Source organism: Lissotriton vulgaris, chromosome 6, assembly GCF_964263255.1.
Source record: "Lissotriton vulgaris chromosome 6, aLisVul1.2, whole genome shotgun sequence".
Classification (NCBI taxonomy): domain Eukaryota; kingdom Metazoa; phylum Chordata; class Amphibia; order Caudata; family Salamandridae; genus Lissotriton; species Lissotriton vulgaris.
In genome coordinates this window covers 982,149,705-982,438,062 of record NC_141694.1, presented here as the reverse complement: position 1 = coordinate 982,438,062, position 288,358 = coordinate 982,149,705, and the positions used below count along the sequence as shown (strand labels likewise).

Below are 288,358 nucleotides of genomic sequence, written 5' to 3'. Positions count from 1 at the left end.
ACAATGATCCCCTCAATTTCCACAAACAAACATGACAAAGGTTTTTGGAACACCAAGGCTATAAACACAAGCCCAAATGACATCCTGGTGTATCTGAACGTTCCGTCAGAAGTAATGATTGTGATTAGATCACCAGAATCCTCCGTCAACATAATCTGATGATATGAAGCATTTAAATTGTATGACCATACGTGGAGACACACACTGCTACACAAACACTATGGGCACGTGATAAAGATACTCACACATTTCAGTTCAAAAGAATACTAGCCAAATTAAAGTCTCCCTGAATAAGTTGACCCTTTACTCAATGGTGCACTCCTCGTATGGCCTCTCGGAGGTTTCCTTTCAAGGCGGGTATTAGCGTGACGTTTCTCCAGTTTACACCTCAACCACAGTATTTGGTTAAATCCCTTCACAAATTACTCAATAGATGAGCCATAATCAGCACGGTGGGACCCTGTCAGTCCATTCATCGCCAATATAAAGATACGCCTGTAGATAAGTAACTAATTTAATCTTAAATATCTTCAGCATGGACTGACAGGAATGCAGGCTTACAGTAACTGCCCAGTCGTTATTCAAAACTACACATTAAAGGGACCTACCCATGCCATAGAACACTGTGTGGGCCCTATCTTCACCACATTCTGCAACATCAGAGTCTACAAGCCCAGGTCGGTTCCCCGAACAGACAATGCCCGCATCAAGTTCAGCATCCCTGTGCGGTCCAACTGACATGCACCACTGCCAGACCAACCTGCCAAAACTGGAACAGCATCACTGACAAGGACTAGAACACCTCTCCTAACACCCACAGATGCGAACATAGCAACAGGTTACCAAAGTCATCAAGAATTTTAACAATAGGATCAAATCCTGTGCCGACTTCCTGGCCCCCTCAAACACATCAATACAACAAGATCAAGACCCTAGGCCAGGTACACGGAGGAACTCAGACTGATAAAACATCACTGCAAACATCTGGAACGCAAATGGAGAATGTGCCAGGACAATGCAGACAGGAGCATTTTCAAATCCACACTTAGATGATACCAACAAAAGATTCAGACCACCACATGTATTACTTTGGTGGATGGCCTTGATGTCAGCAGCAACAGAAGCAAAGAAATCTTCACCATTGTGAAAGATTTCACCTCAGCATCTGCAGCCTCCAACTACATTACTCCCTTGTAGGACCTCTACAGCAATCTCTCTCAATTATTTAGCAACAAAATCACTGCCATGTACAGCAACATCATCCCACATCCGGACCCGAAAGACCTTGCCAATTGCATCTCAATCTTCTTTAAAGAGGCGATGCCAACCACATGGCCTGTCATCACTTTAGAAGAAACTGAAGCCACCATGGAGTTGATCCACTCAGGCGCCCCATCAGACCCCTGTCCCACCCACGCCTTCTCCAGAGGACTCATGCTCACACCCATTCCGAATGCCCCCACTTCTTCCCTGACCTTCCCAGGTGGTTGAAAACACGCAACTTTCCCCCCATTGCTGAAGGAAACCCTCTGCGGACCCTTTAATGTTCATCATCTACAGAACGATCTCCCTGCTGCTATTCCCGGCAAAGGTTTGAGAACATCATGAACAGACACCTCACTGAATACCTCAAAGACCGCCAACTCCTCGATACCAGTCAGTCTGGTTTCAGACCCAACCATAGCATGGAAACTGCCATCATCTCTGGCATGGATGACATCCACATGCCTCTGGACAGAGGAGACACAGCGGCCCTCATACTACTGGACTGCTCTGCAGCATTTAGAACAGTCTCCAACCCATCTACATCCAACGCCTATACAACATTGGAATCCAAGGACATGCACTCTGATGGATCTGCTCCTTCCTGACTAGAATGACCCAGTCAGTAATCCTGGTATCCATACACCTCAGACACCTGCAACCTACTCTGCAGAGTTCACCAAGGATCTTCCCTGAGCCCAATCTCTTCAACACATACATGATCCCTTTAGCCTGCATCATTCACTCTCACAATCTCAACAATCTCTCCTATGCCTATGACATACAACTCATTCCCTCCCTCATGGACAAGACACACAGTACTGGGATCAAGTTCAAGGGAACATAATCATTGAGGCATTTTCCTCTTTCCATGTGTGCTGCAGAATACAGCACACTTAGAAACAGGAAGTAATATGGAGAAATACAGTTCTCATTATGCCTCGGTCAGGGAGGCACAGCATTTTAAAGCAATCTCAAGTTTACTGACTTTAGTAAATCTGGGATTGTGTCAAAAGCCAAGGGTGGATGCCTGGGAATGCCCACACTCCATCCATGGAACGCCTTCCTGCCACAAGATACGCAGAGCCATGAAAGGTGGCTTTGTGTAGTTTAGTAAATACCATTTAAGGACTCACGTTGCCTTGTGATTACTTGTGTCATGTAAGGGCAATACAAGCTCTTTGGAAATATGCCCCCAACTGTCTAAAGGTGAACACCAACAATACCGAAACCATGATCTTTGTTAAGGACACATTAATGTGGATCTCCATCTGGTGGTCAACAGGGCTAGGATCAACTCCCACACCAAAGAACCTCAGGATCATCATCAACAGCAAACTTGTCATGAACATCCAAGGCAATGACATCACCCTCTCATGCTTCAATACATGTCATCACACCTGAAGGAGCCACACTGGCTCCGCATTCACAAATGAGCACAATTCAAACTCTTTACCCACTCCTTGAAGGCACTACAAAAACTATGCAAGCATAACTCAACAATTGCATCTGCTTTCAAAAACCTTTCAGACACCTCCACTTGTCCAGACCTCTACTTGCACAAATCTCATGCATACAGAAAACCAGATCAGGCGGTCAAGACTTCCCCTGCATAATTCCTAAAGCTTGGAACAACCTAACTGCTACACATAAGAGCCTCCTCCTCATTTCTTGAATTTCACAAGAAGCTCTGAAGGCCTGTTTTTTTGAGTAGTCCCACTAGGCCCTGTGTGTGCCTAGAATCACACCTGCTCAGCACCCGGGCACCCTCCTGGGTGAAAGTGTGCTCTACAAATCTGCATAACATAACATGTGCCTTACCAACACGGTGCACAACCTACTCTATTCACCATGCATTTATATTTACTATTTCTGATTCTTAGATGCAGATTTTACCACCGACATTCCTTCAGAGCTATCTACTTGCTAAAATATCTTTGTGACATTACTCATTGTTCCACCTGGCTCCTTATGCATCTGTATGTTCACTCTGCTATACTCTTTAACTTGCCTTGTTCATCCCCAACAGAGTTGGCCACCACGCTCAAATCAGAAAACCCTTCTTGTGCTTCATCTAACACATTCAGCCTTTAAAGAGTGAAGTCCCTGAGCCATCTTTCTATCCTGTCTGACTTTACCTTTAAACCACCCACTCAAATCATGCACTCACTCTTGTGGATTAAATCTACTGTAATGCTCCTCACTGCTAACCTCTACTTTCCCTCCATTTATTGCCCAATCTCGATACTCCACATCCTCTAAAATCCTTAAGCATCTTATCTTCAGCTGCCTTACTCTTTTTCGTCTTTTACAAACTGCCACTTTACTCCACGGACATTGCCCTATGTCATATGGCCAAATTTATTATCTCTGCTCCTCACAATCATCCAAATCGATCCTCATATTTCTTTATCTCTCTGCAGCATTCAACACTCTACTTCAGTACAGGGATGTGAAAAATAAAGTTCACCCTCTTAAGATGCTATAGTCTTCCATACCAACTGCGAAAAATATTAGTCTGGGGGTTCCAGCACAATCAGTGTTACTCGGCCCCAATTCTAGCAATTAGAGCCTTTCACTTCTAGTGACCTGTGACCCCTGTACTGTATACCCTCTAATTGGAATATGAATATCCCTTCATACAATGAACTCTCAGGGCAATGACGCAGGATACACCAGGGCTGAATCAGGGAGGTGTTGTGGGCTTGAAGCTTGGAACTGAGTCATGCAACAAAAAACACTCACAACTCAAAGTCTAATCACTACCTTTACTTTGAAAAGAAAAGTATTTTAATACCTGCCCAACTAAATACTATACACAAAATTACTAATATATACAAAATGGCAGGTGTAAAAAGCAATAGGAGCAACCTCCGAAGAGCATCATAAACTATAGAGGGTGTACACTAAAGAAAGTTACAACGGTCAGTTACCCCCAACAGCAAACTAGACCCTTTAGGTCTAAGCCACCTTTACAAGTTTGTGCTTACGCAGACCATTACTCGAATATTCATAATACCCCCATATACACCTATAGCAGATGCTGTGGTACGCAATTATAAAAAGTCAGACCTGCTAACGCTCTTCCAGGGTTTTCACAATGCAGTCCACAATGGAAAATTTACATTTCAACATCAGTGAATGTGTCAGTGCTGTTATTGGGTTGCTTAGTAACCTCTCAGAACCCAAAACACAACATAACCCACAGACTCCCAAAGCAAAAGCTCCGACTTAGAAGTTCTTGACAAAGGTGTAAACTAATTCTTGTTCTCCGGTGACTTAGAATCTTGAAAAAGTCACTAACAGCACACAGAATAACTCACTGCAGGCTCTACTCATCAGGGGAGAATCCTGGAAATATCATTAAAATCCATGTTCAAAGACTTCATGATTTGATTTGATTTGATTTATAGACTTGTAGAGCACGCGTAAGCCCGAGGGTGTCTTGGCGCTGGGAATGGCAGGAATGCTGAAATTTGGAAGTCCTAGTGCTTCTGACCTTTCAGTTAGCGAATAACCATGTTTTCAGCAGTCTTCTAAATGATATAAGCGACCTGTTGTTTTTTATCGAAATAGGTAGACAGTTCCAGGTCTTTGCTGTCCCTAATAAGAAGCTTTTACGCCCCCAGCGAGCCTGCTTGTACCTAGGAATTGACAGTAGTTGTGCCTGAACTGGCCTTACATTTCTAGCTGGCATATATTTCCTAAGGTGTGTCCTTAAATAGAGTGGCCCTTTCCTCTGTAGGACCTTTTATGCTAGGCATTGCAACTTAAATTTGATTCTTTTTTCCACTGAGAGCCAGTGGAGGTCTCTCAGTCGATGGGAGACTGGTTCATATTTAGGGATATCCAAAATTAGTCTTGCTGCTGCATTCTGCATTCGCTGAACCTTCAGTAGGAACTGGGACTGTAATCACACATGTAGGGCATTGCCGTAGTCCAGTCTATTAAAGGGCCAGGGCTGTGACTACTGTTTTTAATGCATCAAAGGGTATGAAAGGACGGATCTTCCCGATCATTTTTAAAATGCCCCAAAAGGGGCGGCAAACTTATTAATTTGACATTCAAATGTCGGTCTTTCATCAAATACAACGCCTAGGTTCTTGTCCTTTGTGACAGGAGATGGGTACTAGCCTAGATCAGCTGGCCACCATCTTGGAGACCAAAATGAGGTGTTTGACCCTAGAAGCAGAACCTCTGTTTTTTCGCCGTTTAATTTGAGGTAGTTGTTCTGCATCCATGTATTTATCTGCGACATGCAGATGTTGAAAAGATCGGCGGTCTCCTCAATATTATTTGACACCTGTACCACCTGCGTATCATCGGCATAGGAAACCACAGAGAAGCCGCACTGCCTGATAATCGCTGCCAGAGGGGCCACATAAATATTAAAAAGTGTGGGGCTCAAGGAAGAACCCTGAGGCACCCCACATGGCAATTTGAAGGATTAGGATACCGATCCATCCATTACTACCACAAAAGATCTGTCTATTAGGTAGGATGACAGTAGAGTGAGAGCGGTATCTTGGAATCCCAACATCTCTAGTCGACCAATTAAAATGTCATGGATGACAGCATCGAAGGCCGCCGATAGGTCTAACAAGATCAAGGCGGCCTTCCTTCCTGCATCCAATGTTCTACTGAATTCCTCTACTGCCATAACCAGAGAAATCTCTGTTCCGTGGCCCTCTCTAAACCCATATTGTGAGTGGTCCAGGAGATCTCCGTCGGAAATAAAGGTTATAATCTGTATCTTCAGTAGTTTCTCCAACACCTTAGATGAGAAGAGAATCCTGGAAATCGGCTGATAGCTACTGGGTTCACTAGGGTCGAGGTTAGGTTATTTTAATAGAGACTGTACTGAGGCTGTCTTCCATGTCTCTGGGAACAGACCTGACTGTATTATTTCAGAGAATACTCCTCTAAGTTGCTCACTAAGTATTTCTGTGAACAGATGGAAAACTTTAGGGGGGCAAGGGTCAGACGGGGCTCCTGACTTAGTAGTCTTTACCACTTGGGTAATCTATTCTTCTGTGGGCGGGAGAAAGGAGAAACCAGTGCCAGATGCTTGTATTTGTGGCCCTGGCTTGGTTCTATCAGAAGAAGAGTTATTGCTATCTCTAAAGGTTTTGTACTCTGTCTCCACGTTGTTAATAAAAAATTGTCCGAGAGTATTACAGAACTCCGGACTATTCATCTTCAGAGAATTCACTGGAAGGTTGGCTAGTTTTTTTACTGTGTCAAACAACTCTCTGCTGGAGTTATTAGCCTCCAAAATTTTATTTGTAAAGTATGATGAGTATTACAGAACTCCGGACTATTCATCGTCTGAGAATTCACTGGAAGGTTGGCTAGTTTTTCACTGTGTCAAACAACTCTTTGCTGGAGTTCTTAGCCTCCAAAATTTTCTTTGTAAAGTATGATGATAAACCATGGGTACAGGTTACTTAATGCCTTCTATTTGATGTGTCCACACTACACACATAAACATAGAGACCCACGTCTGGGCATACCTTTCCCACTTAGGGTGACATATGCAAAAGAAACAATTGATTGAATGCTGGACATTGCAGTTATTCTACCCCAGTCAAAAGATCTGGGTTAAATCCATCAATCTTTTGCCCACTACGCCACCCCAGTGTGGACCCAGCCATATGCAAACCAGTCTTGACCCTGTGCCCCATGGGAACAGTCCAGACCAGGTCCACCCTGGACAGGAAACAAGCATCCTGGGACCGGTTTCAGAGTGTCACTGTCACACCCCCAGACCAGACGAGGCACTGGACTGTTATGCAAGAGTTTTATTAGGGTTCACAGATAAGGGATGTTGGATACACCGGGTACATGAGGGTCTTTGCCTTGTTCCATATTCCCGGGGAATGTCTGCTCCCTCCAATGGTAGCTGTCTCTGCCGCTTTTCTTCTCCCACGGGCTGTCCTGCCGGTCGTCCCCTCAGTAAAAGAAAATAGGAGACGTCAGTGACTCTTTCCCTTCTTCCTCTTTTGCTCCCTGCGCGCACATGCTTTTGATTTTTATACTCCCAGCCACCCGGGAGGGGGGTGTTCGTGATGGTGGTCTTTATTTTTAGTGTGCCTCTACCATCCCCAGGCCCTTTTAGTCAGGTAGTTTCCAGTTGGAGGTAGTTAGTGTTTCCCGGGTTCCCTTCTCTAGCCCGCCCGTCCCAAGAGTGCGTCCTGCTCCTTACGCTCCAGCGAGGCCGTCTGGGTGGTCTCTTAGAGAGACCCGAGAAAATCTACTGAGTGTGCCACCACCCCACCACGGTGCGCCCGGTCTTCCCTATAACTTACCTGAAGCCGGGACCCGATGACAGGGTCACTGCCGTCTCGTCTGTAGGGCCTTCCTCGGGGCACGTCTCGGTTCTTCTTTGGGTCTTCTCGTCATCATCATGATTTTCCTTCGGCTCCGTCTCCGCGGTCTCTTCCATCGGTGTTCCCTTGTCTTCCTCACGTTGTGGTTCTCCGCTCTGCTTCTCAATTCCCCAGCGTCCCACACTCCCTGTGAGTGCTTCCGGCTTTTTAAATCCTGTCAAGGTCCGCCCCTCTGCTGTCAGCAGAGTCAGCAAAAGTCGAGTTGGCTCAGTGCCCCCGGGGCACTCCTGTTGGCCTTCCTGGTTCTCCCCGCCACAGTCACCCTTCTTCAGCCAGGCTTGATTGAATTTAGTTGCACAGTGAGCAAGGGACCCATGTCTGGGCATGCCCATCCCACTTACGGCGAAAAGTATTACAGCAAACAAATGATGAACGGAATGCTGACAATGCAAATATTCTCCCCCAGTCAAAAGATCTGGGTTAAATCCATCATTCTTTTGCCCACTATGCCACCCCAGTTTGGACCCAGCCATATGCAAATCAGTCTTGACCATGTGCCCCATGGGAACAGTCCAGACCGAACTGCCAGGCCAGATCCTCCCTGGACCGGAAACAAGCATCATGGGACCAGTTTCAGGGTTGGTCACCATTCTTCAGCCAAGCTAGCTGGAATCCAGTGGCACAGTGAGCAAGGGACCCACCTCTGGGCATACCCATCCCACTTAGAGCGAAAAGTGTTACAGCAAACAAATGATGGACGGAATGCTGACAATGCAAACATTCTCCCCCAGTCAAAAGATAAGGGTTAAATCCATCGGAGGACCTGGCTTGGTAGTTCGGGCTGGACTGTTCCCACAAGGAACAGGGTCAAGACTGATTTGCATATGGCTGGGTCCAAACTGGGGTGGTGTAGTGAGCAAAAGAATTATGGATTAAACCCAGATCCTTGTGACTGGGGGTGAATGTTTGCATTGTCCAGCATTCCGTCCATCAATTGTTTCTTTTGGATATGTCGCCCTAAGTGGAAAGGGTATGCTCAGATGTGGGTCCCATGCTCACTACACCACTGGATTCAAGATAGTCTGGCTGAAGAAGGGTGATGCCCAGAAACTGGTCCCAGGATGCTTGTTTCCGGTCCAGGGAGGACATGGCTTGGCAGTTCGGGCTGGACTGGTTCCACAAGGAACAGGTCAAGACTGATTTGCATATGGCTGGGTCCAAACTGCAGTGGTGTGGTGAGCAAATGAATAAAGGATTAAACCCAGATCCTTGTGACTGGGGGTGAATGTTTGCATTGTCCAGCATTTCGTCCATCAATTATTTCTTTTTTATTATTAAAGATAGCACATTAATAGGGTGAAAAGATCACCCTCTAACAGCAGTGAACGTCCAACACTACATATAGTACACAGTGTGCTCATTACCAGACTATGAGCATTCTACAAATTCCAAGAATTAATTTAAATAGACGTATCACTCATGGGCATAGGAGACACTACATTTCTGGTGTTAACAGGGACCACATTGTGGACTTTCCAGTGACCCTATACAACCACCCGCTGCGTGCGACCGTGCAACCGTACGCCCGTCGAGGAGTCAATTGCATAGTTTTGAAGTGAAATATTGAGAGGCAGTCATGTAGTCACAGTTTGCAAGTATGCTTTATTGTTATTTACATTCACAAAGTAATTAGACCACTTTTTTTATAGTGCTACTCATAGTTCACTCACACTTAGTTTTGTGATCTACATGGTACACGTTTTTTTGCAGCAGGCACAGTAACCATCTGCACTACTTTAGGATGAGCCAAAACTTCCACTAGACACAATTCCAAACTCTCACTAGTAGGAACATTAATCACCAGAGTTATCTTGATATGTTTATTATTGCCTGAAAACTGCCTGATGCACAAGAAAGTTCAGGTGCTTTTAAACCAAAAATATTTTTTACGCAAAGTGCCCTCCACTGAAGTCAACACACCGGTCGCACCTCCATAAAGCCAGTCCTGCTCCCAGCAATGGGTAAAGACGAGCATTTCCAGAAACGGGGGTCAGAGCTAACCTCATAGCCATTATATGAGGAAAAAGATATATCTGTGTAAATGGTGGGGTGTAATATGTTCAGCCAGCAAAACAAGATTTCTTGTAGATGATTTAAAGAAGAGTAGACTTCTCCCCTGAAAAAGTTTGGTATGGAGGTATATGCCCACAGTGGGGAGGAACACACTCCTTGTACTACAGTTAGAAGACCTGACATGTTACACTGCCACAAGATCTTATCACAAACATGGGTGAATTTCTTTGATTACACCAGTAAGGCACTGAAGGGCTGGGTGAGGGGCAGTAAGGTTGATGATTATTCAGGGCTGTACAGCATAATTTTAAAGAAGCACATGCTTGATATTTGTTTCCAGAGCTGCACCAACATCTAGTTAATAACAAGTTAACTGACCCCCCCAAACTTGCTGAGGAGATGGACATCTAGGTCAGCACCAGAGTGGCCAAGAAGGGATCTGGGGGGAGGGGCTCCCGAAAGAGTGTCCAGGGGTCCTAACAGAAGAAAGAGGGGAGAGATAAAGAGACAGAGTGCTCTAAATCCCCAACAATTTGCTCACAAGAGAAAGGGGCTGGTTCTCATTCCCAATCTGGCCACCAGAAGAAAAACTACCCTGACAAAGGTCAGCAGCCCAAGCTCATCAAGTGCTATCAGTGCTACAAGTATGGACTCTACAGGGGGGATCGCAAGTGTACAAAAAGAGCAACACCTCCCACTGGGGGAAATAATCCAGGGGTAAATAGTGAAGTGCTACGGAAGGAGTTTGTCCCAGTTAATGGGGGGAGTTAGTGGAGCTATTCAAGTGTCCCTGGATGATCGTGAAATGGCCCCTAAGATCAATGTGCCCTCAAATACTCAATCATCAATGAACAGGGTGTTGAGGCTCTGAGGGATACAGGTGCCAACATGACTATGGTAAGTTGTCAGCTGGTGTCTCAAGAGCAGGGGATTCACAATGCATTCCACTAGGTTGTGATGGCTGACAACAGAGAGGGTCACTACCCAGTGGCCCTTGCTCCATTTGACTGGTGGGGGGTTCAGGTCTTCTTGAGGTTGCTATTAGCACTGCCATGCCTGCAGACTGTTTACTTGGTAATGACCTTGACCACACTATCTGGAAAGATGTGGAGCTCAAGGCTTATGTGGAGATGTTGGGGTTACCTGATTAGATCTGTGGAACAACAAGGTCCATGTCTGACCAGGATGAGAGTCTAAAAGGGCTGTCGCCTGGAATAATGGCAAGCTGCTAAAACGGGGAAGGCAGAGGGTATGGGAAACCAGTCCAAGTGTCTTTTTGGTGAGGTGGATGGGGCACCTGCAGGGGCCGCCCTGAAGCCCACTGAGGAGGGCATTGATTCCCTTGACGACCTTCCTTTACTTGCTGGATGGCATGAAGAAAGAAGACCCACCAAGGAGGAGTTCTGTAGGGCACAAAGGGAGTGCCCAATCCTTGAAAGCCTGAAGAACCAGGCTGAAGCCCAAGCAACAGGTGATGTCTCTGGGAGTTATCACATTTACTGGGAGAACAACCTCCTTCACAGTGAGCCTATGGCTCCTTTGCATGGTTCAACAAGGGCCCTGGTAGTCCCCCAATGCTACAGGGCATACATACTGCAGCTGGCTCACACAATTCCCTGGCAGGACACATGAGTGAAGGCAAGACCTTTGTAAGGCTTGTCCCACATTTTTAATAGCCCTGGATCAAGAATTCCTCAGATGCTTTCTGCAGGACTTGTGTAACCTGCCAGGTGAGTGGGAAGATAAGGCAGAGTCTGAAAGCCCCCTTTAATCCCTTGCCTATCGTTGGCACACCCTTTGAGTGGGTGGGCATCAACATTGTTGGGACTATGGATCCCTAGACTGTATCGGGTAACCTGTTTATCCTGGTTCTAGTGGATCATGCCTCTAGGTATACAGAGGCAATCCCTCTGAGGACCATGACTGCACCTGTAGTGGCAAGAGCCCTGATAGACATTTTTACCTGTGCGGCTTTTTCCAAGTAAGTCGTGTCTGACAAGCACAATCTTCATATCTGCATACATGCAATCAATGTGGAAGGATAGTGGGGTAACCTACATGTTCTCCACTCCTCACCACCTACAAATAAATGGTCTTGTTGAGAGATTCAACAAGACCCTGAAGGGCATGATTAGAGGCCTATCAGAGGCCCTGAGGAATAAGTGTGACACCATCTTACCATGCCTACTGTTTGCCTACAGGGTAGTGAGCTTCAGCCCCTTTGAGCTTCTGTACCGTCATCCTTTTGGAGGACCTCTGAGTTTGGTGAAGGAATGGTGGGTGCAAGCTGCCAGGGAGATTCCCCAGGATGTAGTGAGCTACATGCTGTACTTCAGAAGCCATATGGCTCAGTTGGTGAAGCAAGCTTCTGACAACTTATAAGCCAGTCAGGCTGTAATGAAAGAGTGGTATGACAACATTTCTACCACCTGGGAATTGCAGTCTGGGCAGAAAGGGTTTGTGATGGAACCTGTGGAACTCAGGGCCCCCAGGACCATTGGGCTGGGCTCTATGAGGAGATTGAGAAGAAGGATAAGGCCACCTACCTGGTAGACGTTAAGACCCCCAGGCAACCCCACAGAGTGCTTCATATCAAACGCCTCAACCCCCACTTTTTAGAGGTCGGAGATGACCATGTTGATGGTGACAGATGGAGAAGAGGAGGAGTGTGGACCTCTTCCTGAAGTCTTAGACTCCATAGAGAAAGATGGGTCTGTGGAAGGATTAATCGTTCCCCCAGTCTGACTCCTAAACAGCAGAGAGCGGCTACCAAGTGTCTAGCAGTACTCCTATCTGTTCTCCCTTATTCCTGGTACTACCCACCTTTGTATCCATGATGGTCACACAGCAGAAAACCTTCCAGTCAGTCAAATTTGCTTTATTCAAGATAAAAACTCATAAAAGCATGATTAATAAAACATTCCTTTGTTAATACAAGATCTTTACAATTAACAATGTTTAACACATTTAATAATACAATTAAAAGAGATAATTTACCAAAGGTAATAAAAAATCATTTTGACTGCACTAATTTAAATAACCAATAAAAAACAATCACAAAATTCATATATTCACGGAATGATGCTAGTGGAAGCCCTATAATCTCTATCATTTGCTTCAGACACAAATTTAGAACACTTAAAATTTCTAAAATCATATACACACTGAGGGAGCTCAAATTAATCACACCCAAAAAAAATTCTGATGGCTCACACCCACCCCAGGTATTTAGCAACTGCAACTGTGATAACCGGTAAAGTGCTAGTGCAAATTAATGCCACTGCGCTATCCCTTGTGCCTAACAATTTGCACATAGCTTTTAACCAAACTCGTCTGGGGGTGTTGTAGGCCATACAGACAAAAAGAAGATGGGCAATAGTCTCTTTGTCAGTTTGGCAAGCCGGACACATATTGGAACTACCTTCAGCCCATCTACCAATTAATGATCTTATAGGGAGTGAGCTGAAAATAGAGCTTCCTATCTCCGGGTTTTGTAATGCCATCCCAATAGGGCTCTAGACTGGGAGAAGATTTGAATTCCAGGAAACGACCCTCCATAGTAGAGGGATCAGCACCATTCCAATTCCGGTACGCAACCATTTCCCAATACTATTCTTTTAGGATGTCTGTAGATGGAAATGGAGCTACCTCGGGGTTCTCCCACAACCCGTGCATACCCATTCCCACCAGAGTTTTGCAAAGTTCCTTTAGCCAGGTTATTTTATGAAAATCGTCATTTCTGATTACGTCCAAAAATCCCTGGGCATAATGGGCAAGTTCAGGAGTTACCCAGATCTGTCGCCAATATAATATAGGGCGCAATCTAGCCATATCTACTAGGGCCTTCCTGCCTAAGTCATATCGCAGGGGTTTCATCGGTGTACTCTTGGGAAGACCGACAAGATTACGCCAGAATAGGTTCTCTGCAAGTGTTAGTGATGTTAGTTTTTCATAGCCCCATATCTCAGCACCATAGAGTGCCGAGCTTAGGGCTTTCACCTCATACACTTGGAGAGCTGGCTGTATAGGCTTAGTCTGAGATTTCTTGTGCTCTGAAATTATCGCTCCCGCATTTTGGCAGAGTTTTAAAGCCGCTATTTCTACGTGTTTCCCCCACTTAATACCTTTTGCCACATGGATACCGAGATAGATAAAATCCGACACCATTTCCACCTTTTGCCCATTCATAAAGAAATTCCCTTTAAAGCTACGGTGCAGATTAAATGCCATGAGTTTTGTTTTTGCTACATTGACTTCCAGCCCTTGGTCAACACAGAAATCCTCAAAAATCTTCAAGGCTCGCTGAAGGCCACTAGGAGTTTTAGATATAATAAGGGTATCATCCGCAAAATAATAAAATAGGAGTTTTCACTCCAGCCAAAGTAGGGGCATCTACACATCCCGAGAGCATGCGTTCAACTACCCCGTTGATGTATAATGAAAAGAGCGTGGGGGCCATAACACAGCCTTGGCGCACCCCACACTCTACCGGGAATTCAGGTGTGACTTGCCCATGCCCCCCCCCCATTGGATTTTTGCATAATTTGACTCGTGCAGCTTCATCACTATCGTTAGAATTTCTGGTGGCATACCCAACTTATTTAACACGTTCTATAGCTGGAATCGTGGCACCAAGTCGAAAGCTGCACGTAAGTCAATAAAAGCGGCATAAATGCTGCCTTTTCCTAATAATACAGTCTTCCAGTGAAGTAAGGTAAAACGAAAGATCTGATCAGTAGTACTAGTTAATTTGCGGGAGCCAGCCTGAAAGGGGGACAAAATGTTTTCTCCTTCTACCCAATCTAATATTTTGTCTAGGGTCATTTTTCCAATCAGGCAAATAGGCCTATAGTTCCCAGGCTGTGTTTTATCGCCTTTCTTATATACAGGGATTATTACAGCCCCTTGCCATGACTTTGGTACTGGTGCCCCTAAAGCCATTGCATTGGCCAGCTTCATAATATACAGGCCCCAGTGGATTTTATCATGGAGAAAGACGTCCGCTGGAACCCCGTCTGGCCCTGGTGCTTTTCCCCTCGAGACAGATTTAAGCGCCACTGCTACATCATTGATATTAAAGGGTGGGTCTAAACATAGGGTATTATTTACGGATTCTCTAGACCTATCCTCAGGGCAGCATGCGTATTGGGGACCGAAATGATCTACCCAACTTCTCTGGGTTACATAATTTATAGGTGGTTCTGGGTGGCCTCCTTTTCCCCATTTAACAATACTCCAGAAGAGTTTTGAGTCATTTGCGGTACTGGCTATTTTGAGGTCCTGCCAATTGTGTTCGTCCCATAGTTTCTTTGCCATATATAAACTTTTCTTGTAATCCTGCCTGGCTTTTCTGACAGCATTAGGGTCTCTTCTTTTGATGGCAGTTGTTAGGGATGTTCTTGCGGATCTACAAGCATCCTTATACCACCCCACTCTTTTTTTGGCATATTTTTCTGCCCATTGGCTTTGTTACTACCTTAATGAAGTGGCCCCTTATGTTTTCAAAGAAACTGTCATGGAGATTGGTGATTTCCCGCAAATCATTCTCTGCCCCAGCTATGGTGTCCATGGCAGAAATAGTTTTATCCAGCTCCTCATTAATATTACCCAACACCCTTTTATTCATCATGACTTGTGCCCACCTCACCCGCCTCATGTCATTAGTTGGAACAATCTCGGATAAAGCCTGCTCGACCCTATTCGACCCAACTTGCCCCCCCCCCACAAATGATGGATTATACATAGGGGGTTATGATCGCTCTCTTGCCTGGCAACTACCTTCATATCCTTCATAAAGTGCCAAATTGCCATATTACAGATAACATAATCAATCCTACTTTTTGAGCGACCATTGTCAAAAGTGTTTTCACCTTGTCCGTCACTCATAGTTCTGCCGTTCAATGCTCTGAGCCCTCTTTCACAGCATATCGCATTAATCTGGATTATACTATCTGTCCATCTATCTATCGGTTTTAGATCCAGTTTAGGAATCCCCCACTCGGAATCCTCTTCTTCTCCTGAGTACCAGTCACCTATTGTAAGCAGCTCAAAGGTCATGTTTAGGTCGCCGGCGATTATCATGTTATTCTCGCTCGGCTGTAGTCCAATCAGGGAATCCAGGGCTACCAAAACCTGAGATTTCCCTCCCCCTGACCCTCTAACGTAAAGGTTATAGATGTCCAAAGTACCCAAAGAACCCATTGTTAGCCTAATCAACTGGATATCTCTATTCTTAGTAGGGAGCTCTATGACTCTATCGAAGAGTTCTTGTCGTAACCAAATAGTTAGCCCCCCTTTCGGCCGACCTTTGGGACCCTTAAGGGCAGGCACAAAAAAATTCAGGAACCCCTGGAGAAACCGGGGCTCACACGCCCAGGTCTCTTGAAAGAGGCAGATATCAAAACCATTTATGAAAGTAAGCCATTCAGGGGATTGCAATCTAGAACCCAGCCCCGCAATATTCCAGGAGACTATCTTCCCCCCATCCCCACTAAATTCTTGCAGTAGCCCTGTAGTAGCTAGATTAGGTGTACTTGAACCATTCACACTTAAAAATTCCGTTCCTGTATTTAGAGCTAACTTTGGGAGAGAGGACACCACTCCAACAGTAGTGCTGGGCTCGTCACCATTTACAGGGTAGTCCCTTGCCTGGCCCTCATTATCAGTCCCCTCACCCACTATGTGAGCGACATCAGAATCCCTCTCTCTCGTCCCCGATATTTCATTGAACATTTTTCCCATCCCAATATTTGGCAGTCAATCTATGGCTTCCAGCCCAGAGCTACTTTTCCTAAGCCTATTTCTATTTGAAGACATAGGGGAAACACGTGAAAATGGAAGGGGGGCACCTTCCTCAGCTGTATGCCTGAATAGGTTGGCGGGCTAGATCTAAACTCTAGTTGGAATAGATTCTCAGCTAGTTCCTCAGAGCACAGGGTTAATTCAATAACATAATGGCTTTCCCCAGAGTGACTCAATCTCATCGCTTTTAATATGTCCTCTCTTATGACCGATCGACAGCCTCTGACATGACGCAGCCAATGAATGGCTTTGTTAGTCAGAGAGTCCACCCCTTCTCTAGGGCAGTCACCCCTCCTGTCTTGTTTTGGGACGTTAGTCATGTATATTTTGTTTGTAACTAAATTACCCTTCATATGTACCTCCCCCCTAGTAGGCTCTACACTACAATTTGATGTCCCCTTGTTTTGATAATTAGATGTGCTACTTTGCGGTACCCCTGCAGTCGATCTTGTTGCCTTTCGTTGAGCCATCCCCACTAGACCACTGCCCCCACTAGGGCTCCTCGGGATCCTCTGTTCACTAGTTCTAATCTGGTTTTCTAATCTATTTTCCTTCGGGGAACATTGTACCCTACTTGTGGTAGCCTTAGTGATACTTGGCAAACTTTTCGCACCTCCTTCTACAGGACGAGTCGAAGATAGTTTGTTACCTATAGAGTCACATTTCCCTAGGGATGGAGGGTTTCTTTGGATAGGTTTGGTTGGATAAGCAATAGGTTTCTTTTGTGTGACCCCAGATTGACACCATGGATCGCCAGGAGTAGGTTTTATAGTTGAATTTAAGTTAATGATTAATGCTTTCATGACCTCAATCTCATCTCTCAATAATGAGACTAGTTTAACTAAGTCATTGACAGTTCCTATCTTTGGAGCTTGTAAGGTCACAATCCTTTCCTACTTCTATACTTTGGGGCGGGATGGCTACACAACTAGGGATGGCATTAGACTCCTCATGCTGTATATCCTCCAAAACCGTAAATCTGTTGGAACATGGTATTAGGTCATTATCAATTACAATTTGGGCAGGGGCTTCTCTATCTTGACCAGGGCTTTCATCACCAGGATGACCCTCCTTCCTGCCCACCTGGGGAAGCCCTTTCTCTCTTTGACGCAATAGATTTACTATAACGGATTTATTCTTTGCTCAAAACATGTCGGGGATCATAATAGATGGACCTACTAGCTCTTGCACGACAGCCTCCAACCCCCCCACTACAGGGGCAGAGCCCATCATCCCAGAGGTCCCCATTTCATTAGTCAAAATTACGTGGCATTCGTCAACAACAGAATCGATCCTGTCAAGAACACAATTCATGGCTGCATGTTTTGGTGCCCCCTTCAATTTCTTTCTTTTACTCAGTTTTGATGGCTCCGCCGACTCATTCACCCCCCCTCCTTCTATTGATTTCCGCTTACCCATGCCTTAACCAACTTTCAAAAAGACTTAAATTTCGCTAAAACTGTGTTGAAAGATTGATGTTAACAGAGTTTTGTTGGGTATGAAGAGAAATTACGTCCGTAATATTTGTTTCACCTGGGTTTGAGTGTGATCTAAATAGACAAGACCACTTCCCTCCCCAGTCAATTCCGAGAAATGGTAGTAAACTCCTTCAAAACCCCTGGGTTTCCCTGCAGTCTCACCCAAAAGCTTGCAAACAACAAATGTTGTAGTAGATGGATGGAAATGCTGGTGGTATGTCCCGACCCGTCCTCTTACGTCCTCGGACGGCCATAGATGGCCTGCCCTTTGCCCGGGCTTGGCCCGCGTGCGGTCCCGCGACGTGGGGACTGCTGTGGGCTTTATTCTCCTCCGTCAGAAGTTGAAGGTGGCGGCTTCCGGCCGCGGAGGAACTTGGAGGTGTAGTCCCCCCCCTCTCGGGAGCCGCACTAGAATGGAAGGAGGCAGCGGCAGCGGGAGGGAGAAACACGCGGGCCAACAACAAAGGCAGCAGGTAGGAAGCTGCGTGGTGACAAGATTTAGCCCCCAAGTCGATTTGGCACCCCCGCTCCACCGGGACTGCTGTGGGCTTTAATCTCCTCCGTCAGAGGTTGAAGGTGGCGGCTTCCGGCCACGGAGGAACTCGGGAGGTGTAGTCCCCCCCCTCTCGGTGGCCGCACTAGAATGGAAGGAGGCAGCGGCAGCGGGAGGGAGAACCACGCGGGCCAACAACAAAGGCAGCAGGTAGGACGCTGCGTGGTGACAAGATTTAGCCCCCAAGTCGATTTGGCACCCCCGCTCCACCGGGACTGCTGTGGGCTTTAATCTCCTCCGTCAGAGGTTGAAGGTGGCGGCTTCCGACCGCGGAGGAACTTGGAGGTGCAGTCCCCCCCCTCTCGGCAGCCGCACTAGAATGGAAGGAGGCAGCGGCAGAGGGAGGGAGAACCACGCGGGCCAACAACAAAGGCAGCAGGTAGGAAGCTGCGTGGTGACAAGATTTAGCCCCCAAGTCGATTTGGCACCCCCGCTCCACCGGGACTGCTGTGGGCTTTAATCTCCTCCGTCAGAGGTTGAAGGTGGCGGCTTCCGGCCACGGAGGAACTCGGGAGGTGTATTCCCCCCCCTCTCGGCTGCCGCACTAGATAGGAAGGAGCCAGCGGCAGCGGGAGGGAGAACCATGCGGGCCAACAACAAAGGCAGCAGGTATGAAGCTGCGTGGTGACAAGATTTAGCCCCATAGTCGATTTGGCACCCCCTTCCTGTTAAGAATAAATCTTACAGGTTGTCAGATAAGGTGAGGCGTCAGCATTAGGAGTGAAGTCTCTAAAATGCTGGAATTGGGGATTATAGAACCCTCCATTAGCCCCTGGTCCATTCCTCTGGTTCTGGTACCTAAAGCTGCCCCACCAGGCACCACACCTGAACTGAGGTTCTGTGTGGATTACAGAGGGCAAACTCAGTCACAAAGTCAGATGTTTATCCCATTCACCAGGCTGATGAGCTTATTGACACTTTAGGAGCTACTCAGAACTTAAGTACCTTTGATCTTACATCAGGGTACTGGCATATCACCTTAACAGAAGGAGCCAAGGAGGGATCAACCTTCTCCTCTCCAGAGGGCCACTATCAATTAGGCCTGGGCATAAAACACTGCTCTATTTGCAGGAATTGGGCACTCCATGGGAGTGCAGAGTTCCTGAATTATGCCTTCCTGGTCACGAAGCAGATTTTGTTTTTCTGGTAAGATGCTCGAGATGTGTGTTGGCACTCACACGCGAGCGCCACAATCATTTTGGGCCGCTAGCGAGCTCACACGATACTTCGCACTTGTTTGCATGACTTCCGGGGGCGATGGTGCCAATGTGGTGGCAATCGGAAACACACCGTTTGAGCAGCTTCTGTGCTCGAGAAGCAGCTAAGAGGCTTTTAGAGAGGATTTTCTTCTCCAACTGATCCTTGGAGTTGTTTTTTTTGTGCGAGATGCCTTTTTTTAAACGTTCTTTTCCAACAGGAAGGAAGTGCCCCAGAGACTCCAACCTACTGTTTCTGTCCATCTCCTGGTCACTTTTCTTTAGGATTTGGAGCTGGAAGGATCACTCTCCTTGTCTGCTGCATACATATCATTGAATTTAAGGACTTTGTATTTGGGACTTCACAAGTAAGTTCAAAAACTGGTGTATAAGGGTGTTGTTTGTTTTATTTGAGGATTTATTTGTACTTGTATTCAGCGTTAAAAATGTATTGCGGTGGGTGGCCTGCAGTTTCAGTTGGGGCATTGTTCTTTTATTGCATGTAATGTTTCTTTTGTATTGAACATTTTGTGCCCAGTTTAGTACATTTTCTCCATGTTTTTGAATTAATTTTCAATATTCATTTACCTCATTTTGTGACCTAGTCTGCCTATGGACCTATCAGCCAGTAGGCCCAGAACTAGTCATGGGTGCATGAAACAACAGTTTCCGTGGTGTCTGTTGAATTGAAACATCATTAAGGCCATGGATGGGATTTGATTAAATTACAAAATGCGTTTGTGGGGGTATTTCACATTTTTGGGGGGCAAACAGTGCATAGGTGGGGTAATTATATTTTATGCGTTTGAAGTATGTGTGTTGTTGTAAAATTTTACAGCTCAGTTAATTTTAGTTTTGGCATTGCTGAATTAATGTTGTTTGTGTTACCATGCCTCCTTATTCTAGCCAGTTTGTGAGTGTGTTAGCCATAGGCCACCATTTGTCTTTGCTCCCCATGCTCTGTGGCCGGGGCCATTTTTCATATGATCAGTGTACATAGGCTTGTCTGTGATCTTTGTTTTCCAAGCCTCCTGGTCATTGTTGTTTGACCATGTGGCTGGTGGCCTTTTTGTGTAGACATCCAGTGTGCCTTTGCCATAGGCTGCATGTGTTCTTTGTTGTGGCTATGCCTCCCTACTGGTTGTTGTTGTGAACATGTGGCTCGCAGCCATTTTGTGTAGGCAGCCAGTGTGCTTTGTTTTGCCATAGGCCTGCATGTGTTATTTGTTTTCCAGTTCTCCTGCTTGTTGTTGTGACCACATGGCTGGCTGCCATTTTTTGTAGGTACTAGGCAGCCAGTATTCCTTTTCCATAGCCCGGCATGTGTTCTTTGTTTTCCATGCCTCCTGCTTGTTGTTATGACAATGTGGCTGGCGACCATGTTGTGTAGGCAGCCAGTGTGCTTTTGCCCTAGGCCTGCATGTGTTCCTTGTTGTAGGCACACCTCCTTGCTGGTTGTTGTTGGTGTTGAGACCATGTAGCGGGTGGCAATTTTGTGTAGGCAGCCAGTGCGCTTTTACCATAGGCCTACATGTGTTCTTTGTTGCGGCCATGCCTCCTTGCTGGTTATTTTTGGTGTTGTGACCATGTGACCATGTAGCTGGTGGCAATTGTGTGTAGGCAGCCAGTGCGCTTTGCCATAGGCCTACATGTGTTCTTTGTTGTAGCTATGCCTCCTTGCAGGTTGTTGTTATGACCATGTGTCTGACGGCCATTTTGAGCAGGTAGCCAATGTGCTTTTGTCATAGGCCTGCATGTGTTCTTTGTTGTTGCCATGCTTCCTTGCCACTTGTTGTGACCATGTGGCTGGTGGCCATTTTGTGTAGGCAGCCATTGTGTTTTGCTATAGGCCTGCATGTGTTCTTTATTTGGGCCATGCCTCCTTGCTGGTTGTAGTTGTTGTTTTGACCATGTGGCTGGCAGCCATTTTGTGTAGGCAGCCCGTGTGCTTTTGCAAACACAACGAGATGATGGACGGAGTGCTGAAACTTGTCAGACACTCACCCCCAGTCACAGATCTTGGTTGAATCCATCATCGTTCTTTAGCTCACTTCGCCATCTCAGTTCAGACCCAGCTATATGCAAATCAGTCTTGATCCTGTGCCTCATGGGAACTGTCCAGCCAGAACTGCCAAGCCAGGTCTTCAATGAACCGGAAACAAGCATCCTGGGACCGGTTTCTGGGTAACACCCTTCATCAGCCAGGCTAGCTTGAATCCAATGGCAAAGTGAGCAAGGGACCCACATCTGGGTATACCCGGACAACTTTGGGCGTACAAAGCAAACACAAGGAGATGATGAAAGGAGTGCTGAAACTTTCAGCCTGTGTGCTTTTGTCAAAGGCTCGCATGGATTCTTTGTTTTCCACGCCTCCTGCTTGTTGTTGTGACCATGTGGCTGGTGGCAATTTTGTGCAGGCATCCAGTGGGCTTTTGCCATAGGCATGCATGTCCTCTTTGTTCCCCATGCCTTCTTGCTCAATGTTGTTATTGACCATGTGGTACTGGCTGGCAGCCTTTTTGTGCGCTCAGCCAGTGTGCCTTTGCCAAATGCTTGCATGGAAGGATGAGATATCAGTTTAATAATATTCTTGAGTATAAATTCACTTATTGTTAATGATTTTTATTTCAATTATTTCAATGTTTTTATTTATTTGAATGTTACTGTTTTTTTATTTTTATTTTTTTTACATTTTGTTAAATTAAACTTTTTTAATGTAAAGTTTTCAATTGTTTGTATTTTAAGTTTGTAAAAAAAAGTTAATTGTAATAAAAAAAAAAGAATTGTAAATAATTTTTTCCCGTTTTGCCTTTGTCGATCCATGATCCATCCATCCACCCTAGGCACACAGCAATACAGCGTACAGCAATAATTTCTTTAGGTATGTTATTCAATTTCCTCCTGGACAGCCTGGCTGCGGTGCACTTTAGAGTATACATTAGCATGATTCATTTGGGAAATGACGATTATCATTCCATTCCCCTCTGGACCACATTGCCTGCCATAGGTGCACACTAACCTCCATTTTTTTTAAAGATTACTATTCCATTTATCCATTTAGTTCCCTGAGTGCCACAGGTGTCTCCTTTAGAATATATATGCATAAAAGAAAGCGCTCTATAATTTATTCATTCTATATATTGTGTGTTATTCTGATGGGGAGTCATGGTATGGTGATGTGGTTTGACTGTAAAGTGGTTACCTAAGTTAATAAAACAAGCACACAAATATTACCTTTGTACTAATTCAAACTGTAAACAATGGCACCTTTCACATGAAATGTTTTTTGTTGCTTGTTTGCTTTTAGGTGCACAAGAGAAGAGACATCACCCGCAGTACTGCCAAGCAAAAGGCCTGTGCAGTCACAGCTTTAAGATGGCCCCAAAGAAGGATGCTTCCAAGAAAGTGGTCAGTGAAAAGAAGCAGCTTCCCACCAGTGACATGTCGCCCCAAACCTTTTTTGGACCACCACAACATGTGCCTGCCGCACTGGCCTCCGGGAAGCAAAGATGAGAGCAGCACTCCTGCATCAACAGTATCACCCCAACCTAAGCCCTAGGCTATGTCTGTTAGGGAGGAACCCACAACAATCATGTTGACTCTGATGAGTAGTGACGTTGAATTGGATTTGTCCCTTTTGCAAATTAGTATACATTGGTTTTAGGAAACAGAACAAAGTGGACAGCAGCCACAGCCAGCAAAAGTACATTTTCCTGATGCTGGAGCAGAGCAGGAGGTTGAGCTTCCTTCTGAGAAAGAACCTCTTCTTCTTTTAGAATCATTGGCTCCCAGATCTTCAGCAAGAAAAAAGGAAGGGTACTGCTCCTCCATCTTTTCCTAGCACCACTTCTGATGATGATGATGATTCCAGAAGACAGTAGAAGGGGATGATGAGGAGGATGAAGACGACAAGGCAGTCATTACCAAGAGTCTGTCTTTGCTATTCAACCTGCGTCGAGGGTTGTGGCACAGATAGCACCACCAGCTCCCATATTTTCGAAGCCCCAGCTGGGACTTGCACAAACTTCTACTGTTGTGTGGCGTTTTAGGCTCAGAGTGAATTTTCCCGATTCATGCCCTTATATAGGTACAATTCACATTGCCCTAATATAGGCATAGAAATCAATCCCTTATTTAGACATAGCCAATGCAGACCAAATACAGGCATGGCTACTTAAACCCGTATCAAACGTCACAACGATTTCTTGGAAAATCGGCTTAAGCAGTCAGGGACCTTCCCTTGCTTGAATATTGATTTGTCCAAGAAATCATGTACTTTACAAAGAACTACTATTCCCTAGGGGTTCTTTCCTGATGTTATTATGCCCGACTTTAACTCAAACTAGACACCTTCAAGGTATAAATATGCCTTCACTTGCTCTAGCAAGACACGGTGGTTCGGAGCAGTTTGACTACCTACTTGCCCGACGCAGCTAGCTACAGCAAGAGTCAAAGAAAGCTGACCCTCCAGCCGACGCACTGATCGAGAGGCTGCATTTCTCTCAGCGAGAATCCAGCTCCAGTTTTTCCAAACTCCCCTTGCGGAGTGTTATGAAATCGAGTCCCTAGACTGAGATACCAGACCTCCTTCATTCCAAACTAAGGTATGGAGCTGATTAGAACCTAGAGAATTCTTGGATAGATTCTTGGCAAAGAAAACTAGACCTATACTACACAATACTTACTTCTTCCCGTATACTAGACTTAGGTTAGGTACATTGGGGTAGGCGTATTTTAGAAGCAACAGTTGAGCATTTTTAGTCATTGTTATTTATGTATGTATTTATATATGGTTTAGAAACCATACAATGATCTTACAGTATTATTTTATAATATTGTTCTCACTGTACGCATTATACTTTGCAGTCTGCATTACGATTGTAGCAGTTCACTTTTCTTGCATGAGAAAGAAGACTGTCCAATAAAACCTTTTATTGAAAACACCTGTCTCTCTATTTCTCTGCACCTCTGTTGAAACGAAGCATGCACAATTGACTGAGTGAAATACTTATCTATTGTTTCCGCAACTCTAGAGATATATTTCTTAATCTAGGGAAACAAAGTTTTCATGTTTATGCGGTTGACAGAAACTAATCCCTTCTTGAGGATTCGAGAACGTTTCTAGTGACCTCTGAGCTAGCTGGCACTCACTATTAAGTTTAGAATATTCGATAGAGACCTAGTCGACCTCAGTCCTACGTCTAATCTATAGGATATATTATTCCAATGCGCAGAGCCTATTGGAAATATAGGAACTACACTACATGGCACCCAACGTTTGGTAAGGCACAAATTTAACGCTAGATAATAAAGTAACTCAGTCGTGCTTTTATCAGAGACCCCTTTTCGTCACGTAAAATACTCCAATAGACGTCTGCAGTGGGTAAAGGGATAAAATATCCACCATAACTGAGGAGGACGAAAATCCTATGTATTAGTTTTTGGTTTGTTCAACGTTGAAGGTTACAGTGTTGCAAAATATTGTGCCCTTATCTTTGTTTCCTTGAAACTTGCTCTGCAACTTTCATTAAACAATGTCGAATAACGGCAACAGCACCGAGAACGGTGGAGCTACAGGCAATAATACCATACCAGGCATTGACGTTACAGGTTTCCAAGAAGATTATACGGATGCTATAATCATCCCAGAGAATTTAAGGAAAGCCATCACTATAAAACTTATAACAAATGGCCTACCATCGAGAGGTGGTCGAGTAATTTTTGTAATAGAGGCACATGAATATCGTCAGACAGAGGTATTCTATTCATGGATTATCTTCCTTGAAGCAAATTCAGTATCACATGTGTTTCACTTCTACAAAGAAGAGGAATATCCAACGGAATACATTTTTGCGAGGATATTGAAATTCCACTAACTTACCAAGAGCATGCGCTCTAGTTTAAAGGCGCCCTACAACATCAAAATCACATTACCAGGCTCGGTCCACTAGGTAGACCAGGAGCAACATTGCTGGTATTAGCCAGCTGTACACCACATCCTGCCATTGAAGAAATGTCAGATGCGGAACTATTAGTTCAACTAAAACAACTAATAAAAATCCATAGAAAATTGGTCATGCGGACTCTAACAGTCCAGCTTCCTATAAGGATTCCAATACACACCCCTTACCAGGGGAACACAAATACAATTACACCACAGAATATACAATCAGTCATTGGTAAATTACCTGCAAAAAGGGAAGAAATTCCATTTTGGATAGCTCAAAAAATTACTCAAATGAGGCAGTATTTCCTGATACTACCCCTCATGAGAAACATCTGTTTACCAATGGGGATCGCACCACCTTTCCAGAAAGCTGGAAACACGCCGAACTCAGCGCCCTTCTGAAGAAACCCACAGCAGACCCCTCTGAACTTAAAAACTACTGACCCATATCCCTCCTCCCATTCCCGGCCAAAGTCATCGAGAAAGCCGCCAACAACCAGCTTGCCGCCTTCCTTGAATCCAACAACTCCCTTGATCCATCTCAATCCAGGTTTCGAGCCAAACACAGCACCGAAACCGCCCTCATTGCAGCGACTGACGACATCCGAGCACTCCTGGACAACGGAGATACAGTGGCCCTCATCCTACTCGACCTATCCGCCGCTTTCGACACAGTCTGCCATAGCACCCTCATACATCGCCTTAGCAACATCGGCATACAAGGAAAAGCCCTGGACTGGATCATCTCATTCCTCGCCGGGAGAACTCAAAGAGTCAGACTTCCCCCATTCTACTCAGAAGACACCGAAGTCATCTGCGGCGTACCCCAAGGATCCTCTCTCAGTCCCACCCTCTTCAACGTCTACATGAGTCCTCTCGCCTCCATCGGGCGTCAACACAACCTCAACATCATCTCTTACGCCGATGACACCCAGTTAATCCTTTCCCTCACCAAAGACCCCAACACCGCCAAAACCAATCTTCACGAAGGCATGAAAGAAGTAGCCGAATGGATGAAACATAGCCGCCTTAAACTCAACTCAGACAAAACGGAGGTGCTCATCCTAGGATCTTCCCCCTCAGCTTGGGACGACTCTTGGTGGCCTTCCGCTCTGGGCACAGCACCCACACCCACAGACCATGCTCGTAACCTTGACTTCATCCTAGACTCCTCTCTCTCGATGTCCAGACAAGTCAACGCCGTCTCGTCCTCCTGCTTCAACGTACTTTGCATTCTCAAAAAGATCTTCCGTTGGATCCCCCTCGAGACAAGAAAGACTGTCACCCACGCACTGGTCACGAGTCGACTGGACTATGGTAACACACTTTACGCCGGAATCACAGAAAAATTACAGAAAAAACTCCAGCGCATCCAAAACGCGTCAGCGAGACTCATACTAGACATCCCGCGCCAAGATCACATCACCGAACATCTAAAAGACCTCCACTGGCTTCCCGTCAACAAAAGAATTACTTTCCGCCTTCTCACCCACGCTCACAAGGCCCTCTATAATCTAGGACCCGAATGCCTCAACACTCGACTGTCCTTCTACAAACCCACCCGCCAACTAAGATCGGCCAATCAAGCCCTCGCCGTAGTCCCGTGCATCCGGAAATCCACCATGGGTGGCAGATCCTTCTCCTTCCTGGCTGCCAAGACCTGGAACTCACTCCCCACCCACCTCCGCCTTACTCAGAACCACATCTCCTTCAGAAAAGAACTTAAAACCTGGCTATTCGACAAATAATTGTACCCCTTACCCCTTCCCCTAGCGCCTTGAGACCCTCTGGGTGAGTAGTGCGCTATACAAATGCCCGAACTTGAACTTGAACTTGGGTACAGTCTTTGCTGTAATCTACACCAAAACACATGGTGTTCCGTCTATGGCGGTAATACCAGACGTCCTGAAACAGATTCAAAATGAATACGGGGCAGAACCTGCTTTAAATCTAGGTATGAAATTACTGAAAGATTTCAAACAGGTCTCAACAATAATATTAGCTAATATTAAAGGTGAAGCAGCATCTGTGCGAATCCACCAAAAGCTAAGAGAATTTGATGTAACTGAGCAACCACAAGAACTAGCCAGAATAATCGAGAAATCCTATGAAGAACTAGGTAGAGACAGTTTGGGTGGTAAACCAGTGAAACCCCAACTGACTGAAAGTCCTGAAAAGGTTTTTATTAAAAACACTCTCACTCTTCCAAAAAAGAAGTGAGAAAACACTAAACAAACTTCCAAAGAGAAGCGTTTTCAATCCCTAGGTAGGTCTCCTCAAAAGGAGCCCTCTGAAAGGAGGTGTAACCTCAGGAACAGGGATAATTTGAGAAAACATGATAGATATCAAGACACCGATACACGTTCCTCTTGTACCTTTCAGACTTCATCACAGAAATCCGAAAGAAGAGGACGATCAGAACACAAGGAAGAACACGTGAAGTCCAAAGACGACCATCACGTTCCAAAAAATAAGAAAACCCAATTCACCAAAAAGAAGGTAGCAGGTCTAAAAATCAGACATGCCGAGGATCTTGAGGACACAACTCAAGAACGGGGAGTGGGCTCTGACAATGTTGGACAGCGCAGCAGAAGTAACCGTATCTCGCAAGATCTTAAAGGATCATCTGGAGACAGTGGACTTCAATGAGTACATCCAAGTTGAAACTGCTGATACCAGGGTTAGTGTCCCACATAAGTTATATGAAATAACACTCCGGATGGAGGGGACTATAACTAGAACAATAAGAGCACTCTTTTGGGAGAAGCTCTCTAAGGGTTATGACATTCTTCTAGCTGAACAAGACTGGCCACCTGAATTTGTCAGGGAGTGCTCACATGGCGAAGACATCATTATGCCAGCCTTCTCCAATCATATTCCAATTCATAAAAAATACACATATGCCAGGAAATGGGCAGTAGCCCAGGCTCCTGCATAATATAAAAATCATGTAGGATGGGATGAGGATTCTCCTCAACATAAAATCCAGTTAAAAACTCAACCAACTGCACAAAGGCAGTACCCAGTTAAGCAAGAAGCTACAAAACAGGTCCTTGAGATCTTAGATCAACTTGAATACCAAGGAGTGATTGAAACATGCACCTTGTCCAAGAACAATCCTTTGTTTCCTGTCTCAAAACCAGACAGTACATATTGTCTTGTTTTGGATTACAGACATTTAAACTCCTGTTGCAAAACTTTTGCAGTAAAAAATGCACACAGTGCAGCACTAATAAATAACATTGTGCGCAAAAAATATAAAACGACATTAGATATTTCTAACGGTTTCTTCTGTCCAAATATTGCACCGGAAAGCAGGTATTTGACCCCTTTCTCAATAATGGGGACACAAATCAATTCTGTCGTCTCCCACAGGGATCCAAGAATAGTCCAGGGTTATTTTCAGCCAGAGTAACAGAGTTACTACAAACATATGATGATGAAGCATTATCATATGTCGATGACATCTATCTAATGGCGATGACTTGGATAGGCACTTGAACAGGGTGAACACCATAATACTTGGCTTCGCCTCTGAAGGGTATAAATTCAATTTTAAAAAATCACGAATTACACAGAAACAGTTAAACCTAAAAACGATGGATTTAGACCTAGATCTCTGTACTGGGGTGAATGTATGACATTGTTCTGCATGCTGTCCATCAACTGTTGTTTTTGCATTTGTCACCCCAAGTGGTACGGGTATGCTCAGACGTGAGTCCCGTGCTCTCCATGCCACTGAAATCAAGCTAACCAGGCTGAGGAGGGCTGAAAGCCCGAAACCGGTCCTTGGATGCTTGTTTCCAGTCCGGGGAGGACCTGGCTTGGCAGTTCGGGCTGGACTGTTCCCACGGGGCACAGGGGCAAGACTGATTTTCATATGGCTGGGTTCAAACTGGAATGGCATGGTGAGCAAAGAAACGATGGATTTAGGCCCAGATCTCTGTACTGCGGTGATTGTATGACATTGTTCTGCATTCTGTCCATCAACTGTTGTTTTTGTATCTATAAGGGTTATGACATTCTTCTAGCTGAACAAGACTGGCCACCTGAATTTGTCAGGGAGTGCTCACATGGCGAGGACATCATTATGCCAGCTATCGCCTTCTCCAATCATATTCCAATTCATAAAAAATACACATATGCCAGGAAATGGGCAGTAGCCCAGGCTCCAGCAATATATAAAAATCATGTAGGATGGGATGAGGATTCTCCTCAACATAAAATCCAGTTAAAATCTCAACAACAGCACAAAGCCGGTACCCAGTTAAGCAAGAAGCTAAAAAACAGGTCAGGGAGATCTTAGATCAACTTGAATACCAAAGGGTGATTGAAACATGCACCTTGTCCATGAACAATCCTTTGTTTCCTGTCTCCAAACTAGACAGTACATATTGTCTTGTTTTGGTTTACAGACATTTAAACTCCTGTTGCAAAACTTTTGAAGTAAAAAATGCACACAGTGCAGCACTAATAAATAACATTGTGCGCAAAAAATATAAAACGACATTAGATATTTCTAACGGTTTCTTCTGTCAAAACATTGCAACGGAAAGCAGGTATTTGACCGCTTTCTCAATAATGGGGACACAGCGTCAATTCTGTCATCTCCCACAGGGATCCAAGAATAGTCCAGGGTTATTTTCAGCAAGAGTAACAGAGTTACTCCAAACTTATGATGATGAAGCATTATCATATGTCGATGACATCTATCTAATGAACGATGACTTGGATAGGCACTTGGACAGGGTGAACACCATAATACTTGGCTTCGCCTCTGAAGGGTATAAATTAAATTTTAAAAAATCACGAACTGCCCACATCAACGTCCTGTTTCTAGGGAATATGTGACGTTTTTCCGCAAACAATTACCCCGCATACCATCACTCCGCAATTATTACACCGCAAATACAATCACCCCGCAAATTATAACAACGCAAACTTTTACAACGACTATGCCTTTACAACACATGCCACTACAACGCAAAGGCATGCATGTTAAAGGTATACTCATTGTAAAAAATTTTAAGGTAAGTGAGAGTACCCTACCCTACACTACCCTACACCCTAATGTAGTACCCCTGCACAATCCACCCTCGACACATAGTCCTTTACCTACATTTACACTACCCAGCACGACCCCCCAAAACTACCATAAAACACTTTTCTAACCCTACAAAAACACTACAACACTACCTTAATACACTACCCCTGCACGACCCTACACTACACAAACACAACATCACTACCCTACACAACACAAACACTACAACACTACCCTAAACCCCAAAACACTACCCCCAGCATGACCCTACACTACACAAACACTACAACACTACCCTAAACCCTAAAACACTACCCCCAGCATGGCCCTACACTACACAAACACTACAACACTGCCCTAAACCCTAAAACACCACCCCCAGCATGACCCTACACTATACAAACACTACAACACTACCCTAAACCCTAAAACACTACCCCTGCATGACCCTATACTACACAAACACCACAACACTACCCTAAACTCTAAAACACTATCCCCAGCATGAACCTGCACTACACAAACACCACAACACTACCTTAAACCCTAAAACACTACCCCCAGCATGACCCTACACTACACAAACACTACAACACTACCCTAATCCTTAAAACACTACCCCCAGCATGACCCTACACTACACAAACACTACAACACTACCCTAAACCCTAAAACACTACTCTCGCATGACCCTACACTACACAAACACCACAACACTACCATAAACCCTAAAACACTACGCCCAGCATGACCCTACACTACACAAACACCACAACACTACCCTAAACCCTAAAACACTACCCCTGCATGACCCTACACTACACAAACACTACAAAACTACCCTAACCCCTATAACACTACCCCTAGCAAGACCCTATACTACACAACCACCACAACACTACACTACAAAAGCAATACCCCAGCACGACCCCCCAATTCTGTTTTTTTTTCACAACACGAGTGCATTTACCATACATGCCTTTACAACGTAATTCGTTGTAAAGGCATGCATGGTAAATGCACACGCGTTGTGAAAAAATGTGAAGTGATGGTATGCGGGGTCAAAGACCTCGCGGAGTAATGGTTTGCGGACTCAAAGTCCGCGGAAAAAAAAGTTTCGGAATAAATGTAGATTACCGTTCCTAGGATATGAATTATCAAGTGAAGGCAAAAGCCTGGCAGCAAACTTTCTAGAGAAATGTGCGCTGCTCCAACCACCAAAAACGCTGAAAAGCTTACAGTCAATTTTAGGTTTCCTAAATTTCGGAAGAACTTACATTCTAAATTACGCAGAAACAGTTAAACCTCTCTATGAGTTCATAAAAACTGATTTCAAAACAGTTCATTGGACTCAAAAACACACAGAAACTTTACGTTCAGTGCAAACAGACATGTTGGCAACAGCACACTTACAAACACGCTTAAATGTACGCAATCTAGTAATCCAAATCATTCCAGGAAGATGCGGATTCACGTACTTAACCTTTAAAGAGGGAGAAAAAGTACCTATTGCTTATAAATCACATTTGTACACACAAGCAGAAATGAAATTCACTTCTACAGAAAAAATTCTGACAGCGGTTCAAACTGCAGTAGCAAAAGAGAGAGCCCTCACACAGGGTAAAAGCATAATGGTCATTACTCCGGTACCTGCCTTAGAGAAAGTGACAAAAGCGAGCATTCCAAATGCAAAGGCTTTACATCCAAGATGGATACAATGGGTTAATTCTCTTGCTGCAACAGACGTTGAATATGTTTTCGACCCTTATTTGAAAACACAAGAATTTCTACAATACTAACTTGAATGTCCTCTGCCCACTGAGATTCTGCCTCTAGAGCAGTATGAATGTATCATTTATACTGACGAATCTGCACAGCCGGCAATGGGGGGAAAACAAGCTTATAGTACTGTGAGAGCGATGGTTAAAGGTCATTAGCGCAATGGTAAATTCGAACTATGGGCAGTAAAACACAATCTCTCGGAGATTGTACAGCTCAGTGAGCTGAACTACAAGCATTCAAGATGGCGCTTGAAAATACTGATCGTGAATTCCCCACACTGATAGTGTGCGATTCATATTATTGCGTTCAATCTCATAATGAATACTTGCAGAACTGGATTGAAAACAGTTTCAAAGATGCAAAAGGTGGCACAATCAAGCATAAGTTGCTTTGGGAACAAGTAGTTCAGTTGCGAAAAGAACGACAAAAAGCTCACGTGATCCATACACTGAGTCATCAACATGATGGCGTTCACATTGCAGAGAATTCATTGGCTGATGAAGCCGCAAAGGCAGCTGTGCAAACGTCTTCGGTAGCTGCAATCACTCGCTTCAAAATGAAAATAGACGGCGAAATAATGCTAGCTGTCAATGCTTCAGGCAAAGACAGTGGTAAAACATTACCAAAAGACTTTCCACTCAAATACTTATATATAACTGATGCAAATAATGTTCAGTTTGCTCGAATCCCTGGAGTGGGGGATAGAGTAATTCCAAACATGGAACATAGATTAGGACTAATTTTAGCAGCACATGATGGGCTCGCTTCTGCACACGCAGGTGTTTCAGCCACAGTGTCAGTATTAAAACAGCGATACTGGTGGCCGCGCATGAGGAAACACACCAGAAATTATGTTTTGGAATGTGAAATCTGCCAAAAGATGAAAGTCTCTACAGTGAAACGTCCTGCGCAGACGCCCTTGTTAATTTCAGATAAGCCATTGGCTTGTGTTTACCTGGACCACTGCGGTCTCTTACAAAGGGATGGTAACTATAAGTATATCAGGGTCGCAGTGGATTCATGCTCAAGATTCATTTGGATGTGGCCCCAGCGCTCGGCTGACGCCCGAACTGTTATAAAAGATTTGCGAGTCTTTATCGGCACATACGCAGTCGGCATGCTACATTCTGACCAGGGTCCTGCGTTTAGCTCAAAAGCTTACAAAGAGGCCATGGCATTGCATTGTGGTATTCTAGTCCATTCCATCCTGAGGGAAATTCGGTTGTAGAGAGAAAAAACCAGGACATAAAGCAATCTATAACAGCTAGGCTCAGGTGACGGGTGGGTCAAACATCTAATAAGTGTCCAACGTACTCTTAACAATCTACCAAGAAGTTCTCTAGGGGGAATCACTCCATATGAAATCTTTTTTGGAACTAGAATGATTGTCCAGTACCTTGATCGTCACACTTCAGTGGTAGAACAAAAACCTTTTGATATCAAAGTCCGTTTGGCTGTTTTGCAGGACTTAAATGAAACAAGAAAAAGTCAAAGCAATGCATTGCAGAAGCCAACAACCACTGAAGAGAAACCACCCGTCTCAGCAAGGCCTGCCTGGATTCCAAAGATTGGGGATCTAGTCAGAGAAAAGATCACGGACAAGAAGGAATTTGGGCCTTCTTACAGACAACCAGTACCTGTGCTAGCATTCCACGGATCAAGTACAGTGTTACTGCCGCCCCTTGCTGGAAGAAAGGAGAACAGGTTCGTATCCATCGACCTGGTAAAACCAGATCATGTGGCCGATCATAAGTAGTAGGCCGAGTAGACTCCACAGATGTAGCAGACGCCCGAATCGGGCTACAAGCCAAGAGGTTGAAACTGAGAGACTGATAACATTTGAAGACTCTGCGGTACAGAATAAAGGACTATGCAATAAAGCCATGGACCTTGTACCTCTTGAGACCCAAATAACAGTTTGTAAAGAAACACCTGTCTACAATGAAATAGCATCCGAGTATACTAATATGACAAGTGATCAAGTAGTTCCAGCGATTTCAACGAATCCTGAAGCAATCCCTACGATTGACAGAACTGCCTCTGGCTTTTTCATTAACTTTGATACATTTTCAGAGGATCCAAGTGAACCTGAAACAACGCCAGTTAAAAAATCTTTTAAAGAACATGCAACGGAACTCTTTCACCAACTGGAAAAAATATATCTGGTTTCACCATGGGTTCAATTATGGATTGTCTTGGGTGTACTTTTTATTCTACTTTGGTTGACTCTGCTATTTACCTTGGGAATGCTGATCAATGGAAAATATAGTACAAAGGACACAGTAAGAAAGAACATCAACTAACTCCTCAAGCCACACAAATCATCCCATCGTGAACAAAGAGACTTGTCAGCAGTGAACATCACAGCCGTTCCTATACCAGGTGGTATAGCTTGGGACAGAACTGAATATGACATTCAAGGTCCGGCGGAGCTGTTGAAGATTCCACACCAATTCAAGGTTTCCTTGAGTGACTTTGTTTCATCCAGCACCTTTTCTCATGATTGGGACTTTGAGACTGTTAATAATATGATGTCAGACTTAGAAATATCTGCAAAATTTACAAATCATGAATACTTAGAAGGTTCATAAACAAGGGGAATCCTACTTACAGTGACTGGGAGGAGTGTTACCCACAAGGGTGTGGGAGCACTTAGTGTTTTGTAAAATACCCATCACCCACCAAAAGGCCCCTTGGTGTCATGCTTCATCATAGGGGTCTTCGCACCCCTCTAACGGGATGCGGCGTGCTGCGACCTACGACTACGCGGGAGCACTGATAGTAATGACTATGTGTGGTGCGTGTGGTGTAAGTGATAGGGATATTTATGTGAGTGGTGGGATTTAGTGAAGGGTTAAAAAGTACCTGGCTCGTGGGTGTATAGGAAAAAACTTTATTCACAACCCCGGGCTGGTACTACTAAAAGTAATGAAGTGCAAGGTTATTATCTGTCGTGTTTATGGACAGTACCTCATGTGTGCGTCGACATGTTTCAGAGCATGTGCTCTTTCTTCAGGACGGGGGCACAACTTCCCCACCTTACTCACCTTTCACTACTTTGTTTTGTGTAAATAACAAAAAGTGGAAAATATATTTTTTGAGCGTTTTAAAAAGATATATAGGCTATAGTGTGCCTACAGCGGTTTTTTGGCTCAGGATACATGCATTGCATGACCTGAAAAAATGAAAAGAAAAATAGATATGGTTACCCTAGTTGTGGGTGGCTCAAACAGGTGCAGTCACCTGGAACAAACCATTTGCGCAATTGGCCCTGTGAAAGAAAACAACAGACAAGACATACAACATAGAGAACACACATATTGTTTGTAAAAGAAGAAGTATTGGTCATACTCATTGGATATAGCTTGCTTGCTTCATGAGCACTCTAGAACGTCTGGGGGTTGATTGCTATTTGTGCAATCTAGATGGATAAACAGATTGGGTTTTAAAAGCCTGTTTTACTTACTTTGTCAGAAGGAATGCTTCTTTTTGTCAACCCTATATTCACAAACTCGGGATGAGTTGTCCTCCGTACTGCCCCACACGCTGCTCCACTGGAATGATTGTGGGAGTATGCTGTGTGGTATTTATACCAGGTCATCCTAATTAGTGTGGTCGTTAAGGGATCTCTAGCGGATATGATGTAATGCCCAAATAAGGGTAATCCGCTGTAGTTGCAATAATTGTAAGGCTGATTGTAACACCTTTTAAGGCAGATACGGTAGAACCGGCATTTAACTTGGTCCCGTGTCATTGTCTGCGCTGCCGAAGTTTGTCTCAGCTTCGCTCATGCTCCGATGCGTTTATTGTATCGCGCATGCGTTGTGTCTATCGTATTGCGCATGCGCTGTTTAAAGACACCGGACACAGCGCGAGTGTTCTTTTAACTGGTTAAGTTGAAGGTAATTCTGTAGCGGTCTATAATCTTATCAACATCAGGCATTTTCACGACAATTAAGAACCATAAGTCGCCATTATTTGTTGATCTTTGGTGGAAAGAGACACATAGGTCCATGTTTCAGTTACTGGAGGTCTATAGGTTTGGGAACATTTTATTTGTGGGTGTGATTGTTAGTGAGACAGCTGGCCCCAGGGGACGTCATCGTTGAGTCCCTGGATGTGTGTGCCCAGACGGAACACCCATCTTTGTTCCTTTTGGAATAAACCTGATTCTGATGGCAAGTGTTCAATTATTGTCCATCTTAGATCATTTACACAATGTTGTTTCTCAAGGTAGTGTGTTGCCATTTTGGTCGTGGTCTTTTTGCAACGAACATTACTTTTATGCTCATTTAATCTCGTTTTTTACAGCTCTGGTGGTCATGCCCACGTATTCCAATCCACAAGGGCAAGTAATCATTTAGACTACATTCTTTGTGTTGCAATTCATGAAGTGTCATTGTTCCCAAGTGGTACCATTTCTGAATGTTAGGATACTGCTTTTCTGTGTAAGGTGGCAGCTACTGCAGTTGCCACATGGGAAGTGCTTTGCTTGTACCGGTAACGGCTTATGCACTGTGGCTACCAATCCTGATGACGGCATTCGTTGAGATCTCACAGACGCAAACTGCAGACGGTGAGATACGTGGAGTAACAGGCACACAGGTACCATCTACTATGAACATTGCTAATGCGGCAGGCGATGCTTCGCATCTATGTGCAATTGATCTGCTTAACGAAGTAGTCCAACTTTCACCTACAATAGTAGACAAATTCTTTACCAGCTTAGAGGATTTGATGTTTTCTCCAAACAATGACACTGACTTCTGAAGTTAGCACACAATCGGGCACATGCATCATTGTCCATTGCATTCGCAAACGGTGCGAATCGCAATTTTCTGCGGTTTGCGAATACAATTGACAAAATTAGAATGCATCATGTTTTTCGCAATTTTAGAAATAGCAATCACTTTGCGATTTCTAAAATTGCGATTGCATTTAAGAAATCGCAATTTGAGATTTCTTAAATGCAATGCATGAACATTTTAAATTTGCGAATTCGCAAACAGGGAGAGGTAAATTACCATGAAGTTGACCTTATTGGTAATTTGCGAAAACTTTCAAAAATGCACAAAAGTGCATTTTTGAAAGTTTCATTTTACACACACACATGCCCTTGGGGCATGTTTGTGTGAAAAATGCACTTAAAGTTATATTTCAGGGGTGCAGGGGGGGGTCCTTTGGACCCCCCCCTGCACCCTTGAAATTGCATTTTCAATTTGCGCTTCGCAAATTGCCAATCGCAAATTGAAAATGACTTCCCATTCATTCCTATGGGCCTCTAGGCCCATAGGAATCAATGGGAAGGGATTCCTTAATTGCGATTCGCAAATTGTGAATCGCAATTAAGGAAATTTAAGAAATCTCAAAAAAAATTGCGATTTCTTGGTGCAGAGCCGTTTGCGATTTCTTAATTGCGATTCCTTAATTTTCGCAATTAAGAAATCGCAAACGGCAACAATGATGCATGTGGCTGAATGTTCTCTGAATTCGACCTCCTCACCTCCTAACTTTGGAACTCTGTTTTTCTTTGATTTGACCTTTTTCCAAAAGTGAATTTTTTTTGGGCACAAAGTAATCTGCTTGAAGTAGAACTATTCCTAGAGAACAAGAGTTCTTTGAATACTTCCGAGAGACAATATTTGACCTTGTCCACAACCAGACAATTTACATATTCTGTCATGGAATGGTCTCGACTTTTTCTTCTGTATTTAAGAGTCAGTTCATAAATGTATTTTCATGATTCATTCGGATAGCGTTTTTAAATGTCATATATATGCTTTGAATGAAACATTGCTTTTAAATGCGTACAGCACAAATGCTCTTTTCGTGTACAACCATTTTGAATGCATTTTTATGTATTTTGGGTGGGGTTTTTAACACATCATGTTTAGATATGTTTTATGCGTTTTAGAACTTAGTAATGTCATACATAATAAAGTGGAGTGGGTGTTGTGTGGCGTTTTAGGCTCAGAGTGAATTTTCCCAATTCATGCCCTTATATAGGTACAATTCACATTGCCCTAATATAGGAATATAAATCAATCACTTATTTAGACATAGCCCATGCAGACCAAATACAGGCATGGTTACTTCCACCATACCAAATGTCACAACGATTTCTTGGAAAATTGGCTTAAGCAGTCAGGGACCTTCCCTTGCTTGAATATTGATTTGTCCAAGAACTCATGTACTTTACAAAGAACTACTATTCCCTAGGGGTTCTTTCCTGACCTTATTATGCCCGACTTTACGTCAAACTAGGCACCTTCAAGGTATATCTACTTGCCCGACGCAGCTCGCTACAGCAAGTGCCGAAGGAAGCAGACCCTCCAGCTGACGCACTGATCGAGCGGCTGCATTTCTCTCGCCGAGAATCCAGCTCCAGTGTTTCCATGCTCCCCTTGCGGGGTTGTTGGGATATCGAGTCCCTAGACTGAGATACCAGACCTCCTTCATTCTAAACTAAGGTATGGAGCTGAAAAAGAACCTAGAGAAATCTTGGATAGATTCTTGGCAAAGAAAACTAGACCTATGCTACACAATACTTCTTCCCGCGTACTAGACTTAGGTAAGGTACATTGGGGTAGGCGTATTTTAGAAGCACCAGTGAAGCATTTTTAGCCATTGTTATTTATGTATATATTTATATATGGTTTAGAAACCATACAATGATCTTACAGTATTATTTTATAATATTGTTCTCACTGTATGCATTATACTTTGCAGTCTGCATTACGAATTCGAGAAAGTTTCTAGTGACCTCTGAACTAGACATGTGGCTCAATTATCAGGCATCTGATTGCATGTGAATCACTGCACACTGGATCTCTTTTGTGGGGGTACAGCAAAAGATATCTGCAGGTCTCTGACATGAAGAAAGTTTTAAGAGCTTTTGGCATCATGCACCAGTGGCCATGTTCACTTTGGAGAAAAACATAGTCAAGGCCATGTAAGACAGAGGCTCTTTCAGGGTCCTGTGTTTGGCCCATTGCATCAACCTGGTAGTGCAAGACGTTCTCAAAAAAGAATACATAGTCAGCAACGTATTGACCACCTGCAGAAGAATCTGCACTTATTTCAGCAATTCTTTTAAAGCCCAAAAGCAGTTGCGGATTATTCAGCGTAATAATAGAGCACCAGTTAAAGCCCTGATACAGAAAGGAACAACACATTGGAACTCAACCTATTACATGTTGCAATGTCTCTTTGAGATGTACAACCAGATCAATGACTATGTCATTCTAAAATGAGGGGATGCAGTTGGGAATGCTATGACCATGGATGTGGATAAATGGAGCCTAGTCAAATGCTTGACACAGATGCTACTCCCTTTTGAGGTTATCACACGAGAAGTTAGCAAGGAAAACAGTACAAAAGGCCAAGCTATCACATTCTTGCATCTTCTACATGACCAGGTAAAGGTGTCTGAAAGGTTTGCCCCAGCAGGTGTGAATGAAAACACAAAGGTGCATGCCTGTCGTGCCTACCACATTTCGGGGAGTGAGGTATAAAAGACCTCCCTCCATACAGAGAACGCTTCGCATTCTAGTGTTCCTGGTAGATTGGCTGCATCTGCTTTCCACTGGCATGCTGACGTTCTTCCTGTTTTTTGAGACATTAGAATGCTGCAACTCATCGGTGTCTTCGGTCCGGTTTCCTTCACCTCTGCTAAAACATACTTGATTGTTCTGACGGTTGCAGAGGTGATCTTGGAGGACCCCGGTTGCGGTATTGAGTTTCATCGATCACTAGTGGCGGCAGTGTCTCTCTTCCTGATCCAGTGAAGTAGTGTGGCTCACTGGTTAGAGGCGGCAGACCCGAGAGCAGAGGACGGCCCGGGACCAGGGTTCGATTCCCGGCGCGGCAGGTTTCTGGACCAGGGTCAGCGGACTCGATAATTCTCTCGCCTCGGTGCCCACTCTGATCAGCAATCACACTCGGCAACTCTTGGCATTAGCTTGCCTCATCTTCACTAACGGCCCCACCAGACCGCCAGGGATGCTTGATCTCACCCTGGAGATACCCATTAAGGGACCATCTCTCAGGGAAGCCAGGAAGGGTTTCGCAGCGGTCGAAGCGCCTTGGGACCCTCCGGGTAAGTAGTGCGCTATATAAATGCCTATACATTTACATTTACATCCTGGCAGCGAGAGTGCCTCTCTTCCTGATCCCGGCAGCGGCGGTGTTCATCTTCCGTTACCGGCTGTGGCGGTGTTCCTCTTACCATGCTTAGCAATAACAACACCTTCAGATACACCCGGCTGCGGCGGTGAGTTTCTGTGTTCCTATAGCGATCCTGGGTTGCGGCAGAGCTCAGGGCAACCTTTACTAATTTCCCTAAGAACAAGAAAGAAAAAAAAGAGAAAAGAAATTAATTATTTCCTTATTTTTACAATGGGCAAAGTATTATAAGTATATAAAGAAGTTATAATTATCTTAAGAATCTGCCCTTCTCTGTGAAGATCAGTTTGTCGTTGGCTTTTCCATTTTATACCCCTGAAAGTTAAGGAGACACCTTTACATTTCCTTTGTAGAGAAACTTCTGAATAGTTTTGGTATAGTTGTGAACAGTTTAAGCTAATATTAAAAAGACTTATACTATGTGCTGACGACTCTTCTGGGGCATATCCTCAAGACTGATGTAAGTGGGTTTTATTTAATTACATTACTAACGTCTTTCCCTAGTATTCTTGTTATATTCACGTCTCTAAATACCTCCAAACTATTACTCCTTCTCTACAGACATTCTTGACACATCAGCCACCTAGTTGAGCAATAACTAATCAGGAGAAGGAAAACTACAAGGTAGTTATTGAGATCTATGATACTTGTCAGTCTATACACACTCCTTCCTTACACTGTCTGTCAGATATTTATACTATTTATTTCTTTTCCATTTTAAAGTATCCTCAAACCACTGAACTCTGTGCTTGGACTTAACATTTGTCAGCTCTTCTCCTTTGTTTTCTTCCCTTCCTACCCTAGTCTACCGCTGGCACTTTGACATTGTTGGGGCAGTGAGCGACTAGTGGGGTCTAGGGACCTAGCATCATCTTGTTGCTCCTGCGGAACTGTAAGTATTATGACAATGCCTTGGTTAAGAGCTTAATTCTTCCCTTGTTTCGTCATACAAGGCTGCAACATGACATCATCACGTCCAAAGAGTACATCTATGCCACACTGCTTGATCCACAGTACAAACAAATTCTGCCCAATTTCATTCCATTTTCTGAAGGGGATGTTTCCAAATACAAGCCAGAGGCCAGGAAGAAATACAGCTGGAACTTAGAGTCCCCCGGCAGTTCTGGGGTGCTGCCTTCAACTCCCAGAGAGGGCAGTCTTGTCTTACAGCACCCAACAATACCATCAACCAGAACACCAGTATCAACAGCAACAGAAGGACCAGACAAAACCTCTGCCCTGCATTGGTTTCAATCAGCAGGGCTTAAGTCCAATGGCAAAAGAGGTTGAACAAGTCTCAGCACCAATGACCATCCACAGGATGTTCCAGGAGTATCTTGATGATCCAAAAGTACTCTATGTGGATCAAAACCCATTACATGTATTGGTATGGGAAGCTGTGCCAATGGCCACAGCTCATCAGGATGTGCCTGTCCTGTAAGTAGCATGTATGCTAAGCGTGTGTTCAGCGCAGCTGGTGAGGTTGTTACAGTGAGAAGAACCAGTCTATCGCCTTAAAATGTGCAGAGATTGACTATGATCAAAATAAACCAACTTTTCATACCAAACAATTACACCGTTCCTTAAACAGAACAGGAGGAAGATGATTGGTAGATTCAAGTGTGTTAGCTGTCCAACTTCTGGGTGAACCACCTGAGTTGGAGGATGAACTCTACTTCCCAGACTAAGTATGCCAGTGCCCCCATAGAACGTTTTAATGTTTTCTCGTTGAACTTCTTTGCATTAAAAAAAAAGTAGCTAGTGGAATGTTAAATATTTTTGGTGTCAGATTTACGCTGCCCCACCATTTTATGGCACATATATTGCCGCATTGCAGTTGTTCCAGTGTGCATTGAAGAAGCCCTTACAATTCTATCATGGCATTGGAGACAATTCCAGGCCCCCCTTGCATGCCGATTGTCTATCCCCTTTTGTATCACCTAGTACTAGCAGGTTTGCCCCAGAAGAGTGCCATACCAATTTCCAATGTGTTGCTGGCGTCAAAGATGACTATATAATACATAAACTACCCATGCTTGGATTGGAAGAGGTAAGTACAACTATTGCAACGGTGAATCAGTGAAAGTGTGAGTGATGATGATTGATGATTCATGTGGTGGCAGACAGTGAAGGAGGGGCTTGAACTGTAATGTGGGAACTTTCTTGAGATGGATGATTTGCAATGTTTGGGCCGGAGTGATGGGTGATCATTTTTTCACTGGAGGTGATTGGCCTTTACAAATCTGTATGATCCACTCCTATGATCCTTCTGTTTTTTTCATCGTCTGGGATGGCTGCCCCAATCATTTGATTAACAAGACTACCAAATTCCAATCTGTTGCTTGTATCAAAGAGGAGCTAGTGTACCTGATTGGAACAGTCATCCACTGAACCAACGAGTGATCTGATTATTATGTGATTGTGAGGGATGATTGATGATTCATGTGATAGTAGACAGTGAGGGAGGGTGTTGAACTGCAATGTGGGAACTTGCTTGAGATGATTGATTTGCAATGTTTGAGGCCTGAGTGATTGGCGAACATTTTCCCCCTGACGTTGATTGGCCCTTTCACACCTAACCACATTTACTTGGAGGGTTGTTTCCAGAACAGTCAATTTAGTTAACAAACCAAAACCAATGCAAAATACCACAATTCTGTTTCTCTACTTGTTCTTCAACAGAAGTGCACTACATGCCTATCTTGCTCTGGTCATGACTGGTCTGGGACGGAGTTACTCGGAGTCAGGAGGAGGATGGAAGAACTCAGGGGGCAGCAGCAGGCCTAACTCATCAACAGCTTGAAGCAAGAAGTTATCGACTTCAAAGGTAAACCAAGCGTCTGAGGCCTGGTACTCAGCTATGTGGAATGGAGAAAGGTACATTTATTTGTGAAAGCTGTGTGTATGTGTGTGTGTGTCTCACTTGTAGCAAAAGTGAAACTCTGAGTCCCCATCTTGTTTTTTTTGTTGCTCTGCCTCTGAGTCTTCTTAATACACTCCTCGTGAAGCTTACCTTCTTTCTGTCCTTCTCCTTCACTCTAAACTACAGTTTCTGTTTTACATTCTGCAGGCCTTTTAGACTCCTGTACTAAAGAAAGGCCACAAGTGATGATAATTCCTGAGGAGAATGCAGGTGCACCAACTAATAATGCGGTCATATAATTTTTCTTTTAACAATTATATTTGAAGAACTGGGTGGGTGGGTTGTCTCCCAACCTACTAGACAGAACATTTAGATATTTGATAACTTGGGTCTCAGGGACAAAAGGACTGTTTGCAATGCATTTGACTGTACTCTGTCATACTCATTCCTTCGTTTCCTTCCACAACAGATTACGAATGATGTGCTGCTCATTTCTCAGATGAATGCTGCCCTAGTGTAGTGCTTGTCTTTGTCAAACCTTTCCCCAAATCACCTTTCCCATCCATTCCTCTAACCCCTTGCCCTCTTCCTTTAGACTGTGTTATTTATTGAGGTGCGGCTTAATCGACACCAGCAATGGACCACACACTTGGTTGGGTGGATGTGCTGTAAGCAATACCAACTCACTGTAGGATCTTCTAAGCAATAGCCCACACTGGCCCCATTTACTCACCCGTGCATAAAAAGTGTTTCATATCTTAGATACAGAACGAAGAATTTCATCATCTGCATCATCATTTTGGCCTTGTGTTGCGTAACTGTAAACACCTAACCTAACCTTGTCCACTTCAGACTTTGAGTCCATTTTTTATGGCTCAATGATTTTGTACGTTACTAGTAGCTCCCAATTAGCCAAATTACTATTATTGCTATTTTTGGTTATTGTATCACTATCAGGAATTGTTGTTGTGTCATCATGTAGTAGTCTGGTGTAAATTATTTGTAAAGCTTTGATATAACCCACTAACTCAGGGTTTTTATTTCCATTTAGTTGCCTACAATGGATAATCCTTCCCTATTAATGCTACAGTTGCAGCTTACCTGGGTGGAAGTGGGACCTCACTTGTAAAGTTGTGATGTCTTCCCTGTTATTCCTTCATCTATATTTAGGTAAGACAACTTTGGAGGGAAGGGAACTAGTTAAGTTTGCAAGTAAGTAACTAACTGCTACTACAAGTAATCTTTTATCTAGGTTGTTGTAGACAATATGGGTCATAGCAGCCTCTCCCCTAATCGTAAAAATAGTTAGAGAGGTATAACTCTATAACTTTGCAGTACACTCTCTTTTACAAGCATATAACCATGCTGCGAAAAATCCTGAAGGCTGCAGTGCAAAGTAAAAGTAAAACAAACAACTTCATGCATACATTTAAAAAAATAGTTTCCCCTTTATTTGTTTATAAAGGTACCTACCCTCTCCACTCACACAACAGGCCCATCTCTCTCCCCAAGCAAACTGGGCCAAGCCCCAATGTCCCAAAATCTGAAATGTCCAAAGAAACCCAGTCCCAACTACCTTCCCATCCTCTCCACCCAACCACAAGTCCCTCCCACCAAAAGAAAAAATAAAAAAGGGCTAAAACAGAGCATTTTGGATTTGGGTATGGAGCTGGTCCAGGTTCTGCTCCATCATGGTGAGACGGCTCAATATGGTGTCCAGCTGCTGCAGGATGCACTACAGCAATAGCCTGCTTTTGTCAGTGTGAGCAGCAATTGATGTCAGCTGGCTGCAACACCTGTGATGGGATGGCTGGGAGGCTGAAGGCTGAGGGGAACTGGCTGCACTGGGGCCTGGCTGCAAGGAATCCATTTCATCTTCCTCCTCCTCCAGGACCACCAGCCGCAGGTATTCCTGTTATACGCAGTCCAGTCTCTGCCACCGCAGATAGGCCGCTATTTCCTGTCTGTTGGTTCCTAGGGGTGGACCATCAGGAGTAGCTATATTGAGAGAAACAAGAAGAAAAATTGTAAATAATGCTCTGTGCAAACAATTGTTTTAAATCAGTGGGTGGCACAGTAGCAGTACATTACTGGTCCCCTAGGGTCATTGGAATTTGATGTGACTATGATTAGGTGAGTCACAAGATCAATGTTGTTTTACCCACACATGTCTTGCATAAAAGGCACTGACTGTGTGTCAGAAAAGTATTAAGGCAGAATAACACTGGATATAAAAAACTGTGATTTTATGTTTTTTTTCTTCTAAAGGATTTTCGAATAACTATAAACAGACACTGAGTGGCAAAATAAATTACCTATCATGAATGAGTATGACATTATGAACTATGGAGTACAAGTTGCGTGTTGTGCTAAAATAATGGAGCGACGCGTATTGCTAGACAGCGTGTTGGGTATTTTGCTACAGTCTGCAGCTGGGGCAGCTGTAGTTGACAATTATATATTTTTAATTCCAATGGCCCTGCTCTTCTCCAAACGCATTTCTCTTTCAACCTGACTCCAAAGAGGCAGATGAATAATAAATAAGATACTACGTCCCACACCTCACCTATGGATTGAAGATATTATCCTGTCTGCCATAAGTAGACTTTAGGGAAAATTATGGACTGCACTATAGGGAAAGGAATGGGCTATATAGATTATATTTGGCACGTTTGTCACAGTGTAGCCCATACGCCAAACTTTACATCAAATCATGCACTACTCCCACTTTACTCACTGGCCTCTCCCACCACCACATATTATTTCTAAAAAATGCATTCGCTGGGTAGTAAGGAAAGGAAACTTGACTTACTGTACTGCAGGGTAGGGTAGAGGGTTCAGGGCTGGACTGGCTACTGGGCGTTTCACTGTGGTGGCAGGTTGGGGTCCAGGTTCATTGCTGGGGGTAAATTTTGTTTTGCTCGGGAGCTGCCTGCCCTTCTAAATGATTAATACAAAACAAAAAGCTTTGAAGCTTTTATAAACATTTGTTTTGCATTGTTTAGTAAGAAAAGCCTGGTAGCCAGTCCGGCCCTGAGAGGAATTAGGCAAGTAGTGTAGAGCTTTTGAGAGTAGACACTACATGGATCACTGATTAGTCATCTTTGGCTTATTCAGTGACTGGACTTGTCGACGGAAGTCGAAATGGAAAAACCATAACAAATGTAAAATAAATCTGCTTTGGGAAACCATGAAATATATTCTGGAATCACTTTACTTCACATGGTTATAAAATCAAATGTGGCAACTGGTAAAAATGGATTTTCCAATTTTTTGGTAGGCATTGACGGTAGGACTTAGGGAAAAAAATAAAGGAGTGCAATACTAAGAGGTGACTAAATGGGAAAAGGGAAACACACTTCTGTGTTCGGTTTGCAATGCAAGGGAAACATTGTCAATGCCATAATACCTGAAGCAGACGCACATTGCACAGCCAACTCTACAGTTTTGAATTGAACCATACTGCACTTCGGCCATAAGTGGCAAAATGCCATGGGTGAGGGGAGGGTGATGAATGATGGGTGAGATACATCTGGCTCACTTAACAAATACAGTGAGTCAAGGGAGTAGAACAGAAAATAAAAAATACCCCACACTTTGAGCCATAGCTTTGATACCTCTACATAAACAAAGAAAGCGAATAAGGTGAGCAGCGTGCCTCTCTCAATGGGCACTGCCTTGCTTAGTCATTCAAATATTCCAAATATTAATTCATAATTTTACCCATAGCCATTATGATTAAGCTTTACTTTCTCTCATCCAGTCTTTCAACAAAATGTTCAATAAATTATCCATCCATTCAATATCCATCCTTTCTTCCAAGCATCCTTTCACCCATCCATCTGTTTAGCCACCCACGCACCATTTTACCTACACACCCTTTTACTCATGTACAATCTTCCTTTCTTTAAAGCTTCTGTTCTTTTATTTTTCCCTCAAGCCATCAATGCTCATTATGTGAGTTTCTGGTGAGTTGCAAAAAGAAGAGGCCATAATAACTCAACCACCACTGCAGCTGGAAAAGCTGGGAGGTTCACGGTCATGAGTTGAAGATGCCCTGGTACTAGCTAGTGAGTATAATAGGAATTGTCAAAAAGCAAGCAATTATGTGACTTGCCAGTGCCTGCCCTTGCCGCCACTTCTTCCCCTCCAACTGACTCTACTCCTGCAGCAGCACTAAAGCCAGCGTCACTAGTGGTCTGTAAGGCTAGAATAAAACATTATATATTTTTTAGATGCCAGATATGCCACCCCGTAATTTTTCAATACAAAATACAACCAAATACATCACTACAGTTCAGTTAGCACTGCAGTATCTTCTAACAAAAATATTCTGGGCATTTGGTTGGTTCACAATGTTAGACAAGACAGGGGTGGAATAATGGTCAGTGAAAGACCTATGGTGTTGGTTGGTAAATGCAATGGAAGTGGGACCTCATACTTTTTTCTAACCATGCTGCACTATCATGGAAAACTGCTGGTATACTGTATAAATGAATGACACAGCACACAGCATATGGAGGGGGGTTGGTCCATGACCATGGCCTCTCTCTCGTGAACTCAACTGTTCGAGCATGAGCAGGCAAAAGTATGCCTTCTCAACAAACATACATGTTGAATAATATTTATAATATTAGCTTACTTGGCCTACAATCTTCACAGTAGACAGTAGGTACCATAAATGTGTTATTCTTCATCTTACTCTTACAGTACCACAAGATATATAGGAGAGGGGGAAATATTACCAACAAAGCAGAAGATATGTGAACTAGAGACTACAGGCCGGAAAACATCAGCTACCAAAAAAGAAAAACATGTAATATAAGAAAAATAAAATAATGCAGGGATAACAGGAATGAAACAAAACTGTAATACATTGTGCTTTGCACCAGTGGGTTCATATTCTGTCCTAGTCGCCATGTGGAAGGAATACAGCAGGTAAGGGTGTCGGAGAAACTTTATTTCTCACAAGTAACACTAACCTTCAGGCAGCAACTTTCATCTCGGAAGCCAGCGCCATCATTTCAACACCCCAAGATTCTCCCCTAAGCCCACATTAATCATAACACCCAACATTAGGGAAATAGTAATAATAAATAATAGGATTTGTTAGGGTTAGCAGAACCCTTGGCAGTGGCACTGGTGGTGGGCACCTCCTGTTGACCAGCTACTCCCAGACCCTCTACAACGTCCCTCTTCTTGCCCTTGGGTGCTGATGAAAGAAATGAAGAAGATAAAAAAAGCATATCAGTTATTAGGTTAATCTGCACAAAATGATTATGACAGGTAAACGCAGTGACATAAATGTACTTCTCTAAAACAGATTACCTATATCACTAGTTTTGAGTCTATCGACTATCTTTGAGTTGCCCGTACTAATCTTAAAATCCCTATTTCAAATGTCCTTAAAAAAACATTTGAAATGAATGCATTGCATGGAATGATCATTGATTCTATTCTCATCTCTCAACCCCCTTGATGAACCAATTCAGTCTCCCTTTTTTTAAATGCATAGATGAATACTGCACATCACTGTGAAATAGCTTGGAACTGTACAAGCTACATAAACCAATTTACAGAGAGAACGCACTACTTACTGATATGACTGATTCACTATAGTGACAGGATGACAGTCTGCAATGGCTTGTTATTTAGCCAATGTTGAGTAGGATTAGGTAGCTTTGAGCATCTGCCTAGCATAATCTACAAACTGGATCACATAATAATATTCCAATGTAAACTAAACATACCTTATCTCTGATTGTGAGCAGCATGCTATTGGCTCGATGCCTAGCAGGTCCTGTTTCGGGTCTCAGATTTGCACCCTGAAGTGTGTCCCCTTCTGGACAGTGGGACAAACCTGGCTAGTGTGCCGCACACACCAGCACCCTGTCCCCCAGCAGAGCTGCCCCCCGCAGGGGGTATCCGCTGCTGGGCCTGCCGCCTGCAGCCAGCATGGACGGGACCTGGCACTGCACACAAAAAACCTGGTGCTACTACCTCCATCTTGCTAAAGATCACCTGGGCTGCACACCGAGGCGACAGCGCGGCCAGCAAGGAAGACAATCCTCTGCCATGGCACTGGGTGGGGTAAAGAAAGATGAGAAAAGAAGGAAAAGAAGGGAAGGAAAGAAGAAATAAGAAAGGGGAAAAATAAACCTACAAATGTCATGAAAAAAGTAAAAAAAACATTAAAAAAACATAAAATACCCACACACAAAGACACACACTAATATAATAGATAAAAATGAGGGGTAGGTAAGTTTGATGAGGAGGATTAAAGAGGGGTTGAAAGTTAGGCCCAGCACCATTACAGTGAGTAAAGAAACAAGATGGTGGCGCTCATGCTAATCGCGTGGTGCTGTTCAGGCATGATTTCCAATACGCATACGTACATAAGAACCGAGTACTGCCATTCATGTGTGATTTTCAACACAAGGAAGTACTCCGCGTTGCACACAGCAATGTAAATGGGCACCCGGCAAACGCTGCCCACACACGGAACTCGGCATAGCATGGCAGAGTTTTTTTAGCCACTTCATGGAGTTCCGCATAACAGAACTCTGCAAACTTCGCCCATGCCTACTATCAATTTTGTGTGCTGCACTTTGGATTAAAAAATGCCCCTGCCACATTCCAGAGTTTGGTGAACAGGGTCCTTGCTGATATGAAGTCCTTCTCAGCTGCCTACCTGGATGACATAGCTGTCTTCAGCAGCAGTTGGAAGGACCACCTTTTTCACCTCCAGGAAGTGCTTCAGGCTCTCCAACAGGCAGGCCACACTATCAAGGCCACAAAGTGCCAGGTAGGGCAAGGGCCTGTGCGTACTTGGGGCACCTGGTGGAAATGGGTAAGTGCAGCCCCTCCAGGCCAAGATAGAGACTATCATGGCCCTGAAAACCCAGACTGAGGTCAAAGCATTCTTGAGCCTCACTGGGTACCGCAGGAGATTTGTCAAGGGATATGGCACAATTGCTGCACCCTTGATAGAGGTGACTTCTGAGAAGCAGCCCAGAAATGTAAATTGGACAAAGGCATGCCAAACTGCATTTGACTCCGTACAGAAGGCCATGTGCACAGCCCCTGTCTTCCCTGACTTCTCCAAGTAGTTTATTGTCCAAACAGAAGCCTCAGAACACAGCATAGGGGCAGCTTTATCACAGCTCAATGAAGAATGCCCGGACCAACCTATAGCCCTCATCTCTAGAAGGCGACTCCCCAGGGAAAATAGGTGAAGGGCTATAGATAAATAAGCTTTTGCTGTGGTCTGGGCACTGAAGAAGTTGAGGCCGTACCTCTTTGGAACTCACTTCCTGATTCATACTGACCACTGGGGGTGGCTCATGCAAATGAGGGCTGAGAACCCAAAATTATTGAGGTGGTCCAGTTCCCTACAAGGTATGGACTTCAGGATGGAACACAGACTGTCTATTCAGGATTTTTCGACTTAGTGATGAGAACTCCCTAGAGGTTGGGTAGTTCTCCCCACTTTCAGCTGGGGGTGACACAAGTTAGACCTGTCATCCTTAGTGGGGCTTCCACCAAACTTTTTGCCTGCTCATCTCCACTTTTTGCTGTATCTTTTTGTTGGCCATAGGACTCTACTAACCAGTGCTAAAGTGCATGTGCTTCTCCCCTAAACATACCATTAGTGTATAACTGATTGGCATATTTAGCTTAACTATATGTCCCAAATAAAGTGGTATACCATATACCCAGGGGCTGTAATCTAATGCTACTAGTGTGACTGCCACAGTTGTTGTGCCACCCACACAAGTAGTTTTACAAACCTGTCTAGGGCCAGCCATTGCAAGTCCTGTGTGCTGAGTTTACCCTCACTTCAACTTGGCATTTAAAATCACTAGCTAAGCCTTAAACTCCACTTTTATTACACATTTGTCATCCCTAAAGTGGGCCATATCTAGCCTAAGGGCATGGTGCCATTTAGCTAAAAGGTAGGACATGTACTCTTATGTTTTACGTGTCCTGGTAGTAACAAACATCTAAATTGATTTTTCACTACTGTGAGGCCTACTCCTCTCACAGGCTAGTATTGGGAATTGCTTACCTTAGTTCCTGGTAAGAAAGGAGTTGATGTGTCATGTTTCATATTTTTGGAATAGTAATGATAAACCCTCTTTACTGGTAAAGTGGAATTTAACATTATTACTGTTTAAGAAATGCCACTTTTCGAAAGTGGGCATTTCTCTGCTTTTACTGCTCTGTGTGCCCTGCAGCTTGTTTCCAATACACACTTGGGATGGGTGACAGCTACACTATGTGCATTCCCTCTTGACAGCTACAAACACAGGGAGAGTGGGTATGACAGAGAACTCATCTGCATTCATCTACATTCTGATAGGTCTTCCTGGGCAGAAAGAGGGAGCCAACACTTACATCTGAATAGTCAGTGTCCTGTGTCCCAAACAAAGGACTCATTACCCCACTCAGGTAGCCCGGTAGGCATGGCTGGGGGAAAGGGGACCTGTGCTCTTCGAAAGCTTACTTTGAAGTCACCCCCACTTCAAAGGATTATTTGGGTACAAGCACTGGGGCTCTGACTCTACAAAGACAGTAGACCGCTGGATCTGTGAAGAACTCTGTCAGAAGTAGACTGCTGTGCTACAGGGTTTGTCACTTTGCCCGACTGCTGCTCTGAAGGAACTGCATTCTGCTTTGCTGAGCTACCCTGCTACCTGCTGATCTCTGCCCTGCTGAGGACAAGAACTGGACACATCTCACTTGAACCAAGAGTGACTCCAATGGCTTGCTGGCTTGCCCCCCTGTTTCTGAAGTGTCAGGGGCATCAAAGACTTGCTGCTGCTGGACTGTGTGTGTGGATCTTTTGAGTCCTACCCTGCCTGATGTGCCAGTCCACTCCTGGGTCTTAGAAGTGGGTTCTGCTTTGCTTTAAAATCGGTGCAGTGACACCTTTGCACTGATCGGAACCGACGCAATTCCCTTCGAAGCAGTGCCGAACTGAGAACATCCCTGCGAGGCTCGACAACGCGGGACCAGACAGCGAGGTTCAATGATGATGCAGAGTCTGCATCGTGAACCCCAACTGTATGGATCGGAACTGACACATCGCCTACATCCACGAGATTGACGACGACGCATTGCCTCCTCTGCTCCTTGCATCAAGTCTTCGACGTTGACGCTTGCTCGTGCCAAGGTACATTGTTAGTGGGACCTGTGTGATTCCTGTAGCCAGACTGCCCTCCATTGCAGTTAGCCTGAACTTTGAATTTACCCTGGTCAAGTGCATCCTCAAGTAACACCTCCATGATATTGACTTCTAAGCACTATTTTTGGTTTATTCTTTAAAAAAAATCATAAGTCTGAATCTACTTATTGGATGTGTGTTGACTTGGTCTTGATTTTCTCTTAAAAATATTATATATTTTATAAACCTGTGTGGAGTATATATATATATTTTTCATTGTGTTACTGTGTGTTGCACAAATACTTTACACCTTGCCTCTTTATATAAGCCTGACTGCTCTGTGCCAAGTTACGGGGGGTGAGCACAGGTTATCTTTTAGTGTGTATCTAAGCTGACCCTGACCAGAGTGGTGGTTCCTGCTTAGACATGGTGCATAACTCTGCCATCAAAAAACCCGAGTTCTAACAATGGGTTTCTGGAGGAAAAATCACAATTGCTCCTGTGCGACTCCTGGTGCTTCATGAAGCTTTCTTTATTGCTGCTTGTGAGTCATCCCGAACAGCAATATGCACATTTTAAATGACTCCCATAAGTTTATAGGATGCTCCTTTGCCATTGGGCTATTTTATGTTTAATCCAGCAATCTTTGTTGTAGCTGTTAGTTTGCCTCATTAATATCTACTCAACCATCCATTCAGTGTCCCCATCAAGTTTGCTCTTTATTGGCCCCACGACAGCGTTTGTGCCACTGGCTGTGGAGTTAGAGTCCGACGAAAGTCCCAGGAATGCACGTCCAGAGTAGGTCTTCAACACTCTAGACAGAGCTTCACCTGTTTACCAGTTCTTCGCCTGTTTACCAGTTCTTTTCTACTTTTTCACAACTGCTCTTTCTCTGAAAGAATTTAATTTAAAAATGGAGGTGGGTGGTTGTCCAAAACGTAGAAGACCCTACCCGATCCAGAGATGTCTCCACTCCTAACTGGCACTTCCACAGATCAGCCCCGTGGCTATGCAACACCCCTGCAAGATATTCTTGGAATACTGAAATGGCAGCTTGAAGGAAAAGTGGACAGACCCCTCTCTCCATCTAGGCTCTGCCCACTCAGGCCTGGTTTCTTCTCTCCAAGCTTCAAAGAAAACCCCCTGTGGAAATTAGAGCCAGAGGGGAGGGCCTGCCCTCCCATTGTCCCATGTGCGAACAACCTAAGAGTACAGACAGTACTTGTCAGGGAGATGAAGCTTATGAGCTTGTGAACATGTCACCATACTCCCTTCATTGGCTATGAGAAGCCTAGCACCCCCCTCCCCCGGGATGGGCCTAATGTTCCAAGGGGGACTTTGAACTGCTAACTGGACAGCAAATGAATTAACTGGTCAAAAAGGGTAGCTCATAGCATGAAATACATGAAGGCTTGCCCATGGAAATATGGCCCATTTTATAAGTACATAAACTCAAATAGAGTAAATCTAACTCTTGATATGAGGTCATAACCATGAAATGTTTACATAAAGATTCTCTGTGGCTTTTCTGCCTCATGCTAGTCAAAATTTATAGTATAGGAAGACGTTACCCAAACTGTGAAGTCAGTTAAAAAAGATTTTACCCTTCGACCAAGAAGAAAGGAAAGGTTTCTTTTTGTATTCCCAATTGATGTATAAAGCCACATAGGACTATATGCAATTTCATTCATTTTTAGGAGAAGCTCACAGAGAGTGATTTTCAATCACTCAACATAAAATTACCCATTACGTAGACTCACTCACAACAAAGGTGTCAAAACCGGAGGCCCAAATGTGAAACAAATGGCATGGAAGACTGTTTTCCTACAGTTATATCTATCTAACCTTCATATGCTCCTCATAAAATTCTAACAGAATATAGTCTAGCCTCCTGAGACAAATAGCACACACAGAATTCATAATTTGCTAAACGAAAATATCAACTCACTCCAGGTGCGACAAATTGAACCTAGCTTGGGCCGTAGGATGATCTAGTATGGATGGATAGTATCCTCTCACTACCCAAACAGATCAATGCTTCTCCAGTTCAGAGTGAGTAATGTCCCAGCTAAATAGGCAATGCTAAACTCTTTCACTCTTACCAGCAATCTTCAGGAGAAAATGAATCTTCAAACTAGCCTTGAGGATCTTTTCTCTCATTTAAATGCTCAATGCAGTGTTTGTGATAATAATGTATAGTTGGCTATCCTTTTAATTCCCTTAAATAGGGTCCATAACACCTAAGGCTTACAATTAGTCATTTACAGACACTGCCAAACTGCAGATCAGACAGGCAAAGAGTGCCTGTAGATGATCCTATGCTAAATCAGACAAAAAATATAGAAGCTCTAACTTAAAATGTACAAAAGGGTATTGGTGCATGTCACATGACATTTTCGGAGTGCTAAGGTCCAGAATGCACTGCAGTAACTGTCCTCAATCTTGAAATCCTTTAACAATCAAAAGTGCTAGACCAGGAGGGTGCCATTGGCTGAAGCCTTTTCTCACATACTTGACACACATCTTCAATCGAGTCGAATTTACAAGAGCATGACATTCATTCAGGGACTGTTATATTCACCATGGTCCCAATGGGAATATTTCATTTCCCCCACAGAGGAGGAAGTGAAAGCTGCCATCTTGAACTCTAAATCAGTCTCTATTAATAGTACTGCCCTGTAGCTGTGCTAAGGACTCTCACCTCCTGGAGTCATTAGGGCTTCACTCTTGAATAACTCCACCCAACTATTGTGTGAACAGTGGAACTGAGAGTGGTTACCCTGCTCCTGAAAAGGATAATAACTTCAACCTAAGTGATATCAATATTGGCCATCACACTTCTCGGAATGCTGGACTAAACACTGGAAACGATGGTAACAAGCTAACTGCCTGTCTTCCGTCAGAAGTCCTTCAGGAGTCTGGTAATCTACATTCTTGGCAGCCCCGTTTTTTCCTGGGCCACAGTGCCAATCCAACGCTAGTATTTTCTCTTGATAAAATTAGGTCTGTTCTTCCTAGAGATTCAGCAGGAGTGATCCTTCTGAATCTCTACTGATTGTTATACTATGAGCCATGGGGCAGATTCATCACTTAGAAGAAATTTGGATAGGTGGCACAGGAATAAAAAAATCATTTACTCTCTAGAGTGGCTCCAGACCTTCAGCTTTCCCTTTTCAGGTCAGTTATGTTGGCTGTGTTATGTGGCATGCCGTAGGGTACTGTTACCTGAGATGTGGAAGATGTTGCTCATTACATTGTCTTCAATCGATGTTTTAGCCTGATTTAAGAGGCAAATTTAAAAAGACATTATACCTTGTATAGGTGAAACCCCTGTGTGAGTTCAAGTTATAATTATAAGGATTATTCACCAAGCTTTTCTAATTAAACAGGTAGACCCATTGGAATAGTCAAATCTAGTTTTATGGTTTTAAGATATACAGCAGTTCTTCCAGTTTTTCTTAACTCTACATGTAAGTTATTATGCATCACATAAAAAGCACCTTTTTAGCATTGGGAATCCTAACACTACCAATGCAACAGGTATAACGTTCATGTAATAAACAGTGTTGGAAATGCATTGGCACTTGCTTGTAAGTACCCAAGCTCACTACAAGGCCTTCATTATGAGTTAGCAGAGCAGTATCCCTGAGGACTGGGGCAGGAGGTTTCTGGCTTTTTTTTAGATCCATGCCCTGGTTTTCTTTGTACAAAAACCCCATGATCGAGTCCAATATTTAATTAGAGTAATGCTATGAAATGTGGTTCCTCTTTCCATACACACTTTCCAAGTATCATTTCTTTAAAGGAACAGTCTATAAATCTGGTGGCTCTCAATTGTAGGCCCCAACATTGAAACATCAGTTGTGTCAGCGTTAAAAGGTCACTATCAGGACAAAATAAATATTAATGTAACATGATGTTACAGACCAATGCGAAACTGACCACACTTGAATTACACTCTACTAGAGTGGTTATGGAGTCTTATGCCCTGCCCATCAATATGACTTCTGAGTTCAATACCAATGCATTTCCAGAAGGTCTCTTCATCACTGTGAAAATCGTTCAGATGACCCCAGCCGGAGCCCAAGGAACTATCTCCTAAAGTGGTGGACACAGTTATTTGGTAGGCTTAAGGGGCCAGTCCAACTGTGATATGCCCCTTGTAGACAGCAGTAGGGAACCACTCCTCGCTAGATAAACCATGGCAGTACGGGACGGTCAAAACTTTAAAATAACCCCCACACCACAGGAGAAATCTCCCATGGCAAGGAGGTCATTGATTTTTTTTTTCTTTCGAAAACAAAAGCCCCCTTCGGGATTTTCTTTTTGAAAGTGCAAAAAATCATAGGGATTCGGCCGTATTGCTCCGCCATGGTGACAAAACCATCCGTCAAGCATTCAATGCATTGGCAAGAACAGTCATAAATCCTGTTAATGCATGAGATTTCCACCAGGCCGCTGGGTACTCCCTCAATAAAGAACTTTTCTCGGACGCCCGAAAGAATAAATACCTTAATGCCAAAACTCAAAATCAGGCCCGGAGTCTCTTCCAAAATCATGTAAGAATATTTATTTGCCAGAAATTGGTTAAAAATGTACATACACACACACACCTTACAATAAGTGTTTTTTGTTCAGCAAAGGACCGTTTGAGTGTGAAACTGTAAAGAAATAACCTCATAATGATTGATCAGGAAAGATTACATAGACCAAGAATTTACAAGCAACTCCTCATGAATACTACAAGTTGTACTCTTCTATCAATGTAAAATTGGCAAAATCTGACAAGCAGTATAAGTACAGAGGACACATATCAATTCATATAGAATAAATCCACTATCAGTGACAAAGCTGCCACATATCTTCGTAAATTGTATGTGTATCAAACAGGAGTATGCAATTTATTGTGTGAACTTTAATAATCACAGTTGCAAAGTGAGGTAGAGCTATACAAAATGGATTTTAGCAAGCCTTTGAAATCTACCATAGACTTGATGCAGTGCCATGGATGCAGAGCGTTAAGGTGTTACTGAGGAATGCTAAGGGCAGAAAGACATTATTTTTGATCTGACAGAACTTAACAGTTTAAAGATTTCTGTATTTTGAGTTTGAAGAAGAACCCATAACTAATTCTGTTTATAAGATAAACTAATAAATGGTACTATTTCTCCTTATTATTATTATTAATAATTACATAATAGCATGATTCCTAATAATGTAAATATAAATTTAATATAATATTTATACCACTACTTCTGCCAGTACCAGTACTACAACTAATTACATTAATTGTAATATTACTCGTAATAATACTAAAAATAATAATGATGACCTAAGCAGCGTGTCTGGGACAAATCCTCTAAGAAATGCAGAGGTAGAAGTAAGTGTTCATGGTCTGTGTTTCTGGTGAAGAAACACAATAAAAATGTATTAAAGCATACTCTTATGTTTCGCAAAATCAACTAAACTAGTAACATTTTAAAGAAGAAATTGCAGGAATCAGTAATTGAAAGTGTGATTGATATGGTACACAAGTGGCACCTAGAAATCTAAACTATACATTTTCCTATAGGGCCTCAGATAGATACAAGTCTTTTTCAATAATCTGATCTTTGATGAGCAGAGAGGCGCCACAACAGTTGCTCTAAGATGACAATTGTATATTGTATTTCCTTAGAATGCGATATTCTTCTACTCCATTGCCAGCTATAAATTAAATGAATGACGAGTATGTCACTACTTGTGGTTTTTCAGCTCAAATCGTCCTTTCATGACACCTATCTGTCGGCACTAGGCTGAGGTGATAAGCATAACTGCAAAGTGTTTCCTGCAAGTGAAGAAAATACAGTGTGTGGATTTGGTGCTTATGATGTATACTACATTTGGCCTTGAAAATTGAAGTTCTTCATAGAAATTGTGGTGTAGAATAAACACAAGACAGAAATTGAAAAACAGAAAAAGGGACTAATATGTAAGAATTGGTAGAGCGGGAAAGGACACAAGGGAGATCAATATAACATTTTGAATTACAAAAATACTACAATACCTAAATGAAACTAGGCAGCATACACAAATACATCCTTGAAAGATTTAGAGAGAGAAAAACATAACAAAAAGCAGAAAACATCAGGAGAAATGGGTTTCCAAAGCTCACAACCAATAACGTCAGTCAACACTAATGGCATTGCAATTTCCAATATTCGTATATATTTCTGTAATTTTCAGATAAGTGTACCCATTTTGCTGATAGTTCTAGTAATTGCATATACTTGCGTTATCGGCAACATATACAACTCAAAGAATGAGTTACTATCTAGACAAATTCAACATTTACTGGCTTCAGTTATTTTATCTTTAGTTATATTCTAGTGCAAATATAACGATTAAAATAAAGAGTAAGCAGAACGTTTTCACTCTTATCTTTCCTAGTGTTAACTCAGATGATAAACATGCACTGGTATTATATCATCATTTAACTTATTTTTTTTCAATGGTAGCAGCTTATTAAAACCACTGTACCTGTGAGCACCTAATTCAAATATACATATCAGCAAATGATGTTAGAAATTAGTATTTCCACAAATAAACTCATTTTTTTTATTTTATTGAAATTCATTTTGATTCATTTTCAATATCACGCAATAATAAATGTTCAGGAAACTTGTACATATGAATTGATTTGATTTGTGCTCTGTAAAAATATTGATTTTAATGTAACCTATGCAATAAAATGAGTTTAAATGGAAGGATGATTAATGTAAACTATCCACAGCAAACTTACACTTAGGAACGTTTTTGAATGGTTCCACGTTTTGTGAAGAAAACAAATGCCCACTCAATTCCTACTTAATTATTATGTCCTCTTTTCCCTTGCCTCAATGATTTTTAATCCATCCCTTCTAATCCCTATCCCTTCACTCTTTCATCTCTGACTTTCTCACTCCCCTTCCGTCTTTCCTTACTTCTCTCACTCCGTCTATCGGTCTTCTATCTAACCTCTTCTTTACTTCTTGATTTTACTTCCTCTTCCTTTTCTACTTACCTTTCCTTCACTAACCCAGGGGCAACATATTGTATCTAGTTGTGGGCTTCACACCAATAAACACTGCCACCAGAATCAACTTTCACAACGAATGAAGGCAGTTGCTACCTGGATGCAAGACAGCTGCCTCAAGCTCAACTCGGACAAAACCGAAGTACCCATCCTTAGACCCACCCCCTCAGTCTAGGATGACTCCTGGTGGCCCGCTGCACTAGGAACCCCTCCCACCCCTATGAACCATGCACGCAACCTTGGCATCATACTGGACTCCTCGCTCTCCATGAATCGCCAAATCAATGCAGTATCCTCATCCTGTTTCCACATGCTCTGCCTGCTTCGAAGGATATTCAGATGGCTCCCCACAGAATCCAGAAAGGCAGCAACCCATGCACTCATCACCAGTAGCCTGGACTATGGCAATGCACTCTACGCGGACTTCACCCAGAAACAGTTCAGGAAACTACAGAACGTCCAAAACACTGCAGCTAGACTGGTCCTCGACATCCTCTACCGCAGCCCCATGACACAACACCTCTGACAACTCCACTTGCTCCCTCAGCCACATGACACAACACCTCTGACAACTCCACTGGCTCACTATCAACAGGAGAATCACTTTCAAGCTCCTGACACATGCCTATAAGGCCCTACACGACACAGGACCACAATATCTGAATCACTGCCCCACTTTCCACACACCCGCCAGATACCTCCTCTCCACCCAACTCGCTCTGGCCTCCGTCCCACTGATCCACAAGACCAGAACCGGAGGAAGATCCTTCTCCTATCTCGCCGCCAAGACCTCTACCTCAGGCAATTCCCATCGATGACCCAGTTCAGGAAGGACCTCAAGACCTGGCTCTTCGACAGAACCTTCTGTATTTCGTTTGTGACTTGGCCTTACAGCTCTAAGATTCTATCAGACAATGTATGTATCAATATTGCGCAACTTATCTGTTCATATTCATTCTTAATTTGAAATCATCAGTAATCTATACAAGTCACTTGAAATACAGAATATTACATGAGGTGTGGTTTAGGCAGTCACACAACTCTGTCCAGCACGCTAAACATCCCCAGAGTACCATTAGTATATCAGTGTTCAATAAACACAGAACTGGTGTGTGCAATACATACGCATTGTTCTTCGAAAGAACCTCCACAACCAAATGGATCAGCAGCCCCCCTCCCCTCAGTGCCTTTAGACCCTCACGGGTGAGTAGCCCCGCTTTACAACCCCCCCGGTTGATTGAATAAACCATTGCTCTCCTTTGTGTAAGTCCAGTTGCTTTAATTGAAGCATGTGTTACAAGTCCCAGAATGCACTGTTTTGTTCAATGAAAGCTCTTATTGGGACGCAATGTGGTGCTCCCTTGTCATACAGCAAACTAGGAACCTTAGTGTAGTCCCTTCTCCCTGGCTACACTAATTGTTGATGCAACACATTTTAAAACAGAACATGCTTTCTTGCACATTTTATATGCACTTTGTGTGGATGGAGATATCTACTAACAGCCACCATGTGCTCCCTTATTCAAGGTTGTAAGCAATGCCAATAGCTTGAAATGGCACACAGCATGAAAACCCATTTGGATTTAACATTGGCACTGGGCAGTCACTGGCCCATATAATATGCAAAGGAAAGAGCCAGTGGTATGATCTCAAAGTGATCTAGCAATTGTAAATCACTATTGAACGATATGCTGGTTCACAAAAAGAGAACAAATAGGAAGTAGGGCGACAGTCTAACAAACAATCCAACTTCTACCACTACATTAGAGGCCAATCACAAAATGAAGGATGCTCAGGATCCTTACATGAATGTTCATAACACAAAAAATAAATCTCCAGGATTTATACATACAGAATCTCTGACTATGGACCCATGGACAGCCACGCATATTGTTGTAGTACCACCCAAACAAGTCAGCTCCTTATGTAAAGGAAAGTCAGTGCTGCAACTGGCAGTGGACCTTTCAATCAGGTGGGGGTAGAGTAACCAACGGTCAGCTGCTCCAAAGACTGGCATATTGCAGTTATTTGTACGTTTACTCCATTTTAGCCAATAATTGTTAAGCTCCATGGAAGACACTGGCCAAAGACTACATTTCTGCAGAGTCTTCAAGGGCTATACAATTTTGAGTAGGAAAACCTACATGCTGAAAATGCAAAAACCCCCACAAAACCACTATTTGGTTAGAGGTTTCAGATGGTGCTGATTTACAAAATCAGGGCACCAGCACTGCTGCACTCCACTGTTATGAGATAATGTACAACATAAACGACTGTGGGCGCAGCATCCTGTCAGTATGCAAACCCTTCAGATATCACGGGGACAGTTAATAGTTAGGGCCATAATGAGCTTGTTCTAAAAAGGGCTCGTATTACCCTTGCATCACACAAAGTGGAGCAAGTCAACTCAAAACCTTTAGTGGGATTTACTAAGCCACCTAAAGCCACCTTGCGTGACTCTGCATGGCTTAGTAAATCCAGAACAATGCAAGGTAACGCAAACTGCTGCTTTGCATTATACTCTGTGTTGGGAAGGCATTGTATGCGTGGAGCACAGGCGTTCCCATGCATCCACTCATGGATTTTTCCGCAATCCCAGATTTGTTAACCCCTTCCATGCTGATGACAGAACGGTTCCGTCATCAGCATCGGCTGAGCTGTGCTGATGACGGAACCGTTCCGTCATGACTCCGCCCGCGCAAGGCGGAGTCAGCACAGGCAGAAAATACTCCCCGCACGGAAGGGGTTAAGGTAAGTAAACCTGGGATTGTACCCTTCTCACTCCTTTTTCCTTTTCTTGTATGCTCCTTAAATGTTTTTATTGGTATCATTGGTAATATGTAACTGATGTAAGTTTGCAACTATGTGGAACCTTATGTAAAGCGCACTGATACCTTCGGGTCTAGCCAGCGCTATATAAAACTCTTTAAATAAATTTAAATAACTAAATTGTGTCAAAATGGTACGCCTTCCCAACAAAGACCTAACAAGGAAAAATATATTTATTTCTCCTCCTTATTTCCTCTTTCTACATTTGCTGTATTATGCAGCACACATAATAAGAGGAAAAGGCCTCCAAGAATAGTTTCTGCGCAGGAAGTTGTCCCCTCCTGCACAAAAACAATCATACCTATAAAGTAGGCACCCTTTCACTCTGGTGCAAGGGTGCCTGTGTTGGCACTAGTCAGCACTCTGTTCGCCAACGAAGGGAGAGAGCACAAATGTGTCATATCTTAGTTCGTAAAGCGCATTCCTGTTCTCACCCGTCACACAACATAGATCAGCAAGTTGTCTTGCTGCGTTGCGTGACTTTTTGATAAATCTGCCCACTAGTGGTTAGTTAAACATCATCCTTTCCTCTAACATGTTTACACTCATCCTCAAAATGTACTAAATAGCAATCTTGCGATGTATACCTTTTTTCTTGATTGTTTTCGGCCTGCTAAATCCCGACTCCTAGTCTTCCAAACCATATTCTTGCTTGGCATGTAAAACATCTACAAGCCATGACACATGTATCCTCAATTCGATTTGTAAACTATCTTGAAATGGTGCAAGGTCGGAAACAGTTTGACAAATTAGGTACATATTTACCACAGAAGTGTTTAGGGCTTGTTAAGTTGCCAATAGCCAAATATCCCCAAAGAAAAAACTTTCTTCTGCTATGTAAAATGTTCATATTTTAGTTTTTAGTGATTTGTTAACTACATAAGAGTGTCTTCTTTATTTCTATTTTATTCAGTGATTTGCGTTTTGTATCAGGGGTGTGACGATTCTTTATGCCCAGTTTACTAGTATACCATATCACAGTGAATTGGTGAGATTTGAGGCTATGGTTAGGTGCCACGAACTATCGCATGCAAGGGCGTTACTGATAAAGGAGTAAGAAGACTGTTTACTGCACTGTTCACGGTAACAATAATAACGTTCTGAGTTTCCTTATGCTGGTAGCACCCAAGATCTTGGAAATAAATATCAGCCTCTAATTGATACCAAACACAGTCCATGTGTCAGCTATATATGTATTATCACAATACTATCAGTGTTTTTAAGAGGTACCTAACTGTATCAAGATTAGAAATTACTGACACCGGGTACAGCTTACAAGTGAAATGATTTCATGAAAATAAACTGCATTTTAACATATCCCAATATATCTCTGGTAATATACATCTTCTATGTATTTGTAGATCTTTCACATAGGAGAGGTACAAAAATAAGTTTTTCATGTGTCAAGGCAACAACTGTCATTTTATAATCATGGACTTGTAAGGTAAAATGAAATAGTGCAAACTTTGTGTGAACTGTCGTAGTTATGTTACAAATGAGCTTGGCAATGCCTGTGAGCTCTTCAGGCACCATGTATTGGGTGTGAGTAAATACAGTGGAGAATGTATTCCACATGTGCTATTTTATAGCTTCTGTCAGCAAGTGATGAACATGGAAAAATTATAAGTGCATGGCCCAACGTGTTTCCTAAATGCATGCAAGTGCTGCCAAATGCTGGAGCTTCCATGGACCAAGGTGGCTGTCTACTTTTGATTTCACCTCGAGGCTCTTTCCTTAAGCATCCTACATTTTTCTCTTTATCTCACTCTTGCAGGTTTTTTCATCACTGATTTCCTACTGTCTGTGTTTTCTCATATTTCTGTAACTCCTTCGTTCTCCTTTTTGCCTTTCTCTGTTTTGCCTGGGTAAAAGCCTGAAGATGGATCACACGTTTCGGTCCACCAGAATGAGTTCTGGTGCCCATCTCCTGCAACCACTGGCACAAATATGCACAAATAACTACAAAATCATGATAGACGAAGTAAAGCACACAAGAGCAGGAAGAGTAGTTATACATATGAACTTAAATAAAGCAATAATACAAGCTACACACCAAGATTTTAAAACTGTTTTGAAAGAGAAGGGGTCTTCATAAGAACTTCTTAAACATTTTTGACCACTGACAGTGATTTTGCATTAATTTATGGACAGTGAACACGCCCCTGATGTTTTGATGCTTGCAACAGCTGGGTATGCACAACCTTTCCACAAGCGAATGCTTTGTGGGAATAACCCCCAGCAGCACAACTTGCAGTGTCCAAGCTCCTACGAAACACCAAAAACAACAGAACTGCTGTAGCTTATTTACTGCAAGTTATCAGCGCAGGTTACATTGTGTCTTACTATATGTATGGTAATGTATAGTAAATGGTGTTGTTACCTAAGAATGTAAGCGTGATACAATGATTGCCCACAAAAATTCTGAAAACAGACTCTTTATTTAGCAGTTCAATATATCCTGCTCACCCGAGAAGAGACAATTGAAGTTCAGAATAAGACCAGTTCTTCAATTTCACAGAAGTCATTTGGATCTCTTTTTCTTTCCAGTGAATAAGTAACTGATGTCTATGTCTAAAAGAGTGTTTAATGTTCAGGGGGATAAGTTAAGGCTTCCTGACTCTGTGAAATTGACCAATAAACTCAAGGTGACATTTGGTCTAGTCAAACGAGCATCTCTTTTTAATTCTGGCCAAACAAGGCAAGATTGATCTATTTTTGCACAGACGGATATAAATGGCACTCACACTCATGTCCACCTATGTTGTGAAGATTACATCTAAACTACTACCATTTTTAAATATGTAATTTTATTTACATGGTACTGCTGAGACAGCGCAATGAATGTCATTATCGTAAATGACTACAAATATGCATCTACCTTAATCAATGCTGACCATGGGTTTTGTCTTACTTTGAGAAAGGGAGAAAGGAAGAGAAATGTGATGACTACAATAAATGGTTGGACAAAACATGATTATCAAGTCCCAACAAACTATAGAAAAAGTAGCAAAACATTAAACTTGTTTCCTATACAATCAGGATTTCCTTGTACAAGTGCACCTTCAATAATACAATTGTTCCACTTGAGTAAATTAAACTGTAGAGTATCACACTAGCACAGAAAGATATCCACTGAATGGTTACAAGGCAGAGTTTCACCATGGCGGACGTAGTGTTCCCACCATTTCGAGTATCAGAAGCAATGTATAATTTTAATGCCATACAACACTGAATCCCATTGACTTTGTGTGTGTTGCTTGCAGTTGTAATAAGGCATCTCCTAGAGTGAGTTATCACAGGTTAGGATCCCAAAAGCAGGAATCGAAAGGCACCAATTTACAAGGCTTTTTCCCAACCCACCTTCTGTTATGCTTTGCAGCTTACACTAATGCATGCATACACTGCAATAAAAGGAAAACTACACAGATATTTGCATACACAGGCAAGGTAGGTTAGTTAGTAAAAAAGTGCTGTCAATATGTTTTATTTTAAAACAATGTCCTTTGTGTTGTAATATTGCAGTTAGAAAGGATTCAATATGGTGTGAAACTGAGTTTATTTTTAAGGTCAGCCATAGTCTGCCATTAAAGAATATGATGACCCGTGCTACTGATAATTCTGTAAGCAATTTCTGGTTAAAAGGGGCGCATAAAAAACGTAAACTAATTAGAACCTCCTATGTTCCCAGTGGACAAAAGAATCAGGGCGCTTGGCACATGTGAGATAGGTCTCAAAGACAAGCATAAAAAAAACAGTGTGCTATGAGATGAGCGCCAATATATTCCAACCGTTTGATGCCGATCGTATGCAGAATTATGTACAAAGAGTCACAGGGTACATGTTTGTGTATGTAGTATATGCATAGCATGAAACTGCTGAAAGGTAGCAGAGCGCTACACTGGGTCAAAGGCAAAGATATAGTCAATGAGTGATTGGACGGGTAGCTGGGTGCTAGAGGCAGAAGAGGAAAGTTGATAGGTCTTGTAGTTTTCTTTATAATCGTTGAAAGTCAAATTCTTGCTAGAATTAAAATCCACATTTTTACTAGAACACATAAGAAGGATGTGTTTAGACGGAATTTTTAGTTCCTGCACTATTTGCTACTACTGGTAAAATGCTTAAAGAAATAACCTATAGACATTTCGTTTCAGCTCGCCCCATCATACCAGCTGACAGTAGAGCAATACAGACAGGGTCACCTTGGAATCATCAATAATCATCTCACGCCCCCTCGGGTTGTACTGGATTGTAAATAAGGCAAGCGCGCCGCTTTACATACTGGGACAGTGATAAAGAGGGCCAACATCGCTGTAATGCCTGCGGTCTAGGATTTCTGGCACCACAGCTATCTAATGTCCTCCAGCCGGTGATGCAATATTTGTATGTGCTTGCCAGTGCCTCAATGCAAGCTTACCTCGTTACAGGACTGCTAATTTTACATCATGAGGCAGGGGCATCTCTTGGCTTCTGTGGGCTGAATATCAAGGCAGAAGACACATAGGCATTCCTGCATTTCGTGTTGATGGCATTCCTAACACTGCAGCTTTCTTTCGAGGCAATGTCCATCTGTATCGCCCATCAAGATATTGAACAACTGTATTTTTGTGTAGGATTACGTACGGCATCAAGGATACTTTGCTTGCTGCTCTCTGTTTCACAAAACAGATTAAAGAGAACTTGAAAATATATAAACCTGAACACACAAAGAGGCCCAAGCTAAGTCTTAACTCGTTAAAAGGAATGTCTTGCTTCTGAAAAAGGTTAGCATATCTTAAATGAGACCACTGCCTTCTGGGGATACATATATATATATATATATATATATATATATTTTTGAAACATAGCAGTGTCTCCCTGTGGGTTGAATGCTCACCGCAAAGATGTTATGGTCTCAGGTTATTTTTCTGAAACCTGCAAAGATCTACTTAAGCCTTTCACCAAAAGTAAATGACATTAGGCAACAGTAACATCCGTTATTTACAGCACTAAAAAATGGCAGCAGTGCGGTATGAAGCGTTATATAAACAAGCGGTAAGCATTATTCTAATGTATGCAGGTTTACATCACTCCTAGCCAAGTGCAAATTGACTTTCTTTGGCAGCATAATATTTGCCAAGTCCAAAAAGTTAAAACAAAATTCAACATGTCTCACAATATTATGACTATATTTTACTTTGAGAGATTCGAGTGCAACCAGTATAGTGGCATCAGCCAAGCGCCGAGTCTGTATAAGCCACCATCAATAATTGTCCACTGAGCATACACTGCGATAAAGATTTTCAATCAAATGTCTGATTTACCAACAGGAACTAGGAAAACAACATAATAGTTAATCATTTTAAAATTAGGTTACCTCTCGAAATAGCCGCATTTTAAGAGAATAAGATTAAGAGACAATGGTAGGCAGATTTTGGTGATTAAGTTCCCTGTCCAAGAGTCTGTATAAAAGACAAAACAATAGTGTGCACACTGTTGAGAGTAAGCTTAGCACATTAAATCTTGTATTCTATTAGAAGTCTTTTTTTCAAGAATATGACCTCAAGGTGAAAGGTTATCTATCAAACTGCCATCCCCAAAGTGATGGCAACAGAAAGGTGATCAGACCGCTCATATTTGAGTATAGTTAAAATCACTGCATTGATTATACAAAATTACTGTGTTGTGGAAAAGGAGCAAGGATAAACGTACTGCCAGGTGTAAACCCACTGAGCAATAGTTGCAGTAAGACAGAGAAGTGATGTTGTTGTGTTATGTAACAGATGAGTCTCTTCGTAAAAACGTACAGAAATTCTTTTATGTTGGTAGTGTTGTAAATTTGCACCCTGTCATAATATAATACAAAGAGGAAGAATTATTTTTCTAATACGTGCACCTACGATAAACACAAACACATTCACATGCATACAAATGGCTAAGCTTCCTGCGCCTTGCAGGAAAGTCCCAAGATCCTGAACTGGGCAAGAGTCTATTATAATACGATTTTACTCATGTTTACATCTACTCTGAAAAGTTCAATTATTAAACATCAATGAAGTTTACATAATATGGGTAACTCTACATAAAATGTACAGAAGTATAAGGATTCTACTGATCTTAAAACACTGAAGACTTCTGAATGAAGATTGTGGAGGCCAGGTGTGCGGCCTCACGACGGATGAATCGAACTCCGCGGGAGAGAACGGAGCACGCGCAGCTCAAGGACACAGCGTACATACTGAGGAAAGATTGGCGAAGTCTGCACAGCAGCCAAAGCGTCAGCGTGCTGGAATCACACCACAGAAGTTTGTGACAGGAAGGCAAAAGAGCTGCTGTGTTCACATCCACCGAATGAAAGGGGCGCAGACGAAGACCTCGGTGCCCATCTCGAAGGCAGGCGTCGGTTGGCAGGACAAGCTGGACGGGAGAACCCTTTACGGTTGAGCGATTTACTCGGCGAGGGCATCTAAAACATAAATAAATGTAAATTATGTCAACCAATTTCAATATTATGTATTCTGTTGAGATAAAATTCAACAACTGTTTTTTTAACCTTGTGAAGCCAATAAAACGTTCAAGTCTTCAAATAACTGCCATTTTTACATTACATGATAAGCACATTATTTTGAAGTAAATATATTGTTACAATTTCTGGTGTTACCAGTGGTTGAAGTTGGAGAAAAAAAGTAGGGGAACTGTGGGCGGAGAATCAGAGGGCGGGAATAACCCGTGGATTGAGTCAGTGGGTGGAGTCAGAGGTGTGGCAGAAAGAGCAAAATATCCCAATTTTTAGTATTTGTTTCCTATTTCGCTAACCGCTTACAGCTTATTATGTTATTTAATTTAACCATTGGATACACATGTTTATTTAAGGTTTAATACGAGATATTGACATTAAAATACATTCAAAAAGTGTTTCCAATCACAGAATGTCCCAAATATCCTTTAAAGTGGAATTGCAAGGCATTTGTCTTCCCGCCATGGAGTTTCTGTCATCAGCACTTCTCCTCCCTTTTTCCACAAGAGCAAAATATCCTAGTTTGTAAATGTTTTCAACATAATTATAGTTCTGCCGTATTTGCCACATAATACATCATCTGGTGCATAATCTGACAATTTTAAGTAATACATTGTTTATAGCTCAAATGGATCAAAAGATACTAAAAAATGTGACTTGTGCTGGTGTGTAGTGGAGGGCCCTTTGCAAAGGTTGAATGGTCACCTTTCTCACTGCTGCGGTTGTATGTTCCACTGGTATTAATAAGGAAAAAATGTTGCCGAGACTGTTAGCATATGTAAAAATGTCAGCATAATAAAGTATCAGAAAATGTACAGCATCACTAATACCAGTGCAGGGTATCAGAGCACTCCACATCACACATACACAATCAATCATATGTGTGTAAATCGCTGTATAGGAAATGTTAAATAAGGCAAAGGACTACAAGGTGTAGGAGTCACATGACAACCATATTAGAGGGCAGCATAGTTTAATAGAAAATTGGTCTGGAGAAACACCAACTCAGAATTTAAAACGTAATACCATGGTTGGGGGTTCTCTTTAATAATCAGAATTGATTTCTACCAAAATGAACCCTTTTTTGCAACATTAGGATAATCAAAGACTGGGGGAAAAACCATAACCCTCTAATTTATACCTTGCAGTTTGCATGCAGCTCTTACATGACAGTTAATAGCTCACTGTTCTATGTGAGGAATTTAACTTATTAACTGTGAGTAACAATAGAGTCTCTCTGACAAAAGTAGTAACCCACTGACCTATTTAATTTGTGCACTTTGTGATCTGCATGGTACATTATCTTAGCAGAATGCACATTGACCCTCTGTGCTTCCTTTCCATGAGTCAAAACTTCCACTCGACAAAACTCAATCTCTCTGTACTAAGAAAATTAATCACTGGAGTTATCATGACATTTTTATTGTTGCCAACAAATTTTGGAGGCCAGGGAGGAGGCAGCAAGTGCTTTTAAACCCTTATTATACTTGCAAACACGACTCCCCCACCTGCAGTCATCGCTCGGTGCGGTCGCACTGCCCTAGAGCCACCCTGCTCAAGGGTCCTGTGACCTTAGTGACAGTGACTGTTGGTGTGCTGCTTCATAGGACTGCCTGCAAAAATGGAGCTGAACTTCAGAATGAATTGTGGCGTACAGGGTTTAAAGTTAACCCATACTTGCCGCTGCTACGGTCCACCTGCTGGTGCTAAGAAACCAGGGCTTTTAAGATCTTGTGGGGCCTTCTAACGTTTAGCATGGGAATGTTCTCCCTTAGGGGGAGTGGTCTGGTGTGTTGTGTTCCGATTTAGATTCCGTATGAATTTCCCGATTCATGCCCTTATATAGGTACAATTCACATTGCCCTTATATAGGCATAGAAACCCAGTCCTTATTTAGGCATAGTCCATGCTACCCAAATACATGCATGGCTACTGACATCCGTTCATCTTCGTCACAACAAATTCTTGGAAGACCAGACTCTTAAGCTTTAGGGACTTTCCCTTGCCTGGATGTTGATTTCTTCAAGAACTCATTTATTATGCATGAACATCTATTGCTTAGGAGTTCATTCATGACGTTCATTTGCAAGACTTTTATGTCAAAACTGGCATTCCTAAACACCTTCAAGGTATAATTATACCTTCACTTGCTATGGCAAGGCACGGTGCGATTCGACTACCTACTTGCATAACGCGGCTCGCCACAGCAAGTCCAGAAGGAAGTCATCTCCCCCAACTGACGCACTGACCAGAGGCTGTCATCCTCCTCGCCGAGTATCCAGCTCCAGTGTTTCTGATTCCCCTTGCGGTGTGTTAGAAAATCCAGTCCTGGGAAAGAGATACCAACCTCTCTCATCTAAGGTATGGAGTTGATTAGAGCCTAGAGAAACCTTTGGCAATCCTTGCCAAAACTACATTTATGCTAAGACAGCACCTACTTCTTCCCTCGTACTAGACTTAGGTTAGGTATACTGGGGTAGGATTATTTTAGAAGCACCAGTTGAGTATTTTAGCCTGTGTTAGTTATGTATGTATTTTTATATATGTCATAGCTACAGACCATGCTATTACAGTATTATTTTATATTACTACTAATGCTGTACGCATTATACTTCGCATTCTGTCTTACGATTGTAGCAGTTCATATCTCTTGCATGAGAAAGAAGACTGTTCAATAAACCCATTTTATTGAAACGCCCGTCTCTCTATTTCTGTGCAAACTCTGTAGAAACGAAGCATGCACAATTGACTGAGTGAAACGGTTATCTATTGTTTCCACGACTCTGAAGATATTGTTCCGACTCTAAGGGAAAAAAGTTGTCATGTGTATGCGGTTGTCAGAGACTAATCCCTTCTTGTTGATTCGAGAAAGTTTCTAGTGACCTTTGAATTAGTTGGCACACACAAGTAATTAAGTTTAATGTAATCGATAGAGACATACTGACCTCAGTCCTATGTCAAATCTATAGTGTATATTATTCCAATGCGCAGAGCCTATTAGGGATATAGGAACTACACTACAGGTGGACTGGTCATGAAATCTGAACCTGGTTCCCCAGTTCCAAATTCAGCAGCTCTGACCATAGTGCGACATCCTCTCCCCCACTGAACACCATACTGCCCCACTGAGAGGAACTTGCACTGCACTGACCCGCTATAAACACCTGGTTGTGACTCATTTCAAATTAAGCTCTAGACAAGAGCAATATGCTGCCTAAAAAAATTAAAAACATCCTAGAAAACAGCAAACACTCATAGGGAATGCAAGATTAAGTAAAGCATGTGAGATGTAAGCAGGAACAACATGGCTACCTTTTTCCTTTTACACTCATTATTCAGAAATTAGTGAGTGCTTTTGTCTGAAAAGTTAAGGCCGTGACTACAGGGCCCAGAAGGGACCCATTTCAATGCCCATTGCTTATATCCTTACAAAATGTAAGCAGTATGGTTTAAAAAGACCACATTCGTGAACGCACAGCTGCTGTACACATTTTGTTTTCAAATTCACCCATCAAGCAGGTATTTCAGTGCCTCCAAGAATGGTGCACTTTCCCACCCAGGGAAAACAACCTTGTTCAAAGAGAGACGAGAAAAAAAAGTAGTGCTTCACTGGCAAAAACTGTAAAGTGGCGCTAATGTGTTTAGGTGTGAATAAATCAATATGGCCACCTTGCAATCAATCTGTTTTGCTTTAGTTAGTTAGTTATTTATTTTTCATATTTTTAATGTTTTATTTCTCTCCACCCTGAGGCTGCACTTAGAAATTGAAAAATGGCAGAAAAGAGTCGTTTCCAGAAAAAGTGTTTTTCTTTTTTGGATACATTTCACAGGGGAGCAAATAAACAAAAGGAGGAAAGAGAAAGTAATACCTGTTTCTTGAAGTCTCGGTTTTCACTAAATGAGGAGGAACGAGACAGAAAGAGAGGGAAGAGGGGGAACAAAGATAGGGGGGCAGCTGCCAGCGGCAGGAGAACTGGACACTGTCCTTGTCTTCTCTGGGCACGTTGCCTTCTCTGCCTGTTCTGCCCGTCCCCAAAAGCCGAGCCTTAACAATCGGCAGTGGCGGCTGGTGACATTTTAAAGTGGTGGGCATAAATGCCTTTCTTGGATGTCCTGAGGCGAGTGAGCCCAATTCTTACAGTTCTGACGGCCAAACAATCACCATAGGAACAGGAACAGTAACTCACTGAACTACCTTAACAAAAACAATAAGGGTCAAATATAAACATTTCTGAAAGTAATAAGCTGTCAATATTTGTACTTCGGGGACGAAAAGTAAAAGACAAGACTTGCTGTCATAGATCAACTAATAAGGGGAGCAAAAGAAAACAGATTCAAACCTTCAAGATGTTTTATGTAACAAAAAAGAGATACTCAGATAAAGACTTTAACTCCAGACGTCTGAAAGAGAGTTGATTATCATTGGGCAGCAGCCGCAGCACTAGCTCTCGGAAAAGCACTGAAACCTTCACTTTGACTTTTTTTTTTAAAGAGTCTCATGAATTTATTGCGGAAATAAAAATAACTCGAAATTTCTGCAGTGTTTTGCCACGAGTGTTGTACATTAATTATTTAACTAAATGCAAGCAGCTCCCGCCTCATTCTTTTCTCTCACACATCACGTCTTACTTCTCTATTTTGAAGGTAAAAAAATAAATCAAACTCTTGGTTTTAAGAAGCTTAGCTAACAAATTGAGATGGTACCATCGTTCCATAGTGATGCAGTTCATTTTACACAAGCTCACCCTGGCCTTTTTGCTACATAAAGCGCGACCTCATACCAGAGATATCATCTTAATGATTCCATTTATAGAGTTATTCAGTTTACAAATCCCACTTGTGAGGCTGTGCGCTCTTTTCATTATTGCTATGGTAATGCTATATTTCAAAACACAAAAACCCTCCTGGCTGCCTATATGGTCAACACATCAGGCCTACTTCCCAGCCCGTTTTCAAACCCGCTCTCCTCGGCCACCGCTCTCAGCTCTTCAACTGTTCACTGCAAGCCCACAATAAGTACTCCGTTTCCGTTTTTCCCATCTCCTGCTCCCGGGAGGGTCTGTTGAGTCAAAACCACCCCACTCAACGTCCTGCCTGTTCCAACACCCCCAACCCTTCCAGAGCTAGCAGTGTCTGCCGCCCGTTTCGTCCATTCGAACTATGCTGATGGTCAAGAGAGAAGCCAAATTGATGTCCATGCTATTATGCTACCCATATGCAGTACATTCTTGGAGTGTATGTTATATGCATAAATAGGTCAGTGAGCTGCTGAGGTTAGTTTAGCCAATAAGGGGACTTTGAATGCGTGCATTCATTGCTTTTTTTTGCCTGCACTACAAGTCCGCGAAAGTATGGAGTAGACAAAGGAAGCAGACAGACATCTTACTGTGTAAAGCACACAGCCTTGCCCTGATTTGGACTCCTGGCCGGACTGGAAACCAAACCTGGCCCTGGCAAAGAGCTCTGCCGGCCCCCCTGGGAGTGGCCAAGCTGTTTGCCAGGGCCTGTTTCGGCCGATTTTGTTACAGGTGCCGATGTTGCAGCTATGATGCAAAAACGGCCCTGTAACAAAAACGGCCGCGGGGGCCCAAAATCGGCCCCCACCCAAGCGGCCCACCGGGGAAACGCCTGATGCCCGCTACAGCCAGTCCGGCATTGTTTGGACTTGTGCAGATTTTCCTCCACCCTGCTTTCGGTATTGGGGGAAGAAATTCTGCGTGTGAATTCTCCTCCTATTTAAACATGACTTCCAAAACTGGTTGGGATTTAGGTTACTAACCGATCTAAAGCACACCCCCTGCACGTTTCACAGGCGAGGCCAGAATAAGAGGTGCTGTCAGAAAAATATAGTAGATTATCTTGGTGCAGCATTTTACAGCATCTTTTGCTCCTCGCATGTTACCATGTGCTGGTGGTTTCTGTCTGTTCATAAGGGTTCAAATTTAGGCATTCTGTTGTGTTGAGGTTCTCGTGAAAGAGCAACAAAATCAACTTTTCTTCGATTCGGATAAATACAAAGAACACTCAGCTTGGAAATAGTGACCATATTATAGCTGTATATGTCCTGCAGGCTTTAATAGTGAACGTTGTTTATAGTAATACTTAGTGATTTATGTTTCCAATTAAACCTGATGTGTGCATGTTCTTAAAACGATGCTTGCAAGCTTCCACAAACCACACTTACATTCGATTTCACAATTATGTGCATCATTAAAAGAAGAGAGCAATTATTAGTCTTCTCATACTGTTCTGGCCCTTTCGAAGTCCCGTTATGTTGATGTTTTATTCCAGTCGGGCACTGCCCCCATTAATAGTGGTTGTCGCAGTTAACAGTCGAGGCCCGCATTACGGGCGGGGAGGGGGAGGGGGGGGGGGGGGAAATGGGGTTGTCGTGCCGGTGAGGGGATTGGGGGGGGAGGCAGGAGGGGTTTAATGGAAAAAATATATAAAAGTAAAATTTACCATCCCGAGACTCCCGACTCCCGCCGTCCTGCGCTTTGAATTCCTGCAGCGATCATCATCATCAGGAAGGCTGCCTCCCCTCCACCAATCACAACGCTGCAATGGCAGCGTTGTGATTGGTGAGGCCGCTGCCCCACCCGGGTCATTTTCTCTATGTATGCTGCAGCATACATAGAGAACAGGGAGAGTGGGCGGTCCTGCTGGAGGGCAGGGGGAGTGGCTTGTCCACTGTTGTTCATACTGACTGTTTGGGCAGCCTCAGTCAGTATGAACAACAGTGGGCAAGCCACTCCCCCCTGCCCTCGGGCAGGACCACCCACCCCCAACCAGGAACTTCTGCTTTCTCGCCGTGCAAGAAGGCAGAAACAAATGGTAGTTATTGCCATTTATGTTTCTGCCTTCTCGCACTGCGAGAAAGCAGGGGTGCGGCGCCCAAACGCCCCTATAGAGGAGCCACCACTGACTATCGGCCTTGGCGGCTTCTGGCGACGGGGATGCATGTTTAAAATAATAAAGTAGGGGAACGAAATCTATGAAATTAAAGAAGTAGGGGCAAGCCGTGCCCTGCCATTCTTGCCCACTTCGACCACTGGGTGTTACCATTTAGTAGTGAAATATCACAATTTATTTACAAGAGTCGACATACTGATACTACAGATGTGATCCCAAAAAAGAAACATTTTGTAAAGCAGCACCTGTCCTTTTAATTGAGACGACCTGCTTTAAAAAAAAAATCCCGCTTCAGAAAGCAAATGCTAGGATAATGGTGCACTGTTCCTTGCAGGCCACCATTCCTTCATTCACAGCTATTTGCTGGGGTGTCGGAAATGTTGCCCTGCCTGTTAAAATTAATTAGGCAGGTTGTTTTGAAACCCTCTGCAAATGGGCATATTGCATTGAGACCGTAAAGTACATAGGTCACATCAATATCTACATACCCGTTGGCTATGGGTTTTCAAATGGGCCATTGTACATAGGTCCCTATCTTCCCTAGAGTTGTGTATCACAACATGGATGACAACACAGGCTTTTCCATCTCCAGTCTCCCGCTTTAGGAGTACTAACAATCACTGTGTGACATATTGCATATCTTTAAACGTAAAGGAATATATCTTTTATTAACTTAGCTGTATATACACACAGTGCTGATGCTTTTTCATATACCCTGAAAATGCAAGGGTGTGTTGGTAATGGATTGTCAATTCACACATCATGTAGCATTTCCACAATATTTGGCAAAATCACCATTACGTTGTTGGTGATAATAAAAACACAGCTGCATGGGTTTGTGCAGCATGTTGAATCACCAATCTGTTGAAAGTGGGTGTGACCCAGGAAAGCCAATAGGTCTGTTTTTAATCTGATATGACACACACACATCATTTGTGTGGGACTGTGTTTCAAAGGAATACCATATTAACGTCAGTGCGAATGCTGTAGCAAATGCTCATTATGCTTGCTTCTGCTACGTGACAGAAAGGCCTGATTGCTCGTTGGTGACTAGGCAAGTTATCTTCTGTTAGCTTCATAGTGGTTTGAGCATCTAAAAACAGAATCACCCTACTTTAAAATGTACAGGGGTGGACGGACAGCATACTAGTTGAAACAGTGCTTACATGACAGATGGGGAAAGCTTCATTAAGTGAGTCAAGTGACCCATATTTTTTGGCAGCAGTACAGTCTTAGACAGGTTATATGGTGGCTTACATGAATAGAACATGCAGAGATGCTCATTGGAACCTTCAACATCAAACCATGGAATATAGTTTAAACAACTAGTAAGCAAGGAAATGTACTGAAATAGACCCTTTACCAACAGTTTATTCATCATTAACTAGAGGTTTTCTCAAACTTGCAGGGGAATCTACATTCCCCATTGACTCTTCGATAGAGTCCTGGCCATTAGGAGATCCCCATTTGATTAATTTTGAGCACCTTTAAAAAATAATCAAAATCAGACTTTTTAGAAGAGAAATGTTTGATCTGTGGTCTTCAGCCCACTTACAGGCCTCATATTTGCTTGCTCCATCATCTGTCTCATATTCTTTGTCATCATTTGTTCCTGGCATGCATGGTCATGCCTCTTCTTGTGTTTAGCCCTCCCCACAGAGCATGGACCAAGTACTTGTAAACATCCACTGCTCCAGTCTATACGACTATTTAAGGCTAACTTTTTTCTTTCTTTTTCAGCAATCTACACAGTGCTCATGCTTTTACCAGCTCTAGCTCCTCCCACCCGCCCTCATGCTATGTCCTCTAGATCCCTCCCTCCCTATCAATCTTTCCCGATCATTGCTGATTTTCATTGCCCCACATCCTCCCTTGCATCGCTGCGTGCTCCCTCGCACCACCGGTGCTTGCCCCATCCACAAATTACCCCCTCTCATTTCACCGCTTTTACCTTGGTTGCTGCTTTCCATTTACCCCACCTCCTCCCTCCCATCTCTGCTTGCCCCTTCACTACTTTAAACCCCCATTGTAGTCTGTTTTGTTCTAGTGATTGGTGGTGTTCTGCCTTTTGATGTCCTGTTAGTGTATAGCTGATGTGTTGATTGGAGCATGTGTGCATGGCTGCTATTACTAGGCACATGTGTAGTCTCTGTTTATTTTCTGAGCGTGTGAGTACTAAGTGTGTTAGTGCTTGCACCAAATGTGGTCGTTCGTCAATGGTGTTTATAGCTGGAAAATCAGACCTCAAGTGAATAAAGTATGTCAGAACTTCTAAAGTACCTGTGCCTTCTGTTGTAATGGCATAGCCATGTTTCTCCTGTGCAAAATGATTGAACTGTTCGTGTCTCACCTTGCTGCTTCTCATTTCATAGGGTGGTATTCTATTTCCTCAAATTTCTCCTATCAGGACACTTTTTATTTTTCGCATTCACCGGTGAAGTGTTTCTGTGCACCATTGTTGCTTAACTTGAATTCTCACATAAAAGCCAGACTGAGTCTTGATGTCATCAAGGTCTGCCTGCCCCTCAGTGTCCTTGGCAAAAGTAGTCCTTTTAAAGTGGGTGCAGGTGGGATGTATTTCCTCATGTTCACTACTGTAAACCAGCTTAACACTGTGATTCTTTCTGTTTTTTTGTGTGCAGTTTTATATAGTGCCCAAACGACCCGAAGGTAGTGGAGAGCTTTACATTAGCACCAGATACATTTTTGGCAGTTTTATATACTGCCATCACCACACGAAAGGCGTTGGAGTGCTTTGCAATAGCACCAGTTCCTTTACACAAGGGCACATTCATTTTTGTAGGCACAGGGAGATTAAGTGATTTGCCCAGAATCAAGGATGTTAAGCTGATAACGAAACTAAAACCCGGTTCCCCAGCTCAATTGTTGGCAGCTCTGGCTCTTCAACCACATCCTCTCCCAAGAGGATACCAGATGGTCTCCCAAGCCTCGGCCTCAAATCCAGATTTTTGAGATTCCGGGCAAATCTCCCAGTGGCTGACTGCATTTGCTGTTGGTTGCCTTCCATTTCCCATCCGTCACTGCTTGACCTCGCTGAACTCTGTTGCACTGATCCCCTCTTCCGCCGACTTTTTCACATTTTTATGTGTAGTTTGATGTAGTGCCAACACCACTCCAAGGGTATTAGAGTGCTTTACATAAGCACCAGTTACTGTTTTCGTGAAGTCTTGTATAGCTTCAACATCACACAAAGGTATTGGAATGCTTTACATTTGCACCAGTTACTTTTTTGTGTGCAGCTTTGTATAGCACCAACACCACCCAAAGGTATTTGAGCGCTTTACATTAGTGCCAGTACTTTACACAATGGCACATTCATTTTTGTAGGCATGGCAAGATTAACTGATTTGCCCCAAATCAAGGATGTTAAGCCTACGCTGAAACTCAAACCGAGTTTATCAGCTCCATAGTAATGATCTCTGGCCCATACGACACATCCTCTTCCAAAAGGACGCCATATAATGTTCCTAGCCTCGGCCGGAGTTCCACATTTTGTAATTGCGGATAAACCACATAATCTCCCCGTTTTCACAGCAAGCATTGGCCAAGCAAGTAGGTTTCACCTGTGAAAAATCTTTTGTTTTTAGGTCTCGGCTAGACAGCGCATTCGTTGCTCGGCTGTCTCGAAGAGACGATTTGTGTTCCATCTGTGGGCTAAAAGGCCCTCATATTCAAATTTAGCGTCGCTCTAATATTCTTTGATGCCATTTGTCATGACATACGGGTGTCATGACCTCATCTTGTGTTTGGCCCTCCCATAGTGCAAGACAAATACTTGTCTCCTTACACTGCTCCAGGCTTGAGGAGCTATTTTTGCTTTGTTTTCAAGCACTCCATAGGAGTACTCATGTTTTCAGGCTGTCTCCCTGGTACATATACACACATACCACAAAAATGTATCCGTGTGTACATAAACTAATGCATTTCTTAAAAAGTTGCTGAAACATGAACAGAACATGTTTATTTTTTTATTGCATGATTCGATGGAACTGGAGCACTTGCTTCGTCTTGCCAGAGCGCGTAAAAGGCCAATGGTTTTGGAGCACTTTAAGTGCTCACCAGTTACATGCTACAATGCTAACCTACTAACCCAGAGTCTCAATCCTCTACAATGCTATCTTGCTAACCCAGAAGCTCAATCCTCTACGGAGGGATTACTAGCTACCCTAATCACAGAAATCAGAGAAAAATTTGCAGTTTCAGAAAGTAACCAGACGAAAATTCAAGCAGTTTGTGAAACGTTAGAAATTAAACTGAATGACATTACGGAAAGAGTAAGAGCTACGGAGACGGCCATGGAGGATTTCACGAAACAAGTAGAAAAAAACATCAGAAATTTCAAGATTAAAGAATAACGATAAAGATCTAAGGGAGAAACTGGAAAGTTTAGAAAATAATGCAAGAAGAAACAACATCAGGCTCTTGAATATACTAGAAGAAGCGGAGGGAGGAGATATAAGATCTTTCATAATTAACCTTCTTAGAGAGTTGCACCCCGACATAGATAAACAGTCCCTAGACGACGACATACAAAGAGCTCGCCGGGGCCCCTTTACCAAAACACCTGGAGAAAAAAAATCTGAGAAGGATCCTAGTTAACTTTAAGTCTTATGCACTAAAGGAAAAGATCCTGGCGGGGGTCTAAAAGTAGCAGTGTTTAACAAAGGGGGCTGGTCATTCCGCATCAGATCAGATATTTCGCACATCACACAGAACAAACAATGGGAGTTAGGGAAATCTATGCAAGAATTAAGGCGCTTGGGTGCCACAGCAAATCTACGCTTCCCTGCCTCTCTAAAAGTGTTGTGGAATAACAAAATGTTTAACTTCAAAGATCCCGCAGAGGCAAATGCCCTGATTGCCCAAATAAAAAACACATTCAAATGAGAAACGCTAAAATCCTGCCTGGTTAGAGACAGAGTCCGAAACCTAGAGGTATTTTCGTTATACCTCTAGCATCAAGGGAGGGTTCCTCAGGGCGGGGAGGGTAGGATCACAAACCAAATCCAAGATTTAGTTATTATACACAGGGTGAGGGAGCATGTGGGTAAAAAGAAAAAAATATATTTGTGAATAACAGTCAAATATTTCAAATTGGTCTAGATAGACTTGCGATTTCCTCTTTAAATGTAAGCAGCATTCTTAAAACGCATTCCTGTAATACTTCGGTCTTCTGGGATGGACGCAATTAGGACAGGATTAGCTAAAAGCATGAAAATTATGTCACAGAATGTTAATGGTCTTAGGGACCCTTCCAGAAGAAAGAGAATCCTAGAATATTCAAGACTCTCTGATAGCAATGTATTCTTTATTCAAGAATCACATTTGCTTAAAGTAGAATGGACATCAATTAAAAAAATCAAAAATGGTTAGAACATTGTATTTTCCCAACTCAAATGTGTACAATAAAAGGGGTTGCTCTTTTGTTTAGAAAAGCTGCCCAAGTTATGCTCGGGGAGTGCACGGTTGATCCCCTAGGTAGGTGGGCAATCGCTAGGGCTAAAATAAATGGTTCCTGGCTGACTTTTGTACGGTATTATACACCTAATTTAGACGACTCAGCTTCATTATACACTCTATTCCTTAACTTAACTAGTACAAATGACCCTATCATATTTGGGGTGATTTTAACTTGGTTTTAGACCCGAGCCAAGACTCAACCTCAAGCAGAGCAGTGGTAATTACACAAAATATGAGAGTTGCCCTTGCGTGGAAAACCAAAGCTGACCAGTCTATAAATTGGATAAAGGACCTCTGACGTTCAAGCACCGGTAACATCATTAAGGATGACTCTTGGATTGAGGAGGCCTTTGTTCAATTTTTCCAAAATCTGTACACAGAAGAGACGGTATTAGATGAAGATTATATGGATGATTTTCTTTCAGAGTTAGATCTTCCTTCTCTTCAAAGTAACAAAGAAAGTCAACTAAACCGCCCCATAACTCTGGAGGAAGTAGCTCAAACCATTAGCACTTTAAAAAAGGGGAAAGCTGACGGCCCTGACTCTATTCCAAATGAGATTTATGTTATTTTAAAGGAAGAACTTGCGCCTTTTCTTTTTCAATTGTTTAATTTGGCCTTTACAGAGGGTCATAACATCCCCGTGTCATGGGAAAAAGCTACCATAACTATTCCATTAAAACCAAACAAGAACCCGAGATCCTGTGAATCTTACAGGCCTATTTCGCTTTTAAATAGCGTCCATAAATTATACACCCAGATTATAACTAAACGCCTGGATAAGGTAACAGGACCACTTATACACCTAGACTAGAAAGGGTTTATGAAAGGGAGGCAGCTTTGCGAATTAACGCATGACTTAATCGGGGCAATAGACATGGCGCAGATTTATAGGATCCCATTAGCAGTAATGACCTTCGATGCTGCTAAAGCATTTGACCGGGTTAGCTGGTCTTTTCTATTTAAAATGATTCAGTGCCGTAATCTAGGGGAAACGTTCTTAACAGCAATTAAAGGCATATATAATGATCCCCTCTGCTAAAATCCTCATTAACGGTAATTAGGCTTTCCTGTTTTCAGTTTCTATTTTTGGTAGATTCTGGTGGGGTTTTTTCAGTGTTTTCAAGTGATTTCAATACGTTAATGGTTATCAGTGGTTACACATTTTCGCGCCATTAAAAACAACAGAAACAGTGTTTTTCCGGTGTTTATGCAACTTTTTGCTTTTATTATTGTTTGCTTTCTGCACTGATAGCGCATGATATATAGCCACTGTTTGTATAGTGTATATGAGATCCAAATAGATTTTTGCAGATTAAATTTATTGAAGTACACCATACAATACTTATTCAGTGAGCCTTGGTCTTGTGTGCTCGCTTTTTCCTTCCTATGTAAACTTCTGTGAAAAGGCCCTCTCAACATTGGCGCTTCAGAAGGGCAACGCCAAAACAGCCAGTACACAATTTGTTAACCCTGGCCACTAACATAGCTTTCCATGCAAATACAGGGGCAGTTGAAGATTGCGATTATCAAGGTAGGGTCTGCAACAGTTGCATTGAGCTGGGTGCTTATGCCCTTCAGAGTTATTGAAGCGGTCAAAAATTAAGCAGCACTTTTGAAACTACAGAGGAAATTCCTCTTTACGGAAGGGATCTATAACTTTTTTTTAATATGTCCACTACAGCAGTTATGCTTTTCTGTAAAAATCAAAGAATGCAGTAGAGTGTACTTTTTCACATCACTATTAATATGAGACCAAGGATCCTCACATTTCTTGCCTTGGAATCATCACTCAGCAAAAGTTCTGTAAATGGTTGCCACATGGATAATATAGCATTCACAACCCCTTGGACCATCAGCTAAAGTACACAGTTGTGATGACTCTTTCTTTGATGCCAATATTTGCATTTTAGTTCCTGTGCATAGGAAAACAGTGCACCAGAATGGACTAAAAAGTCAATAGCATTCCTCATTAACTCTGAAGATTGTAAAGATGCTTTCAGCATACCATCTAACAAGCGGCAAGGATCTCCTACAGGGAAGCCCTTCAGCTCAGGTATCAATTTTGACAGGTCATCACACAAAATGTTCATATACATAGCAGGAATCACTGCAAATACAAACAATATCACTCCAATCTTTGTTGAACTTAGAAAGAACCTTTTTTTGCAGAGAATTCCAAGTGACACTGCGTTCCATGTTTTCCAAAAGTCTGGTGTCATATTTTCACCACTATTCGAGATTCTTGGTGATGCTCTTTTCACATATACATGTCACTTTACCCTGCATTGAATGTTTAAAGCCTGAGGTGTGGGCAATTCACCTACTATCAATACCGACTCACTAGAAACTGAGGGCTGATGTATTAAGGGTTTTTACCCACTCTCTGTGGGGAAATGTGATAACACATATTAGGAAAGATTCTTATGAAACCAGACATTTTAACTATCAGTAAAATAATCAAACACAGCTAAAATATCAAATATGATTTTGATATTTCCTGATTCTCTACAGTTTATCAAATAATTAAACAAAACCTAAAACATGCTTCTAAATCCTGCATCTTTAGACGAAAGACAACAAAACTGAAAAAAAGCAAAAGGAAGAAAACAATATTTTAGGGATATCCCTAAACAACAAAACTCAAGCAGATTAAGGTTAGCCCAGTCTTTCTAACTGCTATCTTATATAACAAAGTTACATTGTATTAGCCCCTTCAGGAAAAAAAATGACTCACTCTCTTTTTCCTTTCTTTGAATGGCATTTAGTTTGTGGTTGTGCAGGTGTTTTTTCAGTGTTTATATGTTTTCACTGGTGAGGGCTATTTCTCTTTCAGTGGGGGTTTATCAGTTATTTTAGGTTTAAACCTAAAACCGGACAGCCTAACGGTAATCTTACAAGATCAATAAAAATAGGTAGTGGGACTAGACAGGGCTGCCCCCTTTCTCCTTTACTTTTTAATATATATATTGAACCCCTTGCATGCAAATTGAGAACCTGTTGGAATATCATTCCCTTTAAATGTAATAGTTAAGAGAAGAAAAAAATCGGTCTATATGCCAATGATCTTATAATTTTCACTGGTGACCTAGAGAAATCACTCCCTGTGATATGGGATGAGTTAGAGAGCTTTGGGAGGGCATCTGGATATCTGATCAATCAACAAAAAACAGAATTGATGAAATGGAATACCCTCTTTAGGAGTGATTTCACAAAGAAGGAAATCAGATATCTTGGTGTTCAAATAGTCTATAATATTGACAAGGTAGCCCAGGTTAATTTAGAAAAAGTTACAAAGAAGGTCACATCACAATTGCAATCATGGGGTGCTCTCTCTCTTTCTTTTTTTGGGTAAGTCGAACCTCCTAAAGATGTCAAACCTCCCTAAATACACTTTCCTATTCAATTCTATCCTGTTAGATTTTCCAAAATCTGGTTTAAGAAGGTGCAAGGGATCTTCTCCAGTTTTATCTGGGGAAATAAATGTCCAAGAATACCCCTAAAGAGGAGGCGTGCCCAGCAGCATGGCCGGGTAGGACGTGCCTCTGCGTGGCTCCCGGAGAACTGCTCTAGATCCGACATATAACACGGCTAAAACTTACAAAACCGGAAAATTAACGATCGGACTGGTGGCTGCATCTGTGGAGCTAAGAGTTCCGAACAATACTCTCGACCGCGAGCTGAAATTCAACTCGGAAAGTTCGCTGGCGCGAAACCCCTTCCCTTAAAATGGCGGTTGGCGGCGCTCCGTTGGCCTGAATACAGCTACACCCCGACCTGGGAGCCTGCTGCATTTGGAGTTTTCACTCATCCGGGACCGGAGGGAGAGCCCGGCTGGCAGCAGAGCGACCCCCGCGCCACCCCCCTCTGTGAGTTACTATCAAGGGCGCCGGGAACACCGGTGATTGCGGGGGCTGAGAGAGCGTCCGGTGGAGACCTGACTCCCGGCCGGGCCCGGCTACGGGCTGTGTGAAGACCGCGAGGGAGCCGTCACGGAGGAGGGCTACAGGAATTGTGGCCCGGGAGAGGCCGAGAGGCGGGGACGCCCGGAAGATCTATTAGGGGGCCTCCCTTGATCGGCGACCAGACACCACCTGCGCTGCCAAAACCAGCTCCGACGAGGCATGCCGCCGACCAGCGGGGACACAGCCTGCGGCAGCGATCCCCCCTCGTAGGGGACTGCGACATCGAGAGCCAGTTGGATATGGGAGACGCCTGCAGTGGCCGGTGAGTGAACGACTGCCCTCCCCCCTCCTGCACAGACAAGGATCTGATCCTGACCCCTCTGTGCGGCGGCCGGGACCCACGGCCTGGGACATTACTGTCTGAGCACGGGCGCCCGCAGGGGAGACACGCTGAAGAGGAGGTCCCCGCCGCGCGACGACCCCGGCCTGCACCATATCGGGATCTAACCCGCGGCGGTGCCTGAGACCCCGGAGCCCCGACCCCGATGCACTGCGCCCCTCCCGGGGAGGCCTGAGGTACGGGACTCACCTGAGAGTGCCTGGGGGACCCTGCTGAGCCTGCGATCCGTCATTGCTGACAAGAGGTCTACCACAATAGCCACATTGGGGCCGGACTTTCTGAGGGCCTTCCATTGCCGCTGACAGCTGGGGAGAGAGCCCGCTACTGGCTGCGTAAATTGGCTGGTGGCGCGGCCCCTCCGGTGTGTACACGAGAGCCGCACGGATATCGACTCAGCCCCTCACCCTCTCCGCCCACTCTGCCTCTCCGCTCAAGGCGGCTCGCTAGCCTAGACGTGAATCGGGCAAGCCACCCACCCCCACCGTCACCCAAGTCAACTCCGGAACAGGACGGTAAGGCGAGATGGGGAAGAGAGATCCGGTGGCGAGACCGGCGAGGCAGGAAACCATCAACAACTATGCCACGACACGGGCACAGAAGGAGACGACCCCGGTGGGGCCGGGCACCCGCACAGATACCGCCATGCTTCTCGAGGCGATCCAAGCCTCAAGGACAGATATACAGGACTCAAGAGCGGCATTGGAGACTAAAATAGGCGAGGTGGGCTCTGAAGTCCTTTTGTTGCGCCAAGACTTCGGGAATTTGAATGAGAGGGTGACCACAGCGGGGACCAGAATCGGCGAAGCAGAAGATTCCCTCACCACCCTCCAAAAAGATATGGCGGAGCTACAAGCATCACACAGACAGATGCTGTGGAGAGTGGATGATGCCGAAAATAGGGCGAGACGGAACAACCTACGCTTTGTGGGCTTTAGAGAGGGCATCGAGAAGACAGATGTAGTGGCCTTCTTACATTCCTGGCTAACGTCAACGTTTCCACAGGCCCCTTTTTCAAACTGTTTTGTCATCGAAAGGGCACACAGGGCCTTGTTAGTGAAACCGCCGGAGGGGGCGCGACCGAAACCGATCATTGCACAGTTTCTTAATTTTGCGGACAGGGATCTCATTCTGAGAGAAGCAAGAAAAAAGGGAGAACTTCGATTTGAAAACACGAATATCATGATCTTCCCAGACTACAGTCAGGATGTACAGAAATAACGACGCTCCTATGACTCAGTGAAAGCAAAGCTGCAAGATTTGCACATATCGTACATGCTGCTCTTCCCAGCGAAATTGAAAGTTCTTTTCAAGGGCAGGTCTCACTTTTTCAACCGACCGGAGGAGGCCTGGCAGTGGTTGGAGGAGCGCCCCCTGCTACGAGAAGCCGAGGAGGAAGGTCGCAGAATCCGAACCAAAATGGCGGCCGCCAATTTTCGGAAGAGTCCGCCCAAGTCTCAAAGGTAGCAAAATCCACGGACGAGAAGACACTCGCAATTACCTCCATATCCGGATCACCCCGCGGCGGGCCGAGGGGGCCGGAACAAGGCTACGCCTGCAGAGGAGGATCAGGTGCCGGGATCCAGGTTCAGCTGCCTGGCACACCACACAGATGCGGAGGCGGGAGACGAGGGAAGTAGTCATATGTCGGACGTGGAAGAACCGACGGAACAATCTCTTCATCCTCTAGTCACAGCAATCCGAGAGCTGGAACAAGGAGCGATTGGCAATTCAGACGAGCAAGACATTGAAACGCAAGATTCCCACTCCTGAGGAAAGATGGAGCTGAGATCTGAAACAGCAGTTCTTCGTTCTGGGGACACGCAAGTTACAAGCACTTTTCTTTTGGTGTGGACTCATACCATTGTTTGTTGGTCTGCTGGCTCTTCTATCGCCCCACAAGGCACGGGTAGACCCGTCCTACTGTTAGCTGGGCAGTCGAGACACGAGGGATCCGGTGGGAGCTCCAGATAGAGCCTTAGAGATAACCTAGTTGGGGTTGCTAGTGGGAGGGCGACAGACCTTTACCACCTGAAAGTCCTGTAAGTCAATTTTTGCACGGATGGGATGGACGGGAGGAAAAGGTGGGGAGGGGGAGGGTGGGGTTGGGGATCTTCGAACAGTTTTGTTGGAGGGAAGTGGGTTGGGGGGAGGGGGAAACAGTTGGTTGAACGCAGTCATGTGCATTGGTGCTCCACGCTACACTCCTACACCAGAGATCGTCCACACCATCTTGGTTGCACTTTAGAATGGCGAGTGCAGTAGCAACACAACCCACAGAACACGGGAAACTTAGTGTCCTGACATGGAATGTGAACGGACTTGGTAATAAGATTAAAAGAGGACTGGTGAACTCCTACCTTAAAAGACTACGCCCAGATATAACTTTCCTACAGGAACCTCATCTTAAGGGAACTAACTGCCCCTTCATAGCCAGGGGGCGCCATAAAGTTCTGGCACACGCAGGCTACACAACTGATTCAAGAGGGGTAGCAGTCATTATAAAGAACACCACCCCATTCTGTACTACGCGCACCTGGGTAGACCCTCTGGGGACCTGTGTGGGGGTTCAGGGGACATGGCGTAGACGCACATACACGCTTATATCAGTATACGCACTGCCCAAACTGCAGGCGAACACACTTAGGACACTGGCCAACATACTCCTCGACACGTCTGACACCATTCAAATAGTAGGTGGAGACTTTAACGATGTAATGGAAATAGGGATGGACCGATCAGGGGCGCCAGCTAAGGGGGGGAGCCGGACCCCCCTAGCCCAGCTGATTGCCACTATAGGCCTCACGGATGTCTGGAGATGGTTGCACCCGGGCCAATCAGTCTATTCATTTTACTCGTCCGCGCATAAGGTATTCTCGAGACTGGATTACATATTCATGTCCAGACAGGACTTGACTGTAGATGCTGCTGCGGAATATAAGGCGAGGGGAATCTCCGACCACTCACCACTGTTAGTGAGAATGGGTCAGAATCGGGGAGCCGAAGGGGCCTCCTGGCGCCTTGCTGCCTGGGACCTCCAAAATGCAACAGTACTGAGAGGTGTGAGAGCGGATGCGCGGGTCTACATCGCCGAGAATGAGGGATCAGTTGACTCAGGGGTGACTCTTTGGGAAGCCTTGAAGCCTGTGATGCGGGACAGAATACAAAATAGACTGGGAGAGGAAAGGAGAAAACTCCAGGGGGAAGTGGCTGCAGTTGAGCGGGCCATCGTAGACTTAGAGAGAGAACACCTGAGTACGAGAAATGTCGAGACTCTTCGGAGACTGGTTGATAAACAGCACCAATTTAGAGAACTAGTGACGGACGAGGCAAAGACTCAAAACCTGGCCACCCTTCACCGCCTCTACGACGTTGGGGATAAATCAGGCAAACTCCTGCCGTGGCTTAGTAGAAAGGAACGGGCAACTGGATGGGTGGACCACATTAGAGATGCAGAAGGGGTGCTTGTTAGCACTGAGGCACACATTGCTGAGACTTTTGCTACTCATTACGAACGCTTCTACACCGCCAGAGACTTAGGGACTTGCGAAGATGCTCTTAAATATATGGAGCAGACCGACCTTCCCTCATTGCATCCTGAGGCCCTTAAGACACTTGAGGCTGACATCACAGTGGAAGACATCTCTGTGGCCATTGCTCGACTAAGATCTGGTAAAATACCGGGACCAAATGGTTTCCCGGCGGAATTTTTCAAGTGTACGGCGGACATTTTGGCTCCCCACTTGAGGAACCTCTTTATGGGAGCATATCAGGAGGGGAGGCTCCCCCCAGACCTCTCTAGGACGACAATCATCCTGATTCATAAAGAGGGCAAACCACGAGAGGACTGCGCGTCCTACCTACCCATTTCCCTCCTGAATACTGAGGTGAAGCTCCTCGCGACTGTCTTGGCGCTACGATTGAGGTCGGTGATCCCGGACCTCATACACTTAGATCAAACCGGCTTTCTGCCAGACAGGGCCACCAAGCTAAACCTTAGACGCACCCACAACTGGCTACAGGAGGTGAGAGATAGAGAGTCACTGTGCTGGTTTCTCTCCCTTGACGCTGGGAAAGCCTTCGATGCGGTCCATTGGCCATTCCTGGAGGGTGTCCTACATAAATTTGGCTTTGGCCCTAAGTTTCAGACTTGGGTCCGGCTCCTCTATACCACACCGCGAGCTAGGGTGAAGGTGAATGGGAAACTTTCACGTGAATTCCAGATCCAGAGAGGGACTCGACAAGGATGCCCTCTGTCCCCCCGCCTATTCACACTTACCATCAAGATACTAGCAGCTAGGGTCTGGCAAAACCTAGGAATCACTGGATTCAGAAGAATGGATACAGAACTGGCACAAGAGAAGCTATCCCTCTACGCGGATGATGTACTCCTATACATTACCAACCCAGAAACCAGTGTCCCGGAGCTATTCCTGGAACTGGAATGCTATGGTAGATACACCGGCTACAAAATAAACTGGCATAAATCGATCCTGTACGACCCAAGGGGCAGTGCATGCTGGACGACATTGCCAGGGCAACTAATCACGACGACGGAGGGCTTTCAATATCTCGGGATTTACATCACCCTTGATAGGAAACTATCGCTTCAGAAAAACATAGAGAGGATCATGCTGAACTCCACAGCTGATATGGAGCACTGGAGACAGCTACCACTTACACTCTTAGGTCGAGCGGCCATGTATAAGATGATTATTCTCCCCAAATATTTATACGCTCTACAGAATAAATATTATTTACTCCCGGAAGCGATACTGCATAAAATCCACTCGGATCTTAGGGCTTTTCTCTGGCTAGGTAAACAACCTAGAATAGCACTGACCACTCTCCAAAGGCACCAATATAGTGGAGGAATCTCGCTGCCAAACCTAGAAGCCTACTACTGGGCGGAACACATGACCCCGATTAATGAATGGCTACATACCCAGGCAGACCACCCCACATATGCCCTAGAACGACACAAGCTGTCCCCACACAATCTACTGTACTACCTGTACGGGGGTTCTGTGCGGAAGCCGCTGCTTCCAGTGACTGTTATTACATTACTTGCATGGAACAAGGCCACGAAACGTACGGGCTGGGAGAAAAAACCCACCCGGCAGACGCCATTATGGCACTGCAAATGGCTAACTGAACTTCATAAACTTAAGGGATTTCAACGTTGGGATGACATTGGAATCTCCACCATAGGAGACGTGATCGCCAAGGGGGAAATGAAATCTTTTCAGACCCTAAAGTCCGAGTTTGGGCTTCAACACTCACAGCTCTTCAAATACACGCAGCTGTGTCATGCTTGGCGGGCACAAAACATACACTTACATGGGCTCCCAGAATATGCACCACTGGAGGGTAGGCTCCTGCAAGAACAGATTCAGGGAAAGGCGGTCTCACTCACTTACAAAACCTTAACCAACAATATGCTAGGGGATCTGGGGACACTTAGAAATACATGGGGAGATGAGATGGGAGAACTTGAGGACTTAGATTGGGACATAGTATTGATGCATCCCCGGGTGGTGGCGATTAAGTCTAGGCTCCGACTCATCCAATACAATGTGCTTCACAGAACCTATTATGATAGGGTGAGACTTCATAAAATGGGGAAAATAGAGGACACTAGATGCCTCCGATGCCACAGAGAAGACAGAGATTTTTATCACATACTATGGACATGTGATGTGATTCAAATCTATTGGAACCACATCTTTATGGAACTGAGGGAGGTATTGGAGGTTCCACTTATACAGGAGCCCAAGCTGGCTCTCTTGGGAATGACTAACGACGTGGACCTACCGGGCCCTCTCCTAACCTTTCTGGTTTTGGCCTTTGTGGTAGCCAAAAGAGACATAGCGAAATACTGGGGGTCACCGACTTCCCCGGAGTTAGAGGAATGGAGAAGAGGGCTGGATCTCTACATGGCTGCCGAGAGAGTGACCTATAAAGCTAGAGGGTGTCCAAGGAAGTTCTGTAAGGTTTGGACCAGGTGGCAACACTATCATGGTTTGGATGGGGGGCTGGGAGGGAGGTGAGCTCAATACCAGTTTACAAGTCTACATGGGCACCTGAGGGAGGGTCTTGGAGGGGACGCTGAGAGATACCTGCACATCGGATCTATGGACACTGAACATGTATTATATGAAACGTAACAGCAAAGTACGATTCTGGAAGGGTGGGCGAGGGGGTAGGGGGTTGAGTGCTGCTAATTACATGACTGTACTGTTAAGTTATGAACAAATTGCAAATAAAAATAATAATAAAAAAAAAGGAATACCCCTAAAGAAATTTAGAAGGAAAAAAGCCCATGGAGGTATTGCTACTCCTGATCTATACTTGTATTTCTGTGCCTTTCATCGAAAGAACTTTCAACAATTGTTGACGGAAAGTTCAACTTTCTCCCCACTATGTAAGGCCCTTACAACTAACCTCTCTCACAAGGCATGCTTATTTTTCTTAAAATTTAGCCACCTAAAATGTTTTAAGAAGGTGAAATTGAAGATTTTGGTGGCAGCAACTAAGCTTTGGTCTCAGGTGAGACGATTCCTGAACATTCCCTATTACAATGATGCCGCACCGATTTGGGACTCTACAGGCATGCTGGTCTGTTTGGAGGATGCCCTCGTCGTTCCCCTTCACTCTTGTGGCATTAATACATGGGGGCAACTCATTGTTGACACCAAATTAATTTCTTGGCCACACTTCTCTGTGATTTGCGAGAATTCGGTTTCGAAATTTAAATATTACCAATTGTCAAGCTGGGTAAAATCCATTAAAAAAGAGTTAGAAGGGAAAATGGACTTGGCGTCAAAGATCTTCACACAACAAACAACACTGAAAGAAGTGGCAGAGTGGTTTTGGCTGTTTGTCCAAAATGGAGAAGAGATGTAGGCCTGATTTACAGAGATATGGAAGAAGGACCTGCTGAACGAAGATCTTGAAAAAATAGGGCAAGTATCTTTGTCCCTTCTATGGTTTTACATGAATTCTGCACCTTTAAAAAAGAACCATCTCTTCACAGTACACAAAGCTTATTGGACACCACAGAAACTGTCACGAATGGGGAGTCGGGAGACAAAGAAATACCCGAAATGTGGAGAAGATAGTGCAAATGAGGTGCATATGTTTTGGAGCTGCCCTGCAATACTTTCTTTTTGCCAGAAAGTTGGTAAGATCATGTCAGGTGTTATGTTTGTTTAAAATAATAAAGTAGGGGAACGAAATCTATGAAATTAAAGAAGTAGGGGCAAGCCGTGCCCTGCCATTCTTGCCCACTTCGACCACTGGGTGTTACCATTTAGTAGTGAAATATCACAATTTATTTACAAGAGTCGACATACTGATACTACAGATGTGATCCCAAAAAAGAAACATTTTGTAAAGCAGCACCTGTCCTTTTAATTGAGACGACCTGCTTTAAAAAAAAAATCCTGCTTCAGAAAGCAAATGCTAGGATAATGGTGCACTGTTCCTTGCAGGCCACCATTCCTTCATTCACAGCTATTTGCTGGGGTGTCGGAAATGTTGCCCTGCCTGTTAAAATTAATTAGGCAGGTTGTTTTGAAACCCTCTGCAAATGGGCATATTGCATTGAGACCGTAAAGTACATAGGTCACATCAATATCTACATACCCGTTGGCTATGGGTTTTCAAATGGGCCATTGTACATATGTCCCTATCTTCCCTTGAGTTGTGTATCACAACATGGATGACAACACAGGCTTTTCCATCTCCAGTCTCCCGCTTTAGGAGTACTAACAATCACTGTGTGACATATTGCATATCTTTAAACGTAAAGGAATATATCTTTTATTAACTTAGCTGTATATACACACAGTGCTGATGCTTTTTCATATACCCTGAAAATGCAAGGGTGTGTTGGTAATGGATTGTCAATTCACACATCATGTAGCATTTCCACAATATTTGGCAAAATCACCATTACGTTGTTGGTGATAATAAAAACGCAGCTGCATGGGTTTGTGCAGCATGTTGAATCACCAATCTGTTGAAAGTGGGTGTGACCCAGGAAAGCCAATAGGTCTGTTTTTAATCTGATATGACACACACACATCATTTGTGTGGGACTGTGTTTCAAAGGAATACCATATTAACGTCAGTGCGAATGCTGTAGCAAATGCTCATTATGCTTGCTTCTGCTACGTGACAGAAAGGCCTGATTGCTCGTTGGTGACTAGGCAAGTTATCTTCTGTTAGCTTCATAGTGGTGTGAGCATCTAAAAACAGAATCACCCTACTTTAAAATGTACAGGGGTGGACGGACAGCATACTAGTTGAAACAGTGCTTACATGACAGATGGGGAAAGCCTCATTAAGTTAGTCAAGTGACCCATATTTTTTGGCAGCAGTACAGTCTTAGACAGGTTATATGGGGGCTTACATGAATAGAACATGCAGAGATGCTCATTGGAACCTTCAACATCAAACCATGGAATATAGTTTAAACAACTAGTAAGCAAGGAAATGTACTGAAATAGACCCTTTACCAACAGTTTATTCATCATTAACTAGAGGTTTTCTCAAACTTGCAGGGGAATCTACATTCCCCATTGACTCTTCGATAGAGTCCAGGCCATTAGGAGATCCCCATTTGATTAATTTTGAGCACCTTTAAAAAATAATCAAAATCAGACTTTTTAGAAGAGAAATGTTTGATCTGTGGTCTTCAGCCCACTTACAGGCCTCATATTTGCTTGCTCCATCATCTGTCTCATATTCTTTGTCATCATTTGTTCCTGGCATGCATGGTCATGCCTCTTCTTGTGTTTAGCCCTCCCCACAGAGCATGGACCAAGTACTTGTAAACATCCACTGCTCCAGTCTATACGACTATTTAAGGCTAACTTTTTTCTTTCTTTTTCAGCAATCTACACAGTGCTCATGCTTTTACCAGCTCTAGCTCCTCCCACCCGCCCTCATGCTATGTCCTCTAGATCCCTCCCTCCCTATCAATCTTTCCCGATCATTGCTGATTTTCATTGCCCCACATCCTCCCTTGCATCGCTGCGTGCTCCCTCGCACCACCGGTGCTTGCCCCATCCACAAATTACCCCCTCTCATTTCACCGCTTTTACCTTGGTTGCTGCTTTCCATTTACCCCACCTCCTCCCTCCCATCTCTGCTTGCCCCTTCACTACTTTAAACCCCCATTGTAGTCTGTTTTGTTCTAGTGATTGGTGGTGTTCTGCCTTTTGATGTCCTGTTAGTGTATAGCTGATGTGTTGATTGGAGCATGTGTGCATGGCTGCTATTACTTGGCACATGTGTAGTCTCTGTTTATTTTCTGAGCGTGTGAGTACTAAGTGTGTTAGTGCTTGCACCAAATGTGGTCGTTCGTCAATGGTGTTTATAGCTGGAAAATCAGACCTCAAGTGAATAAAGTATGTCAGAACTTCTAAAGTACCTGTGCCTTCTGTTGTAATGGCATAGCCATGTTTCTCCTGTGCAAAATGATTGAACTGTTCCGTGTCTCACCTTGCTGCTTCTCATTTCATAGGGTGGTATTCTATTTCCTCAAATTTCTCCCATCAGGACACTTTTTATTTTTCGCATTCACCGGTGAAGTGTTTCTGTGCACCATTGTTGCTTAACTTGAGTTCTCACATAAAAGCCAGACTGAGTCTTGATGTCATCAAGGTCTGCCTGCCCCTCAGTGTCCTTGGCAAAAGTAGTCCTTTTAAAGTGGGTGCAGGTGGGATGTATTTCCTCATGTTCACTACTGTAAACCAGCTTAACACTGTGATTCTTTCTGTTTTTTTGTGTGCAGTTTTATATAGTGCCCAAACGACCCGAAGGTAGTGGAGAGCTTTACATTAGCACCAGATACATTTTTGGCAGTTTTATATACTGCCATCACCACACGAAAGGTGTTGGAGTGCTTTGCAATAGCACCAGTTCCTTTACACAAGGGCACATTCATTTTTGTAGGCACAGGGAGATTAAGTGATTTGCCCAGAATCAAGGATGTTAAGCTGATAACGAAACTAAAACCCGGTTTCCCAGCTCCATTGTTGGCAGCTCTGGCTCTTCCACCACATCCTCTCCCAAGAGGATACCAGATGGTCTCCCAAGCCTCGGCCTCAAATCCAGATTTTTGAGATTCCGGGCAAATCTCCCAGTGGCTGACTGCATTTGCTGTTGGTTGCCTTCCATTTCCCATCCGTCACTGCTTGCCCTCGCTGAACTCTGTTGCACTGATCCCCTCTTCCGCCGACTTTTTCACATTTTTATGTGTAGTTTGATGTAGTGCCAACACCACTCCAAGGGTATTAGAGTGCTTTACATAAGCACCAGTTACTGTTTTCGTGAAGTCTTGTATAGCTTCAACATCACACAAAGGTATTGGAATGCTTTACATTTGCACCAGTTACTTTTTTGTGTGCAGCTTTGTATAGCACCAACACCACCCAAAGGTATTGGAGCGCTTTACATTAGCGCCAGTACTTTACACAATGGCACATTCATTTTTGTAGGCATGGCAAGATTAACTGATTTGCCCCAAATCAAGGATGTTAAGCCTACGCTGAAACTCAAACCCAGTTTATCAGCTCCATAGTAATCATCTCTGGCCCATACGACACATCCTCTTCCAAAAGGACGCCATATAATGTTCCTAGCCTCGGCCGGAGTTCCACATTTTGTAATTGCGGATAAACCACATAATCTCCCCGTTTTCACAGCAAGCATTGGCCAAGCAAGTAGGTTTCACCTGTGAAAAATCTATTGTTTTTAGGTCTCGGCTAGACAGCGCATGCGTTGCTCGGCTGTCTCGAAGAGACGATTTGTGTTCCATCTGTGGGCTAAAAGGCCACTCATATTCAAATTTAGCGTCGCTCTAATATTCTTTGATGCCATTTGTCATGATATACGGGTGTCATGACCTCATCTTGTGTTTGGCCCTCCCATAGTGCAAGACAAATACTTGTCTCCTTACACTGCTCCAGGCTTGAGGAGCTATTTTTGCTTTGTTTTCAAGCACTCCATAGGAGTACTCATGTTTTCAGGCTGTCTCCCTGGTACATATACACACATACCACAAAAATGTATCCGTGTGTACATAAACTAATGCATTTCTTAAAAGTTTGCTGAAACATGAACAGAACATGTTTATTTTTTCATTGCATGATTCGATGGAACTGGAGCGCTTGCTTCGTCTTGCCAGAGCGCGTAAAAGGCCAATGGTTTTGGAGCACTTTAAGTGCTCACCAGTTACATGCTACAATGCTAACCTACTAACCCAGAGTCTCAATCCTCTACAATGCTATCTTGCTAACCCATTTATTTTATTTTTTTATTTTACTGGCTTGTATAGCGCTGGTCTCGACTCCCTAGGGAGCATCTCCGCGCTTTTGACATCCGCCACATTTGGAAAGGGAGCACGTATGCTGTCTATTGGCTGAAAAGGAAGGTCTTTAGCATTTTCCTGAATGGAAGATATTCTGTGCACAGCCTTAGGGTGATGGGAAGGCTATTCCAAAGAGACGGTCCAGCTATAGAGAGAGCTTTACTGCCCTGCCTTGCCTTTCTTGCTCTGGGCACTACTAGAAGGCCTTGTTCGCTAGAACGAAGTGGGCGTGGGGGTTTGTAAGGGACAAATTTGGTGGCCAGGTATGCCGGACCCATACCGTTGAGACTCTTGTGTATGGTACAGCCTACCTTGAATTTAGCCCTTTGTCTGATAGGCAGCCAATGAAGCTTTTCTAGAAGGGGTTTGGAAGGTGAACGGGGGGGTGCGTTTAAGACCAGACGGGCAGCCGTGTTCTGGACCACCTGTAGTCTTGCCATGACTCCCTCATTGGCAGCCAGAAACAGGGCGTTGCAGTAGTCTAAACGACTCATGACTAATGCCTGTACCAAAGTTCTTCTGCTGTCGTCTGGCAGGAGGGGGAAGATCTTACGTAGCATACTGATTATGTGGAAGCAGGATCCCACCACCTGGTTGGCAGAAGCTCAATCCTCTACGGAGGGATTACTAGCTACCCTAATCACAGAAATCAGAGAAAAATTTGCAGTTTCAGAAAGTAACCAGACGAAAATTCAAGCAGTTTGTGAAACGTTAGAAATTAAACTGAATGACATTACGGAAAGAGTAAGAGCTACGGAGACGGCCATGGAGGATTTCACGAAACAAGTAGAAAAAAACATATCAGAAATTTCAAGATTAAAGAATAACGATAAAGATCTAAGGGAGAAACTGGAAAGTTTAGAAAATAATGCAAGAAGAAACAACATCAGGCTCTTGAATATACTAGAAGATGCGGAGGGAGGAGATATAAGATCTTTCATAATTAACCTTCTTAGAGAGTTGCACCCCGACATAGATAAACAGTCCCTAGAGGACGACATATAAAGAGCTCGCCGGGGCCCCTTAACCAAAACACCTGGAGAAAAAAAATCTGAGAAGGATCCTAGTTAACTTTAAGTCTTATGCACTAAAGGAAAAGATCCTGGCGGGGGTCTAAAAGTAGCAGTGTTTAACAAAGGGGGCTGGTCATTCCGCATCAGATCAGATATTTCGCACATCACACAGCAAACAATGGGAGTTAGGGAAATCTATGCAAGAATTAAGGCGCTTGGGTGCCACAGCAAATCTACGCTTCCCTGTCTCTCTAAAATTGTGTTGGAATAACAAAATGTTTAACTTCAAAGATCCCGCAGAGGCAAATGCCCTGATTGCCCAAATAAAAAGCACATTCAAATGAGAAACGCTAAAATCCTGCCTGGTTAGAGACAGAGTCCGAAACCTAGAGGTATTTTCGTTATACCTCTAGCATCAAGGGAGGGTTCCTCAGGGCGGGGAGGGTAGGATCACAAACCAAATCCAAGATTTAGTTATTATACACAGGGTGAGGGAGCATGTGGGTAAAAAGAAAAAAATATATTTGTGAATAACAGTCAAATATTTCAAATTGGTCTAGATAGACTTGCGATTTCCTCTTTAAATGTAAGCAGCATTCTTAAAACGCATTCCTGTAATACTTCGGTCTTCTGGGATGGACGCAATTAGGACAGGATTAGCTAAAAGCTAGAAAATTATGTCACAGAATGTTAATGGTCTTAGGGACCCTTCCAGAAGAAAGAGAATCCTAGAATATTCAAGACTCTCTGATAGCAATGTATTCTTTATTCAAGAATCACATTTGCTTAAAGTAGAATGGACATCAATTAAAAAAATCAAAAATGGTTAGAACATTGTATTTTCCCAACTCAAATGTGTACAATAAAAGGGGTTGCTCTTTTGTTTAGAAAAGCTGCCCAAGTTATGCTCGGGGAGTGCACGGTTGATCCCCTAGGTAGGTGGGCAATCGCTAGGGCTAAAATAAATGGTTCCTGGCTGACTTTTGTACAGTATTATACACCTAATTTAGACGACTCAGCTTCATTATACACTCTATTCCTTAACTTAACTAGTACAAATGACCCTATCATATTTGGGGTGATTTTAACTTGGTTTTAGACCCGAGCCAAGACTCAACCTCAAGCAGAGCAGTGGTAATTACACAAAATATGAGAGTTGCCCTTGCGTGGAAAACCAAAGCTGACCAGTCTATAAATTGGATAAAGGACCTCTGACGTTCAAGCACCGGTAACATCATTAAGGATGACTCTTGGATTGAGGAGGCCTTTGTTCAATTTTTCCAAAATCTGTACACAGAAGAGACGGTATTAGATGAAGATTATATGGATGATTTTCTTTCAGAGTTAGATCTTCCTTCTCTTCAAAGTAACAAAGAAAGTCAACTAAACCGCCCCATAACTCTGGAGGAAGTAGCTCAAACCATTAGCACTTTAAAAAAGGGGAAAGCTGACGGCCCTGACTCTATTCCAAATGAGATTTATGTTATTTTAAAGGAAGAACTTGCGCCTTTTCTTTTTCAATTGTTAATTTGGCCTTTACAGAGGGTCATAACATCCCCGTGTCATGGGAAAAAGCTACCATAACTATTCCATTAAAACCAAACAAGAACCCAAGATCCTGTGAATCTTACAGGCCTATTTCGCTTTTAAATAGCGTCCATAAATTATACACCCAGATTATAACTAAACGCCTGGATAAGGTAATAGGACCACTTATACACCTAGACTAGAAAGGGTTTATGAAAGGGAGGCAGCTTTGCGAATTAACGCATGACTTAATCGGGGCAATAGACATGGCGCAGATTTATAGGATCGCAATAGCAGTAATGACCTTCGATGCTGCTAAAGCATTTGACCGGGTTAGCTGGTCTTTTCTATTTAAAATGATTCAGTGCCGTAATCTAGGGGAAACCTTCTTAACAGCAATTAAAGGCATATATAATGATCCCCTCTGCTAAAATCCTCATTAACGGTAATTAGGCTTTCCTGTTTTCAGTTTCTATTTTTGGTAGATTCTGGTGGGGTTTTTTCAGTGTTTTCAAGTGATTTCAATACGTTAAAAATACATACAGTGGTTATCAGTGGTTACACATTTTCGCGCCATTAAAAACAACAGAAACAGTGTTTTTCCGGTGTTTATGCAACTTTTTGCTTTTATTATTGTTTGCTTTCTGCACTGATAGTGCATGATATATAGCCACTGTTTGTATAGTGTATATGAGATCCAAATAGATTTTTGCAGATTAAATTTATTGAAGTACACCATACAATACTTATTCAGTGAGCCTTGGTCTTGTGTGCTCGCTTTTTCCTTCCTATGTAAACTTCTGTGAAAAGGCCCTCTCAACATTGGCGCTTCAGAAGGGCAACGCCAAAACAGCCAGTACACAATTTGTTAACCCTGGCCACTAACATAGCTTTCCATGCAAATACAGGGGCACTTGAAGATTGCGATTATCAAGGCAGGGTCTGCAACAGTTGCATTGAGCTGGGTGCTTATGCCCTCAGAGTTATTGAAGCGGTCAAAAATTAAGCAGCACTTCTGAAACTACAGAGGAAATTCCTCTTTACGGAAGGGATCTATAACTTTTTTTTAATATGTCCACTACAGCAGTTATGCTTTTCTGTAAAAATCAAAGAATGCAGTAGAGTGTACTTTTTCACATCACTATTAATATGAGACCAAGGATCCTCACATTTCTTGCCTTGGAATCATCACTCAGCAAAAGTTCTGTAAATGGTTGCCACATGGATAATATAGCATTCACAACCCCTTGGACCATCAGCTAAAGTACACAGTTGTGATGACTCTCTCTTTGATGCCAATATTTGCATTTTAGTTCCTGTGCATAGGAAAACAGTGCACCAGAATGGACTAAAAAGTCAATAGCATTCCTCATTAACTCTGAAGATTGTAAAGATGCTTTCAGCATACCATCTAACAAGCAGCAAGGATCTCCTACAGGGAAGCCCTTCAGCTCAGGTATCAATTTTGACAGGTCATCACACAAAATGTTCATATACATAGCAGGAATCACTGCAAATACAAACAATATCACTCCAATCTTTGTTGAACTTAGAAAGAACCTTTTTTTGCAGAGAATTACAAGTGACACTGCGTTCCATGTTTTCCAAAAGTCTGGTGTCATATTTTCACCACTATTCGAGATTCTTGGTGATGCTCTTTTCACATATACATGTCACTTTACCCTGCATTGAATGTTTAAAGCCTGAGGTGTGGGCAATTCACCTACTATCAATACTGACTCACTAGAAACTGAGGGCTGATGTATTAAGGGTTTTTACCCACTCTCTGTGGGGAAATGTGATAATACATATTAGGAAAGATTCTTATGAAACCAGACATTTTAACTATCAGTAAAATAATCAAACACAGCTAAAATATCAAATATGATTTTGATATTTCCTGATTCTCTACAGTTTATAAAATAATTAAACAAAACCTAAAACATGCTTCTAAATCCTGCATCTTTAGACCAAAGACAACAAAACTGAAAAAAAGCAAAAGGAAGAAAACAATATTTTAGGGATATCCCTAAACAACAAAACTCAAGCAGATTAAGGTTAGCCCAGTCTTTCTTACTGCTATCTTATATAACAAAGTTACATTGTATTAGCCCCTTCAGGAAAAAAAATGACTCACTCTCTTTTTCCTTTCTTTGAATGGCATTTAGTTTGTGGTTGTGCAGATGTTTTTTCAGTGTTTATATGTTTTCACTGGTGAGGGCTATTTCTCTTTCAGTGGGGGTTTATCAGTTATTTTAGGTTTAAACCTAAAACCGGACAGCCTAACGGTAATCTTACAAGATCAATAAAAATAGGTAGTGGGACTAGACAGGGCTGCCCCCTTTCTCCTTTACTTTTTAATATATATATTGAACCCCTTGCATGCAAATTGAGAACCTGTTGGAATATCATTCCCTTTAAATGTAATAGTTAAGAGAAGAAAAAAATCGGTCTATATGCCAGTGATCTTATAATTTTCACTGGTGACCTAGAGAAATCACTCCCTGTGATATGGGATGAGTTAGAGAGCTTTGGGAGGGCATCTGGATATCTGATCAATCAACAAAAAACAGAATTGATGAAATGGAATACCCTCTTTAGGAGTGATTTCACAAAGAAGGAAAACAGATATCTTGGTGTTCAAATAGTCTATAATATTGACAAGGTAGCCCAGGTTAATTTAGAAAAAGTCACAAAGAAGGTCACATCACAATTGCAATCATGGGGTGCTCTCTCTCTTTCTTTTTTTGGGTAAGTCGAACCTCCTAAAGATGTCAAACCTCCCTAAATACACTTTCCTATTCAATTCTATCCTGTTAGATTTTCCAAAATCTGGTTTAAGAAGGTGCAAGGGATCTTCTCCAGTTTTATCTGGGGAAATAAATGTCCAAGAATACCCCTAAAGAGGAGGCGTGGCCAGCAGCATGGCCGGGTAGGACGTGCCTCTGCGTGGCTCCCGGAGAACTGCTCTAGATAAGACATATAACATGGCTAAAACTTACAAAAACCGGAAAATTAACGATCGGACTGGTGGCTGCATCTGTGGAGCTAAGAGTTCCGAACAATACTCTCGACCGCGAGCTGAAATTCAACTCGTAAAGTTCGCTGGCGCGAAACCCCTTCCCTTAAGATGGCGGTTGGCGGCGCTCCGTTGGCCTGAATACAGCTACACCCCGACCTGGGAGCCTGCCGCATTTGGAGTTTTCACTCATCCGGGACCGGAGGGAGAGCCCGGCTGGCAGCAGAGCGACCCCCGCGCCACCCCCCTCTGTGAGTTACTATCAAGGGCGCCGGGAACACCGGTGATTGCGGGGGCTGAGAGAGCGTCCGGTGGAGACCTGACTCCCGGCCGGGCCCGGCTACGGGCTGTGTGAAGACCGCGAGGGAGCCGTCACGGAGGAGGGCTACAGGAATTGTGGCCCAGGAGAGGCCGAGAGGCGGGGACGCCCGGAGGATCTATCAGGGGGCCTCCCTTGATCGGCGACCAGACACCACCTGAGCTGCCGAAACCAGCTCCGACGAGGCATGCCGCCGACCAGCGGGGACACAGCCTGCGGCAGCGATACCCCCTCGTAGGGGACTGCGACATCGAGAGCCAGTTGGATATGGCAGACGCCTGCAGTGGCCGGTGAGTGAACGACTGCCCTCCCCCCTCCTGCACGGACAAGGATCTGATCCTGACCCCTCTGTGCGGTGGCCGGGACCCACGGCCTGGGACATTACTGTCTGAGCACGGGCGCCCGCAGGGGAGACACGCTGAAGAGGAGGTCCCCGCCGCGCGACGACCCCGGCCTGCACCATATCGGGATCTAACCCGCGGCGGTGCCTGAGACCCCGGAGCCCCGACCCCGATGCACTGCGCCCCTCCCGGGGAGGCCTGAGGTACGGGACTCACCTGAGAGTGCCTGGGGGACCCCGCTGAGCCTGCGATCCGTCATTGCTGACAAGAGGTCTACCACAATAGCCACATTGGGGCCGGACTTTCTGAGGGCCTTCCATTGCCGCTGACAGCTGGGGAGAGAGCCCGCTACTGGCTGCGTAAATTGGCTGGTGGCGCGGCCCCTCCGGTGTGTACACGAGAGCCGCACGGATATCGACTCAGCCCCTCACCCTCTCCGCCCACTCTGCCTCTCCGCTCAAGGCGGCTCGCTAGCCTAGACGTGAATCGGGCGAGCCACCGCCCCCCACCGTCACCCAAGTCAACTCCGGAACAGGACGGTAAGGCGAGATGGGGAAGAGAGATCCGGTGGCGAGACCGGCAAGGCAGGAAACCATCAACAACTATGCCACGACACGGGCACAGAAGGAGACGACCCCGGTGGGGCCGGGCACCCGCACGGATACCGCCATGCTTCTCGAGGCGATCCAAGCCTCAAGGACAGATATACAGGACTCAAGAGCGGCATTGGAGACTAAAATAGGCGAGGTGGGCTCTGAAGTCCTTTTGTTGCGCCAAGACTTCGGGAATTTGAATGAGAGGGTGACCACAGCGGGGACCAGAATCGGCGAAGCAGAAGATTCCCTCACCACCCTCCAAAAAGATATGGCGGAGCTACAAGCATCACACAGACAGATGCTGTGGAGAGTGGATGATGCCGAAAATAGGGTGAGACGGAACAACCTACGCTTTGTGGGCTTTAGAGAGGGCATCGAGAAGACAGATGTAGCGGCCTTCTTACATTCCAGGCTAACGTCAACGTTTCCACAGGCCCCTTTTTCAAACTGTTTTGTCATCGAAAGGGCACACAGGGCCTTGTTAGTGAAACCGCCGGAGGGGGCGCGACCGAAACCGATCATTGCACAGTTTCTTAATTTTGCGGACAGGGATCTCATTCTGAGAGAAGCAAGAAAAAAGGGAGAACTTCGATTTGAAAACACGAATATCATGATCTTCCCAGACTACAGTCAGGATGTACAGAAACAACGATGCTCCTATGACTCAGTGAAAGCAAAGCTGCGAGATTTGCACATATCGTACATGCTGCTCTTCCCAGCGAAATTGAAAGTTCTTTTCAAGGGCAGGTCTCACTTTTTCAACCGACCGGAGGAGGCCTGGCAGTGGTTGGAGGAGCGCCCCCTGCTACGAGAAGCCGAGGAGGAAGGTCGCAGAATCCGAACCAAAATGGCGGCCGCCAATTTTCGGAAGAGTCCGCCCAAGTCTCAAAGGTAGCAAAATCCACAGACGAGAAGACACTCGCAATTACCTCCATATCCGGATCACCCCGCGGCGGGCCGAGGGGGCCGGAACAAGGCTACGCCTGCAGAGGAGGATCGGGTGCCGGGATCCAGGTTCAGCTGCCTGGCACACCACACAGATGCGGAGGCGGGAGACGAGGGAAGTAGTCATATGTCGGACTTGGAAGAACCGACGGAACAATCTCTTAATCCTCTAGTCACAGCAATCCGAGAGCTGGAACAAGGAGCGATTGGCAATTCAGACGAGCAAGACATTGAAACGCAAGATTCCCACTCCTGAGGAAAGATGGAGCTGAGATCTGAAACAGCAGTTCTTTGTTCTGGGGACACGCAAGTTACAAGCACTTTTCTTTTGGTGTGGACTCATACCATTGTTTGTTGGTCTGCTGGCTCTTCTATCGCCCCACAAGGCACGGGTAGACCCGTCCTACTGTTAGCTGGGCAGTCGAGACACGAGGGATCCGGTGGGAGCTCCAGATAGAGCCTTAGAGATAACCTAGTTGGGGTTGCTAGTGGGAGGGCGACAGACCTTTACCACCTGAAAGTCCTGTAAGTCAATTTTTGCACGGATGGGATGGACGGGAGGAAAAGGTGGGGAGGGGGAGGGTGGGGTTGGGGATCTTCGAACAGTTTTGTTGGAGGGAAGTGGGTTGGGGGGAGGGGGAAACAGTTGGTTGAACGCAGTCATGTGCATTGGTGCTCCACGCTACACTCCTACACCAGAGATCGTCCACACCGTCTTGGTTGCACTTTAGAATGGCGAGTGCAGTAGCAACACAACCCACAGAACACGGGAAACTTAGTGTCCTGACATGGAATGTGAACGGACTTGGTAATAAGATTAAAAGAGGACTGGTGAACTCCTACCTTAAAAGACTACGCCCAGATATAACTTTCCTACAGGAACCTCATCTTAAGGGAACTAACTGCCCCTTCATAGCCAGGGGGCGCCATAAAGTTCTGGCACACGCAGGCTACACAACTGATTCAAGAGGGGTAGCAGTCATTATAAAGAACACCACCCTATTCTGTACTACGCGCACCTGGGTAGACCCTCTGGGGACCTGTGTGGGGGTTCAGGGGACATGGCGTAGACGCACATACACGCTTATATCAGTATACGCACCGCCCAAACTGCAGGCGAACACACTTAGGACACTGGCCAACATACTCCTGGACACGTCTGACACCATTCAAATAGTAGGTGGAGACTTTAACGATGTAATGGAAATAGGGATGGACCGATCAGGGGCGCCAGCTAAGGGGGGAGCTGGACCCCCCTAGCCCAGCTGATTGCCACTATAGGCCTCACGGATGTCTGGAGATGGTTGCACCCGGGCCAATCAGTCTATTCATTTTACTCGGCCGCGCATGAGGTATTCTCGAGACTGGATTACATATTCATGTCCAGACAGGACTTGACTGTAGATGCTGCTGCGGAATATAAGGCGAGGGGAATCTCCGACCACTCACCACTGTTAGTGAGAATGGGTCAGAATCGGGGAGCCAAAGGGGCCTCCTGGCGCCTTGCTGCCTGGGACCTCCAAAATGCAACAGTACTGAGAGGTGTGAGAGCGGATGCGCGGGTCTACATCGCCGAGAATGAGGGATCAGTTGACTCAGGGGTGACTCTTTGGGAAGCCTTGAAGCCTGTGATGCGGGACAGAATACAAAATAGACTGGGAGAGGAAAGGAGAAAACTCCAGGGGGAAGTGGCTGCAGTTGAGCGGGCCATCGTAGACTTAGAGAGAGAACACCTGAGTACGAGAAATGTCGAGACTCTTCGGAGACTGGTTGATAAACAGCACCAATTTAGAGAACTAGTGACGGACGAGGCAAAGACTCAAAACCTGGCCACCCTTCACCGCCTCTACGACGTTGGGGATAAATCAGGCAAACTCCTGCCGTGGCTTAGTAGAAAGGAACGGGCAACGAGATGGGTGGACCACATTAGAGATGCAGAAGGGGTGCTTGTTAGCACTGATGCACACATTGCTGAGACTTTTGCTACTCATTACGAACGCTTCTACACCGCCAGAGACTTAGGGACTTGCAGAGATGCTCTTAAATATATGGAGCAGACCGACCTTCACTCATTGCATCCTGAGGCCCTTAAGACACTTGAGGCTGACATCACAGTGGAAGACATCTCTGTGGCCATTGCTCGACTAAGATCTGGTAAAATACCGGGACCAAATGGTTTCCCGGCGGAATTTTTCAAGTGTACGGCGGACATTTTGGCTCCCCACTTGAGGAACCTCTTTATGGGAGCATATCAGGAGGGGAGGCTCCCCCCAGACCTCTCTAGGACGACAATCATCCCGATTCATAAAGAGGGCAAACCACGAGAGGACTGCGCGTCCTACCTACCCATTTCCCTCCTGAATACTGAGGTGAAACTCCTCGCGACTGTCTTGGCGCTACGATTGAGGTCGGTGATCCCGGACCTCATACACTTAGATCAAACCGGCTTTCTGCCAGACAGGGCCACCAAGCTAAACCTTAGACGCACCCACAACTGGCTACAGGAGGTGAGAGATAGAGAGTCACCGCGCTGGTTTCTCTCCCTTGACGCTGGGAAAGCCTTCGATGCGGTCCATTGGCCGTTCCTGGAGGGTGTCCTACATAAATTTGGCTTTGGCCCTAAGTTTCAGACTTGGGTCCGGCTCCTCTATACCACACCGCGAGCTAGGGTGAAGGTGAATGGGAAACTTTCACGTGAATTCCAGATCCAGAGAGGGACTCGACAAGGATGCCCTCTGTCCCCCCCGCCTATTCACACTTACCATCGAGATACTAGCAGCTAGGGTCTGGCAAAACCTAGGAATCACTGGATTCAGAAGAATGGATACAGAACTGGCACAAGAGAAGCTATCCCTCTACGCGGATGATGTACTCCTATACATTACCAACCCAGAAACCAGTGTCCCGGAGCTATTCCTGGAACTGGAATGCTATGGTAGATACACCGGCTACAAAATAAACTGGCATAAATCGATCCTGTACGACCCAAGGGGCAGTGCACGCTGGACGACATTGCCAGGGCAACTAATCACGACGACGGAGGGCTTTCAATATCTCGGGATTTACATCACCCTTGATAGGAAACTATCGCTTCAGAAAAACATAGAGAGGATCATGCTGAACTCCACAGCTGATATGGAGCACTGGAGACAGCTACCACTTACACTCTTAGGTCGAGCGGCCATGTATAAGATGATTATTCTCCCCAAATATTTATACGCTCTACAGAATAAATATTATTTACTCCCGGAAGCGATACTGCATAAAATCCACTCGGATCTTAGGGCTTTTCTCTGGCTAGGTAAACAACCTAGAATAGCACTGACCACTCTCCAAAGGCACCAATATAGTGGAGGAATCTCGCTGCCAAACCTAGAAGCCTACTACTGGGCGGAACACATGACCCCGATTAATGAATGGCTACATACCCAGGCAGACCACCCCACATATGCCCTAGAACGACACAAACTGTCCCCACACAATCTACTGTACTACCTGTACGGGGGTTCTGTGCGGAAGCCGCTGCTTCCAGTGACTGTTATTACATTACTTGCATGGAACAAGGCCACGAAACGTACGGGCTGGGAGAAGAAACCCACCCGGCAGACGCCATTATGGCACTGCAAATGGCTAACTGAACTTCATAAACTTAAGGGATTTCAACGTTGGGATGACATTGGAATCTCCACCATAGGAGACGTGATCGCCAAGGGGGAATTGAAATCTTTTCAGACCCTAAAGTCCGAGTTTGGGCTTCAACACTCACAGCTCTTCAAATACACGCAGCTGTGTCATGCTTGGCGGGCACAAAACATACACTTACATGGGCTCCCAGAATATGCACCACTGGAGGGTAGGCTCCTGCAAGAACAGATTCAGGGAAAGGCGGTCTCACTCACTTACAAAACCTTAACCAACAATATGCTAGGGGATCTGGGGACACATAGAAATACATGGGGAGATGAGATGGGAGAACTTGAGGACTTAGATTGGGACATAGTATTGATGCATCCCCGGGTGGTGGCGATTAAGTCTAGGCTCCGACTCATCCAATACAATGTGCTTCACAGAACCTATTATGATAGGGTGAGACTTCATAAAATGGGGAAAATAGAGGACACTAGATGCCTCCGATGCCACAGAGAAGACAGAGATTTTTATCACATACTATGGACATGTGATGTGATTCAAATCTATTGGAACCACATCTTTATGGAACTGAGGGAGGTATTGGAGGTTCCACTTATACAGGAGCCCAAGCTGGCTCTCTTGGGAATGACTAACGACGTGGACCTACCGCGCCCTCTCCTAACCTTTCTGGTTTTGGCCTTGGTGGTAGCCAAAAGAGACATAGCGAAATACTGGGGGTCACCGACTTCCCCGGAGTTAGAGGAATGGAGAAGAGGGCTGGATCTCTACATGGCTGCCGAGAGAGTGACCTATAAAGCTAGAGGGTGTCCAAGGAAGTTCTGTAAGGTTTGGACCAGGTGGCAACACTATCATGGTTTGGATGGGGGGCTGGGAGGGAGGTGAGCTCAATACCAGTTTACAAGTCTACATGGGCACCTGAGGGAGGGTCTTGGAGGGGACGCTGAGAGATACCTGCACATCGGATTTATGGACACTGAACATGTATTATATGAAACGTAACAGCAAAGTACGATTGTGGAAGGGTGGGCGAGGGGGTAGGGGGTTGAGTGCTTCTAATTACATGACTGTACTGTTAAGTTATGAACAAATTGCAAATAAAAATAATTAAAAAAAAAAAAGAATACCCCTAAAGAAATTTAGAAGGAAAAAAGCCCATGGAGGTATTGCTACTCCTGATCTATACTTGTATTTCTGTGCCTTTCATCGAAAGAACTTTCGACAATTGTTGATGGAAAGTTCAACTTTCTCCCCACTATGTAAGGCCCTTACAACTAACCTCTCTCACAAGGCAGGCTTATTTTTCTTAAAATTTAGCCACCTAAAATGTTTTAAGAAGGTGAAATTGAAGATTTTGGTGGCAGCAACTAAGCTTTGGTCTCAGGTGAGACGATTCCTGAACATTCCCTATTACAATGATGCCGCACCGATTTGGGACTCTACAGGCATGCTGGTCTGTTTGGAGGATGCCCTCGTCGTTCCCCTTCACTCTTGTGGCATTAATACATGGGGGAAACTCATTGTTGACACCAAATTAATTTCTTGGCCACACTTCTCTGTGATTTGCGAGAATTCGGTTTCGAAATTTAAATATTACCAATTGTCAAGCTGGGTAAAATCCATTAAAAAAGAGTTAGAAGGGAAAATGGACTTGGCGTCAAAGATCTTCACACAACAAACAACACTGAAAGAAGTGGCAGAGTGGTTTTGGCTGTTTGTCCAAAATGGAGAAGAGATGTAGGCCTGATTTACAGAGATATGGAAGAAGGACCTGCTGAACGAAGATCTTGAAAAAATAGGGCAAGTATCTTTGTCCCTTCTATGGTTTTACATGAATTCTGCACCTTTAAAAAAGAACCATCTCTTCACAGTACACAAAGCTTATTGGACACCACAGAAACTGTCACAAATGGGGAGTCGGGAGACAAAGAAATACCCGAAATGTGGAGAAGATAGTGCAAATGAGGTGCATATGTTTTGGAGCTGCCCTGCAATACTTTCTTTTTGCCAGAAAGTTGGTAAGATCATGTCAGGTGTTATGGGTCATAAAATAAAATTAACTATACCTTCTATAATTTTTGGGGTACTACTGTGGGATTTATATAATTGACCACTAACAAAAAATCACAAAGCACTTTTCTTCACATTGATCTTGCTTACTCGTAGAGCACTTTTCTTCACATTGATCTTGCTTGCTCGTAGAGAGCTCTGTATTAAATGGATTTTACCCTGCTCCCCTACGGAAAAAGAATGGATCTATTCCATTCAGAGGGTACCCTCATTAGATCAATCTAGTAAACAGAGTAGGAAAACCAAATACTGGGAAATGTGGGATAAATGGGTGGAGATTAATACTCCAAATGTATCACACTAGAACTGTGCACAATATGCAAATTTTTTGCTCTTCTCCTCCTTTTATCTCTTGTTGTTGTTCTCTTTCTTCTTCTTTTTTAAATCTTCTTTTCCCCTTATATGTGTTCTTGGTCCAAAGATTAAGAATATGCTTCAGAGGTTGCTTAGGCAGCAGCGCTGCATTCATCTAAAAAAAGAGGAAAGCACCTGTCTAAAGGTAGAATCAGGATTAGGTGTCATTCTCCAACCAAGACGTTAAAGTTTTGATCCGGAGATTTATGTTATCTTTCTCTCCCTTGTGGAGTGACCAGGGATATACAATACCTTGCTACTTGGGTTGGTTGATGCACTCTTTTGAACTCAAAGCATATGTGGATAAATGAGGACTAAAAAATAAAAAATAAAAGGTTAAGATGCAGTCCCATGAACAGAACGCTTTCACAGCATACCTCCGGTTCTTCGGTCGAAATTGCCTGAGGCGTTTTGAAGAAACATTCTTCTTTCTCAAAGGCTTGACTCGTTATGCTATTGGAGACACACCCTTCTTTTAAACAGATACCATGTCTCAAGATGAATGTTGAATTATGGTCCATGTAGGGTGCCTCCATTCCTACCCTGTATGGGTGCACTCTGTTATATGCTGCTGCCTCAATTAAAGTCCTCAGCTGGAACGCTATCCATGGGTGCATCATTAATCCAGTTTGTCAATGCCCCTTAAGCAGGTAAGGTCAATCCATCACCATGTGGTGCCCTCGTCCGGGCTGGTGCGTCCACTCGTGGCAAGGGCGGCCAAGTTAAATATAAAGCTCACAGTGCCTCCAGGGCCAGAACGTACTACAGTCATTGACTTTTGACAATTTAATGGTAAAGATGCAGTCCCAAGAACAGAACGCTTTCACAGCATACCTCTGGTTCTTCGGTCGAAATTGCCTGACACGTTTCGGAGAAACATTCTTCTTTCTCAAAGGCTTGACTCATTGTGCTATTGGAGACACACCCTTCTATTAAACAGATACCACGCCTCTAGATGGGTGTTGAATTATGGTCCATGTAGTGTGCCTTAGTAGGAGCTTGCACACCCTGGTAATCCTTAAACTTGTTCAACTGTAAAATGTGTAGTGCGACACCTGGTTCGCGCTCTGCCAATGAGTGCTAGATAATGCAAGGACGAACCGATGAACACTTTGTTCAACCGATGCAGGGTGCACAGCCTCGAACTCAAGCCACTACCTTTGTGGCTCCATTATAAAACTTTTAAACAAATTTCACCTGTGTTTATCTGAACATTTTTATCACATCTTCTCGTATTTTTCCTTTCAATTCAAACAAATTACGCAGTAGGTATTGGAAACTTCAAATTTTATTCACGTCATGATGTTAAAAATGGTGACAATCCATGATGGTAAATTCCTCAATTTATTATCAACCATATTCACAGAGGGAAGTTGATGGAGAGGCAAATTTGGCAGATTTGGTGGCTTTAAGAGTTTTTGTTGTGCACATACATCAGTGACCCCTGAAAAAGAGATTATTCTCGAAATGTATTGGGTAGGATATGTATGATGCATAAAAACATAAACAGGCAAGATAAGTGCAGAAAGAGGCAAGAGAAGTGCTAGAAGAAGCAAAAGAGGGGTAGAAAGAAGAAAGAGAAGTGATGAAAGACAACAGAGTTGCAGTAAAACAAGAGACATGCAGAAAAAATCAAGAGGTGCAGAAAGAGGCACCTGGGGTGCAGAAAGAGGCAAGAGAGATGCAAAAAGAGGCAAGAGAACTGCAGAAAGAGGCAAGAGAGGTGTAGAAACAGCCATACCGAATGAGGCAAGAGGTCTGGAAAGAGGGAAGGCGAGTGCAGAAAGAGGCAACAGGGGTACAGAAAGAAGCAGAGAGGTGGTCCAGGCCATGCACATATTTACACCTTTCTGCAACGCAGCTCTGTGGCGCTTACTGGAGGCACCTGGTGGGCTAGTTGGGCCCCAGGGACCTTCAGGATTCAAGGGGACTTAATCCCCCAACTTACAATGCGCCAGGGGGCACATTTTGCAGAGTGGTGGAGAAAGGGGGCATGGCCTTTGTCTACCTCTCACCCATCCCACTGCGTGGGACTTACTGGAGGTAAAATGTAGGCTAGTTGGCCCCTAAAGGACCCCCAGCAGTGAAAGGGACATCAATCCACATCCAAGAGTATGCCAGGGAGCGCGTTTGTAGAGTGGTGGGCAAAATGGGCGTGACCTGGTACAAGTACTTACCAATGCTGCTGTGTGGGACTGACTGGAGGTAATAGTTTGGGAAGTTGGCCCCCAAGGATGTTCTCAGGGCCAACTACCCCTCTTGTTACCTCCAGTAAGTCCCACACAGTGGGATTGCTAAGACGTCTTCGGAGGTCATGGCCCCCTTTCTCTAGCACTCTGCAAACGTGCCTCGTGGCAGACTACGGGATGGGGATGAAGTCCAATTTAGTCCTGAGGGAAATTGGGGGCCAAGAATCTCTCCTGGTACCTCCTGTAAGTCCTAGGCAGAGGAATTCCTGACCCTTGGTTGGACGCCCAGCACTCTTTCTTCACCACTCTGCAAACGTGACTGCTAGTTAAAGTAGCATATTTCTGCACCTCTGACTTAGAGGTAGTTTTAATCCCCCTGCCCTATTATGTACTAGGGCCTTACAGAGGAGGTCATGCTAATCACAGGGGTACCTCAACGCATAGTGTTCCCTAGTGTATGTAGGTGTTTTCACTGTGTTCTAAGTGTCTTTTAGCATAGCACTGGCTCTAGGCCTGGTTAGTCAGAGTCAGTTACTACCAGTACCCGTCTGAAAAAGTTGTAGGCACAGGATGATTTTGCAACAAGTGTTCTTTCTGCTCCTCTGTTGCTTCTTTCTGCACGTCTTGCTTTTTCCTGCACTTTTTTCGTCTTTGTGGACTTCTGTTGCTTCTTTCTGCATTTCTTTTGCTTCTTTCTGTGCGTTTTTTCTTCTTTCTTCACATGGCCTACCTCTGTAGGCATAGTTAGAAATTAGCATTTAAAAATCTTTCAAATTCACTGAAAAAAACAGTCTTGAGTGATGTAATATGTGACGTCATCAGCAGTGCACTGCGGGGGCGCGAGTTACAGTTAGCTGAACTAACTATAACAGGGGAATTTCCAGGGTATTGTACGATTGAAATGTCCAACTTACTATAACGCCCCTGAAACCTATGGTTTTTTCAGTGAATTTCTAAGGTTTTTTAAATGCTAATTTCTAGCTGTAATGTGCCTGAAACCTATTGTTTTTTAAGTGAATTTCAAAGGTTTCTAACTATAACATGCCTGAAAACGATTGTTTTTTCTGTGAATATATATATATATATATATATATATATATATATATATATATATATATATATATATATATTGCAAGAGCTCGCCTCCGTCTCTACATGAGAACAGCAGCCACACACCAGCAAAGACGAGGTAGACCCAGTTTTCGTGCTTTCTTCTTTTATTTAGCTTAAAAGTGCAACCATGTCAGCCACGACGCGTTTCGGCAGATCCCTGCCTTGATCACATGATATATATATATATATATTGTGTCAAAAGTTCCTGCTGCCAGAGTCCGCCCTGCAGGGTCGGGGGCCCCCAGTAAAATGGAGACTCTTGTTTGAACATATATATATATATATATATATTCACTGAAAAAAAACATAGGTTTCAGCCACGTTATAGTTAGGAAATAGCATTTAAAAAACCTTAGAAATTCACTGAAAAAACCATAGGTTTTAGCCACATTATAGTTAGGAATTAGCATTTAAAAAACCTTAGAAATTCACTGAAAAAACCATAGGTTTTAGCCACGTTATAGTTAGGAATTAGCATTTAAAAAAACCTTAGCAATTCACCAAAAAAAACCATTGAAATTCCCCCGTTCTAGTTAGTTCAGCTAACTATAACTCGCGCGCCCGCAATGCACTGCTGATGACGTCACATTTTACATCACTCATGACATGGTCAGTGACATCACTCATGACATCACTGATGACATCTCAAATTACATCACTGATGACATCATCCAGTGAATGTGTGTCTTTCTGAAAAATAAATATTTTTTATATATGAATATCTAAAGGTCGATGGAAGAATAAATGGGTAAATAAGTGTCCAAATGGATTTCTTTTGTAAAATTGATTGTATAACTGACTTATTAAGTGTATCTTAGTGAATACATGTATTAGCAAGTAATGTTTAAATATGTAAATATCTGTATCAGTGTCTCACTTTGTGTATAAGTGGCTGCATGGGTTGGTGAGTAGCTACATGAGTGTCATTATGGGTTATTAGTTGTTTTTTTGAGTATCAGAATGAGTGTATGGTTTGGTGGGGGGTATTACTTAGCGCACAGAAGCATGAATGACTGACTCACTGTTTGTATGTGTTTTGAAGACAGCTTGTGTGCAGGACTGTATGGGTGGATGAGTGTGTGTATGGGTGTGTTAGTGAATGAATGACTGTCTCAATAGTATCTTTATGAGTAACTACATATGTTTTAAACTAGTATATGTGAGTATTGATGTAATAAGTGAGTATATGTGAGAGTGAGAGATTGGAAGAGTTCCTGTATAAATAAGTATGTGTTTCTATAAGTGATTGTTTAAGAGAGTAAGTATGTGTACGTTTCTGTAGAAGTAAGTGTAGTGGTGTGTGTATAGCTGTATATGCAAGTAAATGGATGTTTGATAGTTTATTTGCATGTGTGAGTATGTGTGTGAGTAACTCTATGGATGAGTATCGGTGTGTTACAGGATGTATAGGTGTCTGAGTACATATGATGAGTGAGTACATGTATGAGTGACTATATAGAACTGTTGGCGAATGAGTGGATGTGTATGTAGATGTTGGAATTACTGAATAGGTTGTTGTAACTAGTATTGGTATCTCCATTTTTTTGAAAATGTTAGTTTCTATTTTTGAATGTGTGTATTAAAGGTTATATTAGGGTGAGAGGAGGTCTGCCACTCTTTCACAAGGTTGATGTCATCAGTGATGTCATGAGTGATGTAATTTGAGATGTCATCAGTGATGTCACTGACCATGTCATGAGTGATGTAATATGTGACGTCATCAGCAGTGCATTGCGGGCGCGCTAGTTATAGTTAGCTTAACTAACTATAACGGGGAATTTCAATGGTTTTGTATGAGTGAAATGTCCAGCTAACTATAACATGTGTGAAACCTATGATTTTTTCAGTGAATTTCTAGGGTTTTTTAAAAAGCTAATTCCTATCTATAACGTGGCTGAAACCTATGGTTTTTTCAGTGAATTTCAAAGGTTTTGTAAAAGATAATTTTTAAATGTATTAATTGTTATATTTTTTTTATACTGATTTACTACATTGTTTTAAAGTATTTATTTTTAGATATTTTTTTAATTACATTACATATTTTTAATATGAATTGAAAAAAAAATGTTTTTAAAAATATTGAAATTGTAATATTTATTTATTTTATTTTATATTTTTTTGAATTTATATATATTTTATATAGCAGGCAATGATATCCTATGGAAGAAAATTCAAGTTACTGGTAAGTACGGTTAAAATCACTTTTCAGGATCAGTACTGGGCTGAAAGAAGCAGCACTGAGGTCTCTCCTGATAACAGGTGAGTAAATCGGAATTCGCAGTTCAGCTGATTTCAGAGGAATATTAGTATGTTTCAAAAATAGACACTTTGAACCTTTTCTGGCGAGACCCACACTAAAGATTCCTATGGAAGGAAATACAAGTTACTGGTAAGTACGCTTAGATTTACTTTTCAGGGTCCGTACTGGGCTCAAGGATGCAGCACTGACGTCTCTCGTGATAACAGGTGAGTAAATGGGAATTCGTAGTTCGGCTGTTTTTAGAGGAATATTTTATAATAGTGAAGGAAGGGGGCGGGGCCTGATGTGAGATGTGTGCAAAGACGCCCTGTGGCGAGTTTTAAGTTGGGGAATTCATTCCTCTTCAATCCTGAGGTCCCCTGTGGGCCAACTAGCCCACCAGGTACCTCCAGTATGTGCCAGGGAGCTGCGTTGAAGAGAGGTGTTCAGAGGGCACGCCCCCTTTTTACAACACTCTGCAACGCAGCTCCGTGGCGCTTACTGGAGGTACATGTTGGGCTAGTTGGCCCACAAGGGACCTCTGGATTGAAGAGGAATTAAGTCCCCAACTTAAAACGCGCCACAGGGCATGTTTGCACACATATCACCTTAAGCCCCGTCCCCTACCTTCACCACTGTGCAAACGCGTCCGTAGCGTGTTCTAAGTTGGGGGATTAAGTCCCCTTGCATACTGGGGGTCCCTGGGGGCCAACTAGCCCACCAGTAACCTCTAGTATGCACCAGGGGGCTGCTTTGCAGAGTGGTGTATAAATGGGCGTGGCCTCATTACACCTCTCTGCAACGCAGCCCCCTGGTGCGTTTCCAGAGTGGGAACTAAATCCACTTGAATACTGGGGGCCAACTAGCCCACCAGGAACCTCCAGTATGCGCCAGGGGGCTGCGTTGCAGAGCGGGATTAAAAAGGGATGTGGCCTCATTTCACCCCTCTGCAACGCAGCCCCCTGGTGCGTTTCCAGAGGGGGAACTAAATCCTCTTGAATACTGGGGGTCCCTGGGGGCCAACTAGCCCACCAGGAACCTCCAGTATGCTCCAAGGGGCTGCGTTGCAGAGAGGTGTAAAAAGGGACGTGGCCTCATTACACCTCTCTGCAGAGCAGCCCCCTGGCGCGTTTCCAAAGGGGGAACTAAATCCCCTTGAATACTGGGGGTCCCTGGGGCCAACTAGCCCACCAGGAACCTCCAGTATGCACCAGGGGGCTGCGTTGCAGAGAGGTGTAAAAGGGGCGTGGCCTCATTACACCTCTCATCAACGCAGCCCCCTGGCGCGTTTCCAGAGTGGGAACTAAATCCCCTTGAATACTGGGGGTCCCTGAGGGCTAACTAGCCCACCAGGAACCTCCAGTATGCGCCAGGGGGCTGCGTTGCAGAGAGGTGTGAAAAGAGGCGTGGCCTCATTACACGTCTCTGCAACGCAGCCCCTTGGCGCGTTTCCAGAGTGGGAACTAGATCCCCTCGAATACTGGGGGTCCCTGGGGGCCAACTAGCCCACCAGGAACCTCCAGTATGCGCCAGGGGGCTGCGTTGCAGAGAGGTGTAATGAGGCCACGGCCCTTTTTACACCTCTCTGCAACTCAGCCCCCTGGCGCATACTGTAGGTTCCTGGTGGGCTACTTGGCCCCCAAGGACCTCCAGTATTCAAGGGGAATTACTTCCCCCTCTGCAAACACGCCAGGGGGCGCGTTTGCAGTGTGGTGTTTTTTAGGGGATCGGCAGGGTACGTGTAACCCTACGCGCATCCCGCGATTTAGGGGGTCCTTGTGGGACCCCCTAAGCAGGCCTAGGGGGTCAGGGTGTTTCTACCCTGCCCCCTTTGCGTCTTTTGTGCACTTGTTTTTTTGTTTTCTTGTGCCTCGGTTCTACCGAGGCACAAGATGGCTGCCAACACTTCCTGGTTTGGAGTGTTGACAACCAATTAGCATAAAGCTCATGCTCGGGAGGATACGCGTACGGTACTTCGCCTATAGATATATCTATGATTTTACTTTTGATTTTCTCATGAACTACTGAACGGAAGTACACCATTTAACAAAAAGCGTAATCTGCGAACCAAACTCTACCTTTTTGCCAAATTTGGTGTAATTCCGTTCAGCAGTTCAGGCTGTAGCCGTGTCTGAAGGTCCCTAGGGAAAATTGCATGGGGAAAACACGTTTTGGGACCCCCCTTTTTTCTCAGCCCCCACTTGGCAAATCACCCCGAAACTTTCAGGATAGGAGAGGAGCGCCCCATCTTCTTGGAGAATTTCGCGAAGATTCCTCGACCGGCGCCAAAGTTATTCCAAATAGAATGCTGCGGATTTCCTATGGAAACTAGGTCCTAACTATAACTACCTACTGTCGACCGCCAGTAGGTTATATATATATATATATATATATATATATATATATATATATATATATATATATATATATATATATATATATATATATATATATATATATGCATGGGCATGGTAAACACTTGCATTGTAAAAGCATCCATGGTAAAGATATGATTGTTGTAATGGGCGTATTGTTGAGGTATGCATTGTAATGACATGCATTGTTCGGTCATGCACCATGAACAGCAGATGTGCTGCTAAACAACATGGCTAAAAGACATTCAAATTGACAAGGATAATAGCTCGGGCCTTGCCGAAACCTATTGACTTCGCCAATGCTTGTTTACACTCTGTATCCGTTAATATTGAATTTGATTCAGCACATGATCTCCTCCTAATTCTGTTGGATGTGGAGAGGCACTGCAGGATGTCTGTTCATAATGTTTTGCCTTCCTCCCACATACATTGTAGCATGCTTCCCTAAGAATTTTAATCACTACTGGTTCGAGAAATAAGGTAAATAAAACTGAAAGAGGCAACTCTGTTGAGTTCTTCAAGCAACAGAGACTTTGCTCACTTGTGAAGAATTGATTAAAATACTTGCCATGGTTTAGAATACTATTTCATTAAGATTGCTACAGATACTTTAAGCATACCAAATCTCACTATGATAGAAAAAAAGAGTATTAGCACAAAAGGAAAGGGAGGTAGAGGGAGGAAAGGGCATAGGCCCACCCTCCAATTACTTTAGTCAACAGAAGATCTCTGAAAAACAGAAATCAAGAAGCCTAGCCACTAACTATAGTTCCATTCACAACACTCATTGGGGTTGGACTGGTAGGTATAGTAAATGGAAAAAGAGAATTGCTCTTTTTCTTGGTGTCCCCTCACTCACCAGGGTTGCCCCATGGTGACATGCTTCATCATAGGGGCCATCCCAGTCCTCTACGGACTGGGGCGTGCTGCGACTGACGAATTACGTAGGAGCACTTATAATTTGACTATGTGTGGTGCGGGTGTGATAGTGGAGTGGTATAAGTGAATGGTTAAAAATACCTGCCTGGTAAGCTTTCAATAAATTTTATTCTTGCTTCCAGGTGGTAACATCAACATTCAGACCGAAGCGGCGCGAGTAGGTGCTAATAAGAGGGAGGTATCCTGTTAGCAAATTGCTGGGATACTGAACCCCTTCGAGTCCATGGGGCGCAGTTAGGTCCCACTACATGAACCTCGTGATTCATTCGAATACGTAGGTACTATATGCATGCACTAATTTAGATTGCAGCATTTCACAAAAAAGCTCATTGTAGCGTTTAAGGAGTGGCGAACACAGGGCTGGTCCCTGTGTAGTCCCGAAGAAGTGCTTGGGGTATGCACGAAACATGTTGACAGGAGTTGATAGGTACACCTTAACACATTGCGTTTGGGTATCCTAGTATTTCCACCCAATATTTTAATGTTACCACCTGGAAGCAAGAATAAAATTTATTGAAAGCTTACTAGGCAGGTATTTTTAACCATTCACTTATACCACTTATACTCACTTATAGTGTTGTGAATGGAACTATAGTTAGTGGCTAGGCTTCTTGATTTCTGTTTTTCAGAGATCTTCTGTTGAGAAAAAAGAGTATCCCAGCTTAGTAAATGAAATGCCTTTTCAGCATCCATAATAATCAAAGCTATTTTATCAGAGTCTGATCAAAAATAGTCTTCTGCTTCAATCAAGTGTCTTGTATTACCCGTTATCTCTCTACCTGGTAAATACCACCTTTGATCTGCATGCATCACATCTTGGCCAACCTGAATAAGATGACTGGTTACAATTTTGGCCAAAAGTCTCTAATCAGTATTTCGTAGACTTTTACGTCTACAGGCGGTTTCTGCTAGGTTTTTATCTTGTTTGAATTTTTTTTTTACGACGATTTTGCTTCAAAAATTAGTTCAGTATAAGAAATTGAGAATTGGTTTGAAGAACCACTGTGTCTTTATAAAGCTGAAAGAAGGGCTCTTGTATAGTTAATGCCTGGAGTTACCAAACCTCCTCAGTGAAGTTATTGCTATGAGGAAAGCAACTATCCATGAGAGGAATTGTGATTGACACCTGTGCTTTGGTTCAAATGGTGGACTCATAAGTCTTGTAAGGACTATGTTTAAGTTCCACGCTGGTGCAGGTGGGACTCTTGGTGGTATCACTCTTTTTATTCCTTCCATAAAAGCTTTAATCACAGCCACTGTGACTAGAGATAAGTGTTGTCTGCTTTGTAAGTATGCAGCTACAGCTGCTAGATGCAAGTGAATGGATGTATAGGCTAGTCCAGATTGCTGTAAATGTAACAACAGATGATATTCTGTACAGAAGCATCAAGAGGATTGATACTGTTACAATAGACAACAAACTGTTTCCGTTTTGCTGTATAACATGCCCTAGTAGTAGGCTTTCTAGCCTCTTTTAGCATATTCATACAGTCTGGTGATAATTGTAAATGATAGAACTCTATGACTTCAGGAGCCAGATCGCTAGGTTGAGCTCTTTGGGATTTGGATGCCTGATTTCTCCATGTCTCTGAGTGAGGAGATTGGAGGTAAGATGCAGCTTTTGGTGTGGAACTTCTGACCACTCCAGCAGGATGGTGAACCATAGTTGACATACCCAAGTGGGAGCTATGAGAATCAGTGTGGGTGATGTTTGCCTGAGTTTCTGAACTACCAAGGAACGAATGGGAAATGCAGAAAAGCATAAACTTTTAATCCCTGACCAGTTCATCCATACGGCATTGCCTTTGGAGAGAGGGTGTGGCAACCTGGAGGCAAAGCTTGGGCATTTTGCCTTTTGCTCTGTGGCGAACAGGTCTATGTGAGGAAACCCCAATTCCTGAAAGTATGGGAGGAGAACCTGAGGATGAAGTTCCCACTCATGTATATGCTGCTTCTGTCTGCTGAGAAGGTCTGCAATCTGATTGTTTATTCCTAGAAGGCGATCTGCCAGGAGATAAATCTTGTGCTAGGCATTACAATTGGAGTGAGTGTGTCCCCCCCTGATTTTGTATGTAGTACATAGCTGTCATGTTGTCTGGGCGGACTAGGACAGCTTTGCCTATAAGGTGAGTTTGAAAGGCTCTGCTCACGATTGGAGGAGCCAAGATGGCGACCGGAGCAGACGTGTAGGCTCCCGGCTCCACCGGCCCGTGAGCCCCGCATTGCTATCCTGTCTGAATCCTGCTCTATTTTCTCGGCTATCCGACCGGGGAATGTTTGCTGACTTCGCCGATGTCCCTCCGGAGTCTCTGCTCGTCCGGAGTGCGGAGATAGCCTACTAATCGTTCCGACGCCTTTGACCCCGGTATACACCGCCGCTTGCTGCCGGACCTCGCTGGAGCGGTGACGGCCGGCCTGCCTGCATGATGCCCGGAGCCTGGGAGGAGCTGCTCATTACTGTCTCGCAGACCGCTGCGCACGGATTGCCTTGGATTATCGTATGCTACAACTATCTCACGCCTGGAAGGTAGACCGCACGGCACGAACGGTCCCTTTGTTCAGCGCTGGGTGAGTGCTGCTCCGACTTCACTACGGGGCTTGCCCGGAATCGGTGGTTTGCCCTTTCGCCCTGACTATTTGTCTTAGCCGACGGGGGCTCCTCGCTGGTGGCGCTTGGCTGCAGCTGACGGTAACGGGGGACGGGGCAGTTGCTGTTTTCATGACGCATCCCCCAGGTTTCTGCAACCGGATTATCGGCATGATGGATATATCCGCTGCGGCGCCATGTTTGAGCTGGGAATCGCATCGAATATCCCCTCATGTGCTCCAGATGCGGGAGGACCGCAGCTTGCCCCGTCCTATGGCATTATCCTGACTGCCCTTGATGATCTGCGATCGGCGCTGTTTAATGGCTCCCACAGGCTCAGCCAAAAACTAGAGGATATAATTTCCGATTCAGGACAGACGCGGAGGGAATGTTCCCAGCAACAACTGCACACTCCCTTGTTGGTGCCTGAGTTCGCTACTGTGTTACCAACTTCTATCGGCGGTGATGAGACCTGGGACGATTGGTTTGACGCATGTGGATGGCCGTCTACCTACTCTGCCTGTGATACTTTGTTTCCCCATCCGGGGACTGCTACTTTGTCTTCGCTGCCGTTATCAGCGACGAGACTGCCGGCTAAGCGACTCCTGACCCTCTCGACGGCTCTTCCATTGAAGCCTCCGCTTTCCCAGCTGTTGGACTTGTGTCGCCAGGATGACTCGGAGGCCCTTTTGGCTGACACCGACGAACTTTTGGATATTTGGTACCGTTTACTTTGTTTCTGTGGGTCTCCCCCTCCCTCTTGGCGCCCATTTTGTCTCTTTGTTTCAGAGGGGGCTGGCAGTCATCGAGGGATGTGTTCGGAGATGCATCCGAGATCGGGCCAGGGTTAGGCAGTCTCTCTATGGTACTGCCTTCTTGACTTGCGGGGATTGGGTGGTGATCTGCAATGCAAAGACTTATTATGTTGAAAATGCGGCTCCTACTATGTGTTGACCCTGATCTGGATTAGCAACGGCCATTTTGTCCCTGGGCATTTCTTCATCATCGAGTGCGGCCATTTTGCCTCTTTGTTCTCACTGGGGCTGGCTATCTTCCTTTCTCCGACGCTTTTGGCTCCTCATGGGGGGTGGGTACGTGGGGCCACCTAGGATCGGGTCAGGGCTGGGCGATTTCTTTACTGAGATGTACGCATTGACGGGCGGGGACCGGGGTGGGACTGCTTTTAGTCCGAATTACTTGCGCATTTTGAACTGACTCTCCCTACCTGCTGATTTGCTTGCTACCTACGTAGTGCTGATGATACCTGGGGTGGGGGATGTTTACGGGGCCGGTGGAGACCGGGAGTATGTTGAACTTACCTCCTCCCGCCTTTTCTGAGGGTTGGAGACTGGGATGGTCTTTTCTCACTCTCTCTACTCTCTTTCCCACTTGGGGGTTCTCTAGGGGCGACAGGCATGCCTATTGGGGGGGGGGGTGGGCCGTGGCCTTCCGCTGGTATGCAGGGTGGGGGGATGGGACGTGTTTTATGTTTTTCTTTGTTTCTATGGCCCTCTTTCTTTTTCTTCTCTTCTTCTGTTTCCTTCTCTTACTCTTCTTTGCTCTTTTGGGGTCGGGGTTCTGTGTTATTAGGGAGTTTATTGTATTATACCCTTATGCGACATAGCGGATGGTCCTAGTTCATTGATGGTGAGCGCTTGTTTTCTGCCTAGTGCCTTCCTCTATCAAGCTTCCTTCCGGGTGCTCCTTGACAGATAATAGCTATCCTGGTCAGAGATCAGCTTCGACTCTTTTCGTAGTTTTTCAAATTGTACTCGACAAAATCATAAAATTAAACCTTTTTCCTATCCTCGTGCCATGGTTCCAGGTTCTACACGATACTTTTTGCTCAGAGACTGCTTTAACGACGTTCTGCCTTATTGGATCCTTTTTTATCCTTTTACCATGTGTCATAGCGGCCGGCCCGAGGGGTTGTAGGCAGGCGCTGTGTATTGTGTTCTTTACAAATAAAGGTTTTCAAAAAAAAAAAAAAAAAAAAAAAAGAAAGGCTCTGCTCACTAGAAACAATGCTAGTAGTTTGAGGTAATTTATATGAAGCATTTTGTGCTTTAGACTCCACAATCCTTGGATTATGTGATTGAGCAAGTGAGCACTATTTGTAGACCAGGGTCGATTAAGGGCTGCTCTTTGGATACATTTTGTGGGTTCCACCAATTGTAGAGAGCGATGAATGCGGCCATCTACCAACACTAGATCGGTCAATTGACCCTGCGACTGGTTCCACTGACTTGCAAAGCATTCTTGGAGGGGACGCATGTGAAGTCTTGCATGAGGAACAATTACTATGCAACATGCCATCATTCCTAGCAGTTGCGTAAAGACTCTTGCTGGTAATGGTTGGTTGTGCTGAAACACAGTGAAAAGAGACTGAATACTGAGAATTCTAGTTGCATTGGGAGAGGCTAAAGCTTTTTGAGTGTCTATGGTGGCTCCCAGGATGCAAATGGAACTTAAGGGCATTCACTGCAAACCTTAGTTGGTGTAGCAACTGGATTGTGGCTTGAGTGTGTTGGAGGCACCTCTGATAAGTGCTGGCTTTGATGCCCCAGTCATCAAGGTATGGAAAGACATGGGTGTACTGTCTTCTCAGATGAGCTACGACTACTGCCAGCCATTTTGTAAATACTCTGGGAGCAGTGGTGACTCCAAAAGTTAGTACTTTGAATTGGTAATGTTGGCCCTCTATCACAAATCTGAGATATTTGCATTGAGTAGGGTGAATTTGAATGTGGAAATATGCGTCTTTTAAGTCTAAAGTAGACCTGAAGTCGCACTGTTGTGCCACCATGTGGAAATGTTCCGGCAAGATGTATAGGTATAGTTCTCTGAGATCCAGAATAGGTCTCAAAGAGCCGTCCTTTTTGGGAATTAGAAAATACAGGGAGTATACTCCTAAACCTTGATATTGTAATGGTACAGGCTCTATAACTCCTCTTAATAAAAGAGACTGTGCTTCTTGTTTGAGTAGGTGTAAATGTTCTGGTGACATCTTGTGAAAGTGAGGTGGAATATTTGGAGGATTGGTGGTAAGCTCCAGGCAATAAACATGTTGGAAAATTCCTAACACGTATTTTTTGTCTGTAGTTATAGACCGCCTTATAGGGAGGAATTGTTGCAGTCTTCCCCCAGCAGCTGTGGTATAGTCAGGACGAAAAGTGGGGAAGTCACTGTTTATTTGGGGAAGGGGAATTCCGGGGCATGCTGCCTTTTCCTCTACAATTAGAATTGTTCCCTCTGTAACCTCCCCAAAAGAATCCTCTTGTAATTGTAATTTATATAGCGCATTATCACCAACGGTCTCTAAGCGCTTGCTTTGGGAATCCGTCCTGGTTTTTCCCTGTGAGATAACCCAAACTGGGCACCCCCAAGGTGAAAGCCAGGCATCCCGCCGCGGGGGGCCATAGTGGAGATTAAGCAAGCTATTGCCCGGAGTTGCAGAGTGTGAACCCATGATTCGAGCAGGCACCGAAGCGAGAATTATCGAGTCCGTGGACATTTTGGGCTCAAGACCCTGCCGCGTCGGGAATTGAACCCTGGTCCCGGGTCTGACCTCTGCTTCATGGTCAGCCTTTTCTAACCATTGAGCCACACTTCTCCACTTGAAGGGGGCGACTGGGTTTCACCCTTATAGGTGGATGTATTTTGGTCTGAGGGTGTGGTCTTAGATCCTGCTCGGTAAAAGGACCACATAAAGGAACCTCTATTGGAGGGGAACTGGAGAGCTCCCATGGATTTGGCAACCTCAGTGCCCTTTTAAATTTTTTCTAAAGCCTGGTCAACATCACGTCCAAATAGATGTTTTTTGTCAAAGGGTGTGTTCAGAATATATTGTTGGACCGTGGGCTTAAATCCTGAGATGTTGGTGTTGACCTCTCTAGCTGGGGTATCAGCAGCATCCAACGCACACCTTATTGACTAACTGGAAATTCGTTTCCCTTTGTTTACTAAGTCCTAGGCTCTGGTTCTATGCTCATCTGGAAGATACTGAAGCAGCTGCTCCATTTCATCACAGTTGGGACCTGTCGCATCTGGCTAAAAGGCATTCCGTATTTGCAATGAGCCAGTGATTGGCCGCCTGTGCTGCTACACGTTTGCCAGAGGCATCTATTAATTTGGAATCTTTATTCAGACATGGCGCCTCCCTAGTAGATGTTTGGGAATCAGATCTTTTACGAGCATTAGATACAACTAGTAAATCTATCTGTAATTGTCCCTTCATAAAAACTGGATCAGTGGGGGAAGCCTTATATTTTTTATCAACTCTGGGAGTTAATATGCGAGCACATACAGGATCCTTAAAAATGTCATCGGCGTGCCTCATTATGCCCTTAAGGATGGTACGTGTCTGCAAGGACCTATGTGTGGACCCTTAGGTTTCAAACAAAAAATCTTCATCTAATGTCTCTTTATGTAGTGCCACTCCATTATATTGTGCTGCGCAATGAGTTCTTGGTAGGCTACATTGTCATCTGGGGGTGATGGCTTGGCAGGGTAAAGGTCCGGGTTGTTATCTGTTTGGGGGATCAATAGTTTAGTCAGGCCATAATTATCATAGTGAGATTGTGGAGAATCCTGAGGTGTAATATGTAGAGGATCAGAAGGAAGAGTGGGTGATGGTGGAGTGTATGACAGTGGTATATGAAAAGGACTGGTGGCCACAGATTTCCTCTTTAAAGTAATTTTCTAAGGAGTGTCCTCATCTGGAAGTTTGTGTTTTTGAGGTAGTTTGGTGTGTATACAACCTGTATCCGGGTTAATATAGAGTTCTTTTTGTTTCCAATCCTTTTTTGGTGAGACAACGTCTAAATTCAGATTGGACGAGGTATGTTTTATTTTCGTCACTGCTGTTTTTGGTGCCGATATGTGATGCTCTTTAGATGCTGAAGATTTCGGTTCCTAACTGTTTCACTTTTTGCTTGGAAAGTTTCGGTTCCGAGACAGATTTTTGCTTCGATACGGATGGTTTCAGATTCAAAGAGGGCTTTTGGCGAGTAGGTACGGAACCGCAAGGCTTGACAGTGTGTTTCAGAGCCGAAGGGAGGAGTCGGAAAAGTAGTCTTGGTGCTGACCTTGGCCAGATGGCAGAGGTGGTGCCGAAGCCTTGCCTTTTTTCTGGGGACGTTGGTGGGTCTGGGGGGTCTTTGGTACTCAGGTGACCCCGTCCTTGCGGCAAATCGTGGACGTCGAGGTCTATCTCGAGGTCCGAGCCGGAGTCCTGACCAGAGAAGATTTATTCTTCCTCCGCTGCTGATGTCCCCACATCTTCTTGATCAGAATATTCACCGAAGAGGTTTGGTGTATATTCGATGATTTGAAGCAGCATTTCTTGATGTCATGCCTGACGATCTCTAAGAGTTTTCTTCGATCTCAGTGATTTGCAGGTGTCACAGTCTTTCTCCTTGTGCTCTGGAGACAAGCACAAGTTACACACTTTATGTGAATCAGTGCATGGATACTTCACGTGGCACTGAGGGCAAAATTTGAACGGTGTCCGTTCCATCGACAGACAGCTGACCCGATGCGGTTAGGCTCAAAAGCTGTCCACAAAGCTTTCCGATCAAAAGTAGTTTTCAGTGACCGAAACGATACATGGAGAAGTGGGAACATGTACGAGAACAACACCGTCGAGGTAGAGATGGTTGCGTGTCGAGGGGAACCACAGAACAGTTTCAAACTGGAGCGCAGCAACACACTTCCGAACCCGATGGTGGAAAAAACAATCTAACAATGTAGTCAATGCCCATGCGCACTATCACCGAAAGAAGGAGCCCCCTCACCTCGTAATTGGAAAGATGTCTTAGAAGAAAAACAACTTGTAAACATGCGGACCCAACTATAGGTGGCAGGAGTATGCAAAGCATTTGATCTACAGCTCACATGCCTTGAACATCAATTTATCACCTTACAACAGTGCCAAAATGTTGTCTTAAAGATTGAAACAAGAGTGCTTAAAAGATGAGAAGATGCAGTTTTTTTTATGGATTTCAGATGTTTTGAATTCCTGAGCATGTAAATGCTGGAAGGTAACTCAGAATTCATTTAATAAGAATTGTATATTGATTTTTATCACCTTCCACAAGGCTGTTTACAGTTTTACCTTATCAAAGTTAGGCCATATCCTTATGAAAGAGCTAAAGCAATTTTTTAGACGCCTACTTTTGCAATTGGCAAATGGTATAGTATTAATTACTGAGCTCTTTGCTGAACAGCATAGAGAATATGGGATTAAACTGACTGATAAAATGTGAAAGGAAATATCCCAATTCAGTAATTATGCTTTTCATGGTGCCTAATATCGTCAAATTAATTTCTACATGAGTTGGACATATTTTTATACGCCAAAGTTGCAGCCCAAGCTCTTTCTCAACAATTCACCTTATTATTTTTGATGACAAAACAGTTCAATAGGTGATTGGTGGCAGAAACTAAGAGTCCTAAACTGCAACCGTTTTGGATCCAGATTTTTCATGACGTCGGCAAAAAAAATAGGTTAAGCTATTAGACCTGATCCTTACATAATCTTATTGAGTACCTCTCTTCAAGGTAAGGTCTTTCGAGTAACAATACAATATGTATATTTATAGATATCTATGTTGCTCTTTCATCAATTATGCAAAGATGGAGGTCTATACTTGTACCATTTATTTGTTGACTGGGAGGGGGAAAACGCATTCAATAATCGTTTATGAATCATTTTATGCATTAAGACTTAACTCTATCCATCAATTTTAAAAGGTTTCGAGATATTTCTGTGAATGAAATAACTATTTTTTGCTGCTGCTATTCTACATAATATGATGGTTTGCATTATTTATATATGTTTAAGATTTTGAATAATGCATATTTTCTCCACCGAGATAATAAAAAAAACATTGAAGCATGGTTTTCATAAAGGGCCACTGTTGCTGTTGAAACTCTGCTCCTAAATTTGAGGTGAACAAGCGGTTAGAACAGGCACCAGACATGAGTTGTGTGGTAGATCAGTAATGAGGTGTGGAGTGCACTTAAGAAATCAGAGAGTAGAAGAGTAAAAAAATTGCATAATTATAATGCAAATGGTTATAATGCTAAGTGGGGGAGAAGTTAGCAAACTAAAGTTCTGATGAGACTATTTTTCAGAGTAATAAAGTTCAAATCAAACATAGCTTAGCATTCCACTTGCAGTAGAAAATGAAGGCTTATAAGAGGTGCCTAAGAAAAAGCAACATGAAACTCCAGGCTGAGACTCTATGCATCTAAACTTCAGGGCACTAGGGCTCTGGAATAGAAGAACACATCAATTATGCCAGCCTTACTATAGCCAGCAATTTAGAACAATCACATGAAGCCATTGCATTAGAATAAGGTTTGTTGTAAAACATTTGAAAGACTTTAAGGCCAACAGGTTATAGTAGTATCTCCATTACTCCAAGTCCTGGGCATAATAATCCCTATTGGAAATGATGAAGAAATGTTTCCAAAAAAGAAGAATTCACAGGTGGCTCAGTTAGGATTACATAAGTCTCTGGACAAACAACTGATCTCGTTTTGATCCACACTACTGGCTAGCTCAACAGATGAACGGACTATGGGGATGAAAGGTAGCCAGGAGACATACTGCAACTGCCATCCAAAACATCTTCGCACTGATGCTTCGGAAAGGAGAATAGATGGATCAAGGCCTCTTTGATAAAAATGAAAAAGGGACAGAAGGCCCTCAGCCAGATGAGGACAGATGTATTCAATGTTCCTGATTCCATTTATATGGACAAAGAAACAGGAGCCAGCGGTTCTATCTTGGTCTAATACAAAAGTCCAAAAGACTCCCATCTTCGCCTTCTCTAACTGAGGCATTGATCACAAATGGCAATTTGGTTTATCAAGCTGCAGACAATGTAATTAGGCTGCCATACAAGGATTTGAGCAGTGGCAGTAAAACGTGAAATTGAGAGACTGAAGGAGGTGAAATGAAGAGGGTCTCCAGATGCCCACCCTCAACTCTGAATGTGATCCACAAAACACAGACTGCTTTGGATCAGTGCAGAACACGTAGAAATGCTAGGATTGTTGATGCCATAGACACCTCCATACATTCATCATCAACAGAAAGTGGCAAATCAACTTTACTCCTGTGCCCAATAACAGTGTAGCTACTGAAACACAAAATGTTTACCCTGAGCTGCTCACAGACTTTAACTGACCGTTGTAGGTAAAACCTCTGTGATATTTTCGTGAATAGGAGGAAAATGAGCAGATGCCACCTTGGTATTTTCACCAATACTCTAGATATCGGTTCCAAACCACTGAAAATGTTTGACTTCTCAAAATCAAATGCTAAAGGTCAAACACATAAAACTCTCAAAATTCATAAAGGTAGCACTTAACATTATCATTTTAAATGTACCAGAAGTTGACATAAATAAACCTCTTAAAGCATTGGGCAATACAATGTTAGCATGACTACATGACAACGGTAGGAAGGAGGATCTAAGAAAACTGAAGATATTTTTTTATTGAGGAGGGTGAGCCACCCAGAGATAGAAAATATGGATGGAATAATTAAGAAGAAGTCAAGCAGCGGCAAAGAACATTTTTCCTAATTATTAGTAATATATCCACCTTACTCAACAAATCTGTCTCTAGGCCTAGCTTTAAATCTCCAAGCGATGTCCACCCATTTTTCACCATTTACTTTGCTTTTCTTGTCACGTCTGCTAGCATCCAACCCGATTAACACGGTAGGACCAGCTCCTTAGCCTTCAAAATTATTTTTGCCCACTCACGTATGTACTTGGTACACTTGGACTCACAGCCTACCCAAAACTTGGAGCATGTGCCCCTCCTCTTACCAGGACTCCACCATCCTTTTAGTTATTTCTTCATATTAATTTAAAATGTTGAGGTTTTCTGATGGATGTTATTAAATGTATGAAGTGATGCTGGAGGCTCATAGTAAACATTATGTTTTAATGAAAGTGGAAATCTACTTTGAGATTTAAACAGCATTCCCTTTGGAGGTGGTTTGTTTTTGTCTGAGGAGCCATTTAGCAATGAGGCAAGCCGATGCAAACAAACATGCCGGATTTCAGTATCAAAATTAAAAATACTGGTTTACCATCAGTTTCAATACACAAATCTCAAATGCTCTGCACATTAACCTAAAATATTGTACTTCTTAGATAGAAATGTAAGGAAATATTCCAGACTTGCTATATCAACTTTTAAAATAGCGAACTCTAATGGATCAAACGAGTTATCTAAAATAAATCAATATTTCCCAATCGTAAATCAGTTAGCAAATGAATAAACCACAGGCAAGGTAGTTTGACTTATGAATCCCATTACATGGGACCTACATTTTTAATTAACAGTCAAAATAGAGTTATTTGAATCATACCTCTGGGAAGTTGATATTTTCAGTTTCTTGCTCACATGGATTCCTGGCAGGTTTGGGTGTGTTTTGAGGAACCTCTTTTGTTGGGTGCTCTGTGTGAAGCATTTCCAGATACTGGTTCAATGTCTCTGTACCTCTGACTCTGAACTCAAAATCCGATTGTGTCCACTTATCGTCAACGCCTTTAAAGTGACAGAAAGTAGGACCTGCTGATTTCTCAAAGGTTTTTAAAAGTTTCTCCACTACACCATAATTGGACCTGGAATCAGCAGATCGTGGACGACCAGATAAATTGGTTGGTCTCCAATCATGCTCATGAAGCATCTGTCGATAGCTGCTGCTGCCTTGGAAGCCATTAATTTGCTTTTGATGCCTTGATGCTGTTATAATGCTTTTAGAACAAGCTGTCTCCTTCTCCTTACATGATAGCAAGCTAGGATCAGACAATCTAACTGTACCATCAATGCTAAAAGAGTTATCTCTGCAGCTACACAATGGATTGCTGGTCATTTCCTTATTAGCCGTTAAACACTGTGGACTGTCTGGCAAAGCAATGGTACATTTTTTTGTTTTAAATACCATCCTGTTAAACTCGTCAGTCTTTGCTAATAGTTTCCCATTACTTAAGAACTCCTCAACATTATTCAGGCACTTCCTGTCTGTGCTACAAGGTGAGCCCCTATTAGCACTCCAGCCATTGATGTGATGCGGACTCACATCACAGATCTTAGTGTCTTTTTCAAACTTGCCTCCACTATGTACCAACTTTCTTTGAGAGACATTTGCATGGCATACGGAAGTAGTACTTTTTTTCTCAGAAAACGGTGAAACAGAACCCTTTGCAAACATTTTTGAAGGCATTCCTTGATTTGCCTGTGAACTGGCTTTACATTTGATGATAAGGTCACTGCTGCCGATGCTATTCCCTGATGTACCCTGTTGAGCTACCAAGTTGGCGTCTAACACTTGTGTGGATACATTATAAGCTTGAGGGGACACTGTGAGCGAGTTTGATAAATGCCAGGACGTACTCCTCGGTGGAACAGGTGGGGCTTCTTTGTCTCTAAAAGTAGGCTTATCCATGTGGACTGCATCCCCATTGACAGAACTGCATGGAATGGTTTTCAATTCCGATATGGTAGCTTTCTGGTTCTTCCTGTTGTTGAGTTCTTCTCTTTGAGACATTACTGAAGACAGGCTTTGCACATTGGCAGGCACACAGCTCATCTCACTTTTAATAGGCATATTTTCAGGTTCTTCATATTCACCCAAAAGTGGATAGGATTTCATTCTGTGTACAAACAAAATGTATATTTTAGGTGTCAACCGCGCAATCATAATTGAATCAATAACACTGCTACAATTAAGGCCATTGCTCCTATCAAAAGAACAAATAAACAAGGAGGAGATGAGCACATATCACATCACAAAATGACAAGTAAGCTTATTTAGTATTTATTACTTTGTGTCACACTATTTTTAAGCATGTCATTTTAATGTGTCTTTCTATAAAGATGGGTTTGATTGTGTAGCCAAGGTACACATCATTTTCACAATAACCAATTCCACCAAGAAACCACACAATCCTGAAACTGGATTAAAATACTTTGTGTATTAAAAGTAAATATGCACTTGTTCATTATAATTTTCAAGAAACACCTTTAACAGTAATTATTATTCCTTGGAAGATAGGTAATATTCCATAACTCACCACAAGCATGACCTGTTATTTCAGCACACAAGAGATCCACGCATATAATAGTGTCATTAGTACAGATGCACATATATACACACACACACACATACCTATGTGTAAATGCGAACACATGCAAAGATTTCCACACCCACCACTGCTGCAACATTCTAGGATTTCTCGAATAGTGAATTCATTAGTTCTTAATAATATGGGAAGGAAACGGAGTATGGCACTACAGATGAGATGTACGTATCCTCTGCAGAATGATTTGGTAAAACCTCAAAAGTAAACCAGACACAACAGGTCTTCGAACATTAGGGACTCTCTTTTACGAGCATGGTAAATCCTACATAAACTACTATCTAAGATAAAACGTGATTTGAATTCTCATCTGAAAAGTAATTCTATGTGTTTACACTGAGATGTTATAATTTGGCCTCTTTGGAGTTCTTGACATGCGTCTTTAAGAAGCAGTAGCTATGAACTATCAAGAAGGCTTATGTGTATGTATGACTATATAAAGTGAGTTTCCTTGTGCAAGTAAATAACAATCAGTGTCGACAACCTATTCATGGATAGTTTTTTCCTTCACATTTACCTGAAAAGACAGGCTTTTACTGTAGAGTATATTTAAATCTTACAGAAAAATATTTCTGTTTGTAATGTAGGGGCAATATTAATCTTGATATGTAAATATTTATAAATGAGGATGAGTCACCCAATCACAATAGCTTTGAACCTCAACTTATGCAATTTAAAAATCATTCAAGGGCCATGATTATCAGCCAATACGGACAGGGTCGTCATTTGACCTATGCAGCTCTCCACTAAAATCACTAGAGCCAAGGTTACCATAAAGTTTGTAAACTGGGCCTGAAATCCTGGAAAACTGCTGACAATGATGAGCACAGGAAGGATAAGAATGACAAAGGCATGTTTTTCGATAAGTAAAAGAGCACTACAACTACCTAATTGCAATCCCCTATCTCTTTATGAAATGAATACACAAGTTAGCCAATCTTATCCTCGTTTACAAAAATCCTTACAGGAAATAATTGTGTTAGTATACACCTCTAAAACACAGCATGACATACATCACATGACCCTCTTCCACTTAGGCAGGTCACAATACATGATTACCTTCATACCAATCACATTACTTGCATCTTCCTCGGAAAACAAAACTTTGAGCCTTTCTAACCTCACATTAGCATGTTTTCTGCAAATATGTAGCCAATCAATATATTGTCTTAGATGTCACGTTATTCAGATGTTTTCTTTGTGATTTGCTTCAACTGAAATCCGAAGTGTCTGGTTAGAGGACTTAGTCATAGGGTAAGGATAGGGCATCCGATCAATGCGACCAGAATTTGCCTTCAGGAAAGAAAAATGTATTTCTTGAGTCCCCTCACTCACCAGGGTTTCCCCACGGTGACATGCTTCATCATTGGGGCCATCCCAGTTCTCTACGAACTGGGGCGTGCTGCGACTTGCGGAAATACGTGGGAGCACTTTAAGTGGAAGACTATGTGTGCTGCAGAAAGTGTGGTGGAGTGGGCTACAGTGATTAAAAATACCTTGCTAGTGGGCTAAAATACTTTATTATCGCTCCTAGGTTGGTATGTCTAAAAAGGGGTGATAAACGGAAAAACGTAACTATAATGGGTTAGAAGTTCAGAGTAAGATCAACATGTTTCGAGCCTACCCCAAGATCTTCGTCAGGATCACACAGGGACCAGCCCTGTGTATGCTACTTCTAATAAACCTAAACATGGAAATAAAGAATTAAATCAAGAAATAAACGCTGCAACTAATAAAGCATGCTTGGTTATACATACGATCACGGTCCGACGGGGAGATGAGTAGGTGTCCAGACGCGAGGCTTCCCAAACAGAAATAATACTTTCAGGGAAACCCCGCCCCCCGTGTCCATGAAGCACAGTTTTGCTCTTTAAAAAAACATACTGCGCGATACATTGTGATTGTATGTATCACCACGCATGCTTTATTAGTTGCAGCGTTTATTTCTTGATTTAATTATTGGGGTAATCCTCCCAAGGAGAATGTGGCAGCACTCCACCAACCCCTGTTCATTTGGTATTACAGGATAGACAGCAAGGCATCTACTGCAACATAACACCATGGAAATGGACCCAGAGGAGCAGATATATCTGGGATTACCTTCAGCACCTAGGACAGAGTGGATGACATCTGTGTGTAACCTGCATTTTGGAATGGTGATCCCTGGCGCAATTATCTCAGCCGTTTACCCTATCTCCTTTGATAATATGAAGACCATGATGTTTTGTAAGAACATCACTCAATATCTTCTTCTGCCCTACAAAAATCATACACATCAATCACTAGATCTGTTCAGAGAAACTGTACAATCATGAGGGATGTTTTTTTACCAGCTGCTTACACTGAAATCGTATCTCATTTGGTTCTGTTTGGGGGAGGCACAACAATAGTTGTTGCCAACATGACATTCCAAGCTTGACTACAAAATAACAGGCCTATTTCTGCTCTTACAGGATGAACTATTGGTGAGTGCGGAGAGGGATCCAAAACTTAACATTTCACAAAAGTGGCCTCAGGAAACCTATTGATGCTAAAACAGGCCAGTCTGCTTCTGAGCTTGACATTGGTTTGGGGCATTCCTGGATGAAGAGATACAAAGTCTATGAGCATTCAACTCCTCTGTCATGATATGACTGGACATATCCGCCATAGACTGTGATCTGTCTGAAAATAATTTCAGGGGGATCTTCCACCTGTAACACCTGATTGTAGCATATGTGACTGGGCCAGTGGGGAGAATTAGAAGACACGAGTAAAAGACATGCAGGTTTAATGGAAAAGCATTACACAGGTGAGCCACCAGCTTCTTTCTGAAGGTGGGTTGATTTTTGGTGGGTGAGAATTCCAACACTTTGGGCAGGGTTCAAGAATTGCACTCAAACAAAATTACAAGAGAGAGAGAGGTAATCAGGCCAGTCTACGTCCTCCCTATTTAGTCAAACATACACCAAGAGTGCAAAAGGCTCCCGATTTTCTGTGTGTCTAAGTGCCATATTTCTCAAGAATATTAAAATATTAAGAAAAAACGCCTCACCCACCAAATGGTGGCATGCTTTATCATTGGCCTTTTTCTCACCCTAGTTGGTAAATACCGCTAGGGTAGGCTCAACCACTTCCTTGGAGCTTTTCACTCTTGGTGTATTATAGTTACAACAATTACACTTCCCTCAGTCAAGACATTCTTAATGATGAATCCCTCAAGACATTAGGTCCCACTGGAATTTACAAATCTAGTGTTTGGTATCTTTGAAGCCTTAACAAATAGCCCACAGTATTTCATCCAGTCATGAATGATTTGGAGGCAGAAAAGGAGTCAATCTCCAACTTCACAAACAGCAGAGTGTTGTTGCCTACATTTAGAAGTGGCGACAAAAATCCCAGATGATTGACAAAAGCCTTGGGGGACATCTTAATGCAGGGCCAAAAATGTGGACCAGAAAGAATGAACTTTTAGCTCTATATTTCTGTTAAGCATACTTTGATATATTTATAGCCTGTGTTGACCATTTTATGGGGCTCTATAAGTACGACCAGGTGGAGAACGCAAGGGTTGAGGGGCTCCCAGTATGCCTTCCTACAGGGGCACCTACTGCAGTACTCCTGCAGGGTTAGACAGGTGGCATGGCTGGATCAGCTGATTGGGAAGAGGGTGGGCTCTTCTTGGAATGGTGTCTGCTAGTCTGGTTGACGTACTTTCCCCCATCACCGCAAGTGAAGTGGCCCTCGCTACCGATAGGAAAGCCCCAGGGCTGGACAAGGCTTCGGGTGACCTGTTTAAAGCTGAGAAGAGATCTTGAGCCCCTATTTTGCCCTGTACTTTAGCAGCATCTTGAATGGGCTATCCACACACAGCAGACATGGGCAGGGACTGAGATCATCACAATTTAAGAAAGGGCTCAAGATCCCTCCCATCAAATTATCGGCCAATCAGCCGTATTAATAGCTCCCAGAAGTTCTTCAGCAGAATTCTGTTGAGCCAACTACAAGACTGGATGGAGGACACTGCGGTGCTGACAACCTTGCAATCTGAGTTTAGAGCCGGGTGGGGTCCTCTCTACATCATTTTCATAAACCACTTTGGAGGAAGCTGTATGCGCTTTTATTTGCGGGTGACTCGCTGCTGGTATCAAAGTCCTCTATGGGCATTGAAAATTGTTGGACCAGATTACTGTCTTCTGCAGACAGCGAGGGCTGGTGAAGCGCGCTGATACCTCCGGGTCTAGCCAGCGCTACATATAATCTTTCTAGATTTACCTTGTAATGCAACGATCCTCTGGTTAAGCGCTCTGATACCTCTGGGTCTAGCCAGAGCTATATAAACTTATCAAATCAATTAAACTCAAAACTGGTTCCCTTGATCACTGCGACCTGAGCAACATGGCTGATGTCCAGTGGAGCTGCTAGACAGCTATTAAGGAGATGGGCCCTGATTTCCCCCAGACCGTCACCTACCCAGACGGACATTGGGCACAGTTCCTCTTCATCTGCCATCTAATGACTCCTTCCTTCTCTTCCGCCTACGAAATCTTGCAACATTATTTTTGTGTACTGTACCTTTCTATGCTCTTGTAACTGATGTAACTTTTATTGTAACGATCCTAAATGTAAAGCGCTCTGATACCCTCTTGGATCAAGTTTGCGCTATATAAAACTTAATAAATAAAAATAAATAAATAAACAAGGTACATGGTCTTGAATCCCTGCCATTCCACTCGACCACCCTATTTAGGTGGTATCCTGAGGGCCCTCCAGGGCTCCAGCTTGCATTCCATATCCACTGCCCTGCAAATATATAGCTTACAAACACTGGGGCCGACGGAGAGGAACTCTGGGGGCATGAGAACTTAAGCGATCTGGAGCTGGTGGAGAATCATTTTTTGAAAGTCATTACCATTCTCCGTTTAGATCTTGGTCTCAGATCGCTCACTCTCAGTTAGACTCAGCCCCTGTTGTACTGGAGGAGAATTGGGTCCTTTGAGGCACTGGTGCCCTTTCATTCGGGCTTTAAATAAATCCTTAATGGCCCAAGGGATGGTGGGATTTCATGGTTGGGCTATATCAAACGCTGTCCAACAGAAATTGGGTGTGTAAACCTTTGGGAGCATCCTTAGTCTGCATGCAGTGTCTCCAAGCTCCCACTTAAGAGGAAGTACTGGAACTCTGTGGATCAACGGCTCCACAGATCTGCGAGGGTGGGTACCCTGACTGCAGCTTCTTTAGAATTCAAGAAGGCTTACTGCTTGGAAGCCTACATGGAACTCATTGAGCCCCCGTTCGCTAGGTCTCTGTTCATTAAATTTCAGATCGGGACGTTGCCGCTCTGCACCATTACTGCGAAGTGGCATCGCCCTTTTTAAGAAGTTACCAAGAATTGCCGATTTTGCAGAGACCACTGAATGTATTGATCATGTATTATTCTTCTGCTCACAATATCATGCCTCTAGGAGGGCAATTATCTTGCCATTGTGCCACAACCTGAGCGTTAGGGACATCAGAATTGCTGCAAGAATACTTAAGTCCAATCCCTCCCAATTGATTGCTTTCGCTGTCTACCACTTTTTACACTCAATGTAGAGATGTCGACTGAAAAGCACTTTTCATGGTACTCCTACCCTCCCAACCTAAAGGTATTGTTTTTACTTCTTGTATGCCTCCTCCAAGACCGCTATAGAGGAGATTGGCACTGGTTTATCCCCTTGACCATCACCAACCCAGCCGGACATTGAGCACAGTTTCTCTCCGTTCTCCCTGTTTTGTCTCCTTCCTCCCCCTCTCTTTGACCGGTGGAGTCCAAGCATTATGGCCAACACCCGGTGGAGCTGCCAGACAGCTGTAGAGGAGATTGGTCCTGGTTCTTCCCCTTGGCCGTCACCTACCCAGCCGGACATTGGAAACAGTTTCTCCCCGTCTCCCTGTTTTGTCTCCTTCCTCCCCCTCCTCTGACGAATTTACCTTAACACTGCTTTTTAATCCCATGTTTGATTATGCTTTGTAACAAAATGTAACTTGTAACCTGTAATCCACTAATCCTCATGTAAAGCGCTCTGGTACCTATGGGCCTAGCCAGCGCTATATAAAACTCAATAAATAAATAAAATAAATAAATAAATATGCACCTTGCCTAGTTTAAATATGGACCAATCATTAGCACAACAAATGAAGTTTAACTGTTTTCAACTTTGTATGGCACTTGTATGTTTGTTTTATCTTTGCCTTTTTTGGCCTTCTATTATTCAGTGTAGATCTTGTACTGTATTGCATGCGCTTTTTTGGCAATCGAAGAAATAACGTTTTTTGCTTGCAATGTGCTAGCTTCATATGCTGATGTGACATAAGGGGAATCCATGTTATCATGCTTACATGATATTGTGTCCTGTGCCTCGCCATTTTTCATAAGTGCAACTATACTCAATACCACTAGTTGGGTTCCGCCATTGGCAAAATGTGTATCTGTATATAAAAATCCAAAATAAGTAAATAATAAATCTAGGAATGGTGTGTCCTCAACAGAAGACAATTCCACACACAGCACAGATATTGCCCTTCTGCTCAATTATATCATTAAGAATGCAAAGAACAAATACACAGATGACTAAATATGTACCTTCTGCGATTAGATTTCTTTCGAATTTCCTCTTGATAGCTGCATAATTCCTTGCTTACTTTGGCAATTTCACTGAGTGCCTATACAAGTAAGGAGAGGTTATCACTTACGAATAGTAACATTTTGAAAAGTACATAAGCACTTCAATCCAACAAACTACTTACTTGATTCAGTGTGCCATTTTCCTTTTTGGATGCCTTTGAATCACTGCAGCTTTCAGATACTTCATGGCTTTCACAGACCAGGTAGTCCACAGAGAGCTCATGCGTTTCCTTTTTTGATATAGTTGGGAGATTTTTGTAGTCCTTGTTGGATAAATGACTGCCTTCCTCGGCGGTGCCACCTTGCAATGAGAATTCTGAACACGGGGAACGTAAAGAAAACTCCAATATTTTAGCCTGAATTGAATCATCTCGAGTCTTTCCATTACTCTCCCGCCTTAACTTTACTTCCTGATAAAGCTGCAAAAGTACAAAGTAATTATGACATTAGGAAGAAGAACGAATAATAGCAAAATTACAAACTACCATAATCAATCAACTCAATGTGGTTCTTGCAGGAAATGGAGCATTTTCGCTGCTTGTAACTGTGGGGTTCAGGAGAACAATCACTTAAAATGTGCAACTCTAAACATCCAGTTTAGAGTAAAAAACAATAATGAATGAACATTAAATGAATAAAGGAAAAAAGAAAAGGAAAAAAGTGAGGAAGCCTTTCAATCCAAAAGCACAATATTTTCAATATCAAAGGTTATTATTTATTACACATAGTAAAAACCTTCTAAAACAGTTACGCTCAAGGTGCTGGTATACAAAAAACATATCACAAACCAGACAAGTGGCAAACAAAAACATTACATGTTACACTAAAGGAACAACATACACAAAAATAATGTGTCCTTAGATAATTTTGGCCACAAAAAGCGGCGACGGCGTTTCCACCGCTGTGTTACTACACGGTCATCTTCAGGACTCACAATTCACTTGAGCGTTAGTAGTCTGTATAAAAACATTCGGGCCAATTATTGATTGATGGTCGTCCACAGGAATTCTAAAGGTATATGCCACAAGCGTAGTTCAACTGTATCATAGACATTTAATCAGCGGCTGTATCCAAGTGCTCGCGAAAGTCGAGAGAGCTCTCTCGACTTTCGCTTGCACTTGGATACAGCCGCCGATTAAATGGACGAGAACTATGGTGGACTTTTGACACTATGGACAGACTTAATTAAGTGTCTATGATACAGTGTGCCCCATTTGAACTTCGCTTGTGGCATAGAAAGGCTGAGAGAAAGCAATTAGACATTTTTTCTGGAATTACTGGTTGTCAGCAAGTTGTGAAAGAGGAGGTTGTCTCAATTGAAATTGTATTATCATCTCGAGTGTGACTGGGAAATAAAACAAGTTAATAATGGGGGATGGTGTGCATATTATGGCATGTGTGCTTTGAAAATTACCCACAAGCATGAAACGTACTCCCAGATTGTGTGTTTAAGTTATTTTGCATGTAACATTCCCTGCAAAAAGGCCACATTTTTTAGCATCAATTGATTTGAGGACTTCTTAAATTGGACCTCTCCTAACTGAAATCGAAACTCTACTTTTTGGAAGTTCCATGAACTAGAGAATTGAGCACCAGAAACAACTACCCTAGGCTAACCCTTTTGAAGCACGAAACCAGAATATGTTTTTTAAACAAGTCCTAATAAGAGAGAAGGTGAATAGTGAGTGACTAGGATCATCAGGAACAATAGACCCATACCACCCCAATGTTTGATAATGGAAGCATAGGGTCTACGTAGAGGACCAGTTTCCGACAGGAAACTAACTTGAGTTCTTCATATAGGATGTTCTATTCTCTCTTCTCCTGACACTAGGTGGGTACATGCTGTAAGTTCTAAAGCAATCTCTTTAATTGACCCTGGAGATGCACACATACAACCCCATAAGGAGACAATAACTTACTGCAGAAAAGGGTGATGAGAGGGAAGCAGATATACACAAACAAAAGATCAACACATTGCTTGTCTCATCCAAATGCATGATAAAACACATTTTCACTGGAAGAAAATGAATGGGTGTGATTTTAGGGTAAGGAGCACAAAACACTGGTCCCCAAAGGGTGAATGTTCTCACGTATTAGGCTCCCTCTTTTCAATCTATTCAACTTTGCCTGATGGGCATGTAGTAGTGTTTTGAATGAAGGCAGAAGATCAGCAGTGCAGCTGAGGAAGTTAACCTTCAATTCAATCTGGCCACACAAGATAAAATTGGAAAATTATCTGGCTGCTGCCTTCAAGAAACAAGCATTTGCAATGCAATAGGTCTCGCATTTACATTATTTTGAGCTATTGACATTGTAAATGACAATGTTTTTTTTTTTTTTTCTTTTTTAACCCCTCCCTTGCTGGTGACGGAACCACTCCGTCATCAGCCGCGGTCGCGCTGTGCTGATGACGGAGCGGTTCCGTCATGGCCCGCTCTGCACGCCTGCGCGGCGCGGATTTCGCGCCTGCGCTGAGCGTTCCATTGAGCGGGCGGGGCCATGACGGAACCGCTCCGTCATGAGCACAGCGCAACCACAGCTGGTGACGGAGCGGTTCCGTCACCAGCATGGGCGCACCGCGCGGCCCCCCCACCCATTTAGCACTGCGGCAGTGAAGGGGTTAAAACATAAATAAAAGGCATTGTCCTTTACAATGCCAATAGCTTAAACGCTTGTAAATACACAACTGTGACGTCACTACTTTCGGGTTGTCAGCTGACCAACAAATAAGACAAAACAGCACTCTTTCTGGTAATATACATCTGTACATTCCACTTCTATACAGACAAGAGCTCCCACTCGCCAGATGAATGCGTGTAGCAGATAGCAAGCGCTACCATGCCAGCGTGAATAACTCTTCCAAGCCAATGTTATACTCTGCGTATAGCTGCATAAGAAAACAAGTCCCAGAACGCAAAGAACAAATCAACATGGGACTGAATGAACTCCCTGTATATGATATGGGATGAGTATGTTTCATAATAAAATCAATGAGCAATATTCACCAAAGCCTCTTTGCTAACAGGTGTGCCTGCCAACACAAACGCTACATTTGAATGTGAAACTCTGATCCACTAGTTAATGGCAAATACATAAGGCTAACAGAAAGAAACAAACACTGTGCACACAACACAAGGGCATATTGGCAAAACTTTTAACTGATCTTCGCGACCCAAAATAGTTTTACTGACATGGATTATCAGTATATACAATTTGCATATTATCTGTTGACGGATTACCATATACATTTTTATAAACACGTTACTCATCCTTAAACGTGGGTTAAAAGTTAAAACTAAGCAAGAGTCAATCGTTTACCAATTCAGCTACAGATGAAAGAAGTTTTGTGAACAATTTGGAGACCCGTTGCGCTTCGCCCTCTTTACTTTTATTATGCTCATTAGCAGAACGCTTCTAAATACACCAAGTCCCACTTGACTGAGCCCATCCAATCCCAGAATGGCTTGCAGGTACCGGTACTCACGTTTAACTTTTCACGCAGTTGTAGATCATGTTTGTAGCCCCGCAGCGGCTGGCATGCCCCCGCCGCTGTGCTGCCCTTATGACCGCACTGTATGTGCTGGCAGGCTGCAGACACCGCATCTCGAGCGCCCGCATGCGCCCTGCAGAGCCCGCGCTCCCATGCAATTACAGGCCAGATAGCAATCCTGCTGTCAGGCCTGGGCCTCAGCTGCAGTGCTGGTGGCAGCCCTTCCTGGGCACGCCCCTCCTTTCCCTCTCAGCCCTCCTGGGTCGCACTCGTCGCAAGGGCTCGCTACTTGTGTTTGCTGGACGCAACATCTCCCTAACAGGACAATGCAGCGCCTTTGCAATTATTATCCTCCTTAGCCCCTAGTTGTTGCAGTTGTAATGTCCCACATGAGTGCCAGCTGAGGGAGGCAGGCACGCCAATGACTCTTCCTGCAAATGGAATATAAATCGAGCTGCAACGTGAAACTCCTTTCCATAGCTTTCAGTTTTGCAAAGAGGTTAATTAATACATCTTGCGTTTTGCGTACAAATACATTTATATATGAAATAAACACAGCGGGAACCGGGGCAGCGCCCCAGGTTAGCTGAGGCCGGGCTATGACAACCGTAACTTGTAATCATATATGCAGCCTATAGGTAAGAAATTCAGTCACGACAGCCGGAAAGCAGACAATCCAGTCCGGATGTGCTGGACGAAAAGGAGACAGGGTATAAACATAAAAGCCTCAGTTTCAATCGGAGTCCACCGTTTTACATAAATGATGATGCCAGCTAAAGAAAATGAGGGGCGGGGCTTCAAGTCACCTTCTCAAATCTCCTCAATCACAATAGCCCTCACAGAGCGAGCAGCGCATCCGTGCTGCAACGCTAGGCGAGACCTAAAAATGAAAGACATCTATAGAACCATACTTAAAGGAGATCCTGAAGCACCTCATGTTCAGCTTTACTTCTCATCATGCCCCAATATTTACACTAACCATGGACAGACAAAAGTTTTCTTTGTAAGATGTCTGTGAGATTATAGTCTTATTTAAAGGCACAAGTCTGCTATGTCCCTCCTTTGTACCATCTAGCAAGGAATGCCACAAACTGATTAAAAAGAAGCATAAACTTGGCTTCACAATCAGCACACATTTACCATCTGATTACACGTTATATTCATATTTACAATAAAATTGCTTTATAATGTTTACAATAGTGCAACTTTACAAATAGGAAAGCAAATGCACGGAGGCATGCAATAATCAATGAACATGAAAATGGAACCTGTCTTCCCTCTCTGGGTCGAATTGTGAGTGCCCCGCAGGGGAGGTTCATCCTAATGGGCGGAGGTGCGTCTCCCCGCCTGCTGCGAGCACAGCAGGTAAACACAGATTAATAAAATGCCCATTACCATTTTATTATTCTGTGTGCCATTGGCCTGTGTTGTAGCGCAATTGTGAGGGAGGGGGCAGGGCTGATTCCTCCGGATTGCAGGATGACATGGCAGGTGTTGTGCAATGTCAAATTGGCCGGCTGTCTACAGCCAGACAATCTGACATGCGCCTTTCCAGCAATACAAGCACTGTAAAACAGCTGAGGGATTGCAGGCACAGGCACTAGCCTCAAAATGAGGAATGAGTTAGCCTGCTCTAACCATCCCAGGAGCTGCTCCAATGCTGATATTAGCTCCAAAATTGGTTGGATTTGCTGCAGGAAATTAAACATCTTCCTTCCCTTTCTGGCTCGAGAGACTCCAGCCAGCAGCATCTCAGTGAGCTTTTTTCCATGCCTCACCAATTTAAAACATTTGCCCCAGAAGAAATGTTTCTGCATTTTACACGTTTCTAATTTAAATTTGATTCGATTTCAGACCCTCTGTGATCCACAACGCCTCACATTTAGGACACACATTCATGATTCAGACAAGCCCGGTTTTGTGACCTCAGTCGTCCCTCATTGCGGTGACAGTGCCTGCTTTGTAAACCAAACATCTTTGTTTGTGGTCCACTGGTCCACTACAAAATGCAACTCCCTGTAGACTTAAAACGTGACATAAAACATTCTGCCAAAGGATCTAATCCCTCATTTGCTATCGAATATACCTGCACGTTTTACCCCAAACATGCTGTAGCAGCCGGACCACTTTATGCCCAAGATTTGTGACAGTTTGCCCCCCAGCCATCCCCTCAGTCTCCCGTTGAGAATATCTAGTGTCCATAGTTATCCGGGTCCCCAATGAAGTCCATAGAGATGCTTCACATTGCTCCTCAAAACCATGGGAAGGACTCGGCGTACAAGACGGGTCCACTGGCAGGGGGCCCTTACTGCACCCTAAAAATAGCACCTGATCTTCAAATTTCCTACTAAAACAGATATCCCACTGAGTGGACATGGTTAGACTGGTCACCTTTATTAGTTGACCTCTGAGGGCTGCGACTTCCCTGGGGTTGGTGATGAATGAGGGTTGCACGCTTCTGAGAATGAAGATCCTCGCAATAGACTGACCCCCTGAGTAATCACAGCTATATCTCTCTCTGTACTATATCTCTGTACATATATTTAAAAAATCTGCGCCGAGTATATAATAAGCTAGTAGCCGTTAATAATGAAAATCAGATTACTCATTGGCGCCGCGTTTAGTGGAATGTGAGACATGTAGGGGAGCGGTGAACAACTGCGGGACCCGAATAATATGCAGCCCAGGAGTTCAGAGATTGGAGAGTCCTTCCCGCTAACGGTACCATTCTGTGACATGGATACCCGAAAGCGAGAACAGGACGGGATGCTTGACAGAGCGGGATGCATGCCTCTTGTAGGGAGTGGGAGGTTGTGCAGCAGGTATCAAACACAGGTGCTCCTGACCAAGGACCCCCTCTAGTCGCAGGCACTCCAAAGTGAAGGTGTAGTCAAGGAGGACAGAAGCGTGCAAAAGTGTCAACCGAGGAGATTTGCTCATCATTTAACCTCTGCACAAAATGCATTGGTAGAGACATATTTTATTGTTTTAAATGCCGGGATATGGAGGACGTTGGGGTGGGGGGCGGTAGGGGGTTGTGAGTGAGGGCAGGTGTTGTCTCAAAAGTGACAGACGGTGTCACCTCTCACTCAAGAGCCAGAAGGAACCACAGGTCCGGGGCAGTCAATGACAGCGGTGTCCCTCTGAAGAGGGAGAGGGCGAGAAGCAGGTGTGCGCTAGATGAATGTCTTCAGTGTGAACCTCTGGGTCCGCTCCACCAGCACGCATGAGATCATCCTCAGAAGCACCTGTGGAGTATTCTACACTCAAAAGCTGGTCTTATGCCCTGGGCACAGGTGCCGCTCGAGTCCCAGACACCTGACACGAGGTAGCACAACTTTATATAGAACCAAACCCGCAGCCAGGGCCGGCTTACTGGATGCTGACTTCGGATGCAGTTTTTGGTTTTAAAAGCAGCTGCTTTCGCGTTCCTGTCCTCCAGCAATTTTCAGGCAACCATAAAAATGTCAAGATAACTCTAGTGATTAATACTCTTCCTGGAAAGAGATCGGAGTTTTATCTAGTGGAGGTTTTGAATCATGGTAAAGTAGTGCAGAAGGTTAATATGCCTGCTGAAAAGAATGTTTACCATGCAAATCACAAAGTGCATATAATGTAAATAGGCCAGTGGGTTACTGCTTTTGTCAGAGAGATCAGAGAGATCCTTTTGTTACTTGTAGTTTATAAGTAAAAATTCTAATACAGAACTGTGAGGTATTAACTGCCATTGAAGAGCTGCATGCAAACAGCAAGGTATATAGATTAGGGTGCTATGATTGTTCCCCAGTATTTCATGATCCTAATATTGCAAAAAGCGTTCATTTGGGTAGAAATCAATTTTTATCATTAAAGAGAACACCCAACCATGTTGTTATGTTTTAAATTCTGAGTTTGTGCTTAACATAACATAACACAACTGAAGGCCCTATACCAAAACTTCAAAAAGCCGTTGCAAATATGCAAATATGCTAGAAGAAACTGGGGCCAACAATTGGATATCAACAAAAGAAGCAGAATTTTTACAGGCAAGAAACCCTAAATCACCATATTTCTATTCCCTCCCAAAAATGCATTAAAACAAGACTCCACCAACAGAACTCCCTATCGTTTCAGGTACTGAGTCAATCCTAGAACCAATAACACCATTTGTGGATTTCTTTCTATGCACAATAGTTCAAGGCACATCAACCTGCCTGAAACACATGAAAGATTTCCTAACACACCTCAAAAACCAAACCCTCAAAAGGATGTAACAATACAGAGCTTTGAAGAAATTCTATTCAAAGAAGATTGGCATTTCAGTACACCTCTGCATTTTGTGTTAGAATGTTGCAGAATTGCCTTGACTGAGAATTATTTCGAGTTTGAGGGCCAATACCTGCAAACCCACTGGACTTCAATGGGCAGCACTTTTGATCCCAGCCTGGCCAGTCTCCAAGTTAGCTCTTTTGAAGATAAACACATTTGGAGTAACTCTAATACGCACAAAGAAAGAATCTTAATGTGGAAATGAAACATAGACAATATCCTGGTTATCTGGAAAGGTGACCTGAACTCCATAGACCTTAGTCATACAAAAATCCCCTTTGGGTAAACACACATACAATAATCCACACTTACAATAGGAACCCTGTGTCACCAATGTGAAAACAATGAATATAGAAACCATGAGATCAAGTCATCAAATGGACAATACACATTTATTCAATATATTGTGATGTACAAAAATTAAAAACATATGTTAAAATTCACAATACCTTTCTAAAAACATTTAATCATACAATATTGCAGAAACTTAAAAAAGTTTTTTTGGTCAACTGGCTTAAAAAACACAAGTATCTTGTGGCAGCAACTATACAGAGTTGGGAGAACAAGCAGGAAAATAGTTCCTAGTCGTGAAATAGACCACTAAATCTTGTATGGATCAAAAAAACAATGATTCTGTATATTAAGAGATATAATCATCAATAATCATTGCCCACATAGATTTGTAGTGGGCCTTCCTTGTTAGAGCATCAACGTGTTTCAGTGGGTGCTATATTATGACCATCACCTTCTTCAGGAAAAACACAATAGCTCCCAGTAAAACACAAATTCTGTAATAAAATAAAATAAAAAGCACCAAAACACAATTTGACATGTCCACTGATCCTCCATCTCCACACACATCATCAACACATTGGTGACATTAGGGGTTTCCACAGTTACTAGAAAGTGACATCCATCCATACATCAATAGTGTCCAAAAGACACTGTCATACCAGAACTGCAATTACCATGGGTAGAATCCACCAAATAGGGCTAAATGAGCCTCAAATTTGAACCAACATGGGCAAATCTCTATTTCTTGCTCCGATGAGTATCTCTTAAAATATACCACAATGTTTTTATTAGACTTATGTTTCCGTGATATTCCTAATATCTCACTATTATAAGATATTGTGGATAGATTACCTCCTTACTTTGATCAACTTTTATTTCAGACCATGACTTGCCATCTGATTATAAATAAACGGCACAATCTGGTTGACTATAGTTATCCAGCACCTATTTAGGAAAGAGAAAATAGTCCTCAAAATAGAAATCGGTTAAAAAACTCTAAGTTTAAATTACGACAATCCAATAATAGATATTGCCTCCAGATCATCGGTCGGAATGAGGGGTAGTCATGGATAGTTTTTTTTATAAAAATCCAGTTTGTCTGAATATCTATTGTAAAGAGGAGAACAAAACTGATGCTTTAGTGTTTCATGTGCAGCATGTTGTAATTGCTCATTAACCTGCATCCATTCATTACCTTAAAGTGTTTTGGTTATTTCATCTACCGCCCACTTTCAGTCAGTATAATCACGTGGGTAGTGTGAAAGTCTCACTCCCATTCTGATATCTAGAAAGAAGTAGTAGATATTGAACATCACCATCTTCAGTAAAATGATACATTATGTCCAGATCAGACATCACATCATACTAAATTGTCCCTCAATATAAACCTATAACTTCACAGTCTTCATCTATAAGACATACAGAAGAATTTTATGAATATACATAGTCAAAAAATCGTCTAGATATAATACCGATCATTAGATCCATATTTAAAGTAAATTCCCTACAGCCCGATATACGTTCCATACAAAGGGTATAACCTCCCCCTATTCAGCAGTATTGGTCCATCCTAGAAGTCTTACCGCTATTCAGCCGTGAGCAAGACGGGGTATACACCTCCGTCAGTAGACACAATTACACTGGAAAGGCCCACCGTTTTTAAACCCTCCAGCTAGTGACGTAATTGGTCCCGCTCTGAGAATCAATCTCAGCTGCGTGAGTCACGTGACACGCTCTTCGAAAAAACGGCCGCCATCTTATAGTGGAGGAATATGGTTGAGCCATGGTACGGCGCAGCCAACTCCTAAGTTTTCGGTATTACATATACATGAAATTCCACTCAAAAAGCCACATGTATATAAATATTCCGACTCTACAAGCAGAGAACAACGCACAAACAGCCAGATTCATCATTGTCCCGTTTTGCGAGTCCTTAATAGCGATTATTAAGGAATCGCTATTAAGGACTTGCAAAACGGGATTCATGTAGGAATTGCAAAATAAATTGCGATTCCTACAGCTTCCTTATTTGCAATTAGCAAATTTCTAATCGCAAATAAGGAATAACTCCCCATTCATTCCTATGGGCCTAAAGGCCCATAGGAATGAATGGGGAGTTATTCCTTATTTGCGATTAGCAATTTGCTAATCGCAAATAAGGATGCGATTGTAAGGGTGCAGGGGTGTCTAAAGGACTCCCTGTAGTACCCCTGAAATGTGAATTTACACTGATGTTGTGCACACACATGTCCAAAGGACATGTGTGTGTGTAACATGCAACTTAGAAAAATGCATTTAAATGCATTTTTCTAAGTTTTCGCTATTTACCACGAGGTTTGACTTCGTGGTAAATAGCGGTCCTAAATTGCGAATTCGCAATTTTTAAATGTTTCATGAATAGCATTTAAGGAATCTCTATTAGAGATTCCTTAAATGTTAATCCTCGCAAATTTGCGAATTCTTTATTAGCGATTTTTGCATTTGGGATGATGAATCCCAAATGCAAAAAATCCACTCGCAAAGGGCCAGATTCTCAGATTCCGGCCCTTTTGTGAGCGCATTTCGCTTGATGAATCTGGCTGTAAATGTCTCGACTATTCGAGTCACATACCATGCATATAGAAAAAACAGGCCGCCATCTTATGATGGATATATCTAGCCAGGCATTATTTGAATGTTACCGACTCTACGTTCAAGTGACCACGTGTTGTAGATACCAGCTGCATAAGTCCTGTGGCAATCGCTTAAAAAACATGGCCACCATCTTAAAATGTAATGCATCGGCCATGACATTACTAAAAACTATCCAATGTAGACGAATTTGAATAGTTTTTTACGTTTTAGGTCCATACTACATGGACCTAATATGTTCTCAAATAACAGATTATAGGTTAGGTCATGGCTATTAATGGAGGAAAACTACTATCTGTACCCATCCAGTGTTCATGACTAATACTACATGATAGATATCTATTAACAGAAGTTATTTTGTAGAGCCCAGATTCCTATATTTAAATGACCACATTTCTACCTTTTATGAGGAAGGTGTCAGACTATACTTAACCCTTGATAGAAGTAGAGACATTCTTTCATAAGGCCTCTATATTTACTATAAGTATGGAATAATTTTCAAAATGCCCCTATTACTCAGTCCTATTCCTTACTCAAGTTAAAACAGTTTTTTTGTGTTTTCAGGTTTCCCCTATTAACCGGTCCCACTCTTCCCTCGAGTTAAGACCATTTCATACAGTATTGAGGTAGGATATATACCACTGTTCTCCAGACCAGGATTTATTGAATGGCTGAACACCCATGACAATTAGCTGAAATTCACATCTACAATATATAAAACCACACTTGACTTTCTCAATGTGATGATTTTTTAGGAAGACATGACCCTAAAAACAAAGACCTATTACAAACCTACAGCAAAGAACAGACTCCTTCCATTGAATAGCTTTCATTCATGAACATTACGAGAAATTCAACCGTAGAGTCAATTCCTTAGGATACGTCAGAACTGTAGTAATCTAAAGGATTACAAGAAACAAGCACAAGAGCCAACACAGAAATTGTCAGAAAAAGAATATCCCTAGTGGATGATTGGAAAATTTTGTATACGAGCGAGGAACCAGGGTCAAGATAGTCTTCTCGAACCCTCACACAGAACCCAGGATGAAAAGGTCCTTTCCTGTGTTACCATACCACTTATTGTTCAGCCTCGAACTACAGCAAGAAAGCTGTGAACAGACACTGGAACATTTTACATCTAACAATCTTAATTGGCCAGAGTTCCAGTTCAGTTCATTTTGTCTTTATTTCGAATAAAATTCATAAAAGACAGCATACATAATATAACATTAAAACATCTTCAAATAAGCCCCCAAAATGTAAAAAGAATGTGTCTCAATCGACATACAATCATTTCATAATAATTAATTTAAAAGGGTTTTCGATTTCTTTGCACGAATCAGCCACACCCACCCCAAAAATTTGGCTACACAGATCACAGATATTTCAATACGTATATCACGTAATTTCAACAGGGCTTCACGATTCCCCCCACAATTCAAGGTTTTGCAAATAGGTTTCAACCATTTCAGTCGGGGCGATCGATATGCTGGGCATGCGAAAAACAGATGACCAATACTTTCTACCTGGTCAGGACAAAAAAAGCATTTATTACTTGCTTTCTTCGCCCACTTTGCAGTGAAGGAGTTGGTCGGCAAAGTACCCACCCGAAACTGATGATACAGCTTACGGTCTAGGGTTTTGCAGATCAAGTCCCAATAGGGCTCAAGGGACGGTGTTACCTTATGTGTTAAAAAAAGTCCCGTTAAGCTGTTGTCTGACGAAAGAGAGACCAGTGCAGATTTCTTTACAGCCCAGAACTGATCTTTAAATTCTTGTTTAGATGGGAACCTAGAGCATTCCGGATGTAACCATAATTCGGGGAGGCCCATTGAATACAAAATTTGTTTTACTTCCCGGAGCCATGGGATTTTGTGAGCACCCCACAATGATTTGACCTCGCCCAATTCATGAGCGAAAAGACTAAGCTCTGGGGTCGTCCAAAGGCGACGTCAGAGTGCTGCGAGACGATACTGCGCCATCTCATTCAGAGGTCTACAGCCTAGATCTAAAAGCAATGGTTTTATTGGTGATGATTGTGGAAGCCCCACCAGGTTCCGCAAAAACCTATTCTGTGCTGTGGTTAGTGACGACAAGTCTTTGTAACCCCATATGTCCGCTCCATACAGGGTAGCAGCATTGGCCTTGGCCTCATAAATTTTTACCGCTGGTATAATGCGTTTGGTCAAGGTTTTTTTTTGTTCCTGCAATAAGCACCCTGTAAGGCGAACAAATTTAAGTATTAAAACCTCCAACTGGGGGTTCCAGGTAAGTTGGTGATCAAGAGTCACGCCCAAATATGTCATGACCTTGACCTGTTCAATTGGGGCACCATTTAATGTAACCGAACTTTTAATTGGTTTGTTTTTGTTAAAAACCATGAATTTGGTTTTGTTGACATTGATCTGTAGGTCATTGTTTATACAAAACTCAGCAAATCTATTCAGGGCTACCTGTAACCCGCTCCGGGTTTTAGAAAGGAGCAGGGTGTCGTCGGCGAATATTAACATGGGATATTTTGAGCCCCCCAGGGTAGGTGCGTCTGTTTGCATATCACTAAAGAATGCAGCCACCTGGTTTATAAACAGGAGAAACAGGGTAGGGGCCAACACGCAGCCTTGGCGCACCCCTCGTTGAACTGGGAAGCTGCTGGTCACCTGACCCTGTTTCCCCCATCTTACCTGGGCAAAATTATCCTCATGTAAACGCCTGACTAGCTCTAAAAGTTCAGGTGGGAGACCCATGAGTCTGAGGGCTTCCCATAGTTTTGCCCTAGGGACCAAGTCGAAAGCCGACCTAAGATCAACAAAGGCGGCATAGATGACCCCACCGCCCAAGAAAACCACCTTCCAATACAGCATGGTGAGTCGGAACACCTGATCTAGGGTGCTGGTGCCTGATCTAAACCCTGCCTGCATGGGGGAGAGTATGTTATTCTGCTCGATCCACCCCTGTATTCTTGCCAGGGCCATTCTTGATACAACTTTTTGGATAGTGTCGATCAGGCTAATGGGGCGATAGTTTTTCGGTGATGATCGATCCCCTTTCTTATAAACTGGAAGTATCTCAGCACCTTTCCAGGATTGTGGTACCCTTGCCCCTGCTGCGATAGAGTTTGCTAGAGTTGTAATATATGGAACCCACAGATCAAGGTTCAATTTAAAAAGGTCCACTGGTATGGCGTCTAAACCTGGGGCTTTACCAGACTGAATAGAACCTAGGGCGTGTACAGTGTCTGAGGTGCAGAAAGTAAGCCTATCCCCGTACGGTATTGGTATTATCCCCACTATGGGCTCGATTGCCAATTCCTGTACAATATTTGTATCTTTAAATTGGGCGGAAAAAAATTCCACCCAATCCGTAGCGGAAACATGATTTACAGGGGTTTGGGAATCCGAATCCCTGCCCCATCTAACTATCTCCCAGAATTTTACTTGGTTAGACGACTCACAGGCTTTGAGAAGATCTAGCCAGTACGAATCGTCCCAGTCCCTCTTAGCTTCCCAAAGGGTGTGTTTATAAAACTGTCTAGCTTTCCTGATATCAGGGGTTATTCTGGTTTTAACAGCTGCTATTAGTTTGCTGTGGGCTTCTCTGCAGTTTTTATTATACCATCTTTTGTGTGGGTTGACTTTCTGATTTTTAGATGGCCTAGTGAGAAGTTTTTTGAGAGCCGCAAAACATTTCTCGTGGAGGTCAACAGTAATGGACTCTACCCCGCCATTGGGAGATAATGCAGTCATCCTATTTCTTGTGTCTAGGACCAACTCCTCTATTTGACAGATAAGCTCTGAGTCAGCTATGACCCTTGACCATTTGACTCGTCTTCTGTTGTCACACAGGACTAGGTCTGATGTTATACAAGCTGTTTCTGTTTGGGGGACACCGAATCCAGGAACCCTGAGCCCCAGGGAGAGAGGATTATGATCACTCTCTGGCCTGGTCTCTATTAGCATATCAATTACGTGTGACCAGGATTCTATATTGACCAATATATAGTCAATGCGACTTGCACTAATCCCATTGTCGAAGGTTGGTTTCCCCGCCTTGTCAGACGGACTACGGCCATTCACTGCACGAAGCCCCCATTCCAAGCAGAGCCCCAGCCAGTGGAGGGCAGCCTCCGTTCCCCTAACACCCTTAGTTATAGCTAACGGGGGGATATTCCAGGCGGTGTCTTCATCAATCCCCACATCCTCAGCTAGACTCAGGATGGGTTCGAATGAGCAGTTCAGATCACCAGCCACTAAGACAAGATGATCACTTTTATACTCATTCAGGAGATGTTCCAGGTCATTAAGAATGGGTTGCTTCCTCCCACCCTGACAACCTCGGGCATAGATGTTAATTCTATCAACCGGGGGTCTACAACCGATTGTGAGCCATTAAGCATGTGGGTCTTGCACTGCAGGCCACCTAACAAAACCAGACAAAGAACTACAACCGAATTATCACCCTTGAATGGTCTTTAAGGAGACATACAAATTGCAACTCCATGCACGTGATCTACATGATCACGTGCCCTTATCGACTCAGGCATATAGGCATGACATGCAGAAAGATGAAAATTTGCATAGGTGAGCATCGTAGTAACATCAGATGCTGCAAAAGTACAACAAAAATGGGTAACCACTACCTGACAACTAATCCTACCAAGCATGATCTTGAGTGGGATGTACTGGTGACCCTGGATGATAAAATAGATGCAGAACAAGTTCTATTACAGAATTATCAACGATGGGTGTACCGCCTATGTACCTTTAATAAAGGCCGTAATAACAACATCCCTTGGCTTTCTGTCACTAATCACATGGAACATGTATTTGAGCTACACCTCCTTCTAAGTACTATGCAGTGTGGACATCTTGAAATACTATCCATCGATTTTTCCACACTTTTCCCTTCAAGCGGCTATAAAATGAAAGCTTAACAAGCAATAGCTGCTTGCTGACTTATATCGCTCCTTGTACTGTTTACAGCCATGTTCTCTCCACTACCCCCCTCTTCCAACCCCCTCCCCTGAATACAGTATACACACACTTGGTACCTGGAACAATACCTTGTTGCCACCCTGTCAATCAACGCCCCGTGAAAGCAGTCTGGACGATCATCACCACCTGAAAACTACCACTGAAGACATCATGAAGACCATGAAGAACACCCACTCAGGAGCTCCCACGGACCCCTGCCCACCGCACATCTACCACAGAGTCGCCGAGCCATTGCTCCCGAACTAAGCCGGACCATCAACACTTCCCACAAATCCGGCATCTTCCCCGACTGAAGCGGGCAGAAGTCAAGCCACTCCTCAAGAAATCCTCAGCTGATCCAACAGACCTGAAAAACTACCATCTCATCTCTCTCCTTCCTTTCGCAGCCAAAGTCACCAAGAGATTTATCAACGCCTAGCTGACCACCTTCACCGAAGAGAATGCCATCCTCGACTCCTCCCAGTCTGAGTTTTGTAGCAACCACAGCACTGAGACTGCCCTCCTAGCCACCACCGATGACATACCCATGCTACTCAAACAGAGCCACACCGCGGCCCTTATCCTACTAGACCTCTCAGCAGCCTTCGACACCGTCTCACACCGCACTCTCACTGCCAGACTCCACGAAGCCAAAATATGAGGTACAGCCCTCGACTGGATCTGCTTCTTTCTCTCCAGCAGAACCCAAAGGATCAAACTCCCTCCCTTCCTCTGAACCTACAGTGATCAACTGTGGAGTACCCCAAGGATCCTCACTCAGCCCTACGCTTTTCAACATCTACATTGCCCTCCTCGCCACCATCATCAGGCAGCATGGGCTCAGCATAGTATCTTACGCCAACGACTCCCAGCTCATCCTCTCTCTCACGAAGAACCCCGAAGACACCAGACTCTGCTTCCAAGAAGGAATGAAAGACATCACAGCCTGGATGAGCTACAACTGCCTAAAACTGAACTCGGAGAAGACCGAGGTCCTCGTCCTTTGACCCTCCCCCACGGCGTGGGACAGCACCTTGTGGCCCCCTGCTCTCGGAAATCCACCCACGCCAACAGACCATGCCTGGAACTTCAGCATCATTCTAGACTCCTCCCTCACCATGACCCACCAGATCAACGCCGTCGCCTTGACCTGCTTCAACTCCCTCCGCATCCTCTGAAAGACCTCCAAGTGGATCCCCATGAATACAGAAAGACCATCACCCACGCACTAGTAACAAGCAGACTGGACTACGGCAACGCACTCTATGCCAGAATCAACAAAACCCTGATACACAAGCTCCAAACCATCCAGAACACCATGGCCGGACTAATCCTCAGGACCCCACGACACGAGCACATGACCTCGCACCTACGAGACCTCCACTGGCTTCCCATCGAGAAGAGGGTAACCTTCAAGCTCCTCACCCACACCTACAAATCCCTCCACAACATCGAACCCAAATACCTCAATGAAAGAGTCTCCTTCCACTTACCCAAGAGGAACCCTTGCCCAACCGACCTCGCCCTGGCAAAGACCCCACGCATCCACAGAACCAGAGCAGGAGGTAGAGCCTTCTCCTATGTCACAGCAAAGACCTGGAATGAGCTCCCAGTCAACATCTGATGCTACCCCACTCTGAACACCTTCAGGAAGAGACTCAAGACCTGGCTCTCTGACTGACCCGGAGTTGCGCCCCCCCCCCCCCCAGCGCCTTGAGACCCTCGCGCTTTATAACCCCCTGATAGATTGTTGTCTTTTTCAGTCATAATCTAACCAGACAAAAACATATGTGCCCCACTTTAGCTTTCCCCTTCAATTCTGTTTTTCAATTTTATTATAAACACTTTTTTTCTGATGTAATAATTTTGGATCAAGATTTTCTTCATATTCATCAATATTACTACCAAGTAATTACTTCTGCTGTCTTCACTCAAGGGAATTCCTTTCTCTTTCTGGGGGCCATTTCGTAGGGAGAGATCGCCCTGATGGGAAATTTCAACCTTACATGGGACCCAGGACTGACAGCACCTATTCCCATAGATCTACAACTGGGAGCTTCCCTAAGGTCCAGAAACAAGTAAATAATTCCATTGGCTTAGTAGATGAGTAGAGAACCACCCACCCTAAGACTAGGGACTATACTTTTTCTCACACTCTCACAACACATATTTGCACCTTAATTATTTTTTCATAAGTCAATTCATAGCTCACACAATAGTGGAGGCAGACTTTCACCCCATCACACTTCCTGATCACACACCAGTAGTGTTGATACTGGAATGAGATACCCCAAACACAAATCTTGCAGCTGGTTTTTCCTGGGTCCCTTGTTAGGGATCAACTCTTCCGGGATGAGATCCGTAAAACTATTTGAGAATTCTTCCACATAAACGACCCACAAGATACTAATTTGTCAAATACATGGGACGCCTTCAAGCAGTGGTAAGGGGGAAATGTATCTCCCTGTTGTCCACCCTTAAGAAGCAGAAATCTCTAGAAAGACTAGCACTTCAGACTGAACTCCAAGGGGCGGAACAAGCCTATAAAGAGATCCTGACTTTTAGCCCTGCAATGGAAAGTTACGGCTCTGAGGGGAAAACTCAATGCAATTTGCACCAATGGAGTAGAGTTCACTTTGCTATACCTTAAAAGAAATTACATATGACCAGGTTAATAATGTGGGTTCTCACCTGATGCTGCATCTCAGGGCCAAACAAGAGAAAGAATACATTGGACACATTTCCTGGGAGTCTAGGCCTCTGGCTGCAGCTGGGGAAGATAAGTCTAGGGCTTTTAGTGCATTCTATAAAAATCTTTACCCTTCTGACCCCACAGTTGAAGAAGCGCAGCTGGACTACTCGGCCGGAGTAGACATCCCTGAGGTAAAAGCGGACCACAGCGAGGTTCTAGAAGACTCAATAAGGGATGACGAGGTTCAGGCCGCTGTCAACACCATGAAACTCCACAAATCGCCAGGGCCTGATCGGTTTACAGCCTTGTTCTATAAAACCTTTAACTCCAACTTGGTTACCCATCTCACAGCCCTTTTAACTACATGGGTATAGCTCATGCCGTGACCCCCTCGATGAGCAAAGCATTAATATCAGTCACCCCACAACCAGGAAAGGACAATCAGTCTTGTAGCTCATTTAGGCCCATCATGCTGGTAAACCTAGACACCAAGCTGTACTCTAAGATACTAGCCACTAGATCCGGATCAGTCCGTTTTTTTTTTTAAAGGCAGGCAAACACGCAACAATCTACGAAGGCTGGTCCACCTAGTTAAAAAAAGCTACTAAAAATGCATTTTGGCTGTGCTATTGTTTCTGTTCGCTGGGAAGGTATCCAACCTCTTCCATATGAAAGCTTGCGAAAAAAACAGATTTGTTCAATAAGGCCTAGGGAGGGATTTCTAAACATATCAAACACTCAATAAACTTGACATTCCTTGACATGCAAAGTACTTCAGGGATACTCCATGTTGGCATTTTATAAGGATTTAAAGGCCCAGCCACCCAGTTATCTATATTAATTATTAATGTCTGTTTTAACTCCCATGGCTCAGGGTTTCTAGAAAACCTGGACCAGTTGATTCACCTCTTGGAAAAACAAATAACCCAGTACCAAGCTTTGGAAATCATCTTGCTGAGGGATTTTAACATGCATCAACTCGGTGAGGACGGTGTAAGGCTTAGGGGTTTCAATGACTCAGTGAGATTCAACACCTTTCTGAATTTCTTCACCCTTGAGTCTGCATACTGCATACCAGAAAGGAAAAAAGAACAACCTGTGGATCATTTACCCACCCTCCTGCAACAAACAAAACTATCATTGACTACATCTTTTTGAGCCAGGGTCTAAGCAAATGCATCACAGGATATGAGGTGATCCAACGAAATGCGAGCGATCACGCCACCCTCCTGGTCCAGCTAAATGTTTCAGCTAGAACTCACAATCCTCTATGCCTACTGGGGTGCGCTAATGATGAAGAGACCTATAAGTGGTGCAAAGGATCAAATGGACAACCAGGTCCACTGGGAGGTTCGTTCGAAAGCTGGAAAATAAGCTGGTCTCCTGATGAGCAAACACCAGCCACGGTTAAGTGCTGGGCCAAGCTGTCACCGGATTTGTGTGCACTTCTACAAGGAAAACCCTTGACTGTAGTAGAAAAAAAAACACAACCCACATGTCTAGTCTAGCCCCAGAAATGACAAAAAAGCACACAGTACCTAAGGGCAAAACAAAGAGTGCACAGTAAAATGAAATGTAACTTTTCAAAGGAGCAGCTAAGGATCGCTGCCAAGAACCACACACATCTTGTATGGGAGCACGGAAAAGATCAGGAGGCAAAGTGGATTAAAATTTATGACCTGCTATCTGCCAATAAAACCCAACAATTATGGCAGTACTTTAACACCCTCAGCCATGGGACCAGCAACAGATGAAACGTGGTCTCTGCAGGGGGAATGGATTGCACATGTCAAGTACTTCTACACTGAGTGCTCAGACAACTTACTGTACAATAACACAGACCTGAGGATGGGTGATCAAGAAGCAGACATGAGACGCCCACGGCCTCAAAAGAGTACTCAGCGCCAAGCGATCTGTTGACTTGTGTCATACTGAAGAGGATCAAAAAGGACGATGCATCTGCTCCCACCAAGACCCGGGTCATTATTTAGAGAGGCCATGCAGTTTTGGGCCTCAATACTTGCTCCTTGGTATGCCAATTGTAGGCTCTTCACAAACATTCCAAAGGCATGGAAGGGCTCCTTGTTGCAACCCATTTTTAGGAAAGGAGACAACACTGATCCACATAATTATCACTTAATATAACTCCTGGACATCGAGGGCAAAGCCTATGCCAGCACTTTATAGCAGGAGTTAGTAACTTGAGCATACACTGACCCGCTTCTATCTTTCTACCAAACTGGGTTTCGAGTGGGAGAGTCAACAGTGGACAACATTGCCACCCTATTGTACGTAATCCATCAAGCAACATTCTACACAACCCTCCCTATCTTCTCCTGTTTTATGGACTAATCTGCAGCCTTCGACTGAGTCATCCAGACCATCCTCTGGCAGAAACTAGAAAAGTTGAACATCTGTCACAAACTATTGCATGCCATCATGTCCCTCCATACAAGTACATGGGTACGGGGAGACAGCAGCAGCTAAAATTGCCACTGATTGAGGGCTAAAACAGAGATGCGTTTTAGCCCCACTCCTATTTAATCTGTACACATCTGACCTGAATCTGGCTCTTGCAGGTGTGACCTTAGCCACCCCAAAAATTGGGAACAGGAAAATCCATCTCATGCAATATGTGGATGATTTAGTGCTCCTATATCACACAAAGTTTGGCCTACAAAAGCCCTCAATGCACTGGACATGTATAACACAAAAATGGACCTTGTAGTCAATGTTAGTAAAACAAAGATCATTATCTTCGGGCGATATCCAACAAAAAAGGTCCATAAGGTGGTGTATGGGGACACAAAAGCTACAGTGTGTCCAAAACTATAAATATTTGGGTACATGGTTGTGCAAATCGGGGAGACCAATACTCCACTTACAAAAAAGGAAGAGGAAAGGAAGGATGCTCAACTATGGGACCTGCAAACTAAACACTACCCGTGACATTCTAATGACCGAGGCTATTCGGAGGGTGCTCTGGGCAAAACTGCTTCTCTCAGTTTACTATGCCCAGCAGGTATTCCCCAGTATGTTATCATTGGAACTTAAAACCTGTTTCATCTGCTTTCCCATACAAGGAGCACACTGATCGGGCTTGAGTTTGGCCTGGTCCAACAAAAACTTGAGTGCATGGCTGCCCTGGCAACGTTTTTTTTCCTGAAAACAATAGCTGCTGACAACACAATGAGACACTTAGAAATGTTATTTTCTTAAAATCCAATAACTCTAGGTCAATAAATCTGACAGCTGCAAGAGAGTGCTTGCAACTTGGAGTGGAAAACTAGAATACAAATGTTATCCGCTACCAAAGCATTAGATCAGCAATAAAAAAGCAATTGTATGAACGCTCAAATGAGGTGGACATGGAAGCTCTTCACATAATGTCCCTACACGCCACTCTAAAAATGCCTCACAGAAACCACACAGCCAAGATCCATCTACAACAGGAGGTGGGGAAATGGGCTCTAATTCAAATCTTATCAGCAACATTAGTGCCACTCCCAATTAAAGAACTGAACCTGACTTGAAGATCCCTAGATAACATCATACAATGCAGATTATGCAAGTAAAGAAGGGAATTCTTGGCACATATATAACTGTTGTCCCTCACTTTAATTCGATCGCCGAACCCTTTTGAGACCAATTTTTTACAACAGGGCACCTGTTCGACTGAAGACGCAGTTCACCTCTTATATTCCCTGGAATCTGTGTCAGAAGTAGGCAAATTTGGGAAATTCATATCTTATGCCCACTTTGTGTTAAAGGAAAAAAACATGAAACTGTCCCTCTTCATCCTTGGCCACAGCGCAATAAACTGTATGAAGCAATTGTCTGCCACAATGCATGCTGCATTTAACCTTTGTATTCGCAAACACAGATATCATAGCTGCCAAGGTTTCAAATTGCTATGTGTGACAGTTTCAAAATTTCAGTGCAATTATGAGTGACATTTGAATAACTGTGAGTGACACTTTCTCGCGATCAAAATAAAGCAACGAAGACAAGGAAAGACATAAATCAAAAGCACCTCAGGCTGACCACCAGGCCCTTCAGCCCTCCCTGAGTTATGGGGCGTTCTTTGCACCCTACCATGCCTCTCACACGTGTAAGGGGACTCCCAGACTGCAGGCACAGAGAGCATGTGACAGATGAGGTACCTACATTTAAAGTTAAGAATGACAGCGCTGACTTGTGGACGACGACGCAGAGAGGCACGGGCATTGATTGAGCAACAAGTAGCACTGAGGAAGAGTGAAGACAGGTCACTCACAGCCAGCAGCAATATTTTTTAAAAATTCCCCTCGACTGATAAGACAAAAAAATAACCCGGTCCATCGCCCCACCCCCCTTGCACAGATCACACCACAGCCTCAGCAAGGCTCTCACAGAGACCTACACAATGTTCTATTGATGATGCTGGTGCGTCAATTGGCCGGTTCCGTCAGCACTGACCCGAGTCACAGGCGCCACCCAATTAAAATACAGATCTGTGTGACTTCAACCTACGTCACCTGGCTCAGGGCTCGCTAAACTCCGGGACTCCAGGAAACGATATTGTGTAACTAACACTGCAGCAGCCAGAGAGATTAGTGTTGAAGATACAAAAGAAGCGAGGGGCCTCGGTTGAGACTAGTAGTGTAAATGCAAAATTGAAATGAACTGTGCTGAGTTCTTTGTGTTGGCTTGAGCGTGGTGGGGTCACGTGAAGACGCAGTTGTCCGAAGATCCTGGGGCGTGGCAGGAGAAGGGCCCGAGTGGGGGCCTTACCTTGTCTCCTGGGGGAGCTGCATATTCTGTGCACACAGTGTTCCAGGGTGGGGCCAGAGAGGAGTGAGAACTCGGACTCTGAGGCCCTGTGTCTTGGCATAAGAGATGGGAGAGGCAAGCGGTGTGTACGTGGGAGAGTGGGAAGTAAGGGCAGGGAGACTGCAGTGTGTGTTGGCCACTCTGCAGTACTGGTGCTGGACTCAGGCCGCGATCCACCCCTGGGGCAAATTATTTTGATTTGCTATGTCGCCCGCATAAGTCCTGTCTGATATTCCTGGCGGCGCCGAATGAACCTTACCGCTCGGTAAGTGTGAGGACTTAGACTGATGGCCTCCACTGCTGAACTCTCCCTCAGGCGGTCTCGGCAATATAGAATTAGTCGCAGGTGGCAGCCCATCATAAGCCCTATTGCATGCGTGGGCGGACGGGCAGCTGCGAGCAGACAGCAGCGCTGAGAAAGAGAGACAGCCCAGCCCAACGCTTAGTGAGCTCCAACATCCTGCTTTTCTCTCAAACTTCCCGCAGTGCTGTAGCAGGAGGATGTGACGTCCCGCGGTGCGGCCGACCAATTGTATTCAAATAACATGTCTGGGCCCAGCCCTGAAGTCACGTTGTCTGACTGAGAGTCGCACCGCGCCAGGAATCACCACATTAAGATACATTGTGGCACTTGAGCCTGCCAGCGGCGACTTCCCTCACCTAAGAGCAGGCGCACGCAGCAGCCACGGGCAGCGCTATGCCACACCATTACACCTTCAGCCTTCACAGTGACTGCTCACAGACATATGCAAATATGCGTGACAATGCATTTCAGTGCGGTGATGCGGTGCACCGGACTGAAATGCGTTAGTCTAATGCGTGATGCGTGATACTTGACAGGACTGAGATATAAGTCCCTCTTCAGCCCTGGCCTCTGCCCAATAAGCTGTACAAAGTAACAGCCTGCCACAAAGTGCCTCGCACCTTAACCCTGGTACTTGCACTAAAGATCCAAACTGCTAAGGATATTAGCCACTAATTTAGGTGCCTTCATTCACTATACAATCGGAACTTATTCCTCTATGCACCATTATGTGTCCTGTATTTTATATTATCTTCTTTTATGCAGTGAACACACTAACAGTTCTTGGCATTTTACTATATCCTTTTATTATGAATTGCACATATATTGTACTGTTTTTTTAATCACAAGGTATTTTAATTGTATTGTTTTTATTATTTGTACTTCACAAACTTGTAATGGTTTTAAGTAATAACCAAATAAACTATTCATTCATTCCTCTTCTATACCCTGTGCCATTTTGGCTTCTGTGAACAATTTATAGCAATGGTACAAGCCAATTATGGCACTCATAGAAAGCAGGATGAGACAGGGGTGTCCTCTCTCCCCACTTCTATTTGTGCTACGTACTGAACCCCTGGCAGCCAAGGTGCGTGCAACTCATTCCATCCAAGGACAACCATTTGGATCAGTAGAACACATAATCTCGCAATTTGCAGATGATGTGTTATTGTCACTTACCTTCCTGCAGTCCTACCTAGCCGCACTAAAGGCTGAACTTGCAAATTATGAGGAAGTGGCCGGTTTCCGCATCATTCTACATACGTTCTCCCTTTTAAATTCGACAGTGCCCAGGCAGGTTCCGTTAGTTTCCACTGGGCCAAAAATGAAATCATATAACTGGGTTTCAAAACCACCCCTAGAGTGGCTGGCTTGTACCATGCAAACTATCCCCAACTTTTACAACAACTAAAAGCAGACTTTAAGAAATGGGCACCCATGTACATTTCATGGCTTGGATGAATCCATGGGATCAAAATACGCGTCTTACCAAAGCTATTATACCTCTTCCAAGGGCTCCTCTTTGAAGTTGACCTTAGCTTTCTCCCTGCTCTTCGCTCTCTAGTAGCCTGCTTTATCTGGCAAGACCACAGGGCCCAGCTACCCTACAAGTTGCTACGGCTCGTGAAAGATTCCAGTGCTTTGGACCTTCTCGATTTTCATCTGTACTATGGAGCAACACAGTTAAGGTTGAATTCTGAATGGTCTTTAAGAGGATCCGACAAACATTGGCTACACATGGATAGAGCAATGGTGGGTAGATACATATGGGATGTCCTGTAGAAACCGAGGGTGGATTGACCCACTAATGCATATCTTAGTACACCAACGAGAATGGCTCTTAAGATGTGGGATAAAGTGAACCGAGCATCTGGTTGGGCAACATTCTCCTCCCCCTTTACCCCTATACACTTTAATCCAGCCTTTCCACCTGCGCTTACACCAGGGCCCTTTGACCTCTGGAATGTGTGACAGGGATATCTTATCTCACTGGCCTGTTTAAGCCAAGGATACAGCTACATGGCAGAAACGTTATATACTAATAGCATTTTTTATGTATATCACTGGTATCCTTTGTTGACTTACTGTCATTGTTTTAGAAAATGCTCTTTAAGCTCAATAAAGAAAGTTTGACAAAAAACTGAAGGAATAGGGGCAAAAAAGAAAGGTAGGCAAAACGGTAAGGAATTAAGGCAAAAAGGAAGAAAGTAGGAAAGAAGGAAAGAAGACAAAAAGAATGAATAAGGAAAGCAAAGAATGAAAATGGGCAAAAAAGAAAGAAGAAACAAAAGTAATAAAGAGACACGACTAAAAAAGAAAGAAGAAAAGAAAGAGGGAAAGAAGGCAAAAAAGAAGTAAAGAAAAATGAAAGAAGGCAAAAAAATAAGAAATAAGAAAGGAAAAAAACATGGAATTCAAAAAAGTAGGGAAAAAACTAAAGGAAAGAATGAAAGAAAGAAGGCAAAACAAAAAGAGAGGAAGAAAAAGGGAAGAATAACAGAAAGAAGACAAGAAAGAATAAAGGAAAGAAGGCAAAAAGAAAGATAGGCCAGAAACAAAAACAAAAGAAGGCAAAATAAATAAAGGAGGAAAGAAAGACACAAAGTAGGAAGAAAGAATAAATGAAAGAAAGCAATAGTGAAAGAAAGGACGAATGAAAGAACAAAAAGATAGAAGAAATGAAGGAAAGAAAAAGAAAAAGAGGGAAAAAGACAAAAATGAAAGAAAAAGAAAGAGAAAGAAAGAAAGAAAGAAAGAAAGAATGAAAGAAAGGAAGAAAAGAAAGAAACGAATTAAGGAAGGAAAGAAAAGAAAAAAGAAAGCAAAAAATAGGAAAGTCAAAATACAGAGAAGTATAGGAAGAAAAAAAAGGCAAGAAGGAGAGAAGGAAGGAAAAAAGGAAAAAAGATGACAAAAAGGAAAGGAAATGGTAAGGCAAAAAAGAAAAAAGAAGGAACAAAAAAAAAGGAAAGCCAAAAAAGAGATAAGGGAAGAAAGAAAAAGGAAAGACAAGAAAGAACGAAAGATGGAAAGAAGGAATAAAAAAAGGAAAGGCTGCAAAAAAGGAAAAAAAAGGCAAAAAAGAAAGAAAGAAGAAAGAAAGAAGATAAAAAGAAGTAGCAAAAAAGGGTTCACAGTATAAAATATTGGATACTAAAACCCAATCTATATTTAAATAAAACTATTGCAAGTGTGCTGCAAACTAAACACCATTAAGTTTGGTTTTCTTCCTAGGAAAAGTTTATCAAAGAACCATTGGTGAAACCGAGCGCAGTGGCTCCTCCTCTATAGCGGAGGAGCGTCGCACCCCCTGCCAGCAACCTCAAAATTTGAAAATTAATAATAAACCCGGTTTATTATAATTTTATTTTTCAAGTTTTAAGGGCCGTGTCTTGTGGGCGGGGCAATTGAGGGGTTTGGCCGGCCGTCTTAGGACGGCCACACCGACATGTGCACTGAGAGGTCTCCAACCCAAGCTGCGTTGCCGAAACAGAGAGAGAAGGCAAATGCTCCCAGTCTCTTTGGGAGTGCAAATCCAGGGAGCTCAGGCCAGTCCTGATGCTGCTCTCATGTTGCCAGCAGCATGAGAGCAGCATCTGGGTTCGCCGCAGAGAAGTCTGAGAGCCTGTGCTGCAGTGGAGCCAGAGAAGAGCGGCGATGCAGCAGGCAGCAGGTAAGTTCTTTTTGTGTGCTCGTTTTTTTTTGCATTTTCTGGTTTCCACTCCCTCTCCCCCACCCGCCCTGACCCTCTGCCCTGACACCAGCTGCTATTGAAACTGAGTCCATGTACACACACAATACAATATGCGGTAAACAGCAGGAGTCCACTTTAAAAGGAATTTACAACAGCATTGGAAAGAATCAGGAACTGATAAAGCCGGAATGTGCCTTGTGCTCACTTCAAATGCGTCCTCATATAACATCTGGCAACAATAGCACTAATGGAAACTTGTGTATGGAAGTGCATTTTATGAAGGAGCAAAATGCAGTCACTCAAAGTGATTTATAATCATGAACATATGTATCAACATCCCATTAATACCACAGTATCCACTTGCACACCAAAGATATTTCTCTTTTATTCACATTCAAATCACTCACTTGCATTCACATCGTCAGTGACCATTTTTTGTTAATATAGCTGCGCTTGAAAATTGTTCTGTACATTTCTCAACTAGGACATTTACGTACTAAGTGTTTCCCAGTTTAAAACTTCACAGGATGTTAGTTCTTTCTCAACTAACATATTTTATGTTCCAAAACAATATAGGAACTCAATCACTCCTTATTTTTTTATATGTTGACTTTTCAGAAATAGAGATAGCCACTAATACTGTTTGTTTATAAAGCAAATGTTATATTTTATTATATGACTATTTATAGTTCTGTCTCATGGAATGCTAAATCTCTACACTATCTTCCATCTCCACTGATCTGAAAGAGAGGCTGCCTTATGCTCTGGTTTATTTATTGGGTGTTAATAGCTTTCAGCAGTGATGGATTGTCGGGATTCACCTCTGAGCTGGTTATACATATGGAGGGGGACAGTGTACCTGATTCGATTAGTTTTAATTAGGGTCTAGTAAATTGGAATAAACCACATCCATTTACAGATAATAGAATGCCCCCTTTACATTTAGAGAGAGTAAAATGTGTGCCAGCGCAATGGACACTGCATAAGGGCTATAGAAGTTTTTGATAATATTACTATTATTAATTAGGAATCTGTGCAATCCAAACAACTATTAACACATCTTTTAATAAATAAATTAAATTATATTAATTATGTTAAATATAATACTGTTCCTAACCAAGCAAAATCAATTTTGATATCCATGTCTACAGTATATTTGTGGTATGGCATGAATACATGCGCTCCTCTCTATTGGAACAAGCTCCCCCTGCAAATGAGGATGTGTCAAGATTTCTGTACCTTTAAAAAACTCCTAAAAACATGGTTGCTTTAACCTGTTTTTGAACTTGTCTTTTCGGTTGCCAAGCACAAGATACACCTTGGGGTGTGAGTCGTGCGCTATAATTAATGACTCTAGCATAACATAACATAACATAACATAACATAACATAACATAACATAACATAACATAACATAACATAACATAACGTAACGTAACATAACATAACATAACATAACATGGGGAGAGGAGTTGGCCTAACGGCTAGGGTGGTTGACCTTGAATCTGGGGAACTGGGTTCGACTCTCCGCAATGACGCTGAACATCCTGTGATTCTGGGCAATCACTTAATCTCCCAGTGCCTAACAAAAATGAATGTGTCTTCATGTAAAGCAACTAGTGCTATGTAAAGTGTCTTAAATACCCGATACCTTCGGGTCAAGTTCGCACTATATAAAACTCCGTAAAATAAAAAATAAAAAAAATAACTGATGTATTTGCCACTAGTTCAACTTTAGCAGGAGCATTGATTTACTCAAGGTTAGACTGTGTTAAACTCTATGCTGAGCGGCTCTAATCAACCGTGTTGCACTCAATGCAAAGGTATAAACAGACAGAATAGTATTTATCTAAATCTTCCCCCGCTAGCCCATTAGTGCGGAAATATTTCACTTATAATTCCAGAAACTTCTAAAAGACTTCATAATCCATTTCTAAACTTTCTGGTCCTCAGATGATAAGGTGCTTAGTGCTAAGAGGAAGTTATTTTTGTGGTAAGTGTATCATATGAAATTGTCAAACTAACTTGCTTATTCAGCTTAGACTTATTTTTTTTACTAATATTGGTCAAAGCAAGGTGTTTGTTGGTTGCCCTGTTTCCGAGTTATTGATCAATGCTGAATTCCCATCTGTTAATTGCCATTACCTATCAAATGCAGATCAAATTATGTTTTTGGAATGTGTATTATAGGAAAACAATGTTAGTTTGTTGTTTGTTTATGTGTGTTTTCAAGAGGTTTACCATAAGTATATATAGTTGTTTTCAGGAAACATATCACAATATAACTGCCAACCGAGCTTCAGACCATCAAAGGGTTCAAATGTGTTTCAGTCAACACAAGGGAAGGTCTTTTTAATCCAACACACACAGGCAAACTGGAAATCCTCCTTGTTTTCGGCATTCGTCACAGAAGGGTTATATGACTTACCCTGTAAGCATCTGTTCTTGGCATGTAGAGCAGTAGATTCACATGCTTTGCATACTCCTCCCATCTAGTGTCTGGATGTTTGCAAGTTGTTTTTCTTCCAAGAAGTCTTTTCCAGTCATGAGGTAAGGTGATTCTTCCCTTCTGTAATAGTGCTCATGGGCTTCGAATCCACTGTTAGATGAGGGTGTGAATGGACAAAATAAGTACAGTATACTGATGTCCATGCATGCAGAATATGAATAATAGTAAGAACTGCAACAACCATAGGTGTCGCAGGATGAGTGAGGGCGCATGTGAATCTATAGACCAGTTGCTAGGAGTGCTGCAGAGGGACTGAAATCAACAAGCATAAAGATACATTATGTACATTTCGTAACTGGGCTAGAACACGCCCATAGTGGAATTTTCCAGGCAGGTGCTGCTAAGCAATGGAATACAAGAAAAAATAGTAATCTCAGTGCTCATATCTTACACAAAGTTGCAAAGTCCAAGTTTGTTCCAGCTGTGCCTGTCACCAGAAAAGTCGGAGGAGGCCTTTATCTGGTCAGAAAGGTGTGCGCTAATAAGAACAGGCTATTTATTAATGAAGAAAAATCCAACCTAGCAGAGGCATTTTCTCAGAAATAGCGAAGGATTAGTTTCGATCATGATTCAAAATGGCGTCTGAATAAAAAAAATAACCTCACCTCAAACCTTCTCACTCAGAACCATGGAGAAATCAGACATCCAAACCCCAAAGAGCTCAACCTAGCGATCCAGCTCATGAAGTCATAGAATTTGGATACCTAAATCTACCACCAGATTGCATGATAATCCTTAAAGAAGCAAGAAAACCTACGTCTAGAGCATGCTATGCAGAAACGTAACAAGGTTTGCTATATTTTGCAATAACCAAACAATTGAACAACTCAATGTTTCTATACAAAAAATAATTTGGTATCTATTGCATCTGCAATGTGCTTGCCTTGCATACATATCCATATGCGTACACCTCGCAGCAGTGGCTGTATATCTTCAGAACAGACAACACTTATCTCTGTTCAGAGTGCCAGTAATTAAAGCTTTTTTGGAAGGCCTTAAAAGAGAGAAACCACCAAAGGTTCCCCTTGCACCTGCATGGAACCTTAATATTGTTCTAACAAGAGTGATGGGTCTACCTTTTGAACCATTGCACAATTAGCCAATGCAGTTCCTATCTTGGAAGATTGCTTTCCTAATTGCTATCAGTTCACTAAGACGTGTCAGTGAGCTTCAGGCATTAACATTAGAAGAACCATTCTTCCAACTCCATTGAGAAAAAAGTGGTTCTTCGCACAACCCAAAGCTCCTTCCAAAAGTAGTCTCTGCTTTTCTTATCAACTTGTGTCAGACCATCATAAGAGCCGGTGTTGACAATTAACTGCCGGTGCTGTGCTACATCAGATCATCACACAGCAATCGATTAGAGTCAATCTGATGTATACTAAGTTATGTTACAGAGGATTTGTAGTGCATGGATATGGCTTCAAGAACACATCCAGGATGAGCGTGAAAATTAAAACTGTGTTATGCTAGACTAGCAACCTGCAGCCTCATAGGTTTGCTTTCTATAAAACTTCAGTTTATTTTTTGTACATACCTCTTCTATTTTCTTCTGCATGACCTTCCACTGGCATTCCCATTCCTTCCTCTCACTGTCAAATCGGTCTAGCAATTCCATCTTTTCCATTTTCCAGTTCCTTTCAGTACTCTCCAGTTGCTTGTGCAGGTCCATGGCTGCTGAGTGGGTGTCTGGTAGTAAAAGCTTCTGCTCTTTTACCTCTGTCTTGAATGTTTCCTGAAGGTTTGGCGTAGTCTTATCTTCACATGTCCTGCTGGCCTTTGATTCCAGCTTCAGAAAACAAAAGAAAGGAAAATTTTGCATTGACAAGAAGGTAACATTTAGAAATATACAATAGAAAAGACAAAAGTAAACCTAAACCATGAACAGTCTGAAAGGGAAATAAGTTTATATTTGGTGATTGGGGAACAAAATGATTTCACAAAAAGTGAATACAGGTGGTTTTGTTTGTATTTACATGGTTGTGACTTTGTGTTGATCAGTAGTATGAGTTGTGCATATTTTGCATAATTGTGTTTTTTTGTTACTCTTTTTGCACACATTTTGCCTGCGGGTGACTGGTTTAAATAGAAAATATGAAGCAGACGACCTCTCAATATAGTGAGTAGATGTCTTGTTCAAATTCAGTTTCCAAGGACATACCTCGAGTATAATTTTCATGCAGACAATTTCCCAATAACTTTGAGTAGGTACCTCATGTGACTTCTGTATCCGAGGGTGGTTGTACACCAGAATATCATGTACAGAAATAAAGGCTGACAAAAAAAGCTTGCTTTGAATATTGTTTACAGAAATACTGTGCAATTAGAAAGTAATATGTATGCCATAATATTTCAGTCAGACCATATTCTGACCAGAATATTCCAGTATGATTCCTCTGAGGACAAACCAGAAACACACTTTTCACACACCCGACCTGCCAACACATTGGACAGCTATCTAGCGTGACTATTATGGTGGCATGTCCTACACCTTCCATCTCTTATACCCTCCAAACGTTGTGTTCGGAGGACACCCCAACAGTGCTAATTCTAGCTTGAGTTCGTCCAAGGCAGGTTGAGCATCGCTGTTTCAGGCATACATGAATCCTACTGTAAGGTTTATAACAGTTTGCCATCTCACAGCCTCCCTCTTCCTGCATTGTTTCGCTGTTCTTTTAGTTACCTGAACATTAAAACTCAAGAGGGCAACATAGTCCCATGGTCAATGCTCCCTTTGTAGATTTGATGAACATTTACTTATGGTATCCATTATTTCAATTGCACTTTGGAATAAGACTGCCCATTTTAGCAATGAAGGAATGAATGGATGGGTAGACTGAATATTAAACCAACCATTGAAAAACACATATATATCACAGATATGTGAACTGAATTGTATTTAAGGTGTTTACTGGTTAGGATTGGGACCAAGAAGGATTCAGAAAATTATGGGAAAAGCCTATTTGTTCACATTGTTGTCATTCACTCTACAAATACAGTTAACGACGCATAGTCTCAAATGAAGTAATATTTCAGTGATTTGCTATAAAGTTAAAATGTCAAGGGAAAGGGCAATATTAGATAACGTGCCCTCTTCTTAAGTATCAAATATTTTCTGGTTCGTAAAAGTTTCTAGATTTCTATTCAACATGAATCTGCAAAATTCTGTCTATGTGATCAGTAAGGCACTTCATGAACTGATACACAGTTCCAAACTTGGGCGAGGATTACTCATGCAATGGAGACTGTCAGAGACATTAATGCCTTACATATTCCTTGTGGTAAGTCAGACAGTCCCAAAGCAAAGAATTTTCAAATACTGAGCAGGTGAACATGTATCTATCATAAAGAAGACACTCCTGGCAAAAAAGGGTTGTTCTAAGATAAGCACACATGAAATCAACATTGAAGGTAACTCCTTTCTGAAAGCAACTAAAAGTAAATGTGTGTCCAACATGTTAAATGTTTTGCTACTTAATGTGTTGTGGCAATAGTTTGTGATTTCTAGTATGTATTCACATGGGTTGCGTTGTCCTCCCATCTAGATATTAAAGATGCATAGGACATCAAGTGTTTCAGGGGAAATAACTAGACTAATGTGTGTCAACCAAAGGGTATGTTTGTAAACAAACTCCTTGTTTAGGTAGACTGAAGCCCCACAAGGCCCATTGTCAGGTTACTTTTCTGTGCCATTTTAGAAGAAAGATGCTCCTTCCATGGCCGCTATGACATCATTTCAAGGCAGGATGAGCCTATAGTACAGCCTTATAGCCCACTGCAGAGGGCTATACCACTTGTTAAAGACCCTGAACCCGAGTTAGAAGCCTGAGCCGCAGGAAATGGCTTATAATGAGGGACAGGGCCTTTATCAACCGGAATAGCCTGAGGCAAAAGGGCTATAAGGCTATTAGAAAATTCCACCTACTAAGGGAAGAATATTCTGAATGAAAAAGGGAGAAACAGAAAGACAAACATAGGGAAATGTTGGAGCAGAAGGCTTATAGCTGCCATTATAACCCCGGAGCTACTCCATTGTCTTCAACGGAGCTCTCAACATTCCAATGTTCTAATAGCTATTATGGTGCAACACTATTGTCACAAATAGGGTTGAATAAAGTATCTCATCTTTGCACACAGTCTAACATAGAACCCCTTCACATAATATTTCAATACTGATACACAACATTCTTAAAGACCCAGAATATCCCCTTGCTCGAACTGCTGACAGCTGAGGCCTTAGATGCTCAAACAGACTTTGAAGAGCTTAGATCCGCATTGAGTATACTCCTGTGAGCTAAGGCACCGGGGGAGATCGCTACCCACCCAAATTCTATCAGGCGCTCACAGCCACAACTATGCAGGGACTCTTGGAAGTTTTCCTTGAGGCATGCGATAGAGGGATACTGCCACCAACCACGAGGGAGGGAGTTGTGTGTATGTTCCTTAAACCGGGAGGCAACAAGGCTGACCCCGCTGCTTATGGCCTCTCACGATGATTAACTCGGATATAAAGGTAATTTGTAAATTATTCGCAAACGGACTGGCTACCTGTGAGAAGTTGGCCTGATATATGATGTCTCCAATTCTGGGGGCATCTTGTATCAGTCCAAACAATCCCTTATGGTGGTGGTTGTAAGTCAACCTTATAGACAAGCTATCCTAAGGGTAGCATGGACTAAGCAGCCTTCAGGCTAAACTCCAGAGGGCATGTGAAGCCAGCTGTCTTACCAAATACAATCCTGTAATATCAAATGAAAGGACACCACACAAGTTACATATAATAAAAAAATATATGTATTTATTCTCAGAATAATCCTCTATACTCTGTATGAGTCTAGAAGCACAAGCGTTTAAACAAAAGCACAGTAAAACATATGAAAGTTGCACAATTATGGATGAGGCCAGGGGCCACTCAAACCACATACTAAAATAGTGGTATAAGTATCACTAATCGAACAGTGGTAAGGCCTGAGGCCTTGGGAATCGCTGGGGCTATTCGGGACTAGCAGTGATGAAGTCGGGAAAAGCCCGCGGGACTCGGGTGCAGCGCTAAAAGCACACGCATGCACCAATGCAAAGTCAATGGTGCGTAAAAGTTATCGAGTTACAGTTTTAGGAGTCTTCCGACTGGACTAGAATTACCAAACTTTAGACTTAGACACTAGAGGTGTATACCAATGCAGGAGCACCGGCGTTCATGTGTTAGCTCACCCACAGGAAGCGGGTGCATAGGTGCCAAAGTGTGTCGGGTTTCGCCACGCAGTTCGATGGTGCCTGGAGATGAAGATGCTGCAGGCGCCCAGAAGAGAAGTGTCCGGTTGGATCCAAGGGTGGATCGAAGATGTAGAGTACCTGAAAGCAGAGGGGACAGAGTCTGGGTCACTCAGCAGTGACAAGGGTGGAACCAGGAATGAACCAGGCAATGTCGGGCGCAATCAGGTGGTTGTCGAGAAGCTTGTCTCCGCTGCCACGTGGACTCTGGGGCACCGAGGATGTCCAGGAGTGGATCACGAGCTGTCCCACGAAGGCTCTCGCTGTCGGCGGTGTCGGCTTCTGGATCGGAGCAAACAGACCTTGGCAAATGCAACCCACGCAGGATTGGGAGATCGCTTCTTACTCGGACCAGCAAGGTCAGAGCGGGTGCTCCTTTTCAGGGGAGCGAGGGCCAGTCTGGAGCAACCAGACTAGCAGTGTAAATTCTTGGGTTCGTCGGTACTGGGGCCACTAGCCAACGGGCAAGCGACCGGACCAACGCGTCCAGCAGAAAAGTGCAGAAGGGCCCCACGCAGGACTCGGTGAGTGTGGAGGGGTGAGCTTCGGTGCAAAAGCTGCTCGGGGCTGGGGCTTCTCAAACCCCAATGCACAGCTTCAAGAGAGCCTCGGAAGCTGCACGGTCAGCACTTCGTAGTTTTTCCAAGATGGCTGGCCCCACGCTTCAGGTCGCCTCAACGGGTCTCAGACTTGCTGGGACTGTGGATCTGGCTATTGGAAGGCAGGAAAGCTGGGTCTTGTCGATCTCTGTCGCTCGAGTTCCGGCGGGAACTGCAACAAAGCAAACGGTGAGGCGCTGGATGGTGCCTGTTTGCACAGGGTGGTCACTCCTTGACCACAAGGGAGATTCTTCAGTCTTCCACGTCGAGTGGGATGTCGAAGGGTCCAGAGTTCTGTATCAAAGTTTGTCAGGATAATCTGTTGTGCGCTGGCACTGCTCCCACCTTTATTACAAATCTGTGGGCTGGATTACCTGCTAGGTCCCTCCTGTGGGTGGGACCAGGGAAGGGGGTGGTTACACCCCTTTCCCTTTGTCCAGTTTCGCGCCAGGACTGGGGCTGGTGTGCCCCAGAACCGGTTTGACTGGATTATGCAAGGGGAAGCCTTGTGCTCCCCAACCAGTGTCTGGTTTCTTCAAACCTCCCTGCTAAATTCCACTATCTCCTGTCTGGGGAGGTGTAGCACCTCCCTGCGACAGGAAACCCTTTGTCCAGGCCTCCCCTGCCAAGTTTCGGTCAGCAGTAGGAGGTCAGACTTGTGTCTGTGGCAGCAGCATCCATTTTGTGATGCTGAGGCTCTGGTTAGAATTAACCGCGTTTTAGCAAAGTAACATGTCTTCTCCCTCTAGAAGGGTGGAATGCTACCCCCGTCGCCAGGACTGGCGAGGGGGTAGTATTCCAAAGCATATGACACCTTACACGACATGTTTTGATAAAGCCAAACCAAAGTTAGCAAGTAACTGCGATGGATTATAATGCACTAGAGTATATGGTTATGGCAATATCCCGGAACAGCTAAGGGAGTTGGTCCCGACAGCTGGAGACAGGCTCAGCTCATGCTAGAGAACCATCTCACATAAAACCAAGCACTCTGCCTCCAGGATTGTTAAGGCCTGCCATAGGAGTGACTTATAGGTATATATGTGTCCAGATATAGGTTTAGATATAGGTATACTATTATCTAAGCAAGGGGTGATTACACCACCTTGCCCCAGCTGAGTGATCAGCCAGTTGTGTCAATTTAAGAACCAGTCAGGGGTGGCAAAAGATATGCTGCAGCCCCTGGTAGGCCTTGGATGCACCTATGCCCTGGGCACCTATAGTGCACTGTACAGGGGCTGATAAGGTGTCCAGTACAAGATTGGTTATGCACCTAGGGTGCATGTAGTCCATTTTACGGAGAGAGCAGATAGCCTGGGACCCTGATTAGCAGGATCCCAGGCCAACTAAGTCGAAAACCAGCTAAACAGAAGGCAAAAAATCTGGGGTAACCATAGTCAGGTATCCACCCTCCTACACTACCCACATGTTTCAACTGGTACATAAGGACCAGTGCAAGTTTATACCTGGCCAAAATACCAGAATGAACCTGAGACGCTTAGCCCACGTCCTCCACGAAGTCGAACATCATGATGAAGAGCTAGCATTGGTTTCTATTGACCTAAAAAAAGCCTTTGACACAGTAGAATAGGGTTACTTACTTGAGGTGCTGAGAGTCATGGGCTTTGGCCCTCACATTTGCAGTTGTGTCCCGCTGTTATACATTGAACCCAGTGCTGGAGTGTGCCCGGGATGCCGCTGATTGGACACATGGATCTTGGAACGAGAGACGCGACAAGGCTGCCCTCTTTCACTGCTCCTATCCCCGCTTGCAATGGAACTCCTCGTGGAATGGGCATGCCAGGAGCTGTGGGATTGGAGAATATGCCTAGGGGATGTCTGCAACATTATATTGCTGTATGCGAATGATGCACTATTCTATCTCACCTCCCCTCACGTTGCTTTGCCTATATTGCTGCGGCTATGGATGAGTTCGGAGACATCTCCGTCCTCTGGCTCAACAAAAACAAGTTGCTGCTGTTCCCCCTTGCATCCCTGGTTAGCACGCCCATGGCCCATCCCAGGAGAATTGGCCTGTGATGGGAGCAGTGGCGGCTGTCACAAAATGAAAGTGAGGAGGCGAGGGATGGGTGGGAATTTAGTGGGAAATAATAATTTTTAAAACTTACCTTTCGCTGCCTCCGACGGCTGCCTCAGTGCTTCTCTCCAAGTAGTCTTTGAGAAAAGCACAGGCTCCCCAGCCAGTCCATGCGCAGCTCTTATGCTATTCGCAGTGCCAGGATTGGTCTGAGCAGGCCGCTCAGACAGTGCCTGGGAGCCTGCGGCTTTTCTCCAACCCAGCTGTGCAACACAGCTAGGTTGGAGAAATAGAAGTGCGCATTTCTGTTTAGCCGGCCTAAGACAGCCGGCCAAACAGACACATGCACTTCTAAGTGCCCGCCACTCCTCCCTGTCATGGCATTTACTCTGGACAGTCACAAAGGGAGAGCTGAGGAGTGCCCAGCATATCCTGATGGGTCTCTCTGAGCTAGCGTGGTGGGAGGAGTTGTCACTGACACCTGAATATAGCTGTGCCTGCCTTTCACAATGCTGTCCCCGCCCCCCTTTAGTGTGTCCGGAGCCAGGGCTGGGGATTATATGGGGGTGCTGTGCACTTCTAAAGTTTGTTGGATCTTACCTCCAGATCAAAGACATTTTGAATATAAGTACATGGGCTCTGACCCCATGATTTTAGGCACTGCTTGGGTAACCACACACTACTGGCTCTTCATACAGCACCAGAGGATTGCTGTGCTACCAGGAAGACCACCACATGGAATTTGCTTTGTTGTGCTGACCTGCTTGGCTGCTGGGGAGACTGCCATTTTGCTGAGGAAACAAGTGTGCTGCCTGCTCCCTGCTCGTGCTCCTTGCGAGTTATTTGCAACTTTTACCCTATAGAATACGCTTCATAGGCAGACAAATTCATGTTTTCTTTGAACCACAGATAAAATGGTAACCTATAGTGCACATGGTGTTCAAACTGTATACAACTATTCAGGGAAAACCAAGTTCCTTCAGATACTCAAGCCCTGTTACTTAACTAATGCCCTACTTTGGACGATCTTTATCGGTATCAAACCCCTGACAGGCACTGAACCTTTATTGATAAATTAAGTGTATATGAGTGGAAAAATGATAACTGTTTACACTGTTTACTCTATGGAGAGATTGTACTCTGTACCACACTGTTTGCAGACAGTAAAACTCTCACGAGAAATACACCACAGAGTATTAAAACTATCTACTAAGAACAGAGTACACTCAATGCAGAACATGTCCAAAGAGTGACTATTCACTTAAAATAACCAAGGCCATAAGGTTCTAAAGAGCATACTACCCACAGCCTTCATACTGTGGTGAAAACATTACAGATAGCCCTTCTTCTGAAGCAAAAGAAAGCACATGTACACAGGTTAGCCCCTATTGCATAGTCTTCTATGTCAATTCGAAATTGTCATTCTGAGACAATTCTGTCCAATAACTTAAGGCTACTTACAATACTTAGTATGTAGTATATAGATTATTTGTGCTGCTGGAAACTTTTTCTGCAGTACAAAACAAGTTGTGTGGGACATAATGAAAACAAGTCAGCTGTCACCTGCAGACAGAGTTAGTCTTCAATACAAAAATTTATAATAGGTTGAATATCTCTACACACCTGTGCTGTATTAGGAGCACATGCGTTTTGTAAACACTTACACCCATTAGCTGGACACAGGTTGCACAAAATTATGTAGAAATGCAATATGGTACTTATCTGCCACTATGTAACCTATAAAACAAACTAGTGCACCCATTGGATGACGTCATCAGTGAAGTCATCAATGATGTCATAGAACATGTCATCAGTGATGTCATATGAGGTCATAAGCAGTGCACGGCGGGGGCGCAAGTTATATTTAGAGCTGCTAACTATAACTGCTGAATGTCTGTGTTTTTTTTTCTTCTAAACGTTTAGGTTGTCAGTGAGAACTTCACCTAACTATAATGTTGCTTGTTTTTGTCAGGGAAAAAATAAGTAAGTAAGTATATATATATATATATATATATATATATATATATATATATATATATATATATATATATATACTTTTTTTTTTGAGCAAAGCCGTCAGGCTGAAACGCGTTGGTGTTAGACTGGGCACTGAAATAAACCTGTAAAAAGAAGTTGCTGTGTGCGGCGTCCTTTGTACAAAAAATTTTCTTTTTGGCCATTGGTCTGGCCCAAGGCCAGCACCCGCTGTGGAGCGATCCTGTGAGCAGACCACATTGAATGAAAAAAAAAATTTCAAAAAAAAAAAAAATATATATATATATATATATATATATATATATATATATATATATATATATATATATATATATATATATATATATATATATATATATATATTACCTTAAAAAACCATAGGTTTCAGGCCTTATATAGTTAGGAATTAGCATTTAAAAAACCATTGAAATTGCTCCTATATAGTTAGTTGGTCAGTGACATCACTGATGACATCACTGATGACATATCAAATGACATCACTGATGACATCACTGATGACATCTCATTTGACATCACTGATGACATCATCCAGTGACTGTGTGTTTCTGTAAAGTTTAAATATGTTTTACATATTGAAGAATGAGTGGATGTATAAGTGTCTGGATGAAGGATTTAGTAGGTGCGTGACTGACTGTATGAGTGAGTGATTAAATGTGTCTTACTAAATGCATGGGTTAGTGACTAAACTGTCTGAATGTGTGCATCAGTATGTCTGTTGTTATGTAAGCTGCTGCATGTGTTGATCAGTAGCTATATGAGTGGCTATATGGGTTATTGATTGGTTGCCCAAGTATTTGAATGGGAGACTGAGTGTGTGTGTGGGTGGCTGGGAGGTGTGTGACTCTGTGCATAGATGTGTGAGCAGTTGATTCACTAGGTGTATGAGTTCAAGAGTGCATGTGGAAACAGCTATATGGGTGGTTGACTGTGTGCATGGGTGTGTTGGTGAGTGAATGGATATCTCAGTGCTGCATGTGCAAGTAAGTACATATGTAAAACACAGTGAAAGTGAGAGTTGGCATATATAAATTACTATACATGAGAGCCAGTGAATGTGTGAGTGGCTATATGGATCATTGGGTACTTGTATCAGTGATTGTATAAGAGAGTAAATATGTGTTAGTATATGTTTGAATAAGTAAGGTGTTGTGTGTATAACTGTATAGTTGAGGAAATGGAAGTGTGATTGATTCTTTGCATGACTGACTAGGTCTGTGAGTAACTCCATGGATGAGTGGCAGTGTGTGAGTGTCTGTATAGGTGTGTGAGTGCATATGATAGTGTTGTATTGATGAGTGACTGTATGTATGAGTGATTCTAGGGGTGAATGAGTGAATGTGTGTGTAGACCTAGGAATCAGTGAGTGCGTATGTAGTAACTGGTATTGGTCTGTCAATGGTTTCAAGAATGGTAGTCTGTATTTAACACTGGGTGTATCAAAGGTTATTTAGAGTGTGAGGAGGTGCATCGTATTATCACATGAATGATATCATCAGTGATGTCATCAGTGATGTCTTTTGAGATGTCATCAGTGATGTCACTGACCATGTCATGAATGAGGTAATATGTGACATCATCAGCAGTGCATTGCGGGTGCGCGAAATATAGTTAGTACAACTAACTATATAGGAGCAATTTCAATGGATTTTTAAATGCTAATTCCTAACTATATAAGGCCTGAAACCTATGGTTTTTTAAGTGAATTTGCAAGGTTTTTAAAATGCTAATTCCTAACTATATAATTCCTGAAACCTATGGTTTTTTAAGTGAATTTGCAAGGTTTTTTAAATGCTAATTCCTAACTATATAAGTCCTGAAACCTATGTTTTTTTAAGTGAATTTGCAAGGTTTTTTAAATGCCAATTCCTAACTATATAAGGCTTGAAGCCTATGTTTTTTTCAGTGAATTTGCAAGGTTTTTTAAATGCTAATTCCTAACTATATCAGGCGTGAAACCTATAATTTTTTTCAATAAATTTCAAAGGTTTTGTAAATGCTAATTCTATTAGCGGATAACGTTTATATATGTTATTATCCTTCTGGGACCACCTGAGCAGCCATCTTGTTTCTCAGGAGAAGTGAGGCACAAGAGAGCCCAAAACAAGAGTGGAAAACGCGAAAAGGGGGCAGGGTTGAGACCCACTGACCCCCTAGCCCTTATCAGGGGGTCCCAGAAGGACCACCAAGTGCAAAATGTTTTTTTTTTTTTAATCGTGGGGTACGCGCACGGTACGCGTACCCTACGCGTACGGTGCGCGTACCCCGCAATTATTTTTTTTGCCCTTGGGGGTCCTTTTGGGACCCCCTGAGAAGGGCTAGAGGGTTGGGGGGTCTCTACCCTGCCCCCTTTTCGTGTTTTCCACTCTTGTTTTGGGCTCTCTTGTGCCTCAGTTGTCCTGAAAAACAAGATGGTGGCCAACACTTCCTGGTTTGGACAGTTTGGAATGTTGACAGTTGACTGCCAGCCAATCAGAAACTCGCTCGAGCATGTAAGGGTACGCTCACATACGCGTACTGTACGCGTACGGTGCGCGTACGGTGAGCGCATATAGATATATAATTTGATCAAATTCAATTTTCTCAACAACTACTGGAGGGATTTTCACCAAATATAGAAAAGGCACTACTGCATACCTGTCCCTACCATTTTGCCAAGTTTGGTGTAATTCCGTTCAGTCGTTCGGGCTGTAGCCGTGTCTAAAGGGTCCCATAGAAAATGCCATTTGAAAAATTTCAAATTCAATTTTCTCAAGAACTACTGGAGGGATTTTCACCAAACATAGCAAAGGCACATCTGCATACCAGGCCCTACCATTTTGCCAACTTTGGTGTAATTCCATTCAGCCGTTCGGGCTGTAGCCATGTCTAAAGGTCCCTATGGAAATTAACATGGGGAAAACACGTTTTGGGACCCCCCTTTCGGCCCCCGCTAGAGGAATCCCCCCGAAACTTTCAGGGAAGGAGCGGAGCTGGCCAAAATTCTGGAAAATTACACACAGATTCCTCAATCGGCGCCAAAGTTATTCCCAATAGAATGTTGAGCGCATATAGATATATAATTTGCTCAAATTCATTTTCTCAACAACTACTGGAGGGATTTTCACCAAATATAGAAAAGGCACTACTGCATACCTGTCCCTACCATTTTGCCAAGTTTGGTGTAATTCCGTTCAGCCGTTCGGGCTGTAGCCGTGTCTAAAGGTCCCATAGAAATTGCCATTTGAAAAATGTCAAATTCAATTTTCTCAAGAACTACTGGAGGGATTTACACCAAACATACAAAAGGCACTGCTGCATACCAGTCCCTACCATTTTGCCAAATCTGGTATAATTCCGTTCAGCCGTTCGAGCTGTAGCCTTGTCAGAATGTCCCTATGGAAATTAACATGGGGAAAACACGTTTTGGGACCCCCCTTTTTTCTCTGCCCCGCTTGACGAATCCCCCCGAAACTTTCAGGGAAGGAGCGGAGCGAGGCAAATTTAAGGAAAATTACAGGCAGATCCCTCAATCGGCGCCAACGTTATTCCCAATAGAATGTTCGGAATTTCCTATGGTAACTAGGTCCTAACTATATATACCTACTGGCGACCGCCAGTAGGTAATGTACATATATATATATATATATATATATATATATATATATATATATATATGTGTGTGTGTGTGTGTGTGTGTATTACCTACTGGCGGTCGCCAGTAGGTATATATAGTTAGGATTTTTTTGAATAGGGATTTCTGAAAATTCTATGTTGAATAACTTTGGCGTTGATGGACGGAATTGGCTGAAATTTTCAGGAAAATGGAACATTTTGTTTCTGAGCGTCCCCTGAAAGTTTGGGGGGGGGGGGGGTTTCGTCAAGCGGGGGCCGAGAAAAAAGGGGGGTCCCAAAACGTGTTTTTAACATTGAGTTTTCCATAGGGCGGTTGGACTCACTTTTAGCCCGAACGGCTGAATGGATTTCCACCAAACTTGGCAAAATTGTAGGGACTGGTACCCCGATGTGCCTTTGCTATGTCTCAAGATATATGCTCCAGTGGTTTTTCCGAAAATTAACTTTGAAAAATATATATTGGGCTACATTGGGCTATATATATGTTAGAGCCCAAATGTAGCCCAATGTAGCCCAAAGATGGCCACCAGAGACAAAAAAAAACAAATGTAGCCCAAATATCAGCCAGATGTAGCCCAACTATAGCCCAATGACAGAATGTCCCAGAGTGTCCTAAAGAACAACTAGAGCGCTAACAGTCTTACTTATGACAAAAGTATGGCACACCTGAAGTCATCTTGATTGGAATAAAGTGTTAACACTTAAACATTTAATTTGCAAAGGAACAAAATGAGGGGGTTCATTTTGCCATAGAAATTAGGATTATTGCTGAAGAAAGAAAAATTAGGGCACATTTTGAGTGACTTCTCAAATCCTCTTATATTTCATTAAAAAAATTCTGATATGCAGTCTCCCAAGATGGCCACCAGAGACAAAAGAGCCCAAATGTAGCCCAAATATCAGCCAGATGTAGCCCAACTATAGCCCAATGACAGAATGTCCCAGAGTGTTCTAAAGAACAACTAGAACGCTAACAGTCTTACTTATGACAAAAGTATGGCACACCTGAAGTCATCTTGATTGGAATAAAGTGGTAACACTTAATACATTTAATTTGAAAAGGAACAAAATGAGGGGTTTCATTTTGCCATAGAAATTATATATATATATATATATATATATATATATATATATATATATATATATATATATATATATATATATATATATATATATATATATATATATATATATATTACCTACTGGCAGTCGCCAGTAGGTATATATAGTTAGGATTTTTTTAATAGGGATTTCTGAAAATTCTATGTTGAATAACTTTGGCGTTGATGGACGGAATTGGCTGAAATTTTCAGAAAAATGGCACATTTTGTTTCTGAGCGTCCCCTGAAAGTTTGGGGGGGGGTTTGTCAAGCGGGGGCCGAGAAAAAAGGGGGGTCCCAAAACGTGTTTTTAACATTGAGTTTTCCATAGGGCGGTTGGACTCACTTTTAGCTCGAACGGCTGAATGGATTTCTATGAAACTTGGCAAAATTGTAGAGACTGTTTGCCCGATGTGCCTTTGATAGGTCTCAAGATATGTGCTCCAGTGGATTTTGAGAAATTAACGTTCAAAAAAATATATATATCTGTGACAGCGTCCCGGTTAGCGCCCCGGTTCGCGTACCAGACGCGTAACGGAACTTCGCGAGGAGAAGCGGATTGGCTCTCCGGTGACTGTCAACATTCTAAACAGTCCGGAGCGGCCGCCATCTTGTCTCTCTGTAGGATCGAGAGACAAGAGGTGGAAATAAACGAAGGGGGAAATGAATGAAAGGGGGCAAGGTAGACCCCTCCTGACCCCCTAGGATTGATGTGGGGGCTATTAAAGGGCCCCGCGAACCGGGTAACTCACCGGTAGCGTAACGGGAGTCCGCCATCTTGTGTTTCGGACGAATTTAGTCACAAGACGGAGGATAAACAATGTTGGGAATGGGTATAAGGGGGCATGGGAGACATATCCTTACCCCCTAGGTTTTCTGAGGGTGGCTGAGGAGGCCCATATATGTAAAAAAAACAGCCATTTTTTTCAAATTTTTGCACGGTTAGTGCCCGGTCCGCGCACCGGGTAGCGTTCCGGAAAGCGTAACAAGGGGAAAACCAAGGGAAACAGTAAAATAATATTGGTGGGTTATCCTGGAGGTGATGCACCTCAGCAATGCTATAATTGATTGGATGCCACCTCTGCATGTGGCGGTGCATAGTATAGTTTCCAAAACTATACTTTTTTTCTGTGCCTCGGGACAGAACTGCATCGCAATGAGGCATGTCACCAGCCGGGCATTGACCTTTTTTTGCCCTAGAGGGTAAGAAAAAAATTGCCATATAAAATGGTCTAAGCGGTGGGATTGCCGGGGCTCTTCACGCAAGAACTGCCTCGGCTCTACCTCCTCTTCCTCCTCTTCCTCTGGGTTTGGAAGGAACTTTGCAGGTGGTCCTTCCTTCCTAGGTGGTTGTGGTGGTGGTGGGGGTCCACCAGCTGCAGCTACTACAGATGCCATGACTGAACAAGCAGAAACAGGTCTTCCTCTCACAAAGATGGAAGTCAGAGTGAGGAAAAAAGGTGGGGGCTTTCATCATTTGGGAAAAAAAATGTTCTAAACCAATGAAAAGTGTTATTTTCAGGTCACATGACCTGTTACGCTTACGTTACGCGTCCCACTCCGCGCCCGGAGCGCTTCTGGGGTGCTGCGCTTCGCGCCTCGGGTCGCGCTCCGGAGCACTTCCGAGTGCGCTAACGCGGCGCGTCATAAGACGCATTACGCGGCAACGCGATACGTCGCGCTTACGTGATGCGTCACGATGTTGTTTTCGAATGCGGCAGTTGCGCTAACGGAACGTTTCCCGGTGCGCGGATCGGGTCGCGGCACCAAATTGAGCTAACGGTAAGCTACCCGGTGCGCGGACCGGTAGCGAAAAAAAATAAAATAATTTATATACATAAAAAAATTATATTAAATACATAAAAAATATATTTTTCCTTTAAAAGAAGAATACATTTTACAGCTTTTGATATTTGCAATTAAAAAACCATTGAAATTCACTGAAAAAACCATAGGTTATAGACCATATATAGTTAGGAATTAGCATTTACAAAACCTTGAAAATTCACTGAAAAAACCATAGGTTATAGACCATATATAGTTAGGAATTAGCATTTACAAAACCTTATTTTACTCACACAAAACCATTGAAATTCGCATATATAGTTAGTTGCACTAACTATATATCGCGCACCCGCAATCCACTGCTGATGATGTCACATATTACATCATTCATGACATGGTCAGTGACATCACTGATGACATCACTGATGACATCTCAAATGACATCACTGATGACATCTCAAATGACATCACTGATGACATCACTGATGACATCTCATTTGACATTACTGATCACATCACTGATGATATCATTCATGTGATAATACGATGAACCTCTTCAGACTCTAATATAACCTTAGATACAATCAGTGTAAACAGACACTCACAGACTGTCACTCATCCATGGAGTTACTCACACACCTAGTCAGTCATGCAAAGAATCAATCACACCTCCATTTCCTCAACTATACAGTTATACACACCTTACTTATTCAAACATATACTAACACATATTTACTCTCTTATACAATCCCTGATACAAGTTCACAATGATCCATACAGCCACTCACACATTCACTGGCTCTTATGCACAGTTATTTATATATGTCAACTCTCACATGTACTGTGTTTTACATATGTACTTACTTTGACATGTAGCACTGAGATATCCATTCACTCACCAATACACTCATGCACACAGTCAACCGCCCATACAGCTGTTTCCACATGCACTTTTGAACCCATACATCTAGTGAATCAACTGCTCACACATCTATGCACAGAGTCATACACCTCCCAGCCACCCACACACACACTGAGTCTCCCATACAAATACTTGGGCAACCAATCAATAACCCATATAGTTACTCATATAGCTACTGATCAACACATGCAGCAGTTTACAGAACAACAGACATAATGATGCACAAATTAAGACAGTTTAGTCACTAACCCATGCACTCAGTGAGACACATTTAATCACTCACTCATACAGTCAGTCATGCACCTACTAAATCCTTCATCCAGACACTTATACATCCACTCATTCTTCAATATGTAAGACATATTTTAACTTTACAGAAACATACCGTCACTGGATGTTGTCATCAGTGATGTCATCAGTGATGTCATTTGAGATGTCATCAATGATGTCATCCGTGATGTCACTGACCATGTCATGAATGATGTAATATGTGACATCATCAGCAGTGGATTGCGGGTGCGCGATATATAGTTAGTGCAACTAACTATATATGCGAATTTCAATGGTTTTGTGTGAGTAAAATAAGGTTTTGTAAATGCTAATTCCTAACTATATATGGTCTATAACCTATGGTTTTTTCAGTGAATATATATATATCTATATATCATGCATATATATAGTGATCGTGAGAACAATCCTATAATTTCCAATACGCACTGATGTCTACTGGTAGGCCTGTGTAACAGGTTATTTTTTTTATTGCATAACTATGGGGGTCCAAATGTGTGCGACACAGCTGCTGCCTTTCATCAAGACAGCCTTTCAGTGCCTGCCCTGATCGAGCGTCACAAGCTGAGCTTACACTCAATTCGGAAACTGTTTCATGTACAAAGGAGCAACATGGTCAATTTGAGGTCCAATGGTGGCGGTACACACCTTTCTCCCCTCAATCCCAACCCTCCCACCAACCCCACTAGCAATAATGTAACCAGTGAGGATAGCAGCATAATAAACCTACAAAGACCGGCTTCCCTGGAGAAGAAAGCCCTGGATGGGGGGCAAGGGGCGTTATTTGGCCCGGGCCCCAGGACATAGTGGAACTCAGATTTAGATACATTAACATGTTTTTCAAGCTACAATTGTGGATGGGGCGTGGAAAGCTAGACAAGGCCATGCCCTCCTGTGACCCCCGAAAGTGCAGGCAGTTCCTCGTGCTGCAGACCTCCTCCACAGGAACTGAACCCGTCTCTGTTTCTCTCAAAGCAGAATAATAACACAAGGCACGTCTTTACCTGAGCGATGAAGTACTTTAGCTCTGCTCTTTCGAGCTCCCAGGCACAGCGGTCCTTGGCGTACTGCAGCTGCGCGCTGCTGTGCTTCCTCTCCTCCTTCCTCAGCTGGATCTGGACGACTTGCAGAAGAGATTTCAAATCTAACAAGATTCTCCGGTTTTCACCTGCCTGAAACGGGAAAGGAAGTCTCGCATCAGAGGGGGCAAGTTACGGGAACTCGACTGCGCGCAGATCAGATTCGGTGCCAATTCAAGTGAGCGGCCAGATATCGGACTTACTATGGAAGGCAGCCAACGCTTTATACCGCCCCCACCTCACTGCAACAACCCCCCCCCCCCCAGCCGCCTTTTCCACTGCTCCACACTCGACTTTCTCTTGCCCCGCACTGTGCTGCTAAATCTTAAAATGTTCACTTAGAGAGCTGTTGTATACTGAATGTCACTGAAGAGAACAAGCATGCCTCGCCTGCCATTTACGTATGCTGAATGCCGCTGAGGTCAGGCTGTGCTTGCTACTTCATTTCACCTGTTATGATTAGATCCAGTAGCTCATTTGTTCCATAAGAAGAATATGTTGGTTCTCTTATAAGCCCACCTAAAAGAATGCTTCAACATACACGGCACAGCGACCCCCCCCCCCCGTCCCCCCAAAAAAAACAAGTTGGAACTACAATTTCATTGCCTATTTTTACTATTATTTAAGCCCCCTTTGGAGCCCAGGTATCTCACATTGATATGTCTGTAACTTATCGAACACTTTTATAAACTTCATACAGTTACCATCCCAGGATCAGTGTGAGTGATAATGCCCCTGAAAACCATGACTCCATAAATCACCTCTGCAAAGAGACTGAGGTGCTGCTCAGTGCTTGAAATAGAAACATAGAAGTTCAGGTACTCTGTAGCAGATTACCTGTTTGTTTCTGAGAAGTGCCGGTATTCTCCCTCTCAAAACAAAAAAGTGCTGGTACTCCGTACCGGGTAGTACCGGCCAATTTAAAGCACTGGTGTTCCTAATATGTAACTAATCTGTTAATGTTGCTATTTGTGACCTCATTCACCAATGTGCCCAGGGTCCCTTTAGTGGAAGCTAAGAGCCTGGCGACGGAGAGGTAGGCAATGGTAAAATGCGGCATTTACTTGCATTTCCAGGACTTCTCTCAGGAGCGCTTCTTTCTCTTTCACCCACGCTTCTTTTTCCTGCTCATATATTTTTTTGCGCTCCTCAAATTTCCTCCTCAGGCGCAGGTGTTGGTGTTGAAGTTCGTATTTATTACTGTTGAATCCAATGACTTGGTCCCCGTGGGGGGTTGCTTCAGTTGCCCCACAGGGTGCATTCCTCACAGGACTCCGGCTCCTGGCCCTGGCTCGTTCACCGACTCTCTCTCTTGGGGCGCCCGGGGAATGGTCCCGGCTGCGGATGGTGGCTGTGCACCCACTGCCCTGGGAGCTCCCCGAACCGCTCCCGACAGCATTCCACATGGCGGGAAAAAACGAGGCAGGTGGGAACGGCCGACAAATACACTCCTCTGGTTCGCTGACGCTTGAAGTCACAACATTTCTCACACAAAGCCAGCCATGACTTTCCTCTGCTCTGATCAGTCCCTTCCCTGCTGCCGCTGCCCTGACGCTCTCGAAGTGCCCCCGGCAAGGTCAGGCAATCCGAGTAGGTTCCACGTTTGAGTAAAACACAACAATTACTGCTGCTCTCCCATCTTCTGCTCCTTCCCAACTAACTCCCGTACCCACTGCACAGGCCCCTTGGGGTGTCGTCCTAAATACAAAACAAACCGGCCAACCTCTAATTTTTATCGTTTCTTCCCCTTTCGGAAAAATGTAAACGATGCCGAACGAAGCGAGCCTCTGACAGGGTTAGGGCAGATTCTAAATATAATCTGCCTGTGACGTAAGGAAAGGAGCTGGTAAATTTAGTTTGAGGCATTACATTTTATGTGCGTTTCATTGTGTCTCCATGTTCCTTTAACAAAACAGGCCAAGGGGCGATTGTAAAATAGTACATTTTTAGCAGGACACTGAATGTGCACCCTTCGTCACAAGGTAGCGCTTATTTTAAATCCGTGCTCGGGAATATCCCAGTCAGCTTCTCGCCCCCTGCCTGCCCCAACCTGGCGCCTGGAAAGGATCAACTGGCATGAGGGCGGCAGGAGAGCGCTGTCAGCTCAGGCCTCGTTAATAAATCACGGCGGTGTTTGAAAACACTGCCCGAACAGCTGAGGCGTTATTACGAGCTGTGAGCCCAGCCACTCTCACATCTATTTACTTCGAGGCACGCAATGTACGACGAAACACAGCCCTCCTTCCTCCCCAACCCATCACACCTATAGCATTGTTTACAGTGGTCAAAACAGATACGTACGTCCGTCAGGTAATGCAACAAGGATAAATACTTTTTCTGTAAAGGAATAAAAACATACCTTTTGGGCATGTAGGGACCTCTTCCACCACTGCAGCACGATGTAAAATGACGTAATTAGAAAACGCGCCCAGCCCCTTCAGCCGTCAGATGGTTCCTGAGAAAAGGACGCGACAACAAAATACTTGTTTAGCCAGGCGGCACTTCGGGAGGCTCTGTGAACATCACAACATCCCCAAATCTATGAACGCTCCAGTTTTAACATCATGCGCGCCAGCTGGGTCACATGTTATGTAAGCTGCACACATAGGATGGCTTGGAATCCTCCTCTATCCAGCCCCCGTGCTCTGTAACTTTAGATCTGCCAGTGTTCCCTGTAAACAGATTCAAGCCCGGGACATTTTTAGACTTCACAGCGGAGAATCTTGGCATTTGCGGCTCAAAGAGTCGAAGGAAGCGGGATTGTGAAATTAAGGAAAAGCCCTCCATCCTCTGGTGCCCCGCACCACTATATGATATGTGCCACACTCCCTATTTTAGGAGGACAAGGGACCAATTATTGCGCGGTTCAAATCATTCACTGGCATATTGTGTAGTTTATCATTGGGTTAAAGAGCTTTAGTTTCCACAGCAATGACCCAGTGGCGTAGCACGGTGGGGAGGAGGACGGGGAGGGGGTGGGGGATGCGAGGAGGAGGGGGCTGTTCGCCCCAGGCGGCACGAGTTTTGGGGTATTAGTAATACCCCAAAACTCGTGCGTTTGACGCCCCGCGCGGCTAGAGGTAATACCGTATTACCTCTAGCCGCGCGGGGCGTCAAACGCAGAATTCGATCGCCAGCAACAACCCCCCCCCCCAGCTACGCCACTGTGTGGACCTGTGCCCCATCGTAGCAGTAAGAGGCTGAAAGTTGTTGCCATTCCTAGCACTTCCAGACATGCCTCCCAAGAACTGGGGCAGTTTCTCCCCCTTTGTAAATCGCTTGTTCATAACTTTCCCTGGAATGGACATATCACTGCATAAACACTGATCCACAGTTACCCGCAGGGTCATCATATACACATATTGAGAATGGCAAATGCAATTCATTCAAAAGAGGTAGCACTTATTTATATCATGCTTCTATTATGTTGTGCATGGAAAAATGTTCGGAGGTCTGACTGGTAAGTGAAGTGACAGCATAATCTTCAAAAACATTTTGAAATCACAAGTAAAAATATCACCAGTGGTAACATCTAGAATTATAGATGGGTACCAGTAAATTAAAGTGATGTTTCTTACTGAGGGGTTCAAGGTGACACCAAATAGACAACAAGAGCGAAGTTCGAGTTGTGTATGAGTCATTCAGAGCCCTGAGGGGCCATGGTACGAATGGAGGAGCCAGGGCTTTAAGTGGGCCGGGTCCGAGCACAAGCAGTTTTTTTTCTCAGGGGGCCTCGAAACGGGTCTCTATCGGGCTCTGTTTTGTGCCCTGGCACAGGCGATCCTGCAGTGACAGCAGGCATATCCATGTATGCGTGGTGAGCGTTGTAGAAGGGGGGAAATCCTTTAAAGAGAGTCATTTTGACTCTGGATTTTCCTTCTCTTTTTGAAACTCAGGATCAGCAACATTGTCGTTGTGTCACCAGGGCTTTAAGTGGAAGTTTTTTTTAATAATATATACAAGCCATAGTTGCTGCTTATTTATCTTATGCAGCTTGCAACCATTGACAAAGCCAATAGTCGTGACTTGTAGGTATGATGTGACTTGTATCATATATCTAGACGCAATGACAGGAACTGTAAAATACAAGTCGGGTTGCACACTGTGTTAAACACAGATTTTTAGCTTACATGTTTTTAAGCCACACCCTCAATTACATTGACCACGCACCTTTGAGAGACCCCTCAGTTTTTTCATCTCACTTAAAGCCCTGGGGGGAGCCACCAATAACATGAACTTTCCTCCTAATCCAAATGTAAAAAAATATATATATATCCTTAACCAACCCAGATCACCTTCCCTGTCTTCCTTCCCCCTCCTGAAGCTATGCTTTCTGATTTGAGATAAAGCAGGCAAGCAGTCCAGCACTGGCAGGCTCTCAGCGAACACGGTCAGCACACGTAAGGCCTTTATGAAGAAGCAACAGTGGGTAACGAGTTTTGTTAACAACTGCTTCAAGGTTATAGCAGTGCATTACCAAATTTAGGATCTGGTGTAAACAATAGAGGCTTTCTATGGAAGCTGTGCATGACATATATAACTGTAGATGGGAAACTGAATTACTGGGATGTTTTTCACCAAAGGGTTTTGAGGGACGTCGTATAGTCAATGAGAGTGAAGCCTGTGTTGTCAAAAACATCCCTGTAATTCACTTTTTACCCCTCTATACTGTTATGTTATGCATGGCCCCTAAAAATTATCTGCCCATCCTTCAACTACTGAGCAGCGCAGAGGATAATGGGATAGCTATACGTAACATGACTTCTCCTCTCTGACACAAATGTGAAAAGTAAATCTTACCTGCTATACTTAACCAAAACCCACTACCATCCCGGCTTTCCTTCCTCCTTCTGCAGCTGTGCTTTTTGTTGCTTCCAGTCAAAGCGGACAAGCAGAGCTGCGTTGACAGGCTCTCAGGCTCGCATGGCCTGGAAGGCGTTTATGACACAACAACAGTTGATAACCAGTTTTGGTACCAACTGCTGTATATTATAGCAAGGAGTTATAACTTTCAGAAACTGAAATAAAGGCTGGAGGTGCTCTATGAGAGCCATTCATAACAAGGGAAAGAATAAGAAGACAAAGGGCATGCAAAGTTTACATGGAGGCAATGGTCGAATTCATAGACCGAGTAATATAGCCAAAAGTATGTACCCAAGACTATATTGCCAAACAATATAGCTATTCATATATACTGGTGCTCTAACATGATAACATCCAATCCGAACAGGGCTAAACAAACTCCCATGGATGAAATCTAGCTTGAAGCCCAGCACCGCCTGTAGGAGAGTAGGGTCTGCTTTCCTATGGTCACCCCACTTTTTGCTTTTTGCTTTACTGGTTTTCGACTTAATGTGGCCGTGGGCCTGCTAATCAGACCCACAGCCCAGCTGTGCTCTCTCTAAAATTCATACCATGTACTTTAGGTACATTACCAATTGGATATTGGGTCAACTTATGAGCCCCTGTACAGTGTACTATAGGTACCCAGGGCATAGGTGCATCCAAGGCCTACCAGGGGCTGCAGCATGTATTATGCCACCCCTGGCTGACCATTCACATTGACACAACTGGCTGATCACTCAGCTGGGGCAAGGTCGTGTAATCACCCCTTGCTTAGGTGTAGTATCCCTATACCTACCTTTACATATAGACAAATATATACCTATAAATCACTCCTATTTATTTATTTATTTTATTTATGTGTTTATACCGCGCTTGAATCAACTCCCAAAGGAGTATCTCTGCGCACCAACGCCAGTAGCAGATGAAGGGGAGCAATCAATTATGGCAGGCCTTAACAATCCTGGAGGCAGAGTGCTTGGTTTTATGTGAGATGAGACTCTAGCATGAGCTGAGCCTGTCTGCAGCTTTCGGAACCATGTCCTTATAGCTGTTCTATGATATAGCCATACCATATACTCTTAAGTGCATTATCATCCTCGCGTTTAAATAGCTTTCCTGTCTTGGGAGGTGCTAGCACCACCCCAGACAGGCCATAGTGTATTGGGGCAGGGAGGGCTGAATGAAATGAGACACTGCCTAGGGCACACAAGGTGTCCCATGCATAGCCCGGTTCAAACCAGTTGCTGGGGCACTCCAGTCCCAGCTCTGGCGCGAAACTGGACAAAGTAATTTATGTGTCTGAAGTCGTAACGTGCTGCATGGTATCAAAGATCCCCCCCTGAAGAAGAGACAGGAGTCCCAAAATGCATTGGTCTTTTTTCGTTTTTTTTTCACCTTTGTTTTGAATGTATATTGATGATTAGCATTTGGTTATAAATTTGCATAATATCTGCTTCTTTTGAAAACATTCTGTAAAAAAAAGGAAAATATTATATATCATGCAATGATTAAAATTGTATGCAGCTAATGTTATTTTTCTTGACTGAATAATCTGAGAAATACTGAAAATTACTGTGATAACGTTAGTATTAACCCTTGTACGCTGTGCTCGTATTAGCCCAGGTCGCTGGTCGGGGCCTGGCCACTTTTTCTAGCATGAGCTGAGCCTGTCTGCAGCTTTCGGAACCATGTCCTTATAGCTGTTCTATGATATAGCCATACCATATACTCTTAAGTGCATTATTATCCTCGCGGTTGAATGCTAACTTTGGTTTGGCTTTATCAAAACATGTCTTGTAAGGTGTCAAACGCTTTGGAATACTACCCCCTCGCCAGTTCTGGCAACGGGGGTAGCATTCCACCCTTCTAGAGGGAGAAGACATGTTGTTCCCACTAAACCCGGTTAAAGTTAACCAGAGCCTCAGCATCACAAAATGGATGCTGCTGCCACAAACACAAGTCTGACCTCCTGCTGCTGGGAGTCCTTTTCCTGTCTTGGGAGGTGCTAGCACCACCCCAGACAGGCCATAGTGTATTGGGGCTGGGAGGGCTGAATGAAATGAGACACTGCCTGGGGCACACAAGGTGTCCCATGCATAGCCCCGTTCAAACCAGTTGCTGGGGTACTCCAGCCCCAGCTCTGGCGCGAAAATGGATAAAGGGAAAGGGGTGTAACCACCTCCTTCCCTGGTCCCACCCATAGGAGGGACCTAGCAGGTAATCCAGCCCCTCAGATTAGTATTTAGGTAGGAGCTGAGTCAAGAGACTTTAGATTTATCCTGAACTGAAACTTTAAATGAAACTCTGGACCTTCGACATTCTACTCGACATAGAAGACTGAAGAATCTCCCTTGTGGTCAAAGAGTGACCACCCTGTGCAAGCAGGCCCCATCAAGCGATCAATGGTTTGCTTTCTCGACGCTCCCGCCGGAGCCCGAGCACAGAGCCTGACAAGACCCGGACCCAGACTTCCTTCAGCCCGATCCACAGCCACAGCAAAGCTGAGACCCGTGGAGGCAACGAGAGACGTGGGACCGGCCATCTTGGAAAGCCTGCGAATTGCTTCCCGTGCAACTTCGGAGGCACCCTCGAAGTTGTGCATTGGGGATTGAGAAGCCCCAGCCCGAGCATCATCTGCACCGAAGATCAGCCCTCCACACTCCACGAGTGCTGCATGGGGCCCTTCTGCATTTTCCTGCTCGACGCGTCTGTCTTGCTCCAGGCTGGCCCTCGCTTTCCTGAAAAGGAGAAGCCCATCAGACTTGGCTGGTCGGATCCAGAAGCCATCTTCAAATCCTGTGTGGGTTGCCTTAGCCAAGGCTTGTTGACTCCAATCCGGAAGCCGACACTGCCGACAGCGAGATCCTACATGGGACAGTCCGTGCCCAGCTCCTGGTCGTCGTCGACACCTCCTGGTCCACGTGGCTGCAGAGACAAGCTTCACGACATCACCTGATTGCTTCACGACATCGCCTGGTTCCTTCCTGGTTCCTTCCTGGTCACTGGCTAGTGACCCAGGCTCTGTCCCCTCTGCTTTCAGGTACTCTTCAACCTCGATCCGCCCTTGGATCCAACCGTACACTTCTCTCCTGGTCGCCTGCAGCATCTTTCTTCAAGGCTCCATAGGATTCAGCGACAAAACCCGACACACTTTGACACCTATGCACCCGCTTCCTGTGGGTGAGGTAACGCGAGTACTCCTGCTTCCTATCCTTTGGTAGTACAGCGTAGCCCCAGCGATTCCCTAGGCCTATCCTTTTTTCGTGACGTGGTTCTTATACCACTATTTTAGTATATGGTTTGAAGTGCCCCTAGGGCCCTACTGTATATTGTGCAACTTATTGTATAATAATTAAGTATCTTGTTATGTGCTTGTGCCTCTGACCTCATAAAGAGTTCAGAGGGGTTGTGTTAGAAATAAATACATATATATTTTATATATAACCTGTGTGGTGTCCTTTCATTTGGTATTAAAAGGGTTACATATGGTAAAACAGCTGGCTTTACATGCCCTCTGAAGATTTAGCCTAAGACTGCTTTGTCCATGCTACCTCTAGGATAGCTGGTCTACAAGGTTGACTTTACAACCATCACCATAAGGGTTGTTTGGACTGATACAGGGTGCCCACTAGAATAGTGGACATCAAATATCAGGCCAACTTCTCACACCGGCTTATGCATAACTAAATCAAAACAGACTAGTGCAATGGAAAGGTCGTATTGGTGTAGCTAAGAAAAACACAAAACAACAGGAATTGGATATGGATAGCACCAACACTATTAGGCAAACAAAACAGCAACCAATCAATGACCTAACCAGCAGCATGCTTGTTGAGACACATACAAGAAACCAACGGGGAGCTACATTAGAATTCACAACTATGTCCCCGTCAGTTGTCACCAGCAACCAGAACTCTGAAAAAGAAAGCACCTGTGACACTAGCTGCACAAGAAGTAATTACCACATGTAAGAGGCCAAAAATAAAAATCCCCAAATTCAGGCATTGGCTGGTGCAAGATTAAAGATACTTACATTCATCAGCCTGTGACTGTAAGAAAATGCCCTTTTTAGGTTTCTCCCACACATCACTTGCACTGTGCTTGTGAAATCTATAGTATTTAATATAAATCTTAAAAGGGGCTTACATCCTGGCCTCACTTTTTGTCGGGGCTCGAGTCTCCGCACAGAAACTCCAATATCCACAGGAGCAAAGCAAGAGTCTTTTCTCTCCCCTGAGATCCTGTTACTCTCTGACACTATACTCAGACGGGAAGAGCAGTATCCCTAGGGAGTGAAGAAACGTAGTCAGACCACCTAGGAACTACCTGACCAATCCAAAGGGACGATGGGGCAAAGCAAGAGGTAAAAGGAACCTGCAGCAAAAGACAAGATTAAAAAGAGCAGGTTAAAGAAAATACTCTATTAAACTACAAGTATTATTGACCCTATCATAAGTTCAGACTGTGTACTTTCACTTACTCACAATGGTCAGTATACAAGTGGTGCTTGTTAGGAAAAGTTCCTATTCAATTCATTAAAAAAGGAAATAGAAACCAGAGAATTCCCTAGACAGGATGAGTTGGACTTGCCACTAGTATATTTCAAAGGCATACGTCTGCCAATGTTCCCAGCTGAAGCAGTCCCGGTATATACCGTCTCACAGATCCTACCAGGGCAGGCAGTGTAACTTCCCTCACTTTATTACAGCATAGAGTGATATAATCAATCCATAAAAAGTGACACAGCAGGGTAAATTCCTTGGTGCTCACATGACTCGTCCTTTGCGGAGTCTCAAAATAACACAGACAATGAGCTCAGCGTAGGTTCACACTGTACTTCAAATCCTTGGGTAATGAAAGGCAGCAGCGTGTTAGAGAGTGAGAGGGCAACCTTGATCTTAGCAGGAATGAAAGGAAAAATTGCAGCCAGCGCTAGCTCGTGCTCTAGAGAAAAAGGCCAACAAAATTAGGATTGAGAGCGTCCTCGCGCTTGCCGGTGAAAGCAACCAAAGAACTGAAAGCAGCGTGACCTCTCGCATGCTGTCAGAAAGAGACCAGTGAAATTGATTAACAGTTAGCACAGCGCGTCCTCGCGCTTGCCGTCGGAAAGGATTAAAAAAAGAACACAGCGCGTCCTCACGCTGGCCGTCAGAAGGATTACCAAATAAAAAAACTCAGCGCGTCCTCGCGCTTGTCTTCGGAAAGGATTCACAAACAGGTGCAAACAACAGCACTTCCTAGCGCTATAGAAAGATGTTCCATGAGCAGGTCCAGGGTACTGCACACGTGGAGAGGAGAGACAGAGATTCGAACAGGAAACAGAGGCGTGGTCCAACCAGGAAGTAAAGTCAAGCACTAGGGACCGGGCACTCACAGCTAATAAGCTGTGTTGGTCAGCTGAAAAGACCCCGGTGCAGTATGGGAAAGCACACCAGCCACCTACCTCTCTGATGCATTATGGGAGGGGTAGTTTGACTTAGGACGTAGACAAGGTACCAGAATCCTGATTGTTAACACTTTTGATTGGTTAGTGTGCTTGCCACTAACTTTTACTCTGTTTCTATTGGCTGAAGCGTACTATTTCCTGTTGTTTCTCGTGTGCTTGCTTCTCATATCAGTGTCCCAGGGCCCAAGTACTGTTTTCATCCGCTTGGTCAAACTTTTTTTTTGGAGCTTTTGCGATCACAGCGCTTGTTTTGTTTGTCATCTGTCCTTTACCTAATCTCCCGTTGCTGCACGCATTTCATGAGAAAGCATGTTTCCCAACCCCCTCCCGTTGTTCGTTCTTTTATTTTATCAATTTAAGATAGCGCGAAGGTGATTTGCCCAGAATTACAGGGTGTTGAGCCTCCGGCACATACTCGAACCTTGTTCTCCAGCTTCAAGGTCCCCGCTCTAGCCCTTACACTATATTCTCTTCTCGAATAGGGATGATCAGCATATAAGATGGCTGCAACTTCTGTGGAACGCACAATTAAAAGGCATTTCCATTATGCGTTCTAAAACAGCACCGCCCATCTTTTTTGTGTACCACGCTGTTTTTACTTGCTTCCAAACACATACGAGTGCATGTGTTTGCACTGCAATTACTTAACATTTTTTCTTATTTGGTCAGGTAGCAAATGACGCGCACTTTACACTTGCTCTGCTTTGACGCTTGTAATCCCTTCTGCTTCCTGCCATGCGCTTGCTCTTAGGTCGCTGCATGCCTGCAAGGAGCGACCACGCAGATGAGCTCTGCTGCAACTCCCATGACACTGAATGAGGCATTTTATTTAGTTTGTCTTTTCCCTCTTCACTCCAAACGTGAAAAAGAAATTGGGTAATCATTAGTGGCACCTTATGTTAGTCTGCAATGGCAACAAGGTCACTGATTAAGTAAGGGAACATGGAGCAAAGCTGGCCAGGCCTTAATGGTCCTGCTTGCCAGTACAGATACCATTGCTGACAGAGCCAACCATGTTGCTGTAATTGCTTACAGGACCACGTCCATGGATATGTGCTGTGTTGCTCTGGTGTCCAGTCCATCAGCTTCTGTCATATAAGCAGCAGGGGGCTTCATTTGATGAGATCCTCAGATGAATCGCGCAATAAGGCCACATAAACAAGCTTATCTTCAAAAACTATCCTTGCAAAGGTACACAAAACATGATATATGCCAAAATTTGTATTAAATACGGTTTGTTTTAAAAATCTTAGCCATGAATAAAATGTGCTTATTTTGCAAGTTTGCATGCACTACTACAAACAAGGCAATATCTGCCAGAGAACATTTCATCTTATGAGCCAAGACAACAAAACAGGCGAGCAACTATAAATCACCTGTAGCATGGAGATGTGGTGTGGTGCAGTACATGCACACAGAGACATAGAACTCAAGGCACTGTTACACACACACACACACACACACACACACACACACACACACACACACACACACACACATGCATAAGCACACAAAAACAAAGGTATATGCTCAGGCACTCATGCATGCGTGCACACACTACAAGACACCAAGCACCATACAGGCATAAATGCACATACACGAAAATGCATGCACCCATGACACTTAATTTTGCCGCATCAGTAGCCAGATATGCAGAGAGAAGTAGAAGGTCTGGCCAGGGTCCCCAACAATGGGGGCTTGGGGTTTTGGGATTCCTAGTTGTGGGGGGAGGTGTCATTCAGCATAGAGGTACAGGCTTTAGTAGACCCAGACTATGAAGATATCTCGTCAAAGACAGGTGAGAGGGTCTGCCTTCTGGAAATGCAGCTCCCCCCTACCCAGCAGACGTCCGCACTGGTATCAGACCACTGACTCATGCCCTTAGACCTCAGTCTGCATCATCAGACCCATCAGACCCACAATCTGCCCAATGAACCCCCACTACATCGCCAGTTAGACCCTCTGGGCCTCATCAGACTGATTGCCATGTCCTATTGAACCCTGCCCCACCAGCCTGACCTCTCCAAGCTCATTCTACACTGCTTAATTTGTTAAAAAAAAAAAAAGTGCCAGAGCTCTCATCAGGAGGCGACTGCAGCTTGCACCACACATTTCCCCTGCCATGCTGTCAATGATAGTAACAACACAACTACTAACCATCACACTCTTACAGGTCTGACAATTCGGACTATTTCAGACCCCCAAAGCTATACGAATGGCTTGGGAAACAGGTAATAGTTAATATATATTGAATCAATAATTAACAATTGTTATGGTCATCTCTAAATTGGGCAGACAGGAACGTGATACTCACCAAAAAGTGCTTTGATGCCTTGTCAGGGGTAGTAAGTGCTATATAAATATAATTACAATTACACTGAATTCACAAGAGTGCTGAGGTGGCAGTCGTGCACGGTGCGCCTTGCCTGCCAGCGCACTCATTTTGGACCCTTCATTTATCATTGTTAGACGTTCCCACACCCCCAGATAGGAAGTCATCTGATTCATTGTCATGTCTTTGAATGTCACTTTTTTGTTACTCAGTCCTACTTGAACGTTTCACAGAAAAAATCCTGACATGCTTGGGAGTCATTACCGTGGGCTGAGCATGAATACACTTACCGCATTCACAACCATGGGAGGATTTATACGATACAATGCTGTGCGCATCTTAAATTAGCGGTGTGTGTTGCATGTGCTACTATTGTTTTATCGCATCCATGTCTCTCTCGTTTTATTCACTGCAAGGGAGTAAGCGCAGGCCCCAGCAATGCAGAGTGCCAACTACCTTTCAGCCAAAAGCATATGATCCTCCATGAGACTATGGGAGTGTCAGGGGCCCTTGACCACATTCTGCAGGGAGGCCGTAACATTTTGTGTTACACCACTGCCCCATCGATACTGTGGATTTGTTATTCAGGGAGCACACCAGCTGTCATAGTGCACCACCTGAACTAATGTTTAAATCATCTGTAACAGCTTGTAAAAATAGTTTCTACGGGAGATACTAAGTTCTCAGAACCATGCAGCAACCTCAACCACTGCAGTAACATATTCAGACTACATGCCCTGGTAGAAGTTTGCTGGCTCTGGTGTTGGAAAGAAGCCTGTTTAAGGTACACTGTACGGTTCACAACTACCACAGGAAGATGTTTATATACTTTCACCAAAGCACCTGTGGCCACTGCATTCTTCTTACCATTTACAGAACCCAAAATATACAAATGTTTTTCACCATGTAGGTGTGCTGGGAGAAATGGGTGTAAAGTGTCCTTGCAGCTTTGAAGATGCTGTGCATTACAGTATTACATTTTACAGGCTTTGGGGCACAGCAAAGGTTATTCAGAGAAAACGTTATGATATGGTTGGTGAATGTTGATGGCTGTATTTCATTTTAGCTCACTCAGCCAAAACTTCCAACAAAAAAAACGTATTAATCACATAGGCGAAAATATTGCATTTGCCAATGCTTGTTTACTTGGTTACCCCCATTTTTTTGCTAGATTTTTCTGATTGTTTTTGGACTATGCACACTGGGACACTGCAGTTGAGTGTCTAGTGTAGGTGTTTTGACCCCCAAAAGCAGTTCAACTTGATATACACCTAGTTGGCATACTTAACTACTGTAAGTCTATAGAATATTGTACAACATTGTACAAGCCTGTATTTTGAAATTATTAGAGATTTTCTGCACATGTTGTGCCGCCACTAAAGTGACAATACAATGTTTGTCTCCAGGCCTTGCCCTGCAGCCTCGGTATGTAGTTTGAAAACTGCCAATCCAATCTGGCAAAATAAAGCTCTTGCAAGGCCTAAATCTTCCTTTTTAATACTCCTGACTCACCATTGAGGTAGGCCTTTAATGCACATAAGGCAGGGTGCATGGTATTTGAAAAGTATGGCATGTATATTTTATTGTTTACATGTTCTGGCAGGGAAAACTCTCCAGAGTCGGTTTTCACTGTAGCAAGGCTGGCTCTTCCATAGGAAAACACTGCTTTACTTTATCACACCTTGTCAAAGGGAGCCCTGCACAGAACAAGAATGGTTCTGCTATGTTGGTGCTCAGTAAAACACACAGGAAGTGCAACAAAAATGGGTAGGCCCACCCCTGGAAACTTTACTCCAATGGTTAGGAAGTGTCCAGGAGTTTCCCCCACCTACAGGCACGCACTGGGCATAAAGGTGGCTTCTTGGTACCCTCTTTAGAACACTGTTAGACTTTTGGGAGACATAAGAAGGACTGCATCTGCTGTTGGAAAAAGCTACCAAAAGCCCTCTTTCCTGGGAGAGCCCAGCTGACCAGGTGGAACTGGACCAGCCCTAAACACTGCAGGTGAATTCTTCTGGATTTAGTCATGACCGCTAAGAGGTGTACCTAGATAGGTGTACAGTACATTTTATGATCTTTTGTTCATTATTGCAAGTCCTTTTTAGTTCCAATTTTATGTCTCCTTAATTTTAGATCATACAAGAAGGACTTCTTGTACTTACAGCAGTTAGGTTCGGTTAAAGTTTGCTGTGCTGTTATTAGCTTTATCAGATGTTCATTAATTCTTAGAAAAATATATTCTTAACCAGATTTTGTTATAATTCTCATTTCTCTGTATTTTACAGAATAAGCTGAACATTTTTAGGACGGTTTGATCTGTTTTTGACTGTTTTACCTAACCATGAATAATGGATCATGCGTTTTTTAGACAATTTAATCATTATTTTCATTCTTAATTTGCACTGTTCGTTGGAAATTCTTGTGTGATGTGCTTTTATGGCACTACTGCCAAATAATATTTGATTGACGGACTAGGTGTATTTGCAGTAGGCCTTTGTGTATGCCTCGTAAACAGCATCACAATGGAGGGTCTGGATGTTGGCAGTATGAGCCATCCTGGCTTAATGAGGTGGCAGAGCTTTCACCTACTACACTTGTACTTCTAAGGCACTGGCCCAACACACTCACAAAGGAGTTCACACTAGTTTATTGTGTAACTAGACAGACTGGGACTAGGGCAAGGAGGCAGGACATTCCAGACACCTCTGTGGGGGGAAGCTCCAGATGCTTCTTCCAGTTCAAAGTGGCCAACAAGTATTAATATTGGCCACTCAGACCCAACTCTTCAGGTCACATCTGGACCTGTGGAAGACTCAGAAGAGGGGCTTTCCTGATGCAAGAAGGGCTGCCCAGCTGCTCTGCTGGATGAGGAAGGAGGACTGGACCTTCCCCTTGAACTCAGGACCATCAAAGTGACTCATTGGGCCCCAACACCTAGACTCTGCCTACTGTGAGGCTTAACCCCCCCAAGCGCTGCCTCCCCCGTCCTTGACCCTCGGAAGTGGGGGATAAAGGTATTTGGCCAGCCCAGCTGTGGCCTCTTTCAGAACCGACGCAGTGCAACCTAACCTGGAGCAGCCATTGCAGCTTCCCATCTGAACCAACACAGCTTGAAAAAACTTGATGCAGGAATCTACATTGCTCCTCGCTGCACGGTCCAAAGCCCCACATCCAGGACAAAAGGTACAATTCTCAGTGGGTCTAACCAGGTTCCTGTATTCGGCCCATGCTCAAACTTGTGACTTTGTCCTAGATCGGCTCGACCAGATAACTCCAGTTGGCACTTTGTGCTTCTAGGCACTTCTTTTGACCTAAATCTTAAAAATTGCATATCATCGTTTTGGTGGCAAATAATTGATTACATGTTACTCTATGTTATTCTAAATTGGTGTGGGGTCTTTCTTGCGTTGTGTTTTCACTTTATTACTGTTGAAGTGCTGCATAAATACTTTACACATTGCCCCCAAGTTAATCCTGACCTAAGTTGTGCACTGGTTAAGCACAGGTTAACCCTTTCGATGCTGATGACGAGCTCAGCTCGTCATCACCCACGGGTGTCGTGTGCTGATGACGAGCTGAGCTCGTCATAGTGCCACTAAAATGGCATTTTCCAGCACAGGACGGGAAAACTGCCAGCAGCCATGTGGTTAATTTAGTGACTTTTTGTGTTTCATCCTGAAAGATTGTGGTTGTTGCTTGAGTAGGACTCACACCCCCTCAAACAATAGCCAACCCAGAGGTAGGAAACCTCTAAATTAACATGGACTCAAAGCAGTCAATGAATGAACAAGTGGATAAGGTATGTACATCAAGCTTTCTCACAATGAAAACACTGTGGCACATATAGCTGCACCTATAATGTCCCCACAAAGTTCAAGCTACCATCTCACTAGCCAATCAAAAATGAATTATGCTAATGGTCTATAGCACAGCTCACCTTTGTCAACTAAGAGAAGATTACAGAAAATTCAGAATGCTGCTTCTAGACTTCGCCTACATGTAAAGCCGCAAGCACACATATCCCCGCCTTGAGGACCCTGCACTGGTTACCAGTTCCTAGAAGACCTACCTTGAAGCTGCTTTGTATCACACACAAAGCAAAACATGGCAAGGATCACTTCGTTAGGAAGATAATCAACAAATACACACAACAAAGGAACCTTAGCAGGAAAATAGCTCTCGCCTCAAAATTCCCACAAACAAGAAAAACATGGGTGGAACATCTTTCTCTGTTTAAGCACCCAAATGATTGAATTCACTACCCATAAACATATGTTCTACTGAAAACCATCGCAATTTTAGAAGATTAATCAAGAGCTGGCTGTTTCCCACATCACTATATACAATACAACAGTGTACCACAAAAGTATACACAGACAAGACAAACTAAGCATATCACAGGATGGAGATGAGTTTGACATTATACACGTCTCGGTAAAGTGAACTATGCTCCTGTTATAAGCAAATACATTTATATAAGGGGATAAAATGTATATTACATCACACGATAAATGTGTAGATCAGACAATGTCAAAATTGCTCTGTCTATGTACATATAGATGCACAGATAGAGGTGTTTATGCCTTCAACCTTTGCCCATTCCTCCTCTCTCTGACTCATACCTAAACTTTCTGATTACTTTAAACTCCAAAACATCCGTCTGAAACATTCCCCTCCCTTTTAGCCATTTTACCCAACTAACAGGCGCATACAACCAATACTTCCAAATAAACGTTCTTCTTTCTTTTTTAATTTAATTACCATCATTCTATCCCTATTCTAAACTCTACTAAGCTCACAAGAAATAAAAAGTGCAAACCTAACACAACTATTGCACAAAAAACACTTATTACTAATCTACTGTTAAACTTTGGTTCTGGAGTAGCGTGCTACTTGACACAAAGCTCTTGAAGGCCTCTTCAGGGGTAGTAAGCACTATATATATATATACATATATATATATATATATATACACATATATGAACAAGACAGCTTTGCTGTCGAAACGCGTTACTTTGCTGGAATAAAACTGCGGTGAACTTTATCCTGAGTGCGAGCTTTCCTGTGAAGGATTATTGTGTGGTATTGATTACCGAGTGATCCGCTCGGTGTTGCGCTCGCCATCTGTCAATGGGCCCCGGACTTCAGTAGACGGGTCGTTTTTCTTGATATATATATATATATATATATATATATATATATATATATATATATATATATATATATATACTCTCTCGAAGGAAGAGGCCTGTGACACACAATCCTCCTAAAAGCATTCCCCTATGCAATCGTATGCTAAGCCTTAGACTAGCTTTTCTATCTGGTGTGGAGAGGCAGTTTGCTATCCAGTGTCTCATGACCCATTTAATGATTCTCGATTTTTTTGAAGGAAGGTTTTTCTAAAGGCTTAGCACCCTCTACTTAAACTGCAATTAGGTGTTATTGAGTATCTAGAGTGCTACTTCAGGAAATATGCATTGTGAGTACTATGAGCTCAGGTATGAAAATAAGGAAAATGCTACTTACCAGTATGCATCGGTTCTTGGCATGTAGAGTTGTAGATTCATATACCTTTGCACAGATCGCCATCTGGTGTTGGGCTCGGATGTTTGCACTTTGTTTTTGTCTGGGAAGAAGTCTTTGTAGGCACGAGGTAGGTGCCTCCGCCCTAGGATGATAGTGCGCATGGGCATCGACTCCATCCTTAGATTAGTAGAAAGAGATGTCCATGTGTAATGTATCTAAGTAGATAGCACTGGAACAGTTAGTGGTATCCGGGGAGGCGGGTGGGCGTATACGAATCTGCAGCTTTACATGCCAACAGATGCATACTGGTAAGTACCATTTTCCGTTCAAGGCATATGAGCTGCAGAGTGTATACTTTTGCATAGACTATGTAGCAGTCACTACCTTTATCTGTTGCAGTGGTTTTAAAAAGTGTTCTTAAAACAGCCTGGCCCACACTAGCTTGTTGTTTTGCTTGCACATCTACAGAATAGTGTTTTGTGAAAGTGTGTGGTGTAGCCCAAGTTGCTGCTTTGCAGCTGTCATCTAGGGGAATGTTCCCTAAGAATGCCATGGAAGCCCCTAGTTTGCGTGTGGAATGAGCTCTAGGGGGAATGGTTAGTGTGCGTTTTGCTTTGATATAGCATAATTGAATGCATTTAACAATCGACTTTCCAATTCCTGTCTTTGAGATGGGATTGCCTTTATGAGATGGGGAGAAAGCCACAAATAGTTGTTTGATCTTTCTTAAGAATTTTGTCCTTTCAATGTAGTAGAGTATTGCTCTTTTAACGTCTAACGTGTGAAGAGCTTGTTCTGCCACTGAGTCTGGTTGAGGGAAAATACTGGGAACCCAACACACTGGTTGAGATGGAAGGCAGATAAGACTTTGGGTAAAAATTTAGGGTTAGTCCTAAGAACCACTTTGTTATGATGGATTTGTAAAAATGGTTCTTGTATGGTTAATGCTCGGAGTTCACTAACTCTCCTGAGAGATGTGATAGCTACCAAAAAGGCTACCTTCCAAGTTAGGAACTGTAGTTCGTATTTGTGGAGAGGTTCAAAAGGGGGACCCATGAGTCTGGTAAGGACCACATTTAGGTTCCACACTGGAGAGGGTGGGCCTCTGGGTGGAATTATTCTCTTACGTCCTTACATAAAAGCTTTGATAGCAGTCACTCGAAACAAAGACAAATGTTGTCTGGAGATGGCTGCTATGGCAACTATGTGTAGCCTAATAGATGTATATGCTAGGTTACATTGTTGTAGACGCAATAGGTAGCAGATAATATTCTGAATAGAATCATTTAATGGATTAATTTTGTTGTTTGTGCAATAAATGACAAATTGTTTCCATTTTGCTGCATAGCATGCTCTGGTGGTAGGGCGTCTAGCTTTTTTAATGATATTCATCCAGTCTGGCGGAAGATTTAGGTAGCCAAACTCTAAGACCTCAGATGCCAGATCGCAAGGTGAGTTGATTGGGATCTGGATGTCTTATCTCTCCATGGTTCTGAGTGAGAAGCTTGGGTTGGGATGTAGTTTTTGATGAGGAACTACTGATAGTTCCAATAGGATTGGTTGTCGGGTCCATGTTGGAGCAACTAGGATCATTGTGAGGGAATGTTGTTTGAGTTTCTGAACCACTTATGGAATGAGTGGGAGAGACTGAAAAGTTTAAGCAAATTTGCCTGACCAGTTCATCCATAGCGCATTGCCTTTGGACAATGGGTGTGGATACCTGGACGCGAAAGTTGGGCTTTTTGTGTTTTGGTGTGTGTCGAACACATCCATTTCTGGGTGGCCCCATATGTGAAAGAATGGATGAAGAACTTAAGTATGAAGTTCCCATTTGTGGATCTGCTGTGTTTGATGACTGAGCAGATCTGCTATCTGATTGTGCACACCTGGGAGTTGTTCCGCAAGGAGATATATGTTTTGCGAATGGCCCATCTCCATATGCTCTGAGCTAGGTGTGAAAGCTGCAGAGAGTGTGTTCCCTCCTGTTTCTATATGTAGTACACTGCTGTCATGTTGTCTGTATGGACCAGGACAGCTTTGCCTTGGAGGTTGAGTTGAAAGGATTTTAACGCTAGGAAGATTGCTAACAATTCTAGATAGTTTATGTGGAATTGTCTTTGTTGGGGGGTCCACATTCCCCGGATAGTATGGGTTTGAAGATGAGCTACTCAGCTGGTGAGAGATGCGTCTGCTGTTAGCACTGTCTGTGGAACCGGGTCGAGGAACGGCAGCCCTTTGGAAAGGTTTTGTGTGTGCCACCACTGCAGAGAGTGATGGTTGCGGGCGTCCACCAACACCAGATCTGTCAACTGACTGTGAGCCTGGTTCCACTGACGTGCCAAACATTCCCGTAAGGGATGCATTTGGAGTCTTGCATAAGGGACGAGGAGAATGAAGGAGGACATCATCCTGATTAACTGCATGAACACTCGTGCTGGTAGGGAGTGTAGAGGCTGACATTTTTGGATTAGAGCCTGTATGGCGCTTATCCTGACTGGATTGGGATAGGCTAGAGCTTTTGAAGTGTCTATTGTAGCCCCTAGGTATTGTTGTATGCTGGACGGTTGGAGATGGGATTTGGCAAGGTTTACTGTGATTCCCAAGCTGTGAAGAAGCTGAATTGTGTTGTGTGTGTGTTGCATACAGCTGCTGTGTGATTTGGCTTTTATGAGTCAGTCGTTCAGATAAGGGAAGACATCAATATGCTGTCTCCTTAGTGGGCTGCAACTACTGTGAAGCATTTGGTGAAGACTCTGGGTGCTGAAGTGATCCCGAATGGGAGGACTTTGAATTGGTAGAGCTGACCATCTACCAGAAATATGAGATATTTCCTGTGAGCGGGGTGAATGGGAATATGGAAGCAGGCGTCCTTTAGATCCAGAGTGGAGAGAAAGTCATCCTGTTCCGCTCCTTTCTAGATGACCGCTCCTTCTGTGTTGCCATCCCTCCCTTCAAGTCCAATTTCCAACCGCTGGCCATGGGGGTTCCGCAAGGGTCCTCGCTGAGTCCCACGTTGTTCAATCTTTACGTGAGACCGCTGGCTGATGTCGCTAGGCAGTGGGGCCTAACTTTGGTCTCATATGCCGACGACACACAGCTGGCGGTTACTCTCAGCAGGGACGCGGAGATTGAGGCCCCTAGGTTTCAGTCTGGACTGAAGGCGGTGGCCAGCTGGTTGACAGGCAACTGTCTCCAGCTAAATGCCACAAAAACGGAGGTGATGGTTGTCGGTAAGGGAGTGGAGATGTGGGGTGACCAATGGTGGCCTTCAGAGCTGGGACCCACTCCGACCCCGGTACCGGAGGTGAAAAACCTGGGAGTCTGGCTGGATGCGGGCCTTTCCTTTGTAGGGCACACTAAAAAAACTGCGGCCTGTTGTTTTGGACTGCTAAGGGGCTTGAGACCTGTTCTCAAGTTCTTTGACGCCCCGACCAGGCAGCTAGTGATCCAGGCAACTATCATCTCTCGCCTGGATTATGCTAGCTCTCTTCTGGCTGGGGCCAACCAGGCCGAGTTAACCCGTTTACAGCGGGTTCAGAATGCTGCGGCTAGGGCGATTGTTGGCTTGCCCAGATTCAGCTCGGTGGCAAATGTCCTTCGTTCCCTACACTGGCTCCCTGTAAGGAAGCGCATCCTCTTTAAGGTTTTGTGCCTTGCCTTTAAGATTCTGAGAGGTATAGGCCCGGAAATCTTATCTAGCTGTCTCTCCTTTTGCGTCCCCACCCGTACCCTCCGTTCCCAGGGCTTGGCCCTTGCTGTAGTCCCCAGATTCAGGCTCAGTCGCATGGGAGGCCGCTCGTTTAGTGTAAAAGCTGCGTCAGTATGGAACTCCCTTCCTGTTGAAATCCGCTTGCTGGAGGACCTCTTGACTTTCCGGAGGGCTATAAAAACATTCCTGTTTTAGCTGCTTTTATGTTTCTCCATTTTTTCTGTTGTGTTATGTTCTACCTTGTCTCTGCGCTGGGACGCTCCTTGGCTGGAGTATCTGTGCGCATAATAAATTAATATAACATAACATAACATATAACATAACATAACGTAGTGGGAGCACCTGTTGGAGAGTGACCATGTGAAAGTGGTCTGACTGAATGTAGAGGTTTAGTGGTCTGAAGTCCAGTATGGGCCTGAGGGAGCGGTCCTTTTTTGGGATTAGGAAATACAGCGAGTAAACCCCTTAGCCTTGATGAGGCAAGGGGACTGTTTCTATTTCATGTTTCTGTGAAGAGTTAGATGTTCCGAGGACATGGGACGCTGTCTGGGAGGAATGTTTGGGGGGTAGAAGTGAGTTCCAGGCAATAATCATACTGGATAATTTGTTTTACCCACTTGTCTGTTGTGATGGAATTCCAGACAGGTAGGAATTGTAAGAGACGTTCCTCGACATGAGTGGAATGATCTGGGGGAAGTGCAGGGAAGTCGCTGTTTAGTGGTAGGGAAGTCCGGCTATTGTTGCCACAACCTCTCCCTTTATTAGTGTTGCCTCTGTAGCCTCCGCAAAAGTAGGCTTTCGAGGATGTTTGAGTGGGGCTCTTGTAGGAGGAGGAGGGATGTTCTGAACCCATGGTTTTGGAGTCAGCTCTGTAGAAGGAGCGGCAAAAAGAGCATCTAGGGGAAGGAAACAGTAAGGCCCCCATAGACTTAGCAGAATGGGGTTGGCTCGAGCCCAAGCCGGAAGGCTTATGTTTAGATTTCATAGCTGGGCCAACGCGTTTCAGTGCTTCCTGCACCTTCTTCCTGGGCTTATAACAATTCGGTATTGTAAGGCTCTGCAGTTCTTTACTGACGCTGTCTATCGTAGTGCAGCCTCAGGTACATGCGCTTTGTAACGTGTAGTAACTCGCAGTGAGTTATGGGAGCTGTAATCTGCCTTTAATTACCCACAGTGGGTTCCGTAATGCAATGAAAATTATGCACGTTCTCAGTGATTTTAAAGTCCACTGTGATGTCAGGCACTTCAGTGTGCCCCGGAGGTCATCCCAGCTTTGCTAGTAGCAGAAACTTTTGTGCCGTTTTCAGTCAGAGCATTCCCTGGCCCCACGGCCCCTTTCACCAGCGGCTCCGTCCTCAATCTTAAGGTGGTGCTCCTCCCACGGCGAAGCTGTTGTGTGTAAATTTTTTGTGTTCAATGGCTCTGCAGCAGAGAAGCACACGACAACAATGAGGCAATGTTCCTCTTTTATTCATAATACGAAGGTGGTTTAAAATCCGTCATTTTCCTTGCTAGCCGCCAACGCGTTTCAGTGCTTCCTGCACCTTCTTACTGGGCTCATGGTAATTCGGTATTGTAAGGCTCTGCAGTTCTTTACTGACGCTGTCTATCGTAGTGCAGCCTCAGGTACATGCGCTTTGTAGCGCGTAGTATCTCGCAGTGGTTTATGGGAGCTGTAGTCTGCCTTTAATTACCCACAGTGGGTTCCGTACTGCAATGAAAATTATGCACGTTCTCAGTGATTTTAAAGTCCACTGTGATGTCAGGCACTTCAGTGTGCCCCGGAGGTCATCCCATCTTCGCTAGTAGCAGAAACTGTTGTACCGTTTTCAGTCAGAGCATTCCCTGGCCCCATGGCCCCTTTCACCAGCGGCTCCGTCCTCAATCTTAAGGTGGTGCTCCTCCCACGACGAAGCTGTTGTGTGTACATTTTTTGTGTTCAATGACTCTGCAGCAGAGAAGCACACGACAACAGTGAGGTAATGTTCCTCTTTTATTCATAATACGAAGGTGGTTTAAAATCCGTCATTTTCCTTGCTAGCCGTCAACACGTTTCAGTGCTTCCTGCACCTTCTTCCTGGGCTCATGGCAATTCGGTATTGTAAGGCTCTGCAGTTCTTTACTGACGCTGTCTATCGTAGTGCAGCCTCAGGTACATGCGCTTTGTAGCGCGTAGTATCTCGCAGTGGTTTATGGGAGCTGTAGTCTGCCTTTAATTACCCACAGTGGGTTCCGTACTGCAATGAAAGTTATGCACGTTCTCAGTGATTTTAAAGTCCACTGTGATGTCAGGCACTTCAGTGTGCCCCGGAGGTCATCCCATCTTCGCTAGTAGCAGAAACTGTTGTGCCGTTTTCAGTCAGAGCATTCCCTGGCCCCACGGCCCCTTTCACCAGCGGCTCCGTCCTCAATCTTAAGGTGGTGCTCCTCCCACGACGAAGCTGTTGTGTGTACATTTTTTGTGTTCAATGACTCTGCAGCAGAGAAGCACACGACAACAGTGAGGCAATGTTCCTCTTTTATTCATAATACAAAGGTGGTTTAAAATCTGTCATTTTCCTTGCTAGCCGCCAACGCGTTTCAGTGCTTCCTGCACCTTCTTCCTGGGCTCATGGCAATTCGGTATTGTAAGGCTCTGCAATTCTTTACTGACGCTGTCTATCGTAGTGCAGCCTCAGGTACATGTGCTTTGTAGCGTGCTGTCAATGGATTCTCGGTCACCCACGTCGAGGATCGGCTCAGCGATGTCGCTGTCAGCTTTGGAGTCAAAACGGCCCAGCAGCAGGCTTCGGACCCTGGCATAAGTCAGAGCAGCGCTCACGGCTGCGGGCAGATTACGGCGTCGCTCGCTGGCGTCGATGTGGCACGGCGTCCGGCACCGGGTGTACGGTGCAAGTCGGAGCAGCGCTCACGGCTTCGGTGCAGAAGCCGGCGTCGCTCGCCGGCATCAGTGTTGCAATTTCCTTCTGCAGCAGATAAAACCGCAGCTCTAGAAACAGGCAAGCAGAAGGGGTGAAGTCTTGTATCCCTGAGACTTCAGGCAGAAGGCAAGCTCAAGTTCAAGCTCTTGGAGATCTTCCTCAAGATGATGAAAGAACACTCAGTCCTTTTTCTCCTTTCTTTGGCAATGAAGCAACCACTGCAGACCAACAACACACAGAATAGGGGTAGTCTCCTACTTCAGTTTCCCGGTTCTTCTACTCAGCAAAGGTTCGTCTTGAATCCCAGAAGTGATATAAAGTTCTGGGGTCTGGGTCCCCCCATTTATACACCAAAATCATTTGTTTCTGAAGGCAGAGAGTCTCTGTACCTAGTCCAAACCAGTTCTGGTCGGTCCTGGAGCACTTTGTTTACAGGACTCCTTCTTTCCTTTGACAGTGTGGGCCAGGGTCATCAGACACACCACAGGAGGTGGAGCCAGCCTTGTGGAAGGCAGGCACAGCCTATTCAGGTCCCAGGTGCTCCCCTCCCACGACTTCACATGCAGATGGGTCTATTCAGCCCTGTGCTGACTCACCCTGTCTCCTGGAATCCCTCAGCCCCTGTCACTCAAACTCCAGACAAGGAATGCACAACCTAGCAGAGGCAGGTTTGGATAGTTAGGCAAAAAAATACCTACTTTCTAAAAGTGGTATTTTCAAACACAGAATGTTAAAACCAACTTTACTAAAAGATGTATTTTCAAGCATACTAAACTCGAATTTCCACCTAGTTCCCCGAGTCAGTTAGGATTAAAAGATGTTATAATCAAACTGCCCATTCTGGCCTTTGGGGAACAGTTAGCCTTGCAATAGTGAAAAACGAAAATGTCTGTAATTCACTATCAGGACACGCCACACACATCAGGGCTTTTACCTTTTACCTACAATGCACCCTGCCCTTGGGCCTACCTTAGGGGTGACCATTATGTATAAAAGGGAAGGTTTAGGGACTGGCAAGTGGGTGCACTTGCCCAGTCAACATGGCAGTATTAGACTGAACACAGGCTCTGCGATGGCAGACCTGAGACACATTTTACAAGCTGCTCCGGTGGGTGGCACAATCAGTGCTGCACGCCCACCAGCAGCATTTGATTTACAAGCCCTGGGCACACTCAGTGCACTGTACTAGGGTCCGACAAGTAAAGCAAACAAGCCAATCATAGAGTCACTAATCCATACATCAATTTCCAATAGGGAGAGCATATGCACTTTAGCACTGATCAGCAGTGGTAAGTGCCCAGAGTCATAAAACCAATAATGAATGGTTGGTGGTATTGCACTCCGTTAATCAAAGTAGTTCACTTGTGCGGTATGTGTGCTGCACTAGATTGGTGCCTGCCAACACCCTTAATCAATGTATGTAGCCAGGGATCGCGAGATCACAAGGACTCGAGTGCGCACTAACTAAAAGATAAATCTTTCAAAATTTTACAATTGACATAATTTTAATTCAAAATGTTTTGTAACTTATTTCATTTCAGGTTCAAACGAATAAAGCGTGGTTCATTGCAATATATACATAAACAATACACAATTAGTGCCTTTTATCATACATTTTTTCACTGATCAATTGATACACAACACAGTTATATACACAACCCAATGCATTTCGGGGTTTGCACCCCTTCGTCAGGGGCCTATAGAAGAAGAAAGAAAAAGGAAACCTAATTAGTTTCGATGCTTTAGAAAAAATTCATCTATATTAAACCAATTGGTGTTGAATTCTCTTACCTAACTAACTGGTTGGAGTATAAATTACGTGTGCTAAATAGTTCCTGTAGAGTCTGAAAAAATTATAATTACATAAGTACATATACTGAAAGCTTACAGAAAGCACAGTATTTGGTAATATATTTATACAACGTTACCTTAGCTTCCAGTAGTTGAAAAAACTATCTGTGGATAATTAAAAAAATACAAATCTAATCAAAAAAACTGTCACTATTATATCTGTCTTTAACAAACCACAAAGGTTTGTATGCCATTTAAGTTAACGAACGCTCACCTGGGGATCAGTGACGCTTAACTGTGACGTAGAAGGGATCTAATAAAATAAAAAAGTGAAGACCATGAAAGGCCAATCTTTTATAATATAACCTTCAAAAATTACCGTCCATTCGAAATATAGGGGAAAGCTTGTGTTTACCTGCGAGCCTTTTACCAGGTTCCCAGGGTCTCGCTAAATTTCAGCATTCTCCCGCACTAAATGAAATAAATAAATAAGACGAAGTCCACGTTTAGTATTCGGTTATCAAGAACCGACTCTCCTCACGGTAAAAGTATCTCCCTAACAATCACGCTTACCGGAGACTCAAAAGTGGTGGCGTTGTAACGGCGTCTTCCCACGTTGTATACTCAGAAACCTCTGGTCCTTTGCTTATGTTGATGCAACGGACCCGATCTCGATATCAATGACGGACTTAAACTCAAGCGTGTGGGCGCCATGTTTAAAGGGGGTTGTTTACAACTAATTTTCTATGAATGCAAAATATCCAAATTTTTATGGGATATTTAGAGCCAATCTATGAGACATGAGATAGTACGACTCATAGTCAACTAATCTAAAGATTATAATCAAATTCTTTATTTTAAATTACTAGTGACAGAAAAAAAGAGACAGAGAAGAAAAAAAAAAAAGGAAAGGGCAAAAAGAGGACATTATAAATATCAAACAATTTCATACATTGCGCATTTTTGTACCTACAACAAAATTCTAACTGTAAATCAATAGTTAGTATCTGATTTCTAATGAATGTACCATGTATAATCTCACCAATTCTAAGTGCCACTATGCTGATGACAACCCTCGAAAAATTAGCTACTAATTCTGGCCTAAAGTTAAAGAAAGCATATCATGTCCAATTTATCATTGAGCCCATCAGGGACTACAGTCTGTAATTTCCGAATCCAGTATATTTCTCTCCTGAGTAAAATTTTGGCATTGTCCAAACCTAAACCCTGTGGAATTTGTTCAATGATCTGAAAACGAACTTGCGCTATAGTATGGTTTTTCTCAATCCAGTGCCTGGCCAGTGGTGAGGTTATGTTTTTATTGTGGATTCTACTCTTATGCTCTGCTAAGCGTATTTTCATCTTCCTGTCGGTTTTGCCGACATACAATAGTCCACATGGGCATTTTATGGAGTATACTACGTGTTCCGCATTGCAATTTGCCGAGTGCCTAAGACCTATTTGTTCTCCTGTTTTGGGATGAGATAGTTTGCTACCAGTGATTACATTATTGCAGTTCTTGCAGTTATAGCATTTAGTTGTGCCTCTAGGATTAGATGCTTCTAATACCATATCATCTGGTCTACTCAATAATTCTTTTATGTTTCTTGACCTTGAATATGCAAAAAGCGGTTTCTGTTCATAAAGGTGATCAAAATCACTTTCCATTTGCAAGATGTCCCATCTCTTAAGTATCGCCTTTTTAATTTCTCTTGTTGCCGTCGAATACTTTGAAACGAATACCATTCTCTTTTTTAACTCTTTGGTCTTTTTTTGTAATAATTCCGTCCTAGGAATTGTTTTCACCCTTTCCATTTGCAGGTCAATTAGCTTTTCAGGATATCCTCTTTTGAGGTAACATTGTTTCTGTCTTTCAAAACTCTTGGCACATTGAGCATCATCCGATGCTATCCTTTTTATTCTCATGAACTGAGACACTGGGAGGTTGTTCTTTAGAGTAGTTGGATGGAAGCTTCCATACTGAAGTGCTGTGTTTTTGTCAGTTGGTTTCTTATAGAGCTCTGTACTTATATTATTCCCTTCAATTTTTACTTGCACATCCAAGAAAGGAAGTGTAGTAGTACTCATTTGACTTGTAAATTTGATCCTCGGGTTGATTAGATTCAAACTTTGTATGTTGCGCTTAAGGTCTTCTATCGGTTTCTTCCAGACAAGGAAAATGTCGTCAATGTACCTTTTATAGTACAGAATGCCAGTTTGCCACGTTATATCTTCTAAGATGTATTCCAGTTCAAATTTCGCCATGAAGATATTTGCGTAAATAAAACCAACAAAAACAGGTCAGACAAAATACAGGAGGAAGGCAAAAAGTTCAGGGATGACCATGCAAAAAGGACCAAGTCCAACACAACTCCCTTCCAGCCAAAACACAGAGGATACCAATCACTACCCTGATGGGCTTCTCTGCTTTGGCCGATAGAACATGGACCCTGGCCCGCAACAGCAGGGGCATATTCCAGTTCTACGCCAATCTGAACCCATTTCAATCCCTCTGTCCATACTCTCAGGACCAAGTAGGCGACTCCACTGGTACTCCCTAGTTGCCCACGGCCAGGACCAGGCCCTAGGCCATCCAGAGACCTCCAGTGTTCGCCAATCCACAGAGTGGGGGAGAACCCCTGGGCCAGTTCCCCAATCTATCTCAGGGACACTGTGCACCACCGGAGCTACCTCACCTCCTTGAACCTCCTGTCCTATATCAACCCCCTCCAAGTAAACCCTGGCACAAAAATAGCCATTCACCACCCTTCCTTTCAGTGTAGTTCCCAACTGCCACTGATCCTCTCACCTGGGGTTCCGCACTCTCCTCCTATGGGAGACAACATAAGAACACAACTCTCCCACCAGTTCAGGACCTCTCTCCAGCAACTGGCCTACCAACCTGGGATCTAAACCCTCAGGCTGCACATGGCCCAGAGGCGAGGACTCCCTCCCGCTAAAACCCTTTCCAGAGCAGTGCACCCTCCCAACTACAGTGGTACCCCTAGAAGCTACATCGGTCAGGACACTGATTACAGTTGCCCCTTCATCCAGGTCAGACAACACCTGAACCTGGCTTCCTAACCCAGGAACCAGCCCCTGTAGTTGAACACTTGCCTGGCGCACCAGGACTCAATTGGGAGCACATATGCCCCCCCCGAAGGTGACACACAACTCATGTTTCGGGTGACAGTCTGACTGGCACAGATCTCCCGACTCCTGTCCATCTGACAGCACGTGAAGATCCCCCAGGACAGAAGTGTTGTCACCATGGTCCTTCAGTGGTGACTCAGCCCTTCTGGCTGGCCCCCTGACCTACTGGTTCTTCCACTGGGGACTCTTTCCCCCTCTCACCTCTCAACCTGGACGTCTGCACCCTCCACTTAGGAGTGGCTCTGCCAGACACCAGAACTGATGGAGGTCTGTTTACAGACACTCCCAGTTCACAAGACACTAGGGGATCCCCCCACAACAGGCAGCCCATCAGGACAGACTAGGCTCCCCACCTGGTGTTCCCTTAACGTACCATCCAGGCCCTGAGACTGGTTTTTGGGCACCTTAGGACAAACAGCCCCACACTCACTCCGTCTCCACTGAGACAGGATGTGAGCCCTTACACCCCTCTCACTACACCAGGACTTAGCTGGGCTACTCTGAATCTCTTCCACCACACAGGTCCGGAAGATACCTGAGCCACTCCTGTTAGGATCACTCCCAAACACAAGGGTTAACCAAACTATCCTTCACCTCCCCATCCAGTGCCTTGCACACGTACTCCACACCACTCTTCTGAGATTGGCAAGACAGTATCTGACTGTCTCGGTCACTCAACCCACACTCTTCTGGGTGGTCTCCACACTCACACACCAGGACTTCAACCATGGGGGGAACCCCCCCCCCCCTGCCTGCTCTTCTCATCTAGAGTCAGTTGAGTGTCCCTCCCACCACTAGGACCATGAACCCCTGGGCCGGTTCCCCAATCTATCTCAGGGACACTGTGCACCACCGGAGCTACCTCACCTCCTTGAACCTCCTGTCCTATATCAACCCCCTCCAAGTCAGGCACCACATCTCTGGGTGTGTGCACTGCTCCCTCTGCACTCATTAATACAAGTTTGCTGCCACCAGAGAGAGGAATCCCTAAGCTCATGGTTTTCAACTCCAGCTCCCTCAACATTCTCTGGTGCTCAAAATACATTCTCTTTTCCTCTAAGGCTAACGTCTTCATGTCTAATTCTATCCCAAGCTCAATTTTCTTACTATCTATGTCTTTCTGACCATCTATTTTGAGTCTGGCTAGCTCCACCTCGTGCACTCCTTCCCTCTCTCTGTCCTCCAGCTTTCCTGGGGACAGACCTTTGGAAGAAATACTGCTGCCCGCCCTGGAAGGTACTTTCACCCCAGTTGGGCCCTCATCAAAATTCTCTGCCTCCACCACTGGCTCCTCATGATGCTCACTGGCATTCCTAGATTCCAACAAGGCCCTCAGCGCATTTTGGTATTTGTTAGAATTGTAGGTCTCTAGTTGGCACAGGTAGGTACTTGTGACAAATAGGGACCCTCTCCTCTAGTCAGGATAAAAGGATTACACTCCTAAATAACCCCTGCTCACCCCCTTGGTAGCTTGGCACGAGCAGCAAGGCTTTATCTCAGAGGCATTGTAAGTTAGGCATGTGTGACCACATACAGTAACCCAGTGACAACACTACAAATGGACACCACACAAGGTTTATATCAAAAATAAGTATATTTTATATAGAGTTACTACAAGACCAATAAACAACAAAAAGAATCCACAGTACTATTAGATTTCAAGAGTTCTGGTTAAAAGGCTTAACTCAAGGTTCTGTGCGAGTAGGTAGCCCGGTCTGGCAACAGCATTGTTGAAATAACACAGAGGCTAGCAAATCCAGCGGACCGCGTCGGTACAGGCCCACTCAAATGTCGACAGACTCACTCACAGTACCTTTTACTTGAGGTAGCCGGCACGAATGTGCGAGCCGGTTCCAGTGTTCATCGTGGTGCAGAAAGGAAGCATTGTCCCTCAATGCGGTGCAGGCAGCGGCCCTTTGACAGAGTCGGTGGATCCAAGGCGTGCGTTGCAGGGCGAGACGGTGCTTCGATGAGGTGCTTGCAGCTTGCGGGGCGGCGACAGAGCCGGAGTTCGGGAGCTGGCGTCGATCAGTCCCGACAGAGGTGTGAGTCGGGCAGTGCGTCGCAAAGCGTACGAGGGGGTGCCTAACTCTGGTGCATTCACAGGACTCGAAGTCAGCAGCAGTGACCGCGTCGGTCAGACCAGTATGAGTCGGTATAGCGAGGCGTTGCACATTGCGGTGTCCACCAGTCGCGGTGCAGGCAACGACTCGGTGACGGCGTCAGGACGGAGTTGGTGAGCTCAGAGCTTGCGTTGTTCGAGGAGGACTTTGCTTGATGCAGTGCCTACAGGACACCGGGCCGGTCGTGAGAGTCGGTCACAGCTCCCTCCCTCTGTAGCCACTAAAACAGCGTTTCCAGCAGCAATTCACAAAGACTGGTGAAGTCTACTGGTCCTGAGACTTCAGTCAGGGGGCAGGCCCTTGGATATCTTTGCACAGGTTGAAAGTAAAGTCCACAAAGTTCTTTCTCCTCTATTTGGCAGTCAAGCAACCACTGCAGGCCAATCCCCAAAGCTGCACTTCAGCTTGGGAATAGTCTTTACTCAGTTTCTTTAGTTTCCTGTCCTCAGCAGAGGTTTTGTCTTGTAAGTCCAGAAGTGATCTAAATTCATGGGATCAGGGTCTCAATATTTACACCTCAAAATCCTTTGTTCTCTGAGGGCAGAGGGGCCTTTCCCCAGTCCAAACCAGTTCTGGATCACTCCTTTCCTTTCACAGTGCAGGGCAGGAACATGAGCGGCCCCACAGGAGGTGGAGCCAGCATTGTGGAAGGCAAGTACAACCCTGGAGCACTTCGTTGACAGTATTCCTTGTCTTCTTTTAGTGTGCAGGGCAGAGGCATCAGACGCATCACAGGGGGTGGAGCCGGCATTGTAGAGGGAAGGCCCAGCCCTAATCAGGTCCCAGGTGCAACTCCTCCCTCCCATCTAGATGCAGATCTCTCTATTCACCACTGGGCTGACTCATCCTGTCTCTTGGAATCCCCCAGCCCTGTCACTCACAAATCCCAGACAGGGGAATACGCAACCACACAGAGGCAGGCTTGAAAGGTTAGGCAAACAAATACCTACTTTTTAAAAGTGGTATTTGCAAACACAGAATGTTAAAACCCACTTTACTAAAAGCTGTATTTTATCATTCTGAGTCCAGGCATACTAAACTCGAATTTCTACCATGTTCTCTGAGTCTGTTAGGATTAGAAACATCTAATAATCTAACAGCCCATTCTGGCCTATGGAGAACAGGTAGCCTTGCAATAGTGACAAACGAAAATGGCTGTAATTCACTATCAGAACATGCCACAGACATCAGGGCTTGTCCTACCTTATACTAACAATGCACCCTGCTCTTGGGCCTACCATAGCGGTGTCTGATATGAAGACAAGGGAAGGTTCAGGGACTGGCAAGTGGGTGCACTTGCCCAGTCAGCATGACAGTACCAGACTGCACGCAGGCCCTGCAATGGCAGACCGTAGACACATTTTACCAGGCCGCTTCTGTGGGTGGCACAACCAGTGCTGCAATCCCACCAGCCACGCTTTGCAGGGAGACGCGGAAATCCAGGAATGACACGCACCCCGGCCCGTCCACCCCGCGGATAGACAGCCCCGCGATGAGGACGCCGTGACGAATAAAAAGAAAAGAAAACGAGCATTGATCAGAAAGATCACCCCCAGTAATTCCCGACTGCGGGCCCCCAGTTCCACCAGGCCACCGTGGGACCCATCACCACACCGCCTCCTGTATTTTACATGTAAAACAAGACATGCAGAATCGCCTCTACTTTAATTGGGTGTAAAACGATGTCCCACAGCACCTACAGCGAGCCCTGATGAAGACCTGTCTAAATAATTCATCCTGTCAAGAATTTAATAGGTCGAAACGCGTAGGCTCAACCTCAGAGCCAGGAGAAATGTATGCCCTATGATCCAGTCAAAATAATTTGGACATACCGTGAGAGACGTATCTCACAGTAAGGCATAAAATCCTTCGCAAAATAAGTGACTTTCCCTGGCTATACGCAGGACAACTAATCACTCCTCTGAGGGACAAACTGATAACATACCCCTAGGATACCCATAAAATCTTTGCTAGACCGACAGTAGGACCCTGTTATTAATTTCATAACTGTGTATTGTTGATATATGAATCTATTAATTTCATCACTATGTATTGGTTATTTGTTTCACGTTGATTTACTTTTAAGTTAGCAAGTTATTAGTTGTTGTAAATATATGTCGAATGTGCTACATTCTAAATTTTCCTTCATTTCATTTCTCAGCTCCTGGGACAGATAATCTATCAATATTGAGCTAGGCGCCTTGATGCCCTTTGGGGCTTAGTCTGCGCGATATAAATTTTCCTTCATTTCATTCATTTCATGATATAAGGAGATAATCAAAAATGAAATGTTTACACCCAATGTGTACCTTTTTGAAAAAAGCGTAAAATAATGTGCTTAAAGTATTCAAGCGTTCATTGTCAATAAATAGGACATTGACTATAAATAATTTGTGAGATCTATGGTGTCAGAGGCAATGCACACTTAATAATATTTACCTTGATTCCAGCCTCTGATCACCTTAACAGAATCCATCCCCTGTGATTTTTGTGCAATCCCACCAGCAGCATTTGGATTTACACGCCCTAGGCACACTCAGTGCACTGTACTAGGGTCTGACAAGTAAACTAAATAGACAATCATGGAATCACCAATTAATACATACATTAATTTACAATAGGGAGAGCATATGCACTTTAGCACTGATCATCAGTGGCAAAATGTCCAGAGTCATAAAATAGCCAACAACAGGTCAGAAAAAATATAGGAGGAAGGAAAAAAGCTCAAGGATGACCCTGCAAAAAAATCCAAGTCTAACACAACCCCCTTCGAGCCAAAACACAGGGTAGACCAATCACTACCTTGATGGGCTTCCCTGCTTAGGGTGATAGAAGATGGACCTGGCCCGCAACAGTAGGGGCATATTCCAGTTCTACGCCACTCTGAACCCATTTCAATTCCTCTGTCCATACTCTCAGGGTCCACCAAGCAAATCCATGGGGAACCCATTTCTTCACCTGTGGACACCACCTGTGCAACATCTAACCTTAACTTGCTCACAGGTGTGTCCCAACAGACAGACAGCAAGTCATAGTGGCAACTGACAGTAGTCAGGGATGAGACCCAGGCCTTATGCCGTTCAGGGCTCTCAAACCTCTGTGGCATCCGAGAGCAGGGGGCAGTAGCCCCAGGTGCTTTGCACCCTTTGTCCACTATTCCTCCTGTCAGGTCAGGTATGACATCCTGGCACTGGCCCACCAGCCCCAGGCCTGTACCCGGCGGCTGGACCAGAGACTGGGGTGGGCTCTCTCCTACACCCGGTCCTCCCCTTGGGGCTCTGGACCCTCCCACCTGGAGCGGTACCCCCTTCTAGAATTGTCAGGGTGCCTGTAGCAGGTGTCCTGCACAATTCACCCACCAGTTCAGGGGTTCTATCCTGCAACTGGGTTACCAGGTCAGGGGGAACACCCTGAACATGGCCTTCCAACCCAGGGTCTAGACCCTCGGGCTGCACCGGGGTCAGAGGCGAGGACTCTCTACCTCTGCACCCCCTTCCAGAGCACTACACCCTCCCAACTGGAGTGGTACCCCTAGAAGCTACCTCGGTCAGGACACTGATTACAGTTGCCCCTTCCTCCAGGTCAGATAACACCCAACCCAGGGACCAAACCTTGCGTTTGAACACTTGCCTGACAAACCAGGACTTCCTGGGGAGTGCATATACCCTCCCCGAGGAGGACACATAACTCATGTGTCGTGTGACAGTCTGCCCGGTACAGATTTCCCGACCCCTGTCCATCTGACTGTGGGCGAAGATCCCCCAGGACAGAAGTGGTGTCACCATGGTCATTCACTGGTGACGCAGCCCTTCCAGCTGGCCCCTGACCCACTGGTTCCTCCACTGGGGACTCTTGCCCCCTCTCACCCCTCAGTCTAGACCTCTGTACCCTCCCAACTGGAGCGGCACTGCCAGACACCCAAATTGATGGAGGCCTGATTACAGACACTCCCAGCTCACCAGATACTAGGGATCCCCATCAACGGGTGGCCCATCAGGACAGCTTAGGCTCCCCAACTGGTGTTCTCTTAAAGAACCATCCAGGCTCTGAGACTCGGTTTTGGGCACCTGGAGACAGACAGCCCCACACTCACACCTTCTCCACTGAGACAGGACGTGAGCCCCTACACCCCTCCAACTACACTGGGACCTAGTTGGGCTACACTGAACCACTTACACCACTCTGGGTTGGAAGATAACTGAGCCAGTCCCCACAGAGTCACTTCCCCATGCCTCTCCAGACCCTCTGGAATCCACCAAAAGGTCTGCTTCCAATGTGAGTTCCCTGGGGTCAGAGAACTCACTCTCCAACGGGTGTTGGCATAGCTCTGGAAAACAGGGACTAAAATATGCTCTCCCACAATTGGATCACACAGCCCCCCACAGGGGTTAAACAAACTACCCTTCACCTCACCATCCAGTGCCTCGCACACGTACTCCACACCACTCTCCTGAGACTGGCAAGACAGTATCTGACTGTCTGTCACACAACCCACACTCTTCTGGGCGGTCTTCACACTCACATACCAGGACTTCAACTTTGGGGGAACCCCTCTCCCTGCAGCTCTCATCTAGAGTAAGTAGAGTGCCCCTCCCACCACTAGGACCATGAACCCCTGCGCCAGTTACCCTAGTCCCCTCAGGGACACTGCGCACTACTGGAGCTACCTCATGTCCTTGAACTGGTGTATGTTAACCCCCTCCAAGTCAGCGCCACATCTCTGGGTGTGTGTACTACTCCCTCAGCACAAGAAAATTCAATTTTGCTGCCACCATCTGAGCTGGACTCTACCTCCAACTCAGCAAAGCTCACTTCCTGAGCTACACACATTTCTTGTTGCTGGGCTGAGACACTCATGGCCTGAAGCCTCTCGAGCTCCAAATCAAGCTTCCTCATTATCAAGTCATGCTCAAAGTGCATTTTCTTTTCTTCTAGAGCCATTTTCTTGCTTTCTAGCTCCAGTTGCCCATTCAATTTGAGCTTGGCCATCTCCATTTCATGCATCCGGTTTTCTTTTCTGTCTGCCAATTCTTCTGGGGACAAACCTCAGGCAGAAACACTGCTACCCACTGGGGAGGGCGCACTCCTCTTTTCAGGACCCAGTGGTCCACCAAGCTGCTGCTCTGCATCCTCATAATCCACTACATCTCCAGGGGCATTTCTTGCCTCGACCCAGGCCCTTAGTCTTTGAGCTGGGCGTTGGTGTAGCTTTCTAGTTTCTCTTCCTCAAAATCACAGTCAACAGATGCAATGGATGCTGCCTTTTCCATTCTGACTGAACCAGGCATTATTTTGCACAAATGGAGATCCCTGGCAAAAACAAGTATCAGAAGTACGTGGTTGCGTTATGGTCTGCAGTCACTAAGTAGTGTTCACCAATCACTGTACATGAGTCACAATTGCAAATCCAGAATCCCTTCCGCTGACCACCAATGTTAGAATTGGGGGTCTCTAGTTGGCACAGGTAGGTACTTGTGACAAATAGGGACCCCCTCCTCTAGTCAGGATAAGGGATTACACTCCTAAAATAACCCCTGCTCACCCCCTTGGTAGCTTGGCACAAGCAGCAAGGCTTTATCTCAGAGGCGTTGTAAGTTAAGCATTTGTGACCACATACAATAACACAGTGACACTACAAATTGACACCACACAAGGTTTTATATAAAAAATAAGTATATTTTATATAGTTACCACAAGACCAATTAACGACAAAAAAAATCCACAGTACTATTAGATTTCAAGAGTTCTGGTTAAAAGGCTTAACTCAAGGTTCTGTGCGAGTCGGTAGCCCGGTCTGGCTACAGCGTTGTTGAAATAATACAGAGTCTAGCAAATCCCGCAGACCGCGTCGGTACGGGCCCACTCAAATGTCGACACACTCAGTCGCAGTACCTTTTACTTGAGGTGGCCGGCACGAATGTGCGAACCGGTTCCGGTGTTCGTCGCGGTGCAGAAAGGAAGCGTTGCAGGACGCGTTGTCCCTCGATGTGGTGCAGGCAGCGGACCGTTGACAGAGTCGGTGGATCCAGGGCGTGCGTTCACAGGACGAGACGGTGCTTCGATGCGGTGCTTGCAGCTTGTGGGGCGGCAACAGAGCCGGAGTTCGGGAGCTGGCGTCGATCAGTCCTGACAGCGGTGCGAGTAGGGCATTGCGTCGCAAAGCGTGCTAGGCGGTGCCCAACTCCGGTGCGCTCACAGGACTCAAAGTCAGAAGAAGTGACCGCGTCGGTCAGACCAGTACGAGTCGGTGTAGCGAGGCGTTGTATGTTGCGGTGCAGGCAACGGCTCGGTGACGGTGTCAGGACGGAGTCTGTGAGCTCAGAGCTTGCGTTGTTCGAGGTGGACGTTGCTTAATGCAGTGCCTACAGGACACCATGCAGGTCATGCGAGTCGGTCACAGTTCCCTACCTCTATAGCCACTGAAACAGTGTTTCCAGCAGCAATTCACAAAGGCTAGTGAAGTCTACTGGTCCTGAGACTTCGGGCAGGAGGCAAGCTCTCTTCCAAGCCCTTGGAGATCTTTGCACAAGTTGAAAGTAAAGTCCACAAAGTTCTTTTTCCTCTCTTTGGCAGTCAGGCAACCACTGCAGGCCAATCCCCAAAGCTGCACTTCAGCTTGGGAATAGTCTTTACTCAGTTTCTTTAGTTTCCTCTCCTCAGGAGAGGTTTTGACTTGTAAGTCTAGAAGTGATCTAAATTCATGGGATCAGGGTCCCAATATTTATACCTCAAAATCCTGTGTTCTCTGAGGGCAGACAGCCTTTGCCCAGTTCAAACCAGTTCTGGAGCACTCTGTTTACCAGACTTCTCCTTTCCTTTCACAGTGCAGGGCAGGAACATCAGCCGCCCAACAGGAGGTGAAGCCAGCATTGTGGATGGCAAGTACAGCCCTATTCAGGTCCCAGGTGCAACTCCGCCCTCCCATCTAGATGCAGATCTCTCTATTCACCACTGGGCTGGCTCATCCTGTCTATTGGAATCCCTCAGCCCTGTCACTCACAAATCCTAGACAGGGGAATACACAACCTCGCACAGGCAGGCTTGAAAGGTTAGGCAAGCAAATACCTACTTTCTAAAACTGGTATTTGCAAACACAGAATGTTAAAACCCACTTTACTAAAAGATGTATTTTATCATTCTGAGTCCAGGCATGCTAAACTCGAATTTCTACCATGTTCTCTGAGTCTGTTAGGATTATAAACATGTAATAATCCAACAGCCTATTCTGGCCTATGGAGAACAGGTAACCTTGCAATAGTGAAAAACGAAAATGGCTGTAATTCACGAAAGACATGCCACACACATCAGGGCTTGTCCTACCTGTTACCCACAATGTGCCCTGCCCTTGGGCCTACCTTAGGGGTGCCTAATATGTATAAAAGGGAAGGTTTAGGGACTGACAAGTGGGTGCACTTGCCCAGTCAACATAGCAGTACCAGACTGCACACAGGCTCTGCAATGGCAGACCAGAGACACACTTTACAAGCTGCTCCGGTGGGTAGTACAATCAGTGGTGCAAGCCCACCAGCAACATTCGATTTACAAGCCCTGGGCACACGCAGTGCACTGTACTAGGGTCAGACAAATAAACCAAACAAGCCAATCATGGAGTAACTAATCCATACATCAATTTACAATAGGGAGAGCACATCAATCAATCAATATCAGCTTTATTTCGACAAAGATGTTATAAAAGCTGGGGTCACAATAAAAATATTCTTTGGGAGAGCAGAATACAGATTTACAACATCATTAATTTTGCATGTGTGATACTTTAAAAGATGATCAAATAAGCTCATGAAGCAATGATACCATACTCAAAAGTTAAAAGATTAAAACTTTAAAACAGGGAAGCAGTTAATATATACACGATTTAGTACGGATTATTTGGTGCATATCGACATTAAAACTAGAATAAAATCATGTGGTAAAGAGACATTTAGTTTTCCTTTTTTAACAAATAAAGTGCTTGAGCAAAGTGGGTCCAGCGGCTTATATAATAGGGCATTGATGCCCCCGCTATGTCTTTCTTGCAAGCAACTTACACCTTGTGAGCCATGCTTGTCCTAGGAACTTTGCTGCACAGCATGCGTAAAACAGTCTAGGATCAGATCTAAGAATACGCATTGCTGTATGGTAGTCTTGTGTGCACACTTGGCGACAGAGCGGTTTCAGCCATTTTGCCTGCGATGATTTGAACGCCGGGCAAGCAAACATTAAATGGGCAGTGCTTTCAATCGGGGCCTTGCAACATGGGCAGTTTTTCTCCTTGCTTGGGCTCCACTTAACTGTTGCCTAATGGACAGGGAGAGTACTGAGACTAAAGTGGATGTAAAGTGTTCTATTTCTTGGTATTTTAAATGTGTTGAGAAAGGGCTCAAGATATCTAATCTGCTTGTGGGAATAGAACTCTAGTGTTAGTTTACCCACGTTGGGATTACAGTTCTCTCGTAGGTCCACCCATTCTCAGTATCAGCGCTTGAGATCCTCTCTCCTTGGGGGTACCTGGCCCGCCCAGCAGCCCTGGAGACCCATAGCTGTGAACTTTCTTTTAATGTTAGTAATCCGGTCTATTTTCCCGCCAGTGTCTAGGCTAATATTCTGTCATGGCTTCTGCATAGGAAGAGAGTTCAGGGGACGGCCTAACGAGTGCCCAAAAGAGTAGGGGCGCAACCTAGCTATGTCACCCAATGACCGCCTACCCATATCTAACAATAGAGGAGCTAGGGGGACGTATTTGGGTACAATGACCAGGTCTCTCAAAAAATGTTATTTTGACCTGCAAAGCTCATCAAGTTTGTTGAACCCCCAGACTTCAGCTTGGTAAAGGGCAGAACTGACTGCTTTTAGATCGTAGATTTGGAGTGCTGGGGCTATGGACCTAGTATGCGAAAGGCAATGTTCTTTCCTGATTACTCCAGTTATTCTTTTATGTCCCAGCAACATCTTTGATATGTTGGGTTTCCAGGACATCTTGTCAGAGAATCTTACGCCCAGATAATCAAAGGTGTCCACCTTTTCGAGGGGGACACCACCTAGCAAAGGGCCACTTTTGTAGGACCTGTGACAATTAAAAGCCATAAATTTAGTTTTGGAGCTGTTTATAACCAATTACATGTTATCACAGAAGAGTTGAAATCTATTGAAAAGACCCTGTAACCCTGCTGGAGTCTTAGATATCAGCAGTGTATTGTCTGCGAATAACAGGGTTGGTATCCTATTACCTCCCAGTGGGCGAGTCAGCGGCTCCTCCAGGAGAAAGTCAACGACCCCGTTCACATATAGGGAGAACAGGGTTGGATCTAAAATGCATCTCTGTCGAACCCCTCTATTAACAGGTATACGCTCTGTTATGTGACCCTGCTCCCCCCACATTACCTGGGCAACATTCCCGTCATGAACTCGTATTAGTAGTTTAAGAATAAATGGGGGGATGCCCATCTCAACAAGCATTGCCCACAGTTTAGATCTAGGGACTAAGACAAAGGCAGTCTTCAGGTCGATAAATGCGAGGTAAAGACTGCCCTTGCCGAGCCCAACTACCTTCCAATAGATAAGGTGTAGTGTAGTTCCTATAATCTCAATAGTCTGCGCATTGGAATAATATATCCTATAGATTTGACGTAGGACTGAGGTCGACTAGGTCTCTATCGAATATACTAAACTTAATTGTGTGTGCCAGCTAACTCAGAGGCCACTAGAAACTTTCTCGAATACACAAGAAGGTATTAGTATCTGACAACCGCGTAAACATGACAACTTTGTTTCCCAAGAATAATAATATATCTCTCAGAGTCGCGGAAACAATAGATAAGTATTTCACTCAGTCAATCGTTTATGCTTCGTTTCTACAGAGGTGCAGAGAAATAGTGAGACAGGCGTTTTCAATAAAAAAGGTTTATTGAACAGTCTTCTTTCCTATGCAAGAGAAGTGAACTGCTACAATCGTTATGCAGACTGCAAAGTATAATGCGTACAGCGTAAACAGTAATATGATATAATACTGTAAGAGCATTGTATGGTTTCTAATCCATATAAAAATACATACATAAATAACTTTGACTAAAATACTAAACTGGTGCTTCTAAAATACGCCTACCCCAATGTACCTAACCAGTCTAGTACGAGGGAAGAAGTAAGTATTGTGTCGCATAGATTTCGTTTTTGCCAAGAATCTACCAAAGGTTTCTCTAGGTTCTAATCAGCTCCATACCTTGGTTAGAATGAAGGAGGTCTGGTATCTCTGTCTTGGGACTCGATTTCCCAACACCCCGCAACACTGGAGCTGGATTCTCGGCAGGAGAAAGGCAGCTTCCTGATCAGTGCGTCAGCTGGTGAGTCGGCTTCCTTCTGTACTTGCTGAAGCGAGCTGCGTCGGGCAAGTAAGTAGGTCTTCTAACTGCTCCGAACCACTGTATCTTGCTAGAGCAAGTGTAGGTATATTTATACCTTGAAGGTGTTTAGGAATGCCATAGTTTGACGTAAAGTCGGCCATATGAACGTCAGAAAAGAACCCCTAGAGAATAGTTGTTCTTTGTAAAGTAACCGAGTTCTTCGACAAATCAATATTCAAGCAAGGGGAAGTTCCCTATCTGCTTAAGATGGTTTTCCAAGAAATCGTTGTGATGTTTGGTACTGGTGGAAGTAGCCATGCCTGTATTTGGGTAGCAAAGGATATGCTTAAATAGGGGCTTGATTTCTATGCCTATATAAGGGCATGAATCGTGAAAATTCACTTGGAGCTTAAAGCACAAGTTACTTACCTTCGGTAACAATATATCTCTAAGAAACAGTAGTTAGTATTAGATTCCTTACCTTAGAATATCCCCAGGCGTCAGACTGGATCCGGAAAATTTTGCGTAGCAGTACCCCTGCGCATCGGTAGGCGTCGTCTGCGGCTCCGCGTCCGTCGTCGGCGTAGCTGGCGCCGGGATGACGTCGTCGGAGTACCTAGACGCCGCCCTCGCGCGCTGACATCAGTTCTTATACACAGCTTTTCCATGCCAGAAACGCAAAGCCATGATAAAAACCAACACTGGTGCCATGAAACTAGGGCCCTGAAAGGGGATGACTTAACCCTAGATATCAGTTCGCAGAACGGGGAGGATGGGTGGGGCGGTAAGGAATCTAATACTAACTACTGTTTCTTACAGATATATTGTTACCGAAGGTAAGTAACTTGTGCATCTGAAAGAAACAGGTTAGTATTAGATTCCTTACCATAGAATAGATACCCCAGCAATACCAACCCCGGTGGTGGGTCTGCGAACCAATGATCACACCAGAAAGTCCTGGAGAACGGAACGGCCGAAAAAGCCATCTCTCCAGACTTGGCTGTCCAGGCAGTAGTGTCTTGCGAATGTGTGCAGCGAGGCCCACGTAGCTGCCCGACAGATGTCCTGCAAGGGAACTCCCCGACCCAGGGCAGTAGAAGCCACTGTGGCCCGAGTGGAATGGGCACGTAACTCCACAGGAGGCTCCTTTTTAGCCAGGGAATAACAAGCCTTGAGGCACAAGACGACCCATCGGGAAATGGTCCGTTTGTGCACCGCCCGTCCCTTCTTAGCGTCCACGTAACCAACAAAGAGTTGGTCATCCACCAGGAACTGGCGTGTGCGATCCAAATAGTATGAGAGCGCACGTTTTGGGTCCAGACGGTGGAGCCTCTCTTCCTCTTTCGAGGGATGTGGAGGCGGAAAGAAGGTGGGCAAGGTGATGGGACTGCCCGATGTGGAAGGCTGTGACTACCTTGGGCAGGAAAGAGGGGCGCGTCCGCAACACAACTTTGTCCGGATGGACAGAAAGGAAAGGAGGTTGTGAAGAAAGGGCCTGGTGCTCAATCACTCTCCTGGCAGAGGTGATGGCAACCAGGAATGCAGTCTTAAGGGTAAGAAGATGAAGAGGACAGTTATGAAGTGGCTCAAAGGGAGCACACATCAGATAAGTCAAAACAAGGTTCAAGTCCAACTGAGGCATCACAAAAGGAACAGGGGGGAACATATGAGTGATGCCCTTCAAGAACCTATTTACAACTTGGGACTTGAATAAAGAGGGCTGATCAGGGAGCCTTAAGAAGGCAGAAATGGCAGAGAGGTAGCCCTTGATAGTGCCCAGAGCAGAGCCCTGCTGGGCAAGAGAAAGAAGAAAGAGGAGAACTTCAGAAAGAGGGGCAGAGAGTGGATCCACAGCCTTTGCTGTGCACCATGCCACAAATTTGTTCACCTGCAGGCGTATACCAATTTTGTGGAGGGACACCTGGCTGCCAGAATAACATCACAGACTTCAGGAGGCAAATCAAATGGCCTCAACTGTCAAAGCTCAATCTCCACGCATGGAGGTGGAGGCTGGACAGGTTCGGGTGGAGGACCGTTCCCTGCTGCTGTGACAGAAGGTCCTCCTGAAGAGGCAGACGAATTGGCGGATCGACTGACATGCTGAGTAGCTCGGGATACCAGTATCTTCGTGCCCAGTCTGGAGCCACAAGGATGATTTGGGCCCGGTCGCGCCTGATCTTCTTCAGCACTCTGGGCAGAAGTGGTATAGGCGGAAAGGCGTACAACAGACCGCAACTCCACTTGCGAAGAAAAGCGTCTCCGAGCGAGTGCCGCCTTGGAAATTCTGTGGCGAATAGATCTAACCAAGGCTCTTCCCACTGCTGAAAGAGACCTTGCGCCACGTCTGAGTTCAGACCCCATTCGTGATCCATCATGCACCGACGGCTGAGTTTGTCCGCCCTGGCGTTCAGGGAACCTACCAGGTGTTGAACCACCAGGGTCACGCCCTGATTTTCCAGCCGCTGCCAGAGGCGCAGAGCCTCCTGGCATAGGGTCCACGAACCCACCCCGCCCTGTTTGTTGGAGTACCACATGGCGGTGGTGTTGTCCGTGAACACCTGCACTACACTCCCCCGGACAGAGGGGAGGAATTTCTTCAGTGCAAGCCGGATCGCCCGCATCTCCAGAAGGTTGATGTGGAGATGGGACTCCTCCGGGGACCAGAGGCCTCTGATCTCCGCCTCTCCCATGTGGCCGCCCCAGCCCAGGAGGGACGCGTCCGTCACAACTACGTGCTCCGGCTGGGGTAGGGAGAGGGATCTGCCGCTGACCCAATCGCGGTCCGCGAGCCACCACTGCAACTGTCTTGCAGTGCCCTCCGAGATAAAGACATGGTCGGACAAGTTGCCCTGATGCTGGGCCCAATGAAACTTCAGGTCCCACTGCAGAGCCCGCATCCACCACCTGACGTGATGCACCAGAAGGATGCAAGAGACCATCAGCCCCAGAAGTCGCAGCGTCAACCTGATCGAGACTCGGGATAACAGTTGAAAGATCGGAATCAGAGCATGAATATCCTGAACCCGCTGTTCGGGAGGATAAACCCGAAACTGCGCCGAGTCTAGAACCGCTGCGATGAAGAGGAGCTTCTAAGAGGGACACAGGTGGGATTTCGGCACATTGATGGAGAACCCCAGCAGGTGCAGGAGGTCGGCCGTAGTCTGGAGGTGGCTGACGACTGTCTGGGGCGAGCCCGCCTTCAACAACCAGTTGTCGAGGTAGGAGAAGACTGAAACCCATAACCAGCGCAGATGAGCTGCGACCACCGCCATCACTTTCGTGAACACCCGTGGGGCGCTGGTAAACTGAAAGTGCTTGTGGCCTACAGTGAACTGCAGGTAGGGCCGGTGGGCCGGCAGGACGGGAATGTGGAAATAGGCGTCCTGCAAGTCCAATGCTACCATCCAGTCTCCCGGGTCTAGGGCAGCTAAGACCTGAGCCAAAGTCAGCATCTTGAACTTCTCCTTCCGGAGGAAGCCCTTGACGTTCCGCAGGTCCAAGATAGGGCGTAGGCCCCCTTTGCCATTCTTGGGAACCAGAAAGCAGTGGGAGTAACAACCACACCCTACTTCTGGCCCAGGAACGCGCTCTATGGCCCCCTTGGCCAAGAGGGCCGTAACTTCCTCTTGCAGAAGTTGCAAGTGATCCCCCGACACGTGGTGGTACTGCGGTGGCATGGCTGGAGGGGTTGCCTCGAAGGGGAGGGAGTAGCCCCTTCGGACGATTTGCAGCACCCACCTGTCCGATGTGATGGAGCACCAGTGGAGGAGGTGATGGCGAACCCTGCCCCCCACTGGCGTCAAATGGGCCTGAAAGCTCGGACTAGGAAGGTTTTGAGGCGGATGCTGCGGGGGTGGATGTGTACTGGCTTTGAAGGTAACCACGCCCGCCGCCGCGTTGAATGGTAGTCTGCCGCCGTGGCTGGCAGGACGTGTGGGCAGAAGATTGCTGGCGCGGGGGCCGACAGGCCCAAGGACTTGGCCATAGCCCTGGAGTCCTTAAAGCTTTCCAGCGCACTATCTGCATTGCCACCGAAGAGGTGGCTGCCATCGAATGGCATGTCCATAAGAGTGTTCTGGACATCGGCCGAGAAGTTGGCGGACCTCAGCCAGAAGTGGCGGCGAACCGCCACAGACGTGGAAATTGCTCTTCCCAGCGAGTCCGTGGTATCCAGTCCATATCGCATAGAATACCGCGCTGCGTCTCTTCCCTCCGCGAGGGCTTGAGCGAGCTTCACCCGGGCCCCCTCCGGGCACTCAGGCAGCACAGCGACCATATCCCACAGAGAGTGGGTGTAACGGCCCACGAGGCACGCGGTGTTGACCGACCGCAATCCCAAACTAAGGGAGGAGAACATCTTCTTGCCGAATTGTTCATACTTCTTGGATTCCCGATCTGGTGGTGCAGTCGGGAATGTGGATTGGGAAGTAGAGGCCTGAATAACCAGGCTCTCGGGGGTGGGGTGGGTGGACATGAAACTAGGGTCACGCGGAGCAGGGCGGTGGCACCTAGCGACGTTCCTATCTACAGGAGGACCTGTAGCGGGCCTGGACCGGGTGCCCAACAGGACGTCCGTGAGAGCCTCATTAAACGGCAGTAGAGGCTCTGGGGAGCTTACCTGCGGTTTAAGGACCTCTGTGAGGATGTTAGACCTCCCCTTTGCGACGGGGAGCTCCAGAGCCAAGGCCTTGGCCACCCTCGTCAGCACCACACTATAAGCAGCCCCCTCCTCCGTAGCCATGGTAGGAGGGGAGACAAAACCAGTGTCTGGGTAGGTATCCAGGCCACTGGCTTCCCCTAGTTCCTGTGTCCATCCTGAAAAGACTGGCACTCACCTGCCAGAGGGTCCTCAGACCCCCCCAGTCTCCCTCGTCATCCAAGTCCTGAAATTCAGGGGTAAAGGATGGACCCAGATCCTCGAAGAATTCCTCTTCGGCCGGCGCCGAATGCGGCGTCGAGCGACGCCGCTCCGATGCCGGATCCGGACCGAGGGGTGGACCAGGGACGGCATCCTTCTGGGACGACGCCGGGGATGACACCCTAGGGGCCGACGCCGGCGGGGTCGTAAGGTCGACCAGCGGCGACCCGGATCCGGAACCGGATCCAGCGGGGCCTTGCGGCGCCAGGACCGAAGTTGCCGACGGTGCCGGGGCCGAAGCACCCGGCCCGCTTGGGCTCCCAGTCGGGGACGCTTGGCCCCGAAGGCGCCGCGGAACCCGACGGAGGAGAGAGCGACCTCATGGCCACGAGGAAGGTTTCGATCTCCTGCGGCGTCCCGTTCTGCCCAGGGACCGTCGGGTATGGAGCAGGCCGCGACGTCTGCGGCTCCAGCGGAGCCGCGTGGGCGGTGTCACCCGAACCCCCGGCCGCATCGCACAAGCGTCGGGGGAGTCAGAAGAGCGATGTCGCCTCTTCGACTTTTTGCGCCTCTTACCTGAGGACTTGGAGCCCGAAGAGTGGTTTCGAATCGGCGAGCTGTGATGACTCCGGCCCCGCGACCGGTCCCTCGACCTCTTTCCGGACCGGGACCTCGAACGGCGCGGGCCGACTGCCAGAGCTCGAGGCGCTTACGGGACCGCTCCCGCCTAGCCTTCGACGTCAAGGCCCGACTGTCGGGGCACGACTTGTCATCATGGTCGGGACCCAGGCAATGTAGGCAGCGGCGATGGGGGTCGGTAACCGACATCAGTCGGTTGCAGTCGGCACAGGGCTTGAACCCGGGCATCCCTACCGGCAACGATGGAGTCGTATGACTCAAAGCGGATCCAAAAGGGATCGAAAAAGCTTAGTCAAAAAGTGACTAAAGGGTACCACTTTCTCCGGACCTGCGCTTGCTGGCGCGGAAAAAAGAAGAACTGACTTCAGCTCGCGAGGGAGGCGTCTAAGTACTCCGACGACGTCATCCCGGCGCCAACGACGGACGCGGAGCCGCAGGCGATGCCTACCGACGCGCAGGGGTACTGCTATGCAAAATTTTCCGGATCCAGTCTGATGCCTGGGGATATTCTAAGGTAAGGAATCTAATACTAACCTGTTTCTTTCAGATACGCCACACAACAAAGGAGAAGTCAAAAAACTTGGTCCATTGTCCCAGTCTTTGATCTAAATCCGACCTGATATCGAGAAAGGATATTCTCATCCTTTATCCATGTCTGTTTCCTGTTCAGAAGCATCCGGCCAAAGACCTTCTGCATGGCATCAATCAGACTGATCGGTCTGTAGTTGGCGGGGTTATCCCTAGCACCCTTTTTATATATGGGGACTACTTCGGCGCTCTTCCAAGACACTGAGACTGGCATACCATCAGCTATGGCATTTGCTAGTAGTAGGATATATTGTGCCCAGTTGTCAGAGTCAGCCATGAACAAATCGCCTGGCAAACCATCAGGACCTACCGCTTTTGAGGGGACGATTCTGCTTATTGCGGCTTCTGCCTCCTTCTGGCGTGCATCCATTTGCACAGTCTAGATCCCCTTCCATGTTCACCGCCTCTGTTGAATAAAGGCCTTTGAAATGGTCATACCAAACCTGGCTGATATAGTTTGGGGGTGGGCGAGCACCTGTCTTGTTGTCCCAGGTTGCTAGTTTCCAGAACAAATTGTTATCTTTAATTAGGCAGGCATCTTTCAGTTGTACCCAGCGTGATTCGTCCTAACTTGATTGGCCTCGCGCTGAGGTGCTTTGTAGGATTTTCTGGCAGATTTTATGTGCAACTGGTTTTTCTCTTTAATGGCTTTGGCCAGAGTTGATCTTTAGCCCTACAGTCTTTGTTGTACCAGGAGTAGGGGCCCTTGTTGGATCTGCAAGGTTTTTTGCACGTGTCTGGGACTTGAAAATGTAAGCTTATTTGGGCAACAGTGAGCGTGTGGACCCTTAAAGTGTCTGTTGATCTTGTTGCACTATTAGCTGCAAATTGGAGCTTGGCTGTTCCTGAATTAAGCTTATGTTTAATACAAGCGGTCTTGGCATTGCTTAAAATTACCTTCTTCCATTTCAGGAATTTTTTACAGTTGGATGGAACTATGTCTCTGGTACTTGTCAGAGGTGTATTATTCGCCTGTTGATGTGTTACCTCCAACAGGGACTTCAGAGTCAGGCACAGGGGGTTGTGGTCGCTCTCTGTTGTCGAGCCCACTAGCATATTGCCCAGATTCCCCCACAATTTAACATCTAGGAGAATATAGTCGATCCGAAATGGGCAGCTGGCTCTGTTATAGGTGTTAGCACCTTGCTTACAAGATAGCGACCTTCCATTTGTTGCCCTTAATTCATACTCCATAGCAATAGCATTAAGTTGGAGCACTGGTTGTGTCCATCTTTTTACTATGAGGAGGTCTAGTTGGGGTACTGCCCATTTGCTATCTTGTTCTTCTACTCCCGATAGGTCCTCTATAGCCAGTGGCTCATAGGTGCAATTGAAATCTCCCACAACTACTACTCGTGCTTGTGGCGGGCAGTTAGCTAGGCATTCATCTAATACTGAAATGGTGGCTGAGGGCCTGCCGCCCTTTGTCCCTTTTGCGTAAACGTTAAAAAGTTCTATTTGGAGTTCACCCCTAGGTCCCCTGATGCACAGCCACAAAATATCTGGACTTTGTAGAGTGGTTCAACAATCTAAAGCTATACTTATCCAAGCAATCAAACCTCCAGAAGGGCGCTCTCTCCCAATGGAAGTTGCTGGTGTGTGAAAGCAGTTATAACCTGCCTTATATAGTGGGACCAAACTCCACGTCTCCTGGAAGAGGTAGACGTCAAAGTCTCCCACAAATTTGTTCCAATGAGGGAGCTGCATTTTACTATTTAGGCCCGCCACGTTCCATGACACTATCTTCAGTTGGTGTCTGGCTACAGGGTTGATAGTGGCGTTTGGTGCAAAAGCGTGAGTGTCAGGTTGGGTGTTGACTGGTGCTTGCAATCCTAAGTGTGTAGGACTGCTAGCGACTAATTGTATGTCAGTGCCATCCATGGTGTAGGTTTGAGGCTTAGGGAAGACCGAGGTAGCAAGGGGGTTAGCTGTGTGGCTGAAACTAGGCTCTATAGTCGGTAAGGCAGAACAGGAGTATACCCAGTCCCTTAGTCAATAGCATCAAGATCAAGAGAAGAAGAAGGGCCTATCGGGTGTGTCGATGGCTGTGGTGTTAGTGACCTGCCCTGCTTATATATAGGGAGGTGCCTGAGTTGGATAGAGGACCCATCAGGGGGGCAAATGGAAAACTTCAGAGCAAGGAGGTTTTCCGCCAGATCGGTTCCCTTAAGGTGATATTATCCAGGTGGGAATTTGGGTAGGAACACCTCCGTGCTCGTAGAATGTTGTCTCTGATCACTGAACGACAACCCCTGACGTGGGTAATCCAATGAGTCACCTTATTTATCAGGGACTCCTCACTCTCATAGGCATTCTTACGTTCAATTCTTGGAACATTGGTCATGTAAGGAAAATGCTACTTACCAGTATGCATCTGTTCTGGCCATGTAGAGCTGCAGAGTCTCACACTGTGCATTAGATCGCCACCTGGTGTTGGGCTCGGATGATTGCATGTTGCTGTCGTCTTGGAAGAAGTCTTTGTAGTCACAAGATAGTTGACTCCTCCCTTGGACGATAGTGCATATGGGCATCGACTCCATCCTTCGATTGTTTTTCGCCATGATGGGAAATGATCAAGTTAGTAGAAATAGAAAAAGGTATGTCCGTGTGTGTATCTAATTGAGATAGAACTAGAACAGATACAGGCCCCGGGGAGGTGGTGGGCATGTGAGACTCTGCAGCTCTACATGCCAAGAACAGATGCATACTGGTAAGTAGCATTTTCCATTTGAGGCATATGAGCTGCAGATCTCACACTGAGCATCGATTGTGCAGCAGTGTCTCCCCTAGCGGTGGTCACCTGTATCTGTTGCAGTAGCTTGAAAGAGAGTTTTGAGGACAGCTTGGCCTACTGCAGCTTGCTGCTTGGCTTGCACATCAACACAGCAGTGTTTAGTGAAGGTGTGTGTTGTAGACCATGTTGCTGCCTTGCAGATGTCTTCTAGGGGAATGTTCCATAAGAAAGCCATGGAGGCTCCTAGTTTGCGTGTGGAGTGCGCTCTAGGAGGAACTGTTAATGTATGTTTTGCTTTGTGATAGCATATTTGTATACATTTTACAATCCACCTTTCAATTCCAGCTTTAGAGATGGGGTTGCCTTTATGTGGTGGAGAGAAAGCTACAAACAATTGCTTTGTTTTACGAAAGGATGTGGTCCTATCAATGTAATAGAGAAGAGCTCTTTTTACATCTAGTGGGTGTAGAGTTCTTTCCGCTACAGTGTCTGGGTTTTGAAAAAACACTGGCAACTCTACTGATTGATTTAGATGAAAAGTAGTAATTACTTTAGGAAGGAATGTGGGATTAGTCCGTAGAACCACCTTGTTACGGTGTAATTGTAAAAATGACTCTTGTATAGTGAAAGCTTGAATTTCACTAACTCTCCTAAGAGAGGTAATAGCAATAAGGAAAGCTGTTTTCCATGTAAGGAATTGCAGTTCACACTTATGTAAAGGTTCAAAGGGGGGCCCCATGAGCCTGGTAAGAACAATGTTTAGGTTCCACACTGGAGAGGTTGGTAACCTAGGAGGAATGATTTGTTTTAATCCTTCCATAAAAGCTTTGATTGCAGGTACTCTAAATAACGATATATGTTGTCTATTTTGTAGATATGCTGCAATTGCAGCAAGATGTAAACATATAGATGAATATGCCAGATTACATCTTTGTAAATGGAGAAGGTAACAGATAATAATCTGGATGGAAGCATCTAGAGGATCAATTTGATAATTAGTGCAGTAAATGGCAAATCTCTTCCATTTTGCAGCATAGAAAGCTCTAGTAGTAGGTATTCTGGCTTCTTTATTGATATTCATACAGTCTGGTGGCAGGTTAAGGTATCCAAACTCTAAGACTTCAGGAGCCAGAACGGCAGATCCAGTTGACTTGGATCTGGATGTCTGATGTCTCCATGGTTCTGCGTTAGCATGGATGGTGTCAGACACAGTCTTTGGTGTGGAACTAGAGAGAGTTCTAGCAGTGTGGTGATCCATGGTTGGCGTGCCCATGTGGGAGCTACCAGGATCAATTTGAGAGATGGTTGTTTCAGCTTGCATACTACTAGTGGGATTGGCGGAAAAGCGTACGCAAATCTGCCTGACTAGTTCATCCATATTGAATTGCCCTTGGACAGCGGGTGTGGAAACATGGCAGCGAAGGTTGGGCATTTTGCGTTTTTGTGTGTGGCAAACAGATCTATGTCTGGATGACCCCACTTGTGAAAGAATGATAGAAGAACTTGCAGATGTAGTTCCCATTCGTGAATCTGTTTTGTCTGTCGACTTAACAGATCTGCCATCTGATTGTGAACTTCTGTAAGGTGTTCTGCAAGCAGATATATCTTTTGTGGAATGGCCCATCTCCAAATGTTCTGTGCGAGCAGTTTGCATGGAATGTGTGCCTCCTTGTTTTTGAATATAGTACATGGCTGTCATGTTGTCCGTCGTGATCAAGACAGCTTTGTTCTGTACATGTTCTTGGAAGGATTTTAGTGCTAGGAATATTGCTAGCAGCTCTAGGTGATTGATGTGAAGCACCTTTTTTGAGCGGTCCATTTTCCCTGAGTTGTATGTTGGAGTAGATGGGCTTCCCATCCTGTGAGGGATGCGTCTGTTGTCAGTACTATCTGTGGAACAGGTTCGAGGAATGCCCGCCCTCTGGACAAGTTTTTGGTGTTCCACTACTGCAGAGAGCGATGTGTGCGGCTGTCCACCAACACCAGGTCTGTAAGTTGTCCTTGAGCCTGATTCCACTGATGTGCTAGACATTCCTGCAATGGGCGCATTTGCAGTCTTGCATATGGTACAATAAAAATGCAAGATGTCATCATGCCTATTAGTTGCATGAACTGGGAGAGAGTGTTGGTTTTGAAACTTTGTGACTAAGGTTTGAATGCTCTATATCCTGGCTGGACTGGGATAAGCTAGAGCTGTATCGGTGTTTATGGTAGCCCCTAGGTATTTATGTACATGAGAGGGCTGGAGATGTGACTTGGTGTAGTTGATTGTAAACCCTAAGTCGTGCAGTGTTCGAATTGTTTGAGATGTGTGTTGGACACACTGATTGAATGACTTGGCTTTTATGAGCCAATCGTCTAAGTATGGGAAGACGTGGATATGTTGTCTTCTGAGATGTGCTGCTACTACTGCTAGGCACTTTGTAAACACTCGTGGTGCAGTTGTGACCCCGAATGGAAGGACTTTGAACTGATAGTGTTGTCCTTCTAGTACAAATCTGAGATACTTCCTGTGAGAAGGATGTATGGGAATGTGGAAGTAGGCGTCCTTGAGGTCTAGTGAGGTTAGGAAATCGCCTTGTTGAAACAATGGGAGCACTTGTTGTAAAGTGATCATGTGAAAATGATCCGAGTGTATATACAGATTGAGAGTCCTTAGGTCTAGAATTGGTCTTAGTGCTCCGTCCTTTTTGGGTACCTTGATGTTGCAATGGAACTAGCTCTATTGCAACTTTTTGCAGCAATGAGAGAACCTCTTGTTGGAGCAGCGTTAGATGTTCTGTGGACATTGGACGCTGTCTGGGTGGTATATGTGGAGGCAGTAACCATACTGGATAATTTGTCTTACCCACTTGTCTGTTGTGATGGAATTACAGACAGGTAGGAACTGTGTTAGTCTGCCCCCTACAGGAGTGGAATGCTGTTGGAGAAGCAGAAGGAAGTCACTGTTTTGTGTTGGGAGAGGTTCGATTATTGTTATTTCCTCAAACTCTTCCCTTGTTGTTGTTGCCTCTGTAGCCTCCTCTAAAGTATCCTCTATTGGAGGATGTTTGTGTATTTGTTTTAAAGGAAGCTGAATTGTCTGCTCCAGCTTGTTTGGAGCCTCTTCTGTAGAAGGAACGACAAAAGGAGCCTCGTGCTTGGGTGGACTGCAGAGCTCCCATAGACTTCGCTGTGTCAGTGTATTTCTTCATTTTTTCAAGTGCTGTGTCTACCTCTGGACCAAAAAATTGTTGGATGAATGGTTGATTTAAGATAGTAGTTTGCACTTCTTGCTTAAATCCTGAAATGCGTAGCCACGCGTGACGTCTAAGGAGGACACTGGTGTTTACTGCTCTAGATGCAGTGTCTGCTACATCAAGTGTGCATTTAATGGAGGCATTTGATATACGTTTACCCTCTTGTATGAGGTAATTTGCTTGTGCCTTATATTGATCAGGTAGATGTTGTAAGAGCTTCTCTAACTGATCGTAGTAGGCCCTGTCGTATTTTGCGAGGAGGGCCTGTGTGTTAGCGATGCACTATGTATTGCTAGCTTGGGCAGCTATTCTTTTCCCTGAAGCGTCTATGATCTTTGATTCTTTATCAGGAGGTGGTGCTTCACCTGATGTTTGGGAATTTGCTCTTTTCCTAGCGTTTGAAACTACTAGGGAGTCTAAGGGTAGCTGTCCTTTAATGTAGGCAGGGTCCCCAGGAGCCTGTCTGTACTTTTTCTCTATCCTTGGGTTTATGATTCTAGCTTGTACAGGATCTTTAAACACTTATGGTGCATGCTTAATGACTCCTTTAATCATTGGCAGTATTTGCACAGATTTTTGGGAGTGTTCAAAAGTGTCTAATAAAAAATCTTCCGCTACCTCATCTGAATGCATGGTGACATTGTGATAGATGGAAGCCCTAATAATTAAGTGTTCAAACCCAATATTGTCTTCTGGGGGAGAAGGTTTAGATGGATATGTATGTGGGTCAGGAATGTCTTGTACATTCTGTGGGTTTGGATACTCCCAGTCTGGTGGACCTGTTGAATAGGGAAAAGGGTTGTCTGGGTCTCTCCCTCCCCCCATGCTATACTCATCATCATCAATGGTCCCATGCTTATGTGATGCAACAAACAAAATAAGCGCACGTAGAGTCACTTCACTTATTCTTGTATGTATTCTGTTTTCTAAAGTATATTTTATCTTCTTCTTCATAGGCAAAATTGAGGTTTAATGTAAAGGCAAAGTATTTAATTGTCCTGATGATGGTTTCTATGACTTTCTGATGAAACCGAAACGCCGTCGACTTGCTTATGCACCCGATACAAATCTGATTGTTTGATTTTATGTAATGGTGCAGTGTGATATTTTCTGTACAAATTTATATGTAAACAGAAAAAACGTTTGTTTTGCCTTGAACCTTTCCTACTATCTCCACTTGTGTTCACCCCGTTAGTGTTGGGCACAGGCTTGTGTACCACACAGGGGCATTGTGGAAGGTACTCCTGACATCTTATTTGCTGAAATACTGTGTTTATTAAGTAAACCTGGAAGACCTCTGTCCGGCTGGACATGTCCTTCTGAAAATATAGAAGCGATTTCGTCTATATTTATTTTGTTTGTTGCATCACATAAGCATGGGACCATTGTTGATTCCATAAAATTGTTCCCCGAGGTCCCTGTTTGACTTGATTGGGGTCCCTTGTTGTTTAAGAATTATACTCATCATCATCAACATCCTGAGGAGGTGTATGTGGTGGAGAATGAGGAGGAGAATTTTGAGGTGAAATGTTTAAAGGAAGAGGAGGAGAAGGAGATACAGGAGAGGAAGGGTGCATAGGAGATGTGGCAGAGTCCTTCTTCTTGACAGACACTTGAGGTGTAGGTGCTGTATCTGACTTCCTCTTCCTGTGTGGTGTAGTGGAAATATGTTCTGTTTCTGCATCAATGTAGATCCTTTTTTGTAAAGGATCTGGTTGGAAAAGCTCATCTTCTTGAGGCACAGCCTTCAGCGCCGATTTGTTCGGTTCTGAACCTGTTTGTGCTTGTCTTTAGCCTTAGGAGCTGATGATGAGTCCTTTGGCGTAGATTTCGGCACTGAAGATATTGTCTTTGGAGCCGAAGCCTGTTTCGTGGACTTGGAAGCATCGGAAGCAGGCTTTGTCTGTTTCGGCATCGAGGGTATCAGCTTCGGAGTGGAAGCTGTTTTCGGGGCATCGGAAACAGGCTTTGTTGTTTTCGGAGCCGCTTTGTCTCTCCGAGTCGACGGTTTCAGAGTGTGTTTCCGAACCGGGACTTCTTTTTGTTTCGCTGCCGAGGGAGCAGGTGGTATCGGCACATGCAGTTTGCTCGGTATGGAGCTACCGGAATGCTTCATTATTTTCTTCGGAGCCGGGCTATATAGCAGTGCTTTCGAAGTGTTTTTTCGATCTCGACTGGGCCTCGCAGGCGGTGTGTTGACCTTTGCCTTCGATTTTGGTGTTTGGGCTGGGGTAGGGGCAGTGGTACTCACGCGTTGACCCAAAGGTATGGAGTCATCGGAGTCATCTGCCTCGGATACGATCTAGAGATCATCGGAATCTGCTTCTGGGACGCATGGACCTTCGTTGAAGATATCCACCAGTTCCGGAGCTGATCTCTGCATATTGCGTCGACGGGCCCTCGGATCTCGAATGGTATTTTTCGATCGAAAGGATGCACAGGCTGTGCAGCTGGATTTGTCTTGTTCTGGCGATAATCACAGGTTACAGACCTCGTGATGGTCACTGTGTGGAAATTTTGCTCCACACTCGGGGCATTTTTTGAATGGCGTTTTTTCCCATGACGTGTAGGCCTCACGGCGTGGGTAGGCCCAACTGATAAAGTCGAGTCTATGTTTATCGGTATTGAATGTTGTTTGGTGAAGTTTGAAGAAAATTTTTACGCGTCAAAATACTTGAAAAGTAGATTTCGAACCGGAGCGGAAAAGTTTTATCCGAACCCAGTGGCGGAAAAAAACAATCTAAGGATGGAGTCGATGCCCATGCGCACTATCGTCCAAGGGAGGAGTCACCTATCTCGTGACTACAAATACTTCTTCCAAGACGACAACAATATGCAATCATCCAATCCCAACACCAGTTGGCTATCTAATGCACAGTGTGAGATCTGCAGCTCATATGCCTCGAACATATTTTTGTTTTGCGGCCAATTGGTGTTAGCTGTGACTGCTAAGGAGAAGGGCTGGTCTCGGCTTCCATATTTGGAAGATTGGACTTGCTGTGGCCGTGCGTCCCCAAGTCTATTTGTAGGATTCTGTGGAGCTGCTAGCCTTTTGAGCTTCTCTTGAATATTAATATTTGGTCTGTTAGGTTCCCAAGTCAATGGAGTATTTGAGGCTTGCTTGCTATTAGAAGAAGGAAGGGGGATAGCTAGTTGACGTGAATCGTAATTCTTGGAATGTTAGCTTTACTGGGAAGTGCTGGTTCTCGTGGCGTCAAATCGTTGTTTTTGGCAAGTGGATGGTGAGTGTGTGTAAAAATGTCTTGCTGTTTGGGAGGCGGATCTGCCTTTACTAATTTTTCACTATGGTGGTGAGACTTTCTATCATGTTTTTTAGTACGCCAATCTCAACTCTAAGTGTGTTCACAGTAGAGTGAATGTCCAAGCGCATTACCTTGTTTTTTTTCGAGGGCACTATGATGTTGCGTGCTACTCTGGGAGGTGATGATACAGGCGTGCTATCGCTATGTTCATCCCTATCGCCCGAACTGGTGAAAATCTATTTGAACAGTGGATGGCAATTTCTTGTCCTTGTACTTGCTGAGAATCACTGTTGCTAGTGCAAGGGGGATAGAAAACGCGAGGGGATGAGATGTATCCTGGGCTGTAATTGGGGACTTTTTTGAGTTTGTAGTTGTTTTTTTAGAGGGACGTTTTTTAAACATTGTTGGAATAATTGGGGGGCAATTTGATTTTGGGCTTGAGGGAGATTTTTTGACTAGGGAATCTACCTGGCTGCACTCCAGGATTTCCTCACACTCATTAATCAGGGTGTCTATCCTATCAGGGACACAATTACTGCAAGGATGTTTTAAAGTCTTCCTAGCTCTTTTCCCTTTTGTCGCCTAGCTTACCCCAACTCCCCCAACACTTTCCATGGTTTTCCTTTTTTCCCATATTACGTCTCGACAGAACCACTAATGTCTATAGGTGCCAACAATAGGTAAATAAGGAATAGACCTACGCCCCCCCCAAAAAAGATTGAAAATCACTATCGAGCTAAACAGGTTGAAATAATGACCCCCAGCAGCTCAAAGAGGACAAAGTCACCACAGTCAACAAAGATGGAGCATGTGTTGGCCAAATGTTATCAGTGTGTGTAGAGAGGATAGAACACGAAGCTCAGTACCTTTTCTGGGTGATAATGGAGGATGACCACAGTTCCAATTGAAAATGCAGGGGGGGGGTGGCCCTGCCCTGTCTCTTCCTGGCGATGACTTCGACCAGGCGCGTGTCGCACTGTGAAAGTCAGAGGCACTTTTTGGCGCGGGGCAATAGTGTGGCTCCTCCCTCCTGGGAGAGCTCTGGATTCTGGGGGATTGAGTCTCTGATAGCAGCAGCAGTGGCAGCAAGTCTTGTCGTGTCTAGCGCTGCGGGAGTCAGAGGAGCTTTTTGGCGCGGGGCAACAGCGTGGCTCCTCCCTCCTGAGAGAGCTCTGGATTCTGGGGAATTGAGTCTCAGATGGCAGCAGCAGTGGCAGCAAGTCTTGTCGCGTCCCTCGCTGCGGGAGTCAGAGGCGCTTTTTGGCACAGGGCAACAGCATGGCTCCTCCCTCCTGGGAGAGCTCTGGATTCTGGGGGATTGAGTCCCCGATGGCAGCAGCATTGGCAGCAAGTCTGGTCCCGTCCTGAGCTGCGGGAGTCAGAGGCGCTTTTTGGCGTGGGCAACAGCGTGGCTCCTCCCTCCTGGGAGAGCTCTGGATTCTGGGGGATTGAGTCCCCGATGGCAGCAGCAGTGGCAGCAAGTCTTGTAGGGAGAGCATATGCACTTTAGCAGTGATCAGCAGTGGTAAAGTGCCCAGAGTCATAAATCCAACAAAAACAGGTCAGACAAAATACAGGAGGAAGGCAAAAAGTTCAGGGATGACCCTGCAAACAGGGCCAAGTCCAACAATATGTATGTGGGTGTGGTGGCTAAGTGGAATCCAGCATCCACTGTAGCGGCCTGTGTTTGACCTCATGGTCAGAAGTTCAAATCCTGGCAAGTCCACTCAGCCTTTCATTCTTCTGAGGTTGATAAAAAATAGTACCATTGAGTTGGGTAACATATGTTATTTAGTGCCAAGATATCCTTCGGGGAAAATGTGTACTTTACAAACACACATTATGTTATTTGACTCATTAACACTGACCTTTAAACCCCATCACGCTTGTACCTTCGGAAGTATCCTCTAAGATTTTGCTACTTTCACATTTTTTTTCCCACTGTATAAACCATGTCTTTGCTGCCTTCATCTTTTTTATTTCTTTCAAACACAACATCATATGTAACTCTACTGTTACACTCTCATTGTTACATGCAAGTAAAATGTGATCGCTTGTGCATCAATCCCTTGTAGTGCCAAACTTGCATGTTGCAGCTAACTTTCACAAAGAAGAAACAAACTATTCAACTGACTCCCCTTCCTTTTGGGACCTTTTTCCAAAGTGATAACATTCTAAAATGGTACTGATACTTGTAAGTATCTTTGAGTTGTTTTACAGCAAGTTCAAAAACATTCAAATCTCTGGAACCTTGCAAACTTAGCTCTGGTAAGTGTTTTAAAACTTGTCGCCACTATGCACCCAAGCAATGGTGTACTGTAGAGGAACTAACTTCCTCCTTTCTAAGCCTAAAAATTGTTCCACGTACAGTTGCCTAGGTGAGAAAAACATTTTCCCCCTTGCTTCATCTTAAGGAGGCACACCTGGGACAACCAGGAATAACGGCGGGGAAGGTACATTTTACTTATTAAAAGCAGAATGAAGAAATAATAAAGAATTCAGTTAAGGTTTGTTGATCACTGTTCACAGATAGTGCATGGATCACTGCTGAAGAATCAAGTGGTTATTGTGACTGATGTGATCCACTGTAAAGGCGTGGATATCCGTAGATGGCAACTGTTCTCAAATAGGGTATGCAAGAGGTAGTGTGAGGATCGCTGCTGGTAAGGCGATTCACAGCTTTGACTCGTGATTTATTGAAAATAACTCTGAAAGCTATTGTATGTAAGATAAAAAAAACGCAGGAAGTGTGAAAGAAGAACATAAAACTCTTAAGCCTTTTTCTATGTCTGTTCGATCTCTTAGACTCTCAAAGCTTTGAGCCTCTTTTGAATTCAATTAAATCTGGATCACCGTCTGAGGCTGCGCCTCAGTGAACACTAAAGTACGGCAGTGAAAGTTTCCCTTCTATTTGGATTCATCTTCTTAACTTGTCTATGTGTCGAGCTACTGTTCGTGCTTCCTGGAAGCATACCACGACTATGCTGCTGCTTATAAAGCCGCCTTTACATATGTCAAAGTCTGGAACTTTTCGTCTTATTTCACTTATGCCAACCTAGACAAGAATGCTTCAAAAACATAAAAACTCTTGTATCTTCCCACCAAGAATCAAAAACTCGGGGGCGTGGCTTGGCGCCCGGCGAGGACGGCAGCGCAGATGTGAGCGCTCCGGGTCGCTAGGGGTTTTCGCCGCTTTTACCATCTCACCTGCGCCTGCAAGGCAGGTTTTTCCCGACCGGAGACTGCAGTTAACAAGGTGCTTCCAGGTGCGGTCCCATTCGAGCAGCGGAATGGCCGTTTTTGCCGACTTTGCAGCGGACGCGGCTGAGTGATAGTTGCGTCCGCCATTTTGTATCCTGTCAGCGCGAACTGCGGCGCTCCCGCTTCACAACCATGAGAGTCTGCCACAGAGCCCTACGCATTACCAACTCTTCCTGGTGAGGTGCCTTCTACATCTATGCTTCACCGCTGCATGCGTATGACAAAAGCTGCTTCTCAACGAATTTTAGCGAGTTTAACTCGCGTTTTCATGTCCTTGGCGGCCATTTTGAGCAAGTGGACTTCTCTTTCTTCAGGTATCCTGCCTGTACATTCAGACTAAGTCAATTCTTGCTAAAAGCGCTGCTTTCTCTCATGCTCATACATTTAAGACTATCTACAACTTGGGGCAGTTTTGTGCACTGTTTTTGCACGCTCTCCTTTACCTACTCTTCCTGTATTCATGATGTCCTCTCCCTGACGGACCTCCTCTGCTCCACAACGTGCCACTTATCTACATTTCATCGCCATGGTGGTTCTTTGTTCTCCTCATCAATGAGTTAACTCCTCCAAACAGCGAATTGGTCGCTGCTCCACCCATTTTCCTGACTCCCTGGCATTCTTGCATCCTGCGCAGTTTTCCAGTCAAGAGCTTTAACGCATACTCCTCGCTGCCTCTGGACAAGCAGTGAATATTATTTAACTTTTTTTTTCTTTTTTTCTCCTTACCAATAACTCTTTTCCGCTTCATTTTTATGGAAAGGAAGGCATTCCCTTGCACCCCCAAAACTCCACGTCGTGTCTTCATTAAAAACTCCAAAGTCTTCTCTGCATTGGCACACCTCGAGGCCTCTCAGGCTCTCGCTACTCAAATGTCGCAGTCTAACGCGGAGCGGCCCATCCAGCCTCCAGGGAAAGTCACGCCTTAAAAAAGATCCTCCATCGCCAACGGGGTCCACATCGGCTGTCTCTATGGAGCTGTTATTGGAAGAGATCCGTGCCCTCAGACCCTTCATGGAAGAAACTAATTCTAAGTTGCAGGTTCTTACTGACAACTGGTCTCAGATGGATGCCAGAGTGACTACAGTGGAACATTCTCTAACTTCTCTCCAAGAGTCGTCCTCCAAAGTATCACACATGCAGTCTCAAATTTCCTCTCTTCAAAAGCAAGTTGAAGAATTGGAGAATCGAAACAGGCGCAACAATCTTCGTCTCTACGGCCTGGCGGAGAATTGTGAGGGGACTGACCCCATTGCCTTCTTCAAATCCTTTTTGCCCAAGCTTCTTCATCTACCTGAGGGTACTACGCTTAACATCCAGCGTGCACATAGGCTGGGTCGTCTCCCTTCTACTTCTTCTCCTTCTTCACGACCAAGAGGTGTCATCATGTACTTCTTAGAATATACTGACCTCCTCAAAGTTATCTCAGCGGCTCGTGCCTCACCTCGATTGCAATGGTCGGGCTCCAATCTTTTCTTTGCGCAGGATTACGCAAGAGCCACAGCTAGTCGCCGCAAGGCCTTCTTGGATATGCGACCAGAACTTCGTGCCATTGGAGCCAGATACGGCCTTTTCCATCCTTGCCTATTCAGAGTGACCTACAACAACAAAACTACGACATATGAGGATCCTGTTCGTCTTCGAAGCTTTTTGAACGCAACCCAAGCCTCTGATATGGACTTTTCCAGCTCCTCGTCAGCTTTCCCACCATGATTCCTGCGTGACGCAGCATTGAAGTTTCAATTAATCTGCATGCTTATCGTGCACTGTTGAATGTATTACTGTTTGTTTATGCCACGTTGTCCAGCGACTCTAGTTTTCCTGCTCTTCCCCTCACTCTCCGTCATTTTTCTTGTATCCCTGTTCGTTATTTAGTATTGCTCACTACTATTTCTTCACACACCCTCTTGTCATTCATTATTGTTTTGTTCTCATCTTCTTTCATTCGTCTCATTCATTATTGTTTTTCCTCCCTTTTCCTTGCAGGTTTTACAATACATATGGCGTCTTTCCCCCGACCTGTTGGTTCGTTTGCATTGGACGTTTGCTTCCTTTGCCTGGCGCTCCCCCCTCATCCATTTCCTCGCGTATCCTCCCCCTGGTGATCAACCCTCCCCATCTCTACCCTTCGTAAGTATGTTTTCCCTTTCCTCCCGGTTGTTCACTTTCCTTCTTGTATCTTTTTCACTTTTCCGTTCCCCAATTTCCTTTGTTTCACAGGTGTCTCTCTCTCTTGTCTTTCGAATACTCTTCTATTACCATCTTCTTCCTATCATTCTAACTATTTCTTGGACTACCTTCTCATCTTTTCTACATCAATCGCTTCTCTTTTCCTTTTCTTCACCCTATTTCCTCTTTCCTCATCCTTTTACTCATTATTATACTGCACTGACTTTCATCGACTTTATTATTCTCCTTGGTTTTTTTACTCTTCTGGGTCCCCTTCGCACCTCCTTTTCTTCCTCTGTTTTCTTCCTCTTCTCTGATTTGATATGTCTCTAAAGGTAATCACATGGAATGTTAAGGGCGTCAACTCCCCTATCAAACGACAAAGAATCTTATCTCATCTTTCACGTTTGAATGTGGACATTGCTTTTTTACAAGAAACCCATTTATCTGCTGAAGAATCTGTCAAATTGAAGAGAAGTTGGGTGGGTGATGTTTATTATTCTCCTGGGGATGGTAAACGTAATGGCGTTGCTATTTTATGTCACAAAGCTCTTTCTCATTCCCTGCTTGCTCAGGAATCAGATGCTGAAGGCCGATGGATATATGCCAAACTTTCTATCAAGAATGTTCCAATTTCTCTCCTAAATGTTTATGCCCCTACCACTGGTGATCCCACTTTCTGGCACTCATTTTCCCAGCACATCACCAGATTCATTGATGATAATTTTATACTGGCAGGAGATTGCAATCAGCCCCTAGATCCCTTTCTAGATAGGAACTCCAAAGCACACTTCATCCCCAACAAATCTCATAAATCCTTCTCTCAAGCTATTTCCCAACACAAACTCACTGACGCTTGGCGTCTATGTAACCCAGAACTTCAGGAATTTACTTTCTATTCTCCATGTCACCATTCCCAATCCCGAACTGATTACATTTTTGTTACCCACAACATTGCCCAAACTCTCACTCATGCGGAAATTGGTCCAATTTTACTTTCTGACCATGCCCCCACATTGGTTCAATTGGACATCTTACCCAAATCAATAGGCCCTAAACGCTGGCGTTTCAACAATTCTCTCCTCCTAGACCATAAATTTACTACCTCCTTCACTTCCTTCTCCCATGAATTTTTCTCCCTCAATGATAACTCCCCTGTCCCCAAACACACCATTTGGGATGCCTTTAAAGCGGCGGCAAGAGATTTCATCATTGGCTTTGTTGCTAAAAAACGTAGAGCTGCTCGCGATTTTACTAAGGCTATCCTTCTGGATATTAAGAAATTGGAGCATTCTTATTTTACTTCCCGCTCACAGCAAACTCTAACCGCCCTGGTTAGTGCTAAGATGAAATTTAACAAAAAATCTACGGACGATGCATCCTTGTACTTATTAAAATCTAGTGCCAAGTTCTATGGAGGCAAAAATAAGGCTGGCAAGATCTTAGCTAATTTTCTCAAGGTGAAACACAATAAATTAAACATTGAATCAGTCTACGACGCCGATTCAAATCTCAAACACACAGACGCAGACATCCTCACTGAATTCTCTACCTTCTACAAGACCTTATACTCTTCTGAAACTCAGCCTTCTTCCCACTCTCTAGACACATTTTTCTCCTCCATTCAAAAACCATCTCACTTTCCACTTGACCTCCCTCACTTAGAACTTGATATATCCCAACAAGAACTACTCAAAGCGCTTCAAACCCTCCAAAAAGACAAGGCCCCTGGGCCGGATGGCTTCACAGTAGAATTTTTTCTCCACTTTTCAAAGCTCCTTATCCCCAGACTCCATTCCCTTATTGGCACCTTCCTTTCCTTGGGTTCTTCCTCAGGCTCTTTTTCAGACGCTCATATTTGCCTCATACCCAAGGAGGGGAAGGATCCTCAACACTGCAAAAACTACAGGCCAATTTCTTTGGTCAATATTGACTATAAAATGTTTGCAAAGTCTCTTGCGGCTCGTCTCGACCTTCTTCTTCCAGACCTCTTGGGTGAGGAACAGTCGGGCTTTGTCAAAGGTCGTTTTATCACTGATAACACCAGACTCCTCTTCAACATTCTTTCTAAATCTCGCCTTTTACCCCATCCCCATGCGGCCATTGCCCTGGATGCCGAAAAGGCGTTTGATAGGGTCGAATGGACTTATCTATTTCACACCCTCCGTTGGTTTGGTTTCGGTCCTGTTTTTATATCCTTAATTTCACTACTTTATTCTAACCCACGCGCAGTAGTTTGTGCCAACGGTCAAATATCTTCCTTTTTTGATTAAAAAGAGGTGTTCGCCAAGGCTGTCCCTTGTCTCCCTTTCTCTTTAATCTGGCCTTAGAACCCTTCCTCTCCAAGCTCCGTCAAAACCCCTCCATCCATGGTTTCCAATTGTCAGATTCCCACATCAAACTCGCCGCTTATGCAGATGACATTTTGCTATTTGTCTCCAACCCCTCCGTTTCCATTCCTACCTTTCTCACTGAAGTCCATGCTTACTCCCAAATATCTGGCTATAAACTCAATAACGATAAATGTGAGATCCTCCCCTTGACTAAATTCACATTCAAACCCGATTTTGCCGCCTCTAATTTCACGTGGAAACCATCCAATATCAAGTACCTTGGAATGCATATTACCCCTACCATCCCAGACACTGTTTCCCTGTGCATGTCCAAATGCATTCAAAAATTAACGGATCTCACATCCAAGTGGCATCCCCTTTACCTATCCTGGTGGGGTCGCCTTGACACTATTAAAATGATGTTGTCTCCCATTGTTCTCTACACCCTCTCCAATATTCCGGTCCCTATCCCCTCCAAATTTTTCAAAACGATCAACTCTATTCTAATGTCTTTTCTTTGGAATAAAAAGAAGCCACAAATGTCTCTAGCACGTCTGATTCGTCCTAAATCAGAAGGTGGGGCTAACTTTCCTGACTTCCCAACCTACCACAAGGCGTTCCAATTGAGGCAAGCCTCTTTTTGGCTACAAGACCCTGACACCCCATGTCCTCTATGGGTCAAATTTGAACGCCTCCTTATCTCTCCCTTCTCCTTTGCTGAATACCTCTCCTTCTCTCGCAAACCCACCTCTCACTCTACTCCGATTCATAAGTTCACCACTAAATTACTCCTCTCTTCCGCTCACTCACCTCCTACTACCATTGCTGATTTCCTCTCCTCCCCCATATGGCATAACACGTCCTTACTCATCCGTGACAGACCCTTTTTTTGGAAAACCTGGCATACTCGAGGCCTGCAGTGGATCTCCCAACTTTTTTCTCACTCCTCTTTCTTATCTTTTGACACCCTTCGCTCCCTCTATGACTTACCCACTTCCTTTGCACGCAAATACCAATTGCTTAAAAACACAGTCCTAACGAAATACAATGACCTCTCTCAGCCCTGCCCTCCTCCTGCTTCATCCACTTCCACTTCCACACTTCATCCCTTCTTACGCACTACACCAAAAGCTGGTGCTATTTACAAATACCTTCACGCTGGTGAGACTCCAAGGCCTAAATCTAAAGTGGAAGAGTCTTGGGAGCACGATTTGTCTGTCTCTTGGTCGGTTTCCTTCTGGGACAAAATCTGGACCAAACTTCGCAAATCTTCCAGAGCAGCAACCCTCACTCAGACTTTGTTTTTTATTTACAATAGACTCCTCTTTACACCCTCTGACCTTCACAAACGCTTTCCTAATACTCCCCACACATGCTGGTCTTGTTCGTCACCACAAGCTAATTTATTTCATATGTTATTTTTATGCACTCATGTTCGTAGTTTTTGGTTACAGGTTTGGGCTCAAATTAATTTAATTTTCCACACTTCTATCCCCTTTTCCCACACACATATTTTTATGGGTAGCCTCTCCCCTTGCTGGGATGACGTTGATCTAAAACCTCAGATTGCTGACCTATTACTTGCCGCTGCCTTCCAACAAATAACGGTCAACTGGAAAGACTTCTCCAAAATTTCCTTCAAGGCGTGGTGGTTTAATGTGTGCCATAACCATAGACTCGATACTGCTCATGTTTTCCCGACATGTATGGCTACTAAACGCATGGACTTATGGACTCCCGTCACACTTTATCTGGACTCATGTAGTAAACGCTTGTTTCACCCTCCGCCTCCACATCAGGAAGTTCCTAAACCTCCTTAATTGCTCGATACATTCCACTTATCCTCCATTGTACCATTTTTTTTAATTCTTTCCAATGTTCTCATGCTTTTCATATTTTATGCTTAACGTGTTTTCTCTTTGCCTTTTCCTTTTCTCTCATCTTGTACCCAGATTTCTTTTATTATAATGCTTGCATTTGTATGATTGTATTATTCTGCTCAGAGTCTTTAACTTGATATCACATTGTACTTTGTTTTGACACCTGGTTTTTCTCTTTTATTATTATCAAATAAAATTTTCTTGAACTTAAAAAAGAATCAAAAACTCTTCATGGTTCTACGTCTGGTTTCTGTCCAATCATAGCACCGAGTTAACTCTTTTAGGGATCACTCACTGGGCACCTTAGAGCAACTCTTGATGGACTCAAGTGCAGCATCTGATAGACTTTCTCATTCCATACTTTGCATACTTCTCTCGGTTAGTGGCATGCAATGGTTTTGTTCTTTTTTGCAGGGTTGTACCTTTCAGGTCGTTTCTCATTTCACTTCATCCTTTGTTCGCCAAATGACGTTTACAGAAATGTGCTTTACGTAGAGGTTTCAAAGGCACTGCTGAAAAGACGACAGCCAGGGCCGACTGCAGCTGCCAGACTCCTGTGTAATGGTCCTCGGCATGTCTAGGTCCCAACATACATGTGCAAGTTTCACTGTCTACTGAAAAGCGTACTGAGTTTTAAGAGCTGTGTTTTATGTACACAGCTATGACCCAAACTGCCCCAAATTATCTTAACACCTTGTTTCTCGTATGCCCAAACGTGACTTGGGCCTTGCTGTTATCCCTCGATTGAATTTGGTCGATGAGGGGCGGGAGGGTGCATTTGATCTAGTCTGAGTGTGTTAGCGCTGGGAAGCCCTGTCTGGGGACTAATGGGCCCTATAAATTCAATAATAATAATAATGTCACCAAAACAAAACTGCTATTTATTTATATACATATGTATTTCCGCTAGATGGCAGTATTTGGCTGTGGAAGTACACTCACTAACTTGACAGAAACAATCACAGAGCGAACATCCATGAAGCATACATAAGGTTTATCACACAGGTTCTAAACGTGAGGACTGTTCTAATTCCAAATGTAAGAAACAACTTGCGTTTGAGCTTCCTTCACACACGAAACACACTTCCATTGATATCAGCACTCAGGGGCAGCTGGTAGTCTTAGAAAATCATGGGACGAGCGAAGTGCCTCACCACTTCCCAAAAACCTAAGTGAAACAACTTCTCCCTCCAAAAGTCAAAAACAACCAACCCCTCCCCCAACAATACCGAATAAAAACAAACCCATCCACCCAAAACCCTTAAAAAATATAAGCACTAACGTAATTACTACTCTTTTATGTGTTACACATTCCTAATAAATAAAGGAAAATGCTACTTACCAGTATGCATCTGTTCTTGGCATGTAGAGCTGCAGAGTTGTACACTGTGCATAGATCGCCACCTAGTATTGTTTGCAGTTTGTGGTTGTCCTGAAAAGTTCTTTGGAAGTCACGAGTTAGGTGATTCCTCCTTTGGACTACATTGCGCAAGGGGATCGGCTCCATCCCCAGATTGTTTTTTGCCATTAGGGGAATGATGGAGCTTTGCAAGTACAGGAAGGATGCCCGTGTAATATGTATCTAATTAAGATAATACTGGAACAGACAAGGGTAGCCGGGGAGGCGGGTGGGCGTGTACAACTCTGCAGCTCTACATGCCAAGAACAGATGCATACTGGTAAGTAGCATTTTCCGTTCGAAGCATATGAGCTGCAGATTGTACACTGTGCATAGATTATATAGCAGTATCCACTCTTAGCGGCGACCACCCCTATCTGTTACAGTAGTTTGGAATAATGTTTTGAGAACAGCCTGGCCCACATTAGCTTGTTGTTTTGTTTGCACATCTACACAATAGTGTTTTGTGAATATGTGCGGTGTAGACCATGTAGCTGCTCTGCAGATGTCATCTAGGGGAATGTTCCCTAAAAATGCCATTGAAGCCCCTATCTGGTAGAGTGGGCTTTAGGAGGAACAGATAGCGTACGCTTAGCTTTGTGGTAGCAAATCTGTATGCATTTGACAATCCATCTAGCTATACCAGATTTTGAAATGGTGGCGAGAAAGACACAAAAAGTTGCTTTGTCTTACGAAAGGGTTGTGTTCTTTCTATGTAGTATAGCAACGCTCTTCTGACATCTAATGTGTGAAGAGCTCTTTCTGCTACTGACTGTGGTTGCGAGAAGAAAACGGGCAGTTCCACAGATTGATTGAGATGGAATGGAGAAATGACTTTAAATTGGAATTTTGGATTAGTATGCATAACAACCTTATTTTGATGCATCTGCAAAAAGGGTTCTTGAATGGATAGTGCTTGTAGTTCACTAACTCTGCGCAGAGAAGTAATAGCTACTAGGAACGCAACTTTCCATGTTAAAAATTGTAATTAACATTTGTGAAGGGGTTCGAAGGGAGGCCCCATTAGCCGTGTGAGAACAACGTTTAAATTACATACAGGTGAAGGTGGTACTCTGGGAGGAATTATTCTTTTAAGGCCTTCCATAAAGGCTTTAATGGCAGGCACTCTGAACAGAGATAGATTGTGTGTTTTGCAGATATGCTGCTATTGCAGCAAGTTGTAGTCTAATAGACGAATAGGCTAAGTTACATCTTTGAAGATGCAGTAAGTAACCTATGATGTGCTGAATAGCCACATCTAAGGGATGGATATCGTTGTTATGACAATCTATACTAATATAATAAAGAGAGAGCCCAAACCTTTGAGGCGGGTAATCTCAGGAACCACAGCACCAATCACAACACCCAATACAGCGTTGGAAAGGGCAGTTGCAGCAAAAGGACACAGGCTATGCAGATGCCCACCATGTACATTTAAAAGGTAAAAGAACCGTGCCAGCAAAGTAGTCCCTTGTGGGCGTGTCTGCATTGTGCTGTGGGCGTGTGCTGGGGGCGCGACAAACTCTGGAGGCGTGTGGTACATTCCGCCCTTCATGCCATGTCTCATTTTGTGTGCTGTGGGCGTGTGCTGGGGGCGTGGGCGTGTGCGGGGCGCGGGATTACGGAAAAAAAAGCGAGCATTGTGCCCAATATTTCATTGTTTTTTCTTCCCAGGTTCTGTACATTCCAGCTCCCGGTGTGCTTGCCCCGTGCTCCCAGTGATGTGCACCTGCTTTACTGTATGGAGGTCAGGCATGGCGCTATTCCCAAGGGCCGGAAGGAGCGCAAACAGGGGCCATTGTGCAGGAAATGTAATCTCGCCTTAACTTCCGGTGACGCCTGAAGCGCACACTGGAGATTTTCCACTTCTGTTGTGCACAGGCCTCGCGCCACGCACATCCGGACACAAAGGCCCGCCTCCACGGAAATAGCAAGAAAGGGACTATCCTTCCCCCGGGAATATGTGATGATATTCCGCAAACCAACATCCCGCATACCATCACTCTGCAATTTTTATAACGCGGGACTATTACTCCACAAAGACATCGTTTCTAAAACTTTTACAATGCATATGACTTTATCACGCATGCCATTATAACGCAAATGCATGTGTGGTAAAGTCATATACATTGTAAAAGTACATTATTAAAACATCAAATATATGTTTGTATATATGTGTATTTGAAATCCCAAGGGTGCTCAGATATGAAGCCGCACTCCGCTGTCAGGTTGATGCACAACACCTTTATTTTCCAAAAACATGCAGCTTTTCATCTCGTGAATAAATCTCCCGGCCTGACGCGTTTCAAAGCCTTTCTGCTTCTCATCAGAGGCCAGCATTTCGGAAAGAGTTTATTTCCACCACATACTCCCTGCATGACGTCAATTATTTAAATAGGCCTCCGGTGTGCCCCTTCAATTCAAGTTCGTTTTCCTTAGTGCATGCTGGGGTATGTAGTCAATTCGGAAAATGTTTTACCCTCCAGTGGGTTTCTTTCTCCCATGCACAATTCGAGATAAGTTTTACAGCCCTCCAGTGGGCCCCAGATGAAACTTTGCATGTTTTATTAATTTAAGTACCTGCAGCGCTGATACCGAGGGGATGGTACCTCTCTGCCAGACCTTCGTTTGCTCTCCAGGCGGTGCAATGCTTCCACGGCCGGAGCCGCCGTGATATTATTGAAATCCCAAGGGTGCTCAGATATGAAGCCGCACTCCGCTGTCAGGTTGATGCACAACACCTTTATTTTCCAAAAACATGCAGCTTTTCATCTTGTGAATAAATCTCCCGGCCTGACGCGTTTCAAAGCCTTTCTGCTTCTCATCAGAGGCCAGCATTTCGGAAAGAGTTTATTTCCACCACATACTCCCTGCATGACGTCAATTATTTAAATAGGCCTCCGGTGTGCCCCTTCAATTCAAGTTCGTTTTCCTTAGTGCATGCTGGGGTATGTAGTCAATTCGGAAAATGTTTTACCCTCCAGTGGGTTTCTTTCTCCCATGCACAATTCGAGATAAGTTTTACAGCCCTCCAGTGGGCCCCAGATGAAACTTTGCATGTTTTATTAATTTAAGTACCTGCAGCGCTGATACCGAGGGGATGGTACCTCTCTGCCAGACCTTCGTTTGCTCTCCAGGCGGTGCAATGCTTCCACGGCCGGAGCCGCCGTGATATTATTGAAATCCCAAGGGTGCTCAGATATGAAGCCGCACTCCGCTGTCAGGTTGATGCACAACACCTTTATTTTCCAAAAACATGCAGCTTTTCATCTCGTGAATAAATCTCCCGGCCTGACGCGTTTCAGAGCCTTTCTGCTTCTCATCAGAGGCCAGCATTTCGGAAAGAGTTTATTTCCACCACATACTCCCTGCATGACGTCAATTATTTAAATAGGCCTCCGGTGTGCCCCTTCAATTCAAGTTCGTTTTCCTTAGTGCATGCTGGGGTATGTAGTCAATTCGGAAAATGTTTTACCCTCCAGTGGGTTTCTTTCTCCCATGCACAATTCGAGATAAGTTTTACAGCCCTCCAGTGGGCCCCAGATGAAACTTTGCATGTTTTATTAATTTAAGTACCTGCAGCGCTGATACCGAGGGGATGGTACCTCTCTGCCAGACCTTCGTTTGCTCTCCAGGCGGTGCAATGCTTCCACGGCCGGAGCCGCCGTGATATTATTGAAATCCCAAGGGTGCTCAGATATGAAGCCGCACTCCGCTGTCAGGTTGATGCACAACACCTTTATTTTCCAAAAACATGCAGCTTTTCATCTCGTGAATAAATCTCCCGGCCTGACGCGTTTCAAAGCCTTTCTGCTTCTCATCAGAGGCCAGCATTTCGGAAAGAGTTTATTTCCACCACATACTCCCTGCATGACGTCAATTATTTAAATAGGCCTCCGGTGTGCCCCTTCAATTCAAGTTCGTTTTCCTTAGTGCATGCTGGGGTATGTAGTCAATTCGGAAAATGTTTTACCCTCCAGTGGGTTTCTTTCTCCCATGCACAATTCGAGATAAGTTTTACAGCCCTCCAGTGGGCCCCAGATGAAACTTTGCATGTTTTATTAATTTAAGTACCTGCAGCGCTGATACCGAGGGGATGGTACCTCTCTGCCAGACCTTCGTTTGCTCTCCAGGCGGTGCAATGCTTCCACGGCCGGAGCCGCCGTGATATTATTGAAATCCCAAGGGTGCTCAGATATGAAGCCGCACTCCGCTGTCAGGTTGATGCACAACACCTTTATTTTCCAAAAACATGCAGCTTTTCATCTCGTGAATAAATCTCCCGGCCTGACGCGTTTCAAAGCCTTTCTGCTTCTCATCAGAGGCCAGCATTTCGGAAAGAGTTTATTTCCACCACATACTCCCTGCATGACGTCAATTATTTAAATAGGCCTCCGGTGTGCCCCTTCAATTCAAGTTCGCTTTCCTTAGTGCATGCTGGGGTATGTAGTCAATTCGGAAAATGTTTTACCCTCCAGTGGGTTTCTTTCTCCCATGCACAATTCGAGATAAGTTTTACAGCCCTCCAGTGGGCCCCAGATGAAACTTTGCATGTTTTATTAATTTAAGTACCTGCAGCGCTGATACCGAGGGGATGGTACCTCTCTGCCAGACCTTCGTTTGCTCTCCAGGCGGTGCAATGCTTCCACGGCCGGAGCCGCCGTGATATTATTGAAATCCCAAGGGTGCTCAGATATGAAGCCGCACTCCGCTGTCAGGTTGATGCACAACACCTTTATTTTCCAAAAACATGCAGCTTTTCATCTCGTGAATAAATCTCCCGGCCTGACGCGTTTCAAAGCCTTTCTGCTTCTCATCAGAGGCCAGCATTTCGGAAAGAGTTTATTTCCACCACATACTCCCTGCATGACGTCAATTATTTAAATAGGCCTCCGGTGTGCCCCTTCAATTCAAGTTCGTTTTCCTTAGTGCATGCTGGGGTATGTAGTCAATTCGGAAAATGTTTTACCCTCCAGTGGGTTTCTTTCTCCCATGCACAATTCGAGATAAGTTTTACAGCCCTCCAGTGGGTATTTATATATATACTAGCAGCCCGTCCCGACGTTGTCAGGGTATGAATTGCTGGCGGCCAGTAGTATATTGTTTTGTAGGATTTCGTTTTGATAGCATTTCTTATCTGTGACAGGCCTGTGAAACGCTCCGATTCACAGTGCACTGCTGATGCACTTAAGAGTGCGCGTTCAGTAGTGTGTGAACTCGAGTTTCCCTACTTTATTTTTCCGTGCAATATTATATAGCGCGAACTCGACAACATGGCATGAGCACAATTTACATTACAGAAGAACACATTCATTTGTGGTAGGCACAGGGGAGACAAAGCGATTTGGCTGGAATCACAGGATGTTGAGCTGATGCCGAGATTCGAACGTAGCTCCCCAGCTCTAAAGTTCGCAATTCTAGAACTTGTGGCGGGAGGTGTGTCTAAAAGTGTATGTTGGTGCTGGCCATCAATGAGAGAGACCTGTGCATTTTTGAAATGGGTGGTGAAAAAATATGAGTATGTTGCTGGAGATGTGGGCCGCCGTGCCACCAATGTACTTTCCGGGGGAGGATAAACACTCATTATTCCGCAACTTTCTTTCGGCATACCATCACTCCGCATACTTTCATTACGAAAGTACCATGACTCCGCAATGCCATTATAACGCATGGCATTACATTTTATATGCTTTTACCACGCATACATTTACAACGAAATTCGTTGTAAATGCATGAATGGTAAAAGCATGTTTTTTTTAAATATTTGGATAAGGTAAGTATGGGTATAGGGGTATATGTTTTGGGTTACTGAGGTATATGTTTTGGGGTGTTTGGGTATTTTAAGGGTTCAGATATAATAGGGCCTCATTAGGATCGCGGACGGACTTGCGTCCGTCCGAGACCCCAGAGCAGGAGGGAACCTCCGCATGGCATGAGGAGTTCCCTCCTGTGCAATTAGGATGTGACCGCCACCCTGGCGGTCACATCCTCTATTTTTAACATTGCGGCGGGTGCGGCTTCAAGCTGCACCCGCGGCAATGTTAAAAATGCAGGTGTTGCATTTGTATGCAGAAAGAGGCAGGCACCGCGCGGTGCCTGCCGCTTTCCGCATACAAATGCAGGGGGGTACCATAGGTACCCCCCATGTGCACCCCCCACCCCCCATTCACCTAGGGGGCCCACAACGGGCCCCCGCAGTGAAGTTACACATGCTTTTCCACGGCGGAAAACCTGCAGCGGAAAAGCATCTGAAACAGGCCATCCTAATATGGCAGTGGGTCTTTGGTGGGTCCGCTGCGGATTTTCCGCATCCTCCGGGCCGGCGGTGGCTTCCGCCGGCCCAGAGGATGCGGAAAATCCGCAATCCTAATAACCCCCTTAAGTATGGAGTTTTGTACCTCAGGTTTAAAACCTGAAATACGTAGCCAGGCATGTCTACGTAGTAGGTTGCTAGTATTGATTGCCCTTGAAGCAGTATCTGCGGCATCCAGGGCGCAACGAATGGCGGTATTGGTGATATTTCTACCTTCTTGTACGAGTTCGCTAGCTCTGTTTTTATATTTATCAGGTAGGTGCTGCATGATGGACTCTAGTTCGTCATAATGTGCCCTGTCATATCTTGCCAGCAACGCTTGGGTGTTGGCAATGCGCCAGATGTTAGCTGCTTGTACCGCAGTTCTTTTGCCAGAGGCGTCAAGGAGCTTAGATTCTTTGTCTGGTGGTGAGGCTTCACCTGTTTTTTGGGAATTAGCACGTTTACGTGCATTGGACACCACTAAAGAATCCAATTGTGCTGAGCCTTTAATATAAACTGGGTCTGCAGGGGGTGCTTTATATTTCTTTTCAATGCCAGGATTGAGGACCCTAGCTCTGACGGGGTCTTTAAAAACCTCTGTTGCGTGCTTGATGACGCCCTTGAGCTTTGGTAAAATGGCAGTAGACCTTTGTGTGTTGTCAAAAGTGTCTAACAGGAAGTCTTCCTCTACTGCATCGGTGTGTAAGTCCACCACATGATATTGTGCAGCCCTTTGGACTAATAGGTTAAAACCTCTGGTTTCTTCTGGTGGGGAAGGTCTGGAAGGGTATACATAATCTTGTTGGACGTTAGGCACATCAGGAGTGTTATAATCATCCCATGGATTAGGTGACTGATGGGGACTATTAGTCTGTGCTGGGTAATATGCACCCCCACCTTCATAAGCAGAATCTGTGTGTACATCACCGTCTGGATTATGAGATGGTGTAGGAGAATGATGAGGTGGAGTTGGTGTAGGAGGAGGAACAGTATGGGGAGGTGGTGGAGAAGGGACCCTTAAGGGGGGGAGGTGCTGGTGCCTCAAGTGGTCTCTTGTTGGAGCTGAGAGTCAATTGTCCAGTTTTAGGATCCTTTACAAGAGTTTTTTGCTGTGGATCCGGTGTAAAAAGTTCTTGTGAGCAGGGCAAATCCTTTGGCGTCGAAATTTTCAGCTCCGTAGGTTTTTTAGGTACCAAGTCGGTAGCTGGCTTAGGAGTGTGCCCCTTCGAAGTGTCTTTCACGGGAACCAGTTTTTTCGATTCCGAAAGTTTTTTCGGCTCCGATGCATGTGAATCTGGAGCTTTGGTTGATTTTTTACTCTGCTCCGAGTGCGGTTTCGGCATCAATGAACCGCTGCCAGTCTTCGACTCCGTGTGCTTGGGTGTCGAAGCAACGGTCGACGTGTAAGAGAAAGATGGCTTTTTCTTTGGTGTCGGTACTGGATCGGCACCGGAAGTAGGCTGGCTCGAGCCCGAGCTGCCTGAAGACTTAATGGACTTCTTTGCCGGGCCCGAAGGGGGGCGTTGGAAGCAGTCCCTCAGTGTGCACCCAAGTCCAAAGGTGAGGGTGTGACCGAAGCTGTGGATCCGGTATAAAAAGTTCTTGTGAGCAGGGCAAATCCTTTGGCGTCTAAATTTTCAGCTCCGTAGGTTTTTTAGGCACTGAGTCGGTAGCTGGCTTAGGAGTGTGCCCCTTCGAAGTGTCTTTCACGGGAACCTGTTTTTTTGGTTCTGAAAGTTTTTTTGGCTCCGATGAATGTGAATCTGGAGCTTTGGTTGATTTTTTACTCGGCTCCGAGTGCGGTTTCGGCATCGATGAACCGCTGCCAGTCTTCGGCGCCGTGTGCTTGGGTGTCGAAGCAACGGTCGACGTGTAAGAGGAAGATGGCTTTTTCTTTGGTGTTGGTACTGGGTCGGCACCGGAAGTAGGCTGGCTCGAGCCCGAGCCGCCTGAAGGCTTAATGGGCTTCTTTGCCGGGCCCATAGGCGGGGCGTTGGAAGCAGTCCCTCAGTGTGCACCCAAGTCCAAAAGTGAGGGTGTGACCAAAGCCTTTATTGAGGGTGTCAAGGAAGGGGTGGGGTCGACGGTCTTACTTACGACTCGTTGAGCTGGAGTGACTTCCTCGACGTCGGAGTCTTCGGCATCCGAGGATCCGATGCTCTCCTCGGCGTGCTGGTGTTCTGGCACGTCGACGCCCTCGTCGAAGATGTCATCGGGGATCGAAGCGGACGAGCAAGCCATAGTTCTTCGAGCTCGTCGGTCCCAAATGGTCTTCTTGGAGCGGAATGAGGCACACGACGAACAGTCTTTGGCCTCGTGGTCCGGTGAGAGGCAAAGGTTGCACACCTCATGTAGGTCGGTGTGGGGAAACTTCGACCCACATTGAGGACACTTTTTGAATGGCGTCTTTTCCATGAGTCAGAAAGTGAGGCCTAGGTAGGCCCGAAGGCCTTCGTCGACGACCGGAATAGAAGACTTCGAAGTGGTAGAGAATTGCGTCGATGTAGCGCGATCAAAACAATACCGTCGAACTGAGTGCATATTGTGTGCCGAAGGAAATTCGGTTCCAAACCGGAGCGCAGGAAACACATCCGAGCCCGATGGCGGTTAAAAAACAATCTGGGGATGGAGCCGATGCCCATGCGCAATGTGGTCCAAAGAAGGAGTCACCTAACTCGTGACTTCCAAAGAACTTTTCACGACAACAACAAACTGCAAACATCCGGGCCCAACACTAGGTGGCGATCTATGCAGAGTGTACAATCTACAGCTCATATGCCTCGAACATAAAATGTTTTTACTTACCTACGAGCTCCACGTCCTCCTGTTCCTCTGCAGTCTGATGCACTAAGGATGATCCCCTACAGAGTGAGTGTTACCCCACTGGCTCAGAGCCAGCAGCAAAAAAATTAAATGATATTTCAGTATTGTTTTACTTTTCAGCCGCTGGCTCAGCCAGCATGTGCAGGGAGGGGCGGGTGAGGAATGGGAAGGAGAAGGAGGAGTGCTTCTGCACTCCCTAAGTGCTCATGGGTGTTTGCCCGGCAGTCTCAGGCCTACCAAAACTCACATGTGCACTTCGGTTTCTCTAACCCGGCTGTATAGAACAGCTGAGTTAGAGAAACTACCCAGACTCCATTGTCTGAGTAGGGCATCTTTCTAGCCTGCTCGGGTCAATCCCCGCGCTGCTCTGCAGGGTGGGGATTGGACAGGGAGTCTATGACGAGTCCACAGTGTCTGCTGGGACAAGGAAGTCCCAGCACCAAGGTGCATCGCGGGAGGTGTCCGTCAGCAGGTAAGTTTATCTTTTTTCAAAATGTTTTATTCTTAGTATGTTCTCTCCCCTGGACCCCCCAGTTGCTCTGTCCCACGCTTCTTCCCCCTCCCCTCCACTCTGTGTATGTGACGGCCGCCACTGATCCCCTAACCAATCCAGCCCCTGCGCCTATGCTGCTAACCAGCACAAGAGCAACACCAGGTTTGGAGTGAGTGGGTTGTCTAAGACAGCTGGGTGGATACCTTCAAAGTGTGTATGTTAGAAGTTTGGCCGGCGCAAGACAGCCGGCCAAACTGACATGCGCACTTTGGAGCGTACAGTCAGGCACTTTTCCGGTCCTCTGCTGTCAATCGGCAGCAGAAGACATGCACCCATTTCTCCTGGCTCGGGGCAGGCTGGTGGCTGCAGCTCTCCATAGTAAAAAATACAATGGCAATGAAATAATTTCATTCCCATTGTATTTTTCACATTTATCGCAGAACGCAGTGGGCGGGGGGTGAGGCTCCCCGTCTTAATATTGTAACTGCTGCTGGCAGCACCGCATAAAAGCAACACACACAGCTCAGAACTGCCACATTACTGGACTTCTCATTTGTTTTACTTTCAGACTGATCGCAAGTCTGGTAATGCAGCACCACAAGCTGTCCAATGCACTGGAACAGTTGGCCGGAAGAAGGATTTCTGAATGCACACAGACTTTCTACTCAATCAGCACTGCACCCTCCTGTCAAACATGCAGTGTTTCCACATGTATATATCTCCGGCAACTGTGAATTCACACCAAAACCACTGCTAATAGGTTCACCAAAAGGCTGTTATTTTGTATATCTTGTGTCTCTTAAACTTTCAGCGCTGTGCACAATAAAATCAAGGAGTCAGTATACTACTTTACGGTGGCCTCGGGAAAATGGTTCCCATGTTCAAATGCTCCTTAACAGCAATTCTGTAGGTTTGATTACCTACTGAGAAAACACATATTGATATAAAGACATCTTTCCTTCTGACTGACTTCTTAGAAGCACTGATATATGGCGTTTTAGGGCACCTTCCAGGAATTATCCTTGTTGCCATTGTCATATATGGTGCTCCAAAAACACTTGCAACGACCAGTTTGAAGATGAAGTTTTACCACGGCTCGCATCACAGCTTCTCATATCAAAGACCTATCTCAACTGTCACTCACATACTTTAGGTTTTGACCACTAGGGTTGGGTGGTGCCAGCATGTTTAGACAAAGAGAAAGGGTGTAGATATGGAAGGTACCACAGTATGTTTGATGAGGTTGTTGTGAGTATGAGACAGTAACCATGGTCAATGATGGAGAGCACCCATTGGCCCGAAGTGATGTCCTGCCTATCGGCTTAGAACTGTTGGAGTCTGTCCTCGGCAGGTGCTGAATGATCGGGAGGAATATGCAGAGAGTCATTGTTTACTGGATGAGGTAACCTTTGCAGGCATACCTCTAATCCTTCTCTTGGCTCCATTGCCTTTACACATGCCAAAAACAGATGCTTTCACGGTAAGTAAAATATTCTGTTCGAGGCATGTGTGACTGTAGATACACATGCTTTGGTTAGAGTTTAAATGTGTGCCCTCTAATTGCAGTGGCTAACCTGTGGATGTTGCAATTGTTTGAAAGAGTGTTTTAAGCACTGCCTGTCCTACTTTAGCTTATTGGCATGCTAAAATACCCACACAATATTGACGAATGAAGGTGTGTGGTGTAGATCATATAGCTGTTTACAAATATCAGCTAGTGGGATGTTACCTTGAAAAGCCATTTAAGCCCCTATCTTACGTGTAGAATGTGCTCTAGGGGGCATGAGTAAAGTCCTTTTGGCTTTAGCATAGCATGTCTGAATGCATTTTACTATCCAGCAGGCAATGCCAGACTTGATTATGGGTTTTCCTTTGTGTCGGATTGAAAAAGTAATTAAAAAAGTGGCTTGTTTTACGAAAGTCTTTTGTTCTGTCAATATAATACACAAGCACTCTTTTTACATCTATTATATGAAGCACTCTTTCTGCTACTGTGTCTGGGTGAGGGAAAAATACTTGTAGCTCAACTCACTGATAAAGGTGGAAGTGGGAAACCACCTTAAGGAGGGTTTGAGCAAAGCATAACCCTATCTCTGAGTAACTGGAAGAACAGTTCTTCTAAGGTTAAGGCCTGAAGATCAGCAACACACTTAAGTGAACTGACGACTATAAGGAAAGCTACTTTCCTAGACAGAATTTGTAGAGAACAATTATGCAATGGTTTAAATGGAGGGCCCATAAGTCTTGTTAAAATAATATTTAAAGTCCACATTGGTGCCGGTGGAATCCGAGGTAAAATTACTCTTTTGAGGCCCTCCATAAAGGTTTTGATGCTAACTGAACAGTAGGTAACCAGGTAAACAGAAAGGGTGCTCAACTACACATCTGGGTCAGAGTATCAAATTGCAATTAGTATATAACGGTGCTCGCAGGGGAAGAAGCCATGGTTATCTATACAACCCTGCCCCTATCCGCATGTGCGGATAACAAAACTGAAAAAAATCCTCCCCGAGCACACAGAATGTATGTCATCCACAAATATAGATTTCAATGTCCATAAATGTATTCTTCTTGTCTTTAAATCAAGTATTCTTCAGTTGGTACAGCAGACTTCTTTTGTCCGTACATCCAAAACACAAAACATTCATTTAGATATTTCTTCAATATCAACCAAATCCTAAGCAGCCAACACGTGTTTCGTCATGCTAGGTCAAGCATCCTTGACTTCTTCAGGGCTGAAATTCAGATTCCAAGTTACATCAACATATAAAATGGTCTGTATCGGTATCAAACGCACAACTCTCTATTAATATAGTCCGAATCCTCCTTCGTCAAAGCTCCGGTCATTACCAGTATTATTTTCACAAGAGATAATCCCACTAACAAGAATATCTGTATGGTAGAGAGCTTCGGTCACTGAAAGTAACAAAAGCATCAAAAGTACCTTCTTTCTTTGTATTCACAACTCCAATATTCTAAATCTCCAGACAGTCTCCAAACCCCACGTGTACGTGGTCCAATCTCCATTGTAAACTTCTCGATCATAACAGGAAAAAGGGGTTCTAGGATTTTTTTCATAAAGGCTTTGATGACTGGTACCTTGAATAAGGACAAATGTCATCTATTTTGAAGGCAAGTTGCAACTGCGGCTAAGTGTAGTCTTACGGGTGTAAAAGCCAAACTACAGTTTTGCAAATGCAACAAGTAACAAACAATGTTTTGTATAGTAGCATCAAATGGATTAATACTGTTATTACGACAGTAAAAGACAAATCTTTTCTTTTGGCTTCATAGCACGCCTCTGTAGTAGATCTACGGGCTTCTTTAAGGATGGCCATGAATTCTGGTGGGAGGTTTAGGTAACTGAACTCTATAACCTCAGGAGCTAAATCACTAGGTTCAGTTCCTTGGGGTTTAGGTGCCAGATTTCTCCATGGTTCTGAGTGAGAAGATCCGGCTTGAGGGGAAGCTTCTCATGTGAAGCTACTGATAGGTAGAGTAGTGTTGTGAACCATAGATGCCTTTCCCATGTGGATGCTACTAGTATTAGTGCTAGGAATGTTTACTTGCACCAAAAACAGAAGACGAGGAAGAGGTGGAAAAGCTTAGGCAAATATCCCTGACAATTCATCTATAGAGTATGGCCCTTGGATAGCAGGTGTGGGTATCTGGATGCAAAGCTTGGTCATTTTGTGTGGTTTGAAGTGGCGAACAGATCTATGTGTGGAATCATCCACCTGTGAACTGGGAAAGGAGGACTTTGGGGTTGAGTTCCCACTCATGAACCTGTTGCAGCATTCTGCTGATTAGGTCGGCAAAGTCAATGTCCGTTCCTGGAAGGTGTTCCGCTAAGAGATGAATGTTGTGATGTAGAGCCCAGCTAAATGGTATGAGATAGGCATTAAAACTGGGGAGAGTGTGTGTCCCCCTGTTTTTGTATATAGTACATGGTTGCCAAATTATCCGTCTGGACTAGGACAACTTTTCCTATCGGGTGGGGTAGGTATGCTCTCAGTGCTAGATGAACAGGCAGAATCTCTAAGTAGTTGATGTGGAGACCCAGGTGTTTGGTGTTCCAGAGACCCTGAACTGTGAGATTTTGTAAGTGAGCACCCTAGCCTGTGAGTCATGCATCTGTGGTCAGGATGATTTGGGGAACAGGGTTGATGAAAAGCAACCCTTTTGTCAGGTTGTATGTGTTACTCCACAGCAGAGAGCGATGAGTGCGGCTGTCTACCAACACTAGCTCATCCAAGTGACCCTGTGACTGAGACCATTATTGTGCTAAACATCCCTGAAGTGGACACATGTGCAGGAATGCTTGTGGTACTATGGCGATGCATGATGCCATCATCCTAAGGAGATGCATGACAGTTCTGACAGTCAATTGTTGATTGGATTGGAAATGTGGTTGCAGTGTCGGGAAGGTCTGAATCCTGGCTGCATTGGGATAAGCTAGTCCCTGCTGTGTGTTCAGGATGGATCCTAGATATGGCTGAATTTGTAAAGACTGAAGATGCGATTTTTAAAAATTGATGGTGAAGCCTAGTTGATGAAGCATGTCAATAGTGTTTTGAGTGTATAGTATGTATTGTAACAATGGGGTGACCCTGTGGCCCTCAGGTATCTTTACATAAAGCAACAATTGGATCTGTAGGGTAAGGACAATTGCTTCAAAGTTAATGAGCTTAATCAAAAAACATAAAATTCGTCTTGTAGCAATAATGCTTAAGTGGTTAAGCTGACATACACAGACAGACAATTTTATGCCGCGTCAAGAGTATTAACTTCTTGTTCTGAGATACAGTCTTTTTATGCATTTTTCAATGAGGCTGTCAACTATTCAATTAAAGATTTAAGTGACATTAAATGTAGTGAAAAAAATGCTCACTGATATGGGTGAAATAAGTGTAATTTACACATGGGTGAGATAAACATATAATATATACAAATTATACAAGAAGGACATATATTAAAATGGTCAGTATAACGAGGAATCAAGTGTCTCTGGTAGGTTGCGCAAATGCTTACTAATTTAAAACCAGAAGACCTGATGGAACTGAACCCCAAGCGAACGTCGGCGTTTTGACCCTGATGTAAGCATTATTTAAGAAAGGGTCATGGCGGGTCTTCTTCAGGACAAGGTGAAAAGGGAAGACAGCCTAAAATGAAATTAATTCATATGTTCCTATGTATAAGGCATGGTTCCGCTAAGAAAATAACTGAAGATTTGAGGAGGTGGTACCTATGTCATGGTACTCACCAATTCATGGGGAAAATGTCCTTTATCTGCCTTAACCCCTTCCATGCTCATGACGAGCTCAGCTCGTCATGCAGTACACTGGTCGTGTGCTTATGAAGAGCTGAGCTCGTCATGAACCATGTAAATCTGAAAAGTTCAGCACCGAGCGGGAATTGCTGCAGCAGTCAAGGTGTTAAAGGATGCCAGAGACTGACCGGTAATCTGAAAAGGTTAAAAGGGGGGGGGGAATTTACATTACTCACAGCATAGTTACGTTAGGGGGAGGAAATGTATTGGAGGGAAAAGAATGATAGTTTTACCTGAAGAATTCAGGAAGACTCCAACATGTATACCATCTCAAATTAATTGTAGAGGTTAGAGCTGTTTTAGATCTAGAAGTAAAGTTCATGAAAATTACTAGATGAAATAAGTGTAGGATGTCATGAATTTACATGGTTTTTCGGGGGCGAAGGAGGGCAAAATCTTACCTGATCTAACAATAGTTCTGAGGGGGGGGGGGGGGGGGGGGGGGCGCTGCTGCCGTAATCAGTCTGCCCCGTGGAGGAACTTTGATCTTTATTTTTATTTAATAGTCCTCCGTGCTCGGTCCATAATTTCGAATGGATTCCTGACAGACAAGATTAATAAAGACAATGGACTTAGGCGGCTTGATGAGAAAAATGGTGAAAGAATCAACAGCGGGAAGATGTACACCGCACCCGCTTACCTGCATTAGGATTGCTTTCGAGTCGCGTCTAGCAGTCTCAAGTGAGGCTGCTTGAGTGCCGGTGATATATAGGGAACTCGGTAAGCATGACGTCAACTTGACGTATAGGTAAACATGCACAAGGCTCTGCAGCAGCTATACATTATCTATTATTATATACTATACATTATCTTGTGCAGGTATATACCTGCAAGGGTTTTGTTTTTATTTATTAATTTGAATTGGTCATGTGTGAAACCTCTGAAAGTATATCAGAAAAAGAAACCTTGTCCTACAGTGAAGATTATATTAACAAACTGATACAGGAACAAGGTGAATTCAATTTCTTGGAAGCAACCATGATATCGGTTGACACTACCCTCAAGGAGAAACTATCCGAGCTAGAGACACTTGAAAAGAAACTGATTTGCTCACACCTACATGGCCATGTACTAACGGAATACTTGCAAGCAAATATAATACCAAAAGGCTTGCAGGTAAGAAATGAGCCGTCAATATTTATAGAAACTCTAAAGTTTAGAGAGGGTTTCAGTTTCGTTGCAAACAACTGCTCCACGCATTGGACGGTGCTTGGGGTAGAGACTGCAATTGAATACATCAAGAAACTGACACAGGAAATAGCTGAGCTTAAAAAGGAAATTCTTGATGATAGGGCCTTTACCAGTGCAAAAGAAGTCCTAGAACGAGCTGAGAAAGCACTGGCTAAGTTCAACACAATAACACTAAACAGAAAACTTGATAAGTTGTCAAAAGACATATGAAACTACAACAAAAATGTGACACCCTTACTTGGCTGACGAGTACTATCAGCAGATAGCAAAGGTTTTTTCACAAATAGGAGTAGGCAGGGCACTAGGAGGTTTGCAACCTTTTCTGACTCATACATAGGCAGTGGCTCGGAAAGTGAATCTGACAGACCCTCCACAAGTCGTCAAACTAATCAGGGCCACAGATACCGAGAAACCTAGATTTTTTTAGGGGAAGGCAATCGGATGCCCAACAGGGGAGGGGGGCAAGAGAATATTTGGGAAAGACCGAGGGGCTGGAACCGAGGCAGGACCAACAAGAGAGGCAAATCTATACAACCACTGAAAGATAGATCACTTGATCAGGTGACTGATGTTGCACTAACTAGTAACATCTCTGACGACATGCCTCAATTACCTTCTGTCCTGGCCGACACACCCTTAGTACCCATTGTCGAGGTGCTAGAGAAGACAATGAATTGTCCCACTGAATATACAGGTGCAACCGCAGATATTACTATGGACCGAATCATAAACCTCTCAAAACACACACTGTCTGATGCTGAAAAACTGATCCTTTCCAAGGGTCTTACATTAATACCCACAACCCCCCTGACTCTTCCAACATTAAACTTGAATTGCAAAGATTTTTCAGGGAGATAAGACTGAAGTACCACTTTACCCACAGGGAAAATACTCCTCCTTCCGCAGCCACCTCCTTCCGACCACCTTGGCATATGAACAAATAGTCCTAAAAGAAACTATGGACCTCTTAACCAACAGGAGATACATTAAATATAATGTCACAAAAGATGAGAGACTGGCCCTTGACACCCTTGGAGCCAACAAAACTATTGTCATCAAGGCAGCCGATAAGAGGGAGCTTGTAGTCATACAAAACACGGCGGACTACGTAGAAGAGATACAACAGCAACTCAACATCTGGGAGAGTTACCTCCCAATACCGAGGGACCCCACACCGGAAGTTAGAAAAATGATCTATGACCTTACCAAGAAAGGCCTTACTAAGGGTTTCCTGAGTGAACCAGAACGTGATTTTTTTCTGAAAAAGAAGGAGTCCAGGATCTCTACGATCTACACACTACCAAAAGTAAACAAGCGCCTGGATAAACCACCAGGTAGACCCATCATTCCGGGCTGTGGATCAATCCTGGTACCACTGAATCAATATATAGATAACTGTTTGCAACCATGGGTGGCTGAAACAAGTCATTTGTAAGGGATACAATGCATATCATCCAGCTGGTGGAAGGGCAATCCTTTGATAGAACCACCCAACTCATGGTTACTCTTGATGTCTCATCCCTCTATACCAGCATTCCACAAAAAAAGGCTTTGGAGGTGACCAGAGAAACATTAGAGAGACGCCAAAAGCCGCACTGGGTAACTACTGAGTTCTTAGTGGCCTTGTTGGAGATTGCCATGTACAGGAACTACTTCGTTTTGCAAAACCAGTATTTCTACCAATGTAAGGGTGATGGGTGCGGGATTCGCGCCCAGCTTGGCGAACCTTTTCATGGATTCTTATGAAGAGGAACATCTCTACAACCTCAAAAATCCATTTATAGAAAACATCGCTGAGTGGAAGAGGTAGATTGATGTTGTGATAATGATTTGGTCGGGTACCGAAACCAACCTGAATGACTTCAAAGACTGGTTGAACAATAGATCTGCTGATATCGAGTTTATGATGCCCTCCAGTAATGAATCCATCAATTTCCTGGACCTTACATTCAAAGTAGAAGGGGGAGTGATATACACCGATTTATACAGGAAACCTACTGAGCGCAATACGTTACTTAAATAGGATTCACATCATCCAGGAGTCTCAGGGACAATTTGCCCTATGGGCAATTTTTAAGACTAAGAAGATTCTGCACCCGCAGGGTTGACTTTTTCAAAGAAACCAAGACTCTTACTCAACGACTGAAAGAGAGAGGATATCCGATTGGGTTACTCAAACAGACCAGGAAACTAGCCTGATACTGTCCCCAGAACTCCCTGTTGGAGGTGAAACCCAAAAAAACAGGAAAAGATAACATTGTCTTCGTCATCACTTTTAACCCCAGAAGCAACAAAATCAAACAGATTGCAAAGAAATATTGGAATCTAGTGGCCAATGAACTTGGCCACTAGATTCCAATTTTTGCGTTCAAGAGAGGCAAAAATGTAAAAGGACTTTGTTGTGATGGCCTATCTTGAGACACCAAGACCACCAGATATTATTAGCCAGTTGAACTTACCAGCCCTCATTGGACATTATAATTGTGGCCATTGCAAAGCCTGTACCCTAACTACTGAGGGTACCTCATTCTCACATCAGAACAAGACATACAACCTATCACAACACATGAACTGCAACAGTGCAATTTTTTTTTTTTAATTATTTTTTTTAATTAAATTTTTAAAACCTTTATTTGAAACAGTGCACACAGCTATTTAGCCTGACATCCCGGAGGCAAGGCAGCATAATGAAGCAGGAGAACAATAGTGCAAGAATCAGTGTCACAGTACAATGAAGGTTGATTTTATTGTTTTGTAGTTTCATAAAGGAACATAAAGGAAGAAAAAGAAAAAGCGCCAGAAAGACGCAAAGAAAGTGGCAACGGAGTAGAAGAAACCAGCGAAGCTTTGTTGGAGGGGCAGGGGGGAGCATCGAGAACACAAGCATGGAAACAGGAGAATAGACGGGGGAGAGGAGAAAACAGGATAAAAGTTACAACGTGGTACAGTTGGTGTCACAGGCTATGGCGACAAATGTTCATCCAACGGGACAGGTTCCGGGGGCACACAAATGTCTCCCCTGTATGCGTTCCAGGCCCCCCACACCTTCAGCCACTTTTTAGGCTTACCCCTGGCAACATAGACCGTCTTTTCCCTGAACATACACCAATCCATGTTGGCTTTCCATTGCACCACCATGGGAGCTACCGAAGCCCCCCACTTCTGAGCGATATCGCGTTTAGCCACCATGTTGCCACGGGTTACCCACTGCGTCTGAGCCACATTGTGGTTCGTCGGTCCCCAAATGTTGGGGAGGCATCTCCTAGCTTCCGCATTCACCACCACCCCAGTCACCTCACCCATAATCAGGTGCACTCGTCTCCAGTAGGAGGCTATGGCGGGGCATTCCCAAAGAATGTGCATAAAAGTGGCAAGGGCACCGCAGCCGCGGCGACAAAGCCCATCGGCCGAATAGCCCATATGCACAAGCCGGGGGCCAGTTACGTACACCCTATGCAGGATCTTGAGCTGCACCAGCCTGAGACGGGAAGAGATGGCGACCTCCTTAGGGGAAGAAACCGCACTCTGCCAGTCCTCATCGTCGATTTCCAACCCGTCACGCACCCACTGATCCCGCACACCCAGGAGGAGGTCAGTGCGAACATTAATAAGCTTCTTATAAGACAGTGAAATGGGGCTGTCAGGCATATGGCCGTCCAGCACCCTGTCTTCCAACGGGGAGCCTTCCGGGATCGCCCCCTCCTCTGGTTTAGCAGAAAGCAATGCGTGCCGCAGCTGGGCAAATCGGAAAAATTCCGAGGCACCCAGCTGATATTCAGTCTGCAACTGGGAGAAGGTCTTAATCTCACCTCTCGACAACATATCATCTACCCTGGAGATACCTATAAGGTCCCACTTATCAAAACCTTTGGTGTGCCACAACCTGCCCAGGATGTCGGAATCGTATAATGGGGTGAATCTAGTCAGCCTACCCTGCCAGCCCTGTGCCTTGGTGAGAGCCCTCTAAATGTGGACCACCGTTTTCGTTGGGCCCGACAACCGCCTGTCCAGAGACCTCGAGTAAATCGCCCTGTAGTAATTACCGCCCCTCAAGAGCCACCTATCCATTGCGTATCCAGGGTTATTTTCCGGACCGTAGAAACCGTGATTAATGGCCGCTAATTGAGAGGCCCAGTAGTATCTACGCACGTCCGGTAGCGCTATACCCCCATCGTACCACGGAAGCGTAAGTTTCGTGATAGCGATGCGGGGTCGGCCATCCCAAAGCAGGGCACGTTGAAGGCCCTCGATCTCCTGGAAGTATCGGGCGGGAACCGGATCTTGGGTATTCTGCAGGGCGTACAAGAACCTGGGCAAGGACATCATCTTAAATAATGCCGCGCGCCCGAGTAAGGAAAGCGGAGGTTTGCGCCAGCCCTCCACATCACGCCGGAGGCGGAGAAGAGGGGGAAGCAAGTTGTGTTCATAGCGCGCCTTCGCATTACAAGAGATATAGATCCCCAAGTATTTAAAACCCTGGCTGGCCACCTGGATGCCGCAGCCTCTGGGGAGGCGCGGTGTGTCCCCTTTCAGTACGTACAGGGAAGACTTAGCCCAGTTAATAACAAGGCCAGAGTATTGGCCAAAAAGTCTCAGCACATCACATGCCACAATAAGTGACGTGCAAGGGGAAGTGAGGTAAAGCAGACTATCATCCGCATAAAGGGAGACTCTGTCCTCGAAGCCAGGGGCCCAGTTGATACCATGTAGATCCGGGTGAGTCCGTAACGAGGCCGCGAGTGGCTCGAGTGCGAGCGCAAACAAGAGAGGCGACAAGGGCAACCCTGCCTGGTGCCCCTGTGAAGAGCAAAAGTCGCCGAGACACGGCCATTGACGGCAACGTTAGCCAGCGGGTCCGCGTACAAAAGCTTCACCCACCCCAGAAATACCGGGCCAAAACCGAGCTTCGCCAACACCGCCCAAAGGTAACTCCATTCGAGAGAGTCAAAAGCCATCTTGGCGTCTAAAGACCCAAGGACAGCCGGCTCCTCAAGGGTATGGGCCCTGGCCAGGGCGCCATGAAGTCTACGCAAATTAAGGGCAGTGTTGCGGTGTGGAATAAAGCCCGACTGGTCCGGATGCACTAAGTCGCCGATAACACCAACCAGGCGATTGGCGAGTATCTTGGCGAGAATCTTAGGCTCAGCATTCAGGAGGGAGATGGGACGGTATGACCGGCACAAATCTCTCGGCTTCCCTTCCTTATGGATGACCACAATAGTGGCCAACCTCTGGTCAAGGGGAAGTAGGCCATTCTCCCGCGCCTCCAGGAACATGTTACGCAGGTGTGGGGAAACCACATCCGGCCTGATCTTATACAGCTCCAATGGGATACCATTGGGACCAGGTGCCTTGCCCGATCGCAGTGACCGGATCGCAAGTGCGACCTCATCCACAGAGACGTCCCTGTCCAGGTCATTGCGTTCTTCGTCCGACAGGCACGGGAGATCAACAGCTGAAAGAAACACTGTCGAATCGGTCTCAGACCGGTCCGAGACAGAAGTGTAGACGCCTCGAAAGTAGTCAGCGAAGGACTCAGCAATGGCCCTTGGATCAGTGACAACAACTCCGTCCTCCCCCAATATCTTGGGTACAACACGGCTAGCCATCTCCCTCCTGTCCAGCCTCCCATAAAGTTGCGGCCGACGCAACCGATCCCTCGTTTTCAGTAAAATAGAGATCGATGGCCTTGGCTAGGAGATTACGAGTCTTGGGATTACGGAAATACCACGGGTTAACAACCGCCGGCCGGTCCGACAGGATAATATCAAAGTCAAAGGAGACCCACAGCGGGGAATGATCAGAAACACCCCGTGCCAGAAAACGAGCCTCAGAAACAGCAGGCGCGTGAGCCGCCAGTGTAAGGACGTAGTCGATCCGAGAAAGACTACCATGGGCGCCAGAGTGGAAGGAATAATGACATTGTGTGGGATGCAAAAGCCGCCAGCTGTCTACCAGTCCCAGCGTCTCGAGAAAAGTCGGCAGCCACAATTGGGAGCTACGGAGGTCTCTAGGCGGATGGCGGTCCAGGGAGCCGGAGCAAACCGAATTGAAATCACCCCCCACTATCAACAACCCAGCAGGCAAATTCAAAATGGCGCCACCAAGGTCCTGGAAAGTGCCAGGCTGTAGGCCCGGGGGAACGTAAACTGAAAGTAATGTCAGGGCCCGCCCTTCCCAACGTCCTGCCACGGCGGCGTACCGCCCCCTCTCATCGATCACAGTTATGTCAATCTCAAGCGGAAGGGACACACGAACAAGAACACCCGCCCCCCGAGATCCTGAAGAGAACCCTGAATGTGCCACCATTTTGCACCCTTTGCAATTAAGCGCTTTACATGTATTACCAACCAGATGCGTCTCCTGCAGGAGAACAACATCTGGCATATGACGTTTAATCAATTGAAGCACAACCCCTCTCTTAATACGGTCACCCAACCCGTTAACATTCCAACTGAGAACTCGTAGTTTCCTACCCCCCATCATCGTGACCCAGGCCCCACCCAACCCCAGCAAGCCTCAACAAGTGAAACAGAGCAGTATACACAACCCATTGCCTAAGAGATAGAAAGAAAGAGTAAAGAAAGAACAAACAAACTTCCCCACCACCACCCCCCACCCTGCACCCCTGCAGCAGACTAAAAATCCCCCCCAACCAGCAGTGTGCCTGTCGCCCCATAAACTAATCTACAAAAAGACCCTAGAGGAGTAAGGAATCTCTGCAACCCCCTCCCGCCACCCTCCATGGAAAAACAGAAGAAACATCGAGAACGGAAAAGCATTGGTATTTAGCAGTCACAGACAATAGGGACGCCCACCGTCATAATCGGCACAGCCAAACCTAGTCCTAGAGATCATGGCCACCAGTTGCACCACCGGAGTGTTCGTCGTGTTCTTCTCGACGTTGCGGCAAAGTGTCCAGCCAATCGCTCACATTCTCTGGCACATCGAAGAACAGAGCCCGGCCCTCATATTCAATCCGTAGTTTAGCAGGGAATAGCATAGCGTACTTAAAACCCATGTCTCTCAGGCGCCGTTTCACCCCTGCAAAGCTCTGACGTTGTCTCTGGACGGCCCTAGTGAAGTCCGGGTAGAAGTGCACCTCTGAATTCTGAAATTTAAGCGGCCCATGTCTCCTGGAAGCTTGAAGAATCACATCACGGTCTCTAAAGTTGAAGAGCCGAGCGATGATGGGTCTAGGTGCAACACCCGACTTCGGAGGGCCGCCAGGTATCCGATGGGCCCGTTCCACAGAAAAGAAGTTACTCAGTCCAGATGGTGCGAGATGTGTCTGTATTAAGTCTTCCACAAAAAGGTCCACTGCCGCCTCCTCCGCACCCTCCGGTATACCAATGATGCGAACGTTCTGCCGCCTCGCACGCCCTTCGAAATCCTCCAGCCGTTTGGAAAATTGGTCGTTGACCGACCGCAGGTTCAGGACCTCCGCTTGCAGGTCCGAGACATCGGTAGTCAAACTGGAGGTCTTAATATCAAGGGACTTCACCCGGTCATTAGTCTTACCCAGGTCGGCCCTGATCAAGTTGAGATCCACGGCCAGGGTGTCCACCTTATGAGTCAGGACCTCATGTTGCTTCTGCATTTCAGTCCGAATGCCCGCGATGGCCCTCATAATATCACTTAAAGTGGGCTCAAAGCCATCAGGCGAGCCCGCGCGTTGTGAGTCTTTAGAAGAGGCCACCGCAGAGGGCGAGGTCCGCTGCTGGGCATAGCGGTCGATCTTGTTCAACTGCGTCTGAGTTGTCCTCCGAAAACCTCTGTTAGTCGTCTTGTCGGGGTCCCCTCTGCCGGCCATGATGGATCCAAGGAGGACAAAGGGCTACACCGCCCAGACAAGGAAAGCAGATGTGCAGAACAGAGGCGAAGCCAGCAAATAGCCCAGGCCGACAATAGGCAACTTCGCAGCTACACGCACTCCGCCAGCAGGGATCGGATTTTCACTTCGGATTCCAATCATGCGGAGCGTGGAGACGATCATCGGCCACCCATGAGACAATGGCGCATCCCTGGCACGAAGTTCAGCTCGACGTAACTTCGTCTAGGAGCAACGGATTTGAAAGCGGAAAGCAGTTCCCGCGTCCGCGACCTCTCACCAATCGATATCCACTTGCGTGGAGCAGGATGGTCAGCAGGATATTTGCGGAGGGTCCGCGGAGTTCCGAGCTTACGCGGCCATCTTGTTCGCCCGCGAAGCTCCTCCTGAACAGTGCAAATTTAATATATGCCATCAAGTGCCCAAACAGCAAGTTATATGTGGGGTAGACAACTCAGAAGGTGAAGGCTAGAATCTTGCAACACCTCAGCAGACTTTAATGAAAGTACAGGATGCTCCTTTAGTCAAACACTTCAACAACCAATGTCACTCGCCTGACAGCTTCAGATGGTGGGTGCTGGGAAAAATCCACCAGAAACCGGTCCCCGGTAGCTTGTCTCCTTTCTGGTGAAGAATTGGCTTGGTAGTTTAGTCTGCCCTGTTCCCATGATGCACTGGGCCAGGGACAGACTGATTTGCATATAGCCAGGTTCTGAGCTGGGATGTTGCAGTGAGATAATTAACGGTGATGGATCAAGCCCTGATCTTTGGACTGGGTAAGAGTGGTCTGCTTAATTCACACACTCTGTTCATCACCACCCCCTTTTCTGAATCGTTTTTGGCCACTATAGGTGTGGCAGGGTATACTCAGACATGAGTCCCTTTCTCACTGCACCATCAGGATTCAAGCAAGCCGGGCCGAAGACGGCTGAAATGCCAGAAACCGGTCCCCGGTAGCTTGTCTCCTTTCTGGTGAAGAATTGGCTTGGTAGTTTAGTCTGCCCTGTTCCCATGATGCACTGGGCCAGGGACAGACTGATTTGCATATAGCCAGGTTCTGAGCTGGGATGGTGCAGTGAGATAAATAACGGTGATGGATCAAGCCCTGATCTTTGGACTGGGTAAGAGTGGTCTGCTTAATTCACACACTCTGTTCATCACCACCCCCTTTTCTGAATCGTTTTTGGCCACTATAGGTGTGGCAGGGTATACTCAGACATGAGTCCCTTTCTCACTGCACCATCAGGATTCAAGCAAGCCGGGCCGAAGACGGCTGAAATGCCAGAAACCGGTCCCCGGTAGCTTGTCTCCTTTCTGGTGAAGAATTGGCTTGGTAGTTTAGTCTGCCCTGTTCCCATGATGCACTGGGCCAGGGACAGACTGATTTGCATATAGCCAGGTTCTGAGCTGGGATGGTGCAGTGAGATAAATAACGGTGATGGATCAAGCCCTGATCTTTGGACTGGGTAAGAGTGGTCTGCTTAATTCACACACTCTGTTCATCACCACCCCCTTTTCTGAATCGTTTTTGGCCACTATAGGTGTGGCAGGGTATACTCAGACATGAGTCCCTTTCTCACTGCACCATCAGGATTCAAGCAAGCCGGGCCGAAGACGGCTGAAATGCCAGAAACCGGTCCCCGGTAGCTTGTCTCCTTTCTGGTGAAGAATTGGCTTGGTAGTTTAGTCTGCCCTGTTCCCATGATGCACTGGGCCAGGGACAGACTGATTTGCATATAGCCAGGTTCTGAGCTGGGATGGTGCAGTGAGATAAATAACGGTGATGGATCAAGCCCTGATCTTTGGACTGGGTAAGAGTGGTCTGCTTAATTCACACACTCTGTTCATCACCACCCCCTTTTCTGAATCGGGAAAAATCCACCATCACCCCAGAGGTGGTAATATTGGGAAGACCATGAACCTCAAGGAGTGTAGGTGGATACAATCCTTGGACACAGTTGGGAACGGATTAAATGAAACGGAGGAGATCTTCAGGCAGATGGATCAACTACAGTATGGCTGACACATATTGAGCCATATGTACTAATAGCCTGAACTGTCTTTGTCCAATACAAACCAACACTCCCCCCTTTAGTGACATTTGCAGCCTTATGTCCTTCACATGCATGGAATTTTCCTGTAATGCACAACCTGACAAAAACAATGTTTTCTTTTGTGTTGTCATAACTGCTTTACTTCAAATATTTAATATCAATGAACTGTTTTATAATGCTATGGACAATGTTACCTATTATTGGGTCTGGTATTTTCAATATTCTGCACAATATGTTACAAATATCTTGTGACTTCTAAAGAACTTTTCAGAACAAAAACAAACTTCAAACATCCAGGCCCAACACTAGGTGGCGATCTATGCACAGTGTGTAGTCTGCGGCTCATATGCCTCGAACACAATGTTTTCTTTTGGGTTGTCATAACTGCTTTACTTTAAATATTTAATCTCAATGAACTGTTTTATAATGCTATGGACAATGTTCCCTATTATTGGGTCTGGTATTTTCAATCTTCTGCACAATATGTTACTCCCACCTGGAAAGAAAAGTGGGTTTATGTTGGACCAATCAATTGTGACGAAAAAATATCCTCTATGATGAAGTGCCCTTTTGAACTCACTGAGCTGTTTTGTTATGCTATGGACAATGTTACCTTTTATTTGGTCTGTATGTTCAATCTTCTGCACAATATTTTATACCCTACTCGAAAGAAAAGTGGGCCTATGTTGGACCAATCAATTGTGACAAACAAATGTCCTCTATGATGAAGTGACCCTCCTTTGTATGTTGTTCTTCCACAAACAACTCTATTGAATACCTTGCCTTTACCTTGATAATTGAACAACTAATGTTCCTCCACAAACTAGGTTCTAATGCGCACTGTTGTCCTTCCAAAACACCTTGGACTTTAAATCAGAAATACTAGTTATTAAGGATGTGCAAATAACTTGACATCATGCCTTTTTTTAATGCACACTGTGTTTTTATTAAGACAGTATCAACAAACACGATTTCCAATGCACCCTGTGGTTCCTAATATACAATGAAAATTACGTATTGGAGTATGCGTTCGCATCTCAGGCAGTTGACTCTGAGACTTCACAGACAGCATCCAGCTGCTGTAGAGCCTCGTACACGTTTACCTGTACGTCAAGTTGACGTCAGGCTTACCAGGTTCCCTATATCACTGGCATTCAAGCAGCCTCACAAGAGAATGCTAGACCCGACTCAAAGGCAATCTTAAAGCAGGTAAGCGGGTGCGGTGTACATCTGCCCGGTTGATTCTTTCAAAATTTTTCTCATCAAGCCGCCTAAGTCCATTGTCTTTATTAGCCATGTCCGACAGGAATCCATTCGAAATTATGGACCGGGCACGGAGGACTATTAAATAAAAATAAAGATCAAAGTTCCTCCACAGGGCAGACTGATTACGGCAGCAGCCTCCCTTAGAAATATTCTTAGATCAGGTAAGACTTGGCCCAGGGTTGGATTGGGATCACAATTCGGCCCGGGCACTGACAAAAAAGTGGCCCACATTCAAGAGGCGTGGCCCACATTTAAGGGGCGTGGCCCACATTCAAGGGGCGTGCCCTTTCATGAAACACTATTTGCACAGACAAGGAATGAAAGTGGGAGGATACTGTTCTTGCACAGGATACAGGGCCAAGGTGCCAATGGCCTACATGCTGAGCAACTAAAAAAAATAGCAAGGCCTCTTTCTGTCACAAAATTATTCCAGCCCTCCAGCACAGGAGCACCTGAAAAGCAGCAAAGCCCCTGCTATTACTAACCTACTTAGCCCTCCCCAGACCTTCAGCTCAGGAGCACATGAACAGAGGTAAGGCCCCTGCAATTAGTAAATTAATCAGCCCTCCAGGCCTCGGGAAAATGTCCTGGCAGGGGAGCACAAAACACAGCTTTCTGGGTCATCCAAGGTAGCCAGGTAGCCAGGGGGAGGCTGAGGTGAAGCTGGTGCATGGGAAGTGCCTTCCCAGTGTGTTCTGGCAGTTTCAGTGTTTACCATTTACTGTAGTATTACCCTTGTACCTGTGTATGGTACCCTTTTGTAACTTGCACACGTCACTTTTCTCTGGTATCACACTGTATGCTACCTCTCACTTTTGTTTGCTTTAGATACTTGCACAAGTGCCACCATTGCCTACGTAACGTTTGTTCTTGTGCTGGAGTGTCTGCCATTTATTGCAGTATTATACCTCTACTTGTACTTTGTACACTTTTGTAACCTGCACACATATCACTTTTTCCTCCTGTAATGTACCGATTGCTACCTATTGTATTTTGGTTGCTCACTATTGTCACTTTTGATTCATGTAACTTAACGTTTGGTTTTGTAATTTGTCCACATTTTCTCCTCATGTATTATTGCTGTTCCTTGTGTGAAGCGCTCTGACACCTTCGGGTAAAGTCCGCGCTATATAAAATCGCATAAATTAATAAATAAAATTAAAAAATTCCAAACATCACCTGGCCCCCACAGCAAGACCCATTCTTCCTCGTCCACTATGCCCTGAATGTGAAGGACTGTGGGCGAGGTGCTAAGACTAACACCGTTTCTGGGCTGCATGGGCCCCAGGGGGGCCGAGGTGAAAATGGCTGAAAGGCCTGAGAAACACCTAGCCCCCAGGGAGGCCGATTCTTGCAAACAATCACCCCGCCCCAGCCCAGCCTCAGCTTGATTGCTTGGCAGGGCAGGGGTGAAGGAGAGGCCTCAGCTGACAATCGCTGTCCGGCCGCACAGCGAGGCTGCTTTAATTTTCTCTGTCTGTCTCCGCGCACTCTGTGGGCCGTTTTTTTTTCTCCCCTTTCCTAGTCCAATCTCTGTCGACTGGGACAGGGGAGAAAAAAACGGCCCACAGAGGGCACTGAGGCACCGGCCCTTCGGCCCATGCCCGAATGCCCGCCTTGCCAATCCGCCCCTGACTTGGCCCACATCCGGCCCAAAATACCTTGTTCATTCATGGCACCCTACACTTATTTAATTTAGTAATTGTCATGAAAGTTACTTCTAGATCTAAAACGGTTCTAACCTCTACAGTTAATTTGAGATTGTGTACATGCTGGACTCTTCCTGAATTCTTCAGGTAAAACTATAATTCTTTTCCTTGCCTCCCCTAACAAACTATGCTGGGAGTAATGTAAACCCCCCCCCCCCCCTTTAATGTCTTCAGATCACCGGTCAGTCTCCGGCATCCTTTAAGGTAGATATAGGATATTTTCCCCATGAATTGGTGAGTATCATGACAAAGGTACCACCTCCAAATCTTCAGTTTCTTTCTTAGCTGGAACATGCCTGATACATATGACTTAATTTAATTGTAGCCTGTCTTCCCTTTTCACCTTGTCCTGACATGACGCTTTCTTAAATAACGCTTATGTCAGGGTCGAAACGTCAACATTAGCGTGGGATTCAGTTCTATCAGGTCTTCTGGTTCTAAATTAGCAAGCAATTGTGCAACCTACCAGAGACACTTGATTCTTTGTTATACTGACGATTTTAATATATGTCCTTCTTGTATAATTTGTATATATTATATGTTTATCTCACCCATGTATAAATGACACTTATTTCACCCATGGCACTGAGCACTTTTTCACTATATTTAATGTCACTTCAATCTTTAATTGAATTGTTGACAGCCTCATTAAAAAACGCATACAAATGTTGTCTCTCAGAACAAGAAGTAAATACTCTTGACGCAGCGTAAAATTGTCTGTCTCTTGTGTTCCAGCTTAACCACTTAAGCATTATTGCTACAATCCGAAATGTATATTTTTTGATTAAGCTCATTAACTTTGAAGCAATTGTCCTTACCCTACAGAACCAATTGTAGCTTTATGGTTAGTGTGCTGTAGGCATGTAGACAGAGTAATTGCTTTGATGAGCCAGTTTTCCAGATATGAGAAGACATGGATATTTTGTCTGTGTAAGTGCGCTGCTACTATTGCAAGGCACTTGGTGAATATGCGAGGTGCTGTAGTCACTCCAAATGGGAGGACTTTGAATTGGTAATACTTACCTACTATGACAAATCTTAAATATTTGTGATGAGCAGGATGTATTGGAATATGGAAGTAGGCATCTTTTAAGTCTGGGGCTGAGACAAAGGTGCCTTTTTGGGCCATAGAAGTCCGTCCTTTTTGGGGATTACAAAGCAGAGTGAGTATACTCCTAACCCGTGGTGCTGTAGAGGGACAGGTTCCAATTTTAAAGAAAGCTTTGTAATCGTCCCCTATCAGGTGTTGTGTGATTGGGGGGGGGGGTGGGGGGGGGGGGGGGGGTCACTGTTTGGTGGCAGAAGCAGCGCCACGAGGGGAGGCACCATTGCCTCTACTCTTTGCATTATTTTCTCTGTATGTGCCTCTGTAGTATCCTCACTGAGAAGAGGAGTGACTCTGGCCGTAGAGGTACAAAGAAGTGTGTTATAATCCACCCTTTTTCATGTACTGCTCTTTTGCCTTATTCATTCCACTTTGGTCTCTCCCTCTTTCTTCCCACCCCTTCCTTTTCTGTCCTTTGGAATGTTCTAAGAGTTTAGCCAGAGGCTGCCTTAGAATGTTGGCGGAGGTTGCCTGACTGCCGAGTTCTGGGGCTGTGCTGTGAGAGTATCCTGTTGGAGAGTTCAGAGTGGAGGCCGAATAAAAGCTATACTTCAACTTTACTCACCTGACCAAGTGTCTTTGTAACAAAGTGACTTCAGATACTGTTGCTTTGGCAACAGATCTATATGGAGAGCGGCGAAAGGAGCCACAGGGATTTGGGGTATGAAGTGTGCACATGGATTTGGCGTCCTTAGTATCCTTTTTCATTTTTTCTTATGCCCCATCAACTTGTGGGCCAAAGAGATGTTCCTTGTTGAAGGGGACATTGAGAAAGAGTTGCTGGAGTTCTGGCTAAAAGCCATATACGAAGCAAAACCAAAGGGGGGGATGGACAGAGTGTTGAACAATGCAAGCACTCACCCCGAGTCAACTGATCTGGGTTTAATCCATCATCATTCTTTAGCTCACTCAACAACCCCACAGTTCAGACATGGCCATATGCACATCAGTCTGACCCTCTGCCTCATGGGAACAGCCCAGCCCGAACTGCCAAGCCATGTCTTCCCTGGAACGAAAACAAGCATCCTGTGACCGGTTTCTGGCTAATCAGCCATCATCAGCCAGGCTAGCTTGAATCCAGTGGCAAA

At 44.6% G+C, this 288,358-nt stretch overlaps 1 protein-coding gene across 1 annotated transcript; it reads right to left on the bottom strand.

Annotated features, from left to right (window-relative positions):
- Positions 1-65,323: 65,323 nt before the first annotated feature.
- Positions 65,324-190,182, bottom strand: KIAA0408 (KIAA0408 ortholog). Its single transcript, XM_086927016.1, has 7 exons — positions 189,699-190,182; positions 188,560-188,727; positions 171,462-171,713; positions 140,341-140,637; positions 140,177-140,256; positions 131,799-133,086; positions 65,324-69,004 (listed from the first exon to the last, which is right to left on the bottom strand). Exons 1-7 carry the CDS (start codon positions 190,038-190,040, stop codon positions 68,831-68,833), a joined length of 2,601 nt encoding a protein of 866 aa, XP_086783142.1. The 5' UTR covers positions 190,041-190,182; the 3' UTR covers positions 65,324-68,830.
- Positions 190,183-288,358: the final 98,176 nt, after the last annotated feature.

Excerpts from the sequence above, each read along its gene's own strand:
- KIAA0408 (XM_086927016.1), bottom strand. The coding sequence starts at position 190,040 with ATGTGGAATGCTGTCGGGAGCGGTTCGGGGAGCTCCCAGGGCAGTGGG. Across the intron at positions 188,728-189,698 it reads GAGAAGTCCTGGAAATGCAA|GCAGGTGAAAACCGGAGAAT; the intron begins GTAAATGCCGCA and ends TTCCCGTTTCAG. Across the intron at positions 133,087-140,176 it reads AAGAAATCTAATCGCAGAAG|AATGAAATCCTATCCACTTT; the intron begins GTACATATTTAG and ends GTTTGTACACAG.